The 264,266-nt window shown below is 44.3% G+C and overlaps 1 long non-coding RNA gene across 3 annotated transcripts; it reads right to left on the bottom strand.

Moving 5' to 3' along the window:
- Nucleotides 1-97,284: 97,284 nt before the first annotated feature.
- Nucleotides 97,285-258,444, bottom strand: LOC123378328. Of its 3 annotated transcripts, XR_006582560.1 has the most exons (6): nucleotides 258,082-258,444; nucleotides 232,522-232,699; nucleotides 222,104-222,201; nucleotides 208,816-209,054; nucleotides 111,137-111,325; nucleotides 97,285-97,406 (listed from the first exon to the last, which is right to left on the bottom strand). It is a non-coding gene; the product is annotated as an uncharacterized LOC123378328 (long non-coding RNA). The 3 variants fall into 3 exon arrangements; XR_006582562.1 differs by lacking the exons at nucleotides 97,285-97,406; nucleotides 111,137-111,325 and adding an exon at nucleotides 181,951-182,025; XR_006582561.1 differs by lacking the exons at nucleotides 97,285-97,406; nucleotides 111,137-111,325 and adding an exon at nucleotides 205,621-205,850.
- Between the last annotated feature and the right edge of the window lie 5,822 nt (nucleotides 258,445-264,266).

The following is a 264,266-nucleotide window of genomic DNA, read 5'->3' as shown; positions in this document are numbered from 1 at the left end:
TGGAGTTAAGAATTGTTTTAAACTTACCAAGTTGAGCACAGACATTGACGCTTTATTTAATATAGCAGGCCCCCTCCTGACAGGAGTGGCAGGGATATTAACCTTTTGGTAACCCTGACCTACTTATTTGTCTAGGGCTGAGAAATCAAATCAGCCGGTTGTGTCACATCCTCATTATACCTATACCCATAGTGCTGAATGCTGCCAACCTCAGCCAACTACTGTTTTCCCAGGAAGTGGAGATCCGGGTCCTGTAAACCCCATCACACCCTTTTCACTTGCCTGGCCCTATTAAAGATGCTGAGATTTGTTCCATCAGTGAAGATGACTTGTGTGAATAAGTATCAGAGGGTAGCCGTGTTAGTCTGGATCTGTAAAAAGCAACAAAGAGCCCCATGGCACCTTAAAGACTAACAGATGTATTGGAGCATAAGCTTTCGTGGGTGACGAAGTGGGTAATCACCAAAAGCTTATGCTCCAATACATCTGTTAGTCTTTAAGGTGCCACAGGACTCTTTGTTGCGTTTGTGTGAATAAGGGTTTGTAGGATCAGGCTCTGATCTTGGGCCACAATTCAGAGAGATACTTAACCCTGCACCTAACTTTACATAGCTGAGTAGTGTCCTTGAGATTAGATACTTAAGTATCTTGCTGAGTCAGGGCCTGTCACTGAGTTCAAGAGTTTGGTCTATGCCCAGCCTTTAACCAGTCTCCTGGGAGTGACACCTTTAATATGACATGCCCCAAGGACCCACAATTCCACAAGGACAAGCTCATGGCCTCCAAGACTCTGAGACTGGACCTTTGGCACCGGCAAACCCTGTTTCTCTCCATGGCTCCTTGTTGCAAATCCAGCCAAGTCAGACTCCTGCGGGAGGCTGTTACTGTAGCCTTCAGGTTGCAGTGCTCTCTATACTGGCAGTGACACAGGCAGCCTTTTCCAAACAAGGTAGCCATTTATTAATCACCTGGCAGGCAGAATCGGGAAGTCCTTAGGTCAGCAAAGTGAGGCAGAAGTCAAGCCACCGTCCACCTAAATCCAGGCACCCAAATACCTGTTTGGGCCCCTAATATGGTCTGATGGTCAGAGTTGCTGACTACTCACTGCTCTCATTAACCTCAAACATCTCTTTTCTTTGAAAACCAGGCCACCCCCATAAGGATTTAGGAGCCTACTCTTAGGCCACCCAAGTATGAAAGTGTCAGCTTAATTTGTCACACAACAAAGTCAAGAGGAGAACTCACATTTCCTGACTCCTGGGCTTTAGCCGTGATTGTTCCAATCAGGATATATGCCTCTCTTCATTCAGATCACCCACATAAAATAAAAAATAAACGTAAACCAGGTAAAATGCGAAGTGACAATCCAGCTTTCATCTAAATTCTGGCTGCTATCTGGGGCAGCTGCAGCAGCAGACTATTCCAATCCTGGGACATATTAGCTAAACAATGGGATGTACATTTCTCCCAGGGTTGAGGCCGTACATAATGTGATGCCTATTGCAGTGCACTTCAGCAGGCTGCAGAATCAGACTGTCACACTCAAATAAAGCTGAAGACGTTCTATTCAAAGGACACTTTATCAGTGAAGAGATCCCCACTGCTGGTCTTCTCTATAGCTACGTTATGTAGTGGAGCGCTGAATAGAGCTAGTCAAAACTTGGAGGAAACTTTCTTAAAAAAATAAAAATAAATTCAAAATTGGCAATTTTTGGATTAAATTTTCACAAAATGTTTTCTTTTTCCCAGCCTGCTCGAACACTGGATTTTGGTTTCCTGGCAGAATTTGACTTTGGATAAAAGTGGCTATAAACCCTCTGAATTGTCTAGGGGGCAGGGCGGGGGGCCAGTAGATTTTGTTTACCAATGGCGTACATTGTTTGGACAGCATATTATTCTGCAGTTAGGACCATAACTATCTGTGGCCACATATAGATGCCGTCAGCACAGTCACCAGCAAGCTGCATATCTATAGTATCAGTAAATTGCTTGAAGTGTGAGCAGATGACTCAGGGCGGTTGGAAATGGCTCCCAGAATGCTCAACAGCTTGGTCAGCAGTTCACACCTAGCCTAGACTGAGAGTGACCCAAAGTCACATTTAGGCAGTGGTCTGTGTGAGTTGGTGGTCAAAGTCTAGTTCCTATGGAACTGGTGTCTGCATAACTGCTGGCAATCACAGGCAGCCCTACACTCACAAAGTGGTGAGCACTTCATAACGAAAACAGAATTCAGGTACTGAGGGATTGCATGAATCAAAGTTAAAAGAAAATCACTTTAAAACAACAAGTGAGCAAATCCTGACATCCTCACGCCTATGCAAACCTCCGTTTGACCTCATTGATTAATCAAGCACGAGCGCCGTTCCATTGACTTTGTTCTGTTTGCTTTTGGCAGAAATATTTTCTAATTGTAGGTGAGATTCCTGTTGCCTGAAGGGTGGTAGTTGCATGTTAAACTGGAATCATCTCGGCAGTGCGTGCACGCATGTGTGTGGGCGGACACACGCATTTGTGATTATCTCCAGAGTGTAATGCGGGGGTGGGGGGTATGTGGCGGAGCTAGGTGGGCTGCTTACATACAGTATGTGGTGTTCTCTTTCCATTAAGGCAGGACAAAGGGGTGAATTCTGGCTGCAAATAGCCTTATGGAGGGATACTCCCGAAAAGCATGGAACTGGCTCCCGTGCCAGCCCCCCCAGCATAGGGGAGGGGGAGGGAGTGGTGGTGAGGGCATGTGGCTGTGCTATGCTACACCAATCTTCCACTGGCGTACAGTCCCGTGAGGCCATGCAGAAGCAGCGATCTGTAACTGATCCTTGATGCCCCCATCCCTACCCATACACACGCTGCCTTGTGCTGATGGAAGCTTTGCCACAGAGAGGACTCAAGCCCGATATTACTTACATGTGTTCTATAACAAAGTCTGGAGAGTAGCACCAGGAAGCCAAGCCCAAAGACTGATCTGCTTTCCATGCGTGATTGGTGTTTTGTAAATAACCTTTTTAAATGGAGAAAGAAAAAAAGCGAGCGAGAGAGAGACAGCGTGAGCTAGAGACACTCAAATCAACCACACTTGGAGCTCCTGACTGCTTGGGATCGGAACCAAGCCAGTGCAAGAGCTTTGCTGAAATTATAAATGTTACCACTGTGACAATAGTTCAACTCTCAGCTAATAACGGTCCCTGGTTCATCGTCCCGAAGGACAATCGTTGTTTAGATGGCATGGGAACTGTGCAACCAGGCTATACAAATGACAGCTTAAACAGCCCACGACTTATCCTGGTGTTTAATGCCTCTCACTGAGCGCTAGTTAGTAATAGAGGACACCTAGTGGTATTGAGATGTAGCCGCATATGCAGATTGAAGTTTACATGTGACTGCTAAAGAAATGGGCCAGGATTTGTTGATCATGATGGGATCTCGGCTGATTGTAACATTTACAAGAGCTTTATGACAAGCTGATCAAGGAGGATCCTTTTAAGCAGACCAAGATGGAAAGAAGAAACAACCCATGTGACTGATTTGGCTACTAACAAATTTATGCAATGGTTATAGAGAAGCAGTTAATAAATACCCTTTCGGTCTATATCTCTTCATGCCCTGCAAGGAAAGATGGGCACATCATACTCTCGATAAGTGAGATACTAATAGGAAGCACAGTGCTCTCACTGTAATAGAAAGCAACTTGTAAGGTGGGACTCAAAGGTTAAATCAGAGGATTTCTTTTGGGCATCTTTACTCTGATCCTGATTTAGGCTGATTTGCCCCTCCATTGCCTCTTCCACGTGACACTCTCCATGTGCGTCACAAACAGTAAACTAAGGCTCACACAGCGTTTTTATAAAGTAGCTATTGTAAGCCCCCATTTTACAGATGGGGAAAGTAGGGCACAGAAAGATGATAGGATTTACCATGTCGCATGGATCCAGGAATGGCACCTCATTCCTGACAACCAGTGCTGGCCACTGCACCGTCTTCCATTTCAGTTGAACTGTGGTGGAAATGGGACAAGTTGAATTCTGGGCCAGAACATCAGCTGGTGTAAATTGGCACCCCTATTCACTTCAGGGCCCGGATGTGTCATGTATGAAAAGAAAAACTGTCCATGTTTCCTTTCATGGAATACCCCTTTCTTCTTACTTTACAAGAAGGATAAACAGGATACCTCCCTTTCAAATGTACCTTCTCTATGCTTGCCTGTTATTTTACATACCTCAGTATAGACACCAAGGCCTGAATGAGAAGCATAGCTGCAGACAAGGACTGGAAGGGATTCTGAGGTGTGCAGTGTTCTCTGGGGATGTAGCCACTCCCTTTACCTTGCATTTAGAACTCAGTGGGACTGGGACAGATATTGCAACCCCAGGCATTACGTCTGGGGACCACTGTATTACAGCTATGCATGGTTTATGTATGATTGTGTTCTACTCCAGGGGGGAGGGTTGAGTTATTGGGCCCTCCACTTGGAACCCTGCAATGAAATGTTTACAGACTCAATTCTCAGAGTAGAATCCTACTTGGAAGGCCTGATCCTGGAAACCCTTGTGTGTAGAATTCTTATTGAAATAATGAATTCCGTGCACAGAGGGCTTTCAGGACTCAGCTCTCCCCGTATTCATTCAAACTGCCTGTGTATCTTGGGCTGCTCCAAAGAGTAGGTCTTGGAATATCCTTAACTCCATGGTGGGTTAAAGCACCTCTAAGTGGATGGGAGATGGTGGCCAGTATAAGGTGGTACTGCTTAGCTGTAACCTTGTAAGCTGCTACAGTTGTACGTAACGATCTGAGGCCATTTCTCTGGTGTACTGAGGTATTGTAGGAAGGAGATTGAATCTTGCCTAATTTTCAAAAGCAGAACAGCTCTAGCCTCTTTTCTCATGATGAAACAAAAGCCGGCCAAGTGAATACGGCTATTTAGTGGGCCGAGGCACTAAAGAAAGACACTTCAGATGCATCCAGGTGGTCTTCATGCGAGCAGCAATAAAAGGACACTTGGGTCGTTGAAAGCTTCCAGTGTTAAGCACCAAAGGCACAATGCAGCTCCTTCAGCTCGGCATGTAGCCCGGCGTGTTATGACGACGCGGGTTTTAAGGCAAAAGAGATGAGGAAATCAATGACCCAGAGAGAGAGGGAGATAATGCCAGATGAAGCCTATTGATGACATTTCCAAGCAGTTTGTTCATACTCTGTTCAATGAGCCGCATGTGAAGAGATGGAACAGATTAAAGATGACCTGCATATATTTCACCCAAGAGCGAGATTGTGTGATATATAGTTGTAAAAGGGTCACTGTGGTTGTGCTGCTTCCTTGCTGAAATCGTGATGACTGATTCACTTAACTATTGAGGAATTAGCTCCAGCTGAATTTAACATTTCTGAGCGTAAAAGGCAATTAGCTTTCCTCTTAGGAACTTAGAACAACCACCAGGGACATTGCAATCAGCAAAGTGTTCATTTCACAGATATTCATGGATAAAAACACATGGATTTAAACTTGAAGGGACACTGCTAAGCAGAGTAGGCCCAAAATTTAACTTCTACTAAAATAGGATTTTACATCATCTCAAGAGAAATATTTAAAGTTACTGAAAAGGGTTCCTTAAATGGAAACATTTCCCGGCTGCAAGGGAAACCGACTAGAAACAGGAAGTGAAACTGACTAGCAGGAGCAGTGCCAGCCTCTGCTTAGTGCTAGGGCTGAAGTGGGCTAGACAGAAAATTGGAGGGGGACATGCACCCCCTTCACCACTAGGTACCACCCCCTGGCCAGGTCTGATGCCAGAAGCCAGAGCCGGGCAGTGTGGGGTGCTGGCTACTCGCAGCCGGTAAGAGCTGCCTGTGTGGGGGGACCCGGCTCCAGGGTTGGCAGAGCCCTCGGGGAGCAGGGCCCAAGAGCCTGGGCTGGTGTGGGTCAGTTTGGGTTGCTGTTGGGAGCCCTGGATCCTACACCTGCCTTGGGGCTGCTCTCAGGCCCCTCAGCCCCCAACCCAGGCTTACTTCTCCTCTGTTGTTGGAGCTGGGTGACCAGCCAGCAGCCACCACTTTCTCCGTTCTGCCTTCAGACCTTGGTGGCTGGAGAGCAGCAGCTATTATGGGAGGGAAATGCAAGTTTTGGGGTGGCTATAGCCCCCACATGCCTCCCCCTCAACTGCCGGCCCTGCAAACTAGTCTAGTTACAACATGCTGGGTTCTCACCTGAAACTAGAGTGATACGAATGGGGTCATGGGCTTACTAGGGTTGCCAACTTTCTAATTGCAGAAAACCAAACACCCTTGCCCCGCCCCTTCCCTGGGGGCCCGCCCCTGCTCACTCCATCAGCCCTCCCTTTGTTACTCACTCTCCCCCGCTCTTGCTCATTTTCACTGGGCTGGGGCAGGGGGTTGGGGTGCAGGAGGGGGTGATGGCTCTGGCTGGGGGTATGGGCTCTGGGGTGGGTCGGGGATGAGAGGTTTGGGGTGCAGGAGGGGGCTCCAGGATGGCGGGGTGGAGCCAAGGCGTTTGGAGTATGGGAAGGGGCTCGGGGCTGGGTATGGGGCTGGAGTGTGGGAGGGCTCTGGGGTGGGCCCAGTGATGAGCGGCTTGGGGTACAGGAGGGGGCTCCAGGATGGCGGGGTGGAGCCCAGGGGTTTGGAGCGTGGGAGGGGGCTCTGGGCTGAGGCAGGGGGTTGGGATGTGGGAGGGGATATGGACTCTGGGCTTGGGGTGTGGACTCCAGGGTGGGTCCAGGATGCGGGAGAGCACTCCGAGCTAGGGCAGGGGGTTGGGGTGCGGGAGGGGCTGAGGGGTGCAAGCTCCAGGTGTCGCTTACCTTAGGCAGCTCCTGGGAATTGGCCGGCATGTCCCTCCAATTCCTAGGCGAAGGGGCGTGCACAGGACTCTGTGCACTGCCCCTGGCTGCAGGCGCTGCCCCCGCAGCTCCCATTGGCCACGGTTCCTGGCCAATGGGAGCTGCAGAGCTGGTGCTTGGGGGGCGGGGGGAGGGCAGTGCACGGAGCCCCTGTGGCCATCCCGCCGCCTAGGACCAGGAGGGACATGCCATCCGCTTCCGGGAGCCATGCAGAGCTGGGCAGGGTGCCTGCCAGCCCCGCTGCGCCGCCAACCGGACTTTTAATGGCCTGGTTAGCGGTGCTGACCGGAGCCGCCAGGTCCCCTTTTGACCAGGTGTTCCGGTCGAAAACTGTACACCTGGCAACCCTAATGCTTACATCAGAGAAAGGAGAATTAGGCCCAAGCAGAATGAAATGCAGAAAATAAAACACAGACATGGGAGTTGGTAAATAGTAAATGGGACTTTTATTACAGTCTTAACTATCGAAAGAAATACCTACGGCAGATTTTATATTCTTGAGAGTGTTGCTCTGAAAAGGCCAGATAAAGTAGCCTACTTATAATGCAGTTCCCAGGTACTAGTGGTGGAGCAGTTTATTTTGCATAAAAATTCCCAAAGCAGCGCATTTTAAGGCAGTAACCAAATGTGGAAAATATTATATGGGGGAGAGCTGTAATAACTGCAGTAGAAAGAGGCTTCTACTTCAGGCTAGGTCAACAGTGATCTCTGCTTCTGCCTGGACTGGTGCAGTGGCTCAATGAGTCCCTGACTAGCTCGGTGACAGGGGGAAACCTTGAAGCATCATGGGAGATGCAGTCCGGCCAGGAGTCAGGCACATAGAAGAGAAGAGATATGACAGACCTGGAGCTACAACTCCCATGAGGCACCGTGTGGGCTCAAGCAGACACAGGGAGTAATGTTGGCCTGACCCAGCATGAAACGTTTCATTGTTTTCAAATAACAAATTTTCAGAACTTTTTGTTCCATGTCAGTCTGATAGCCAGCTGGCCTAGTGGTTATGCAGTGACACATTTCTTTCTGGCTTGGTCGTTCTAGAGCAGTGGTTCTTAACCTATTTATGTGGCCCACAACATGTTACCTGGACTGCAGGTGGAGAACCACAGCATATCCCCCACAGATCCCGCCCCCCCACAGGCCCCCTATGCTCAGTGCCTCCCGCCCAGAGGCCTCTCCACACAGTAGGGCCAGGATGGGCCCTGCGTGGGGGCTCAGCAGCAGGGACCCGGACCCTGCTGTGTGCGGCCTAGTGGCAGCCCCGACACTGGACCTGGCCACTTGGGGCTGGGTGGCAGGGCAGCCAGGCAGCATCCTGGACCCCAACCCCGGGGCCGGCTGCCAGCCCTGACACCAACCCCAGACCCTCTGCAGGGCTGGCTGGCCAGCAGCACCCCTGGGCCCTGCCGGACCCCTTCACTCAGGGCTGGCCGGTGACCCTGACCCAGCCGCGCTCTGACCAGCCAGGCAGCCCGGATCCTGCAGCGCTGGGTGATCAGGCAGCCGGTAACCCGGACCTGCGTTGCCTGCAGCCTCTAGCACACAGCTGGGCCATAACTGTGTGCTAACTGGGCTGCAGGAGGCCGGTGGGCTGAGAACCCCTGTTCTACAGGTGCCCCAGACACATTGTATGCGGAGGGCCTCAATCCATCCTGAGTGTCTCTTCCACTCCCCTCATGGGTTTGTCACAGCAGAGGTACCAGGCCCACCCACTCCACTGGGTCCTGACCCTGGGCCTGAGATTATATTGTGCTCCAGGCTGCTTCCTATCAGGCTGTGGCTCCTCTGTTTGGGGCATGGCCAGAAGCTCAGGAATATGTGCTTCGTCTGTCAGGGGACAACATGCCATTCCTCACCGTCTCATATGAGTTATCAGCTCCCAAAGAGGAGGGGGGAAATCTGGACAGTTGCTTCCAGCGCAGCCTTAGGAATGCTGCAGCCACTCCTCTCACAGCTCCAGGCATCAGCCACACTTCCCGGTGCAGCCTGTAGCTCTTGCTTCTGGGGTACCCGGGTCCTTTTATGTTATCCCTCCACCTGGCAAATGCCCTGGGTGTGGGTCGGGGCCTCCCTAGCCCAGTGCTGCTCTATGCCTTGCCCTGGTTTAGTGTGGTATTTTCCACTACGTACATCCGATGAAGTGGGCTGTAGCCCACAAAAGCCTATGCTCTAATACATTTGTTAGTCTCTAAGCTGCCACAAGTACTCGTGTTCTTTTTGCGGATACAGACTAACACAGCTGCTACTCTGAAACCTTTTGTGAGTGTTTGTCTTGTTTTGTCTTCTAGGAAATGGGATCGGACTTTAACAATAACAGCAGCTCCAGCCGTCAACTAGCTTCTTGCCTTCTCCCTGTCTAGATTATACGACAGGACCCAAATCCTTAGACAGACAAAATTCCCTTTGCCGGCATCAGTGTGGTAACATCTGGCCTTGGACTCCCTTCAGCTATGTGTAATCTAGTACCCTGTTCCTCCCATGTCCCCGTTAAGGGAAAGTCCTACAGAAATGAGGGGCAGTGTTGCGATCAGGTTTTTAAATCAACATGCAGTGCAGGGAGATGATTGTCTCAGGTGTATCAAGGGTAGTTTTATGTAGAGAGAACACCGTTCTCTAGGAAATTCTGAAGGTTTCTAGGCTAACTTCTATAGACCCTCATATAATTTCTGTTAAAAACCTATTCATTTTGATGGGACTTTTCCCTAAAAAAATCCTCTTTGGAGTCACAGGGATCCCTCATGCCCCCCTACTCCGTGGGGATTTTATTTGTTTTCCTTTCCAGCCCCTAGTGACTGACAATTCCTCTAGGGGTTTCTAATTCCCATTTCCCTGCACAGAGCCCCAGCAGATGAAAACTTTGCCAGGCAGCATATTTGTGAACCAGACAACATGACCTGAAGTTTTCTGGCTAGTACTTAACAGATCCAGCATCTTGTGATGAAAAGGACATTTTGGATTGGCTACCAATCATAGGTTCAGACAAGTGAGCCTTAGCTCTCAGCTTTCTCCAGAGAGCTAAGGCATATTTAACTCCCAGGACGGGAAGATGGGGAGTTACCTCTCCCTCCTCCCAGCACTCCCAATCCCAGAACTGTGCAGGGGAGAGCATTATGATAGTGCTTTATGTCTGTTAATAAACAAGAGGAGATGGAACAAGCCCCCAGCTGGGGACACCAGGCTATATATAACTATCCCCATCCTCCAGCCACATGAGCTCGGAAAGAAAAAAACCCACTGGGGAGAACCACCCAGAAACTTGGTCAGCAGGAACATTGAGAAGCAGTTGCCACAGGGACCTGCAGACATTCTCAAGAAGAGCTGCAGAAAAACTTTTTTTTATCCTGCATTCCATGAGAATGTTCAACTTTTCGTTTGAAAACTAACATCCTGAGAACCAAAAAGAAAAAATATGGGTTGTGAGTTTTTGGTCTTTTGGTGAAACAAGTCAATGTTTTCCATGGGAAAAAATATTTCCTTTTCTGAGTATCTGTATGCTAGACATTCATTCCCTTTTGCTGATTGAGTGTTTGCTCGAACACCTCCTGCTCTTCCCCCACTTCTTCATAGTCTCTTAACTCAGCCTCCCACTACCTGCTGTCCATGTTCCCTACTTCCCCTCTCTCTGATATTGCCTCTCCCTCCATTTGTCTTTCAGTAGGGCTGTCTGCCCTAGGATTAGGGTTACTGTGAGTAGGGCTCTTCACCTTAGAGTCAAGGTTCCTATGTGTAGCATATTTGGAACAAAGGTTGGGTCCCTAAGGGTAGGATACTTGGAGTTCGGGTACTTATAGGTATGCTACTTGGAGCCTGGGTTAGTGTTCCCATGGGTAGGGCTTCTACACCCTAAGGTTAGGGTTCCTATGGGTAGGGCTCCATGCCCTAGAGTTTGGGTTCCTATGGACAGGATATTTGGATCTAGGGTTAGGTTCCCATGGGTAGGGTTAGGGTGTCCCTGGTTACAGCTCTCCACCCCTGCATTAGGCCTCCTATACATAAGGCACTTGGAGCTAGGTTTAGGGTTTCTATAGGTAAGGCTGCCCAGCCTAGGTTTAGTGTTCCTCTGGGTAGGGCTGCCTGGCCTAGCATTGGGTTCCTGTGGGTAGGGCACTTGGAGCTTGCATTAGGTTTTTAGGGGTACGGAATGGCTGCGAGGGGACACTAGCTGGGGAGGGCTCTGAGTTACCACAGTGAATTCTTCCCCAGGGGTCTGGCTGGTGGGTCTTGCCCCATGCTCAGGGTCTAACTGATCGTCGTATCCGGGGTCAGGAAGGAATTTTCTCCCGGGTTAGATTGGCAGAAATCCTGGGGGGTTTTCTCCTTCCTCTGCAGCCTGGAGTATGGTTCACTTACAGGCTTAAACTAGTGTCAGTGGTGGATGTTCTGTAACTTGAAGTATTTAAATAATGATTTGAGGACGTCAGTAACTCAGCCAGAAGTTAGGGGTGTTTTACAGCAGTTGGTGGGTGAGGTTCTGTAGCCTGCAATGTGCAGGAGGTCAGATGAGATGATCATGACGGTCCCTTCTGACCTTAAAGTCTATGAATCTCTCTGTTTAGCCAACTCCCTGTCAACAAAACCCCCACCCACAAGGTTGAAATAGAAAAAGAACAACTGTCCTCCCCCTAAAAAGGCATTTCATTTGCAGCCCATTGTCCACTCTTCTTGCATGTTACATCCCTTCCCTCCATCCCTTTGTCTGTCATGTCTTCATGGCATGAACTATTCCACACTCCGTGTTTGTATAGTGCTCAGCACAATGGGGCCCGGATCTTGGCTGAGGTCTCTAATTTATTGGTATGACAGTAGTGCCTAAACTGAGTTATCAGTCCTGTCATTTGCTAAATTCAGTAGGGAACAAAAGCTTAAAGCAGAGGCACTGACTCCGTGGGTGTTCTGTGGCTGGAGCACCCCCGGGGAAAAAATGGTGGGTGCTGAGCACCTACCGGCAGCCCCCCTATCAGCTCACCCCCCACCGCCTCCCACCCTCTGGCAGGCCCCATGGATCAGCGCCTCCCTCTCCCTCCCCATGCCTCCCGCTCACGGCGAACAGTTGTTTTGCGGTGTGCAGGAGGCTGGGAGGGAGGGGGGAAGAGCGAGGACATGGCATGCTCGGGGGCAGAACTAGGCGGGAACCAGGTGAGACAGGAGTGGAGCAGGGGCGGGATGGCAGCTAAGCCTGGGACAGTGCCAGGGGTTGAGCACCCCCGGCACTTTGGAAAGTCGGCACCTGTGGTTTAAAGGAAGAGTCACAAAATGAGGCATTTTTATTATTCACTAATCCTTTCTATCCCCATAACACTGTTCTTATTGTGACTCACAGAAGGCATGCCACCGCGCAAGGTAAATAGATATGTGCACTGTTATTATTTGTATCCATTAGTCCCTCTGCTCCCAAACAAGATCCGAGTCCCATTGCATTCAGTTTTAAAACCAGCCAGATTTTGATATCCTAACTCACACTGCATTGGACCTTACTCCATAATTAAATCACTATTGGACTATTGTTGAGCAAGGCACTACTCAACGTGAGTAAGGGTGGCAGAATCTGGCCCGTAGTAAGAGACAGTCCCTACCCTCAAAAGTTTACAGTCTCAATAAACAAAATGTGGGAGAAAAGCAGCATTCTCATCCTCACCCAGGAAGTGAGGGACTGAGAACTGAGGAGTAGGCTCCTACATGGCTGTTTTCAACATCTGACCCTACAATGACTTGCCCATGAGCACAGAGTCTGTGGCAGATCTGGAAACTGAAACCAGGACTCCCAACTCGTCCCTGCAGTGCCTGAACTGCAAGACCCTCCCCTCTCGCTCAACCCACTTTCTTAAGAGGAGTTGTGAGCATCTAACCCAGATAAAACAGCACAGACGCATCTCATTTACCTTACCTCAACCCATCCGAAGGCTAGACCCCTTCCTTCTTTCTCAAATGGCTCAGTTCTTTATTTATTTCCTTTAATTTATAATCAGTGTTATAAAAGGCACCTATCCTAGGTGTTTACTGAAGGAGTCCCATAAGCAGCCCCAAATGCCTACTTTATAATTCTCCTGCACTTAGGGACTGATCCAATGCCCATTGAACCCAATGAGATTCTCACCATCGTCTTCAATGGGCCTTGGATGGGACCCTGAAATAGGCAAATTTCTCCGGAGTATCTGAAAGCATGCTACAAACAGTTAGTGAAACAACCTCCTTGTGACAAAATAACTATTACTACACCGTGTGGATTGATGGAACAGCGAAGACATTGAAGGCATGTCTACACTGCAATAAAAACCTACAGCACCGATGCTCAGAGCCAGGGCCGGCTCCAGGCACCAGTTAAGGAAGCAGGTGCTTGGGGTGGCAAATACCAAGGGGTGGCTTTCTGGCCGCTATCAGGGCAGCACGTCCGGGTCTTCAGCAGCAATTCAGAGGTGGGCCCCTCAGTCCCTCTCGGAGCGAAGGACCAGCTGCCGAATTGCCGCCGAAGAGTGGAGCGGTGTGATCGTGCTGCCTGGGGTAGCAGAAACCCTGGAGCTGGCCCTGCTCAGAGCCTGGGTCAGTTGACTCGGCTTATGCGGATTGAGCTGTGGGGCTAAAAACTGCAGTATAGATGTTTGGGCTTAGGCTGGTGGGTCTCAGATCCCGGGCACCAGCCTGAGCCCTAACATCTACGCTGCAATTTTTAGCCCCTCAGCCCAAGCCCTGCAAGCCAGAGTCAGCTGACCTGAGAGAGCCACAGCCGAGCCACTGGTCTTTTATTGCAGGGTAGACAGATCAGAGAGGTCCAGTGGCTTACCAAAAGGTCCGTGACAGTCGGGAGTAGAAACAAGGAGTCCTGAATATTGATCCCATGCTCTCAAGTCTGGACCACACAGGCTCTCACAGTTCATTGGCACATATAAAGCACCAAGGGGAGGGATAGCTCAGTGGTTTGAGCATTGGCCTGCTAAACTCAGAGTTGTAAGTTCAATCTTTGAGGGAGCCATTTAGGGATCTGGGGCAAAAATCTATGTGGGGATTGGTCCTGCTTTGAACAGGGGGTTGGACTAGATGACCTCCTGATGTCTCTTCCAACCCTGATATTCTATGATCAGCTGGGAAGACATGGTTGGTGTCCAGCACGCAAGAAATAGAATAGCCAGACACACTCAGCTAATAGCTTAAACTATGGGAACCCATCTATATTCATCAGAGAAGGATCATTACATTATCTACTATTGTCATTGAGGGACATTTAATAAAGCAAAGGGAAGATTTAGTAGGGAACAACAGTGATCATCATGCTGCTGCTAAATCACATTTTAATTTTAAAATAAAAACTCAGGGACAGTTAAAATAAAGAGCTAGGGAATAATGTTCTGGCATCAGTAAAGAGGCAATCAGTCCAAAAAGAAAAAAAAAATTACGGGGCTCCGAGAATAGGGCCAGCGTGGCTCACAGAATTAACTATAGGACAGGAACCTTTTCAAGCATGAAGTCACTGATTTAAATCTGGCCCTGGTGGCCTATGTGAAATGAGTTAATTAGAGTGCCAGTAGCTGCAAAGTACAATAGACAGATTCTCATCCGGTGCAAATCAATATAGCTTCACTGAAGTCAGTGGATTAATATCAGTTTAGAATCTGGCCCTTAGAACTTTTCATCCAACAATCTCATAGTGCATGACAAACACTGAGCAATCAAGCCTCACAATCGGTCTTTTGTAAGGATTGCTGTCTCAGATTTACATATGGGGAAACTGAGGCTAGTCTTTTCTGAGAGCACTAAGAAAAAGGAGCTGATTATTGCAGTACATCCCATGCCATCACTTCTCCACTACTACTGTTACCTGTGGTAGTTAGACTAAAGCCAGCATGGCTATGCCTATCCATGCTATAGTCCAGTGGCTCCCAAACTTGTTCCGCCGCTTCTGCAGGGAAAGACCCTGGCGGGCCAGGCCGGTTTGGGTACCTACCTCGTCCACAGGTTCGCCCGATCATGACTCCCAGTGGAGTAGTGAATGCGGCCACTGGGAGCTGCGATCGGCCGAACCTGCAGACGCGGCAGGTGCCCAAACCATCCCGGCCCGCCAGGGGCTTTCCCCGCAGAAGCAGTGGAACAAGTTTGGGAACCACTGCTATAGTCACGCCTCCACTTGAAATGTAGATGTACCCTTGAAACGGTCATAAAGGTGGAGCAACACGCTCACCCTGAAAGTAGTCACTGCAATACAGGGTCAGAGCACAGTGTGGGGATTTTGCACTACTGCTGCTTGGGCTTTAACTGCTCTGCAGATATTTTTGCCCCTCTGCCAAGTTGTAGCAGATGTTGGAGGCTTGTAGATCCGTTTCCCATTGGAGGAGACATCAGTGACACAGGGTCTGGGTATATTCTTAGTGCTACTTGTTTATTTACACTATATGCATCAGTCCATCCATGAACAAAGGTAGCCACAAACATGCAGGCAATCACAACCCAAACACCAGTGCCCAGGTGCCAGGAAGCAACTCTGCCTCAAGAATTGATCCTTGTTAGAGAGATTAAGGCAGAGTGCAAACTTTCTTGCTATTTGCAACAGTTCCCCAGAAAATTCACATCACAAAAGAGAGACTTTCTTCGAAGACACGTGAAGTAAGGGAACATGTCAGACTATGTATAATAGCGGCACCTGGTGACTCCTGCCATAAAACTAAAGGTCTGCGATCTGCAGTGCTGTCAGTCTGGCAGCTTTCAACAGCTTTTAATTCACTAAAGAAACGAAAGTGCCAATAAAAGTGAAACTGGTGTGTCTTTTTTTAAACTAGTCAGAAACCTGCATTTTTCCAGCAATGTCACAAAAAAAGAAAAAAGAAAAAAAATCACATGCTGACTTCCAGTGGTAGCTTGTGACTTTGACAGGTGAGGCACAAATCACAAGATAGTCATTGCCACCTCCATTCAGTGTATAATTTAATAGCTATTTAAAGCTTACCTTATTTATAGTGAAGCAGCAGCAGGAGGACCTGTGAGCTGGAGCTTGCATAAAGGCCAGAGCACAAGGGAGGCCTGGCTCAGCGGTTGCTCCTTGTGAACACACATAGGGCCTGATCCGTGGGGGAGGAGGCCAAGGAGGCACAGGATGCAGCCCCCCCTCCCGCTTCCCTACACGCTGCAAACCCCCTGAAGTCTGGGCTTAAGTGTAACAATCCTACTGTGGCCTCACCAAGCAGTGGTACCACAGCAACACCCATAAAGGTGACTCCTGGGAGTGGCAAATTGCCACGGTAACAAGGCAGCTTCTTGAGGCACTATTAGCTACCCAAGATTTGAGCCTCACGCAGCGCTACATTCTTAGAATTTACCAGCCTTGCATTTTGCTCCTGGAGAGAGCAAGTTGTGACATTTAAATCAAGTCACAATGTGTCCTTACATCCATACAAAGGCATCAATGAAAGAAGAATACGCAAAATGTATTTTGAAGGCTTTGGGGAATTCTTGGTTAGGCTATGCCTCGCTTGCCGGGACTGACAAGCGCCTCCTGCATCTTTCCAACTTTTTGTTGCTTATCGGAAGACTAATGTCTGATTTTCACAGTTCAGGAGAAAACACTGTGTGATGGGCTGGATCACAGAAACCCCCTTTGGGCTGCCAACTGATGTGCCAAGACTACTTCTGCCCCTGCTTTCCCTGCCAGCTTGGGACTCCAGCACCCTGTCTTGTTGAGCCAGACACGCCCGTCTGCTCCAACACAGACCCAGGGTTGGAACCATGTGCCCCAAAGCTGCAGACTTAACTGAAAGCAACTTGAGAAGTGTTCCTGACTAACACTCAGATGCCCAACTCCCAATGGGGTATAAACCCCAAATAAATCTGTTTTACCTTGTATAAAGCTTATACAGGATAAACTCATAAATTGTTTGCCCTCTCTAACGCTGATAAAGAGATATGCACAGCTGTTTGAATTAAGAGTATTAATACATACTCTGGGTTAATTAATAAGTAAAAAGTGATTTTATTAAATAAAGAAAGTAGGATTTAAGTGGTTCCATGTAGTAACAGACAGAACAAAGTGAATTACCAAGTAAAATAAAATAAAACATGCAAGTCTAAGCCTAATACAGTAATAAAACTGAATACAGATAAAAATCTCACCCTCAGAGATGTTTCAATAAGTTTCTTTCACAGACTGGACACCTTCCTAGCCTGGGCACCATCCTTACCCCTGGTACAGCCCATGTTCCAGCTCAGGTGGTAGCTAGAGGATTTCTCATGATGGCCGCCCCTTTTGTTCTGTTCCACCCACTTATATATCTTTTGATTAAGGAGGGAATCCTTTGTCTCTCTCTGGGTTCCCACCCCCTCCTTCTCAATGGAAAAACACCAGGTTAAAGATGGATTCCAATTCAGGTGACAAGACTTCATTGCCCACTTGCCAACACACACGTATACAGGAAGACTTACAAGTAAAACAGAGCCATCTACAGTCAATTGTCCTGGTTGATGGGAGCCATCAAGATTCCAAACCACCATTAATGCCCCAAGGGCAAGGAGGACAAGCTTCTTTTGCTTTTAGATTAAATACTTAAAAACTCCACTTCTGCATGCAGAACTCTGTGGAAGTGCTCACACATGCACAGTGTAAATCCACAGGAGTCATTGCTCAAAGGCTGAAATTGTAAAGGCCTGGGTGACTGCCAGCTCTGGTAGCCTAGAAAAGCATTGTTCTCAAATCTCATTCTCTCTGAGCTTTTGAACTCTGATGGAGAGCTCTGAAAAGTTTCACGTTCAGGAAAGGTTCTTGGAAACCCAGCAGCTGATTGCTGGGAAAATCCTCATTACAGATAAACTAAGTTTCCAAGGGGATTATATTTTTTAGCATCATCTTTGTATTGGGAGTTTCCACAGAGGATTTACAAGTCCAGTTGACACCGTTAAAAAAGGTAAGGGAAATATAACCATATTAAATATGTCAATTTCACTTTTTCTGTGCAGAAAATATGGAATAGCGAGAGTGGATCATGTCATACAGAGTTGAGCAGTTCTACAGGGCAAAATGTTTTAATTTAATAGAAAGTTCTCTTGCATTTACTAATCCGTTTGTGTTTGTCAGGATCAGTTTTGAATGTCTTTTTGTCTGCCAGTCCCTAGCAACATTTCATAGAATTGTCCTCCATTGGGCAACAGAAGATAGTAATCATGACTATGTATCTACGTTAAGAATAAACCAATGAAATAGCTAGTAATGACAGCCCGAAATAGTGATTTTTCATTGGCTTTTGTTGCAGTAACAATAATGGGCCATAGTCCTGAGTTAGGCAAAACTCCCACTGAAGTTAACAAGAGTTTATGTGGAAAAAAATAAGGTATAGGTGGTCACCTAATCACACCTTTGTAAATCCAGAGCAACTCTACTGAAGTCCAGGGAAATGTGGTGTGATCCAAATCCAAATGAACTCACTGGGATTTACATTAGTCACTAGATCAGGGGTCAGCAACCTATGGCGCGCATGCCAAAGACGGCACGCAAGCCGATTTTTAATGGCACGCTGCTGCCTGCTGGGGTCCCGGCAGGCAGCAGCGTGCCATTAAAAATCCTGCCCAGCCCAGCCCGTCCCGTTCCTCTCCGCCCTTCGCCCTCCCCACCCCTTCCCGTGGGGGCCGAAGCTTGGCCCTGACGGCTCCCCTGCCTCTTCCCACAGTGTGCTGGGTTTCTGCCCCTCCTCCTCCTCCTCCTTTCCGTCCCTCCCTCCCTGCTGTCTGATCAGCTGACGGCCCTTGCGAGGGAGGGGGTTGGGGAGGAGTGGAGTCAGCGTGCTCGCTGCTCCCAGTAGAGGCAAAGAAGAAGCGGGGCCGGGGCCTTGGGGAAGGGGGGCGTGGAATCGGGGCATATCCCCTCCAGCCTCCTGCCGTGAACACCCCACGACCCCAGCCCTCTGCCCTGACCCCCCCGACACACCCAGCCCTCTGCCCTGAGCCCTGCAGCCCGCACCCCCCCAGGCCCCTGCCCTGAGTCCTGTACCCCCCTCACACACACCCAGCCCTCTGCTTGACTCCTTCACCTTCCCCCATGACTCAGCCCTGACTCTGGCACCCCCACACATACCCAGCCCCCCCCATGCCCTGACACCTGCACCCCCCCTCACATGCCCCCAGCCCTCTGCCCTGACTCTTCCACACCCCCCATACCCCATGCACCCCCATACCCCATGCACCCCCATACCCCATGCACCCCCCACATCCTGACTCTTGCACCATCCCCACCCCCACCCTGAGCACCAAACGGGAGCTCCTGCACCCCCACACTCCACATTCCCACTTGCACCCCTCACACCAAATGGGAGCTGCCCAGGTAAGCACTCCACACCCAAACCTCCTGCCACAACCCTGAGCCCCCTCCCTCTTTCTAGCTCCCGTCCAGACCCTACACCCCAACCCCCAGCCCACTCCTTCACCCCCAGCCCTGTGCTCAGTGCACTCCCACCCTCAGCTCAGTGCAGAGAGAGAGGAAGAGAATGGGCCAGAACCAGGGAGAAGGTTCTGTATGTGGACAGGGCCGGGACCCCAGACTGGCAGCGGGCTGAGCGGGTCCGGCAGCTGGGATCCCGGCTGGCAGGAGCCGGCGGATGGAACCCCTGAGTGGGCTAAGCCGCTCAGTCCACTGCCGGTTTGGGGTCCCGGCTGCCGGCCCCTTGCCAGCTGGGGTCCCGGCTGTGGGCCCTGCTAAGCCCGCTGCCAGCCTAGGTGAACGGAACCCCAGACCAGCAGCGGGCTGAGTGGGCCGGCGGCGTAAGATCAACATTTTAATTTTATTTTAAATGAAGCTGCTTAAACATTTTGAAAACCTTGTTTATTTTACAATACAACAATAGTTTAGTTATATAATATATAGACTTATAGAGAGAGACCTTCTAAAAAACATTAAATGTATTATTGTCATGTGAAACCTTAAATGAAAGTGAATAAATGAAGACTTGGCACGCCACTTCGGAAAGGTTGCCAACCCCTGCACTAGATTTACATTAATGTAAAGTGAAAACAGAGTTCAGCAGAATTTCAGAGCTCGGCTCATTTACTGCAGATACTTGGCCTCATATTTCAAACCTTGATAAATCTGACAATGGATACATCTCAGAGTCATTAAAAAATCTCTTTGGGCTTGATTCTGGTTGGCCTTTCTGAGAGCACCCAATACAGTGAGGGAATAAAGCACCCTCAAAACCTGCATGGTCTGAGAAAGGGCCAGCTAGAATTGCAGCCTCTGAGAAACAGATTTTCTTTTTGCTCTCCTTACGGCAGCATGGCTTTATTACTGTCCCAAGGGAGGGCTGTGCTGATACAGCGTGATCTAGTCCTTTAAAGCTAAACAAATTTGTTTGCGGCTAAACAATTTAAGCCAAATACTTACTGGCAACTTTTCAACTGTGAAATGGCCTTCAAGGAATTAGTGATTCAAGTCCTGATACTTGTGTCATTTATAACTGGACAGCCAGGTGTTCACATGCAATATTATAGACTATGATTCAAATGCACTGGAAAATATGTTGCATGGAATACAGCTGGTTGAAAATTTTCTGGAAAAAGTCTTTTTTTTTTAAAAATAGAAAATGGCTTTTAAAAACAATTTAAATGTCACTTTCTTCAAAACTAGTTGAGTTTTCATTAAAACCAAACAATCCCCCCACACCTTTTAGTGGTTTTTGGTTACAAAAAATTGAAAACAAAATTGGTTTTGACAACCTCCCCAGAAAACTGGAAGAAATGATTCCATAAATACACAAAATTTTTCATTTTTGTTGATGACCATCATGCGACCAGGTGTAATGGGGAATAACCTACCATGGAAGTGGCAACTGGGCAAGGTAATCAGTCAGTCATTTCCATATCTAGCATCTCCTACTTTCTCCCTAGGGAAGAAGGTGACATGGTACGGGGCCAGCTGTGAAGCAGCTTGCTTTGCTTTCTGTTTCTGTTTAACCTAGACTGTGAGTCGGTACTCCACACTCATGAAAGGGTAAGGAGTCAGTGAGAACCTCCCTTATACCTCAGGTCAATCAGACCTTGGATTCAGGCACACAAGAGTAAGCAGGCACTGCATGCCCTGGAGGTGAGTGCAAAGTGGGTGGAATTGCATTCAGCTTCCCTACATGCTGGCTGATGCGGTGACTGGATCATAAATTGCTACTGGCATAGGTCATCAGTAGCTTATTCCCCTCCCATGCACAGGTAGAGCTAGGAAGAAGCAGGGGATGAATTAAGTACCTACAAGGGGAACAGAAATTGAATGAGAGGGCTCCTCAGTCTAGCAGACAAAGGTCTATCCAGATCCAATGGGTGGAAGCTGAAGCTTGGTAAATTCAAAGTAGAAATAAGGTGTAGATTATTTAGACAGGGAGGGTGATTAAAAAACTGGAACAATTTACCCACAGCAGTGGTGGATTCTCTATCACTGGGCATTTTTAAATCAAGAGTGGATATTTTTCTAACAGACGTTTTGCAGCATGAGCTTTCGTGGGTGAAGTGGGTATTCACCCACGAAAGCTCATGCTGCAAAACGTCTGTTAGTCTATAAGGTGCCACAGGATTCTTTGCTGCTTTTACAGAACCAGACTAACACGGCTACCCCTCTGATACTTTTCTAACAGAGATGCTCTATTCAAATAGGAATTAATTCAGGGAAGTCCTATAGCCTGTGTTATGCAGGAAGTCAGACTAGATGATCACAGTGGTCCCTTCTGGCATTATAATCTATGAATTAATTGTTCCTTACAGGACATCTGTGTCCCAGGGCTACTCCTGGGGTGGTGCAACACAAGCACCACCCTTTGCTTCAGGGCTGGGCTCAAAGTCACAGTCTATCCTTTTTCTTCATTTTTCAAAATACTTTCAGCCCTTCCTATGAGAGGCCCATTTCTCCTTCCTTAGCCTGCATCAACATTTTGTTCCAAAATATTCCTTTTTCAAATTAACTTCACAGAATGAACCTCTCACTTTTTCCCAAGGAGCAAAATTTCTACCCACTGTTTTCTTGATTAAAAAATTATTGCAATCAGCAGTGAAAGAGCAACATTTCATAAGTGCAAAATTATAATGTTCCCTGAAGTGAGTGCATTAGCTGTTACAAATCTTTCCTTGCTGGGCTTTCACAATAATTACACTAACTGGTGCATAATTCCAACTCGCAATTCATTGTATTTCAGATCAAATCCAAAGCAATCACTGTTTATAAATAGCAATATTCCTATAATGCAAAACACCCAAATAGAATTGGTTTTCTTGCTCGGTCTTTTTGGCTAGAGAAGAGTGTGGTGAGACTTTAGAGTTGTATAGTCAGTTTGTACTTCAGCACAAATCCTGCTCTTGGTACCCAGCTTGAGTAACTTGACTTGCTGCTAGGGAGCTCTTCAGGGTAGGAGAGACTCGAATAGCCCACACTGCATAACAAGCCTTGAAGCATAAGAAAACTGCCTTATGGCCACTCCAGCCAACTGAAAGGATTAGTTCTGTGGCTTTTTCACCTTCCTCCACAGCCCTGTCTCTGTCCCCAGCCCAAGGGACTCAGTCTTCATGACTGTACCAGGAACTTCTGCTAAGTACAGCCAGGTAGCCTGCTAGCATCTAACATTAAAAAAAAAGAAAAAAGAAAAAAAAGCCTGTAACAGCTCTCACCACAAGAGCACCTCCTCCTGGCAAGGCATGGCATAGCAGCTTCCAACCCACATGGTGCCCCATGACGATGGTCACTCAGTCGCTGTGGTGGCATCTCTTTCTATAATTCAGTGTGTTCCCTCTTCATGTCTCAGCCCTCTGGTTAGGTCACTACATGGTCCTCCTCCCTTCCAGGGTATTGAAGTCTCACTGAACCAGCTGTCCAGATTGCACCTCTCAACTTCCCAGCCACTGATAGGGGAACCCAGGGCCCTCCCTTCACACTGGATTCCAGACAGGGACACTATAAGCAGCAGCCAAGGTCTACATAATTGCCCTTCTTGGCTGCTATTTCCCTGGGCTTTTTTTCTGCCTTCTCAGGCTCTCTTTCATCACAGCTCATCTGGAGCTCACTCCTCTTACAGGGCTTGGGTTTGGGCCCATTCCCATTCCTACTTCTGCTCCTAGCCAGTGGCTGCAGATTCACCCAGTACAGCTACAACCTTCCTCTCTTTATAGTTCTTACCCAGCTTCTTCCCAGCTGGGCTTCATCAGCCATTTGTATTTGTAAATCCCTAGGATTCCCTTCAGCTGCAACTGTGAAGCTTAAGGGGCCTCTTCTAGGCCACCTTAAGCCCTTCTGGGCTGCTGCGGGGGTGGACACCCCATCACAGTCCCACATCACTATGATTCAGAAGTCTGTAACTTCAGTAAAGTAGACAGAAAACCACTAAGAGCATCTAACAAAGGATCAAGATCAAATTAAGCTGGATTAAAAAGCCTTAAAATGTTATCAAATACCCATGTACAAGATAATGCTCTATTGGACAAAGGGCCTTGATTTCCACAAGGAATAAGCTTGAGAAAAAGGCCTGGAGGGAGATAATCCTCTGATTACACTGTCAAAATTAGTGGGGAATTGTTGGGTGAAAAATCTGACTGGAGTTGTCCATACAAAAAATAATAATAAAAAAAAATAAAAAAAAGCTTTTCATTCCTTGAGCCATTTGAAGAGAGGAAAGTGTTGAGGGCAGGGAAATTTGTACTTAGCTGTTGAGTTCTGTTTTTATTTTTTTATTTATTTTTTATCTTCAGTGTTTGTGAAAATGTTTTAAAAATAAATTAGAAAGATTAAAAAAATTGTATAATGAGGACAGGGGCGGCTCTAGGAATTTGGCCGCCCCAAGCACGCCGGTCCCGTGGCTCCGGGGGTCCTCTTGCAGACGTGCCTGCGGAGGGTCCGCTGGTCCCGCGGCTCCGGTGGAGCATCTGCAGGCACGCCTGTGGGAGGTCCACCAGAGCCACGGGACCAGTGGACCCTCCGCAGTCACGTCTGCGGGAGGTCCACCGGAGCCACGGGACCAGCGGACCTCCCGCAGCAGGCATGACTGCGGAAGGTCCGCCGGAGCCGCCTGCCCCCCTCCCGGCAAAATGCCGCCCCAAGCGTGTGCTTGGCGCGCTGGGGTCTGGAGCCAGCCCTGAATGAGGATGTGGTGTCTGGAACAACAGAAAGGCCACCTAAGAGATGTACCTAAGTGTTTTGCAGAATCAGGGCCTACAGTATACGCTCAATATAGTTGGTCCAGCAAAATTTTGCATTATATCTGATACTTAAAGATATTTATTTAGATGATGAGGCTCATAATTTCTTGTTGTCTAAGGGCTTGATCCAACACCCTCTGAAGTCACTGGGAGTCTTTCCATTGATTTTATTGGGGGCTTTGGATCAGACTCTTATTGTTTGATCTGGCTCTTGTTGAAGCCAAGTTAAGGCGCCCATTGACTTTGGAAGGAGTTGGATTGAGCCTTTAGGCCTCAACTGTGCCATTTACAAAGCATGGGTGGACCAATGTGCCCATGCGAACCCCTACTGACGTCAGTGGCACTCCATGCATGTTCCCGGCGCTGCTGACAGTAAATCACATGATCAGAGTGTACGTTTAAGAAGCTTAAGCTCCTAAAACACTTAGACCCTGTATCCTTAATGGAGAGTTAAACTGATGGAGTGGAAGAATACATGTTTATGTTCCTTAGTGACCAGAACAGAAGTTGAGATTATACATATGGGTGGATATTCAGGCATTGCCTCTAACAAACATAATACACATTTTTTTCAGCTCGTTCAAAAGTGAGCAAATGAGGACACTGAGTGGAGAGTTGTGTAAATAACACCCCAGTGCTTGCCAAGGTATTTCAGTTGCTTCCTGGGATCATAGAGGATAAGGGAGTTTGTCTTTTACCATGAGGGATTGGTATCAAAAGCAAAGAATTGAGTGGTCTCTGGAATAGACCTCACAGAATAAACAACAGTCTAATGGATGGAGTAGGGTCCTGGGAGCCAGGGTCCTGGGGTTGGACACTGGCCCCACCACTGCAAGTCTAGTTGATCTTGGGTAGGTCACTTAACCTTTCTCTACTTTAGTTTTCTTGTAACTAATATATATTAGTTGATAGAAAAATGTTGATATTTTGAAGTTGTTTAAATTTTGCAGACTTTGAAATGAACTCATTATCAATTTAAAAAGTTTTGATGTATTTTTTGCTATTTTTCATTTTCCTTTTGTTTCCCCCTTTGCTTTCTCCACCCCCCTGTTCCTTTCCTTCTTTTCCCCAGGCACTTTAAAAATATTTTTGAAATTAACCAGGGAATTAAAGAAAGGAAAAAAATAGGGGAACTGGAAAAAAAGAAAAAGAAAAATTGAAACAAAAATGATAAAAGACAAATAGCAAAACATGTTTAAAATGAAAAATGGACAATTTTCACTAAATTTTGATTTAGAAAAAAAAGGCCATTGTTGATTAACAATGGATTCAAAAATTACAACCAGCTCTTTCTCCATATTATGTATACAATCACCATGTGGTTCATATGCCTAAAGAGGCTATTTAATTATTATTAGTAGTATTCCAGTAGCACCCAGGAAACATTGACCAGTTGTGCTAGGCATGTACAAACACAGAACAGAAAGACAGTCCCTGTGCTAAAGAAATTATAGTCTAAGTAAGATGTATTATGTATATTATAACCCTTGTCTTTTGTTGGGAGATGTTAGGGTTAAGTAAAAACCTGGGAAGCTGCTTGTACGCTGACATGAATCATAGAATCATAGAATATCAGGGTTGGAAGGGACATCGGGACCAATCCCCAGCTAAATCATCCCAGCCAGGGCTTTGTCAAGCCTGACCTTAAAAACCCTCTTAAAAACATGGCATTAGGGAAGAAAGGCACAGACAAGCAGTATTGCTTCATTTAATAAATAAGTTGCCATTCTTTTCCCTTCCCTGTTGCTTGTTGAAAATTGATAAGCCTTGCAGCTGCACAAGAAATGTAGTTGTCTAAAGTATACCCTTTGTGTGAAAAAAAAAAGTGTTATCTCCCCCTCCCTTCCTTTCCTAGCTACATAAATGAGCCCTGAGTCATGGCTCCTCCCTCCCTCCTCTGAGCACTGCTGATTAGGGAAATTTGTAGCAATAAATTACTGCAAAGAAATGTATTTTCAAGGTAAAAATGTCTGTATAATATGTGTAATGTTGTGAACAATAGAAAGGGGTGGATATACTAATTGCATGGGTGTTTCTATTATTTAATAAGGGTTTTTGGGGTGTTGTACTGGATGTAGACATTTACATACTAACTTAAATAAAAAGAATGTGTTGTAACTAATCCGGTGCTTACTCAACAATTGGGTTGAGGGGAACAAGTTATTGCAATAAAGAAGCTTGTACTCAAGTCTGCCTCTGGGTCAACCTGCTCCTTTTTCTTCTAACATCTTTCTGCACTCCAAACCTGTATCATAGACTCAGAGACTATTAGAGTTGGAAAGGACCTCAGGAGATCATCTAATCCAACCTCCTGCTCAAAGCAGGACCAATCCCCAGACAGATTTTTACCCCAGTTCCCTAAATGGCCCCCTCAAGGATTAAACTCACAGCCTTGGGTTTAGCAGGTGAATGCTCAAACCACTGAGCGATCCCTTCCTTATATTATTGCATCTTAATTTTAAATTATACATTGTTTTGGGCTCAGAGTCTTTGAGTGGTTTCTTTAAGGCATCTAGCACACTTTTGGGTGTGATATTATAATTAATGATAACAACTTTTCTGTGAGGCTTATTATACAGTGGGTAAATGTTCTTTCAGCTCCATGGTTAAAAGATGTGATAAAAGTGAGAACTTGGAAGGCTCCCATTGCATTCAGTGTTAAGGGCCAGATTTCCAAAAACTGAGCATACTGGATGCTGAAAATCTGGCCCTAGTTATAGGTTCCAAGCATTTGAAAAACGGGATCCTGTTCCCTTTTGAAACCCTATCCCTAAGTACACAGCATTTGAATAATCCTTACTGCTATCCAATTTGATAGCCCCTTCCATCAACACAGAAATAAATTAACATTGACATTCTTCCTCTTCACCTCAACAGTTTGCACTGGTTGCTGCCAGCTCCATTGTAAGCCAGCTGAATGACAAGAGCATTCCCTTTGACGGTTGAACATCAGGAGGTTTGATAAGTGTCTTTTCTTCTGCTGTGCTACATCTCCAAGGCTTCAGCTGAGAGGAGGCTCTGTATTTGATCTTTATCCTACCTGTAACACTAAAGCAAAGGCCCTTCCCCTTTTCCCCATGCAAACCAAACCGCCCATGTCCATTATATTGTTTGCAAACTGTACTAACGGCCACTTTAGAACTGGATGGAAAACAAAGTGTTGAGAACTCTCAGGAGTGATCACTGCTGTCCAGAAGGCACATGAGTTTGCAATGAAGCTACTGAAAATAACAGCCTGCCTCTACAGTACCTTAAATAATTTATGTGCTTGCAACCATGGGCTATCTCTAATCTATGTGCCTGCCTGATAATCATTCAGATCTGCCACTGAACTAGTTTGTGAGTGTCACAAAAATGAAATTTACAACGCAAGTTATAGGCCTGGTCTACGCTAAACAGTTAAGTGAACCCAGCTACATTGCTCAGGGGGTGTGAAACATCCACACCACCTGAACGATGTAGTTAAGCTGACCCAACTCCTGGTGTAGACAGCACTAGGTCACTGGAAGAATTCTTCTGTCGACCTAACCTACTGTCATTTGGGGAGGTGGATTACCTATGCTGATGGGAGAAACCCTCCCATCGCTTGAGCAAGCGTCTACTCTGAAGCGCTGCAGCTGTGCCTGTGTAGTATATCAAGGGTAGACAAGCCCATAGCCTATCCATCAATGTGGTATGCCCACCAATGCAATATATACAGGCTGAATTTCACGGAAGAGTTTTGGTATGAGAAAGATATTACCATCCTGCAGGACAGGTGATAGTTGGAGATCCCAGGACTATGTCTGACCCATAGGGAACATCCTGCATGATAATTCTTCTCCCTAAAAGTAATATTCTGATTTTTGCCTGCATGGCCAGATCCAGGCAAGGGTTTATTTAAAAGAACCCTGCTAACTCTTGAGGGCTACCTCAGCTGTCAGGAAGGTACCATGGCACAATCTTTAAGGCACTTGAACCATCTCGAGCACTACAGCATTTGCATAGCAGGAATAAAGCCCACTGGGACCCCGGCTCATGAAACATTAACTCAGCATTAATGTCACCCAGCGTGCACTTTGCGCTCCCAAAATATAAAACATGCAGTGTGTTTCTTCACCGTAAGCTAAAATGTATAGTTTTGTATTTTGCTGGTTAGCCCCTTCTCCCCCCACCAGCCTCTGGCTGAGCTCAGACAAAGAGGCAGAACGTCACGCTCTACCGAACCAAACACATGCATTCGTTAGAAACAAATAATTGTTGAAGGTGACTTGTAGGAGCAATGCCCCTCTGGCACGGTGCACATACATCACAAGAAACAGCACTGGAATGGGTGTGAATAGTTCTTCCTGGACACGTGAACAATGATTGAATTGTGCCCCAGGGATATTAAAATTTCAGCACCATAATGGGCCTGGTCGGAACACAATTGGGAGTGGTCGAGATCAAGCAGGCAGAAGGAGTCCCTCTTGCACCCCTTTGCAAAAGGACTGTTCGATACTACTTGGGTCAACGGTGCTAACCACTGCACGGGGTAGAGGAGCAGGTGCAGAGTGGAGCTGGGTTGGTGTGTTAGAAGTGCCCTTTCAAAGACTGCTGGGGACGGATTTGAAGTTCAGGAGGATGGGTTGGTAGTTAACAGATAGGAGCTTGGGAAACATGGGTTCAATTTGTGGCTCAGCCAAAGTCTTCTAAATCTACTGTATGCCTCAGTTCCCCATCTGTAAAATGGGGATAATTATTATTTGTATTACTATAGATTGTAGGAGCCTTGGTCCCCATATTGCTAGCTGTTGTACAAACACAGAACATAAAGATGGTATCTACCCCAAAGAGATAACACTACTACGTTTGTCTCATCTAGTTACATTAAAAGCTCTTTCTGGGAAAGGACCTTCTCTTACTCCATGACTGTACAGTACCCGGCACAACAGATTCCCTGATCTCGGTTGGGGCTTTTAGCAGCACTGGGATACAAACAGTGACCACAACCCAACAAAAGGTTTGGGTGAAGCCTCTCACAGTTCCAGCCCTCACCATGGAAAGACACGAGAGATGAGTGCAGTGGGCTGATCCGGCTGTAGTGCAGTTACAGTAACTCCTTCAATGGAGTTATACTAGGGATAATTTGGCTGGGGGTGGGGTGGGTGTTGAATCTTAAATTACATTTCCCTTGGTGAACTGAATGAGTGAGTTTTATTGTAACAGTGCTAAGGAATATGCACTTCAGACATCAGCAGAATTCTCTTTCATTCCTGAGCTTCAAAGTGTTTTCCGGGGGCCCCAGTGAGTGATTTTTATTTTGTCCTGGAAGAAAAAAAATGTAGCCCCTCTAACTGCACAAACACAGCTTGCCTGAAGAAAGAGAAGAAGGTAGTACAGTGCTGTTCTCCTTCTCATCAGAACTCCCTGTGATTGTTCATTACTCAACAGCTCGCTTTAAGGCCGACCCCTAGCCATCCGCTGCAGGCTGTCATTCTACACTGAGCCATTTCCAGAACACTTCAGTCAGCATCCATGCTGGATCAGAAACCACCTCCCCTCCAAACACAGCTTTGACCATGTTAAAAACTGAGCTCAAATAGGATCTTCGTTAAGGTTCTTTAATGACAGGTGTATAGGGCTAGACTGAGGCTCTTGGTCATACTAGTGAACAGATACTCAATGGCACTACTCCTGTGGGTAAGCATGCACCAGTGAAAGGGTTGCTAAACATAGCCCACAGATTTTAACAACAGAAAGAGCCATTATGGTCACCTAGCCTGACCTGAATGACATAGTCCATATCATTTCACCCAGTAATTCCTGCATTGGAGTGAATTACTCTTTCCCGCCATGTAAGTAATGTTAAATTAGGATAACCTTTCTTTTCACTATTGATTTCTCCTCAGCTGCTACAAAAACAGAATGGAGAATTATGCAACAACACATGTATGGAAGAACTTTCTTCCAATCCCAAGCAATTAATTTTTGGCTTGCAACACAAGAGCTGTGTGGTGGGGCAGCTGCCCCACTCTCATGTGAGAGGGGGCTAGAGTAGGTCAGAGTGGCTGCACAGGCCAGCAACCAATTAAAAAAGGGCTTACTGGGAGCCAATCAGGGCCGACATTAGAGCCAGCCAATCATGGCTAGGCTAGGCCCTATATAAAGGCTGCCTAGGCGAGGAGTGGGGCAGGTCTGTCTCGTGAGTGAGGAGACCAGCACCTGGGACAGCGCAGTGCTGGGCAGGCTCGGGGGAGTAGAAGGGAACTCCAGACCACTACCTGCCAGGCTGCAGGCCCTGAGGAAAGGGCCTAGCTGGTGCAAAGGGGCCGAAGGGGAAGTGGCCCAGGGACAGTTGGACAAGAGGAGAGGAGGGCAGGGAGGTTGCCACTAAAGGATCCCTGGGTTGGAACCCAGAGTAGTGGGCGGGTTTGGGTCCCCCCCATCCTTCCCCCTTATACTGCACCTGGCCATGCAGTAGGGTGGCTGAAACAAATAGCAACCGGCCCTTGAGACAAGGGGCTAGACTTTGGAGGTTGTGGTTGGCCATGGAGGCCAGTGTAAGGACTGTTGCTAACCTTCCCCTCCCCCCCCCCACCGGAAGGGGATGAGGATGGACTAGAGGGCACTGCCGGAGGGCAGTGGCCTGAAGAGGATGCCGCTGAGCGGGGAGCAGTGTGGGTCCAGACACCAGCGAGGAACAGATGACGGATGGGACACCACTGGCAGAGGGCGCTCCCCATGAACTGAGCTAATTCCTGGAGGTAACCAGCGGGAGGCGCCACGGTGGTGAGTCCCAACTTTGTCACAAGCTGGTATCCCTTATAATAGCTATCTTGGCAAGTCGTATCTTTGCCTGGATAATATCTTCTGGCAATAAGTTCCACAGGTTAATTATATATGTGTGCTTAAAATGTATTCTTATATTATTTCCTGCAGAGCCCAGAAGCAGAAATGGCAGGAAGATCATGAAAAGACTTATTCTCATTAGGTTTCCAGCTCAGCTTTGCAGAGTAAAGAAGTTTCAGGTTCTCATGTAAATAAGTGGATACTTTTCTGAATGAAACATGGATCTAATTTTTTTTATGCTTAGTCATTAAAACTGGCATATGGAATCCAAACAAAGCCAAACTACAGCAAGTGTGGATATTGCAGTGAAAAATACACACAGAACTTTGCATTCTCAGGAATGCATCTCTAGGTGCCTTTTGTATTTTATCCAGGTTCTTTGTCCCATTACCCAGCTAACCATGCACAGTTGAGTTAGGGCATCACTCAGGATTTTCAAATGTAACTGACCAAAACTAGGCATCTAAATTTCATATCAACCTATCCCAATGCTTTTGGGAGTTGGACGTGCTGTTAAAAAAAATCAGGGCATTTATTCCAGTCCCTTAAAGCTCTATTTAGGGGCCAGATTTGCAAAAGTGCTCTGCACCCACAGCTGGAGTTAGATTTTTCCAAAGAGGTCAGCTCCTGTTTACACACCTCAGGTAGTAAAGTGTCCAAATGGCAGAGGCTGGGTGCTGAGCACTGCTGACAATCTCACTCATGGGCCAAGATTTCTAGTAACTTGAGGGGCCCAACTTCAGACACTTTTAAAGGGCCTGATTTTCTGAGCACCCATCCGCTGAAAATCAGCCACCCTTTGAATGTGTCTCAAGGTGAGTACCCCAGAACTGGGGCACTCAGACTCACTGGTCACTTCAGATCAGAACATCTTGGCCCAGATGCCTAATTTCAGGTTCTCAAGTTTGATAATGCTGGCCATAATTTTCAGAAAATAAATAGGCTGGAAGTTTTTTATTCGCATAATGTGTCTAGATTTATTTTACAGTGTGTTAAGCACAGACTGGCAAGCCTCTGAGCGGGCCAAGTGACCTTTAGTGCGGGCTGCAAGAACCCCAGGGATACATTCGTTGCATTAAGATGAGCCGTCAGCACTGCCAAGTAAGGCAAACAGTACAGAGAAGCCAACCTTGGTAATCACTTGGTTTGCATTTATAGGAGTTTAGCACCACCTAACGTGGACATGCCGCAACTTCAAGCACATTCCAGTGGCGGGCAGGATAGAAGCAGTCTGGTTTAAATTAGATGGAATCTGGGTTTTTTTAAAAATAAAATCACCTCTCCCTTCAGGGACTGATCCCTGAGCTCTCCCGGCAAACTTTAGCAGGGGGTTGGCTGGACGGGACTTTTGGGAACGCATCTGAGAGAGCCAGAGGAGAAGATAAAAGAAAAGCTAAGCAATGTATGGTAGCCTAAGAGGGATCGTAGAGGCAAAGCATGCTACAGGCTGGGATGGTATTAATCCTTCAGGGACTAACCTATATGCTAGTTATCCATTTATCCAATATCGACAGTTTCTACGGAACGACATGCACACACATCCTTCTAAGCATTATCAATCTGGATATTGACGGCACTTGCAAGGTGAAAATGACACAAGTCCACTTCTGAGATAATTGGGATATTAGCAGGCAGGGGCCAGGAAAGCCTTCCAAGTGAGCTCACAGTCTGGGATCAAAAGTGAATCCAAAGATTCATGAAACAAAGACAAACCCTGAAACAAAGAGTTGTTGGCAGCACACTGCATTGCGGCCTAAACCGACTAGCAAATCTAAATTACAGCTGTAGGGAACTTCTTCACTTCTTAGTGGAGGGCTCACTATTGTGCAAACACCCTAGTCCCTGGACATATTGATCATGTCTAGGCTACCAGTTGCTGTCTTCCTCTGTACTCCCCGTTCATCTGTTTTATGTGTAGTCCAGCTTAAGCTCCTTCGTGTGATACAGCCGGCTTTTTGCCACTCTTGGGATGATCTTCAGCGGGATGTATATGCATAATTGCACTGACTTCAGTTGACTTGTGCTGATTTACCTGGTCCTTTAGCTGTCTCAGGATGCATCTGTACTGCAGCTTGAAGATGTAATTTCCACCTCGGGGTGGAGCTAGCATGCTAAATATAGAAGTGCAGCCACAACGGCGCGCGGGTCTTCAGAATGCCCTTCTCCTCGCTCACTCACCCATTTGTTTAGTCTCTCCATGCACTGTAATTCCAATCGTCTTTGATGGCCACTTTCAGCTTTTTCCTCCACCTTGGTGTGTACACATGTATCTGGGAGAGAACGGGGCCAGAAATATTCTCTCAAGCCAAGAGAAGTACCCTGTGACAAGGGAACTACTAGCCTGGTTTTGTAGAACAAGCCATAAAATAATCATTTGGATACTGGAATGTTACTATGTTTAGCTGACAACCCTGAGAAAGAAAGGATCTTGGTTCCTAAATCATTAAGGCATTTTTGAAAATGTGGCCCTAAGTCCCATTTTCAAGAGATTTGGCCTCCCGAAGGCCAGAGTTTCAACGGTATTTGCCTTAGACTAGGCGCCTTTGAGAATTGCATTAGGTGTCTAGTTGCATCTTTAGCCTTAAAAATCTACCCGTAGGAGCTTAAATCTCACTGCAAGTCAATGGCTTCTAAGCACCTAAGTCACTTTTGAAAATAACAAGGGACTTAAGCATTTTTGAAAATGTCACCCTTAATTAATAATTAGGCTAGTTGATTAATCCCCACGCCTAGCACTCAGAACATGGAAAGGGGAACTGTTGGGGAGCACACTGAGGAGGGGAATTTGCTATTCTTTTTGTGTACCCATTGCTGCCCTTTCCGACCTGTGCTTGTTGACTTCACAAGGCTCCCCCTGAGCCCTTTCTGGGGCCATGAGCAGCACAGCCAGCACACTCGTTTGCTCTCCCCAGTGCCTGGAGCCAATTTATGGCTTCTTTTTGTGTGTGGGCACTGCAGGAGGGAGAGGGAAAGAAAGGAACCTCACGGCTCAAGTGAGACTTAAATGGGTGCAAAGGCTTTGCAGTTGCCCTCTGCACAGCAGTGAATTTCACCCCAGAGGTCTAGCTTAACCTTAGATGTCTAGTCAAGAGACACTGCTTTCCAAAGACACAAACAAGCTTGTATCTCTGCTCTCTCTTCTCCTTTTGCTGCAATATCCGCTTACACAGGATCCTCCAATCTTGGCACGCAGCAAGGCGATGCTGATCCCCTCAGGAAAAGAGAAGTCGTCAGGAGATTAGAAAGGGACAGAGAGACCAGTGCTGGTCCAGCCTGTGATGTTTATTTTAATAGGATCCACTATTACTATGAATAATCATCAACAATTAATAGCTTCTTACATTTTTATATCACTTTTCATCCCACAATAGATCCCCATTAGTGGATATTTTCAGGTTTTTAATCTTGCAAGTGGTACCATATGTACAAATGTGATGGGGATCATCTGTCCCTTAACATGCTATGTTGGATTGTGCACATTATTAAACCTGCAGAGGATTCTGGCTGTCAGAGCCAAGGAACTGTGTACGGGATATGGCAAAGCTCATCCAGCGCATTGCACTTCTCTTCTCAACTCACTGGGCATCTCTCCATCACTGGCACATTAGGTCACGTTTTCAGCCCAACCAGGACATTCATTAGAGCATCAGTATCCTGCTTCTACCATAATAAACTGCATGATGCGAATGCACAAAAATCTATTGATTCTCAGCAGGGATATGTTAAAACCAGGCTCTAAGAAGGAAGGCATGATAATCTCAATCATAAGAGTCAAGCAATTTGATTGCTTAATGTTCAGGCATTCATTCCCTGTAAATAACAAGTGAAACCCCACCATGCATATGCCTAGATGTTTTCTCATTTTTCCATTCTTATCTCAATGATGAACCTTCCCAGAGTGGTAATTACAGAGGGGAACCTCTCAGCAGTTGATTATACCTGTGTGATCTACTAGAATCACTTTCATACCAGTGAGACAACCTATGTAGATTGCTAGAATACATTTATCCCAATTGAAAAAAACTTGCACAAGAATGTTTTCCCAAACAGTGGGACAGATACAGAAAATTAAACATGCATTATGCTAAATAAATAAACAAATAATAAAAAGTAGTAAGAAAATTAAAAAATTAAAGCACGTTTGTCAAGGCTGATTCCCCACTCTGGCACTTCAAGTGAAGAAGGTGGGGGCCCACAAGGATTCTAAAAATTAATACTTGCCACTCCAGTCTTGTATTAAACTCCCAAGGTTACAGCTTTTCTCTGACCTTGGCTTGGTAAATGCTGCCACACCCAAATGCAAAAACCCCTTGGGACCCAGGAAGGTGCACTTGGGAATTCCTCCCTGTGGGGTACCTTCAAGCCCTTTCAACCCCCCTCCAAGGAAGAGCTGAGAAAGAAAACAAAGGAAATCAGCTGTTGCCACCAGCTAATTAAACAACGTGCACAAACCTCCTAGGACACCAAAAATCCAACCCTGTTCTTAAAAAAGGTAAATTTTATTAAAAACAAAAAGAAAGAAAATACATACGGAACTTAGGCTTTTTGCTACATCTTAAAAGACACAGTTACAAAAATTAAGCATCAAGATAGTTCTCTTGAGGTTCCACTTAAAGGTTACAAGCAAAACAAAAGCATTTGGGGTTTGTACAGAGGAGTTCACAAGCCTTACAGAAAATAAAAGAAATAAACCTCATTGCATCTTTTTAGACATTTCCTAATCTACTTATGTATTTGGGTAGTTCTAGGTATAATCGGATGATTTCCATACCTGGCAAAAAACTTTTTACAGCATAGTCATAGCCCTGACTTTGCTCTGTTCCCTCTCTCTGGAGAACAGCCACAGAACAACAAAGGGAAAGCTCCCCCTGCCTTTTAAAAAGTTCTAGCCTTCCCATTGGCTCTTTTGGTCAGGTGCCCACTCCCTTTCCTTTACCTGGGGGATTTTTTAACCCTTTACAGGTAAAGCAAGCAGAGAACAGCCACCAAGAGGGACTTTATAGCTAACTGGCAGGCTGGGTGGCCATAAAAGGGAGCTACCCGCCCCCCGCCCCTTCATTTAACGATGTGCACAAGTTAGGCATGCAAATTCACACAGTTATCTTGAAAGCATGGTTCAGTCCCTCTCATTGCACAGTGCCATACGATAATACAACGAAGAACCATATACTATGTATATGAAAGAGAGGCATATTAGACATAGGGATGGCAGCGAAGGGAGAGGTACAAATATGTTAGGGCTGGGATGTGGGTGGCCTGGCCCAGGGGTTACCACTGGGCATGGGTGGAGGGTCCAGAGACCAATTACCAGGAATCAGGCCAAGCTGGAATTCCAGGAGATGGGAATCAAGAGACAAACCAGAGGGCAGGGATCAAGAGTCAGGCTGAGTCAGGCTATCAGAAGGTCGGGATCAGAAGGCAGGAACAGGCAGACCAGCAGTCGACAAGAGTATGAAGCCCAGTTCTACAGACAACTTCCTGTTGCCTCCTCTGGGTTAAATAGGGTCTGTGGCCCAAGCAGGAGCCTGGGAGCTCTCAATCAGAGGGTAGGGGGTGGGGCTTATCTCCCAGCTGGGCTTCATGGACTATGGTCTCAGCTGCTGTCTGCAAGGAGCTAGGTGGAGCATTGGAGTGTGAAGATTCCTAGAGTCCCCACAAAGCTGGGCTCGAGACCCACAGGATGTGACACAATTAGGGTGACCAGACAGCAAATGTGAAAAATTGGGACAGGGGGTGGGGAGTAATAGGAGCCTATATAAGAAAAAGACTCAAAAATCGGGACTGTCCCTATAAAATCGGGACATCTGGTCACCCTAGACACACTATTAGATTTGGAGGGAACAGAATAACATAATCAGATCTTTAAATGAATTGGGGGTTTGGTTGTAAATCTCATCCTTAACATTCCACTGAGTGGTTTTTTGGACTGAGTATGTTTCTTCATTGCTCTCTGGTATCTTTGTTGCTGTTATCTTAGTGTTGCAATTTTATCATTTATTAGAACAATGCAGTTTGCAAACGTAGTTCAGGCTGTTCTCTATTTTATGTGCTTTTTCTAATTGAACCAGTTGAAAAGCAGCTCATTTAAAAGGTTTTTATAAATACGTATTCAGTGCTGACTGAGAGTCATGGATGTCTGACAGATGTTACATTGTCTTTAACACCCCTGCAGATGTCATTGTTCCATTGCAAGGGAAAATCTCCCCTCATCGCTTAGGTAGGATTTTATTGTTTAACATAAATTCAGAAGGCAACAAACAAAAAGTAAATTGTGGTAGGAGTTCATGTTGCATAAAATAATTCTACTGAATATAGTTCTAGGCTGGGATTACCAAAGGAGCCTGACACCCAGATGTAATAAATGGGTGTACATAACAAAGAGGGATCTGTGTATAAAAGCATGAACTGCCAGTGAAATTCAGCCATCGACAAATGCCAGCACAAGACCCAGCCACTTAAGCTTTCAAAGTCAGGCTTGACTAGGACTTAAATGATGCATAGACCTCATACTGGCCCCTAGCGCCAAAGATGAATCCCACCCTGAGTGAGACGATCACCATGAAAGAATTACCAGGCTAATCAAATCAGATGTTACTCAGACATGGGTTTCCCCTCTATTCTTTTGCCAGTAGTTGAGGACAGAAGGAACTAACCAGGGCTTCAGCTATCAAAGTCCACTGTATTAACTCATGCCAAAAAAATCTCCACAGTGGGTTATTCCTCTGAGCCTTCCCATCTGCTTTCCAGCCAGCAGAGCCCAGACCCTGTGGAACATCCAGAAGTACTTCTGTGTGTATGGGATGCAGGAAGCAGGGAAGAGGAAACAGGCTGAGGAGCTTCTTTTGCACTTCTGTTGAATTAAGCTTCCCTAGGCTTGTGGAGGATTCAATGTACCCCATTGCAATCATCCCTAGAGGACTCCAGTGGGAATGTGCTATGGTGAAGCAACCATTAGATGAAGTCTTGAGATTCTAACACACACTAGATCTATTCTGGTAAAGAACTACTAGGATTTCAATGGGTGTTAGGCACTGAGGTGCTTTTGAAAATCCCACTAGCTGCCTGTCTGCATCTTTAGGCACTTTAGTACCTTTAAAACCTGGCCCCATCTTGCTCATACAAGGAGGAAGCTCTAGTTACTGAGTTTATACATGTTAAATACTAGCTGGTATCAACACTGCAGAACTGTTTGTCTCCACAGGTGAACCCCGATGTGAATTAAAACCAGCTGTGTGGAGAACTACCTATGTCTTCTGACAGTGGTGTTTGCCAATGAGACGGGAAAGGAAAATGCTACCACATCTTAATGTTATGTACTCATATCAGTTAAGCTTCATGCATCATATTTAGCATTGTTATTTACATTTACGCTCTCAGCTATTTCATCTTGCACCATACAAATTCAATACTCTCCCCTATGACTATGTGGTGTGACTGTTTGTAATGGTCAAAGTAGAGTTTGCAAGGAGCAGATCATCACGATCCTTGTAACTTCCCTATCACTTCACCTACTACCAGGCATTTCCACCTCTCTCTTGGTCTCACAGACAGAGTAGGAACCATCTCTCTCACTGGGGACTCAACACTGAAGTTTGGCTACATGCATGTGCCAGCCACAGGTTTTTAATTGCAGTTTAGAGGTACCCGCTGTCTGCTTCTGTCCTTTCACCTCTCTGCCATTTTTCTCATTTTCCTGCTCTCATAGTACGTTTGTTTCTGTCTACTTTTTCCCTCACGGACCACCTAGTTGTTTCAATTCCTTTTCCTCATTTGTTTCTCCACCTTCTCACCTCTTGGTCCCATGTTTCCCTTCTCTTTGATTCTGTCTCATGCCTTTAAGCCACATTTCCTTTTCACAGCTAAATCCCAGGACATTACAGGCACTTCAAAACTTGCATGCACCAAGCCATGCTTGTCCCTTCTTAGTTACTACAATGAATGAGCCTGATCTCCACTGTCCTGCACCTTGTTCAGTCATTTACACCAGTGCGAGGTGAACATACAACAATGTTAAACCACTTTCTGTTGGGGCAAATGACTTAATAAGATGTAAGGCAATGGAGAAGCAGTCCCCATGCATTTTATTTGCAGTGGGTGAAATCTTGGCCCCACTGAGGTCAATGGGATTTTCTCTACAGTGACTGAGACTAAAAGGAGATTCAGAGAAAGAAGATAGGATGAGATGTTGCCAGGATGATCATTCGTGAGGCCTGATTCCATTATCCAGGTGTAAGTCTAAAAGTCAGTGGAGTTACTCCAGATTTACACTAGTACAAATAAGATCAGAATCTGATCCATGGTGGGCAGACTTTGAAGTAGACTTCATGGGATCATGAAGGCCTATGTGCCTTAAATAAAAACACATGCATGTGCAACATTGCTCAGATAAGTGTCTCTATGTAATATTACAAAATAAGATGCGTGAACTGGAGTATTACACCTTCCTCCGAAGCAACCAGCACTGGATACTCTTGGAGACAGTCTAAAGGATGAGATGGATCATTGGTTTCTTTCAACATTGCTTTTCTTATGCAGAATAAATTGAATCTTGGACCCAAAGTAACTTTGTCTGTATTGATAATGGAGGAAAAAACCAGTAGGGGCTGCTAAGGCTGAAAACCAGCGACATTCATCTCAGATACGCATGTAGTTGCTAGGCTTATGGGTCATAGTTAATGCTGAAAATGGCTACGAAGGCAATAACCAATATTTGTTGTTTGTATACACTAGCCAAGATTAGGAGACTAAAATTAGGTTTCTAAGGGCCAGATTGTCAAGGTATTTAGGCACCTAAAGATGCAGATAGGCACTTGGGATTTACAAGAGTGCTTAAACAGGTTAAATACCTAACTCATATTGCCTTCCCACTAGGCACTTGTAGGTGCCTAAATACCTTTGAAAATATGGCCCTAAATCCCTACTTAGGCACCTAAATAACTGGCCTGATCTTCAAAAGTTCTGAGAACCTACATGCTCCCATTGCCTTATTTAGTTTTTGTTTTTGTTTATAATCATGGTCACTAGGTATTATCAGTTCAACTCTGTAGATGGCAGTCTCCATGACCCACTATTAGTGCTGTTGGGTGACAAATTTTCATCATTCCATCAAGGCGGTAGAAGTAAATAGCTACACATTGTGAAGACTGAGGACTATGCTCCTCAGCAGCCTCTGATCCAGGGTGTTTCAAGAAACTAATGTCACCTTATTACTTGGGGAAGGAAATTGCTTGGAGATAAAATTGGCTATTCAGGTCATGGTTTTCAACCATGACATTTGTGAACCATTATGGAGGACATGACAAAGCTGCTTAGGTAGCAAGTTGTAGCCTCAATGCTGGATGCGCTTCTCTGAACCAGGTCTTGACTCTGACATGCATCCTCTTCAGTAAGTAGGAAGACTTTAAGAGGACCATCCTTGTAGAATTTCATGCACCAGCTGACATATCAATAAATACAATAAATAACTGGCGATATTACAAATTCTTCTGTTTTACTCCCAGACACAAAGAGAAATGAAGGAAATAGAAGATACAGGAGCAAAGACCTTTGTTCAGCTCACAGTCAGTCAATCCAATTGATGACTGGAACTGGACAAATATTGCAGGAAATGCTCTGCAAATATTTGTTTGAGTTTTAAAATAAATTTGCTTCAGATGTGTTAGCATCCCTTGTGTGTTCACTCTCCTTGACTAGTCTAGTCAATGAATTTATTGACAGAATTCTATAGTATCCTGGCTATTAAACTATGCCCATTACCCTGATATCTGAGCAACTTCCAGTAGTGCATATAAAGACCTGTCTAGCATCTGTCTCATGTGGTTTCAAAGCAGCATATTTTAATGAGAAGGTTACAGAATATTTGAGTGAAAGCAAATTTCAACATTTTTATTTGTTCTGGAAACCCGATTCTAAGCATTATGCTCACCCAATCAAGGGAATAAACAAGCCATATGACCTATGTGACCAGTGGGAACAGGTGGAATTTCAAAATTTGAAAATCAAATACTCCCAATGAGCGGCAGAACATATGAATTGCTGTATTTGATCAGAACAGTGGCCCATCCAGTTCATTATTGTGTCCTCTGATGGTGGCCAGACCCAGAGACTTCAGAGAAAGGTGCAAGAAGTGCCATACCGGATAATAAATGAAGTAATCTACCCACAAACTATTGACTATGAATCATTTACTAAAATTATTCAGCAAATAATTTCTTATAAGGAATAAATTCAAGAAAATCACCATCTGTTAAGAGACAATCCTTGAATTGAAAGGACATGGGAAAGTCAAATACACAACGTATGACAAAGTTATTTGCCCAGCCCTAATGGACAAAAAATGATGGCTATTGGGGGCAGTGCTTAATTCTTGTGCAGCAGTTTGGGCTAAAATTATGAGTCACATAGCTAAAGATGGTATGTCGTATTACAGTATCCTGTGCTGAAAGTATGGCGGTAAATAAGTTTGAATGAACCACTAAATGCTAATTATGATGATTAAAGGGGCAAAACAGATTCTAGGAGTGGGCTCGTAATAAGGGAAGTTGGTTCTGAAATTCCACCCTCTTTGGAAGGAGTCCCATCCAGAGGGTAAAAGGCATATAGTGTGGAGAGCAGAACTTAAATTTCAAGCCCAGTCTCTCCTCTGTGCCCTACCTCTTTCTTGCAAGGATCTGCGAAGAAAATTTTCCACTGGGGGTTTCATTTTTCTGGATACTAACAATGTATGGGAGTCAACCCAAAACTGCCATCCATAACTTGACCTATCAGAAGTGTGGCCTGCCTACATGGAAACTGACAATGATACCCAATCTCTGTATCTCATTCAAGGGAGCAGGTAGAAGAATTTAGGAACTGCAGTGTGGTCTCTAGTGGACAGGACAATGGAATGGGTGTCAGGAGACCTGGGCTCTCTTCCAGCTCAGTGTGACCTTGGGCAAATCAAGGATCCTCTTTGTCCTTCTGTTTCCCCTCTCATCACTCATCTGTCTTATCTATTTAGACTGTGAATTGTTTGGGAGCAGGGACTTTCTCTCACTGTGTATATATATGTGCTAGAGCAGATTGGGCATCCTGGCTTGACTATATCTCCCATGATGCACTGTGCTCTCCCCTTTGACAGAGCTACCACAGTGCATCATGGGAGATGGCGTCTGGGCAAGGAGTCTGTCCCATCAGTAAGAATGGGGATGAGAGGCACCTGAACTATAATTCCCACGAGGCACCACAGTAGCTAAGGAGGACACAATTAATGTTGAACTGACCGGAAATGAAACGTTTTGACATTTCCAATTTGTAATTTTTCTGAACTTCTCATCCCAAGAAAAGTTGCAATATTTTCACTTTTTGTCCCAAATTGGGATGAATACAAATGTAGAAATATCAGAATTTCCTGTAGGGCCGAGATCCTGGTTTTCAATCAGCTCTATCCAGTGTCTGGCACCATGGGATCCCAATCTCGGCTGAGACCTCAGGTGCCACTGTAGTACAAATAATAAGACAATGACAAACTAGACCAATGCCCTGATAAACATTTTCAGGAAAAGAGCTGAGTTCCTTATATAATCTACTAAGAAACTGACTTCCTGGGACACCTTTGACCAGCAAGGATTTGTCCTGCCTCTCCTCACCTCACTAATGCTCAATCTATATACTCAGGCAGCACAACAGAGGGATGCTAGTCCACATGGAACCTGTCCTAAATAAAAAAAACGGTGGAGGAACTTGTTCATAGTAACCAACCGCAATCTCTCATGATTGAATTTCAGTATTAAGGGATTCAATTTACAGAAGCAGCAGCAATAGGTTACTAGCTTTCTGTTTATCAATAGCCACTACTTTCAGTGGATAGAGATCCTGACTGTGTCACAAGGCCATATCCTTTTGTAATTGTAATCTATGTGATGGGACTAGGATCAGGGAATAGAGACCACTCTCTGACCAGCACTCATTGTAACATTCCATAGTAAATCAGCACATTGGAAGAGTCAAGGTTTTGTTGTTCCCCATAAAAGAACTGGTTTCATCATGATTTTCCATCCAAGTCATGAGTGACTATCAAGCAAATCATACTGATCTCTATTCAAAGGATTTGTTTCCGCAGTTCCAAGGTCATTTCAGAATTCACCTTGATGACCCTGACTGATCCGCACATAAACAAGGGTGAAGTATTTTCCCAGGTGAGAGAATGTGTATGGAATTTGCAATGGTCTCCCTGTGAAATACCATAGCTCAGTGGCCATTAACACAGTCCCAGGCAGGGCTCTGGATTGTCTACATGCCACAAAATGTCTTATTATGCAGGATGCAGAATCTGAACAGTGGAAAACATTAGCAGGACAGATGCTTTCTGTCACAAAGGACCATGCCCATCCCTGTTGTAACTCCTTTGAGGACCAGACCTGAATGTGTTGCTTGGTTTATCACATGCACCTTTCTTACAGTATACCGTGCATTTCTAATATAGTCAAGAATTAACATATCCAAACATTCAATGGAAAGAAATAGGGTAGGTTCTTTTTTACTGTATTTTTTTAGCATGTATAAGACAGCATCTCTCTTTTACTCCCTTCAGACATTCAGACAAATAAAGAGCAAACACAAGCACCAAGAAACTGAAAAGACAAATGCAAGTACAAATATTATCCTCTAACAAATCCCTGATAGAAAACAAAGATAGGACTTTTTGGTGTTGTTTACAGATGGTTAAGTGTTATTAGGAAAATCCTCTAAAATCACTGCAAAGTGTTTAGACAGAACAACCTTGACCACTGAAGAGTCTGTCACCTCAATCCATTTCAGGTCTCCGAGTTTACCTTCTCTTAAGGAAAAATAAATTCAACCATCATCAGGAGTACAGGTAATCTGAGCTACTAACATCCCTGGAAGCAGTGCAAGTTTCCCCACATTGCCTCCACTGATATGCCTCAATCCCATCATGGAAGGCATATGCCCAGGTCTCCTGGGGGCTCCCTCATCAGTCTCCATGGCTCATTCAGTCCTTGGCCTCTTTGAAGAGACTGATGATGCCAATTGGTGACAAAGGAATCCAAGGGAATTAGATGTCCAGATCCCAGGGCCCCTCACTCCCTTACATTCCTACATAAATCCACACATAGTCTGAGTCACATTCTAGTAGTAATTTTAGGGAAACAGAAGGGATAATTTTATTTATTATTGATCCACCTGCCTGATACAGCACTTTATAAGAGGAACTTCAATGTGTATTTTGAAGCAGAAGCTGTTTCCCTTCCTTCCCCATCGAGGAGGGCTTACAGAAGTTTACAGAGGGAAACAATCAGGTGATAGGAATCATATACCCATCCTGTAGAATTCTGTGGCAGGACTATAGGCTGGATTAAATATACTATAGGAAGGAACAATAGTCTACAGGTTTTTAGAGTAGTCTCTATAGAACCCTATTACTTTCTATCAAGCCCCGTTAGTTTCATCCATATTTGCTTCAATAGAACTTTTCCATAAGGGCTGTCAACAGCATTATTCTTTTACCTTGTTTTTCTCTACAACCCCCAAACCCTACAAAGTTCTACAGTATGTATCCCACGTATGTTAGTAGCAATGTTATAAAGTGCAGGGTTTGGGACCTTTACCGGGAGCAGAAATGTGGGTAAAATAATCATTTTGCAAAATTATGACAGAGTTTCCCAAAGGTAACACACTGTTTGGGGCCATGCTGTGATCCACACCTTCCACATGACTGTCTGTACCCAGTCTTCCACCTAGCAGTGGTTTTCCTAGCGAGTGCACCCACTCTTTGATATGACCTGTTCTGGCCATGTTCTTTTGTACTTAGTACATGGATAACACCTTGGGGGATATAAGCTAAGACACTGCTCCTTTTGCTCTTGGGTCCTTCTGCATTCAGATACACTGGATTTTGTATATTCTTTGTAAATAAACAAAACTGTACAAAAATAACTGAGTATCACCAATATCTACTCTAGGCTGGAACATCCACAGAACCCTGAAATTTGACTAGATGCTCAGGTCAAAAAGGAGCAACCATGTCATCCCTAGGTGAGAGATTCAGCTCCAGTCAAAGATCATCTGACTGAGTTGGTGGGTCTCAGTTTGGCTGCTGGTGGACACATGTCTAAACTGCAAAGACACCACCGCAGCTCAGCCGCCACAGCTGGTAGCCTCAGGAGAGAAGCCAAGGATCACAATAATGGAAAATCCTACTGTCTCCTACAAGTGGGCCCTCCAAGTCAAAGGAAGGATGGGCCAGAGATTAGGATTCTAGCCCAGGACTTGGGAGGTATCAACTCAAGTCCCTGCTCTGCCATAGCTTTCCTGTGTGAAATCACTTAGCCCAGTGGTCCCCAACCTTTTCAGCTGGCGGGCGCCAGCTGAAGGACCACTGTGGCAGTGAAGCACCCACTGAAATGCCGCTGAATTTTGGCGGTGACGCCTCTTGATGACACCGCTTGCCGTCGACAAGCGACATCATCGAGAAGCGTTCCCGCCGAAATTCGGGAGTGACGCCTCTCGATGATGTCACTTGTCGATGGCAAGCAGCGTCATCGAGAGGCGTCGCCGCTGAAATTCGGGAGCAATACCTCTCGATGACGTCACTTGTCGACGGCAAGCATCATCAGCGAGAGGCGTCCCCGCCGAAATGCTGCTGAAATTCTGCGGCATTTTGGCGGGTGCTCTCCCGGGGGCCAGGACGCGGGCGCATTAAGATGCCCCCGCGGGCACCATGGCACCCGCGGGCACCGCGTTGGGGACCACTGACTTAGCTTCTCTGGGCCTCAGTTCCCCTTCTGTACAATGTGGGTAATACCACTTCCCTATCTGTTTGGATGTTGTGAGGATAAATATGTTAAAAGGCCGTGAGGTGCTTAGATACTACAGCAGAGGTAGTCAATAGGTGGACCTTGGGCCAAATCCAGACTCCCAGATGCTTTTGAACAGACCCCAAAATGTTTTTATTTCCTTATTATCATTGTAATCATTTTAAAATTATTTTCTCTGGAGTCTGGACCTTGACTATCACTTGACCAAGAAATTTGGACCTTGACAAATAATAATTGACTCCCCCGTACCATAGTAACGGCACCATGGTAATAAGCACCCCCGATAGCCGGCGAAGGCTGAAGCACATTGGCAGAATGGTATAATGTCTGGGAAACTTGCCCTGGCCATACAATGTGTGTTCTGTAGCACGAGCAGCATTTCATTTTCCAGGGCTGTAATTTCAGCCTCTTTTATCACGAGTTTAAAAAAACGTTTAAAACCCACCCCGGAAATCAGGCCTCCAAAGCAAGTTTTAAATTCAAACTTCTTCCAATGGAAGCTGAGCAGTTGGCATAATGAAAAGAACCCAGGTGAGTGTTCTGAGCTGGAGTTTTCTTTCTGGCCTGCCTCAAAGTGAGTCTGGGACAGACAAGAATCAAAGAGATGCTCCCGGTCTGTGTAGCAGCTGCAGATGCAATTGGAGCTGAAATTACACTGGGAAGAAATTGAGCCGATCTTAGTCTCCGTACAAGAAAATGGGAGGTAAGATGTGGATCACAACTTTTAAGAGCAGCCATAGTGGAGCCAATTCAGCCCGCGTGATTGTTGAAAAAGGAAAGAGTTTTACATTTTTTCTGTGGCAAACTATTGAAAGAAAAAAGAGAAGAGTTTGAAATACCAGAATCCTTTCAGGGAAATGGCAACAATATATTGCAGAGCAGGCTTGCCTTTCATAGCAGCTTACCGAGTGAGTGTGTTGCTGGTGGATGAAGGCTTTGCAGATTGAGATTTTCTCTCTATCCCTATAACAGAGGCAGGGTAATAAATGCTTCCTCCACACTGCACCATGAGGTGGGAAGAGCAGAGTGTGGACTCTTTGGATACATCTACGCTGTGATAACCCACAGCGCCGGGTCTCAGGGCCTAGGTCAGCTGACTCGGACTTGCAGGGCTGGGGCTGCGGCGATCGACATTTGGGCTCAGACTGGAGCCCTGGCTCTGAAACGTACTTACTGACTGACTTGGGCCAGCCACAGCTGTGCTGTGGGTCTTGTGTTGCAGTGTAGATGTAACCTTTGGCCTATTCAGTCATTGCCTTTCCTACAGAGAATGCCAGCAAGGATGTGGAAAGCCATTTAATATAGAGGAGCTAATTCTGCCTTTATTCACACCAACACAATCCCACTGATGTCACTGGGGCTGCAAGGGGTAACTGTGGGAAGATTTGGCTCAGTGTCTTGGTCCATGTAAAACAGACTGAGTTGTGGTGTTTGCGAGGCTGCGACTTGAGGATTCTGTAATGGAACTCACCTGTAATGACACATTTCACTATTAATACCATTCCTGTGCCCAACTTGATGTGAATTCTTCCTCCCTGAACTGGCTAGGAACCTCCCTTAAGCAATCATTAAAATCTGTACGTGTTTTTTAAGCGTATGCAGTTTTTACATAATATATTTTTGCATTGTCATCATCATCATCATCATCCCCACCACTTATTTTTATTAACGTAGCATTAGGAGCCTCGATCGTGGACCAGGGCCCTATGGTGCGAAGTCTAAATCAGTGGTTCTCAAACTAGGGCCTCCGCTTGTTCAGAGAAAGCCCCTGGCGGGCTGGACTGGTTTGTTTACCTGCTGCGTCCGCAGGTTCGGCCAATTGCAGCTCCCACTGGCCGCGGTTCGCCGCTCCAGGCCAATGGGGGTGGCGGGAAGCAAGGATGTGCTGGCTGCCGCTTCCCGCCACCCCCCGTGGCCTGGAGTGGCGAACTGTGGCCAGTGGGAGCTGAGACTGGCCGAACCTGCGGATGCGGCAGGTAAACAAACCAGCCCGGCCCGCCAGGGGCTTTCCTTGAACAAGCGGCGGCCCTACTTTGAGAACCACTGGTTTAAATAACACTATGAAATGTGATGTAGGTAAAATATTGCAGCTGGTTTCTCTGAGCAATAAGGTAGGATGAAAGGAGAGAGTGCAGAGCTCAGAAATCCTGACTCCCCCTCTCCTCTTTTCTGCTGACTGGATCCATTCCTGGTCTTTTCATTTTGCTGACAGATTATTGTAGCTCATGCTCCTTTCTCCCATGAGTGCTACTGTCCACCACTATTGTCACCCTGCTCTTCTTCAGCAGTGCGACCTCTGGTTCATCTCTGAGTGTAAACCAAAGCATCACCCCTTATTGGATATTAGCATATGGCTTTTGACATCTGGGCCTTCAAGAGTGATAAACTGCCAATCAGGAAACATCTTGATTACAAGCTCATTTTTATCATTGCCCTGTGTGTTTATTATCACACATCAGCAGGATTGGGCCCTGCTTGGCAGCTGCAAGCGATGAACACATTGAACCTATTCAAATGCCCTCATCCATATTCATTTCCATTTAAACACATTAAATTCTCATGTAAAATAATCCCCTAACTCTCCAGAAGCTGTTTGTTTTTCTACTTAGGTGGCGGGAGTTCAAAGACACCTTTTAAAATATGCATAGTTTCTTAAGAGCGAAAATTACAGCTTTTAGTAGTGTTTGCTTTTCGTTTCATGAAAATCCCTTTTAACCTCTGCTAGATTTCTTTGGACTCCTGTACATGAAAATTTCCTTTTTAATGACAATCAGGAAGGCTAGAAATGTCATACTTGTTGGTACACAGGTGTTTTGCCATGGCACATGGGTATATCACTGCATGAATTAGAAAGAATTAGAGCTCCCAACACAGCACGTCCAACTCTTTATCATTAACAAAAAGGGGGTGGGGAGATTAGACAATCCATACACCCGAAATCTCTCAACTTTGAATAATCAGAAAAAAAGCAACGGAGCCTTTATAAAATGACCTTCAACAGCCAGCAAATACACATCACAGGAGGCTGCTTTTCAGCAGTTGTCTCTGCGAGGGTGAGAGAAAGAAAGATGAATTTTAAGTAGCGATTAATCTAATGAGACACGATAATAATAATGGGAGGAGGGGGAAATAAACCACCCCTCCACCAAACTAAAACTGAATTATTGCAAGCAATCAAAGGCAGATGAAATTGAGAAGATGAAATAAAAATGAAAGTGAAAAGAAATAAAATGGGTTAAATAAAGTTATAAATTGGCATAGAAATCTAGTCCCTGGCAAAAAAAAAAAGTTGTTGGAACACAAGGACAGCATGTAAAAGCAGCAAAGAGACCTGTGACACCTTATAGACTAACAGACGTATTGGAGCATGAGCTTTCATGGGTGAATACCCACTTCGTCGGATGCATGTAGTGGAAATTTCCAGGGGCACGTATATATATATATGCAAGCAAGAAGCAGGCTAGAGACAGCATGATAGACTCTGTGGAAAAGACAATTAATTTAGGAGGGGAGAGGTGGAAGCCAGCTAATAGAAACAAGTTGGTAAATGAGTAGTTTGTTTTTTGGCATACAGAATAGGCAAACTCATTCAGATGGTACCCAAACCTAGGTGCAAGCCTTTCCAGAGGTTAGAAAAGGTTTGGATGCTAATAAAAATGCAAGAGCTGATCAACCTACACAGATCAGACAATCGGACTCATTTAGCTCCTGTGGCAGATCAATGGTCTCAAGCTGCAGTGGGGGAGGTCTAGGTTGGATATTAGGAAACACTATTTTACTAGGCGGGTGGTGAAGCACTTCCAACCCTAATATTCTATGATTCTATGATCTGCAAGCAGAACATGATTTATTCATTAGTCAAAACTATCCAAATAGAACTGGTAAAAGTTTTTCAATGAAATTTTGAAATTAAAAGAAAGTGGGTGTGGAAGAAATGTTGACAAAATTTCCCTCTCACTTTTTGATCAGGTATAGAGCAAGCAGGTTAAGATATTCTGCATTTTGAAATTAAAAAAATAAAATAAAAGAGGAAGGAAGGAATGTAAAAGAAATTCATGACCTTTCCTCCCTTTTCGGCCCCCACCAGACTTATGCTCAACTAATAATTTTTATAACGTATTTGCAACCCATATTCACAGACTATATGCAGTAAATAGTCACTTGACGATTTCTTGCTGGGAATTTGCTATTCAAGCTTCATTATTGGTTGCTGAAGCCACATGGTAGTGTTTTTGTTCCCCGAATAGACAAATTACTTCTGCCTGAAATGAATTTGTTTTGCTCCCTAAATATCCTTACTCGTATTGAATAGCACGTTGCACTGCAAGAGCCCTGTTGGTTTCAGTGGAAGCTCTTGTTCAGTAAGATACTACTCAGCGTGAGTAAGGGTATCAGAATCTAGCCCTATATGCTTTTTTTTTCTTGATTAAATGAATTTCAGTTCAAGGCCTGAAAATCTCTTTGTGAATATTCATAGGAAGAATATTTTGGCCACACAAATGTTCTTGAACAGCAAATCAGAAAAGGCTACAAACAAGTCCAGTCAAGACCCAGTTTTCATGTTCATGAACAACTCAATGAATTGATTTCATATTATTTGACCACCAGTAATAAATTCATATGCTCATCCATCTCCGTCCACACAGACACACTCACACTTGTGCCTCTATCCATGTACACTGCACTCAGCTCCATTATAGCAAAGAGGGATCACAACCTTGCAGCATCAGTCAGCATTTTCTTGATGTACAATAAAAGTGGTAATGCAATATATATCTAGATTTATTTTAACAGTGGAAGCTGTGTATTTTTCTATGTGCCATTAACAAAAACTTGTGTCTGGAACAGTGGGCCAAATCAGGTGGTATGTAAAAGGGTGTAAGTAAGCCCAATTGTGGGAAGTTGATCTTGACTATAACTCCATGGAGTTATCATGAGGTTGAGAGGAATTTGATCTGGTGAGTTTAAACTGGTGCAACTCACAACTCCATTGGCTCCTAAGCCCGTAAATTACATCAATTTAGGCTCCCTTAGAACCACTTAGGAGCATTCACCTTATATCCCTTTACCTCTGAATTTGGCCCTGTGTGTGTATGTCAAGATAAGAATAAAAAAATTACAGATTTAAGGCTAAGAGCCAGATTATTCTCTGGAAACAAATAATGTGAATTAGAAAATAGCCTTATAAACACATTAAATTGCCATTAAGCAGTTGCTCTCTACAGTTACTAACCCCACCTACTGTCATTACCATTTATGTAGAGTGAAACAGTGCAAGGAGCTTTACAGAACATGTAAGATACAGGATTCCACAGAGTTTGAAATCTTCCATAAATCAAACAAACTCTCAGAATATTACAGTAAGTACCAGTGATTGTCAATGAGCCAGAAAATGGGTAGCTGTTGCTAATGTGACATACTTTAGACAAACGATTGTTCCCCTCCGCACACTCCCAAAGTATCAGCTCTTTGGAACAAAAATAAGGCACCATGGTAGGAATTTCACTGTGTGATCTGGAAAATATAAAGGGGCTTTAATCCCCTTTACTGCAGGTAGGTCTTGTGAATTTTCCACAAGAGTTTTTAATGTGGTAGGAACTAATAAACCCTCACTTCTTCCCAGCCAGGATTAATATTGGATTGAAGTATGTATTTATTAAATATCCATTTTACAGCAGCTGAGTCTTTGATCCAAAGGCCTTTTTTTGTTTCATGATTCTTGGGCAAGGGAAATTCTGTTTGAAAGATGTGCTTGTAGTTCCAAGATGCTTCCACAAGATGGCACAAGGCACAAGTGATTCCATCCCACCCAGGAGGACATGTAATGAACAGAGCAGCAATACATGTGCAAACTCACTTGCTTATTTTTTTTCAAAGTTCATTAGCCTAGGAAGGCAGATCAAGTTAATGAACAAACCAGGACTGGGAAGGAAGTCTGATGCAGAAAGAAATACAATCCCAGAAATTAGAGAAAGAGAGCAGCCCTCTACCAGGGCCCATGCAAGGATGTTTCGCGCCCTAGGCGAAACTTCCACCTTGCGCCCTCCCCCCCCCGCCCCTGCCCTGAGGCGCCCACCCATGGCAGCTCCCCCCCTCCGCCCTGAGGCGCCCCCCTTGCGGCAGCTCCCCACCCCCCACCCCCCACCCTGAGGCACCCCCCCCGCCCAGCTCACCCCTGCCCCGCCTCCTCCCCGAGCACGCCGTCGCTGCTTCACTTCTCCCGCCTCCCAGGGTTGCGGCGCCAATCAGCTTAGGCGCCGCAAGCCTGGGAGGCGGGAGATGTGAAGCAGCCACGGCATGCTCGGGGAGGAGGTGGGGCAGGGGTGAGCTGGGGCAGGGAGTTCCCCTGCGTGCCGCCCCCCGCCCTTACTTGCTGCAGGCGGCCCTCCCCGCACTCCCCTGCCCCAGCTCCCTCTGCCTAAATGCCGGTGGCGACCAGGGCGGCTGAAGATCCGGCTGCCACGGTCGCTGCCAAAGAAAATGGCGCTTCCCAAATCCTAGCGCCCTAGGCAACCGCCTAGGTCGCCTAAATGGTTGCACCGGCCCCGCCCTCTACTATATTAGGGTTGGTCTCAGTTACTTAGTGTAAATCAGCAATGGGATTATTCTGGATTTACATGGCTGTAACTGAGATCAGAATGTGGCCATCTTCTCACTTAGTTAGAATCTTAGAACCCTGACTCCTCCACCCTGGCAGAGTTATTCTCCATGAATGAGCCTTGTTGTGTGATTAGGGTGGAGCAGGTTCGAGTGACAGTCAGCACTCAGACAACCAGTCAGAATCGAATTCTATCACTCTGTTTATAGGCAGACAGACAGGCAAGAAGTGAGTGTGTGGAGGATGCTATGCAAAAATAAACAACAGCGAGTGTTAAGACAGAAAATATGCCTTGTGTTTAAATTATAGGGAAGTTTAGAGCAGGCTGCTAGGCAATTACTGAAATGCTGTGACTTTTAGTCAGGGATGAACCATGAAGTCCACATTAAGTCAAGACTCCAGTTAAGCTTGGACTCAATAAGATCTGATGGCTAGATTCGCAAAGGGATTTAGGTGCTTAGACAATCATTGGGATTCACAGAGCCTGAAGTTAGACACTCAGGCTTGCTATACAATCAATGGAAGGGGAGAGGCACCTAAGAATGGGATTCACAAAAACTGACACAGTAAGTGATGTCCTACCCAAGCTAGCCAGAGGGAGATGCCAAGGAGAGAGACTGTGTCCTAAACCCTGCCTCTCTCAGGGAGTTCACTGCCTCTTTCCACTTGGGATTCTCAGCTGTGAACTCTCCACTGGAGTCAAGTGCCCAAGGTATTTCTTGCAAGTCGCCGCGTCTCTCCTAACTTTTAGCCTGGCGGTCAGGGTACTTACCAGGGATGTGGGAGACCCCTGCTCATAGGTGGTGGGTATCACAGGCTGGGGGAGGCTAAGCCTCCCCGAACAGCCCCTGCCCAGGCTCCACCCCCAGGACCCCTCTGGCTTCCCACTTTTACCCCTGCCTGGGGCTAGGGTGGCCTATGGTTGGGACTTGGCGTGGCTGGGGCTGGTGCTTGCACCGCCCAGTGCTCCAGGGCTGGGGGCGCTGGGGCTGGGTGCACTGGAGTCATGCCGCCTGCCCGACGCTCCGGGGCTGGGGGTCCTGGGATCGGGGGACCTGGGGCTGCCTGTGGCAGGGGAGGCAGCAGCCACGGTTGGGGGGGCTTTGGGCTCTGGCAGGGGAGGGGTGGGGCCTCTGGTAGAAGGGGTGGAGCCGAGGACTAGCCTGCCCCAACAGACAGTTCACATGCCGCCCATGGCCCTGCTTCAAGTCCCCGTCTGCCTGATGCAGAGAAGGGATTTGGACGGGGAGCTATCCCCTCTCAGATGAGTGCCCCAGCCCCCAGGCTATGGGATATTCTGAGGTGAGGCTCCCTCTGTCTCTCCCCTTGAAGCTGCTCCAATTATTTATCCAGAGAGTTTTATATAAGGGTGTGGGGGGGCAGGCATGGGAAGAGAAAACATGTCTGACTCTGTAGCCTGGTGGGTAGCACACTCACCCCAGATAGGGGAAACCCAGGATCCTGCTCCACTGGCTGTGTGTTTATCCATAGTGGAGCAGCTTCAGCAGGAGGGATTAAGGGCCATCAGAAGAGCCCATAGCCCAGTGGTTAGGGCACTTAGCCAAGAGGTGGCAGATCCCTGTTCAAACCCTTCTCCGCATCAGGCAGAGGGGGGACCTGAACTGGGGGTTTCCCACATCTCCGGTGAGTGCCCCAATCCAGGCTGGGCTAAACATTATGAGGGAGGAACTCTTCTTCAAAGCTCAACATTCTCTTCCCACAATTCCCCTTTCCATTTTCAACAGCCCGGAGTCCTGCATGAGCCCTGAAGCTTGCCCTAAAGATCTGAGCTACCTCAGGTGTGCGTGATGTCCTGTCCCTTTAAATGTTTCGGGGGCTCTGTGCTCTCCCCCTCTCCCCGGTGCAAAGCCGCACTTTCATCTCCCTTTCAGTTCTGCAGCCAGAACAGTAGCGTGAGCACCGCAGACAGCGGAGTGTGCATGGGGTCTGTGCGCATCTGTCCGTCTCCCTCTCTGCTGGCTCCAGAGTGCGGAGCCAATTCCAAAGCCACAGGGGCTGTCACATCCATGGGAGGAACCCTCTCTCAGTGTTCAGTACAAAGTCCCACCCTGGATACAATTTATTCACGTACACCAGTGCAATCGTTCCCCCAAGCCCGTGGAGGAAACGCATTCCCATCAAACCCACAGTACACATAAAGGTACATCAGCAATTTTCCATTCCTTTCTCCTGGGGCATCACTTCCAGGGCGCATCCTCTTGAGTTCAGGAGCACGCTGTTCCCAGTTTCTCTTCTTCTTCCAGGCCCCTACTCTCCAAGCTACTTCCCCGAGAGTCTTCTACACACACACGGTCTAAAAACTCAGCCCTTAGCCTCCCAACACTGGCTCTTCAGTTCAGGAAGGTCAGCAAACTAACTCCTCTGCTGGCTCCTGGCTCCCTTGCTCAGGACGGTCAGCAAACTAGCCCCTCTACCAGCCTCCTAGCCAGTTCCTCCCTCTTCCCAGATAGGGCTTGCACAGTTGTCTGCTCTCTGCAGAATCTGTCTCTCCTAGGCAGCTCTCACCTGCCCCTTTCCTCACTCCTCCAATCTGTGCACGCAGGCAGCCCTAACTCACTCTTTAGGGCCCAGGTACCCTCTTTTAAACCTAACTGGGAGGCAGCTGATGAGTGCCAGGAGCACTGGACCATGCTTCTTCTTAAAGGGCTAGTGCAACCTGTGCCAGGCTCCTGCTGAGAAGGCCAGGCCTTGTATAACATATAGACTTGTGGGGCTTCAGCACAAGTGCCTCTGCTCTTCTCAAGCATGGTGTCACGGCCCAGGGAGCAGCAGGCTCTCTGGTAGTGTGGGCCAAAGCCTTTATCTGTTACCTTTCCAATGATGGAAGTGGTGCTAGAGAAATATTGGGGTTTACTGAAGGAAGGTGTAAAACTGCTCTTGATGATGAGAAACGGGGGGGGGGTTTAATATTTTAAAATAAAACCCCAGGCCCATGACGGGGCTGGTCTAATTCTGCTGTGGTGTATGCAGACACAACTCCTGCACGCTCTAGTGGAGCTGAACCTGCTTATACGGGGGTGGGATTGGAGCCATTTAGGCCCCAGGAAGTGTTTCCCTACGGGAACTTTGTGGAAGCATCTCAGAGAGTGAGGGACTTAAGTTTTTATTTGTTTTAGTTATTTTGATTTATGAGATAATTAAAAAGACCCTCCTTCCTCAGACCCTCCCCTCCCCTCTCCTCCCCTTAGCTAGCAGGCCTATTCACAGCCTCTGGCAACTTCAGAGGACTTTCAACTAGGGGCTGGGGGGCATGGGCCTCTTCCCCCACTCTCTGTCTACCCAGCTTTTCCCTCACTTGTCTCCCTCCCCTGGGAATGAGCCAGGTTTTTCTCTCTCTGTCATTGTTTAGGGTACCCATCCCACCGCAGGGCCCTGCTATTAGCAGCCTTCTGCTAGTAGCTATCAGATAATTAGTTATTAGCTGCCTTCTTTCTGCCTGCAGATAACCCTAGTAAAGTCCCCACTCCAACCCAGGAGGCGTGGAGTTTATAAACATAAAGATCCCCCCATAGCCTCTACTTTCTCTTTGCTGCTTTCTCCCTCTCATTTTCCCGGCTGGCTGACCAGAGCAGCAGGACTATCCTGGCCCACCAGAGTTTCTTGGCAACTGTTTTATGCCCATTCTTCAGATGAGGAAACAGAGAGGGTTAGGGATTTATGCAAGGGTCCCACTACACAGCCGAATTGGGCCTGGACACCAGCTCGATTGTCAGAGTGAAATCAACATCTTCAGAAGGACCAGTCTGATGCCTCCCTTCTCATCAGCATGACAAATTTTAAATGAAGCCTTGATTGTTTTAAGCTTCCCTACCAAGTTAGAAGAGTCACTGAAATTTCTGTCGGTTATGTCCTGATCTTGCCTTCCGATGATGCCAAGTATGACTTGCTTTCAAGCACAAATCGCTGAGATAAGGATGCTGATCTCATCTGCCAACTGCTATCACACTGTGCTATCTGAAGCAGTATAGTATTTCCTGGATTTCGGATAGAAAATAACGGTTGTACCTTAGATGCTTTGATTTTGCTGACTTTTTAAAATGATAGTCACTGAATCAAGGTCAAGTGCTTTGATATTAAAGGAAAACTGGGATGGTTTGTGCCAGCTCAGACAATGAACCATTTCTGATGTTCTGAAAAGCTCGGTAAATTCCTCCCCTGCCCCCAAATATTTTAAATTTTTGTGTTGCCCTCAAGCCTACAAATTCCTGCAGGGACTAGAACTGGAATTGCCAAAATGCCATGAGGAAAGTTGTTGTTCTGAGATTTCCTGCCTAATTGAGTAGAGCCAAAAGATTTGGATTAGCTTCAGAGAAAAATCTGAACTCTGGTTGTTTATCTGTGCCAAAACCCATGACCTGATTTCTGCAGCTGACTTTGTGACTGCAGCACAGTCAACTGCTGTTGCTGTTACTGTTAATCTTGAAACCCGAGTGTACCTGGAGTCACTAGTTTGTTCCCACTCTCTCTATGTGAGGAGCTGCGCTGTCGCATAACTCCCTGTTAAATCATAACTGTATTAGCAGCAGCAGCATATATCAGTGCCTGACGTTCAAGCTTCAAGGAGTGGATGGCAGCTCTTCCATTCCTGCACTGGCTCTTCTCCATGGCTAACTGTCGATCAAATTTGGCATGTGCCACTGCTGCTGCAGTATTGTCATACTTCGCCGAAGCACAGAATTGCAAGGTTTACAGGATGCTTTATCACTGCAGACACTATCTTCCTGTAACTACCTCCTGTATCCCTCGCGTTTAGTGGTAAAGAGAGCAGGCACACCCCTTTGCTTCTGCTGGAGACATGATTGATCCTCTCACCTTGCTCTCCTCAAATTCATCAGTGACCTTGATTTTCACACAGAAGAACATTACGGCTCTTAGGTTTCCTAATTCAAGGCTGCATCTGCCAATCTGTGCTGGGAAGTAAAAGCTCTTTCCAGTCCTGTGTTTTCTCTTTACTAAAACCCTAACCTATTTGTAAAAAATAAAAGTCCCTTTAAAGTAAGTGACAAATCTCCATCAAGGAGATTCCAGTTTTCAGCTAGAATTCAAATTTACCTGAATCTGAAAATGAATTAACCAATTACAACGTATTCTTTTCAACCTCTCATCTCATACTCCTAAATTTGCATTATATTAGAAAAAGGGTCTGAACCAAAACCTAGATCCAAAAATCTCTGAAGATCTGGACTTCTTGGCTGGTGCAAGCTCTCTGAAAGGTACAGAACCCAGGAACTTTGGGTCCAGATCCAAACTTTGGGGCCTATCATCATAGCTGGGTAGCACCTTACTCCACAAGAAATCCCACTGAAGTCTATTTGCAGAGTAAAGTACTAAAAGGTGTCAGTAGGCAGAGCCCAGAAGCTGTCACCCTGTGGCTCAGGTCCATCTCTGCATTACAATCAAAATGTTCAAAAATGTCCAAAGTCCTACAGGACTTTCTGTGAGATGTCAGGAATGGGACAAGGACCTAGTCATTCCAGTTTGTCAAAACTGGAACAGTCCAGTTTGAGTCTATGGCTGGGAATTGTTATGCCTCGTTAAGAGAGTAGAAAGTTAAATGCAACCATAACTATGGATCTTCTAGGACATCTCAAGAGAGTGAACATTATAAATTTGATTTCATTTAACTCTCGTGAGTTTTCCAATATTTGGTGTTATTCTTAATGCCCCAGCTCCTGGAGTCAAGTGAATACAGGAGAATCTCAGCGTTCATTAAATGAAAAGTAAGTTTCTAGCCCTTGCGGTTGCACAGAAAAGCTTGAGGCCCAAGTGCACCCTAAAAGGTTCAAAATCCAGAAGACAAATAAAAAGAACCAACAATTTATTAGTTAAAAAAACCCTCCTGATTTTTGAATGCTTGGAGTTGGCAATACTTATTATGGAGTAAGGATTGTTCGGAATTGACCATGCAGTCCTATTAATGCATCATTTAGGAGCTACTGACAGTGTTCGTTTTATCATGCTTTGGAGTCAAAGCTCCCTTCAGGGACAGGTGTTGAAGGAGTGTACCTGCAGGAGCAGCAGTTTAGTTTGGGAGTTATTGAGATGTTTCTGTCTTTTAGAGTTAGGGATCCCTCCCCCAGGCTGTAGAACTGGTTTGGTTCCAGGTGATAGAGAGGGCTGGATTCCAGTGGCCTGTGCAAACTCCAACACATGCAGAGCCCAGCTCCTGCAAGAGTGGGTCATGGTGGGTGGGTTGGGTGACAGTCTGGAGCATCTACTAATGCATGGATCCATTATTTTTACCTCTCCAGTATGGGCATTCCCAAAGGGCACTCAGGGGTAATTCAATACAATTTCTCTGTGTCCTCATGGAGAGAAGGAAGCCTCATACCATTCCTAGTTATATAGGCAGAAGACTTGTTACTAAGAGAATACAGTAATGCTGCATATCTTTGTTGGAATTGTTATTAACAACCTCATTGCTCATGGACTTCAAAGCCAGAAGGGACCATCATGATCATCTACTCTGACCTCCTGTGCATTGCAGGCCACAGAACCCCACCCACTCCTGTAATAGATCCATAACCTCTGGCTGAGTTACTGAAGTCCTCAAAACATGGTTAAGAATCATAGAATATCAGGGTTGGAAGGGACCTCAGGAGATCATCTAGTCCAACCCCCTGCTCAAAGCAGGACCAATCCCCAACTATTGTTTTGCCCCAGATCCCTAAATGGCCCCCTCAAGGATTGAACTCATAACCCTGGGTTTAGCAGGCTAATGCTCAAACCACTGAGCTATCCCTCCCACCAAGAGCAGTTTTTTTTTACCCCAGGTGGGACAGGAACCCACAATCTCTGGCTTAGAAAGCCAATGCCAATCCATCATTTACTCTGCTCTTTGACTATCACTAAAAGAGCATCCCAGATATATTTTCTCCTCCGGACTCATATTTGGGAAGCCAATGTAGCATGTAGGCAATTACAGTCTCTTTAAAAATGGGTGAGAATTGGGGCAGGTTGTGTGAAGGCACCACACGTTCATGGAACTACCAAACAGAGGAGGAAGAGGATGGAAAGGAAGGCGCTTATGTGCTATGGAGCACAGCTATGGGGGAAAACAAGCGGTCGGCCAAGTTCCAGGTGGAAGTGATGGAGAAATGACCCAGCAGGAGCAAAGGGAACTGCCTCTGAGAAGCGAGCACAGGAGGGAAAGAAACGACTGGCGCTTACTTCAGTGGAAAGTCACTCAGTCACGATGGCAGGGGCTTGGTCTATTTGCCATGGAACAAAACACAATCATTCCTTTTAGGCAGAAAGGACACTTATTTTATAGACCAGCACAACATGTGGCCTGAGTTCTACAGACTCACCCAGTGGAGTACAAAGTTCTGAACCCTTCGAATTTAGCAATACGTCATAGACCTTGTTCTGCACTACAGGTCACTTCGGTATAACTTACATCACTCAGGGGTGTGAACAATCCACCAACCTAAGCATCAGCGTAGACAGTGCTATGTCGGTGGCAGAGCTTCTCCTACCAACATAGCTAGCACCTCTTGCTAGCTGATCACTCTCACTGCTATGGGTATTCAACTGCCTCAGGATGCTTTTTTTTTTCTTTAAAACTAGGACTCTCAAACGGTTAAAGGTGAAATCGATGTTCTGGGGCTATTCACTTTCACAAGGTTAATGAGCCAGAGTAAATAAATAAAGGAGACCAGGGAGAGAGAAATCATAAAGATGAAAATGTGTCAAAACAACAGATGTAGAACATACCAGACCTCTTCTTTTTCACTACAGACCAAATGGAAAGGTTTGCAGTTTAATCACTCGTGATACAGCTTCCCGTTCATCCATTGGAGATTTCTAAATCTTACATGCTGGAAACTTGGTGTTCATTAATCTTGAGATTTGCCTTTCAGCCAATGCGCTGTGTATGATATTAATCTTGGAATCTCCTGGCTCCATCTGTGAAACTAGTTACAAGCCTAAGGCCCCATTTCAGCAAAGCACTTAAGCAAGTGCTTGGGACTTAGTGTTGCCAGCCCCAGATGTTAAAAAATCTGGAGTCAGTTCCTGCCAAAAATCATGAGATTAAAAAAAAATGATTCTTTTTATTTGCTTTTAGGGTGCACTCAGGTCACTTCTTAAACTTTTCTCCATAACCACAAGAGACAGAAAATTTCAAGTGAAAGCTTAGATTCTCACTTAATCACATGAATCCAGGAGCTAGGGCTTTAAGAGAAACACCAAATATAGTGAGACTCATGATAAAATTGCAAGAGTCAGTAACAGTGGACTTAACCCCCATGAAGCTTCATGTCCCATGTGCTGGGTGATGACAGGAGGGGACATTTCACTGTTATTAAATTAAAGTGGATCTTTAGTAATGCAGCTATTTACAGAGCTGCTCCAGCTGCCACTTAACTTTCCTACCCATCTGCATCGAGCCTGATTTCCTCGTGTCCTTCCAAAATTTTCCTCCTGAAAACCATCCTCCTCCCTCCAGGTTCCATGCAGGCTGTTCTACATGAGGCTTAAAATAAAGCATATGGTCAAGTGATTTGCTGAATAGGGGCTTATGTTCCTGGGCTATAACTAGCTTTAGATCCATCTTTTGTATGATTGACATTGTATATTTATTGCTCCTCAGCCTGGATATTCCATTGCAATCCCATGTCTAGCTGCAGTGGTTTTCCACTTTGCCAGCATTGCCAGCTCTTGTGATTTTATCACAAGTCTCACAATATTTAATGTTTTACTTAAAACCCCACGTCCTGGAATCAAGCTTTCATTTTAAAACAAGTAAGTTTCTAGCCCTCATGGTTACAGAGAAAAGCCTGAAAATGTGATTTTTAAGACAATCTCATGATTTTTGAGGTCCAGCTCATGATTTTTGAACATTTGTGGTTGGTCATGCTGCTTTCCATACATGTGTTCGATGTCTCCAGGTTGTACAAATGACTCTAAATCCTGCCTGCCTCTTTCCTCATTAAAAGTTTGGTCTCTGCCTTTACTGGGGTGAAGACAGTTTCCTCTCCATAAGTTTAAAAGACAAGGGGGGAAATAGAGACAATCCAGCTCTTCCCATTTCCTTTCTTCTCAATTAAATTCCCCATCTCAATCACGGAGACTCCATGTAAGAAGTGGCAGGAGGGCCATCATTTGAAACATTGGCGTTTAAATAAGCAGATGCAACCGTCATAACACATGGCAATTCAGCCTCTGAGTAGTGAAATCTTATAGCAGGACTGGAAATAACCCCTGGCTACGAGTATACTTTGAGGGTCTTCAAGAGCACATTATGCAGAAATATTTCAGTGCATCAGAGTACGTGATAACCTGCCCTCTCTCCACCCACAACAATGAAAAGTAGCTCAGCAGTTCTTTAGTGACAATGAATATTTCCATGTTGTGTTGAGACTCGGGCCATTGCTGGAAAGGTCAATATAAAATGCTCCTTAGTTACCCTGCAGAAGACTGAGATAAACCACTGAAATAATGAAGTTGTTCTCATTTATGGCTATCTCTCTTAGAAATCCAGGCCAATGTTGCAGATTGCTGTATAACAGAAATATCTCCAATACTTAGCAAAACTGATGAGCTACTTATGTTTTTATACCATAATATCATTTCCTACAGTTGACCTTCAGTCATAGCCACTCACCTTGGTGCAAATTAATATTTCTCCCAGGAGTTTATAATACCGGTTCTTTTAGAAAAAGATTATATATATATATATATATATATATAACATTTTAATAGTAGAGAATCAGCAAGGTCTTAAGGAGGCTGTTTTAAGACAAGAACCAAGTATGCATATTCCATGACTTGGCTATGCTTCACTTTAGTTGCTGTGTGTGCACCTCCATTTTTCAGCCTTCGTCAAGGGAGGTTCTGTATTTATGATGCAGTCAGCATCTATGACCCATTGAACTAATCCAACGCAATAGTCACTGAAGAGAACTCGGGAAATTAACCACATGTGGTAGTTTATAGGTAACTGACTCAATGGCACCAGCCCAGGGAATGCTCAGTGATCGACAACGTTGTTCTCTGCTGTTTTTTTTCTGGGTCTGACCGCTAGCTCATTATATAAGAACAAAAGGATATTAGTTTGTAAAGCATCAGGACTGGGGAAAATCTTTAAGGCTGCCTGACAGAATGCCACTGGTACACTGCAGATGCTTCAGGTTGTGGTTATCAAAGGAAGAATCAAACTAAATGCTAAAGCCCAACACAGAGGGTTTTTTTTTAAATATCAGGGTTGGAAGGGACCTCAGGAGGTCATCTAGTCCAACCCCCTAATAAATTTTTGCCCCAGATCCCTAAATAGCCCCCTCAAGGACTGAACTCACAATCCTGGGTTTAGCAGGCCAATGCTCAAACCACTGAGCTATCCCTTCCTGTTGTTTTCTACCAGAAACTTATTGGGGTGGCTGAAGTTCAGTAACAGAGGATGTGGCTACATGGCACAGCAAAGTGTATCAGAGGGGTGTGATCTGTAAAGTTCACTAATGTGCTGTGCTCTGCCTGCCCCAGGTAGATCCTGCTCAATGTGTTTATTCAATTCCACTTCTGGACAGACAATGGAATGGCAGATATGTTAAAATGAAAACAATAATCCCAAAAGGAGAAGGTGACATTAAAGCAACACTCAGGATGCACTCATCACATTTACAAGTCAGGGTATGTGAAAAATAAGGCTGAACACAAATAGAGCAATTGGAAATTTACCAAAATTTGTTTTTTTCAATTAAATTTTTTCATCAAAATTTTGATGGAAGAAAAGGGATGAAATTTTCAGAAAATCAACCCCCTTCTTCAACCAGCTCTACACACAAGAGTAACTCTGTTGCTTACTTCCTATGCATTAAAATATAGACTAACTATGGGCATTACAGTAGAGTCAATGGCTAACAAACTATTCTGATATAACAGAAAAGCTTATGCTCAAATAAATTTGTTAGTCTCTATGATGCCACAAGTACTCCTGTTGTTTTTGCGGATACAGACTAACACGGCTGCTACTCTGAAGAAGAAGAATGTTCAAGCAATCTTTTCCAGAATCCTTCCTGTCCCATGAGTGAAGGCAGACAGAAAGCAGAAGTTTCTGGAAGTGAATTGCTGGCCAGGTATGTAGTGTAGGATAAAGGATTTTGCTTTTGTGGAACATTGGTCCATCTTCTATGGGGAGCAGGGCCGGCTCCAGGCACCAGCTGAGCAAGCAGGTGCTTGGGGCAGCCAAGGGGAAGGGGTGGCACATCGAGCTTTTCAGTGGCAATTCGGCAGCGGGTCCCTTGGTCCCTCTCGGAGGGAAGGACTTGCTGCCGAAATGTCACCGAAGAAGAAAGTGGCGTGCCGCAGCGTAGCTGCCGCCAATCACGATCGTGGCTTTTTTTGTTTTTTTCCCCCCTGCTGCGTGGGGCGGCAAAAACCCGGGAGCTGGCCCTGATGGGGAGAGAGGGCCTGTATAGTTTGGATGGCCTCCACCTCAGCAGAAGGGGGACCAATCTCCCTGAGGTCAGGCTGGCTTAAATTAATAGCAAAAGGGGAGGGTAAAAAGAGGGAAGATGTGAGCATTCAGCACAGAATCGAGATGCTGAGAACAAAATTAATCAAGGAATCCAAGGACATGGAGAAGAAATTCTTTAATTACTGATGCACCAATGCTAGGAGCCTGGGGAAAAAACAACAGGAACCAGAATTGCTCATTTATGAGCGTAAATTCCATCTAGTTGGTTCTACCGAAACCTGGTGGGATGATTCGCGCTATTGGCATGTTAAAGTCAATGGTTTTAATCTATTTAGGAGGGATCAAGTGGGCAAAAGGGGAAGGGCATTGGTATTCTATGTAAAAAATGTGTAGGAAAAAACCTGCATGATCATGAGGGCCTTCAAGTTGAGTGACATATGCTGGAGGACTCATGCTGCCAGTACTAAAACTTCCTTGGAATTTCTAAACATTATAGATGACAGTTTTGTAACTTAAAGTGTTGCAGCCAACACAGGGGACTTCTGTATTAGAACTTTTCCTAACAGATAAAAAGGAACTGATCACAGAACTAAAAGTTAATGGTAGCTTAGTACAAGTGATCATGACTTGATCACATTTATAATGTGCAAGCAGAGTAAAGTCCAGACCAGTAATATATACCCTTTGTGCTTTAAAGAGGCCAATTTTACAAAGCTGAAAACAATTATGAGCCAGATCATCTGGGAGGAAAAAATTAATCAGAAAAATGTGAATGATAATTGGGAATCATTTAAGAACACCTTACTAGATGCCCCCAAAGCCCCACAATCCCATAATTAAGGAAGATGGAGCCCATTCTTCATGTATAAGATTCTTATTCCCCAAAAGGTTCACCAGTTCCTAATAAATCTAAAACCCTCCTACCAACACCATCGTCTCATCCATTGAGACCCTGCAGTTCTGCCTTTCTAACTGGCCATTTAGGATGGAAGCATTGCAAAGAATGCTACCATGTAGATCCTGAACTTTAATCTCTTTACTAGCAGCCTAAATTTAGCTTCCAGGATCTCTCTCCTACCTTTCCCTATGTCACTGGTATCTACATGTACCATGACCACCAGCTTCTCCCCAGCAATGCACATAAGTCTGTCTAGATGTCTCAAGAATTCTGCAGCCTTTGCACCTGGCAAGCAATTCACAATGCGGTTCTTCTGGTCATCACAAACCCAATCATCTATCAGAGGGGTAGCCGTGTTAGTCTGGTTCTGTAGAAGCAGCAAAGAGTCCTCTGGCACCTTATAGACTAACAGACATTTTACAGCATGAGCTTGCGTGGGTGAATACCCACTTCTTCAGATTCTTCTTGCATCTGAAGAAGTGGGTATTCACCCACGCAAGCTCATGCTGTAAAACGTCTGTTAGTCTATAAGGTGCCACAGGACTCTTTGCTGCTTCCAATCATCTATATTATTCATAATCCAACACTACATTATTATTTCCTGTCTCTTCCTAGTAACTGGGGTTTGCTCCCCTGGAGGGGTATCCTCAATGTGAGGGGATACTATGACATCATCTGGAAGGAGAGTCCTAACTATGGGATCATTTCCTTTCACTCCAGTTTGGTGCTCTCTTCCCTGAGACTTTCATCCCCCCTCAACAGCACAGAGGCTGTCAGGCTGGGGGTGGGACAGCTCTACTTTGTCCTGGAAAGTCTCCTCAATGTATCTCTCTGTCTCCCTCCTCGATGTACCTCTCTGCCTCCTCCAGTTCAGCCACTCTGGTCTCCAGAGCCCATCCTTGGTCTCTGAGGGTCATGAGCTGCTTGCATCAAATACACACATGTGCCACCTGCCCACAAGGCAGGTAATCACACATGCTGCATTCTGTGCAATAAATTGGATAACCCCCACTCTGCTGCTGGACTTCTGCCTGCATTATATTTACCCTTGCGATGTTTTTTTTTGGTTTGTTTTTTGGGAGGGTTGTTGGCCTAAGTGTAGAGTATGTTTGTTAGGTGTATCTGTCTCTCGCACCCCCTCTCCAACTCCCTCACTAGCTCCTCTGGTCACTTAGGAGCTGGCTTTTTAAATCTCTCTTCTCCCTGAGTTAGCCCCTCCCGCTTGCCAAGGGATTTTAAAGGGGTTACAGATCAAAAGATAGCAGGGTAGAGTCTCATTACTAAACCCTCAATCTAGCCTAGCAGGTGCACAACAAACAAACAAACGGACAACAAGCTCACCCCAAGGGTCATGTAGTCGCTCCGCCTTCACCTGGAGAAGTCCCTCACAAAACTCCCTTGTTAGCCGCCCCTGTTCGCTAAAGGAGAGGAAAGGTCACTGATTTAGAGCGACATGGATCGCTCAGTAAACTGGGCACAAGAAAGCAATATGCATTTTAATAAGGCTAAATGTAAATGTATCCGTCTGGGAACAAAGAACGTAAGCCATACTTATAGGATGGGGGATGCTATCCTGCGAAACAATGACTCTGAAAAAGATTTATGGGTCATGGTGCATAATCAGCTGAACGTGAGCTCCCAATGTGACACTGTGACAAAAAGGACTAATGAGTTCCCAGGATGCAGTGAAATCTTGAGTAGGAGTAAAGAGGTTATTTTACCGCTATATTTGGTACAGGTTCAACCTCTGCTGGAATCCTGTCTCCAGTTCTGGTGCACACAGTTTGAGAAAGATGTTGATAAATGGGAGAGGGTTCAGAGAAGAGCTCCAAGAATTAAAGGATTAGAAAACATGCCTTATGGTGATAGACTCAAACAGTGCAATCACACATACAGAACAGCGCAATCTATTTAGCCTAACAAAGAGATTAGGTTAAGGGGTGACTTGATTACAGTCTATAAGTGCCTATGTGTGGAACAAATATTTAATAGAGGGCTCTTCCAGCTAGCAGAGAAAGGTATGACATGATCCAATGGTTGGATGTTGAAACTAAACAAGTTCAGACTGGAAATAAGGTGTAAATTTTTGTCAGTGAGGGTAATTAACCATGGGAACAAATAACAAAGGATAGTGCTGGCAATTTTTAAATCAAGATTGGATGTTCTTCAGAAAGATCTGCTCTAGGAATTGTTTTGGGGAAGGTCTATGGCCAGTGTTATACAGGAGGTCTGACTAGATTATCACAATGGTTCCTTCAGGCCTTGGACTCTACGAATAACGAAGTTGCAAACAAAACTCAAAGTCCTCAAATAATGTTTATGAAGTCCAGGTCAGTTCCCAGCTTTTGGCAGGCCACTCCCAGCCTTATCTGGATGGACTCTTGTTCCCTGGTGCCTCACTCTCGCCTGCAGCCTTCTGGTCTCTACAGCTACCTCTGCCCCAGCTTCCTCTCTGCCCCTTTATAGAGACCAGCTACCCTCTAACAGACTCCATTTAAAACAGTAAATGAGTCACAGGTGGGCTGGATCAGTTTCCTCCTAAAGAGCCCAGTCCACTCTGTGACAGGTACAGATCAATGTTCTTAGAAAACTATGCTGGATCTAATGATTCTCATTAAATGGGTCACCATCAAGGTTTGAACCCAGCACCAAAGCAAAGACCTCTACCTCTTGAGGTAAACTTCACCAGCTGCAAGCAGGTGATTATCCTTGGTAGATCAGCTGTTTGACTGGGGCGATGCACTTTGCAAGTGTATGAAACTAACATGCACCAGTTTCACTCTCAAGCCTGTGTAGCCAATATGAACACAGCACAGCAGACTTAGCCCATGTGTTACACTGCAGAAGTTGCGTAACTCTTTCACTGCTGGATTATACGTGGTACAACAAACACATCTAACTTTTATATTTAAAATTCCTTTGGCAATGAGCAGAATCCTAGGAAGTCAGATGCCGCATCCCATGTGCTTCATGAAGATTGTATGGTCTATGGTGAGAGCAGGAACTGAGATGCAACCAGGAGGACCATGGGTACAAGTACATAAGAACATAAGAACGGCCATGGTCAGACCAAAGGTCCATCTAGCCCAGTGTCCTACCTACCGACAGTGGCCAATGCCAGGTGCCCCAAAACAGGTAATCATCAAGTGATCCATCCCATTGCCCATTCCCAGCTTCTGGCAAACAGAGGCTAGGCACACTATCCCTGCCCATCCTGGCTAATAGCCATTGATGAACCTATCCGCCATGAACTTATCTAGTTCTTTTTTGAGCTGTGTTATAGTCTTGGCCTTCACAACATCCTCTGGCAAGGAGTTCACCAGGTTGATTATGCATTGTGTGAAAAAATACTTCTTTTGTTTGTTTTAAACCTGCTGCCTATTGATTTCATTTGGTGGCCCCTAGTTCTTGTGTTATGAGAAGGACTAAATAACACTTCTTTATTTACTTTCTCTACACCACTCACAATGTTATAGACCTCTATCATATCCCCCCTTAGTCGTCTCTTTTCCAAGCTGAAAAGTCAGTGTCTTATTAATCTCTCCTTCTAGGGCATCCATTCCATACCCCTAATAATTTTTGTTGCCCTTTTCTGAACCTTTCCCAATCAATACATCTTTTTAGAGATGGCGCGACCACATCTGCATGCAATATTCAAGATGTGGGTGTACCATGGATTTACATAGATGCAGTATGATGCATCTTTCCCTTTCTTAATGATTCTCAACATTCTGTTTGCTTTTTTTGACTGCACATTGAGTGGATGTTTTCAGAGAACTATCCACAATGACTCCAAGATCTCTTTCTTGAGTGGTAACAGCTAATTTAGACCCCATCATTTTATATGTATAGTTGGGATCATGTTTTCCAATGTGCATTACTTTGCATTTATCAACACTGAATTTCATCTGCCATTTTGTTGCCCAGTCACCTGGTTTTGAGAGATCTTTTTTGTAGCTCTTCGCAGTCTGCCTGGGACTTAACTATCTTGAGTAGTTTTCTATCATCGCAAATTTTGCCACCTCACTGTTTGCCCCTTTTTCCAGATGATTTATGTGATCCCTTATGTGATTAAGTACTTATGTGAACATTTGCTCAGTCACTGTATGTCCTCTAGGAAGTCCCTTTACCTCGTGCCCCTGCAACTGTAAATGCAAAGTAAGGTAAAACCCTCTTACTTGCACTGAAAACTAGCAGGACTTGGGAACTGGCCAGGCCCCCTTATCCGCTAGGCCTCTTGGCACCAATGACAGCAATTTGACTCCCTTGCAACTTGTGCTCCCGTAATACAAGCAACAGGATTCTGCACCTGAGTTCTCCCCCACATCCCCATGCAGGGTCAACCAGAATTTGCAAAATACAGAGTTGTGGTTTATGTTTCTCCCAGGGGCGGCTCTAGACATTTCGCCGCCCCAAGCACGGCGTCATGCCGCGGGGGGCGCTCTGCCGGTCGCCGGTCCCGCGGCTTTGGTGGACCTCCCGCAGGCGTGCCTGTGGAGGGTCCGCTGGTCCCGCGGCTCCACCGAAGCCGCGGGACCAGCGGTCCCCCGGAGGCACGGCTGCGGGAGGTCCACCGGAGCCGCGGGACCAGCGGACCTCCAGCAGAGCACCCCCCGCGGCATGCCGCCCCAAGCACGCGCTTGGTGTGCTGGGGCCTGGAGCCGCCCCTGGTTTCTCCGTACCATCTGTACCCTTGCGGCAGTAATCATTTTTTTTTTGTAGCTGACTGGTCCACTGAAATGCAAAAGAGATCTAAATAAAAGCAGCTACTCATGTTGTAATTTGGTATATGATCTCTATATTGCTGCATGTCAGACATTTGCTGTAGTAGCATGCGTGCAGCAGTGGACAATTTTGTGACCTGTATTATGGCAAATTAAAGGAACAGATCCCCAGTTGGTGCAAATTGGCATAATGCTGTCGAAGTCAATGGAGCTATGCCAATTTCCACCAGTTGAGGATCCCAACCACTGTGACAAAATAACAACAATGCATTAAAGAACCCTTTAATTATTAAAAAAAGAAGTCGATTTAAAAAAAATCTTAATTCCTTTTAAACTTTTATACTATTTTTTAATACGTATGTTTCACCCAGATTGGACAATGAAAAGAGTCTGGTTAGCTTCTCTTTCAGTGTTTAGTTAGGTTCACTTTCCAGGTTTTTTTTGCATGAACACGGGAATTTTGGGACTGAGTTCACAGCCCTAGAGGGGAATATGTCAAGGCTTCTATAGCCTGTTTCATCTTAGGTTTGTCAGCATCAGGGAATAAATTCACAGTTGGTGTATCTCCATTGAGGCCAGTAAGGGCTTTACACCAGGGCTGAATTTGGACCTATGTGCCTGCTGGTGGTAAAATGACAGTAGGTGCTTCTAAGTGGTGTTACTAATGTTATTGACTCTGCAATTCCTGGAGTTAATGATGCTAATGAGGTTTATTTACTTCAGTGTATACTACACAGTTCCACTGCCTTCTCACGAGGCAGAGTGATGATGTCTAATAGCATTTGTTATGCACAAAGTGATAAAAAAACATTTGAAATGTCGCTCTTAACAGAGGGGGAAAAGAGAAGATGAATGATCTAGTTGTTTTTTTTTTGAAAAAGGAAATAAATGAAAACAAATAACTAGAGCTGAGGAAATGATTCACTATGAATTATTTATTCCATAAATTTTGCCTTTTTCCTGCTTATGGCATAGCCACAAATGGACTGCAATTTCCTCCAATTAGTTTACCATTTTGATTTGACATCTTTTAAAAAAAGTTTACTCTACAGTTGATCAGGGATATTGGAAATTTGAGCTGTGCTGCTCCATTGTGAATGGCTGGATAAGTCACATGGTGTTGTTTCCATTTCCTGACTGGATAAGTGGTTGAATTCTCTGGTGAAAACATGCTCTTTCATAAATCACATTTCTCTGAGGTATAAAGTATGCACCAGACATACTCAGAACCCTTTCATAGTCATCTATGTGACTGTCTTACGTAAAGTCAAAGGTTTTAAAGATATGCTTTGCTTAAATTAAAGAAGATACCTGTATATCTTCAGTTTCCTTGTGGAGCTTGTTTGCAATGTGAAATCTTGCAAAATTCTGCTTCTAGTTTGTCCACTGTGAAGCTGAAGTTTTCTGGAGCATTGAAGAGTGGCATGTTGATGAGATCTGGCAACTTTTGTTGCTGTTTTCCTTCTGTTTCTGTTCTCCTGTGACACTAGTTTATTTTTTACACGGTTTCATGTTCTCTGTACTAGATGTGGACTGACTACAGAGCTTCTTTCTTAGCAAGGTACAGAGAAGATATGTTTATCCTTTAATACTTTAATACTTTCCAGGTATGGCTGAGATTAGCTGAGGATCACATGTATCAGCCACATCTCCAATTATCTTCACGGGCCCCTTAAAGGCATCGTTGCGTCTATCAGTTCCCGCCTAACTCTGAGCCATGAGAACATACATGGGCCACAATCAGTCTAAATAACTAGGAACAGCTGAAAATTTTCCATCAAAACATTATTTGAACAAGAATCAGGTTTCAAATGGAACAAAAGTTTTAGTGGAATGTGCTTGCTTTCCTTGAAAACTTATTATTTTTTGTTGGAAAACCAAAAACTGCTAAGCTGAGCTTGGCCAATTTTTTTTTAAACGTTGGCAGTTTTCAGTCAAAAAATTTTAGTTGCCAAGAATTGAATCATTCTTGCATTTTCTACAAGAAGTTGAAATTTTCTACTGAAATTTCAGCAAAAATGGCTTTCTTTTTTTCAACATAATTTCCATAGGGAGAAAAAATTCCTTTTCTAACTAGTTCTATCAACTACCCAGCAGTCTTCAAAATCTTGAAAGGCTAGGAGTCCAATAGAAGCAAACAGATCCAGAACATCTGATCTTGAATATTTATGGATCAATGTTCTAACAGAAAAAGCACAAGATGGAGTGTTAGTTGGTCTCTGCTACAGACCCAAAACACACTAAGGAACACGATGACTGGCTACTTATGCACTAATGCATAGAGGAAAAAACCTTTGTGATCAGGGGGACTTCAATTTGAGTGACATTTGCTGGAGGTCTCTTATTGCCAGTATTAGGTCATCCTTAGAATTTCTATATGTTGTAGATAATTTCCTAAATCAAAATGTGTTTCATTCAATGTGTTGGAATTCTATATTAGGCCTCATCGTGACAAATAAAAAGGAACTGATCACAGAATTAAAAATTAATGGTTGCATAGGTACAAGTGATCATGTGTGGATCACATTTATAATGTGCAATGAGAATAAAGTCTAGACTAATAATGTACGTACTTGGTGCTTTAAAAGGGCCGCTTTCACAAAGCTTTAAACAATTATGAGCCAAATCAGCTGGGAGGAAAAATTTAATCAGAAAAATGTGAATGATAACCGGAAATGGTTTAAGAACAGTTTACTAGATGGCCGAAAAGCTACAATCCCACAACTGAGGAAGAAGTCTGTATTAGTGAAAAACCTAACCTGGTCTAGAGCAGCAATATAAAATAATAATAAAAATATAAAACAAGTGGAAGAAATGGCAAATTGATTGTAATGAATATAAATCAGAAGCTAGGAATGGTAGAAAATTGATAAGGGAAGCAACAGGACAAAAGAAGCACTCTATGGCCAACAGAGTTAAGAAAAATAAGCAGGAGTTTTATAAGTATGTTAGGAACAAGAAGAATTCTAAACATGATATTGGTCCATTATTAGATGGAAATGGTAGAATAATGCCGAAAAGGCAGAAATGTTCAATAAATATTTCTGTTCTGTATGTGTGAGAAAAAACCAAATGATGTTGTCTTGTCATATGATAATGATAACACTCTTTCCATTACACTGGTATCTTTGCTGTTAAACTGCAGCTACTAAAGTCACAACTTTTAAAATCAGCAAGTCCATATAACTTGCATTCAAGAGTTTTAAAAGAGCTTGCTGAGGAGTTCACTGGAATAATGTTAATGATGATTTTCAATGAGTCCTGGAACACTGGGGAAGTTCCAAAAGAGTGGAAGAAAGATAATGTTGTGCCAATTTTTAAAAAGGGTAAATGGTTTGACTTGGGTAATTATAGGCCTGTCAGTCTGACATCGATCCTGTGCAAGATAATGGAGCAGCTGATATAGTATTTGACTAATAAAGCATTAAAGGATGATAATATAATTAATGTTAATCAACAGGGGTTTATGTGAAATAGATCCTGTGAAACTAACTTGATCTCTTTTTTTATGAGATTACAAGTTTGGCTGATTAAGGCAATTGTGTTGATGTAATATTCTTAGAATTCTATAAGGCATTTGCCTTAGTACTGCTTGACATTTTAATTAAAAAATTATAACAATACAAAATGTACATGGAACACATTAAATGAAGCAAAAGCTGGCTAACAGATAGGTTTCAAAATTTAATTGTAAATGGGGAATCATCATCGAGCAGGTCTGTGGCTAGTGGAATCACACAGGAATTGATCGGGTCTTGGACTTACACTATCTAACATTTTTATCAACAACCTGGAAGAAAACAGAAAATCATCCTTGATAACGTTTGCAGATGACATAAAAATTGAGGGAGTGGTAAATAATGAAGAGGATAGGTTGCTGATACAGAGTGATTTGGATCACTGGGTAAGCGGAGCTCAAGCAAAAAAATATCAGTTTTAATACCGCCACGTGTATCTAGGAACAAAGAATGTAAGCCATTCCATGTGGGACTATCCTGGAGAGCAGTAACTCTGAAAAAGATTTGTGGGTTGTGGTGGATAATCAACTGAACATGAGCTCCCAGTGCGATGCTGTGGCCAAAAGGGGGAGTGTGATCCTTGGATGGATAAAGGGGAATCGTGAATAGGTATCTAGAGGTTATTTTACTTCTGTGTTTGGCACTGGTAGGACTGCTGCTGTAACACTGTGTCCAGTTCTAGCATCAACAATTCAAGAAGAATGTTGATAAATTGGAGAGGGTTCAGAGAAGAGCCATGAGACTGATTAAAAGAGTAGAAAACATGTCTTCTAATGACAGACTTAAAGAGTTCAACTTATTTAGCTTAACAAAGAGAAGATTAAGGGGTGAGTTGATTACAGATACTTCATATGGAACAAATGTTTGATAATAGAGGGCTATTCAGTCTAGCAGACAAAGGTATAACATGAGCCAGTGGCTAGAAGCTGAAGCTAGGCAAATTCAGATTGGAAATAAGGTGTGAGGGTAATTAATCACTGGAACAATTTATTAAGGGTCATGGTGGATTTTCCACCACTGGTAATTTTTAAATCAAGATTGGACATTTTTCTAAGAGAGATCCTCTAGGAATTATTATGGGGAAGTTCTATGGCCAGTGTTATACAGGACATCAGACACTAGATGATCACAATGGTCTCTTCTGGCCTTGGAAGCTATGAACATCTTTCAGTGTAGCAATTACGTCTTTTCAGATTGTACTAGCTGAGGGGGTGGGGAGGCAGGTCATATGTCCCAGTGCTATATGACAGAGGTTTCCATAACAGGAAAAACAGAAATACATGGTCTGGGCTCTACATCCGTGTCTGTGAGCTTAAGTGGTCAGTGGTAGGGGTGAATCTATTGAGAAAGGAATAAAACAAACAAATAGCTTGTTGTATGATTGATATAGACAATAACTAATAGAACTAGTCATCCCAATCCTCAAGTTCTGGTGGAATAAATATATTTTTTTAAAGCACAGGTCTCTCTTCAAACTGAAATCACACTTCCATTTCCCCCACCCATCTTGAGTGTACAGAAATAATTTAAAAGTAGGTAATAGGGATTTCCAACAGCAATTCACATCTCTCAGTCCTCATTCATTCCCTCAGAATCCAGCCTGCAAACATCAGTCACCAAGGAGGGCTGGGGGAGCATAGGATTCAAAGGGATTATATGAAAATCACAAGCCCTGGTGGCTCAGTGTGTGAGAGCTTACTACAATAAATCGGGTTTTCATTGGCTCGGTCTCAAGTGAACCAATTATAATATGGAGATACACTGAGAACAGGAGTGGGAAAAAAACCAAGCTATGATTTTACTCTCTCATTTTAGTCTCGATAGGGGTGAGTTCTTAGTTAATATGGGGAGGTGCTATTAATATTTACACTAGCTGGTATTTCAGATGCTGGTCCAGGCCAGGCTTGTGCCCTCACAGCTGTCTCAACTTTTTAGTTAGATAAAACTGACAATTTTTTTGATTCTGAGGATCTCATGTATATGCCCCATCACTCGCCCTTTAATTTTTTTCCTAAAAGAGATCATTATGTTGAAATTCATTGTGAAACGAGGCAGTAAAAATAGAAGAGGCCTAACTCAGATTGCAAGAAAACAGGCTAGAAGTTTCAATAAACAATCCAAGATATGACTGATTTACCAAAGTCTGTTCATGAACCTCCTTTCATGACTCTCCAATAAGAAAAGTCTGTCATGATTTAGGGGGAAGAGTAATTAGATGGTTCAGGAAATTAATAATGGGATACATATCTAGGTCACAGGTTTGAATTCAGCTCTAGATCCGTAGTGCCTGAGAGTCATTAGTATATGAATGTTGTTTAGAAGGTTTGTGTGGAATGAGTTTTGTGGTCTCAGTTTATCTCCTAGCAGACTGGTGTCCATATCACAACTGCCATTTACCCGCTCTTAGACTATGGGCTGAATTGACTGATCGTGGGTGTGCACTGTCAACCAATGGAGACTGAACCATGGCAGCAATCTGTTTAAAGGACTTTCCTTTGTCCACCCCCCCCCCTCTTGCTTAGGTTCGGCCTCAGCCAGCTGTTCTTCATCCAAGAGCTGATCTCATCCAAGCACTGGGCCACCTTGGTGGCAGTGGTCTGGCTGTATGTGATGAAGGATAGGTAGAGCTATGTATCATGAACATATTGATGGCACTTGAGTTGTCTGACCAGTTCACCTAGAGGTTGTATATAGATGTTGAAAAGGACCAGAGAGAGAAATGATCCTCGTGGAACTCCAGAAATGAGGTGTCTAGCAGCCACTGTGTACAAGTGACTCCACAAGGTGCAGGGCAGTGGTGAATTTGGGCCCTACAGGCCAGATTTTCAAGAGTTCAGCATCCACATTTGGGTTCAAATCTTTGGAAGTGTTCAGCACCAGCAATTCCTTTTGTGACTTTTATGGCCAAATACTTAGAAACACTCTGCACACTGGACTGGATCTAAGACCAGCTATTCTGGTACCTACACTGTAGCTGCGACACTGATTGTGGGTGCTGAGCTCTTGAAAAATCTATCCATAAGTGACTTGCCCAAGGTCATATCAGAAATCTGTCGCAGAGCCAGGAATTGCATCCCAGTCTCAGGAGAGTTCTAAGCCAGAATTTTTACCACAAAACCAGCCCTTCTTCATGTTGTATGTAGTGCTGAGAGCGTTGTGGCACTTAAGAAATCATATCTAATAAAAACAGGAAGTTCAGACTGAGCTTTGAATGTTGCCACTCTGGTCATCTCTAGCAGAAAATTAAATAGGTACCAACATACAAAATTTACAACTTCCTTTTAAGATTTCCACTAATTAAGCAAAAGCATCGTGGGAAAACCTGCCTTAAGCCGCAACGTCTTTTAGGTCTGGGGAAGAAAAAACCCTTCTACTGCTTAATGGGCTCTGAGTTTTCACCCTCTGTAAGCACTAAACCCATCACTTTGCAACAATGAAGATAATTTATAGTTGCCTCAATTGTTTCTTTTATTTATAGGACATTTTTACTATGGAATTTAATCAAAGAGATTAAATGTCATATTACCCATTACCTCTCTGTTAAGATATTAATCCTATGGCAAGATGTATCAGACTTTGAATTAATCAGAAAAGGAAAGAGGCACCATGGCAGAGTTAATGCTTTAGGTATCATCAAATCTTAACACATTTGACATGGGCAGAAGCTGAGATGCTGCTGCATCTTTCAACCTGTTTGTTGATTTTCAGAATTAGAAATGAAGCATGAAAATAAGTGAAATGAGGCCACCATTTAGCAAAGCACTTATGCATATGCTTAACTTTAACGTGCTTTCACTCGGACTTCAATGAGACTAAGGCAAGTAGTCGAATGTTTTGTTATATAGGGAAGGATTTAAGCACATGCTTAATTTTAAGCATATGGCTCAGTGCTTTAATAAACTAAATTATGTGTTTGATCAGTTTGCAGTGATAATAGCTTCAGAACAGACAAGGAGAATACATACTAAGGATATATTTATATCACAGTTTATACGCAAAAGATTCTCAGAGCCCTTTACAAACCACAGGCTGAGTTCTGGCTGGTGCACTCAACTCTTTAACCCAGCAATGGGATTGTGGCTAGTTTTACTACTCTGTTTCCACCTCTGAAGTCTAAGCAGTAGACATGGAAGGACACTTTGTGGTGTAGTGTAGGGATTAGCCAGGCCCTCATAGTAAATGTATTTATGCATGTGCAATACCTCTTGTGGCAGTGGCCTATTTGCATAGCTCCCTGTACCTATAATTTGCCTTCCTAGCAGGATTAATTGAAGGGGAATGGAGGGTGTTGTGTGTATCTCTGCTTAGCCAGAATTCCAATCTCACTGACCCTATTTTTGCAGCAAATAGATGTCCATGATTTGCTGGACCATGAACAGGGATGAGCAGTGTGATATATCAGATAGAACACTAGCTATAAATCAGGTGACCACAGTTTTATTCCTGGCTCTGCCACTGGTTCAATGCATGATTTTGGGTATATCACTTCCCTTGCTTGTGTCTGTTATGGCACCCACTCACCACCACTGTGCCCTCTTACGTGAGGGCAAGATGCTGCAGGACTCTTTGTCTCCAGCACCCCCTGTAGGCCTTATGCCTCTGTGCACAATTCAATCCTGATAAAATATCCTTATTTATAAAATAGGGATAGTGATATGTACCCACTGCAGCAAAGCCTCAGAAAGTGACTGTTGAAAGGTGGCATGATTTTATTATGTAGGCAGGAACTGTGGAACAATAATCTTTGAACAAAATATGCCTTCTGAGACATCTTTTGAAAATACATAATTCGCTGATCATTAATATGCTTGCATAAAATATGTATGTGGCGTGTATTAAGAGTTATGAATATATGGGGAAATTATGAACAAAGTGTATTTAAACCAGGCATGCCAGGGGGAGTTGCTAAACAGTCTAAACAGGGAAATGTAGATTCATCTTAATTTACATATACACAGTAAACAGCACTATTAAGACAGCAGGGGGAGGAGATTGCAGGCAACAGAACAATTTGCATTTTAGCACACACCAGCAGAGGGAAAAGAAAGTATGGAGCTTCCTTCACCACCAGGCTCCATGTCACCTTCCTCCCACTGGAATAGACTTTACTTTGAGGGATAATCTTCAGAGGGATCCACTTCAAAGGTTCACTGGACTATGAAAGAAAGGGGCAGAAAACCCCATGAGATGTCCTTCCCTAAAGAAGACAAAGGAATGAGCCCTTTTGGGGCTTCTGAAGCAGATCCAGACTGAGGGGGGAGAGTCAGGTATCATCTTGCTGGAAGACTGTGGGTGAGAAAAGCCATTTTGAACAAAGCCTGCACCTTGCGAGGTAGTTTTTAGACTTTTAGATGCATGTTTTCACGTTTATTTGCTTGTGACCCTTTCTAACTTCATTTGTTTTACTTGGCATCACTTAAATGGTTTTATTTTTTTACTATAAACCCACTCAGTGCTGTGTTTAAACGGAAGGGTGTATTTACCCCAGTTAAATTAATAAGCGGTGTTGTCCTTTTGTCTTTTTAAAGGAACAAACAAACCCTATTATTTCTCTGAACTGTCCAGGAAAGGGCTGGACATTGCAGAGCACAGAGTTTTGGGAAAATGCGGGGCTGGGAGTGTGTTGGGGTCACCCTACTGGTTGTAACCAAGGCTGGTGGAAGCCAAAGTGGGACAGTGGACAGGCTGCTGAGGTCAGAGTTGCTGAAGCAGGGCTATCTGCATAGCACACAGACACTCAGGGTGTGAGCTGCATGCTTCATGCCAAATGAGCATCCCAGGCTGGGACGTAAGTGGTGGAAGCATGACGAGGTACTCAGGGTTACAGGGGAAGGGTGACAACACCTCACTGGTCTGGATTGCATCCCGAACCCCATAACAGGAACCTTGAAATTGAAGATAAAGGTTTGAACTTCCTATGAAAAGGAGAGTGGAAGTCAGCGGAGGGATTTAAGATTTGGGTGACATGATTAGGAATGAAGGCAATGATTTTAGATATGCCCAAATTAAAGGATCTTATCGAATGAATGGAGGGTACTGAGTCAGCGAGATGGGAAGCAAGGGGGCCAGAGAAGAGGAGGAGTTAAGCTGTGGATGAGAGTTTTGACAATGACAACAGAGAAGAAGGGAGCGGGTTTGGAGAGGCAGTAGGGAAAGCAACAGAGGCACAGGTAACATGAGGAGTCAGACATTGTCTCAAGGATGGGAGTTTGGGTGGCAAGGAGAAAGAAGAAATATCAGCAGAGATGGATGGAAGTGAGCCAGGAGAGGGTTTAGGAGGCAAGATGAGAAGTTCAACATGTGACATGTTCACCTGAAGAAAGCGGGTGGATATTCATGGGGAAGTCGCTGAGAAACAGGCAGTGGTAAGAACCTGGGTCAAAGGAGACAGTTTGGTATTAAGCTACATATTTATTATATTGATGATATTGTAATAAAGGGAGTGGAATGACTTCTAAAATACAGTTTAACTCAGAGTTAGGAAAACTGACCACCTAAACTGAGATGCAACCATGCACGTGCTTCTGTTTTATAACTACAACATTCCTTCATGGGAAAGACCTATTAGGTCATTTAGCCTTTCCCTTTCTCCCCTCCACAATGTGACCAGCCTCACTTTCTGGAGGAGTTTTTGTGATATTTGTACATTTTCTGTTAGTGTTATCTGAATTCTACCCCATGTATTGCCCTAAATAACCCTTTTGTAGGATTGCTCTTCACACCCTTCAATTATTATTTGCAGGCTGTTTGATCTTAATTCCAGGAGGTCTATATTGAGGCAGACTTTCTCTCACAGAGACCACTCACAAAGAGTTTTCATCAGTTCCTTTAGAGATTGGAGGCTCTGCTGGTTTATCTGTCAATCACATTAAATTTCTGAGTGAGACCGACAGATTTGCATATCGTCTCAAGAGTGTGAGAATCTAATACTTATTCTCTCTATTTACATAATGCATCTCTGAAAAATGCTCTTTGCACATGCAGAGGTTATACTAAATAACACATTTTATAAATAAATCTGATATACCATCAGTTCAGAACTCTACCCTTTAGCAAAATCTCAATTTTCTCCTCATCAGAAGCCAAGGTGGACAGATTGGCTTTTTACTGATACTCTAAGGAGTCAATTTCTTTCAAAGAGAACACGGAAAGTGATCATAAGAACGGCCATACTGGGTCAGACCAAAGATCCATCTAGCCCAGTATCCTGTCTTCCGACAGTGGCCAATGCCAGGTGCCCCAGAGGGAATGAACAGAACAGGCAATCATCCATATCCAGTCGCCCATTCCCAGCTTCTGGTAATAATCAATATATTAATTCATGCTCTCTCTCTCTCTCTCTAAAAGAAAGGATCTCGTGACTTCACATTGAACTGTGTTTTAGTTTAATGTTGATAAGAAGTGTTAGGTTGACAGTTCTTGCGCCTAACTTCCCTTATGTACAGAACAGGTCTGGCATGCCCAACAGCAAAGGAAGCAAAAGACCTTGGTGAAATTCTATGGACTGTTTTACACAAGCGGTCAGACTAGGTGGTCAGAAGGGTTCCTTCTGGCCTTAATAGAGTCATGGAGTTTAAGCCAGAAGGGCCACCAAATCATCTAGTCTGGCTTCCTATATATCACAGGCCACCAACCCCACCCAGCACCTGCCCACTAAACTCAACAACCAAAATTAGACCTAAGTATTACAGCCCCCAGGAGACTAAACTATGATGTGCCTCAGGCAGAGAATAAGAGGGAGCGAGGTGCACCAGAGGCTCTTGCAATGGCAGGGAAATGATTAAGTGAGATACACCCGGATAATCCTGGCAAGTGACCCACATCCACATAATGCAGAGGAAGGCAGCCCAGGCCAATCTGACCTGGGGGAAAATGTCTTCTTGACCCAAATAGCCATGAATCTATGGAAAGCCTTCTTAAGGAGACTTTGTGCATGACTCACAGCCAAGGAATTAAGCCTCCAGTGTTCTGCTCAGTGCCTCTGGGCTAGTCACTCAAATACAGGGGAGGGTTTGACTCCCAGGCCTATCCCCAAAAATACCCTGAACTTTCTGGGAGGGTGTGGAGAAGTGGAGAGAGTTTGCTCCTGGCAGCTTTCCTTCCCTCGTGGTTATCTTTATACGTGTGAGACAGCATCGTGCGCAATATCTTTATTAGTGATGCAGCAGAGCTATCGGTGAATCAGGGCCAAAGGGTACATCCATCCTCTCTCCACTCCTCTTGTTCCTCCCTTCCCCTTTAGCTCTCCTATCCCAATCCCAAGGCTGACGCCAGATCCTTTTATGAGGGAAATTGGGATGGAGGTGCATCAGGATCATGAGTGGCCCCTGAAGATGCAGTACCACCCATCACAGACTACCAGACAGCAGTCATCTGAGAATGGCTTTTGGCTACTACTGTCCCTAGCTGGATTTGAACCAGAAATTTATACAGAATGCCTGAGCTACCTATTGTGCAAAATTTCTTTTCTGTAGCTCTGCACAGACTTTGGAGATAAGATTTGTGAGGTCTGTTCTCTAGTCCTAGCCAGTTTTTGCTAAGCCTATGTTTCTTGTGAGATTTCCCTCCTTGCTTTCCAACAGCAGCCTGGGGAGCACTGGGATGTCCTTGCCACATTATCCAAGAAATGCACAAAAAGCCATGACAAAAAAAATGTCATCTGGCAACAATGAAATATTCAAACGTCTATTGGCAGGTGACGGTTTCTATTTCTGGCAAAAAAAGGGAAGATTTTGTTTGTGAGAAGCTATTTGCACAAGCCACCAGTGAATGACTGATGCAAGAGCAATAAAAGATTGATGTGTTAAAATGCAGAGCACATCTGTCCTAATTGAAAAGTGCTGGATTCCCGGTGATTGTGAAAGGGAAAGTAAAAATATACATGTAGAGGATACCATCAGGCTTGACAAAGCCCTGGCTGAGATGATTTAGTTGGGGATCAGTCCTACTTTGAGCAGGGGGTTGGACTAGATGACCCTCTGAGGTCCCTTCCAAACCTGATATTCTATGATTCTATGATTCTATGATCCAATACCTCACCAGGAAAAGCTCATTCCAGCCCAGTTTTGCAGTTTCAAGACAGTTTGGATGCTTATCTGAAGTAGAGCGTCCCAACTTTAAGGTGTGTCATCACTAGCCTATTTAACCACAGGATTTGGAGAATCATGTTGAATCCCTCCCCTTGCATTCCACTCTGATTAACTGCTTTGCCACTAATTTACATGATAGCTACATCAGGCCAAGCCCGTGCCTATAGCTGCTCTATATACCAGGTATGTTCTCACATTCTACTGCAGTGGAACATTTAAAGTTCTCTTGTGCCCACATCAAGTTTAAATGTCTTCTGCTTACACAGCCCCCTTCCAGGATTATCTCTGTTCTAACCTTCAGTGTGTCCTTCCCACTCTCCTAATGATGTCAGTCTCTGTGCCACAGGTGGCTAGGTATATGGGTCCTATCAATAGAGGGAAGCCCCATGGAGCCCACCAACAGCCCGGAGTTACAAGAATTAATTCCTAGCTCTGGTTTGGAGGCATTTTAGGGAGGCTAGATTAGCTGGAAGCTAATTAAGGTCAACTGAGCCTGGTTAAGAGCAAAGTATTATTGTTTTTAAGCTACTGGCACAGAGGTTGGTGTGGAGGACCAGCAGCTAAATGGTTAATGGTGTCAGGACAATGCAGTCACAGGGAACTTCCATACCACGTGCCCCCATCTCACTTTACAAATCCATGGGAAGGTATAAATCTAGCCCTCAGACCTATTTATTTAATCTTTTCATTTGGATTGCTGGCTTGCAGCGCTCCAAGGCGCTCTGCTTCAGGGTGCTGTATAAAGGGACGGTGCCTGAGAGATATTGCTCTGTACCCTGGGATGGCATCAGCGTCTCTATATGGGAAGTGAAAAAAGCCATCACATAGGAACACATCATCACTGCACCTCTTTGTGGGCTGAGCTGAGCTCAGCACAGCTTTGAGCACTCTCAGGACCAACCCCCACAAGCAGCCTGTTACCTTCATACTCTCGTGTTTAGCCAATTAGTGAATTAGTTCATGATTTATTTGCACAAACACTTTTATGCCATTAGTGACTAGCAGGACCTTTGCTATGAATATTACTTTTTATTTGTACAATATAAGTGCCTAGGAGCCCAGGACTCCATTGTGCTAGGCACTGTACAAACACAGAACAAAGAGACAGTCCTTGTCCCAAAGAGCCGGCAATCCAAGTTCCCCATTTTACTTGCTGGTCTAACATTATGATTTTGGAGAAACTGTTTCAGAGGTAAAGAGGTCAGCACAGAAAAGCTCACAGGCACCTCCTTGGGCTTCAAACCCAACTCACAGTATTTTTACCATTTGCAAACTCCTTAAGGCAACCAGCATTTTTTATTTAGTTATACACATGAGTCATGCAGTGAGTCTTTATTGATCCTGCTAGTAAAGACTTGCAAGATTGCAGGTGGTTCTCTTGGACTGGAAAAAAAGATATTGCAGCAAATGGGTTTTGTTCAGGTGCTCTGTGAGTGACTTAGCTGTTGTTTAACTGATTGATCACAATCAGTGGTAATTTGGGGCCTGAGGAATGAGGGACGACAAGGCATTGGACACACACTATGGTGCCATAACACAAGAAGTACAATTCTGAGTCGATGTGCTTGTCCTGGAGAGTTTTATTGCAATGAGAAAATGGATCTGTATTCTTGCTTTAAAGAAAAAAAGAAAACCCCCAGAAGGGCAATAAATATTCTCAGCTGGTGTAATCAGCGTGGGCTCTATTACTTCAATGGCGCTATGAAGATTTACACTAGCTGAGGATGTGGCCTGATGTATTTTTCAAATGATTTTAAAATGTGTATGTCGACAAATTAGCTGTGGGGATATTTGAATTGATTATCTGATTCAGATTAAAAACATGCAGTGGTTCTGTCTTAGAACTCTATTGGATATTGCTTTCATACAGCAACAGAAAGGGAGGATGGCCACCACAGGAACCGTTCCCAGTTTTTAGACCGTGGCGATGCAGTATACTTATTCCAGTAAATCTAAGTGGAGTAGGCTGTAAATTGTATTAAACTAGTGCTCCTACTGACCTGCTAGCCAGTCAAGTTTTCCATTATAAAACTCCTATATTAAGAAGTTTATATCCTGGTCATAAAAGTTTACTCTGAGCTAACAGTTGGCATAAAAGATCTTATCCCTGGAGTGAATCTTTTTAGAAGACTAGATAACGGCTGGCAGTGCATTTATATGGCATTTTTCATCCTAAGAAGCCAAAGTGTTTTGCAAACAATACACAGGGATCACTTCTCCCACCATGGACAAGGAGCCACTAGTGGCTGCCTCTGTTTAATACAGTAGTTACAATATACAACAGCTTCCTGGTCAAAACCAAAGTGTGTTGATTTCAATTTAATCTACAGGGGAAAGGTAGCTTTGGAAGATCCTGCTTTACAGTCCAAAGTGAAATTTGGCCAAGGTATGAGGTACTAGTTCTCTTCTGAAAAATGACAGAGTCTTTGACAACCATTAGTAGACTAGAAATTACATGCTGATGGCAGGATGCTGAAATATACTACCTTACTTGAAGTAAAGATAATGGCACATCTCTTCTCTTTTTTGACAGGGCTTATATCAAAATTACCAAACTTGTCTGGGAAAAAAAATCCAGATCCTTCAGGTGCTGCAAGGAGCATTCATTGTAAACTGAGGCTCTGATTTTAGAAAGACTTAAGCACATGCCTAACTTTAGGCATGAGAGTATTTCCATTTAATTTAATAGGACTATTCCTGTGTCAAGCAAAACGTGTGGTAAGTCTCTGTTGGATTAGGGCTTTAGCTTCTTATTCTGGTTTTCAAATCATTCCTCAAAAGACTTATTAATTTAATTGCTCTTCATAATTTTATTTGAAGACATTTCAAACTATGGGTCATTTTCAAACTTTGAATACAGATGCTCAAACCTAGGGGAATCACTGAATTTAAATAAAAGAAAATCAGTGTTGTCAAAATGTAACACTTCACAAAAAGTTTGTTGGTCCGAAAAGAGTAAAATTTGTGAAGATTTAATTGAAAGTTTCCCTGGCTTTTTTCAAATCTGTAAATTTCAGATCTCTAAATTTGGTCCAAATTTAAACATTCAAAATTTTTGACCTGCTCTAATTTTTGCTTCTGATTAATTATTTGCAGTACTTGATTGGCACTTAGATACCATCTCTTTTTGGATGAATGAAATGTTTTAAATAGTAGACCACTGAATATATATGAATTCCATTATTTGAATGTAAAGAACAGCCACTCCCCAAATGCTCAAACAAAAACCTATTCACATGAATGCTGACAAAAAGACATGTAACAGGGTTGAATCAAACAGTTCTGAATTTGAATGACCGTTCCCAAATGCTGTTTTGCAATACATAACCAGCTCTGTTCATGAACTAGGCTAAATATCAAGTGAATCTGGGCCAATTTATGGGCTGTGCGTCAACATCATGCCAAAATTACAGTTTCAAAGCAACATTGATCAATTTTTATTGCTTCATCTTGAGTTTCTGCTTTCAAGGGACCCCAAAGCTCCTGTGATATAAATCCTTATGGGAGACACGGACAAAAAACCTGTTCCTGTGCAGTGAATCTGCTGAGTTTTGCACAGATCAGTCACCAGGGAACGACTGTTCATGTGTGTGTTTGTCGGATCACTTGGATGTGCATGCAATTCCCATGGCAGTATTGTATTGTGCATGCAACTGACTAGATAATCCACCATGAAAGAATCCTACCTTGACAAATATCCTGCATTCCCAAACCAATGTATTATCTTTTCAGCTGTTTGGACTAACGAGCGAGCCTGGATTGAGATAGAGATCTCAAAGTGATACAATCAATTTGTTACCCATGTTTGTGTAGATGAGATGGACTTAAAAGCTCTCTGAGACCTAATGAGCCACAAGGTAAGCAGAAGGAATGGAGATGTGGAGCAATTAATCTCACACTGTTTAGCATCTCCTCATTCCTTAGTGAAGAAATACCTTTTAGCATCAGAGTTTTATAGATTATGCTGTCATCCAGCACCTCAATGCTTATATCTGGCCACTATAGAGAAATCTAAGGTTTTTTCCTAAGTAAAATACACTTTGAGTCCTGAACGTTTTGTTTTACATCTTGTAGCCAAGGAACGAGAGTCTGACAGAAAATTAGCCTTTATGGGGAATATTTGCAACTTGGCCAACGCCTGGGTTCTGTGCGAGTGGTTGGAGCAGGGATTGGAGTTCTGGGCTGACAGATGCTGCTCTTGGCATGAGGTTGCTTACTAGCCCAGAAAAAAAGCCTCCACTCTGGGATTCCATTCCTGGAGCATTGGCGGCAGGGGGTGGGGAGTTCAGGTTCTTCAAAACTTGTGGTCAAGCTTGAGGATGTAAACTGATTGCTGGAGTGTTTAGGAGGCAGGGCATTGGGGCACGAATTTACCTCTGGAGGCTCCTGATCAGCGGTGCAACCGGGGTGCAGAGGCAGGCTTCCCACCTGTCCTGGCACCACGGACCATGCTGTGCCCCGGAAGAGGACAGCAGCAGGTCTGGCTCCTAGGCTGAGGCGCACAAGGTCCCTCTTACCTGCAGGGACCGTCCCACTCCGCTCCCATTAGCCAGGAACCGGCCAATGGGAATGCGGAGCCGGTGCTTGGGGCGGGGGGCAGCATGCGGATCCCCATGGCCCCCCTGCCTAGGTGTTGGACCTGTGCTGGCTGCTTCTGGGGCACAGCGCAGTGTTGGAACTGGTAGAAACTAGCCTGTCTTAGCCGGGCAGCACCGCGGATTGGACTTTTAACTGCCCATCGGCGGTGCTGACCAGAGCTGCCGCGACCCAGTGCCTTACATTCTGTGACCCAGTTCTGGGCCGCGACTCACGGTTTAAAAACCACTGGAGTATAGTATGGTAATCACAATGCTAGCGTCATTGATGACCTGTAATGCTGGCAAGGGCATCACTGTCTCGGTGATGACAGTGGTAGCCATTCGACTTATGGTAATAAAAGAGGAGGGGATGGGTTCTTCAGTGCCTTTAGAGAATTCGCTTACATTACCCCTTTTTCTATAGCCACCTCCCTTCCTGAGATACAATGATAAATTGAGCAGGATTGTCAGCCAGCTACATCAGCGTTCTGCAGTACAGGCTTTGAAACAAGCAGAGAACAAACTGTCTGCACAGAGTAGAGAATCATTGGCCGTTTGCTTATAAAGTGCCTGTGCAGCAGCTTTGCTCTGCACAAAACATTGGCTTCATACAATGGCACAGTTATGAAAAGGACAGTGGTGGCAGCGGTCAGAGCTATTTTTCCTTCTTAATATGAAAGGACGCATAAGCTGACTCCTCCACTAGTCAGAATGATTGCTGAATGTCACTGTGGATGGGCGAAGGGAACTGGCAATGGCATACACATCCTAAGCCATCTTTTTCAAACTGGACTGAGTAGTGGCCAAATGTGTTCAAGTGGATAAAGCACTGGACTGGGATCCCGGAGACCTGGATCCAGCTCTGCCACTGCCCTCTAATGTGACCTTGGGCAAATCATTGTCTCGCCTACTTCTTGTCTATTTAGACTGTAAATTCTTTAGAGTGTGGACTGACTCTTACTATGTGTTTGTACAGTGCCTGGAACAACCTCAAGGTGCTACTGCAATACAATTAATAAATAATTTGATAACTAATCAATGACTTACATGAGTCAAACCAGGTCCTTCTTGATAGGCGTTCAAAGCACCCACAAAGAGAATTGTAACTAATTAGCAATCTCAGCAGACACCAATGAGCAAATTGAGCAGAGAGAGTAAACTACCTTTTAACCCTGGAGCTAGTCACTCGATGGGTTTGTCCACACTGCAGTCAGAAGTATGAGTGCAGCATGTGTAGACCTAGCTTTGATCTAGCTATTGCGAGTACCAATAGTCGTGGATGTACCATGATCAGTGGAACTGGAGCCAGAGGGCCCATGTTCCCTGGAGGGACCTTCAGTAGCAGGGGGTGGGGAACAACAGGAAAACAGGGCCTGTGGGCATAAGCGCCGACTTCCCTGCTTCCTCCTGGGTGCTCAACTGTTTGGTGGTGGCCGGGAGGAAGCGCTGAGAGGTAGGTGGAGGAGCGGAACGCAGCACGCTCGGAGCGGGGGAGAGGAGGAGGCGGAGGTAGGGCAGGGAGTGAGGGGAGCTTGGCTGCCAGTGGGTGCAGAGCACCCACTAATTTTTCCCCGTGGATGCTCCAGCCCCCGAGCACCCACGGAGTCGGCGCCTATGACTGTGGGGAGCTGGGCTGGAAGCAATGCAGCCACACGGACAGAGCGGTTCACAGGGTTTAATAAAGTTCCACTTGCTCAACTTAACCCGTGCTTCACTCTTTGCTAATGAAACATGGGGGCAGCAACCGAGCTGTGATTTCTCTGCAGTGCAGCAGTTGGCAGCATGAGATACCAAACTTGGTCCGAAGCCCCCCCGGAGCCATGAATTTTGCAAGATGGAAACCTAGCCCAGCGACGGGGCTCGTGGAAGGAGGAATTCCAGCTGAACACACACCTGGACATGCAGGAGGACAGCAAGAGCAGGCAAGTAAAACTCTGATTTTTGGGGAAGAAGGCAGAGGGATCTGCACCACTCTGAAGCTCACCACTGGCTCACAGCAGTCCTAGGAGCCCTGAGGACCTGGTGCTGCCCAAAGCACATTAAAACTGTGGAGCAACACAGGTTTTTCATTAGAAACCACCCCGGAATGGAGGGGATGGACCCCTGCATTACAATGTTATTCCCCTATGCAAAGTGACTGCTACATGCAATTTTGGGCACTTGATAGACTCCCTGATTGGGGGCAGGATAGTTGGTGACACTTGGGATCACCACCTAAGCATCTGTCTAAGGTGCGATCGCCTTCCTGGAGTAGCCGCTCCCACAGGTGACACGACACTCCCAGACATGCATGCAGTGAGACAACAGCAAAGGAGAGCAGGTGGCCAGGGCTACATACCTATAAAGAAATGCATTTACTATGGGAGACAGTGGGTAAAGAGGGACCCCACGTTAGAACAGCATTGCAAAGAATGTGGCCAGTTGAACCATTTTTGCTGGGTGTGCAAGAGCAGAAGCAGCTCTCAGATTATCAGATTTGTACAAGAGGGGGAGGGCACATCAGACAGCAGTGATGACATCGTGACTCCACGGGTGCTGGAACAATTTGTATAGTGAGAGCCATTGAACCAAACTGTAAACCCTGTATATGATGGAAACCACTTCAAGCCAGGGGCTGCGGTAGCACCCCGGCACCCATAGGTCCAGCATGCACTCTGCATGACTCTCGCCTCAAGCCCAAGGGCATATCTGGTTCAGGCTGTTGGGATGGGTTGCAACAAGGGACAATACCAACCTCTGTGCTTGCAACGATGTTACTAGGGAAATGCCCCATGTGATTTCAGCTGGATAGTAGGGCCTCCTGCAATATGATTCCTCAGGGTGAACTGAACTCAAATAGATCCATTACAAAGAGCAGTCACAATCTAATAATGTATCAGCGGAAGCATAATGCAGCCCATAGGAAAATGTGACTGTGACGGGGTCCCTCTCAAACCCACCAACCTGGGCTGTCCCTCACGCTGTGATGCTCATGTCAAGTTGGAAACCTCTGACGGGCACTGCACTTACACAGCCACCCACAGGCAGGGACACACCCAACTGAGTTATGTGAATGATCTCCCAGTTGCTCGTGAACCACCAACAGAGAAGCTCCAGCCAATTCCCCCCAGTTCTGCAGCCTTAAACCCCAGAACTGTACTGTCTTGCACAGATCAGAGGCCTGGCCAGTGTAAGTTCATTACCTAGTTTGCCACTCCATCAAAGGGTAGTGGACATGCCACAGCCCTTGTTAACCTGAGCTGAGATTTCCCCAGCACTTCACCCAAACCCCACTGTTTTAGATAAAATATAAAATAGATCTAGTAACTACAGAAAGATCAATTGTAAGTGATTATAAGCAGTAGGCAGAAAGGTCAGAGATAGTTCCTTAAGAAAATGAAAAGTAAGTGTGCTTTCTAAATCCTACACTTTTAGGCTACGCAGGAGTTGAATTGAACAACGTCTCAGGGTACAAGCAGGTTACAGTTCCTCAATATACAGGCTGGGACTACTTCCCAGCCTGGGACAACCCTTCTCCAGTTCAAAGTCTTTATCTGCTGGCCATTCTTCCAGGTGTTGAGATGGGGGTGTGCGTGGCCAAGTGACGATGTCACTGTCTCTCTTTTTATACCTTCTTCCAGCTTGCTAAAAAAACCCTTGCTGTGACGTGGGTATCAGGCAGCCTCCATTGCCTACATGCTCTCTCTGAGAAGTCTCTGGATGGCTGTTGGGGGAGTGGGTTCCCTTTAATGGGCCATCAGCATATGTCTGGCTGGTCCTTTGTTGCAATTGAAAGGTTGGCTGTGGGTGGCTCCCAACCTATTTCAGTGATGCACAGAACAATGCTTCATAACTTCACATATAACGATAGCACATACAATCCAACAGGATATTAATGATCAACAGATCAAGATGTTTAAAATGATACTTCAACAAGACATACTTTGTACAAAGCACATCATAATTATGCGACAGTGGTGAATATGGGGGTTCCAGGATGCTATGTTGAGGTACAGAGTGCCACAGTGACCTTATAGTAACTAACCTGAAAAATGACAGATGATACTAACTGAAGTTTGTGGTGGTGGATAGTAAACACCAAAGACCCCTGTTGGGGCATACAGGGTGCAGCATCAGAATCTTATCGCTGCAGTGCAAGAAGCAAAAAGAGGAGCCCAGTGGACAATGAAAACAATTTTTAAATCAGATGGGGATGTTTCCAAGGTGATGGGTACCTCGAGGAAAAGCTGCATCTGGAAGAAAACCCCGCTGTAGAGCCTTCCAGTGGAAGGAAAATTCCGGGGGCACTACATAATCCAGCACACAAAGAGGCTGAAAGTCTGCTGTGCAAAGATATCATAGCATCTGTAGAGGCCAATACAGCCTGGGTAAGCAGCATGGTGGCGGTGAAGAAACCATCAGGCAAATTATGCATCTGCATAGACCCAAAACTACTGAACCAGGCATTGGAAAGATGCCACTATCCATTGCCCACAATGACATCTTGCCAGAACTTTCCAAAGCCAGAATCTTTACAGGCTGTGAAGTGGGGAATGACTTTTGGCAAATAAAGAGTCCAGCCCGCTGACAACCTTTGCAACATCACTTGGTCACATTACAGAGAGCTGCACATGTCAACAGGCATAAGTCCAGCACCAGTGGTGTTCCAGAAAAGACTCACCCAAGCCCTGGAAGGACTGCCTGGGGTGAAAATAACTGCAGATGTATCCTCATTGTAGGTGAAGGGAGCAATGATACAGAAGCTGAACAGGATCATAACAGAGCTTTTCTACAGCAATGCAGGGGCAAGAACATAAAACTCAACCTGGAAAAAATGTGACTCAAACAGCATGTGGTGACATACACTGGACATCTGTTCACAGCAGAGGAACTGAAAGCTAATTCTAATAAGATCAAGGCAGTTAGAGACAGGCCAGCTCCCGTGGATGGGAAAGGGGGTTCGGTGCTTCACAGGAACGATAAATTTTCTGTCCAAGTTCTGTCCACACCTGGCTGCAGTAGCAAAACCCACACATCAGCTCACAAGGCAGGATGTTGAGTGAGCCTGGGCAAGATCCCAACTGCAAGCAGTTGACATCAAAACAAATGATAATGGATGGCCCTGTCCTGAAGTACTACCACCCAGAAGAGTCACTAACACTCCAGCCTGATGAATTGGAGAAAGGATCAGGTGTAGCTCTTGTGCAGGAGCAACTGGTCGCTTATGCCAGTAGAACCCGGTCAGAGACTGAACAGTGGTACGTCCAAATAGAAAAAGAGCAAGAGCTTCTGGCTGTGCTATGTAGGGAGGTCATGCAAAAATAAATGCCTCACACCTGGGTGTTGACAGCTGTCTCAGACGGGCTCGAGAGTGTGTTTACTGGTGAGGAATGAATGCACAACTCTGTTCCTCGATAAAATGATGTGACATCTGCTAGTCGTGGGATAGCAGAAAGAGACTCAGTTATGATGTGAGCTGCCCAGCCAACCATAAGGAAAGGTGGGATGAACTTCATTACTTTTACTGAAAAGCAGTACTTGATTACGATGTACCACTGTTAAATCTTTGGGTGGTCGATTCTCTGCCTGATACAAGAATCAAGTCAGTGACTGGCCAACTGAAGGCTCACTTTGCGAGATATGGCATTCTGGACACTGTATTCACCGATGAAGGACATCGATTTTGCCTTGGAAAAATTAAAGGAATTTCTACACAAATGGGAGTTTGACCACCAAACACCCTTCCTAGCATACCCACAGAGTAATGGTAAGGTGGAATCAACTGAAAATAGCTAAGACTGTTTCTAAGGCTGTTTCTTGTGGTTCAGACCCATTGTTAGCATTTTTGGTACACAGGAATACCCCATCACAGAGGTGCCAAAACAGCCTAGCGCAGGCACTAGTGGATGAAAGAACAAAACCCTGCTACCAATGAGAGGAGACCTGTTGCAGCCAGAAAAATTGAGATACCTCCAAGAGAAGATGGCCAATAATCATAGAAAGCAGGCACTAGAATATTACAGGTCAGACAAGGACCTACTGACCTGGAGACAGGCACTTCTGTGAGGATCCAGCCATGGGTCGGCCACCTCTGGCACATGGCTTGCCAAGGTAAGCACTCACTGCCATAGTTCACCACATTACCACTAAGCATGATAAAAAATTTCCATCAGAACTGTTATGATAGGAAGTTGGGATTTCATGAAAGGTCTCTACTTTCCATGGCAAATTTCAATTTTTTTGCTAAACAAATCAACTGCCTGAAAACTGAAAATGTACTTTTGGTAGGACACACCATCTCAAAGCAGCCCCAGACACTGCCATAACATATACAAAATCTGTAGCCATAGCTCCTCCACTATAACGAACAACACTCCCAACAGACATGTTTCACAATCCCTGGGTCCTACACATACCTGTCACTACAAGTGTGTACCTCATCCAGTGCATCAGATGCCCTAGCAACAATGACGTGGGTGAAATTGGACAATCACTACACTCTCGAAAGAACTCACACACCAAAATGATAAAAGACAAGAACACTCTATCAACCAGGGGCTAGCACTTTTCACAAAATGATCACTCCATATCTGATCTCTCAGTCTTTGTCTGCAAAGGAAACTTGAACAATACATTCGACAGAGAAACCCGAGAGATTAAATTCATAACTCTGCTAGACACTAAAGATTATGGACTCAATAGAGATACTGATTTTATGTCTCATTCTCAATCTGTAACCCACTAACCCGCCTTTGTCCTATAACTGCAGAGATGTTAATTGCCCACCTCACTAGAATGGTCTCTTGCAACATGTATTAACTCCTTATGCTTAACAATCTGCTAGCGCTTTGTGTAAGCTTTTGAAAGCTTGTCTCTTTTGCTAGCAAATGTTGGTCCAATAAAAGTATTACCTCACTTACCTGGTCTCTCTCATTTTTTGACAATAGACTAAAAGTATTTGAATTTTGAAATGCCGTGGAGTGCCTCGTGCTTCACCAAGAGGAGACGCCCCTGTAGGAGATGTAGTCCAACCAGGAAGCCTGCCCTGGAGAGGAGAATGGGAGCATAAGGCACCTGAACTACAGTTCCTATGAGACACCATGATGGCACTTCAGAATCAAAGGTTTCTCATAGTACCATAGGGTCCGAAGAGACTGCAAAGGTGATCTAGTTTAACCTCTAATTTTGGCTGAACTATTTTAGATGTTGATTTCCCCCTCCCCCCCCCAAATCAAGGTTTTCTGTTGAAAATTTAGATGAAAATTAATTTATTTTTTGTTCCTGTGAAAATGTTCAGTCGAAACTCCCCTCATTTTCAGACCAGTTCTAGTCAGCACAGTGCATAATGTTGTTATATTATGAACCAGGATTGCTGGCGGTGGAGTGGGGCAGTGCTGCCTTAGGGACAAGTAGTGCCAGTGACCATATGGGACTTTAAATGGATCTGGCAATTTGCAGACTGATGATTCTCCCTCTCATGCAGAGAGAGGGAGCAAATTTCAGCCCAGTCCCCCTCCTCTGCAGCATGGGTCCCTGCAATTCATCCGGCTGGCTGCTGCCTTTGATAAGAGTCCTTCCTATATGAAATAAAGCCATGTCCCCAGAGAGAGATGTGGCTTTGCGGCTGAGAATCGGGAGACTTAAGAAAAGGAAGGAGGGTGATTTTCAGGGTGAACTCAGCATATGCAGTGCAGTTATAGCTGTGTCGGTCCCAGGGTATGAGAGAGACAAGGTGGATGAGGTAATACCTTTTATTGGACTAACCTCTGTTGATGAGAGAGACAAGGCTTTGGAGCTTACACAGAGCAACTAGCCAGCTCAAACGCGCCTCGCTCACCAACAGCAGCTAACCCCCCAACCCCTGGCATTTCCACTTCCCACCCCTATGCCTACTTGAATTCCAGGAGCTTCTCACCACAGCTCCTCACCACTCATGAGCCACACACTTATCCCTTCTCATGCCTGGGGGAGTGCCCCAATATTTCATCGCATGTTGCCAAAGGAGCCACCTAATGTATCACACACAAGCTGGCAGGGAGAGCACGCAATGATCATCCGTCCAGCCAAGGCCCTGAGCTGTGCTTTACAGACTATTCATAATCACCAGGGTCCTAGGAGGCTGGCAAGTGACTTGTCAAAGGTCACACAGTGAGAGTCCACACAGGCTGTGCTTTGGCTGGCGGCAGGGCAGAGTTATTCAAGCTTTCTTGTGCATTATATCCAAACGTCAAAGGCTCTCTTTCCAGCGGTGTGATGGAAGCTGCTAGGACCGGGTGTTTAAGTAATTTGTGCTGTAAAAATGTATTTCCTCGCTGCTCTGGTGACAAAGCTCAGTGTTATCCAGTGTTACTCAGCCACTGTGCACCTGCTCTAACAGCAGTCATTCAGCAGGACGGTGACACTGGGCACTCAACAGGGCACGGGAAAAGGGGGACATTAGGCACTTAGCAAGAGGGGCAGCGGAATAGGAAGGAAGGGCAGGGCAAGTTGAATCACATGGCCCCCAGAACAGCAATAGCGCCATCAAAAGGCGAGTGAGAAGAAAGAAAACGGCCCCCAAGCTGCATGAAATGTATCATTCCAGAGAATTTCTGATTGCATAGTCAATGCAGGGATTGATCCAAATTAGCTTCACCCAATGCTTGCTAAGCACTGTGACTCAGAGCAGAACAGATCTGTGGATTTTCTCCTGGTGTGGATTGCAAAAGCAAACTCAGATCAGCTTGATTCTGCATTAAACACATAACTCCAAGGATGAGAGCTAGGCCCCAGGCAGCATATTACTCTTCAGTTTGCATTCAATGACACTTTCGCTCTTGAGAGACACCACCTTATTGCTGCTGAGTATTCTGGGCCAGATTCTCAGCTGGTGTAAATCAGTCTGACTCCAGGGAGGTCACTGATTTACACCAGATGGGGATCTGTCTCTCTGGGTATTTTGGACAGGACACCTCTGCTTGTTCTGTGCTGGTGAATGGATGCCATGTGCCCTACTATTTAGTTTATTTCAATGAACTCTAAAATGACCCCGTCCTCCATCTTCTGATCTCATTATCCCATCTCACCAGCTTAGTCGACAGAGGCTGGGTGGGTACTTGTATGATGGCAGCCATTTTGGCCATCAGACCGAGACCTCCAGAACTAAAAGCATGACTCTCCACAGCTTGAGCTACAGAGCCAAGCACTGCACGTAGACGCGCTCGCGCCCATGACACATCCACAACATACTCACATCACCCAGCTGGCTCCCCATTGGTGAAAGTGCATCCCAGCCCACTTTAAAAAAAAGTAGATTTCTGGGGCTGCGGCCTCCCTGTATTGCTCCCCTCACTTTAAGCCCCGTGCCTGGTGCTCAGATTTGGGTGGGCCTGGGTGCTAATTGGGTGGGCCCAGGCCAACCCATGGCTATACCCCTGCTGATCCCCCTGCTCTTCAAAAATATTGCTAACAGCTGCCTATGCTCACATCCTCTCTGGCTGAGGCACAACAGGGGGATGCATAACCCCTGGGTTACATCTGGAAGGTAACGTGCTGTTCATAACATGCTACTCATTACGTGCTGCATGACAGATACAGCAATGTCCTGCAATATCTTTGGGAGATCTCATTGTATTAAGTTCATGTATTGCTGTGGGCCAGGGATTGTATGTAATTCCATGAGGAAGGTATCCACAGCCCCTCTAGGAACTAAGCAAATTCACTGAGTACCACCATCTAGAAAGCCTTGCCTATGCTAGTTCAAACTGGACTCCCTAGAGATCAATAGACAAGAAAGGACTTTTGGATAACTAGCCTGAGTTTAAACTGACTCCGGGCCTTCTTTTTGATCCAGCAAACAGAGGAGACCTTCTGTCCAAAGGGAGGGCCCCAATCCTTGAGGCCCTCTCCCATGTACATAGAAACACCATATTTTGGCCATAAAGAAAGTGCACCTTGGATGGACCTTTGGTCTGACCCAGAATGGCCATTCTTATGTTCACCTGGTGCAGAAGGGTTAAACCAGGATCTGAAATACACAGAAATACACCTACATGAATTATTACTAATTAAGTTTTAGTGTATCACAACCAAGTAACCATGATCGGCATTTACATCCTATTCACCCTGGCCAAAAAAAAACCCAAAACAAAACCACCACCAACAAACAAATACATTTGGGAGCAGATCCTCAGTTGTGCAGATCAGCAAAGCTCCATGACAGGCCCTGACCACCTCTCCCTCCATGCTACGCTGCCCCAGTTGTGATCGCCACAGGTGTTCATGCCAGATCCCTTGGGGATATAACAGAGATAGGGCTGCCAGTAGGGTGTTTAACTTATGGCTCCCAGGGCTCTAGAATGCCCTCCCATTGCTGGTCCGACAGGGCCTGCATTTGTCATCTTTTAGGACACATTGCAGGGATTATTTGGTTCACCTAGCCAGTCAGGGGAATATGGGGGAGACTGAAGAACTGATGTTGGGGTGTTGTTATTCCTAGAAAAGGCTGCTAATTGGTAGCAGGGCTGAGCTGAATGACATGTGCTTAAGTACTTGGTGACATCAACTCAAAGCCTGTACCCGGGTACTTTTTACTGTCCCAAATCTAAAGAAATTAATAAATAAATGTGGTGTCTGTGCCCCCTTCCTTACAAGGGCTTGTGAAACCGGCGTTCTGCAAAGATGCTTTAGGGGGTGCTAGAGATTGCTGTTTAGGTTTATCCAGACCTCTCCCTCCCCCCGCTTCTGTATATGTTGGATACTTGTTTACATCTGAAAAGATTTATTTATACTGTAAAGCTATCTGCTGGTGGATAGATGAAAAGAAATATGTGAGGGAACCATAATCATTTAACACTTATTCTGTTTATTTTCTATTCATTTAGCAGTGTTGGCATTCTCATAATAATTAAAGGGAGCTGGGTGGCTTGCTAATACTTTCCCACATGTGTTTCTTCCTTTGCTTTGAAGGTGCCTGGCAGATTTAGGTCATACATTTTCTTCCTATTGCTCTGCAAGGGGAAGAGGAAAAAATGTGAATTCCCAGCACCAATCTTTTCTAATACTTCTACATTAGTTCAACCCAGCAGAGGTTTGCTCTGCCTCAAGCGAAAGAAAATCTATTAGGCTCGTTAAGGAAGAAAGTCAAAAGAGGGTACATCTAGGATAAGGTCGGGCAAAGATGTGCACAGCTGAGAACGATGGTGCTCAATATCATTACTTGGGCTGTCAGGAAAAGTTCACCCCACGGGATGCCAAGCTCAGCTTAAACTCTCTGCCTGTCTTAAGATGCCTCTGTCAGTTAAAGAACAGGGGTTTGTACTTTTTCATGCCCCTTGCCTGGGCTGGGCGGGACGCCCATTCAGAACAAAGCACAAAATGCCCTTCCCCGCCTGTCCCCAAGTCAAAGCAAACTGTGAAATAGCTGGAACGGTGGGGAATGGCACTGGGAATGAGGCTGCATCCTATGTGATTCTATAAACGTATCTGCCATTTTATAGTAGGGTCAGACTTCATAACCAGTCATTATTCGGATTATTGCCTCACAGAGAACAGCTTAAGAACCAGATTCAGCAAAGCACTGAATGTCTTTATAACTTTAAGCAGGCACTTAACGTTAAGTATGTGCTTAAGTGCTTTGATGAATCAGGGCTTAAGTGCCCTGTGGGAGCAAGGCTATTGACACCAGTTCTGATTGGCCATTTGGGTCTTTCTGATGATATCACAGCCCCACACAAACTCCCACTGGTGCATGTTTGGGACATCATCATCCCAAAGAAGAAGAAAATCCCTCTGCCCATTCCACTGAATGGGGAAAACAGAACAAAATAATGGGAGAGGGGGATTTTTATTTTATTGTACCATCTTCCCTCTGCACTCCATGTCCCTCCTATCCCAACATAACAGAAGGGATTGAGGGGTGGCTCCTTTTAAAATATCACAGGCTTTTGGCTACAAAGGTATCCAAAGCCAGAAGTCCTCTCCCCCTAAACTATCTGCCTGGTCCTCTCCTCTGGCAGTCCCTTCTCTCCCAAAATTGTATGATACTGAATGGGGAGTCTTACACCAGCTCCCAAGACAAGGCCTGCATCTAAATTGTAGCTTGGATGCTGCACATCTGCTTCTGAAACACAGCAGCCAGGGTGGGAGGGGAAATGGTGGTTTCCCTTTGAAGTCCTGCCTGCTAGTGCCCTGTACCAGTGCATCTCCTCCCGGTACAGCTGCTGTGCTTCCAAAGTGGCTGGGCAGAGTTTATGGCTGGGAATCTGAATTGGGAGTTGGTTTCACTCTCCCCAATTCAATGATGTAAGATCAGGGGAGAGGAGGCGAACTGGAAGAGGTGGCAGGAAAAAGGATGGGAGTGGGAAGACACTATAGGCTTATGGAGTATCTGATGGTGTCATGGTGTATAAGGAATGGTCGTATTATGAATGGCTAAGTCACTGGAGCTATCCAAATGAGTGCTAACAACACCTGCATGCCGGTCTACAGCTTCATGTAGTCTGTGCATGGCATACTTAGAGAAAGCTCTGGGAAATGGTGTAGAAAATTGAACAAAAGAGACTTTTTCTTGCATCCCTGCAGCTGTAAAATCAGGTGCCTCAGCTCCGGGTCCAATTGTACAGGATTCAGATGGGATGATACATTATAACTAGCGGCCAAGAATTTCAGAAGTCAACGAGTGATATGGGGATGTTGAAACCATTTAAAATGTCTTAAGTTAGGCCCCCCAAAACAGAGGCACCTCAAGTCACTAGGACTGACTTTTTGTCAGCAAAGTAGGCAACTATGGCTCAAAGACATACAGAGAACATTGTGCCTGGGGATTCCATTATCTGCAGTCTGAACAGAACTAAATAACTGCACTAAGGCTCTGTCTACACTTAGTGTACAGACACTGCACGCCCTGCTCTCATGGGTATAAATAGCAATGTAGATGGTGAGGCACTGCTTAGATGAGTAGAATAAAGACTTACCCTAAGGTTCTGGTATGTACCCTACATGGCTCTTTATACACACCCAGGCAGTGCTTCCTCCATCTACACTGCTGTTTTAGCAGTGTAATGTCCCACTGCTGGAGCTAGGGTGACCAGATGTCCCGATTTTTATAGAGACAGTCCTAATTTTTGGGTCTTTTTCTTATACAGGCTCCTATTACCCCCCACCCCATCCCAATTTTTCACATTTGCTGTCTGGTCACCCTAGCTGGAGCCTTTCTGCGCTCCAGTGAAAGGCTCTGGCTTGTGGGAGGCAGTGGGGAAAGGCTCCAGCAGCAGGGGATGCAAGGAAAGACGCCGGCATCAAGTTGCTGTTGGAGGCTTTCCCCACTGCAGTGAAAGACCCCGGCAGCAGGGAAAGGCTCTGGCAGGAGGGAGGTGGTGGGGTGTGCTTTACTAAAACTACAGGTACACTAGCTAGGATCAAATGACAAGAGCTATCAATTCTCATGACACTGGGAACACACTGAACACCATTTTGAGGCAAAATGTTCCTGGTAAAAACCAAAACTAAGCACAACCCCCCTGCTCCTTTACAAATTCTCAGCTCAGGTCTGGCCCATTAGGATTTGCATGGCTTTTGGAGTAAACCAAGTGAAACTGAACCCTGATTATGATATTATGCTGGAAAAAAACCTCACATGAAATGCTTGCTCCACACGTGATTTCTTTGTGAAATTCAGTAGTTTAGAATGAGTGGCTCCCGGATGCAGCGGCATGGCCCATCTCCAGCGCCTATGTGTAGGGGCAGCTGGAGGGCTCTGCTCTGCATGCTGCCCCCACCCCAAGCACTTCCTCTGCAGCTCCCATTGGCCAGGAACCGCAGCGAATGGGAGCTGCACGGGTGGTGCCTGTGGACGGGGCAGCATGCAGAGCCACCTGGCTGGGCCTCTGCATAGGAACCAGAGGGGGGACATGCCGCTGCTTCTGGGAGCCACTTGAGGTAAGTGCTGCCCAGAGCCTCCCCCTGCGCCACAGCCCTGATCCCCCTCCCACCCTCTGAACCCCTTGGTCCCAGCCAGAGCACCCTCCTACACCACAAACTCCTCATCCCCAGCCCCACCCCTGAGCCCGCACCCCCAGCTGGAGCCTTCACCCCCCCACACCCCAGCGCGGAGCTCCCTCCCACACCCTGAACTCCTCATTTCTGGCCACATCCCGGAGCCCGCACCCCCAACCAGAGCCCTCACCGCCTCCTGCATCCCAACCCCAATTTTGTGAGTATTCATGGCCCGCCATACAATTTCTATTCCCAGATGTGGCCCTCAGGCCAAAAAGTTCATCCACCCCTGGTCTAGGGGGATGAACCCCAGGCATATTAAAACAGAAGAAAATGTTCACCCCAACCCAGCAGAGTGAAACTGTCAAGCTTACAACATTTCCTGTGTTCTTACATTGCGCAACTGCTCATGTCAGTAAACATTGCCATTGGTGCGTACCAGCAGCACAGTGTATTCTAATTTCTTTTCCAAGGCCACCTCTCACAGCAATTAATTTCAGTGCTCCTTAATCTAATAAACTGCAGTGAATTCCTACTGCCTTCTGAACACCTCCTAGAGCATTCACCCCTTTTATGGGAGGTGGGATAAACAGCCTTATCTGAGTCTCCAATAGAAATTCTGTTAAGAGAAGCCTCTGCTCTGCTTTGTTAAAGCATTGATGCAATTTGATTTTTATTTGATAAACAGACGAACATGGACGGTAACTGTCTCTGATTTAAAGAGCAGATGCAAAAATGTGTGCTTCCTCATGCAAACCAAGTAGTTAACGTTGTATTTTAAAAAAATCCATTGCAGGCTCTGCACTGCAAAATTCAGCACCTTGTGTCCATTAGAGAAGCGACCTTCTTGGAAATTGGTTTAGGTGGCAATATTATGCATGCTGAAGTTTGTGTGAATATATGGAACCTTATTAATGTTCTAGCGGTTGTAAATTTTTCTTGTGGGGCTTACCCGTGTATACGGTCATATTATATCTCACACAGTCCACAAAGAGACTTTTGCAGAAGGGATCCTGGCTGGTTATCAGACTAGCTATTACTGAAAATGATGGAAGCATGATTAGAATGCTCATCCAACCTCAACGCCCTCCACCCTGGCCCCAGCCTGAGCCGTAGGTTTGCAGTCCAGGGCCAGATCCTGAGCCAGAACAAATTGGTATAACTCCATTGAAGTCAACAGAGCTATGTGGATTACACCAGCTGAGGATCTGGCCCTTAGTGCATGATGAGCTCCAGGTCAAACTCTGCAAACACCAAAGCACCAAAACTCTGCAAACATGAGATCAGGTTGGTCAAACAGCGAACACTGAGCTTCTCTCTCTCCCCCAGACACCCATCCCTCGGCCTTTATTAACCTTGGGACTGAAAGCTCTTCTCCTAACCCATCTTGAGTGCCCACCGTGAGGTGAAGTCTACAGATTGCTTAGGCTTGCAGGGCTGTTTAACTGCAATGTAGCTGTCTGGGCTCAGGCTGGAGCCTGTGAGGTGGAAGGGTCCCAGAGCTCTGGCTGCAGCCTGACACCTCAATTAAACAGCCCCCTTAGCCCGAGCCAGCTGGCATGGGGCAGCCCTGGGCCTCTAACTGCAGCCTACACATATGCTCTGCCTCCGTTTCTGCTGGTGGGCATGTGCAAAGGCGCTTAAGTCTTGGCATTGCTGAGCTGCTTGGAGCCCTCTGTCAAGTCTGAGCCCCCGTGGTGTTCTCAAACTGGGTGTTACTCCCCCCGGCCCAGCTCGCCTGCAGGGTCTGATTGGGTGGGCATTCTCTAAGCTTGCCTACCCCCACAAAAGACAACTGGGCATTTGTGGGGCTGGCTGGCACATACGTCTATCCCAATCTAACTAATAGCCCAGTGGCTAGGGCACACCCATGGGCTGGGGGAAACCCCGGTTTGAATCCCTGCTCTACTTGATTCAGCGCAGTAATTTGAACTTGTCTCTCTCACATTGCAGGAGAGTTCCCTAACCGCTAGAGAGTATTCGGGGACCGGTCTCCTCAATCTCTCCTATGGGAGCTGTTTCACTGTATATAAATAATGAAACACTCATCAGAGCAGGGACTGGAACCTTAGTCTGCCATGTGAACCATTGGGCTATTGGGTATGCTGGGCTGGGAGGGAGGGGTGTCTCTCTCTCCCCTTCCCCCAAGCCCTCACCCACAAGAAAAGGGCTGACCTAATTTATGTGCCTAATACCAGGAGAGGGTTCCTGAATCCGATGAGATTGCAGAGCCATTGGCCATTATCTTTGAAAAATCATGGCGATCGGGGGAAGTCCCGGATGACTGGAAAAAAGCTAATGTAGTGCCCATCTTTAAAAAAGGGAAGAAGGAAGATCCAGGGAACTACAGGCCAGTCAGTCTCACCTCAGTCCCTGGAAAAATCATGGAACAGGTCCTCAAGGAATCAATCCTGAACCACTTAAAGGAGGGGAAAGTGATCAGGAACAGTCAGCATGGATTCACCAAGGGCAAGTCATGCCTGACTAACCTAATTGCCTTCTATGACGAGATAACCGGCTCTGTGGATGAGGGGAAAGCAGTGGATGTACTATTTCTGGATTTTAGCAAAGCTTTTGATACAGTCTCCCACAGTATTCTTGCCAGCAAGTTAAAGAAGTCTGGGCTGGATGAATGGACGGTAAGGTGGATAGAAAACTGGCTAGATGGTCGGGCTCAACGGGTAGTGATCAATGGTTCCATGTCTAGATGGCAGCCGGTATCAAGTGGAGTGCCCCAAGGGTCGGTGCTGGGGCCGGTTTTGTTCAATATCTTCATTAACGATCTGGAGGATGGTGTGGACTGCACCCTTAGCAAGTTTGCAGATGACACTAAACTGGGAGGAGTTGTTGATACACTGGAGGGTAGGGATAGGATACAGAGGGACCTAGACAAATTAGAGGATTGGGCCAAAAGAAATATGATGAGGTTCAACAAGGACAAGTGCAGAGTCCTGCACTTAGGACGGAAGAATCCCATGCACTGCTACAGACTAGGGACCGAATGGCTGGGTAGCAGTTCTGCAGAAAAGGACCTAGGGGTTACGGTGGACGAAAAGCTGAATATGAGTCAACAGTGTGCCCTTGTTGCCAAGAAGGCTAATGGCATTTTGGGTTGTATAAGTAGGGGCATTTCCAGCAGATCAAGGGATGTGATCATCCCCCTCTACTCAGCACTGGTGAGGCCTCATTTGGAGTACTGTGTCCAGTTTTGGGCCCCACACTACAAGAAGGATGTGGATAAATTGGAGAGAGTCCAGCGGAGGGCAACAAAAATGATTAGGGGGCTGGAGCACATGACTTATGAGGAGAGGCTGAGGGAACTGGGATTGTTTAGTCTGCAGAAGAGAAGAATGAGGGGGGATTTGATAGCTGCTTTCAACTACCTGAAAGGGGGTTCCAAAGAGGATGGATCTAGACTGTTCTCAGTGGTAGAAGATGATAGAACGAGGAGTAATGGTCTCAAGTTGCAGAGGGGGAGGTTTAGGTTGGATATTAGGAAAAACTTTTTCACTAGTAGGGTGGTGAAGAACTGGAATGGGTTACCTAGGGAGGTAGTGGAATCTCCTTCCTTAGAGGTTTTTAAGGTCAGGCTTGACAAAGCCCTGGCTGGGATGATTTAGTTGGGTTTGGTCCTGCTTTGAGCAGGGGGTTGGACTAGATGACCTCCTGAGGTCCCTTCCAACCCTGAGATTCTATGATTCTATGATTCTATGAATCCTGAGAGGAGATAGGTGTCTCTCACCAGCCTGTCAGTCAGGTGCCTCACCCCTTCCATCTGCACTTCACTTCACTACTTGCTAGCTTAGGCAGCTCCCTGCTCAGCACGCTGGCTACTGAGAATCCTTTTCCTAGGGGCCTACCTCCTCCCAGCATTGTATAGGGAACCTGGGTGCCTAGCTCAGGGCTGCAAATTTCACCAGCCGGCAGGGTGCTTAGGACTTGCTCAGTGGTGCAGCACCTACGTTTCCCTTGTGAATCTAGCCCTACATTTTTATTTCAGTTGGACTTAAGAACTGATCAAGCTTTTTGAAACGGGATTTCATCGAGGGCTCAATGCCGCAAAGCACTGAGCATCTGCTGGTGTTGCTGCAGCTTTTGAAATCAATGGGCATTGAAGACATACAGCTACTCCAGGAGATGCCCAGCAGCTTGCAGGGTCGAGGCTTTACAGAGAATGAGAATGAGTTTGACGCTGAGGCAGCATGGTCCAGAGGATTGTGCACTGGACTGGAAACCAGAGAATTCTAATCAGAGCTCTGCGGCTCTTGGGAATGTCACATTACTTTTTGGCCTTAGTTCCCCCATTGTGAATTGGGGGGATAATGTACAGCAAAACTCTGATGATGTGAACTGTACTGAAGGGAATCATTGAAACATAGGACTGAAACGGACCTCGAGAGGTCATCTAGTCCAGTCCCCTGCACTCATGGCAGGACTTCTAGACCATCCCTGACAGGTGTTTGTCTAACCTGCTTTTAAAAATCTCCAATGATGGAGATTCCACAACCTCCCTGAGCAATTTATTCTAGTGCTTAACCATCCTGACAGGAAGTTTTTCCTAATGTCCAACCTAAACCACCCTTGCTGCAATTTAAGCTCATTTGCTTCTTGTCCTATCCTCAGAGGTTAAGGAGAATAATTTTTCTTCCTCCTTGTAACAACCTTTTATATACTTAAAAACTATTCCGTCCCCTCTCAGTTTTCTCTTCTCCAGACTAAACAAAGCCAAATTTTTCAATCTTCCCTCATAGGTGAGGTTTTCTAGACCCTTAGGGTCTTCTTTCTCTTGTATAGGGCTGAGCATGCAGTCTTTGCTTAACAAATAATAAGAAAAATACTAATGGATTGCCAGTGTTTCTCCCTCATTATTGACTTCTGATTATTTGCCCGTATCTGACATCACTCATATGGCTCAGATACACATTTCTATATGGAGAATCATTCACACTAGAATCTGCAAAAAGAACAGGAGTACTTGTGGCACCTTAGAGACTAACAAATTTATTTGAGCATAAGCTTTCGTGGGCTACAGCCCACTTCATTGGATGCATAGAATGGAACATATAGTAAGGAGATATATATACACGTACAGAGAACATGAAATGGTGGGAGTTGCCCTACCAACTCTAAGAGGCTAATTAATTAAGAGAAAAAACTTTTGTAGTGATAATCAAGATGGCCCATTTCAGACAGTTTGACAAGAAGGTGTGAGAATACTTAACACGGGGAAATAGATTCAATGTGTGTAATGGCTCAGCCATTCCCAGTCTCTGTTCAAGCCTAAATTGATGGCATCTAGTTTGTATATTAATTCAAGTTCAGCAGTTTCTCATTGGAGTCTGTTTTTGAAGCTTTTCTGTTGTTAAATTGCCACCTTTAAGAGTGACCTGAGAGGTTGAAGTGTTCTCCTACTGGTTTTTGAATGTTATGATTCCTGATGTCAGATTTGTGTCCATTTATTCTTTTGCATAGAGATTGTCCGGTTTGGCCAACATACATGGCAGAGGGGCACTGCTGGCACATGATGGCATATATCACATGCCCCTCTGTCATGTACATTGGCCAAACTGGACAGTCTCATCATCCAATGACTATGAATTGTAATGACTGTTTGTTAACTGGCCCAGTACTAACAAAGAAAACCAACCAACCAACCAACCAACCAAATCCACTATCCACTCTATGGATTGATTTGGCCATTGCCAAGAGATTAAGAGATGTTTACTCAACTGTTAAATATGGTAAATGTTGTAAAAAGAAGGGCTAATCTTTTAGTAGAGAAACTGCCAAATAAATATCAAAATCAGAAACAAAGATAGCTTGGTTCAAGGAAGAACCTGTCAGCTTAACTTGGTTGATTCAGTTACGAGGATAATAATTAATAAACCACCAAAGCATACAGGCTCAGTCACTGAGCCAGAGGCAGATTTCCATTCTCACTTTTGCAACTTGTGCTACTGTCAAACTTTGCCTCAACTAATCAGTTCAGTTCAGCCAGTGTTAGCAATACTCAGGTAAATTGGCCAATGACACTGTGATATCTTAATCTCCTCAAAGCAGGTCTAATAAACTGGGTGCTTAAAATGCAGAAGATAGGTCTATCTTAAAGCTCCTTTGGGACTACCCCCCTTCTCTGTATATGGGGATTCTGAGGAACAAACTTGTTCAGCTGATGGTTTGGATTTATAATTTTACCCCATTAGACCTAATTTATACACTATTATATGGTAGTTCCTATTCTTCATTTTATTATAGCATTGCCTAGAGGCTCTAATCAAGACCAGGGCCTGATTTATAGACTTTAAAACTACAAGGGACAATTATGATCATCTACCCTGCTCCTGCTTAACACAGGCCATCGAATTTCACCTGGTAATTCCTGCATCGAGGCCAATCACCTTTGGCTGAGCAAGTACATATTTTGTGGGAAGACAGACAACCTCACTTTAAAGATTAGAAGACAGAATCCACCACATCCCTTTGTAAACTGTTTAAATAGTTAAACTCATTGTATAACCTCAGATGGCTTGTCTACATGGGAGTTATTCCAGAATAGCTATTCCCCATTAACTATGTGGATGCTCTTGTTATGGTATAAGAACATCCACATGTGGAGTTAATGAGGAATAGTTAATCCACTTAAAATGCACAGCCTAATTTGTTCTGGATTAATTTTCTGGTATAGACAAGTCCATAGTATGAGGTAGCCTCTATAAGGGATATATGGAGCTGATGTGCCTTGAATTAATAACTAATGATTCCTTTTGGGTACAACTTTGACATATTAAGAGAATTTACTTAAAATTGATTGTAGACACAAATAATGAAATACAATTCTTGAAATGAATCAAACTTAAAAGGCCCCTGATTAAAAAAAAAAAAGTACTAAGGACATTTGTTATATACCAAAGCAGCGGAGAAACTAAGGCTGTGTCAACACTACAGCCTATGTTGGCAAAATGTACGTCACTCAGAAATGTGAATATTCCACACTCCTGAGTGATATAAAAGTTACACCAATATAAGCGCTCCTGTGCCCAGCGCTATGTCAGCGGGAGAGTTTCTCCCACTGACAGAGCTCATGCCACTCACTGAGGTGGTTTTTTATGTTGGTGGGAGAGCTTTCCCATCAGCACAGAGCGTCTTCATCTGATGCGCTGCACCTGTATCAGTACTGCTGTGCCACTGCAGCACTTACATATAGACATGGCCTATGAGAGCTGAAATCTGAGGACCCACTTCGAACTACTAGAATCAGAAGATGGCCTCCTCCAACGAGCCCTGAAACTAGAGTATATAAACTGAGGTCACCATCTGCTCAAGAGAGTTGACTGAACCCAACACAAAAAGCTGGAGAATCCTAAGTGCAACTGATGCCCAGACCAGCTGTGTGGAAAGGACTCACCCATATCTCAGGGTTAAGAGGATAAGAAGGGGTGAGATTTCATCTCAAAGATTGTATATCTGCTATTCTTTAATATAAATAACTGTAGGTTATCTTACTGGGTCTACACTCTCTAGTGAGTAACAATATTTTAGATTTTAACTCCTTTATATGTCCAAGCAAATTGGCCTAAGAGAGACAAAAAAGAATTGTTTTAAGCAATTGCTTTTAGTATTCTTAACTTACCCCTTTTGGGCCAATCGAATCAACGAGAAGTAACCACATTCTTTTAAGTGCCTCAAAGAGAAGTGCATCCATGGAAGTGTGATATGTGTGTTAGCTAATAAAGAATTGAGAATTGTTGATCATAAATATATGTAATAAGAAAGCATGATAATTTGCATTGCTCTTTGATATAACTATTGAGCCTCAACTCTAGTCTGTGATACTTGCTTGCACGACTGTATTGTGTGTGTAGTGCACACAATTGGTTCTATCTACATTTGTGTGGTACACTGTTGATTATATATTAATGTGGTTCTGGGTGTATTAATAAATTGCTGGTTGGTTAAGAATAAGCAAGCATCCTGATTTGAGAATACTGTTCAAGTTAAAAGTAGACCTGAAAAGTACTCAGCTTTGAACCAGCAAACTAATGCTCTCTGGACTCGGTAAAAAGGTTTATCCTATTAGAGTCTTATCAGTGTATGTGCAATGGGTCCGCCCATTTTATGGCATCATCAGTCAAGTGGAGAGCCGGTAGCCCACTGTTGAAATCCTCGTCAAGGATATGTGACATAGTCTGAAGTCAACCGCAGCTGCATTGTGGATCATTAGAAAAACCCCATTTAAAAAGATTGGTCGCACAGTTTCCCTGCTTTGTTCAAAACTGGTTCAGAGATGACCACAGATGCTTTGGCTGATAAAAATTAGATCCTAATATCTTGGCAAACTTAGTTCAATTTCAGCTTTAAAATCTGACTGGAATCCAGGATGAAGGTCTCGGCAAAGACTTGGGCTGGATTTTATAGTACCCCAAACCATTGCTCAGTCCCTATTTAGCAGAAGTTGAACTTGTGGCTAAAGCCACAGATTAGAAGTCTGGAGTTTGTCACTGACTCAACACGGTAGAAATTTCCTCAGTCTGGGGCAATCAGCAGGTGTGCTTGCAGGACATGTAAACATACCTGAGCTAGTTTTGATCTAGCTAGCTCGAGTAACAATAGCAGTGAAGCTGCAGCAGCTTGCCCAGCACCCTGGATACATACCCAAGTAGCCACTGCCCATACTGCTTTTGTTACCTGAGCTAGCTTTGATCTGCCTAGTGGTCTATGGGTACATGTACTGCAATCACACCTCCTGATTACAGCCTACACCGGTTTTTTTTACTGGCAGAAGTGTGTGGGTTTGGGGTGTGATTTTTTGATCAAAATAGTTATTCCAGAACAGCTCCCAGTGTGAACACAGTTATATCAATATAGGGATACCTCATATTGGTATTTCTTATTTCTCTTCCCAGACCGGAATAAGCTACACTGGTATAAGCACTTTTATACTTCTGTAACTGTGCTCACCAGGGAGAGTTGAGGGGTGGTGATGTTCTGCTTTCACTATCCTGGTATAGTCAAAACAGCACAACCTGATATGTAGGCAAGATCTAAGGACCTGATCCAAGTAGTCAGGGCCTTGATGAATCGCTGAGTGAAATTCTCTGGCCTGAGTTACGCAGTAGGTCAGACCAGATGATCACAATGGCCCCTTTTGGCCTATGAATATACATTAAATCTATGAAAAAGCTCTTTAAGTCAATGGGAATCTTACCATTCACTTCAATGACTTTGGATCAGGCCCTTAACTGTGTGACCTTGGGCGAGTCACTTAGACTCTTAGTTTCTTACTTTCCTCTCCTGTAAAAAGATGCTGATAATGCTGCTCTCTTTCAGAGCGATGCTGTGCGGCTTATGCATTAAACGTTAATTAACCAAAGCACTTGGAAATCCATGGAGGGGAAGGTGCAAAGTGTTATTTTATGTTTAGCGGTTGGAGGCTCTCCGGGTTTTATTTGCAGATGGGAATGGCAAGGTTTTCATTCCGAAGTTGCCTTTAACAAGCAAATACTTTAAAATGAGAGGACTATTGATTTAAGAGTATTTATAATCCGCCCTCTATCTGGGGAGAGCTATAAGCTTCTCTATGCAAATGATGTGAAGCATAGTATAGAGCCATGGATGAATGTGCGGGATGAGCTATTTAATACAAGCAGCACCAATGAGCTTTTGACACACTTTTTAAAAATGGATTACTTGGTTTTTTATTTTTTTATTTTTAAGTCCTTCCTAGAGATCAGCTGCAGGCACTGATAAATTATCCACAGAGCCAGACAATCTCTGCTAATTCCACATGCCCTTTTCCATTAGAGAGATTGGTTTGAATGGAATGTGTTACTTCCCATTGACGTGATTTTATTGACGATTTCCTTATGGTAATGCACTTGCTTCACTTAGACATTGTGTGTCACCAGGATAGAAAATAATATGCCTTGGCAAGTTACACAGGGGATGTAAGGGAACGTCAAACAAACAAACAAACAAACAAACACACACACACCTCCTCCCCCCATAAACCCACATCACCAAAGCACCCTTTCATCATCCTACATTTGTCGATGAGTTGGTCTACATTAAATGATAATACTAGGACAGATACTGTGGTGATTTCTATCCAATGTCAGTTGTATATCAACGGAGACCTAGCATATAGTATTAGAGGAGTTATCTAACTATCCCAGTTAGTTTGGGTATGATGCAAATGATTTTGACACTCCAATTTAAATTTGGCTCTTCTTTGGCTAAGTATTGCTGTTCTCCATAGTAATGTAAGAATTGCCAGCCTAGATCAGACCCGGGGACCATTTAGTTCAGTATCATGTGTCCAAGAGTGGCTAGTAGTAGCTGCTTCAGAATGGGGTGTAAGAAATAGTAGTTAATCATGGAATAAGCTGCCTATAGAGAGCTCTTAACCTTCTTAACCTCTGCTAGCCTGAGGCATGAGGGCTTATACCCCTTCCCAAATTCTTGGTTTTTTTAAAAATCCTTACTATTGTAACTGGATATTCTTGTTACGCATCTAAATGCCCAATCCTTTTCTGAATCCTGCTAATCTATTGGCTTCACTGGAACCCCTTGGGAATGAGTTCCACAGGATCATTGTGTATTGTGTAAAAAAGTATGACCTTTCAATCAATGCTGAGCAGTTTTTTTCATATACAATGTTATATGTACTGTTCATTAAAGTATTAAATTTTTAGAGCTAACAACGTTGTAACAACATTGTAAGTATTAAATTTTTAGAGCTAACAACGTCTCTTAAAGCTTGAAGAAGCTACAGAAACCATGTAACACAATGGAGAGTGTTGCCTGATGATACAATGCTCCTAACTTGTTTTCCATTGGTCAGTGGTGATGTGTTATCACTTGACGTTGTGCTAAGTTGAAGCATGGAGCTCTGAGGAACCCAAGACTTTCTCTTCCTTTATTGAATTCACTTGAGCTGAAACCATAAAAATGTGTATTTATTGACCTGTGACATAATGTCATGATGTTGTACAATGGAGAAGATAAATCACATTTTAAAAACTTGTGCCAAGATGACTCAGAGTTGGCTGCAGATTCTCTTGAGCCTGCACTGGGCCATTTACATCTCTGTTTAATCAGGAGAGTGGTCACAGTGATACTACAGCAGCATGTCACTTTCCTTTCCATCATAACCCACCATGCAATCTGGATGCCATGGGGCACTGAAGTGAGGTGAAGTGAAGCCACTGCGGGGGAAGGACACTCTCTCAGTCCTCTTGTTTTCAACATTTTGGTGGTGGTGGTGGGGGAAATCAGTACAAAAACGATGTAAAGGGGACAATGGAGAATCCATTGACACATACTGCGGTTTGTCTCTCTGGAGTTATAAGAACATATGACATTTTAGGAACAGGAAAAGGCCATCCAGCCAAAATACATCTGCCCTTTTCGTGTTTATCTCTGTTCTGTCTTCCTCCTCCTTTTCCATACGCACATTTCCCATTCTTCTTCTTTTTTTTTTTAAATGTAGGTGTTTGAAATAGCCAGTGTTTTACAGTAAGTGGAAGTGACATACCCATAGGAAATAGTAATAATTGGAAACACTGCTCTACTATGCTCTGCAAAGCAACAGCAGCACTTTACACCTGGATTTTGTTCCTTTATTCCAGAATCTTTTAACAAATCAAACCCAAGTGGTCTAATTAGTACATCATAACCCCTAGGACTAAGTTCTAACATCATTATTAGGTTAATATTTGTGAAGCATACTGAAAATGTAAAGCACCATATGTGCGCTAATTATTTACCATTAAGTCCAAGATAACTTCCAGGTAATTGACTTCATCACTAATACTTTGGGCCTGACTTTGACACACTCATTCATACTGAGTGGTACCTTAGCCCATGCTCCCACTGGAGTCAGGTAAGGCTGAGTAAGGATATAAGAATCAATCCCTAAGTTCAAGGTACAGCCACCCATTATTCAAGGACAGAGAGTGGCATTTAACCTCTCACTGAACTGGATGCACACTGTATTCCTTGAACTCTTTGGTGCAAGGGAAACTGAGCAAGTTGCACTTTTGGAAAGAAGCAGGCTTCTCTCCCTGGCATATACAGTCCATTCCAGAGGCCAGACCCTTTTGGAGCCGTGTGAGGCTGCAGGGTTGAACTGAAGGAACTGTTCCTGTCCTTCCCTAAGGCTGCCCATTAGAGCTGGTTGGATAATGTTTCCCCCCCCTGTGGTCAGTTTTGACTATTCGGCAAAAAATCAAAAACTGAAATATTCTGTCCAAAAATAAAAGTATTTAGATTTGGATATGCTGCTGCAGAGCTTCAAGGGAGTTGTAGCTCAGGTATCTCATGCCCCTATTCTCCTCTATAGGCCAGGCTCCCTGGTTGTACTACATTTCCCATGATGCACCACGGTCCCCCTCTTAGTGAGGGGAGACAGTGCATCATGGGAGTCCTGTGACTACAGTGCATCATGGGAAAGAGTCCAAGTGGGGAGCCTTGCTCATAAAGAAGGGGGACATGAGGCACTGCACCATATCTAAATATTGTTGTTTTTGGCCCAAAATAAAGAAAAATTCTTTTCCCCAGGTGTCATTTTTTCAATGAAAAATAGAAAACTTACATGGAAAGCAGAAATTTCATGAAACAGTTAGTCAAAATCCCAATTTTCTGTTGACAGTTTAAATGGCAAATTTTCAACTAATCCTATTGCCAGACAATTTGCAAATAGAAAGAACAGGCAAAATTAATCCAATAAATTCATTGCAAGTTGCTTAGGCCCTGTTTCTGCAAAGCATGTAAGCGTGTGTTTGACTTTAATCGCTTATATAAGATATAGCTTATATCACAACTGACTTCCATGTGACATAAGCCCTATTTAAGTCCTCTGCTAAATAGGGATGGACTTAAGCATAAGCTTAAGGCCATTATACCAGCTCAAAAAGCATATGTGAATTTTTAATGAAAAGACTGTGGATATGCCTTAGCTCTCAATCTTAAACTAATTTCCAAAACCAAAATACACCAACTAAAATATAGTGGATTAAGAAAAACGTTACCCTCTTCTATTTGTATTGATCACTGATATCCAGTCAAATGCCCAACTCCCCGAATGAACAAGACACTCCAAAGAGATCAAACTGTATTCAGATCAAAATGCAGGGTCAACATTTTCGTTAAAGCATTCACACATGACCAGCCTCCAACAGAGTTGGAGTGAGTTAAGAGGAAGGGGAAAGAGAAAACTAAGAGATGGATGAATCTTGGGGAGATGAAGAGAAGAGCTCACATGAGGCCACGGTGAATGCAATATGGATGTACAGCACTTAGATATCTTAAAAATACCTATAGCAGACAGACATGGAGACAGGATAGAAGAGGAGCCTGATTTAAACTTATTTACACTGCAGAAACAGCCCCATTATGCAGCTTGCTTGAGCAGACCTCTTTATGAAATGTATGTACATTTGTAACATTTTACATTGGGTTTAATAATTTACCAAGGTTTAATATTTCAAAAGAGTAAAGTAGAAAATCAGATAAAATTTTTATATCTGCTATTAGAAGCTGAATGGAATGTTGAGAGACAATTCAAGCAATCATCTTGGCAAATGTACCTACTGAAACAGCATCAGTCCTGGAGAAAAAAATCCACATTCTTATGTTTTACTTTTGAGCAGGGGCTCATTATAATCTTACCACAGCACAAGGTATTTCCAGGGTTTAATGATGAGCTGGGGTCAATTGACTGCCGCTCAGGCCATCAATTCCTGCCAGATGGGCATTTATCCCCAGGAAATACCTGGAACCCTGCTCATTACTACTTAATCACAGGGTCCGTATTACTGCTGTTGTATAGAGGCTTCTGCAGCAGTTTTTAGAAATCTTGGGACACATCTTCAGTTGGTGTGACTGTGTTGAAACCTATGGGGCTACTAAGTCAATGGAGTTGCACCAATTTATACCAGTTAAGAATCTCTTCCTTTGATCTTTCCTTGGGAGCTGGGGAAAAGAGTTTATGACTCAGTGGCCCAGCACTTCAAATATAAACTATCCCCTCAGATGGATGCCTGGATTCTGGGAGAAAGAAAAACTATTTGCAACGGTAACTCAGAAAGTATAAAAAATATATTTTAAGTATTTCCAGATGCTTTTAGCTTTGGGACATTTATTTGCTCAATTCTAAATAAAAAATGGCATGGCTAAAATAATAGCTGGCATGATATTTTAGAGGAAGCAACAGTGTAGTATAAAGTCCAGTATGTGGACGGGGGCTTGCGTGGATGTTTTTTGAAGAGTGTCCCTCAATTTTTTGATAAAACTAAATTCACTTATTTCTCAACTCATATGTGCACATTGCACTCTGAATGGACGGCAGGGTTGAGAAGAATATACAGGTACAGAAACCTTGACTGGCAAGCCAAACAGAACCTTACAGCAATAAGAGTGAAACAGTTGCTTACAGTAACTTCTGAGTGCTTCTTACCATCTCTGGCCAGGGCTTCCCTTTCCATACAGAACTGATTGCAAACCTTGATTTGCCTTTGAATCTTCTCTGGAGAGGGCTTCTCTGACTGGCCAACAGTTTACCCAGTAAGAAGGAGAAGCCCCCAGTCATATTGAAGGACCTTGTTGTTCCCCACTCACCCTCCCATTCAGCATTGTACTGCGGCAGTAGTGGCAATTCAGAGGGGCTTCCAAGGATGCTCTGGCCTGCGGTGGATCATTTTGGACTTGCTTCTGCTCCAATTTAAGTGAATGGCAAACTTGCATTGACTTCAGTGGGACAAGATCAGGGCCTTTTTGTCCACCCAAAACCAGGGATGGGTATAAATTTGTTCTTCCTTCAAATAAGGGAAGAAGCTGTGCAGATCTGAGCATGTTTAGGTGACATGGTGCTTACTGCTGAGGACAACAGCTCCATTCTGGCTTACATCTAGCCTAGGGGAATGGCGCTGTGAATGTCCTTTGCATTGTTAAGCTGATTGAAGACCCTAGCATATCTTTCTAATCTGGTGTGTAAGCAGACTCAGCAGTGCCCTGATCCAATGCCCACTGAAGTCAATGGAGGACTTTACTGGATCAAGCCTTTTGTACATGCATCTCTGACAACGTCTGTGATTAATACTGTAGAGGTATTAGGGCGTTTAACTCACAGTGGTAATAAAAGGAGATATACCAATCTCCTAGAACTGGAAGGGACCTTGAAAGGTCATTGAGTCCAGCCCCCTGCCTTCACTAGCAGGACCAAGTACTGATTTTGCCCCAGATCCCTAGGTGGCCCCCTCAAGGATTGAACTCACAACCCTGGGTTTAGCAGGCCAATGCTCAAACCACTGAGCTATCCCTCCCCCTCAGTACAGTTGTCTGAGAGCGAGGATCTTGTTTTGTAGGAGTGTGTGGGTGTGCATATAAAATAGAAGGACAGGGGGCATTTTCTGTGAGCTCTGTAATTCAGATAGGGGCAAGCTGAACACTAATTCTCTGCTGTAGTGTCTATTGCAACATGGATGAATGTACTATGGGACAAGTTCTCACTCATTCCTTCCAGAGGCAGCGCTTCTATTCATTTCAGTATCAGTTTGGCCTGAGAAAGGAGTGAGTAAAAACTGGGTAAAGGACATCAGAATATGGTCATATATTCTCTATATAGTGAGATGAAGTCATTTCTGAGGTGTGTTTAGCATCACACCATCACTACTATGGAACATTTTAGAGCAGGAAGGAAAAAAGTTAACCAATTAAACTGGAGGGCCAATTTTAATGAAGGAAAAATATAGTTACCCAAACTGGAATTGGCCCTAGTCTTAAAAAAAAAAAAAAAAGACACAAACAACTGAACTGAGCAAAACACTTAAAAGTCCCGTTCTCCTGGGTGCTAAGGTCCCTTTACCCTGATCTGAACATGTTGAATGATACATTGAACAACACACCAGCGGCCAGCTGGAATCCTGTCTATAGTTAAGAGTCTAAACAATCCTACACTGGCAGCAGGTATGGATAACGTTGTCTAATGGGTCTTTTCCATCTCTAATTTCTATGATTAGATGGAATGGGAGTCAGCAACTCCTGTGCTCTGTTTCCAGCGGTGCCACTGACTTAGTGGGTGACCTTGGGTAAATCACTTCATTTCTCTGTGCCTCTGTTTCCCCTCCCACCTTTCCTAAGTATTGTCTTTTTAAACTGTAAACCCTTTGGGGCAGGGGATCTCCCTCACTAGGTGTTTGTACAGCACCTAGCACAATGTGGACCCGGTTTCAGTTGGAGCCTCAAGAATATTATGATGTGGAAACTTATTTCAATATTTATTAAAAATGGTAAGGGATCTGCTTAACCTGTGGGTAGGCAAATATCCAGCCTATTTACAATTACTGGCCCCCAGGCTCCCTTCCACTGGGAATTATGGAAGGGAGATGAGTAGAAATTCCACAGCAAATGTCCTGAGACAAGCAGAAGCCTGAATTTCTCAAAACGACAGATACATTCAAGGGCTATTCAGTTCCCAATAATAAAAATGAGGGTGGCTGAATTGCTGCCATGTCACTAGCAACTCTTAGTAAACCCTTCCCTGTCCCTAACTTCCATTTGTAATACTAGATCTGTTCAGTAAAGACCTGATATAAAGCCCACTGAAGTAAATATGAATGTGTCCATTGACTTCCGTGGGCGTTGGATCAGGCACTAAAGGTTTTATTTCTGTACTGTGTACATTTAACTGGCCCAACTGCGTTCTTCACAGCCTGCATGGGAGGAAAAACATGCTGCTCCCTCATTAGAACATTTACGAAATTTGATCTCTCATGTTTAATTATTTAGTAAAGTGATGTGTTTTAAAAAACAGATATAATGCTCCATCAAGAATATTTATGCAAAGCACCCAGTTCGGCAAGATTTAAGAAAGCAACCAACTTTTTGGTCTTTCAGAAAACGAAGAGGAATTTATAAGTACACCAGAGAAAGAGCCGTTGATTGAACATTATTGAGATGGTTTAGTCTCTCTTTCTCTCTCTCCCCCACTCATCCTTTTGCTCTGGCGCCGTCCCTAAAATTATTTGAAAAGGTAAAATTAGTTTATTAATTGTTAATGATGACTTTCGTGTTAAAAAAAACCCAGTGATTTGAGCAGACTTTTTATTGAAGCTTGAAAGATATTTTCCAGTCTACTTACTTAAAATATTTATGCTTTACAGACCACTGGAGAGAGAGAGAGAGAAATCCTCATTTTCTCTTAGGATTAAGAGAGGCCTCATAACAGGACCACAGAAAAAGGCTTTTTTTCCTTCCTTAAACTAAGCTAAGAATAATATAAAAATATACCAACAGTAAATCCAAAACCGGTAAAGCAATTTGAGGTTACATCAGTATTGTTAAGAAACAGGATTAGCTCAGTTGTTCCTAGGATGTTGTTTAGTTTGAAAAACAAGGAATTCCAGAGAGACGAGAGGCTGTCTTATTCCTCAGACGGGAAAAAAACCACACATGGAGGCTGACCCAAAGCCCATTGGGAATATTGCGGTTAAATCTGGTGGGCTCAGTCTGAGGCCCATGGGATAGGAAACAATGCATTTCCATTGCCTAGTACTGCAGCAGAGGGGGAAGGGAAGGGTGAGTCAAAAGAAGGGTAAGGTTTTGTCCTCCTTAGAACTGTTGGTCAGCCCCCTAAACAGCTGATGTCCCAAAGTCTGTACACAACAGGACCACTAAACAAATTTGGTGCTTTTGACAGTTTCTTGCCCCCTCCCTCATCCCTGCCTTCTACTGGCATAGACCATGGTGAAAGCCCCAGTGGTGAAAAATCCACACTGGAGCGCCAACAGCAGAAAGTGGCCACAACCTCCTACACTGCTAGGGAGCTCAACTGAGCCACACAGCTCTGAAGCTGGCAGTGATGACAAGGGACGCCATGGCCCAGGCAACCTGGAGATATGAACTCTACATCAGCAGGCCTCCTATGGATCTCAGACCTCAACTGCTCCCACATGGCAATAACTCCAAGGGAGGTCAGACAGTTGCAATACCACTGGTATCCACTTGGGGCACCAAGGCCTAGTGAGGTGTAATTCACGCCGGCTGCAATGTTTCTCCACACACAGAAAACAAAGAGCGACTTTAGGTCAGGAATAAGAAAGAACAAAAGTAAAGTCTGCATGAGAAAGTCCATTCTGTGCTTGTGTGTGTGTCTCATTTGTAGTCTGCTGCATCTGAGCTGAACCCAAAGTAATGCCTGTCTTTCCAGGCAGCAGCCTTCTGAAATTTAAAGGCAAAGTACACAGAAAACAAAGGAAGATAATTACATAGTTAAATATACCACACACACCAGTGCTGGCTTCAAGAATAGTCCCCAGGTTGTTTCATGAGGCACTTTTTAATGTATATCTGTGATGTTTTGAGCTCTCTGACCATTTATTAATTTTCTAGTAAACTGTATATTTTTCTTTTTCAATAAAATACAGATCTTTTTAAAAATGAACATCACTTCCCTGAACCCAGAGGAGAAGCTGCATGATCCTGGAGACATGGCACAGGACAGTCTCTTACTATGTGTTTGCACATTGCCCAGCAAAATGGGTCTCATCTAGGCCCTACTGTAATAAATAGCAATGTTCCAAAGGGACAGTCTGGAATCACCATTATTGGAGATACTCAGGGCTGACCCATGTCCCCAAAACATTTGTGGGATAAATAAATCAGCTTTGTCACAGCGGCCAGGCAAGTGGACAAAAGGAACCACTAGAATCATGGATCATAGTATATTAGGATTGGAAGAGACCTCTGGAGGTCATCTAATCCAACCCCCTCAAAGCAGGACCAATCCCCAACTAAATCATCCCAGCCAGGGCTCTGTCAAGCCGGGCCTTAAAAACCTCTAAGGAAGGAGATTCCACCACCTCCCTAGGTAACACATTCCAGTGCTTCACCACCCTCCTAGTGAAATAGTGTTTCCTAATATCCAACCTAGACTTCCCCCACTGCAGCTTGAGACCATTGCTCCTTGTTCTGTCATCTGCCACCACTGAAAACAGCCTGGATCCATCCTCTTTGGAACCCCCCTTCAGATAGTTGAAGGCTGCTATCAAATCCCCCCTCACTCTTCTCTTCTGCAGACTAAACAAGCCCAGTTCCCTCAGCCTCGCCTCATAAATCATGTATCCCGCCCCCAATCATCTTCGTTGCCCTCCGCTGGACTCTCTCCAATTTGTCCCCATTCCTTCTGTAGTGGGGGGCCCAAAACTGGACGCAATACTCCAGGTGTGCCCTCAACAGTGCTGAATAGAGGGGAATAATCACTTCCCTGAATCTGCTGGCAATGCTCCTACTAATGCAGCCCAATATATCATTGGCCTTCTTGGCAACAAGGGCACACGGCTGATTTATATCCAGCTTCTCGTCCACTGTAATTCCCAGGTCCTTTTCTGCAGAACTGCTGCTTACCCAGTCGGTCCCCAGCCTGTAACGGTGCATGAGATTCTTCCTTCCTAAGTGCAGGACTATGCACTTGTCCTTGTTGAACCTCATTAGATTTATTTTGGCCCAATCCTCCAATTTGTCTAGGTCACTCTGGAACCTATCACTACCCTCCAGGGTATCTACCTCTCCCCCCAGTTTAGTGTAATCTGCGAATTTGCTGAGGGTGCAATTAATCCCATCATCCAGATCATTAATAAAGATGTTGAACAAAACCAGCACCAGTACCGACCCCTGAGGCACCCTGCTTGATACCAGCTGCCAACTAGACATCGAGCTGTTGATCACTACCCGTTTAGCCTTATGATCTGTCCAGCTTTCTATCCATGTTATAGTCCATTCTTCCAATCCATACTTTTTTAACTTGCTGGCAAGAATATTGTGGGAGACCATATCAAAAGCTTTGCTAAAGTCAAGATATATCACATCCACTGCTTTTCCCATATCCACAGTGCCAGAGACACCTTTCAGCACAAGGAAGTCTAGAGTTCACAGCACTGCAGTAGCATCCTCTGAATAGTGGGTAAGTTCAGCTTCTGACACGTGCAGTTGTTTAACATATTTGTAGTTAAAAATTCAGTTTTCTCTTGATAAGACTCCCAAAGCAATTCTCCATTTAGACATTTTGTATAATTAATGTTTCTGCTGCTGGGCTTTTTTTAAAAATGTAATAGCTCTGTAACTGTTGACATAATGGAGCAACGTAGGAATTGTATGGAACAAATTGTCCTAAGACAGAAACATAAGCCCTCCTTTGAAGGAATGACCTTTTGCCAGTAAATAACAATGTTTTCTTGCCGTTGTAATTTATTGTGCATGTAGTGGTAGGCCTCAATGATAAGAAGTCAATGTCTTAACTTTTTAAAGTATTGGCACTGAAATTATGGCAGCTTTGCCCTTTGGCCCGTGCTGTGGGCATATCCGCAGTGGGCACTTGAACTGTACATAACAATCTCATTTAATCATGTTAATTACCAGGATATGGTGGGCCATGATTAATTCAATGTGTGTACATTTTTCAAGATAATAATGAAATAATAGTCACAGGTTTTTAGAAGGCATATTTTTGGCTTATCCCTCTTCTTTTCTTAGCCTTCCTTTCCCCCCTCACTTCCTTTCACTTTCTTGCTAATTAGCCATAACCGTGACCTTAAAGAATTACCGTTTTTAGTGCTGATTCATAGGCAGCTGCTGAACATATTGGGCTTGTTATTTGTCGTTTCTGCCAGACGTGTGTAAATAAGAATAAGGCCCACTGCCGACTGTAGTTTTGGTTGAAACTGGTGTATAATGAGCCAGGAATGATCTAAACTCCACAAAACATTTTCACCTTGAATTATGTCTTTCCTAGTAAGAATATTCTGTAAGAGAAATTTACAACATTTGAGGCTGCTATGCCAGTCAGGGAACACACGCCCCATTTCCCAACCTGGTAGCTTGGTGTAAGCATACCATTTTATCCTTTGCTGTTGGTTCTGGTAGCTCTTTGCATGTTAGTTCAGCCATTGTTGCCAGTGATTCAACCCAACAGGTTTACCATGAAGACCAGCAAGACATTAATGCAAGCTGGATGCCCGTGCTAGAAAACACTCCTAAGGACCAAATTCTCTCCTTGAGCTGTGCACACCGCTCCGACTGAAGAGAACAGGCAGCTGGGTAGCTGCACGTTAATGAGAAAAACTTGGCCCCAAATGTAGACGCAAATGAACAGAAAGGTGAGAATTTTTTTCCAAATAACGAATGAGAAGAACAAAGGAATAATCTGGGCTGACTGGCTCAACCTAGCTCAGAATTGAGCTAATCTTTATGGCTGTCCTCATACACCAGTATGTGATGAACCTGGTAACTTCCCAGGGATACCAGTATCCTCATTTCAAATTGATTAAATCCTGATCTTTCCCATATGATTCCAGCTAACCCCAAATTTACCATGAAAGGAATTAAAAACTCACATAGTGAGCTCAGGAATACCAACATCTCTATCATCCTCCTCCATCAGCTTTTATTGTAGAGATGCGACCTGTTTCTATCTGCCCATGCCTTGCCTTTGTGATATATCAGGTTATTTCTCACACTCTCTCTCACTGGATGGCATTCTTTCAGGCCATTGCTTGGCTCATGCCAATGTGCATCTTATGCATTATGAGACACCAATAACAATCTCATTAACCCATGTCATCACCGTATATAAAGGATACAAAAATCCTAAAGATATACCATCTGGTTAATAACTGGTACAGTGACTCCATTGTGAGCAGATTTAATTGTGAACAATGCTGAGAACACTAAGTGTTAATGCGTATAGCTTTGTGTCAACCTCAAAGAACAAGCTCACTGATAATGGTGTGATCTCACACCCCATATTCTTCATAGAAATATGGTTCTGATATAATATAGCAAAGATATACTTCATGAAAGATGACTCATGTAAGATATCATTGGAAAGGTTATGATTTACTGACTGTGATTATCCAATTTGTATGCATGTATCATTTCTGTATCTAAAGTTAGGGATATTGACTATGTAACAATTACAACTGTGTGTGTACTTGGGGAAATGCCCACTAGACAGTAGGCAATCCTCCTGAATGACCCATTTAAGGAGGGCAATAGAACTCTCATGATACTAATCTCCCACCTTCCTGAAGTGCTTCCTGGGATGCTGCATTGACACTACAAGGTCAGGTGACAATGTCACCTGATGAAAAATACCCCCTTGGACACTACTGGTACTTTTCCACTGTAGGGGGATGGGGCTCAAACAAAGGATTCCCGCTTTAGGTAAATCCTTTTTAAGGGCTGGGGAAGGGGTTGATCTGGACTCTTCTCCATTGTCTACCCAAGAAGCAAGACTGCTGAAAGTACCTGAGGGGAAAGGCAGGGGTGAGTCCAGACTGAGACAGGGGTCCAGTCTGTAAGAAGAGATAACATGAACTCTAAGCTACAGAAACTCGGCATCCTGCCTAATTCAACATTTAGGGTGAGAAATTACATTCTGTAACCTGTTGCTTTAGTGAATCAAGCTTAGTTTGCATGTTTTGTTTTATTTGCTCAGTAATCGGCTTTGTTCTGTTTGCTATCCCTTATGATCAATTAAAATCTGTCTTTTGTAGTTAATAAACTTATTTCTTGTTTATAACATAACCCAGTTTCTGCAATCCACTTTGCGGTCTATGCCACTGCCTTTCACTGCTATTTTTAGCCACACTTGCTAGATACGAGCTAGCATGGATCTGCCTACCTGAGCTGCAATCACACCTCTGACTGCAGTGCAGGCATACCCTAAGCTAGATAGTCATGAAATGCACTGCTCCTCAGAAGGGTCCTGTTTTCTACAGCACCATACAGCACTGGGTGGCTTTTCAGTGGGCATGGCACCACACAATACGCTCAAGAGGAATCGCAAAATTATCCAGGATCACTGTAACAAACATTGTTGTTTGCATGGAATGGGCCACCGAGAAAACCTGCTTCAATACAGAAAAAAAAAAACCTACTGACCGCACACCCCTAGTTGTCTCCTATTACCCCACACTGGAACACATATGGGGTATCATCAAAGAGTTACATCCCATACTTGATGGGGATCACATCCTGAAAGAAATCTTTCCTGCACCCCCTCTTCTGGCCCTCAAACAACTCTGCAACCTCACCAAGCTCATCATCATAAGCAAAGTTCACACAGATCAGGACCCACCGACTCAAAGTGGCATCAGACCCTGCCATAACAACAGATGCAAACCCTGCAGCCATATCTCCACGGATACAATGATCAATATACCCCACAATGCACCTTTCAAGATCCATGGGTCCTATACATGCCTATCTCAACATGTGGTGTGCTCCAAGTTACAATTATGTAGGTGAAGCCAGACAATCACTACGCTCTCAAATGAACTCACACAGAAAATGATAAAAGACAAAAAACACTCTATCACCGGTGGGGGAACACTTTTCACAAAGTGATCACTCCACATCTGACTTCTCAGTCCGCATAACCTGCACAGCACCTGCAAAAGATGAGCCTGGAAGCCTAAATTCATAACTCTGCTAGGTACCAGAAACAATGGACTCAATAGAAACAATGGTATTATGTCTCATTATAACATTCTGCAACCCATGAACTCTCTTTCATCCTTTGACTGCAGCGGTGTTAATTGCCACTTCATTTTGAATGGTTTCTTGCAACACGTGTTAACTCCTTATGCTTAACAATCTGTTCCACCTTGTATTTAGCTGTGAGACCCAGGACCTTTCTCAGACCTGAAGAGGAGCTCTGGGTAAGCGGAAAAGCTTGTCTCTTTCATCAACAGAAGTTAGTCTAATAAAAGATATCTCCTCACCCACCTTGTCGCTCTCTAAATAATGTTTCTCCTGATCCAAAGTGACTGGAGTCAATGGAAAGATTCTCATTTATCTCAATGGGCTCTTTTGACTTTAATGAACCTTGGATCTGGATGTTAGGGCTTTCTGGAACTCTGGCCAGCCTGATATTTCTTAATCAGAGTGTGTTGAACTGAGTTTCTAAAGCTTTTTAGAGACCAGTGGCTTTCAGGCTGGCAGCACTGGACCAGAGGTGCCAGCCCTCTCTTGGGGGTAGGGAAGGGGTCACAAAAGACGGGATTGTGAGGAAAGCATCCCTGGAGAGGTCCCATATGACCCAATAAAGCTGGTAAACCATACTCACCTCCTGCTCCCAATAGGCTGTTGCTGCTAGAGTAAAATGTGGTGCAGCCTGATTTAAAATGCTTTCAAATAAGCCCAGGGCTGCTCAAGAAAGGGCACCCAAGCTTTATGACGCCAAGGACCATGTTGACAAATTGCCAGGAGGCCAAGAGCCACACCTCATTTGCATATAAATTGCAAGTGTTTTATTATCAAATATAAATGCACACAATCATGATCGAGCATTTGCTTATTCTTGCTTCTCCCTTGAGATGAATACAAATCATTTGCCTTTCAGTGCGCAAGCAGTAGCTGATCAGCACTGGCCTCACACTGCAGTTATAGGTGAGTGGGGAGAGGATGGCAGCAGGCCACATGTGGGGACCCTGGCAAACCTGAACTGGCTTAGCAAGGATTTGGTGATTACATACCTGAGATGGATAAGAGTTATGGGTGATCTAGGAGTGGCTAGATCAAAACTGAGAACCTAGCCAGACAAGCTGTGTGCACCCCCAGGCACATTCAAAGCCTGTCTCTGATTATTCCACTAACTTGTTTTAATCTGGTGACAGGTTTCAGAGCAGTAGCCATGTTAGTCTGTATCAGCAAAAAGAACGAGGAGTCCTTGTGGCACCTTTGAGCAAAAAAACCATGTTTGTAGTGATAATCAGGATGGCCCATTTCCAACCGTTGACAAGAAGGTGTGAGTAACAGTAGGGGAAAAATTAGCATGTTAATTCCCCATGCTAATTTTCCCCCCTACTGTTACTCACACCTTCTTGTCAACGGTTGGAAATGGGCCATCCTGATTATCACTAGAAACGTTTTTTCCGCCTCCTGCTAATAGCCCACCTTAATTGATTACTCTCATTATAGTTAGTATGGCCACACCCATTTTTTCTTGTCCTCTGTGTATCTATATCTTCCTACTGTATTTTCCACTGCATGCATCCGATGAAGTGGGTTTTAGCCCACAAAAGCTTATGCTCAAATAAATTTGTTAGTATTTCCTCTGTCTCCTTCAGTTCTGAATCAAAATGTTCCAACTTTTATCTAGAGAAACCTCGGTTAGTCGTGAGACTGGCTCAGTTAAGTCTAGGGTGGCTGTACGGCCCCTGTTCTCTAGAGCTCTTCCCAGCAGCAGCAGCAGCCAAAGAGCAGTGTGTGACTCTGGGATTGACTGCCCCCCACTGGCCCATGCAGGAACTGCCTGGGGACACCAGATTCATCATCCCTGGAGATTTGCACCATTGGGATGAGCCCCAGCTCCCCAGGATTCCTCACAGTAGCACCAGTCCTTGAGCCATCCCACCCACCTGACATCACTGTATCAAACCTGAACGCTGGACAATTTTGCCTTTTGTTGATTAGCTTGTTTGCTCTCTGCTGTGTCTGATGCCAAACTCCCTCAACTTCAGGACACTCGTTTCTATTCCCGCCTCCTCCCTTGTGTTCTCCTTCCATCTTGCTATCCTCCCCCATAAACAAAACACAACAAACAGACTATATGTCGGATCCTTTTCACCAGGAGCCTTCAGTTCGGCACATCCATTTCAACGGCATGCTCTTAGGGTCTTTCACTGTGTTTGTTCAACACTTAGCACGTGTCCCCAGTCCTTGATCTGGAGGCATTGTAATGCAATAATCATGATTTGCAAAGGGGTAAGTGAGAACACGATTTGACCCCATTTCTATCATGCTAATAACAAATATCCCATCTGAAGAAATCAACAATCAGACGCACAAAGGATCTGTTTAGATTAGCGTTTTTCCTCCTGTTTTAACTTGAGTTAAAAGATTGCTAATTAACTCAAGATAGCTAATATACGTGTAAAGGTTAAAGTTGATGCTGCAAACATTTGTTCCAGGACACAAATTACCAACTAACTAAATTGGCTAACTCGAGCGAACTAGCAATGAGTTAAAACAGGGACAAAAAGCTCTAATCTAGACATACCCTAAAGGGGGAACAAAAGCCAATCATCCTGTGACTTTCCTTCTTACCATTCACAACTGTTAATGGATTAAAAAGGAGTCCTAAAGAAAGACTGAAATAATAAGAATGTATTTTGCACTAGTTATTTGATGGGATCAATGGACGAGCCCAGGGTATGTCTGTGATTTGGTGACAAAATGTACCTGCCTTATAATGAAGCAACTGAGGTGTGCCCTAAAGATTCCAAGCACAGTCAGAAAGAATTTTTATTTTGTGCAGACAAGGAAATTGGTTTTTATTATTGGCATTATCATGCCAAAAAAAAATTTAAAAAAAATCACGGAGAATGCTGAAGGGTATTTTCCAGATCACCCCATCTTCCCAAGAAAGAAAAAGACTATTAAGGAATGAGAAATAATAATAATAAAAAAACCATACATAGGGAACCTTAGAAAAATATAATTAAGAAATATCATTTATGGTGGGAATGAAAGTTTGCAGCTGCAGAATTTAAGAGTGCTGTTGTGAAGATTTCAAAGTCAGCTGGAAGGTATTATTTATTGGGTTGTTTAATTTGAATTAAACTCACTTTCAAGTTCCAGAAAGAGTGCTCAGACCTCCATTTTCATGCACTGTATTGCAGTTCTGTGTGACTATTCTCCTTCTCGTCTCCCCTTGCCCCCCACCTTCACAGAGACAAGAGACTAATCCTACATAGAACTGCCATAGATATAATTGAACCTCAGGGTGCCGTAGCAGTACGGCTTTGACACGAATTCTATATCAAAGTGTTTCTGTTAGCCTACATTTGTGCTGTCTGAGGAATTTAGTGGTGGAGCCTCTCTGTAATACAATATTGATTGATTATTATCTATCTTCCTTGCTATTCTACTTTGCATTCCACTTCAGAGAGGCTGAATTCATCTCTGGCAAAAGCTTGTGGCCTTAAAGGTATATCCTGAAACTATATTGTTGTATCAAGGCAATATACCTGCAAAACATGGCTTTTTAATATAGTATTAGGGCAGGGGGAACTCAGCACTCAAATTGCTTATTTGTCATTTGTAAATTTCTTTTAGGTTACAGCCTCATCCTGTAGAATAATTTGCAAAGTGATTAGCTCATGAAACTAGGGTTGGTTTACTGGTGCCACAGCATTTGTTGTAGTATGTACATATGTATGCACACACACACACACACACACACACACAACACGCACACACTAGGGACCTGATCCAGAGCCAACTGAATTGAAAGACTCTCATTGATTTCAGTGGGTTTTGGATCAGACTCTCTACCTGTGTTTAACTGTCTAGACCTTTCCAAAATAAAATAAACTAGTACAAGTTATGGGCTGGTCTAGTTGGCTAATATCAACATGCTACATGGCACAAGACCAGGTCTGATTTCTACTCCTCTTTCCAGAGCTAGCAAGGGCCTGGAAGACCCTGAGGAAGATAATGCTTCAGGTTGCTCAGTAGTGAACCATCTGGCTAATCAAAGAATGGTCCTGTAAGGGGAATCTGTCTCCGGAGAACCTCACCCTACTTCCCCCTGCCTGGAGCCCAGTGAGCACAGTCATTGACATTTATTTTTGAACACAAAGAAATTCCCAGACAAAAACCTTAGTTAAGCTAGAATTAAGCTTGAGAATACATAGCAAAGCATTTATATAACTCTTCATTCTTCTCCCTGCCCTCACCCATCACCGCTCCTGGGTTCCTTTTCCTGTTGTCTGATGCTGGAGAGCTTCTGATTTTGGAAGATTAGAGAGAGAATAGTGATAAACAGATAGGACACTTCCCAGGACAAATGAAACCCCCTTTTCTACCCTGGTCCCTTCCTATCCTCTATGGCTCCACTCCATAAAGATTCATGGTAAAATCATCACTCCATTGAAGTTGATGGAAAAACTTCCATTGATCTCAACAGGGTCACGATTTCACCCCTAAGCTTCTTAAATAGCTCTCATCATCATTCACAGAGCTTGAAGAGCAGCTGGTGCTTGTGAGACTGGGCAATCTGAAGATGCACCTCTGCTGAGAGAGTGGGACCCAAAAATAAAATGAAAGTAAGACAATGGGGAAAAAAACAAAACAAAACAACTTGTGATCGAGAAGCAAATGAACCTCTTTAACCTGGCACTATCCAAACCCTCAGAATTCTTCTCACAGCCTACTTCAAGCATCCCTATGTGCAAACAAATCAGAAACTTCAAACAAGTTAGGTTTGTCTACAAGTTCTGTTAGTGGGCAGCAAGCCAGGGTGCAAATCTACAGTGCTGTAGCCTGCTGTGCACTCATTTGCCACGTGGAAGCTGTTACCATGCACTAAAAGCTCTGTAATGTGCTTTCACCTGCATAGTGAACTGCAAGCTAAATATGAGTCTACAGCGTAACATTGTTGCAAAAAAAGTGAACATCATTCTGGGATGTATTAGCAGGAGCATTGTATGCAAGACATCGTAAGTAATTCTTCCACTCTACTCTGATAAGGCCTCAGCTGGAGTGTTGTGTCCAGTTTTGGGTGCCTCATTTCAGGAAAGATGTGAACAAATTGGAGAAAGTCCAGAGGAGAGCAACAAAAATGATTAAAGATCTAAAAAACATGACCTGTGAGGAATTGGGTTTGTTTAGTCTGGAGAAGAGAAGGCTGAGGGGGGACGTGATAACAATTTTCAAGTACATAAAAGGTTGTTACAAGGAAGAGGGAGAAAAATTGTTCTTGTTAACCTCTGAGGATAGGACAAGAAGCAATGGGCTTAAATTGCAGCAAGGGCAGTTGAGGTTGGACATAAGGAGAAACTTCCTAACAGTCAGGGTGGTTAAGCACTGGAACAAATTGCCTAGGGAGGGTGTGGAATCTCCATCACTGGAGGTTTTTAGAAACAATTTAGACAAACACCTATCAGAAGTGGTATAGCTATTATGTAGTCCTGCCTTGAGTGCAGGGACTGGACTAGATGATCTCTTGAGGTCCCTTCTAGTCTTACACTTCTCTGATTCTAAGTCACTCTATAGGCATAGCCTTAGAATGGACTGGAAAAGGGGGCTTAGAGTGGGAGTCTAGTCTTCATTCTATAGAGGAAAATGTTTCTTTTTCAAAGGCAGCATCTCTGTCCCCTGTCAGTATTAATAATTTATTGGTTGGATCAAAAGCAGACAAATATATTCCATAAAATATATTAATATTAGCCTCAATCATAGTTCAGGAAAAGAATTTCATGGTGAACTTTTTAAAATAAAGGCAAACACACTTCAAGAACATATTTCGCACAAATGAATAGCTGAGGGAAAGTGACGAGTCAAATTACTGTGTGTGCTTCCTGCTACTATGCCAGACAACCAGTTGGATCCATGCCAATCAGCCCTTTTCTAAACCGTCTCCACCAAATTGAAAACCAAACTTCATCTTAATTTTATTTGACTTACAGGATCTGGTATGTATCTCATTTGGCCAGACCTAATTTGCTGGCAAGCAGCTTTTAACTTTTCACAGTAGAATAGAAAGTGATTTACTCTACGGGCTTCGGATGATTGTTCCCCAAAATTTCTGTAGGATGCTGAGCGCAACGACTGCAGAGAGAATGAACTAAGGAGAGAGGAAATGGACAGCGAGGGAGGGAAAAAAAGATGGGAGAGAGAAAGAGGGAGATGCGATGCGATATAACTTATTTCATATACAGTCTCCATATACACGGTCAGCCAGCTGTCCAACCTATCCTCAACTAGTCTAAATTGGGGTATCACCCACTATCCCCAAAACATTTGAAAGAGTTAAAGAAGGTGGAGTGAGATGTTCCAAAGTACCACATAGGAGTGTAAATCATATTGACCTTCAACTGACCTCAATTTGTTGTTGAGACCACCCCACCCACCCTCCTCCCTGTCAGGTAGGACGTCTTTGGCTGGTTCCTCCCTCTTTCTTTCCCTGCATCATGACCAAATCCTGCTGCTTCTTACACCTGTAAAACTCAGGGGCATTCTGAGTGATTGGTTGGTTTATTTGGGCCCATACTAACAATTAGATTTAAATGATTGTGGGTGAGAAGAAAAGACAGTTACGAGGCAACTGACACACTGTTGTCTCCCAAGAGTCATTTTTTCAGCAGCTGCTTTCAAATGCTGAATTACCAACCCCTGAAAATACAAAAGGAAAATACAATGGGGGCGGTGAGGGGGGAGATCAACGATTCTGACGAGCATAACTTGATTACATAAACAATTTAGACTTTTCTGTTCCATTTGATTTTTGCAGGCTTATTTTTGCCTGGGTATTTTATTACAAAAGCTTTTCCTACAGCCTTTTCCATTACTTGTCTATTTGTAAAGCTTAGATTCAATATTTGAAATCGGCAGGCTCTCCTCACAGATAGCATCACTGATGGCACAATATATGTATTTCTTTCAGTGGAAAATGAAATGAGGTAAACTTTGAAGTTAATGAAGAAAACACAAAGGATATTGAACAATAGTTAAATTTCATAAAATTCAAAGGTGGGAGGGAACAGTGTCTGCACAAATTCTGAGCCCATTTCAACATTGATTGCAAAAACCTTTCTTGATGGGTGTATGGGACTTTAAAGCTATCATGCAGCACTTAACAAAAGCAATCTGATGTGTTTTTATGAAGCCAGGCTGCTTAGATTGAGACTGTGGTGTCTCATCACGAGACAAAGTCAGTCTAGTTTTGTGGCAGGTGAATGGCTTCTTTTCTCTTTTTTAAATACATGTGAGCTATAAAACAAACAATCAGGTTACCCCCTCTTGAAGATGCAGAGAGCCATTAGGGTCAAAGAGATCTTTAGAAAATTAGTATGGCAGGGTGATTTCATTATCCCTAAACTATTTCTGCTTGATGGGCATCATTTGGCCATACTGTCACTAGAACTCTCTGAGTTATTGGTGGCATGGGAACACTGCATAGATCTCTAGTTGTTTTTGTCTTGCCTTTTCTCCACACTCTATATTATTTCCATCCTGTTCCATCATCTCAGGTAGGTTTCAGTTTGAGTTCAGTGCTCTTTTATTTCCATGTTTCCATCTCACCTCAGATTGTGCTGCTCACCCTTCCCCATGAGATCTGCCAGAGAGTTCCACAAGACCCAGTCCTATGTCCGTCACATCTATACACAGCTTTTGGAGGACACTATAAGGTGACAGTGGATGAGATGTTGACAACAGTTGGGTCTATGTACGTTCTTCTGCCGGGGCTATTAATGCAGCCTTCCAAGGGTGTAATCATAGCTTTATTGATGACAATGGCAAAACTCTCATGGACTTTAATGGACTGCTGTGCTTGGAGGAAACTGAAATTTGTATGAAGAACAGCTGGCTCAAGGAAAGACTGAAATGATGCTAAGTAGATGAAGGAAATATTTCAGAGACCTGTCAAACTCCATCACCTCCACCCTCTAGTAACAATCTCTACCATCTCTAGTACTTTCCTCCATTGTTCATAGGATCTACTTTTTCTCACAAAGATATGGCCAGAATAATCCATAAGATCTCATCTCCAGGATGGACTTACCCGACTCTTGACAAAAAGAAAGAAGCTACAGCTGGTGCAGCGCACCATGCTCTAGACTAGAGCTGAAGGGCCTAACTTTCATTTACACTAGAGCCATTTTATACTACCCTAGTCTGGTAGTAGAGGCCTTAAAATGGGTGTGAATATCATTGACTCCCACTTTAAAGCACCGTTACACTGCCAGAGAGGTGTCCAGAGGATTTAGTGTAAAGGAGGATCAGACCTGGACAGAAAGTACATAACTTGTTAAGAGCTGATATACGGAGCTACAAAAGAAAGCCATTTACAGTGCACAACAAGTATTATTTGTCCTATAAAACCAGAAACAATGCTACATATTCTTGAGTGCCTTCTCCTGGCCCCATGTCTATTTAACATGTATGCAGACATAGAGCACTCCTGTAATATTACCCAGGTGCTCTGTGACTCCCCCTTCACCATTCAGGATTCTCATTCAGGATGATGGTACTGATTGCCAAGGCCCTCTTTGGGATCAAGCCATGCTGTCTCAATAAATGCCACCTCTTTCAGACACCCACCACGTCGGCCACTATTGTCGAGTATGTAGTGTTGAGAACAGCATCAGTATGGGAGTTGGAGGATGAGCCTTTTTAGTTGCAGGCCCGAGGTTCTGGAACATCCTCCCAAAAGAAATCAGGATGCATTCTATACTAATCCCCTTCAGGGCATGAAGTTGCATGCCTTTGGGCATTACCCAATAGACCAGAGCAGAATAAAACACAGTATTATGTTTCAAAATAGAAGCCAATCACTAAATCAAAGCACAAGATGGCGATCTGGCTCTCCATTTTGGACAGCTCCCCCTTGTTTTATATAGCCTCATACATCCCTAGATTCTATGGTGATAGCCCTTTATTAATGCTGACAGATGCATACTAACCAAGGATGAATGAGCCAGAGGCTAAGAGATTCAGTTCACATATGCGCTCAAGTCTTTCGGCTGCTTCCCTGAACCTTTTTCCAGATGACTCAGGACCTCCCCAGTCTAAAATTAGATTGAAATGCCACAAGAGCAGCCTCTCTTGTGACATTTCCATTACGTCCTGCTTTCGGCCTGGATGGAAAGGCAGCCTTTCTTGAGGCATCTTAACATTTTTGCTTCTGACTGCACCCTGGGAAGTAAATTGCATGGCATTTTAATGAATGCACCTGATCCCAAGAGGTGCCAAGCACCCATAGTTCCCACGGATTTCAGATTCAGACCCAATGTGATCCACTGGTGGGAGGGGAGGAGGGCTGGGTAGAAGAGGGAGTCTGTGGAGGGGACTGTTGGTTGTTTTCATTCCCGGTTCCAGGAAGCACAAATGAACAAGAAGAACATCACTGAAGTTAAAAAGCCTGAAGAGTGTAATGAGCCTAGGGCTTTGTGTTTGCATTTCAACTGACAATAGATGGTACTTTAGTGGAAACTGCAATGGGCTACTGCCCATATATACAGCACAACGGGAGAAATCTTTTAAATCTTAATTTTCTGGGTAAATCAAGGAACTGAGCTTTAAAAGAACCTCATTATTCTTACCTGACATGAAAGACGACGAATGGCCTTCCTAGCAGCCTTTATCTATCCTGCTTTGTTAAGCCAGTCAAAATCTACATGGAAGAGTGTTTCTAAATCAACGGATAGTCTGAAAAATGTATCTCAAGTTTTCATCCTTTTTCATCTTGATGTTTTCTTGTTTTCCCCTTGTGGCTTTGAGCTGTAAAATCAGTCCTGTGATGGGAGGCTTAATTAAGAGTGATAGTGAGATAATGGAGGGGATCATTTGTCATATCTTAGAGTCACATGATTGCTGCATTTCTTCGTGTATATTCCCGGTGCTAAAACAGACCGACTTCCTTTCGTTTTATCTGGCATAAGTCAAAGGCCTGTTTTATATAGTCAACAAATAAAATCACCCCAGGCTGTTACTCAAAGGCATTCCTAATTCTAAATGGTACGTTATATTGCACGGTTGGTGTGTTGAGTTTAGCAGTCAGAAAGAGATTGATGGCATGGCCTATTAAAAGATATGGTGCATTGCTTTGACTCTAGTGATCCAGGGATGTTTCTGTCCCTGACTATACTTTTTTTTTCGTAGCTATATACTGCAGGCTGGAGGTATTAAAGACAGCTGCTGCTTTTTGCCACATCGGATTAAGGAATCTTCATCAGTGGCAAAAATAAATACAGGAAAAGGGAAGTCATGAATAAACTGTGGATCACAGAATCATAGAAGATTAGGGTTGGAAGAGACCTCAGGAGGTCATCTAGTCCAACCCCCTGCTCAAAGCAGGACCAACCCCAACTAAATCATGCCAGCCAGGGCTTTAACAAGCCGGGCTTTAAAAACCTCTGAGGATGGAGATTCCACCACCTTCCTAGGTAACCCATTCCAGTGCTTCACCACCCTCCTAGTGAAATAGTGTTTCCTAATATTCAAACTAAACCTCCCCCACTGCAACTTGAGACCATTGCTCCTTGTTCTGTCATCTGCCACCACTGAGAAAAGCCAAGGTCCATCCTCTTTGGAACCCCCCTTCAGGTAGTTGAAGGTTGCTATCAAATCCCCCCCTCACTCTTCTCTTCTGCAGACTAAACAAGCCCAGTTCCCTCAGCCTCTCTTTGTAAGTCATGTGCCCCGGCCCCCTGATCATTTTTGTTGTCCTCCACTGGACTCTCTCCAATTTGTCCACATCCTTTCTGCAATGTGGGGCCCAAAACTGGACGCAATACTCCAGATGTGGCCTCACCAGTGCCGAATAGAGGGGAATAATCACTTCCCTCAATCTGCTGGTAACACTCCTACTAATGCAGCCCAATATGCTGTTAGGGCACACTGTTGACTCATATCTCTAGGTGTATTCCATATCTCTGCATTATTTGTATCAGGACTGGAAAAAAGAGGGAGATGGGGATTATTGATGGCTCCCATTGACTTCAATGGGCTTTGGATCAGGTCTTAACATGTGTACTGTATTCACTTTGCCTGTCCGGTTTCTCTTTTAAAAGAACAAAGACACATTCCTGCTCTAATTAGCCACTTCTGGAAGAAACAACCAGATCTTACAACTCTCCTCTGCAGTTCCTTCCAGAGTAGATATTTTTTCCTGCTGCTTACAGATTTTTCTGTCCTTCTGGGGCCAAGAAGTATGGATTTCATTTTAAGGTTTTTAATTGGTTAATGGACAGATTAATTTATGAAGTACAATCTTCTAATTAAATATGCCATGGAACAGAGAGACACAAAGCTGTCTGGGTGACCTCTTGTTAAGGATGCATCATACTTGTATGTGGGTATCGTCATCTCCACAGCTCAATGGGGTGCTGTCTGGATGGTTTGGTCTCAGTGTGGCTTAGCTGCAAGCTAAGCACTCTGTTCTCTTGGCTGGAAGGCCTCAGACCAGGATTTGGGCTGCTATTGCAATGGGGTACCAGTGGAAATGGCACTTGTTAGAAATGCTGAACTTTGGACCACAAATTAAACCAAATTCCCTCTCTACATGGAGTGACAATACTAAATAACACCTCTCTCTTACTCTGCCCTTTTCATCAGCGGAGCTCAAAGTGCTTTGACAAATGGGGAAACTGAGACCCAGAGACGTGAAGGGACTTGCCTCAGGCCACTCAACAGGCCAGTGTCAGAGCTGGGAATAAAAGTGAGGTCTTTGGAGTCCTAGTCCAGTACTCTATCCTCTAGGCTACGAGGTCTCCCTTCTGTGGCCACGCTGCCTCCCATAATAAACAACGATAATGTAGAGCTGGACAAATAATTCATTGGAAATCATTTTGTTCCCTAACAACCTCTGGCATATTGGGCTACTCCCAAATGATTCCATGAATATATTTTTCCCACAATTTGAATGGCTGAATAATTTATTTGACAGGTATTTTCCAGCAATATTATTCAGAAATATAAATTTTCATTATTTGAGCAGCTCTACGCCAACGCAAAGAGAGTTTGGCTAGGAAGAGCGCTGAGCCCTGTCTGGGTAATTGGTAAAGTACTTGATGTATGGTATGAAAGAGCTATAGAAAGCCAAATTCCATCCTGTTCTGCATATCCAGTGAAGAAAACACCTAGATCCAAGGTAGGCTTTTGCCTAGCACCACTGTTTAGAGAAGATGGAGTGATTATATAAAAGTGCACAGGACTCATGTCACTTTTATGGTTCAAACTGATGTTCAAGTGGCACCATGGACACGGCCCTGATTCTGTGGCCTTTGAATATACAAGGGATGCCCTAGGTGCAATAAGAATGCTTGTTTCTTTTGGCAGCTGTTCTAAAGAATAAGAGTCCATGCAGAATTAATGCCCTAACATTGCTGCTGTGATGCAAAACCCTCCCAACAGCTATTCTGTAACTGGGGTTCCTTAAGTCATTCCTCAATATTGTGTTGGGACCTACAGCAAAATTCTGCATTCCAAACGCTACTAATATAACCCATGACTGACTCTGTCTGCCTTCTACCTTTGTCTGGCACATGTGGTAGTCATGTACTCATGTGTACTATTGAGTCATGAAAGCAATCACAAACTCCTATAAGTCATGCTGTGGATACTACATAATTATATCAAACTGCCCTTGGGCTTCCAGCCAAGGTTCCCAATATTTATTCAGAAATGAGAAAGAATTCCACTCCTGCTCTTCTGCACTGAGTGCTACAGAGAAGCCCTCCTGCCCCCATCCCTCATGGCTTTGCTGAGCCGCAGTTCCATGGATGCGCACACACACACACACACACACACACACACAAAAGCAATCCAGCCTGGGATTCACTGGCGAGCATCTTCAGTGAAACATGAGAACTAATGAAACCCAATGAGCTTTCGGGAGCATAGAGTACTCCCTAGGCCTATTAATTCATGTACAAGGTCAGCTGTTAGACGGATGGGAAGCGTGAACCATTCAGGTAATTATTAGATATCGTTGCGTTTCTACCCATTTACATTGGCAATACACAGATCACATAAAAGCTAAAAAACTTTTCAGCTGTAATAGTTACAAATAACTTCCCAACTATTCTGCCTCCTATTCTCCTCTTGTGGTACATACATAGTTTATTTTCCTGTGGCCTGCAATATTTTGCTCTAATTTGGGTTGTTTGGTTTAGTGTGCGGATGTTGGTGGTCTGTGATATATAGGAGATCAGACTAGATGATCTACTGATCCCTTTTAGCCTTAAACCCTATGGGTATGTCTACACTGCAAGAAAAGACCGGTGGCATGGCCATGGCTGGTCTGGGTCAGCTGACTCAGGTGCAGGATGTGGGGCTATAAAATTGCAGGGTAGATGTTCAGGCTCGGGCTGGAGATAGGGTCCTGGGATCCTGTGAGGGGACAGAATATCAGACCCTAGACTCCAGCCCAAGCCTTAATGTCTTAACTGCTATTTTTAGTCTGCGGCCAGAGTCCCGTGAGATGAAGTCAGCAGAACTGGGCTCTGAGACTTGGTGCCATGGGTTTTTATTACAGTGTAGATATATCCTATTACTATAATTAAATCTGCGTATAGCCCCCATATAAAGGTTGCTTGTGATTCTGCCTATCTTCCCCCTAAGGCTTTTTTCCCTCCCTCCTTTCTCTCTGCCTCATGTCCTGTGCCTGCAGACTAGAGGCAGGACATGATGGTGAGAGGCTCCCTCAAAGGCCTCTATTTTACCTGTTGAACTGGCCTTGTTTATGCTCTAGAGATGGAACTTAATTGGAACTCCAGATGTGACTGCACCTTCACCCCTGAACAGGGGGAAGTCTGGTGTCAGACCTGGCTCCTCATCCAAAATTCAAGTCTTGGCATGATGCCTATAATAGGCCTCAACTGAAACCCAGATCACTGGGCACGCCAGGATTTGGACCTGAAATGGGCAGGGCAGGTCTCTCTCTAGAAAATAGTCACAGATAAAGCTGGTTAGTTAAACTCGGTCTACAGCTGAGGAATTCAATTTAATATCGCTTGTAGTAAAGAGTAGTTACTGGTTGTAAAGAAGTGAAATATTCTGTAAACTAAACAGAAGAGGTAGCCATGGTCTAGGGCTCTTTATTAAGCAACTGAATTGGAGTGCGTGGGAGCCATTTGGCAGGAGGAGGTGGTGGGAGATTAGAGACGTAGGTTAGCTTAAAGCCTTTTGGAAGGTGACCTGACTCCTATTTCTGGAGATTCACGCTTCACCAACAACATTTAGTTGTTTTTGCCTGGGGATGAGCAAAGTCAGTTTGCCTGATTTCAAACCCACTTGAGCAGCAAAGGTTTGAATGTCCAGTGTGAACTGCAGCATTATCTGAATCAGCACATTCTGCTGAGGGGAGACTGAACTTCCCTTTCACCGCTCCCGCTCAGGGTGAAAGCATGGATGGCAGAGAGCCTGTGTGCATGGAAAACCGGCACTTCCACAGGGCTATACTGTGAGAGGCAGCATGGTCCAGTGCAGCGGTTCTCAAATTTTAGCAACCTGAGGACTCGCATTTTGATTTAAAATTTTTTGCGGACTCTCGAGCCAGCATCTAATTTTCCCCAGGGGTGCTCAACCCCCGGTCAGCCCCAGGTCCTACCCCCACTCCACCCATTCCCCCAAGGCCCCATCCCACCTCTTCCTGCCCCCACTCCACCCCGGCCCCCTCCCCACCTCTCCCTTCCCTTCCAGTGCCTCCTGGATGCCGCTGAACAGCTGTTCTGTGGCTTGCAGGAGGCACTGGGAGGGAGTCGGAGGAATTGATCAGTGGGGCCGGCAGCCCCGGACATGACTCGCGGACCCCCTAGAATACCCTTGGACCCCAGTTTGAGAACTGCTGGTCTAGGGGATAGGACACCTGAGGTCTATTGTTGGCTCTGCTATTGAAACTGTTTTGTGAACTTGGGCAAGTCACTTTCTCTCTCGGTGCCTTAGTTTCCCTTGCCTTGTTTATTTAGATTGTAAGTTCTTTGGGGCAGGGGTTGTGCTGTACTATACATATATACTACATGTGTTACTATATGTTTGTAGTGTACCGTGCAGCCCTTATCTCAGCAGGACATCTAGGGAGCACTAATGCAAAACACATCAATATATTCATAGTAGTAATAATAACGTTCAGTCCATAAACCAGAATGGTGTCAGATCCTAGGGCTGCACACCAGCACCTTCCTCCCATACTACATTCACCTAAAAATAATAAAAGTATTTCCCTTCCCTAGACAGTGGAAAGCATGAATCCTATGGCTGCCAAGGTTACCACATTCATCTTTGGCTTGCAAAGGGGAAAAGTGCCAGTGGCTTTAGGGTTAATGTTTCATAAAATAACTCCTGGCACCTCTATTGACAGAACAAATGAAGAGTAACCTCTTTTTCGGAATCATGATTTTCATTAAATTTATGAGCTTTGGAACCTTTAAATTCTAATTGTTAACATCCCCACATTATTCCAAAACCTCTTAATGGGATCCAGCCCCCCTGGGCGGGTAAGGAAGTGATCACATTAGATAAATTACTAATAGCACAGTCATCTGGAACACAGGAGCCATTGTAGGATTTTTGTCTATTGGATTATCCTCTGGCTGCACAAAAGGGGTCAGTAGCAGGTAAGGTATAGGACAGGCTGCCAACGGAATTAATAAATGCAACTCACAGCTCAGACGCACAGTTGTGAAGTAGCAGCCTGATGTACTCATTAGTCATTCGATTCCTCTCCGAGATAGTAATGGTAAGCAGTGGTGGCATCGTTACAGGGTCAAAAAGAAGGCAGAGGGGTAAAGTGATATATTAGTGTCATTCGTTTCAATATATTTATTTCTGTGATGTTGCAAAGAAAGCCTAACATCATACTAAAAGGGAGGCTGCTCCAGCATTTTATAATGTGTGTGTTATTGCCTGTGGTTGGTCAGGAAGTCCCCAATCCTGCAATAAACTCTGCGCGGGCAGACACCTTGACCCCAGACCGAACTCACCGCAGGACGGGAGCCTGAGAGGGTATGTATGAAATATTTCTAAAACCTCACAACACAGGATGTGCAAATGAATAGAAACAAATGTCATTACTAACCTGGTATAATTAAATCAATCAAATCTATCTTCATAGAATATCAGGGTTGGGAGGGACCTCAGGAGGTCATCTAGTCCAACCCCCTGTTCAAAGCAGGACCAATCCCCAACTAAATCTTATTTCTCTAGTCTGTCTAATTTCAGTTTACTGTGTGAAACACTAACTCTTATGCATTGTTTTCACTCCTACTAAATATACAGGATCTTTTTTAACCTCCTTTTTGTACCCGCTCCCCACATGTGTGCACTTTCAGGCCTTGCTCCTGCTCCCATTGATGTCAATGACAGGCTGGATTTAAAAGGCACGGAGTGACCGCAATAACGTTTTAGCATTTATCCCCTGCTTTTTATGCGCTGTGATTGCATCTCCTTGCCATAGTCCCAGAACAATCAACGTGGGCTGAAATCGGATTCTGATTGCTCCAGCAGCTTCCGCTGACCCCTAAACTAGAGGCCCAAGCAACAAGGAAATGGCACAGATACACACGCCTCCAGGGAGAAAGGAAGCCTGTCCTGGAGAACTCTGAAAAGCACTGAGGCTGAACCAATGCGTCCCAAACTCTCTCAGTGAACCTCAGTTAACACTGGTGAAAATATGCAATCCCCCTCTTCAGTTTGGGGGAGTTACTCTGGCTCCCTCCTCATGTTGCTGCTGTTGCATTTACTACCTTCAAGTGCTACACTGAGTACTCTTTGTTTAACCATTCTCAAGAGAACTTTTCCACTTAGGGCATTGGACCACAGCAAACATAGGTTGTGGAACTAGTTCACGGCTGGTTTCTTCGGAATGATGTGTTGTGTGGGACAGACTGTCATTCTGCTGTTATGACTATCCTATTCACATCACATTGATCATTACAGCTGTGCAAAGACTGGGAACATTTTTTATAAACATATTTTCAAAACCCACACTGTGATTTGCTCCAACAACAGTTTCCTACCCTTTTTGTTGCCTCTTCTGTGAGCCATATTTCTGATTGCAAGAAAGTTTGAGGAAAAGCCAGAATGTCTACTTGCTAATCTTCAACAACACTAACTTCCAGTCCAACTGAACAAGTTTCGCCAGTTGGAGAGAACATGGCTAAATTCAGCAGACCAAAGGCTAAAACAACATCATCATATGGGTCACTGAGAGGAATGGATTAAAAGCAAAAACAAGCCAGACTGTTAGAAATCCCTGCCCTGAACCTTCAGACTAGCTCAGCACAGGGAAATGTGCAAAGCTAAGGCAGGCCCTTAGCAAATACAGAATCAGTGACAATAAATGAGAAATGGAAACTGAGAGATACAAAAGATCAGTGCAAATCCAGAGAGGAATGACTTTGCAACCAAGGTTACACCAGAGAGTTTGAAATGGAGAGACAGAGTCTAAACAACGTCCTTTCAAGAAAAATGTGTTCTCAAACGATCATAAAAGATAAAAAAAGCAGCTAGGAGAAACTGTGTATAATCCTTGGAGGAAGGGAGGAGGAAGCAGAGACAGCATCATACTATGTAGCAACCTGTCACCAGTACGGCATTAACACCAAACACACTGTAAAGTCCTATCTTGGACATACCACTATAATCAAAGTATTGTATGTGTGTCTGTCACGGAGTTCCCGGACGATGCTCTGGAACTGCTCCACACCAAGCCAGTCAGGACTTTGGGGAGCCTCCTCTCCCTCGGAGCAGACTGTCTTCAGGGCAAGAAGCTCACACAGCTTCACCTCCTGGGTCACTCCTTGGAGCATTCAGCATCCTCTGCCCCTCTGTGCACTTCCCCCAGCGAGTCCACCCAGGCAGAGTCCTGGGGAAGCCACAGGGTCCTGCCCCCACTTCGCAGTCAGACGTGACTCTCAGCCAGCCAGTAAAATACAGGTTTATTCGATGACAGGAACATGGTCTAAAACACAGCTTGTAGGTACAGAGAACTGGACCCCTCGGCCGGGTCCATTCTGGGGCCCAGAGAGGTAGACCCCCACATCTGCCCTCACTCCTCCTCCCCAGATAGCTCCAAAACTCAAAACCCCCTCCAGCCCCTCCTTCTCTGCTGAGTTCCTTTCCTGGGCCAGGAGGTCACTTGATCTCTTTGTTCTCCCACACCTTTAGCATCCCCTTGCAGGGAGGAAGGGCCTGGCCATTAGTTGCTAGGCAACAGAGGGTCGGCCAGAAACTGAGGCACCCACACAATATTCAGAGGAAACATTAAGAATAGTCCCACCGCCTCACAGTGTCCCTTTCAAGTTCTGTCTTCAATCAACCCTGATTGGCTGTAGAGCAGTGGTCCCCAACCTTTTCATCTGGCAGGCGCCAGACGAAGGACCACTGCGGTGGTGGAGCACCCGCCGAAATGCCGCCAAATTTTGGAGGCATTTCGGCAGTGACGCCTCTCGATGACACCGCTTGCCGTCGACAAGCGATGTCATCGAGAGGCGTCCATGCCGAAATTCGGGAGCGATGCCTCTCGATGATGTCATTTGTCGACGGCAAGTGTCGTCATCGAGAGGCGTCCCTGCTGAAATTCGGGGGTGACGCCTCTCGATGACGTCACTTGTTGGCGACAAGTGTCGTCATCGAGAGGCGTCCCTGCCGAAATGCTGCTGAAATTCGGCGGCATTTCGGTGGGTGCTCTCCCAGGGGCCAGGATGCGGGCGCATTAAGATGCGCCCGCGGGCACCGCGTTGGGGACCACTGCTGTAGAGGTATACAGGAATCCTCATATTGGCTCAGAGTGGCAGTGAAGCTGGTCCAGTATCCAATCTTCTGCAGCAGCCTGTACTGCCCGCTGCAGCAGAAGGTGCAAGAAACCTTGCAGCAGGCAGTTTTAGGATCAGAGCCAGAGGTTATGTGGTTATTGGTTAGGTGAAAATAATTAAAAAGACGTCATGATTTTCCAGGTAGATACAGGTTTCAGAGTAGCAGCCATGTTAGTCTATATCCGCAAAAAGAACAGGAGTACTTGTGGCACCTTAGAGATTAACAAATTTATTTCTGCCATGTACATTGGCCAAACCGGACAATATCTATGCAAAAGATTAAATGGACACAAATCTGACATCAGGAATCATAACATTCAAAAACCAGTGGGAGAACACTTCAACCTCTCTAACCACTCAGTGACAGACTTGAAGGTGGCAATTTTGCAACAAAAAAACTTCAGAAACAGACTCCAAAGAGAGACTGCTGAACTTGAATTAATATGCAAATTAGATACAATTAGCTAAGGCTTAAACAGAGACTAGGAATGGTTGGGTCATTACACTAATTGAATCTATTTCCCTATGTTAAGTTCTCCTCACACCTTCTATGGGTCATCTTAATTATCACTTCAAAAGGTTTTTTTTTCTCCTGCTGATGATAGCTCATCTCAATTGATTAGACTCTTCCTGTTGGTATGCATACTTCCACCTTTTCATGTTCTCTGTATGTATAAATATCTCCTGTCTGTGTGTTCCATTCTATGCATCCGAAGAAGTGAGCTGCAGCTCACGAAAGCTCATGCTGAAATAAATTTGTTAGTCTCTAAGGTGCCACAAGTACTCCTGTTCTTTTTGCAGGTAGATACAAGAACCTTGACTTAGAGATTGTGAGAAGAGGTAGCAAAAGAGAAACTCACAGGGAGAGAGATGCTATTGGGGGCACTTTAGCAGTGTGAACATTCCCTTTAGCATAGTTATCAGGGCAACAGATGGTAGAGCATCAACAGAACAGAAAGAAATCAAATAACCTTCACAGCTCAATTAAGACTGTGCCTACAATAGTTGGTTTTCACTGGCTAGCGGAAATTAACAATGCCACAGTGTATTGATATATATGTTCCTTCTCCCCCTTCACTGTGTGCCTATGTAAATTATTATTACAGGTAGATTAATTTTATTTAAGTGTATATTGCTAGCTAGAGATAGAGACACTAACATATATTTAAATTACTGGAGGTACCCATCCAAGGAATGGGTATATTCATTGTAGATAAACCAAATGTTACCAATTACTGAGTACTACGAGTGCATTTTACTTATATTGCTCCAATTCTGAAACCCCTGCATTCAATATCAGTAAGGATCGGTGTGGAGACAGTGGTTGGAGGCAGATTTGTATATGGAGCTCTGGATCAATGCAAAACCCAGGGCATGATTCCAGTTCAAGTCTGGACTTGATGGTGACAAAACCTTTTGAGATTCCTGCCATCTAGAAGAGTGGAAACCTTGCCACATCAGAAGTTTGTAAGAGAGTTCTACCCTCCTGGTGCACATTTGAACCAAATTCTGAAAACAGGGCCTTTCCAGTTTTGGATCTGAGTCAGAACCAAGATCAAGCTGATTTGCTGGATTTTCTTAGATAAAATTTGGAGTAATGTTTATCTAGTGATATTAGGAATGCCGAATGTGTTTCTGATTTTCAATCAGCATCAATTATGTTCTTTTTTACTACAGCATTTATTCTGATCTGCATTATGAAGCTATTTTTGCAAAGGACCCTCTATAAAATTCTATTTTTAACCAACCGGCTTTATCCTTTAAAATTAAGAAAATACAGACAAATCTTGTATGACCATTTAACATGTATAGTGACCCATATGTCCTGTGACATTGAGGTCATAGTTCAGATCCAAGATTTTTTTCTAAACACAGGGAGATTTTTAAATAATATCTGGCATGGCCACCAACTCCTAACAGTCTCATCAGAGTTCAAGGCTGGCTGTGCATACAAGGGAGCTTGCACCTGCTAGCTTGTGAGCACCTCCTGAGAAAAACTCAATGCCTGCTTCCATGAATTTCATTGGGGATTAAAGCCTCAGTTCAGGAAAGCACTTAAGCGCCACCTCAACGATTAGCTCCAATGGGACTTAAGCAAGTTTAAGTGCTTCCACAAATAGGGATGTTTTCTTGAACTGGGGTCTCAGAGAGCTCAGAGACTTGTAGAGTCAAGCCAACAGTCAAGAATAGCCAAATTCAATGAGTTTTTTCCGTTGGAAAATAGCATTACTTTTGGCACAAAATGGGATATTTACAGCCCCTGGTACTGCCCATATAAACAACTCCCTGAACACTGTTTGCTATAGGGGAAAAATGATACATCCCTGACCCTTTTCCCACAAAGCTGTTCAGGAATAATCATTTCAGTGTGACAAAAGAGCCCAGAAATCCAGCAATCATCTGTAAACACACAAGCCCTCTGAAGTTTCTCTCTCCATTCAGTACGTTTTTAAATGTGATGCTTATTCTGCTAGTTGAGCTATTTTTCAAGTATTTGGGAAACCTCCGTGCATTAACCCCACCCCAAGAGAAAACATTACTGAAAATGTGCTCATTGGAATAGCTGGGGATTTTACATGTGATTTCTAGCAGAAAGAAGGCTGGGTCTGGGCAGTCAGTCGATTCTATGACTGCGAAGTCCAGGGCAGGACTAGGGAGAGCCTGTATGGTGACATTGGCAGAGAAGAATTACAGTGGATGAGAAGCTGGATATGGGTCAGCAGTGTGCCCTTGTTGCCAAGAAGGCCAATGGCATATTGGGCTGTATTAGTAGGAGCATTGCCAGCAGATCGAGGGAAGTGATTATTCCCCTCTATTCGGCACTGGTGAGGCCTCATCTGGAGTATTGCGTTTAGTTTTGGGCCCCCAACTACAGAAAGGATGTGGACAAATTGGAGACAGTCCAGCAGAGGGCAATGAAAATGATTAGGGGGCTGGGGCACATGACTTAGGAGGAGAGGCTGAGGGAACTGGGCTTCTTCAGTCTTCAGAAGAGAAGAGTGAGGGGGGATTTGATAGCAGCCTTCAACTATCTGAAGGGGGGTTCCAAAGAGGATGGAGCTCAGCTGTTCTCAGTGGTGGCAGATGACAGAACAAGGAGCGATAGTTTCAAGTTGCAGTGGGGGAGGTCTAGGTTGGATATTAGGAAACACTATTTAACTAGGAGGGTGGTGAAGCACTGGAATGGGTTACCTAGGGAGGTGGTGGTGGAATCTCCATCCTTAGAGGTTTTTAAGGCCCATCTTGCCAAACCCTGGCTGGGATGATTTAGTTGGGGACTGGTCCTGCTTTGAGCAGGGGATTGGACTAGATGACCTCCTGAGGTTTCTTCCAACCCTAATATTCTATGATTCTTTCATTAGACAGCCCAAGCTCTGCTAGTCAGTATGAAGCATAGGGTATGTCTGTGACCAGAAGCCTCAATAAAGAATTCCTTATATTCATCACATCCAAGTCCTCTCTCTTCTCTACCATGAGAGTCAGTACATGGATATTTAAGAGATTGGTTTGAAACTCCCCTCCCTAACTTGCTCCCAATCCAAATACTTTCAAACCTTGTAAGACTTAAGATCTGGGACAAGACCTTGTGGCTCTGACAATCTTGAATTTCCAGCATGTTTAAGCCAGCAATATTCAACTACCACATACAAAAATTCAAGGCTTTCATGCAATCCCATTTCTTCTGTACTGACTGCGTTGAACTGCCTCATTTCAACCAGCAAGCCTTCAAATGCACCTACAGCTTGAATCATTTGTTGGAATTATTAAAAGAATCTTCTCAAAATAGAAGACCAAGCAAAGGCGCATCATGTTTCATAGAACTGATTTTTATCTCGAAGATTTTACAATCCAATTTCCTCCATGTATTCTCTGCTCCACTGGGGCCTTTTATGTGAGGCATTCACTAGAATAACACCACATTTCCATTTGTATCTTTTTTGTTGCACATAAAAGCTCAATTAGTATTCCGATTCACTGTCAGCCTGTACCTATTTAATGAACTTTTATCCACTTCCATGTTCCTTAAGTTTAATTAACTAAAACGGAGCTAGTGGCTTAGCATATATGAAATGCTTTTGCAATGAAAATATTCTTTCCTTGAAAGCTTCCATTAAGAGAGAGAAAATGAAAATCTTGAAGTCCAGACTGAGTAGATTTTTACTTAATCATTGCTTAACGATTCAGTGTAGGACTCATGTTCCAATAAAATATGGAACCCTAATTTTTTTAAAATCGAGCTCAAATTGAATTTTAATCCACGTAACACTTTCTCTAATGTTGAATCCCAGTGATGACTCCATTTAATACGTCTAGTCTGTTTAACATGGAAGAAAGAACAGAGTTCTGTTGGAATGCATGAGCTGGATGATTGCAGGGAACATTTTCTCTAGATGCAAATACTAATCCTCATGTCAGTTACCAATTCCTGACCTCAGAAGGCTAAGAGGGTAGGACAAACAATCAGTTGTATGATACTCCAATTATATCCATGAGTCTTCTGCAAATCTGGGCTTGAAAATATTTTGGGAAGCATTTCCTTTAGAGATGGGCTAATTAATAATTGGAGCTATACCCATCTCCTAGAACTGGAAGGGACCTTGAAAAGTCATCAAGTCAAGCCCCCTGCCTTCAGTAGCAGGACCAAGTACTGATTTTTGCCCCAGATCCCTAAGTGGCCCCCTCAAGGGCTGAACTCACAATGCTGGGTTTAGCAGGCCAATGCTCAAACCACTGAGCTATTCCTCTCCTCCCTAAGATGTCCTTCCAGATATGGGTTATACCACTGCAAGATTTGGGGATATGTAAATCAAGGAGTTTTGTTAAAATCCAGTATAAAGATTGGGACCGTTTGCAAAATTCAGATAAGGATCTGGGTTTGCAGCGTGACACTTCTCCCCTGGAAATTGACTCTTCAGGCCTGGTATTTTGATTGACAGTAATCTTAGCTTCTTAGGTGGATAAATTGACTTTCTATTTCTTCAAGTCTTTCAAGAGATATGTTAAAAAGTGATGTGTCTTCTCTGTGTCAACATTAAAGATCCCACACAATTGGTAGCAAAACATCAAATACTATACCACTGGAAATCACTCACAGGATAGGAAGCTGGTAGAGTGGTTTGAGTGACATGGTAAGGGAAGAGTGCCACAAATTTGACAACAATTGTTCATTGTTATTACAGCAGTTAGATTGACAGGTAACTATGAGATAATGATGTATACAGAGAGATTTATTGATGGGTATGGTGAAAGAGCAACGGAGACAGCCGATGCTGTTGTTGTACAATGACAATTTTCTGGCGCCGTGTATTATTTTTTTCTGTTTGACATGCTAAGTTCTTACTATCATCTTTCTCATGTTTCTCTGTTCTCTTTACATTAGCTCTATTTCTCACAACACAAAGCAATGAACAATTCTAAAATATGATTGCAGTATAGGCATATGGCTTTATATTGATTTATCTTTGTAATTTTTATTTCATTTCTCATTGTTACAGTATTTTGTTTCCTGTCGTACCATAAAAAAGAGTTAATAATGAAAAAAAATCCATCCTACTTTTGGGGAGGGTAATGTGAAGGTTTTCTCCTGATTTCCTTGGCCAAAATATGTCTTCCAGCCACACTGTGCGCCAAGCACAGTCTTCCACTCCAGAAGTAGCTGCAGCTCAGTGAGGGAGTGATTCCTCTATGCATATAGGCTGAGATTTTCCAAGCTATGAGAATTAGGTGTCTTACTCCCTTAAGAGTTTTGAAAATCCCATCCATTGTTTCCAATCCCGCAAACACTTACTTATGTAAGTGATTTTTTAAAAAAAGCACATAACACTACACTCATGCGCCCTCACCCACAACTGACAACTTAACTATGATATTACTAGAAACTTTGAGAAAAAGGCAGCAAGATATATTCAGGCCCTGACAAGGGAAAGAGCAGATGTTTTGTTGTGATTTATAGGAAATGAGCAATAATCTCTATTCCTTTTCGCAATAAATGCCTTTGGAGATTGATTAAAAGCCTCGGCTTCAGCTTTTAGTCAATTTCAACAGCTCTTTTTGCTTTACTAGGAAGCACTAGTGATTATGCTTTAAACAAAGCCCACAATATCCATCCATGGGAGCATTTAATATATTCAGTGTTCTGTACTACAAGTGATATCCATGTGAGTGAGTACGTGTGTTCTCGCTGTAATCCCAGCCGTATATTATAGAATCTTTCCCACGATCAATAGAACAACAGAGTCTGGCACAGACACAGTCTCCCTCTCCCCCAACAGTAGCTTTAGCACCACTGATAACATTTGACCTTATTGTCCATTTAAAGTGGCAAAACACTTCTTTTTAAAAACCATAAGGAAAGAAAAATCACTTTCCAATCCCACCCCTATTTCCCTCATCTGGGAGGGCGGCACATAAATATTTTTTAATCCATAATTAGTTGTGCCCTCACCATTAATAACAGAGTGTTTCTTGAAGCAGTTGCTCCCTCGGTGTTGTTTTGGTGCATCTAACTCATGCCTACACCCATAAGGCTCCATTCGGAGCTTTTCTATGTTCTTTGGTGCCTCTCTCTGAGTACACTCATCTGATCATGTCGTTTCCACTGCCTTCCCTATGGTGCCCAATCACAAATCATCTCTTTTGACACATCAACCATGATCCAGTCCCATCTCTTGGTCTCTCTCTGACCTCCTCCTGGATGTCCTGCCATCAGCTTCAGTTTAGCATGGCCCAAACTTAATTCCTTATCAGACTTTGCTCCTTTATTTTCTGTCATGTTGGCTAGCACTGCTGTCCTCCCTGTCACTTAGGCCTGTATCCCGGGAGTCATCTGCAGCCCCTCTTCCCCCCTCGTGTCTCCAATCCAGGTTCCTACCACTTCTTCTTTCATAAGTTCTCCAAAATATGGCCTTTTATGCCCATCTACCCTCATGTCCTCATTCTCTCTCTTCTTGTTGACTGTATTCCCTTCCTTTCTGGCCTCCTTGATGCCGATGTCACCCTCCCTTTGGTCAATTTAATACACAGTCGCTAAGAAGATGTAGTTCCAGCCTGCCTGTAAATATGTTCACATCCTCCTCCCGCAACCTACACATCTTCCTTGCTCATCCTAAGTCACTTCACTGGATACCTGCTTCTCCACTGCATCACACTTAAGCTTCTTGTCCTCACTTTCAAAGCTCTGCCTAACTGGACCCTCCTCCTTAGCTGACTTGGTCTCTTTTTCACCCCTCATGCTGACTGCTCTGCCAAGGATACCCCACTAATCTGCTTTTCCCCCCAAATATCTTCATGCTCTTTTCTCTCTGTCACCCTGGCATAACTGGAAGGTCCTTCCTGAGTTGATACACAGCTCCCATTACATTGAAGTTTCTACTTAAGAGCCACTCTTGCAAGCCACTTCTGTCTTGAGGCCCCCACAAAATTAGCTAATATAGAAAAAGGTGTTTTTTTTCTTTTAATGCTGCAGGTTGAGCCCTAGCAACTGTATGCCACCTCCATCTTCACGTCCCGCCCCACACCGTACTGTTACAGAGTAAAGTAGATGTGATGTAACAAGGAGATAAGCTCCTCAGGTCTGGAATCATGCCTTCTATCTGTCTGGAGTGTTGCCTAGCACAGCTTTAAGTGTTGATAGGAATAAATAAATGGGAAAAAAAATAGAAAAAAACAAAATTAAAGCTTGTAATAGGCCTTTGGATCAAATCTTTGATCCAAACACCCCTGAACTTTGAGGAAATTAGAACATAACAACTGGATGAACCAAAAGTCATGATTTGAATGCCCTTGAATTTTCATGATTTGTTTGGATCTGACTCTCGACTGTGGGGCTCAGGCCTTCTCCAGAGGAGAGAGACAATGACTGAAAACTAGATCTGTTTTTTTTTGTCTTGAGCATTCTCCACTTGGAATTTTGAAGTTAATCCACTAGGATTTGAACCTGTGGTTCTGCTTGTGGGGTACTTCAGGTTAGTGCTTAAAACACTAAGCATCCTCTGTTCGGTAAGTAACTGAGCAGGGGAGAGGTCAAAAAACAACTAACTGACTGAAAATGAGCTAGCTATTGTATACATTGCCAGTCATTGGTCCTCTTCCCGTAACTTCTGTTTGTCTGTCCTTGGAGCAGGCCCTGTCCTTCTTCAATGTTTGAAAGGCACATAGGATGTAGCGGGCACTACGGTAAATAAGTAATAACATTAATAATGAAGGAAGGCCCTAATAGGCGAATATTTCAGGAGTGTGTCTGTAAATGAATGGTAAGTGTTTAGGGCAATAGCCTGTATGCAAAGGGAGCATTATGGCTCTAAATATACTTATGTTGAATGGTATAGGTGTGTGTTTTTTGTGTGATAATGCATCAGAGCCATATACATATGGACACCACGGTTATCCATGGGGATTGAACCAGGGACTTTTAGCTCCTTACCACATCATCTAAAGGACTCGGTTAGCTGTGAGTAAGTAGCTGACTGTCAGTCTCCAGGGCCAGCTGTTCAAGAGAACCATGGTCATGATCACTAAGCCAACACGTTACATAAGGAAGGAAAGATCTCAATGTTTGTACCTAACAATTATCCACATTTTAATTTTTGTTATCCCAACAGGCACTAGGAAGTACTACAATGGGGCTGTGAGGGGGTGCCTGTCCCACACTGGACTCTAAGGGGTTAATAGAGCCCTAGGGAGGCTGGGCAGGAGGCAGCCAATAGAGAAGGACTGAGAGGAGCAGCCAATCAGGGCCTGGCAGGCCCATACAAGAAGATCTGCAGGGCAGGGCAGCTTGAGTAGATGCCTGGAGCTTGAGGCGGTAAAATCAGGCTCCTAGCAGGAGGAAGGAGTCCCAGCACCCTGGACAGCCGTGCTGCCAGCAAGGATCAGGGAAGCTAGAGAGAGCTCCTGGCTAGCTGCAAAGACTGGAAGGCTGAAGCCCTGAAGCAAGGGCATGGGGAAGTGGCCCAGGGAAATGAACTGAGGAGTCAGAAGGGACACAGCAAGTGTTGGCCATTTACAGGGTCCGTGGGCTGATGTCCCCCCCCCACAGCCACCGAGGAAGTGGCCATACAATTGGGTGCAGTTGCCACTGAAGGAAGTGGGTGGATAATGGACTGCGGTTCCCCCAGAAGAGAAAGAGAACAGCCAGAGGGCTGTGTCATGCAGAGGATGCCATGGTCCTGGGAGCGATGTGGGTCTGGAGCAGAAGTGATGGCAGCGAGACACCACCAAAAGAGGGTGCACTGGCTAGTGGAGCTAATCCCTGGGACAGCCAGCAGGAGGTGCCGCCATGGTGAGTGAGCCCTGTCACAGGAGCATTCAAAACAGCTGGTGCACCTGTTCCACTGTTATACTGGCTGACAGTTTGCCATTGTGCATTTCCTAGTAACCTATTTTCTTAGCTGGGCTCATTGGTATGGGTGGGAGTAGACCAGCCTACCAAGGGAGAATTTTCAGATGTTGGGTTCTGTTAAAAAGTAAAAAGCCAGGATAAGAACAACCCTTTCTCCAATGAAACCTCAGACAAAATAAACCAAAAGGTTCCTTGAAAGGAAGTTCCATATGAACTCGAACACCAGATTGGACAGTGTTGTGTATTTGGTTGTCATGGGTTTTGTTACTATGGCAACTGAGTTAGACTATTAAGGGATAGCTCAGCCGGTTTCAACTGGCTGAGTGAGCTCTCTGTGTCTGTAAATAAAATGGAGGTTTTGGTTAGCTGTCTGCTCTCTGGCCTCAAGTGATTGCTTCCTACACCGGCTGCCCCAAGGACATAACACTGGCGACGAGGATGGGATCCTGGTGCTGCTCCAGTAACAGAAAGAAGTAGAAGTCAAGGTAAAGACCAAACAAAGAAAAAAAGCTGCTTGTTTGCACTGACTGTGAAAGTGAAACTAAAAATCATGGCTACTCTGACCAGGCCCCTGGAGCCTTTTGATGAGAATACAGAGCAGTGGCATGTGTATACTGAGCGTTTTGAGCTTTTTGGTATTGCAAATGACATTACAGAAGCGAAGAAGGTGCCAATATTCTTAACTGTTGTAGGGGCTAAAACCTACTCTCTGCTACGCAGCTTACTACATACACCCTGTTAAGCCTGAGACTAAATCTTACAGTGACATTGTGGAAATCCTGGGGTCTCATTTCTCCCCAAAACCACTGGTAATTGCTGAAAGATATAGGTTCCACAAAAGAGACCAAAAGGAAGATGAAACAGTTGTACAATTTGTAGCCATTTTAAAAAAGCTAGCAGAACACTGTGAATTTAAAGAGATGTTAAATGATGCCCTGCGTGACAGGTTAGTGTGTGGCCTCTGCAGTGAAGCTATACGGAAGCGCCTACTGACAGAGGCTCAGCTTACATTACAGAAGGCTGTTGATATTGCTGTCTCCATGGAACTGGCTACAAGGGAGGCGCAATACATCGGTGCACCCCCTAGGGTGCAAAAAGTGTCACAAGAACCGACCCACAAAACTGTGCAGAGTCAAGAATGTTACCGCTGTGGTAAGCCAGGACACCAGGCATCAGAATGCTGGTGTAAGGACCTGGTTTGTCGACACTGTGGCAAAAAGGGACACATTGAGTGTGCCTGTAAACAAAAGAAAAAGAGGCCTGTGGTCTGGCCGACAAAAAGAGGAACCTTGCATACCCTAGAGCAGACCCAGGATGATCAAGGTGACACCGCCTCACAAGAGGAAGTGCCACTGCATGTTTTGTCTTTGGCAGCGGGCTCACATGAATACTGGGTAACCCCCTTATTGGAGGGCAAACCTATACGCATGGAACTAGACACCGGTGCAGCTGTCTCGCTAGTTCCTGAGACTGTGTATAAGGAAAAGCTACAGCATCTTCCGCTTAAGGCAACAAAAACTGTTCTGAAGACGTATACAGGTGAAGCTGTGCCCATGTTGGGCACTATTGATGTTAAGGTGGAGCTCAATGGACGGGCGGCTAAATTGCCACTGTTTGTGGTGAGAGGTAACTACCCAGCCTTAATGGGTAGGTCTTGGCTTGGGAAGATTCAGCTGAACTGGGCAGAAGTGCACCGGATGACTAAAGAAGAAACCAGTCTAACCCCTATACTAAGGAAACATGCTGCTGTTTTTGGAGATGATTTGGGAAGTATGAAGGGAATCACTGTGACATTGAACATTAAACCTGGCAGTCCACCAAAATATCTGAAAGCCCGAACTGTGCCATATGCCATCAGGCCAAAAGTTGAAGCAGACCTGGAGCGCCTGGTCACCAATGGAGTCCTAATACCAGTTACCCATAGCTCATGGGCCACTCCTATCGTTCCAATAGTGAAGAAAGATGGCTCTCTCCGGATTTGCGGTGATTTTAAAGTCACTGTCAACCCAGTGTTGTGTGCAGAGCAATACCCGCTTCCCCGCATCGATGACCTCTTCGCAGGCCTGGCTGGGGGACAAAAGTTCAGTAAGATTGATCTGAGTCAAGCATATTTACAGATGCACGTCGATGAAAAGTCCCAAGAGCTGTTGACTATTGTGACTCATAAGGGGCTTTATCGATACTGTCGCCTACCCTTCGGAATCACATCGGCTCCCGCCCTGTTCCAGAGGGCTATGGACCAGATCTTGTGTGGCTTGTCAGGAGTTCAGTGCTATCTGGATGATATCCTGGTCACTGGAAGAAATGAAGAGGATCACTTAAAGAATTTAGAGGCTACCCTACAAAGACTGGAAGAGTATGGCCTACGAGTTCGCAAAGACAAGTGTGAATTCTTCAAGCCCGCTGTTGAATATTTGGGACACATCATCGATTCTGCAGGTCTTCATAAGGCCCCTGCAAAAGTTAAAGCTATTGTGGAGGCTCCCCCACCTCGAAATGTAAGCCAGCTGCGCTCATTTCTAGGACTACTGAACTATTATGGGAAGTTCATCTCACAGTTAGCCACACTGCTAAAACCACTTCATGAGCTCCTTGGGCAGAACAAGGCCTGGAAGTGGACTGAAGCCTTGGATGCATTGTTAAATTCTGAAGTTCTAACGCACTTTGATCCATCCTTACCCCTGCAATTGGCCTGCGATGCTTCCCCTTATGGAGTGGGAGCGGTCGTGTCACACATTATGCCTTCGGGAGAAGAAAGACCTATTGCTTTTGCTTCACGCACTCTAAGCAAAGCAGAAACTAACTACGCCCAAATCGAACGTGAGGCATTAGGAATTGTTTTTGGAATTAGGAAGTTTCATCAGTACCTGTTTGGGCGAAAGTTTACTCTTCTTACAGACCATCGACCTCTGACATCAATTTTTGGACCCTACACAGGCATTCCCCCATTAGCTGCTAGTCGTATGCAACGTTGGGCATTGATACTTTCTGCACACACATATGAAATCAAATATCGGAAATCCACTCTGCACGGCAATGCAGATGGCCTCTCAAGGTTGCCTTTACCGGTCAAACATCAAGATAGTGCCCAAAAGGAAATCTTCTATTTTGAACAGGTAGAGAATACACCCATCACTGCTACTCAGATAAAGAAGGCAACCCGCGTTGACCCAGTATTATCCCAAGTTATGGACCTGGTGATGCATGGAAAATCTCGACAAACCTCTCCGGTCTCACCTGACCTTGTTCCCTACATGTCCAGGCGGATGGAGTTATTGGTCCAATCTGGTTGTTTGTTGTGGGGGAGGCGTGTCATTATTCCACCACCCCTGAGATCACAGATGTTAGAACAGCTACATTCCGGTCACTGTGGAATAGTGCGCATGAAGGAAATTGCACGAAGCTATTTTTGGTGGCCTAGATTGGACAGTGCTATTGAAGAGAAGGCAAAAGCTTGTATGTCATGTCAGGGTGTAAGAAATGCACCCCAGTTGGCACCCCTACACCCATGGGACTGGCCTGAAAACCCGTGGCAACGTATTCACGTTGACTTTGCTGGCCCCCTTGAAGGAAGCATGTTCTTGGTGGCAGTAGATGCCCATTCTAAATGGCCAGAAGTCTCTATAATGCAGTCCACTACTGCAGAGAGTACTATTCAAAAACTACGAGGACTCTTTAGTCGTTTTGGTCTGCCAGAACAACTTGTGAGCGACAACGGACCGCAGTTCGTCTCTCAGGAGTTTCAAAATTTTATGAAGGCAAATGGGATACACCACATCACGTCAGCACCGTATCATCCGTCCACCAACGGATTAGCTGAAAGATTTGTGCAGACAATGAAAAACGCTTTGAAATCAGCAAAAGGACAACACTCCATTCAAAAGCGTCTGGATACCTTCTTACTTTCCTATAGAAACACACCTCATGCTACGACCCAGGCTTCCCCAGCCTTTCTAATGATGGGACGACAGCTGCGCACTTGCTTTGATCTGCTGAAACCTTCTGAACCCAGACAAACTGTGCAACATCAGCAGCAATATCAAGTCATCAGACGGGCACCCAGAGCAAAAGACCGAACCTTTAGCCCAGGACAGCCAGTTTTGGCTCGGAATTATACTTCCAGAGCTAAATGGGTCCCGGCCACAGTCATCACTCAAACAGGACCTGTTTCCTATACAGTCCGGACTGCAGAGAATCTTACCTGGCGGCGACATGTAGATCAGCTGTTGCCAGGTCATGCCAGTCTTCAGGACGCATCTGCAGTTGAGGGGTCTGACTTCACCCCTCCTGGTGAGACACCGAATCATGAGTCACCTGTTCCTGACTGTTCTCCTCCATTACCGCCGGCAGCTGAGATACCCCTTTGCCCAGCACGAGCTGATACCACCTCCTCACCTATTCGTGCTGCGGACCCTGAGCCCCTAGTACTTTCGGGTGCAACAACACCAGAAGTTCGCCGTAATCCACCTAGAGACAGAAGGCCTCCTCATCGGCTGGATCTTTAGTTAGGGCGAACCCACGGTTATGGGGCAAAATAATCCCCAGGGTTTAGCCGGGAATGGAGGCAGTCTACTCTCCTTCTCTAGTTTAGTGTGTGTTTTATTTTGGGGATGTTCTTATTAGGGGGGGAGGAATATGTTGTGTATTTGGTTGTCATGGGTTTTGTTACTATGGCAACTGAGTTAGACTATTAAGGGATAGCTCAGCCGGTTTCAACCGGCTGAGTGAGCTCTCTGTGTCTGTAAATAAAATGGAGGTTTTGGTTAGCTGTCTGCTCTCTGGCCTCAAGTGATTGCTTCCTACACCGGCTGCCCCAAGGACATAACAGACAGTACCCCATGTGCTGCTGCTCAAACCTGCAAAAGGACATTTGCAATAAATGCCCCCTGCACACAGCTCTGTTTGATTATTATCAACGTGTTAATTTGGTGATCAGAAAAAATAAACACCACATCTCCACCACCTGCCAGTGTGTTTGCATGGTTCAGTCTTGTGCTCTCTAAATGGCTTGGCTGCGAGGCAGGTAGTCTCCAGACTGGCTTTTTGCTCGGCTCCAAAAGCAAGTCAGGGTCGCACAGCTGCAGCAAATTGTGTTGCAGTTGTCCAATAAAGCCCTAGTTAAAGGCCAATCATCCAGAAAGAGGCTGGCAAATTTGAACGAATCTGTAAGCATGGTGGAGGGAAGGAAAGATGTCCAGGCTTTCAAAACAAGACATTAGGGACCAGCTGCTCAGCTGGTTTAAATCAAGCCTTGAGATTTCAGCATGTTAATCTGGTCACTGTACATTTCACTTGCAGTCTCCCTCTGATTAAAAAAAGATAACTGCAAGTTGTTTGATATGCACATAATATGGATCATTTTCCGATGCTCTAAAGCTGGTTCTCTAGCTATTGGGCGTTAGCTAGACAGATGTGCATTGTCCCAGTGAGTGTTCTGCTTGGAGGCGTATACTTGGCTATGTCATTGTATCCAAGTGCACACTTGAAGTAATATACTTCTTCCCTTGATGAATGTGCATAATTAACATTAATTAAATTATACATGTGCATTAAGAGCAGAGTATATCACTCCAGGGATGCTTTATTTTCAGTTAAGTTACATACATATTTAAAGGCTTATCGCTTTAAAAACAACAGTTTTTATAGATGATATCGAACACATGATAAAACAGCAGATAAATAGGGGTGAGATTTTTTTCCTCCAGATGCTGATGCAAAGCAACACTACAATTGTGTACGTAGGCATGGTTTATAAAATGTCATGTATGATAATGACATAAAAATGACATTAAACTAAATGTCTAGTTTGCAAAATCAAGTATACAAAAGTTAGGAAATTCCAGAATTAATGTTACCGCTGCAACCTTAATTTGGCCTCTTTCTGTGTGTGCAGTATGACACAATCTTTAATTACATGATCACACACTATTTTTTCTGCAGGACCCCTGCCGCGCTCAGTGCACAGAATAGATGGTGCTCAGTGAATGTTTAACTATTCAATATTTTTTCCCCTTGTCATGCAGTGTGTGGTCTCATGCATTATTTACTACACACCAGCCAAAGCCTTCAGTGAATACAGAATTATTAATTTCTTTGTGAGCTTTTCTATAGCACCCTCATCATAGTACCTTAGTTCTTTATAAACATTAATGAATCTCTCTTCAGAGCACTTCTGTGAGGTGAGGTGGTATTATTGCCCCCAGGCACATAGATACAAGCCAAAGATGTCACAAGTGTCACACAGCAACTCTGTGGCAGAGGACGAGTAGAATCCAGTTCTCTATGGTGACGTTCAACTGCCTTTATTAAGAGATCACCCTTTCCAATCAATCCCCAGCTGCATTCACTACACACCTTCTAAGGGCGTGTCATGTTGCAACCCCTATTCTGGTGCCTCCAGAACCTCTTGTGGAAGTTCTGGTGGCATTTTTCCCTGCACCTCCTGATGTATGCACACCCAATTTATGGCCCCACAAAGTCGCAGGACTTCCTCATCAACCTCCTCCTACCACTGGCCAAAACAGCCATCCATAGTACCAGGAAGAGGAAGCTGGAAGGAGGTGGTGCTTATTTCTGGACCCTTATCTGACTATGCCTCTGGACTGAGTCTACTGACTCCCTAGATACCTTTGAGCAGTAATGGGCACCATCGGGGGTTCTCTGCTTGGTGTCCCCCTTCTGATTCCTTGATTTTTAACCTTTGACATCACTCCCATTTCTGTTTTCTCCTTTGTCCCCTGTAATTAAATGAAGCCTGGACTTAGTGGTCCCTCCCCCTTAGTTGAGAGAGAGCACCTTTAGTCTGGACATGCCTGGATCTGCTCATGCCAGTACTTCAAACAGCATACACCAACCAGCTTCCGCGACAGATGAAGCAGGGATCTAACAGACAGCAGGCTCCTTCACTACACTTTTGGAAGGTGAATATTCTTACCCCCATTTTACAGATAGGAAATATGTAAGGTCTGAGCCCTTTCTCTGCAGCCATATTAGGAGAGCGGAAGCCATGCGCCAAGAAGCAGAGAGTCACATCCTCACATTCCATCTAAAATACATTTAAACAACGTCCTATCAGTCTGTTAAGAAGGCGATCCTGTCGTAATAGTACCCACCATCACCAGATAAAGAAACAGATATTAGGATGGTTAAAGAAAACTTTCTTTGATAATATTCTATCCAGCAAGAAATCACTTATCACCAGCTGTGATTGTAAAATCTATACTTCTATTGTTTTGCTTTTATGGTCCCTACTTCTCCATTTTTTACATAATTGATTTACACCTAGCAAAATTAGCTAAGGTGGTGGGGTATGATTGGTTAAAGAATTGTTTTACAATATGTTAGGATTGGTTAGAAAATTGTTTAGTAATATTTTAGTTAAGTGATTGGTTAAGGTACAGCTAAGCGGGACTCAAGTTTGCTATATAAACCGAGGTCCAAAAGGAAGTTCTCTGGAACCAATGCCAGGACAGAGCCCCAAGATCAGAGCTGCCAGACCTCAAACACCCTGCCAACCACACCGTGCAGAAGCTGGAGTCCCCCAGAAGACCTGATCCTGACTGGCCATCAAGAAAAGTTCATCTGCCTTATTGGGAGTGGTGAGCGTTGTATGCTTAGCATGTGCAGTCTGTTTTGGTGATTGTTAATAAATAGAGGTTAAGTATGATATTACTGTGTAAGGTTCTTTCACTGGTAAAATACCCTGTAAACTCACAAAAGATTAAGCCCTGAGTCCACAGGGAATGAGTGTTTACCACTCCATGGGCTCTGGGCTCTAATCCTCTGTGGGCTCTGGGTAAAGATGCCTTGATCCACCGGGTTATGCCTTGAGCCCTAAGAACTAGGTAGAGATGGCATGTCCTAGGTAGAGATGAGCGTGTGGGCAACACATTTAGGGTAAAGTTGGGTGCCTTATACCCACAGCCCTAGGAAGTGGGAAAGGGTGGTGGTGCCTAAATTAACAGGGTTACGCCTTGAGCCCATGGAAAGGTAAAGGTGGGTGCCCTAGAGTGTGTGTAACTGAGAATTTTGTGAGGGTAACAAACGGACACCCAGAGAGGTGAAGTGACTTGCCCAAGTTCACTTCAGGAGGCTGGTGGCATTGCTGAGAATAGGAGGCTTCCTGCATCCCAGTCCATTGTCCTAGTAACTGGGCCATGTTGCCTTGCTGAAGAGGTTGCAGGGGCCCCAAAAGGGGCATTTGCTCAGCCAACATGTGAAAAGACATTGTTGGACAGGATGCATCTCAGAACTCAACCTGAGAAGAGAAGTCCACAGTATGGTGACTCTTCAGCTTCGAACATTTCCCAAGAGACCTAATGCTTGCTCTCCACAAGAGAGGCCCACAGAGCAGTGAAACACTGGGCAATATCAGCCATGTGCAGCTTAATTTTCAATGAGCGAGATGGTCACTTAAAGAGAGAATTTATGGAGGACTGGAATGTTATTGCTTTAACATTCCACATATATACATTGCACATATATTTCCTTCTCCACTCAGGAGTTCACAACACTGAGGGATGCGCTAGAGAAAGAGATGGGAGGAAAGGAACAGCAGAACTACACTTTTAACAAGACTCGGCAAAACTCCTCGAAACATCCTGTAGGGAACATACCTGCATTCACAGGAGGGTGCATTAGATTATCCCAATTTTTAATTTCTACGATTCTGTGATGAATCTATGTCCATTGGTCTGTCCAAAAAACATAATATAGCAACATGTAACAAACTACGTTGCTCTAATTCAGAGTTCTTTGCCAGCAGGCATATCCTCCGACTGAAAGAGGTGTCAATGTCTGTGCTCTGAAGCTCTCCTGTGAAAACCATTCAATGCTGGCACTTTTGCCCTGCCAAAATTGCCATGCCAACTCGTGTGCAGGCAGCATGCCACCCCAACAGATGGGCAGGAGCAGAGAACAGACATGCACGTCAAGTTTGTTTTTCTCCACCACAGTGCAACACCAGGGGAACGGCACCCTCAGTAACAAAAACTATCACTGCTGAAGATTTTTCTCTCATAATTTGCAGTGTCAATAAAGTATTCTCGAGTCAAGCAATTTCTAAACACCTTATATTTATGTGGATTATTTAAAACAGTGGTTTGCCACACACTTTATATTCATGGAAACTTCAGAGAGCTCTTTTTAAAGTCTATGGAGTCTGGATTTAATTTGCATTTTAATTAATATTTCAGATTAATTCCCTGGCCTCAATCATTTATTTATTTGAATTGTCAAGGGCAAAAGACCCTATCAACGTCCTGAAATTAGCAGGATTGGGATTTGTTTAAACATAGCCTTCATTTGGCTACACTGTCTACTCTAAAATACCTTTGGCTGGCTTTTAGCTCTCACTTGAATTAACAGCCCTGGTCCTATAGTCAAGTTTGTCATTTGCCTCTTAGCAGAGAAAGGGGACAAATTTGCACAAGGAGAAGAATAGCTGAATCCTGTGATTAGAGCAGTAAAATTCAAACTGGAGATGTAGACTCATTAAACGTTCACAGAAAAACAGAGAAGTCTGCTAAAAATGTAGAGATCACCTGAAGGTTAGATGGCAAAGCACTGCATTCATTCAACAAAGCATTCACTCACATGCTTAATTCTCTGTTCAGCAAAACATTTAAGAAGTGTCTAATGTTAAGTATGTGCTTAAGTCCCTCTGATTAAAATAATGAAACAAAACATAATTTTTTTACTTTCAAATAGTGTCAAAGTTCCCATGAGAGAACTGATATATTTTCAACCAAAAAGTTTCAAATGAAGATTTTTATTTTTTTTATTTGAAATGTCTCCTGGGGGGAAAAAAACCCTCTGGTTTCTGACCTGCTCTGATGATAGAGTACTCTTGGGACCACACATACTGTCTGGGACACCTCATGTGTATTTGTGATGTATAATAACTGTGTCTGTCTGCAGCCTATGAATATGTATTGGAGACGTATTGGAGGTGGGAATATATTGGAGACAATTTTTTATTTCAGAAGGTGGAGAAAGCTACTAGAGGGGAGGCTGTCCTAGATTTGATTTTGACAAATAGGGAAGAACTGGTTGAGAATTTGAAAGTGGAAGGCAACTTGGGTGAAAGTGATCATAAAATGGTAGAGTTCATGATTCTAAGGAATGGTAGGAGGGAGAACAGCACAATAAAGACAATGGCTTTGTGGTTGTGAAGGCTAGGACTATAACAGCTGTGACAAAGTTCCTCCTCTACCTTGGTGGGTCCTGCGCTTATTGGCAGATTTGCTCACCTCAGTGATCTTCCCCACAGTCTGGGTCAACTCCTCCTGTGTCTGATCAGGAGTTGGGAGGTTTGGGGGGAACCCGGGCCCGCCCTCTACTCCAGGTTCCAGCCCAGGGCCCTGTGGATTGCAGCTGTCTATAGTGCCTCTTGTAACAGCTGCGCGACAGCTACAACTCCCTGGGCTACTTCCCCATGGCCTCCTCCAAACACCTTCTTTATCCTCACCACAAGACCTTCCTCCTGGTGTCTGATAACACTTGTACTCCTTAGTCCTCCAGCAGCTACACACTCCCACTCTCAGCTCCTTGCGCCTCTTGCTCCCAGCTCCTCACACGCACTTCCTCTCCTCTGGCTCACCCACCACCTGACTGGAGTGAGCTCCTTTTTAAACCCAGGTGCCCTGATTAGCCTGCCTTGATTGGCTGCAGGTGTTCTAATCAGCCTGTCTGCCTTAATTGGTTCTAGCAGGTTCCTGATTACTCTAGTGCAGCCCCTGCTCTGGTCACTCAGGGAACAGAAAACTACTCACCCAGTGACCAGTATATTTGTCCTCTACCAGACTCCTGTACCCCACTGGTCTGGGTCTGTCGCACAGCGTTTAAAAGAGAACTGGATAAATTCATGGAGGTTAAGTCCATTAATGGCTATTAGTGAGGAGGGGTAAGGAATGATGTCCCTAGACTCTGTTTGTCAGAGGGTGGAGATGGATGGCAGGAGAGAGATCATTTGATCATTACCTGTTAGGTTCACTCCCTCTGGGGCACCTTGCATTGGCCACTGTCAGAAGACAGGATCCTGGGCTAGATGGACCTTTGGTCTGATCCAGTACGGCCGTTCTTATGTTCTTATGGCTTTCAAGAAGGCAGACTTTAGCAAACTCAGGGAGTTGGTAGGTAAAATCCCATGGTAAGCAAGTCTAAGGGGAAAAACAATTGAAGACAGCTGACAGTTTTTCAAAGACCGTGCGTCCAGTTTTGGGCATCGCACAACAGAAAGGATGTAGACAATTTTGAGAGAGTCCAGAGGAGGACAACAAAAATGATTAGGAGGCTGGGGCACATGACTTATGAGGACATGCTGAGGGCACCACATTTCAGGAAAGATGTGGACAAATTGGAGAAAGTCTAGAAAAGAGCAATAAAAATGATTAAAGTCTAGAAAACATGACCTATGGGGAAGATTAAAAAAATGGGTTTGTTTAGTCTGGAGAAGAGAAGACTGAGGGGGGACATGATAACAGTTTTCAAGTACATAAAAGCTTTTTACAAGGAGGAGGGAGAAAAATTGTTATTCTTAACCTCTGAGGATAGAACAAGAAGCAATGGGCTTAAATTGAAGCAAGGGCGGTTTAGCTTGGACATTAGGAAAAACTTCCTAATTGTCAGAGCGGTTAAGCATTGGAATAAATTGCCTAGGGAGGTTGTGGACTCTCCATCATTGGTGATTTTTAAGAATAGGTTAGACAAACACCTGTCAAGGATGGTCTAGATAATACTTAGTCCTGCCTTGAGTGCAGGGGTCTGAACTAGATGACCTCTTGAGGTCCCTTCCAGTTCTATGATTCTATGTTACAGCTTGTGGGCCAGGGTATGGAAATTTGCAGTGTCCCCTACCTGCACTGTACTTATTCTGCAGATAAATAATAATAATACTTAGCTATTATAATGCTTTACCACCATAGAGCTCAGAGGTGGTAAGCATCATTATCCTCATTTTACAGATGGGGGCATATGGACTTGACCCAGGTCACCCAGAAATCCAGTGGCAGAGCTAAGAATAGAACCCATACCACCCAAATACAAGTTCAGTGGTGTATTCAGTAGGTCATGAGGTCTCTCTAGAGAAAGTCAGTCTCCTGGACTACCAATTTAGCACCTTTCCTGACTGGTAAGTTCACTGAAAAAAGCACAGGGAAAAAGAGTCAGCAAAAGGCAGAAATTGGATGGCAAGAGTTAGATTCTACCTTAGGTAGTGCCATTAAATATGTGCTGAAGCCTCATTGATGACAGCCTGCACCCTGTGTGTTCTGAGACAGGTACTTTGCTCACAAAGGAGCATTAGGCCAGCAGTCCCTGCTCCCCCATCCCTCCCTGCATGGCTGGAGTTGCAGTCTAAGGGTATACCCTCGCAGCAATCAGGAGGTGTGGCTGCAGCAGCTGTAGACATACTCGAGCTAGCTTTGACCTTTAGCTTTAACAATACCAGCAAAACTGCAGTGCACGGGTAGTTGCATAGGGTAGCCCTGCCCTCCTACCCAGGACCTGGCTACATACTCTGCCTCAGTTCACTCCTGTTGTTACTCAAGATAGCTTTGTTCTAGTTACAGCAAAGCTAAATCATAGAATCCTAGACGATTAGGGTTGGAAGAAACCTCAGGAGATCATCTAGTCCAATCCCCTGCTCAAAGCAGGACCAGTCCCCAACTAAATCATCCCAGCCAGGGTTTGGCAAGATGGGCCTTAAAAACCTCTAAGGAAGGAGATCACACCACCTCCCTAGGTAACCCATTCCAGTGTTTCACTGCCCTCCTAGTGAAATAGTGTTTCCTAATGTCCAACCTAGACCTCCCCCACTGCAACTTGAGACCATTGCTCGTTGTTCTGTCATCTGCCACCACTGATAACGGCCAAGCTCCATCCTCTTTGGAACCCCCCATTCAGGTAGTTGAAGGCTGCTATCAAATCTCCCCCTCACTCTTCTCTTCTGAAGACTGAAGAAGCCCGGTTCCCTCAGCCTCTCTTCATAAGTCATCTGCCCCAGCCTCCTAATCATTTTCATTGCCCTCCGCTGGACTATTTCCAATTTGTCCACATCCTTTTGGGGAGCGGGGGAAACTGGATGCAATACTCCAGATGTGGAGTCTCACCAGTGCCGAATAGAGGGGAATAATCACTTCCCTTGATCTGCTGGCAATGCTCCTACTAATGCATTCCAATATGTCATTAACCTTCTTGGCAACAAGGCACGCTGCTGACTCATATCCAGCTTCTCATCCACTGTAATCCCCAGGTCCTTTTTTTGCAGAACTGCTGCTTAGCCAGTCGGTCTCCAGCCCTTAGCAGTGCATGGGATTCTTCCTTCCTAAGTGCAGGACCCTGCACTTGTCCTTGTTGAACCTCATCAGATTTCTTTTGGCCCAATCCTCCAATTTGTCTAGGTCACTCTGGACCTTATCCCTACCCTCCAGTGTATCTACCTCTGCCCCCAGCTTAGTGTCTGACTGGGGGAGAGGTAGATACTAACTGGGTATGTCTACATGTGCTGCAATCACATCTCCGACTGCAGTGTAGACATATCCTTTAGCAGTGTAGCTCTTGGACCTGATCCAAAGCCTGCTCAAACCAATGGAAAGCTTTCCGTTGACTTCAAAGGGCTTTGGATCAGCGCCTTTAACCAATTATATTTTATGCAATTTATGTATTTTGCAGTTCTGAGCTTTCTGAAAAAATGTATTTATTTAGGAAACACTGTATTTAAAAGTTGCACTGACTTTACTAAGTCATTTGGAATTCTTTGTGGCAGAAGCAATCGTAATTAACATGTACAATGTTTCTGAAAGTGCCTCGTTACAATGCCACATTAGTTAATATAATTCACCGTAAATTAAGGCAGAGAAAGTGCATGCATCACTGTTTACCTTTTGGCTAATAAGGTAAAAACTTCACATCAGACGGTTAAACCTTTTCCTGATAAAAACTTGGGGAGTGAGGGGAGGGAATAGATCAGCCATTTTATTCAGTCTTCAGACATCTTTACAAAAGTGCTGAGAATTTTTTTCTAGAGTTACCAACTCAAATGAGCAAGCCTAAGGAATAAGCTTTAAGAGTGTGAATTTGGTTATTAGGCTGCTGAATGGGACTAGTGGACATTCAACAATCAGAGCCATCAACCAAGCAAAAAAAAAATCAGACTTTTGTAATTGTCAGAGGCACTGAATTGTGAGGTAACTCAGTATGAGATGATGGCATTAGGAGATCTCCCGAAAACTCAGTTCTATTCTGCTGTAAATTTACATGGTTTCTATAGTTTTTTATTCAGAACTGTAATTAATACCAAGCAGAGCCTGGGGAAATCCACCTTGACAAAAGAAGTGATATCAGGAGGGATGAAATAAAACAACTCAGTAATGGCTAAATGGTTCATTGCAGCTACAAACAGCAAACTACAGTATGTGCTGAACATGGAGCTGGGTAAAGCTAATACTGGAGTTCAGAAGCATCTCCTTCATAAAAGTCATTTCCTTCAAACCCAACCTGGATGATGGCTGAGACATTTATAAGGCAGTAGACTGGTATTTAGGAGATCTGGATTAAGATCTTGGTTCTGGTCATAGACCTCCTGGGTGATCTTAGGCAAATCACTTAGGCCCAGATTCTCAAGGGTATTTAGCTGCTTAATACACTTGAGGATCAGGATCCTACTCCCTATGTGCTTCAGTTCCACGTCTGTAAAATGGAGATAACAAAGCAACCCGTCTCTGGCTCTTTGTCTGTCTTGGCTATTCTGATTGTAAGCTCTTCAGGACATCTCTCATGCATAAGTCCCATCATAATTGAGACCCCATCCCAGTTGGACGTCCAGGCACTGCTGTGATACAAATCAAATAAACTCCCCAAACAGAAAAAAATGTTGGGTCCCAGTTGTGTTCCCCTACTCCCCAACTCCACTTTTTAAAAGAGGCGGGAAATAGGACATAAAGAGAAATATATTAGCTATTTTGTTGGCATGCTAAGCTGAACTTTTACTTGGGGACCCTGACCCACGTTTATCCAGCTGAGATGGGCTTACTTTCAGGTGAAACTCATATACAGAATCATAGAAACCTAGGGCTAAGAAACGCAGAGATCTCGCCAGGTCATCTACCCCATCCCCCCACACTGAGGCAGGACTAACTATGCCTAGATTATCCCTGATGGTTGACTGACTTTGTAAATAACTTTGCAATTAAGAAATTGCATTAAGAAACGTATTATGGGCCTGATGTGCCATTGAAGTCAGCCTGTGCTGTCTTTCCATTGACTTTAATAGCAGGGTTGGGCTTTAGATGAATATGATTATGTTGTTTCTGGGTCTTATTTTCAGAGTTGTTGAGCATCTGTTCTTTGTGTGAGCCTAGAGAGACAGACCCAAGATAATCACCCCTTATTAGAAAGTTATTTATTGGAACAGCACCCACAGCTCCTATTGACTTTCAGGGGAGTTTTGCATGTCCAGTGCCTCCACAAATTATTATTTATATTCCAGTAGTACCTTTAGGTGCTAACCGAGCTCAAGACACCATTGTGCTAAGACACATAATAGGAGAGAGTCCCTGATGCAAAGAATTTACCATCTACATCAAAAAAACAGACAAAGGATGGGATAGTGGAACAAAAGCACTGAACTGAACAAGGAGAACTGAAGAGAGACTTGCACAGCAGGTCAGTGGCAGAACTGGGAGTAAGACTAGAACCCAGGTCTCCTGACCTACCCATTAGAGAACGCTGCCTCTCAAATGACACCCTGTAGCATATTGTAAGAGCAACAAACACTTTCAAAAACAAACAACTAGAAAGTGAAAAATGTTTTTATTGTTTGGAAAAACGGGTCGAATAAAAGAGCCGATTCTTCAATCTTATCTGTGTGCTGTCAACGTCCCAAATTATTATTTTACGTTGAAGTGTCCCTGCTAGTTTCCTGGCACTCTGTGAGGCGCTTCCATTGTCCCTGTTTTTATTTTTTCAATGCATTTATCCAGTGACAGGTGTGTCATTTTTCATCATGTATTTATTTTCCATGCTTAGATGCAAATAACTGAATGCACCATAAATTAATTCCATGTGTTGTTAATTCTGCTGGTAAAATACAGATGAATGAATATGTCACCTTCCTACATCTCATTAAAGATTGAACAAATTATTTTTGAAACCCACGATGCTTATCAAATGCTGCCCCCCCATTTGTTTTCTGCAGGGATGAAAGCAGCAGCAGGGTAAAGCCCTGATCCTGAAAACGGTCCTTGCTCATTCAAGTAGCTCCAGTGAGAGTTCAGTGGGACTACTTACACTAATTTAGGTTTGGCAGTTGGTCCTGAGGATTGCAGTACATCAAAGACTAGGCAAAGAAAGCACAAGTTAAGGGCTCCTATACAGTAATGTTTTTTTCAGCCTTCCATGTCTGTGGCCCACAAAATGGCTCCCCAAAATTGTCCCTCAAGCCACCGCACTCTATAAAGGATTGTAGAAGTTTGTGTCACACAACACAATAATGGGAGGGTTTCAGGTATCATGAGGATGGTGAAAGATCTGGCTGGAAGGCTTTTGGGGCCTGAGCCAACCAGGATGGGCACACAACCTACTTCTGATTCATGTACAATGGGTTGAAAAATGCTGGCCTGAAGGGAGATATGGGGTAATGATTGCTGATCTGCTGGTGACAATGGGCAAAAATCACCTTACCTCTCTGTCTCTGTTTCCCCTCCCACTCTTTGTCTGTTTTGTCTATTTCGATTTTAAGTTGTTTGGAGCAAGAACCATTGGCTGGCCAACATACTGTTCCAATTGGCACCTCTTTATGGCCAATTTCCAGATACTTTTTATGAGTTGAGGTCAAAAGCACATTGGAGACCCAGCAAACTTGTGTATTTGGGAAAACTATTATTACTGTCTCACAGTAGCATCTAGGGGTATCTACTGATACCAGGGCTCCATTATGCTGGGTATATAGTATTAGAACTCAGGCAATCTGGATTTAGTTCCAACTGTGCCACAGACTTCCTGGATCATCTTGGCCAAATCCTGATGTATCAGTATCACCCCAAGTGTAAAATGAGGTAATAATGCATCCTTTCTCCCACCCCTTCTCAGTTTTATCTGTTTGGATTGTAGTCTCTTACTATGTGTATGTACAGTGTCTAACACAACAGGGCCCGATATGGTCTGCAACTGCTGTGTGCTACTATCTCCATTGATTTCTAGTGGAGATACTCTGGATTTGCATCAGGTGATCAGAGATTAGAACTGAGCCCCTGTAAAACAGCACAACTGTAAAACTTAGAGGGTGTAATTAAATATGTAGGAGTGATCACAGAGAAGCAGAAACAATTTCCTTCACATTAAAGATAATCATAATCAACGCAGTGACAGAGAAGCAACATTATGGTCCTGAAAGAACAAAATGAATAAATTGTTTTGAACTAGCACAGGCTAGAAATGACAAGAGGAATAAGACTATAAAGGAAATAGAACCCATGTATTCACTTAGGTTTTTTTCCTCCTCAATGAAGGATGTTCATTGGCACAAATATGAAGAGACACCTTGAGTGAAGCTGCTGCATTTGGAATCATTATAGAAAACCAAATGATAAATAACTCATTAATATAAATCACAAATTGCTTAAACAAATGTCTCTATGCAAATCAGCCATCTTCTCAGCAGGCCAAAAGCATAACCAGGTTAAAAAAAAGAATTAGATAAATTCACGGAAGATCGCTCCATCCATGGACCAGCTTCTGGCACTGGCCACTGTCAGAAGACAGGATACTGGGCTAGATGGACCATTGGTTTGATTCAGTATGGCCATTCCTAAGTGGCTTCTGCCAATGCAAATGTTCCTTCCACTCCTTCACCAATTAAGGCTCACCTCTAATGGGTCCCTTTGGGTATATTGTGTTTTGTCTGACTAGTATGGAAGGATTTGTATGGTCTCCATTTTTGAGCAGTGCAAGTTTCCAAGGAATGCCATGCTGGCTGCATTTCCTTTGTAAATACTCGCCCACACCAAATTTGAATCTCCGTATAACTTGGCTGATATATGCTAATGTTGGCCTATTTTTTAAATGTGAGCAAGTCTGACTTCCAATGCAGCAGATTCTAAATCTATTCAAAATAAAACTAAATGAAATTCCCAGCAGGCCCCATTAACAATTTTGACCCTGTGCACTGAAATGCTAGTTGAATGGTGTAGGTTTAAAAAATATTTACAGGTTTTTCTACCCATGCCAACTTGAGCATCATCGGTGGCAGTTGCCAATCAGCGAACCAAGCTGGATGTCCCCAAAGCAGTGTAGAGAAATCAGGATGCAATAATACAGCTGTGACTGATATTTACTCCACCAACCACTGGTTTCTCTTCCATTTTTAATCTGCTGCATGGGCTTGGAAGTTATCCAAACTATATACAGAACAAGAACAGCATGTCATTGATGCAGCATACTATGGAATTTCTTAGCTGTGACTGGCATGCAAATGGGAACTGTGACACTGCACTCTATAATGCGTTTTAGAAATGTCTTAAGAGTGTAAATATGACATAACTGGAATATGTTTTATGCTAGATATGCCACGTAACATCTCTCTGCAAAGGTTATGATCTACTGAATATATTCATCCTATTTGTATGCATATATCTTTTATAGTTAAAGTTATGATTATTGCCTATGTACTTGTATCTCAATGTGTTTGATTCTAAGTAGCACCAGTGAAGCATTTGGCCAGCTTATTGTGGAGGGACTCTTCAGATTAAGTGCTTAATCAAGAAATACTTAACTGACACTGACCCTTGGGAGACTCCAATCCACATATGAGGAACCTTCCTGGGAATGTTCAAGGTAGCATGTGAGCAATGGCTGCTCTAGCTGTAAAAAGCGGAATCATTCATGGACATGTGACTTGTCTAGGTGGCTAAAAACTCCATCTTGTTGCTGTGATTTTGCACAGAAGAACAAAGGGGTTTCTGCCCACAAGAGAGAGAATATAAAAGGCCCTGTAAGCCTCTCCATTTTATCTTCATCTGGCTCTAGAGATGGCCCCTCCACCCCAAAGAGATGCCTGAAAGAAACTGGAACAAAGAACTGTAAGTACGGGTGGGGTGAGTAATTGCTGGACCCAGGCAATACACTACAATGTTAGTCTGAAAAGGATTGGGCCCAGACTAGGAAGGAGTCTAGTCTGTGGAAGAAGCTTATTGGAACATCTGAGGGTGAGATTTAACTATGTTCATTTTCTTAAATGTATTAGGCTTAGACTTGCGTGTTTTGCTTTATTTTACTTGGTGACTTACTTTGTTCTGTCTGTTATTACTTGGAACCACTTAAATCCTACTTTTTATACTTAATAAAATCACTTTTGTTTATTAATTAATGCAAAGTAATTAATATCTGGGGGAGCAAACAGCTGTGCATCTCTCTCTATCAGTGTTATAGAGGGCGGACAATTTATGAGTTTACCCTGCATAAGCTTTACACAGAGTAAAATGGATGTATTTGGGATTTAGGCTCCCAGAAAGACTGAATACTGGGTGCTAGGAAAGTTAACTGAGAAGCCCCAGGGCTAAGTGGAGGGGGGCATGGCCCAACCTCTTGGTCTGTGCTGGAGCAGACTGGTATGTCTAGTTCAGCCAGACAGGAGTGGAGGGAAGCCATTTCTGGCAGGGGGGTTTGTTTTCAGTGGTATCCCAGCACATCTAGTGACAGTCCTGAGGGAGTTTCTGTGACCCAACCCATTACAGGAACCATCCTAGGTTTATTTTTAAAACGCAATGGAGGAACAGTGACATTGCCAGATAAACTGGCCTGGCCATTTAAAGCTTAATTCCTTTCATTTAACTGGCTCTGTCTATCAAATGCATAGACAAGATGAGCCATTGCCAAGTAATCCTTCCATTCGAGAGACTGCAAATCTAAGATTTCCTCCCAGCCATTTTTTGTTTTCATGCCATAAGAAATAAATGCACGTTCCATCAGAAAAATATGGGTTTACGCTACTCTAAGTAATATTCCATGGGGAGAGGGGGAAATCACATTTCAGGAAAGTTCTCAAAACATCAGTAACTTTGGTAAAATACAGCTAGATTCCACTCGTTTATGCAGAATCAAATTCACTGATGGACTTCAGAGTTACACTGGGGTAAGTGACGGCCAAATCCATCTAGGGTACTTACACACCCTCATTACCATAGCATCTGAGCACCACAGATTCTCCATTTAGCCTCACAACATCCCAGTGATGTAGGGAAGTACCTGCTATCTCCATTTTACAGACAGGGAACTGAGCCAGAGAGATTGAGTGATTTATTAAAGGTCACCCAGAAAGTCTACCGTGGAACAGGGACTTGAATGTAGGTCTCCCAAGTACTAGACTAGAACCCTAATCACTGTACCAGCTTACCACTCCACTCAGTCCTTACAGAGGCTGAGCTATAGTTTTCAATGTTATGCCTGCTCTCACTTTAAGTTCTCCCATCAACATTCTCAATTATAAATCATAAGTCAGCTTCTGCCCTCTTACACCTGTGCAACTCAATGCACTTTAATAGGATTGCTCATGTGTAACGTGTCAGAATTAGGCCCTATCTCCAATATGTAACTTTCATTAATGTTTTACATTTATATTGCCCCTCCCCCCCCGATGACCTGGGTAATCAGCCTGACATTGATCCCGCGCAAAATAATGGTGCCTCTGATACAAGACTTGATTAAGAACTAAAGGAGGGATTTGCACTAAATACATTACGACTTGGGTTTATGGAAAATGGATCCTATCCATCAAGCTGTCCAGCAGTGGCTCAAGAGCGGGGGTACCAGACTTAGTTAAGATTGTTAGGAAAAGGCACAAATCCCATATTGGCTGTAAGTTCTATACTTAGATTTCACCAACCAATTATCATATGTAACCTCCTCAGACACTATAATAGTCTTAACATGGAGTCAAAGAGAGTATATCAATCTGTCTTGCCACCCAGGTAAGTTTACCTTTGTGATATAAGGCCCCTTACATCAAATATCAGAGCAATGACCAGGTTACTCCCAGTCCCAAAAGACCAGTTACTTACCCCGGTCAGTTGCACCTTACACCAAAGACAAATCTGAAGAATTGTCACAGACTGAGGTGTCACTACAGCAGGTTTTGGAATTAATTGATAAACTTAACAGTAACAAGTCACTGGGACCAGATGGCATTCACCCAAGGGTTCGGAAAGAACTCAAATGTGAAATTGCGGAACTACTAATTATGGTTTGTAACCTGTCCTTTAAATCGGTTTCTGTACCCAATGACTGGAAGATAGCTAATGTAACGCCATATTTAAAAAGGGCTCTAGAGGTGATCCCGGCAATTACAGACCAGTAAGTCTAACGTCAGTACCAGGCAAATTAGTTGAAACAATCGTAAAGAATAATATTGTCAGAAACATAGAAGAACATAAATTGTTGGGCAAAAGTCAACATGGTTTCTGTAAAAGGAAATCATGTCTTACTAATCTATTAGAATTCTTTGAAGGGGTCAACAAACATGTGGACAAGGGGGATCCAGTGGTAATATATAGAGTTATACCTATCTCATAGAACTGGAAGGGACCCTGAAAGGTCATTGAGTCCAGCCCCCTGCCTTCACTAGCAGGACCAAGTACTGATTTTGTCCCAGATCCCTAGTGTACTTAGATTTCCAGAAAGCCTTTGACAAGGTGTCTCAAATGTTCTTGCATAAATTAAGTTGTCACAGGGTAAGAGGGAAGATCCTTTCATGGATTGAGAACTGGTTAAAAGACAGGGAACAAAGGGTAGGAATAAATGGTAAATTTTCAGAATGGAGAGGAGTAACTAGTGGTGTTCTCCTAGGGTCAGTCCTCTGACCAATCCTATTCAACTTATTCATAAATGATCTGGAGAAAGGGATAAAAAGTGAAGTGGCAAAGTTTGCAGACGATACTAAACTGCTCAAGATAGTTAAGACCAAAGCAGACTGTGAAGAACTTCAAAAAGAAATCACAAAACTAAGTGATTGGGCAGCAAAATGGCAAATTACATTTATCCACATTAAATTTCAAGTAATGCACATTGGGACAAATAACCCCAACTATACATACAATATAATGGGGGCTAATTTAGCTACAACTAATCAGGAAAAAGATCTTCGAGTCATTGTGGATAGTTTTCTGAAGACGTCCACGCAGTGTGCAGCGGCAGTCAAAAAAGCAAACAGGATGTTAGGAATCATTAAAAAGGGTATAGAGAATAAGACGGAGAATATCTTATTGCCCTTATATAAATCCATGGTACACCCACATCTTGAATACTGCGTACAGATGTGGTCTCACCATCTCAAAAAAGATATACTGGCATTAGAAAAGGTTCAGAGAAGGGCAACTAAAATGATTAGGGGTTTGGAACGGGTCTCATATGAGGAGAGATTAAAGAAGCTAGGACTCTTCATCTTGAAAAACAGGAGACTAAGGGGGGATATGATAGAGATATATAAAATCACAAGTGATGTGGAGAAAGTGAATAAGGAAAAGTTATTTACTTGTTCCCATAATATAAGAACTAGGGGTCACGAAATGAAATGAATGGGCAGCAGGTTTAAAACAAATAAAAGGAAGTTCTTCTTCACACAGCGCACAGTCAACTTGCAGAACCCCTTGCCTGAGGAGGTTGTGAAGGCTAGGACTATAACAGGGTTTAAAAGAAAACTAGATAAATTCATGGAGGCTAAACCCATTAATGGCTATTAGCCAGGATGGGTAAGGAGTGGTGTTTCTAGCCTCTGTTTTTCAGAGGGTGATGATGGATGGCAGGAGAGAGATCACTTGATCATTACCTGTTAGGTTCACTCCCTCTGGGGCACCTGGCATTGGTCACTGTCAGTAGACAGGATACTGGGCTGGATGGACCTTTGGTCTGATCCAGTACGGCCGTTCTTATGTTCTGACTTGTACCTAATCTTATAATAAACCACCTAGAGATTTAGTATCTAGGAAAGGAAACAGGAGTTATTTATAAGGTGAAAGCAGGTAAACGTATATTCACACAAATGATTTCCAATCTTAAGTTTCAAAAAGTAATAGAAGCTTCTGCAATAAGCAAGATCTAGATGTCTTTTAGGGCTAACCCAGGCCAAGCACTGGGGATCTTTTGCTGATGCTTAGTAATCCTTGTCCCTCAGAGTCCAAGCATCATAAAAATACAGTTCTTCCTTGTTAGGGGGTTTCAATCACTTCCTCCCTTCTGCTTCGAGTTACAAACTCAGCAGATGGGAGGAATTCACTTGCATGTCTCCTCTCCATGGGAGGAGGGGGAGAGCAATCCAAGTCTTTTGTCCTCTTTGATGTTCCACAATAGTTCATCTGGTGTCTATGGGCCTTTCTGGTGGGGCAGGACGTAACACCTGCTATAGGAGGCCAGCATTTTACACTAATGTCACTCTCCTGTCTAGTGATTTACACAGTTACAGAGGCTTACAATGCAAATGCTCAAATATTACCTTACAAATATGGGATACAGATGTTATAAGTGAGATTAATGTCTGCAGCCTCTTGCAAGTATACAATAAAGTCTAAACACAAAAACCATTTTATAACTCTAATGGCTATTTTAACAATACTAACACACAGGTGAACCAGACTGATTCCAGCTATGTGTTTGTTAGCATTCAAGCAAAGCACAGGGACCTTGTTATAAGCTGGCACCTGGTTTGCCAACACCACACGGTCAAACTAACTAGATTTTTTATGAGATTAAAGTTTGGTTGATAAAGGTTATAGTGTTGTCATAATATATTTATTCTTCTGTAAGGTGTTTGACTTGGTACCACATGATATTTTGATTAAAAAACTACAACAATATAAAATTAATATGGCACACATTAAATAGATTAAAAACTGGCTAACTGATAGGGCTCAAAATGGAACTGTAAATGGGGAATTGTCATCGAGCAGGTCTGTTTTTGTGGAGGTCCTGAAGGGATCAGTTCCTGGTCCTATGCTATTTAACATTTTTATCAGTGACGTGGAGGAAAAAACAAAGTCAGCACCGATAAAGTTTGCAGATGACACAAAAATCGGGGGAGTGATATATAATGAAGAGGACAGGTCACTGATTCAGAGTGATTTAGATGGTTTGATAAACTGTGGGAAAGCAAACAATATGCATTTTAATATGGCTAAATGTAAATGTGTATATCTGTGCACAAAGAATGTAGGCCATACCTACAGGATGAGGAACTCCAGTCTGGGAAACAGTGACTTTGAAAAAGTTTTGGGGGTCATAGTGGATGTTCAGTTGACTATGAGCTCCCATGCAAAGCTGGAGCCAAAAGGCCAATGCAATCCTTGGATGCTTTAAACAGGGGACCCTCGAGTAGGACGAGTCAGGTTATTTTAATGCCTGTGAGACCACTGCTGGAATACTGCGTCTAGTTCTGATACCCACAATTAAAAGGATGTTGATAAATTGGAAAGGGTTCAGCCAATTAAAATCTTCATGCAAGTATTGTTTCATTTCCATACACAGCATAAAACATCTGGGATTTGGACCTGAGAATCACTGCAAAACTGAAGGATTCAGGAACTGTAGGACTTTCCAGTTACATGGACCAGTAATTTGAGGAACTGGAGAACTGAAAGATTTTAGACAAAGACAGTCTGTCAAAGGAACTGAAGAAACTCTTCAGAAGTCGAGAACTGGGGAAAAACTGGGGAGAACTGATGTGGCTTCAAGTTATTCAAAGTCCTGGAACATGAGCAGGCAAGATGGTTGCCTGAGTACAAATCCACCCACCTGCCCAGGTAAATATTGAGGTGACTGGCTCAAGCCACGGCCCATGTTACCTACAGGTTCACTGATATTTTGAGTGCACTAGCCTGAGCAGAGCGAGCACGTTTCTGTCTGCCTTAGCAAGGAAGCACAGTCTCAACTGCAATGTAGCCGTACCCTTATAGCAGGGGTTCTCAACCTTCATTGCACTGCGACCACCAACAAAAATTATTACACGACCCCAGGAGGGGGGACCGAAGCCTGAACCCAGCTGCCCTAGATGGCTGGGCCAAAGCCCGAGTTCCACCGTCCTTCAGCCCCAGGAAGGGGGCCTGTAACCTGAGTCACGCCACCCAGGGCTGAAGCCCTTGGGCTTTGGCTTTAGCCCTGGGCTGTGGGGCTCGGGCTTCAGCTTTGGTCCCGGGTGGTGGGGATCAAGGGTCAGCTTTGACCCTGGGCCCTGGCAAGTCTGAGCAAGCCCTGGCGACCCCACTTTGAGGTCCTGACCCACAATTTGAGAACTGCTGCCTTATAGGCTGGAATTGTTGGTACTGTATGAACCTTAACCAGGAATGAATGCAACATGTGCACAAGACCTGGCCTATTTCAGGGCAAAATACATTGATCTGGGACTTTCACTGATGAGTGATACTTTCAGTTTAAGTTTAAGATGCAGAATCCCTTGACATTTGATTTCCAACAAAGACGCACTACCAGAAAGTCCTAAACCAAGGAGAAATACAGCAGGATACATTGCCATTGTCTTTGGTGGACTCATGCCAGGCTCTTGAAATATTGTCTTCATGCCACTGAGCTAGACTATTATCATACAGTTCCATTAAGGAAATAACCCTAATAGATGTGCCAGAGGGCAGGGGACACTTTCATAATCCTGGCTGGGCCGGCAACCTGAATTCTTGGCAGGTTTGTGGGCTTTCTGCACTCATTACATTCACAGATACGTTCTCCCTGGTAGCCTTTAAAGATCTCTTTGCCCACAGGCCTTGGCTGGTTTTCAGTTTTATTTCCTATTTCTTCTCCTCTCCAGGTATTGCATTAATCTATAAGTAGGTGAGATACCCAAACTGGAAAAGCGGTTCTCTTTCTGGCTCTTATGCACAGTAAAATTACTGTTTATTACAGCTGGAACATTTAAAGCAGGCCAGTTAGCATCTTAGCTCTCCCTATTAGCCATTTACAAGCTTGGTGGTATCTTACCGTCTGGAGCAGAGAGAAAATGACGATGAATCTGGCAACTAGAAGGGGATTCTTCAATATTGTAATGATCTGGTTAGTATGCATGTGTCATCGCTGTCCCCTACTGGGTGGAATCAGGACTGCTCAATTGTAAATCAGATTATAGGCTTCCAAAAAACTAATGGAGATTCTCCCTCTACATCAAGTGCCACGGGCCTATGCTTTTTGGGAGTTGGAGGATCTGAGACTCGTCCTTAATGCTATAGCAAGTTTCGTGTAGTCATGGTATGCAGCACAGTAACAGCGGCCATGAAGTCTTAGGTGACCACAGATTTATTACAATATTATGGTTTTAGAACTGGTTAGGACAGCTTGAGTCACTCAGGATACCTTATGTTGGAAGAGGCAGAGTATCCCATGAAAACTAGTCTTGTAGGGCAACCTCACTCACAAGAGAATTACAAGCCCCCATGGGCAGTGGCTTGCTGCAGTTTGCTTGCTGAACAGGTTTTGCAATGTGTGGGTTGGGAGCTGCATGGAGACCGGTGGAACACATGTTCTGAATTTGTAGATGATTTACACTTGAGGGAATCACCATCAAAACTGGGCCCAGGGGACAAATGATGAATGCTATAGTCAGCCACTTTTGAATTACAGCACAGCAGAACAATGCCTCCTAGCTTTATCCTTGTGTCCATTTTGCATCCAAGTTAACATTGGTATGTTGGAGTGTTCCTCTTCCATTATTTGTTCAGCCTGTACAACATGAAATGGGGGATACATGTCCTGGCCTCAACAACGTAAAGACCCAGTTCTGCAGATTACAATGCACCAGTGGCACAAAGTTCCGTGCAGGCATGGCATCCACACACATGCACCAAATTACAGGACGGGGCCTAAATCAGACAGAAAATGAGCAAGCAAGTGCCTCCAGCTCTTACTGTAACACAACAAAATAAAGATGCCACCGTGTTCAGAGGAAAGCCCTGCTTTTGCGGCATATAATATCCACAAGCAGAAATGGCCCAAGAAAGCCTCTTGGTGCAGATCTATAAACTCACACAGTCTTACAGTTCGCACGCAGAAAACTGGCACCATCAGGCGCCTTTAACTTGGAAAAGATCCTCCCTCACTTTGTTTAAGCATTTCACTTTGTGCTGTGAAATTGCATTTGTGAGTGAGGCATAAACTCTGGAGCCTTTCAGGGGCAATGGATTTCACATAGTGGATGCCTGTAGGCAATTTCTTTTCTTAATGGTGGAGCTGAATGCAGCTTTAATTTTTCACATTCCATAAAGGTTTTTACTTGAAATTACTTTTTATATGGTTTCTTTGCTAATGTGCCCTTCACACTGAAACAGGAGGTAGAGAAAAACCTTTAAAAAAGGAAACAAATAGAAAGTTTACAGGGAAGAAAAATCACATCATAAATTGGAGCTATAAATAATTACAATTCACAAACCGGTCTCCCATATTTTTCTTTCATATTTACCAGGGATTGATCAGAACCAAACCCCCAAATACTACCGCATTTTGATTTAAAGAAGTTAAGATGTTGAGTTAAACATTTGTCTCTGGAATGCATATTCTGTTGGATAGGTAGGTGGTAGTTTGAATTGTTTGATCCAGACTAACACGACTACCCCTCTGATGTTTGATCACAGTATCCATCCCTTCCCAGTATCAGTGATAGCTTGGAAATTGTATACCTTGCACATCCACATATGAATACTGACATTAGCTCAACGGGAAAAATACATAGACAGACATGATTCTTTCCCTTGGAGAAGAGAAAAAGTGGCCAAATCAGTCTTCTAGAAAGCTTTAAGGTCACACTCTACCAGCAAAGTAATTATGGAGGACAGCAAAGGCAGAGCTAACTAATTTTTGTTTTCTAAAGGGTTGTGCAAAACAGTTGAACTCAAGATAAACGGCTGTAAAGGCCACTAGTTATTATTGGAGTCATTTAATCTCTTTTATTTTTGCTATTGGCATTTTGCACCAGTGGTGTCATTTGATCTTAAAGGCTTGTTTCTTTTACTAATGTATCTGAGAGCTGATTTTACAAACAAGAAAATAGATGGCTCTGCTATAATAATGAGTGACCTTTCTGACATGCAGAATATGAGAAAGGTACATTTTCTTCTTTTCAGAGCCCAATCTTTCCTTAAGAATTTGTGTAGACAAGAGTCCCATTATTGATCTGGAAACTGAAAGAGTTAGTTCCTAGTCACTGTAATTGACAAAGGCTTTTACAGCTCATTAACCGTGAGATTATGTGGCACAATTCATTAAAATTCTGTTTCACTGAATGCATTTGTAAACACCTTCTGAGAAGTTTATCACTCTTTGCATAGTGCTGAGCTTTCTTTCAGTGGGTACATTTCTCTTCTGCTCTTTACTGATATAAGAATCCTGAGACAAGTTATGGAAAAAAGAGTGTTATCTTTTCACTGCAAAGGGAAAAATGTATTGACTGTGAAGCATAACAGATATTAAATGTTGCTATCCTGTTTCCTTTAGACCAATGTATTTATTAAATCTCTTATTGCAGTAATTTGGTGGGATTAGTGCACCTCTTAGCAGGCAACGTTTGTATTTAACTAGAAGTGCAACAAACAAAGTTTACAGAACAGTCCTTAGTCCTCCATTGGCTACGTGTCTAGAGTAAAGGAAGACGACATTGCATCCCAGGTGGGAGAACCTCAAGTGATACTCCTTCTCCTCTTCTTTCCAGCTAGGTTTCAATTGTCTCATATCCAGAAGCATTTACCAAGGAAAACCTTTACATTACCAATGCTCCCACTCCCTTCATTCTCACATAGCTTTTACAGTAGGATAGGATTTTACCTCTCTGACCAAAGTCTGATTCTCTACTGTGCTACTCCAATTTTAAAGCAGTGCAACTCTACAGAAATGATCAGCATAAAACCTGACTAAGCCATCGGGAACCAGGCCCCATGAGGTGGAGCGAAGATAAGAGCCTGGCTCCACTGAAGCTCAATTACTGAAGTGACTATCGCTTGGTACCAAAACACAGGGCCAAATCTAGCTGACCTTATTCACTCCCTACTCTAGCAACACTCCCATTGACTGAGGCTACATCTTTCCTGCAAAAAAGAGGTGTGTTTTTGAAGGGCCAAAATCCATGTGCTGTTTATGTTACAACTTGATCTAGATTAGGTCAGCTCTTTTTATAGGCCCAAAGTCCAGAGTCTGGTCAAGAAGCCAGAGGCCTAGTAAACAGTGAACAATATTAGCTAAGAGAAGCAGAGCAAACAAAAGACAACTTTGCTTTTTGCTAAGATAAGCTTGGTCAGCAAAAAGCCAGTTGAGGAGCCATAATTGGTGTCTCTATCTGAAGTTGCAAGCAGGCCAAAGGAATGAAAGGGGCCTATTATGCCTGTGTCCGTTCTTTCTGTAGAAAGAGATGTTCTTCCCACACATCAACCTTGAGTTTATGGAAAGGGTTCAAGTATGTCAGTATGAGATATGACCTCCTCCCTCCTGCTTCCCAGAGATACCAGTGCCTGCCTTCGAAACACAAATGAGCAACTGAAAAACATTCTTTATTGCCATGTGCTTTTCATTTGTCTTTTTGTTTTAACCCCTACGTACGTACCTGTTGGACAATCAGAAGGGCTACTTCATTCCTATGGACCCCAAATCAGAATTCAACATTTATATATTTTATACATTGTTTGAAGTACTAATTGTATGTTACTTGTTAACCTGAAACCATGGGCGGAGACATTATGTAATCTTTGACTATTGGCTACTGTGCTGATCTTGTCTTGCTGCTAGACCTAATCCAGGGGTTTGGGACTACCTACCCCATCACATTCCTCCGCCCATGGAAAATCCATATAATCTACTGTAATTGATTGATTGGCAGTGTCTCTGAGCCTAATAAGCAAGGTGACACTCCGCCAGTGCTGTGCATAATAAACCCACCTGCTTGATTCTACATGGTATCCGTTTTGTGTTCCTTCAGTTTTTACACTAAGATAGCCGTCTTGTTGTACAATCCTAGTGGGGATAAGGCACAGATTGATTTTACCTCAGAGTAGCTAATTGACGTCAACACTATACCCCTTCTCTGCTTCTGGGGGTGCCTCAGGGAGGAAGGCAGGGCTTGGCTTTACTGTTATGCTGTACCCCTAGCTTGGTAAACAACTGAACACTTTTTGGAGCACAGAATCTTAGAAGTGACGTTAACATCCATTGTGTCCCCATTTTCCCCTTCATATCTTCCCATTCTCCAGGGTCTAACACTTGTTCCTTTTCTGGATAAAAAACAACAACAACAGACTTACAGGCCTAGGGCCTTTACAGAATTCTTGTGACTGCAAATTCAGAGTCTTTGTTTAAGTGAACCTGAAATAATATACTTGAACTAATAATCCTGTATTTTTTTTTTAAAAGACTAACGGGTGTTTATAATCACCTGTCTTGGTTACTGAAGGAAAAAAAAAATTCACAGAGCCTGAGGAGATAACAGGGATCTCCCAGCCTGAAAGGGATGAAGAATGAAGGCATGTGCGTGACAAACCAAAGGCAAATTCATCTGCTGGGCCCTGCTTTCCATCTTGGTGGTGTGTTCCTTTGGGTCATGTTTGTTTGCCTTCTTCCCAAAGTGGATTGCTGCAACTGGTTTGCCTGAACAGGTTAATTACGAGTACCGCATATACTCATTCATAAGCCGAATATTTTTGGTAAAAAGGTGAAGCATCAAAGAGCGGGGGTCGGCTTATAAATGGGTCTACACCACAATTTGATGATTTAAAACTCCATAATTATTGAGCTGAATATCTAAGATATTGTTGCTTTGTTTACCTGGAGCGTCTGCAGGCAGGGAGCCCCTCAGATCCCTGTGGCTGTGGTTTGCCGTTCCCAGCCAAGGGGAGCTGCGGGAAGTGGCGCCACTTCCCGCAGCTCCTCTTGGCTGGGAACAGCAAACCATGGCCACAGGGAGCTGAGGGGCTCCGTGCCCAGATGCTCCAGGTAAACAAAATGTCCCAACACGCCAGTGGCTTACCCTAATGGGCCAGGAGCCAATTTTTGCCAAACCCTGAAATATAGGGTTGGCTTATGAAAGGGTCATACAGCTTATAAACGAATGGGCTAATTGATGAGTATATACGGAATATTTAAATGCTACTTCCTCAATCTCCCCTTCCCTACAGAAAGGGCTGAGGACTCAGGAAACTAAGGGCATGTCTACACTGCCCACAGTTTGGGCTAAAGGGGAGTACATCAAAGTCCTGTGCTGCCATATCCCCATATGGACACTGTGGATGTGAACTTAGAAGTCCCAAGTTTGCTCAGCACTTGCACTCCCAGATGCCCTGCAGACATACCCTCAGAGTGCTACCTGGGTAACCTGTGGTCCGGGTACATAGAATCAAGCAAGTAGAATCGCCTACTTGCTCCCCGGAGTGGGTGACGTGGGAGGAGTGAAGAAAGGGCAGAGCCATGGCTCCACCCTCACCCCCCCCAGTGGGTGGGAACAACTAGGCTAGCATGGAGGGGAAGGGATGTAGGGAGTTGCTGCTAGTGCAGACCATCACTAAGTAACTGCCTGCTGAAGGCAAAGACGAAGCAAGGAAGAAATTCAACGAGTCACCATGACACACGTGGAGGTGAAGCTTATGTGCCACCCATTTCCCAGGGCTGGTCTAAAGGGAGGTTCTAGCCCTGCCTGAACCACAGTCTTCAGCAAATATCTCCACCCCCATGACAAATACACTCCTGGCCAGCAACATGCTCAGCACACACAAAGCCAGAGGTCTCACAGTAAGCAAGCCAGAGATTAACAAAGCCTAAACAAGCACTGGAACCTAAGGTCCAACTCTGCCATGAGGTGCACAGAGGAGCCCGGGCTATACAGCAGAATGGGAGCATGAGGCCTCTGAGCTGCTACTCCTAAGAGGTCCCACAGAGGCATTTTGGAATAAAAATATTTAGGTTTCGGCTGAAATATTTTGGGGTTTGCATTTTTTTTGTTGAAGAGTCAAAATTGTCAGCAGAACATTTCAATGAAAACGAAATTACTAATTTTTGCAGAACTTCCACAGGAAAATGTTGACAGGCAGCAACGCACCACAGGTTAGGAGATTGGCTAGGGAATCTGGCCCACAGAGAAATATTAGATGCCCCCAACTACAACTCCCATGAAGCACTGCAGTGGTATTTCCTGCAGTGGAGGAGTTGCATTGTATGTAAGAGAGTGGTATGATTGCTCAGAGCTCCAGTATGAAACTGGAGAAAAGCCTGTCGAGAGTCTTTGGGTTAAGTTTAGAGGCGAGAGCAACAAGGGTGATGTCATGGTGGGCGTGTGCAATAGGCCACTGGATCAGAAGGATGAGGTAGATGAGTCTTTGGCAACTAACTGAAGTTTCCAGATCACAGGCCCTGGTTCTAATAGGGGCCTTCAATCACCCTGACATCTGCTGGGAGAGCAATACAGCAGTGCACAGACAATCCAGGAAGTTTTTGGAGAGTGTTGGGGACAACTTCCTGGTAACAAGTGCTGGAGGAACCAACTGGGGGGGCGTGCTCCTCTTGACCTGATGCTCACAAGCAGGGAAGAATTGGTAGGGGAAGTAGAAGTGGGTGGCAACCTGGGCAGCAGTGACCATGAGATAGTTGAGTTCAGGATCCTGATAAAAGAGAGAAAGGAGAGTAGCAAAATACGGACCATGGACTTTGGAAAAGCAGATTTAGACTCCCTCAGGGAACTGGTGGGCAGGATCCCCGGGAGGCTAATATGAGGGGGAAAGGAGTCCAGGAAAGCTGGCTGTATTTTAAAGAATCCTTATTGAGGGTGCAGAAACAAACCATCCCGATGTGCAGAAAGAATAGCAAATATGGCAGGTGACCAGCTTGGCTTAACAGTGAAATTTTCGGCTAGCTTAAACTCAGAAAGGAAGCTTACATGAAGTGGAAACTTGGACAGACAACTAGGGAGGAGTTTAAAAATATTGCTAGAGCATGCAGGGGTGTAATCAGGAAGTCCAAGGCACAATTGGAGTTGCAGGTAGCAAGGGATGTGAAGAGTAACAAGAAGGGTTTCTACAGGTATGTTAGCAACAAGAAAAAGGTCAGGGAAAGCATGGGACCCTTACTGAATGCGGGAGGCAACACAGTGACAGATGATGTGGAAAAAGCTGAAGGACTCCAAGCTTTTTTTGCTTCGGTCTTCACAGACAAGGTCAGCTCCCAGACTGCTGCACTTGGCAACACAATATGGGGAGGAGGTGAGCAGCCCTCAGTGGTGAAAGAACAGGTTAAGGACTATTTAGAAGAGCTGGACATGCAGATCTAATGCGTCCAAGGGTGCTGAGGGAGTTGGCTGATGTGATTGCAGAGTCATTGGCCATTATCTTTGAAAATTCATGGCGATCAGGGGAGGTCCTGGATGATTGGAAAAAGACAAATCTAGTGCCCATATTTAAAAAAGGGAAGAAAGAGAACCCGGGGAACTACATCCTCACCTCAGTCCCTGGCAAAATCATGGAGCAGGTCCTCAAGGAATCCATTTTGAAGCATTTGGAGGAGAGGAAGGTGAACAGGAACAGTTAACACAGATTCACCAAGGGCAAGTCATGCCTGACCAACCTGAGTGCCTTCTATGATGAGATAACTGGCTCTGTGGATATGGGGAAAGTGGTGGATGTGATATATCTGGACTTTAGCAAAAGTTTTGATATAGACTCCCACAGTATTCTTTCCAGCAAGTTAAAGAAGTATGGATTGGATGAATGGACTATTAGGTGGATAGAAAGCTGGCTAGATTGTCAGGCTCAATGGGTAGTGATCAACGGCTCAATATCTAGTTGGCAGCCGGTATCAAGCAGAGTGCCCCAGGAGTTATTAATGATCTGGATGATGGGATGAATTGCACCCTCAGCAAGTTCACAGATTTGATAGCTGCCTTCAACTACCTGACGGGGGTTCCAAAGAGGATGGAGCTAGGCTGTTCTCAGTGGTGGCTGATGACAGAACAAGGAGCAATGGTCTCAAGTTGCAGTACGGGAGGTCTAGGTTGGAGATTAGGAAACACTTTCATTAAGAGGGTGGAGAAGCACTGGAATGGGTTACCTAGGGAGGTGGTGGAATCTCCTTCCTTAGAGGTTTTTAAGGCCCAGCTTGACAAAGCCCTGGCTGGGATGATTTAGTTGGGGATTGGTCCTGCTTTGAGCAGGCGGTTGGACTAGATGACCTCCTGAGGTCTCTTCCAACCCTAATATTCTATTATTCTATGATTCCAAACCAAAGGTTTGGCTGTAGGGCTGGCTTGCAGGCCCAAGTTAAGTCAAGACATGCCTGAACAAGAAACTGTTGACCAAGCCCAAACAAGTAATTACTTAAACAACAAACTATTGAGAATATTTGTAGTAAATAAGGGAGGCAGAAACTAACTAAGCTTACTATTGTGGGGTATTTTCACTGTAAACAAACTTAGGAGAAGCACCCTGAATTGATAAGCTTGCCTTATGCAATCTGCAAAGTGATTGGTCCATACACCCTCTGCGAAGTGATTGCTCTTTAATGCAAGTATAGATGTTAGTAGCTAGGAGAGATGTATAACGTAAATTGGAGCCGTGGTATCACCCTGTACCTAACCCCCGCCTGCATCTGGGCCTGGCCAGCATAGGCAAAGAGCTGTTACATGCTTAACAAAGTAACCTGAGTGAGGAGCTGGGGCTGAACTGAGTTTTTTGGATTCCAGAGAACTGGATGACGTGTTCCCCCAGAACTGGACACGGTGTTCTGGATCAGCGGAGTGGAAAAGGTCTCAAAATTGGTTCAGTCAAATAGTTTCAGCTTTTCCGTGCAGTCAAAATTTCCCATACAGGGGAAAAAAATTTCAACCAGCTTGCATATACAACACTGCTTGTCCTTTTCCCCACCCCAATTTAAACACAGGTATGACTGAGAAAGCTAAGAACTATAGCTATGGCAATAAAGATGCTGCTTGTGGAATATTTATCTGTTCAGGTTCCTTGTTTACTGGGAGCTGAAGAGAAGCTTTATAAAGTTTATTTAAATCCAGCCAGCTGGTCATTTGAGGTTTCAGGGCTTCTGCTTATGTTCCACGTCAATGCTTGGCTGTTCCTTAAAGATTCATGCTTTTCAAACACAGCTCAGAAACAGGAGCCTTGACGCTTGAGACTTTCAGCTTGATGGAGTAAGTATGTTTTGGAAAATTTTTATCAGTGCAGCAAATGTTCACTCCTGAGTGTGTGTATAAAATCAATAGCCAGTTGTTGTAGAGATAGATTTGATATTAAATTAACATTTTGATTTTTTTACGCAGCGCTTGTTTTTCAATGCTGCTCTCTGAACAAATCTTTTTGTTTGCTTCCAGAATCTGAGGGCATGATTCTCTTCTCGCACAGCGCTGGTTTGACACCAATGTGACTCCATTGTCTTCTGTGGAGTTACTCCAGTGTAAAGGAAGAGCAGAATCAGACCCCAGACTTTCCCCACTGTTAAGTGTTTGTTTAAACCATTCCCTCAATTTCTTTGATTGCATTTCCTTGCATTCAAGAGCAGGCTTTACTTTTGCATTTTTCACTTGTATTCATTTAATATTAAGCAGGCAGGGAAAATGTTAAGTTTGATTACAGGTCCTTGGTTAAGTTATGAGGAACATGAGTTCTAGCTGGATAAAATGGCCCTGTGCTCTGCGGAGGTCTCTGGGACTTGTTGATTTTTAAAGAGGCCAAGCCACAGAAAAACCAACCCAAACCTGGCATTCGATCTGGTACAACACTCCCAATTTTTCCAACTGCAGTTCTTGCCGACCGTCACTAAATCTATTCTCAGGCAGTACTATGGCCTCCTTTAGCAGAATATCTGAGCATGTCACAATCTTTAATGTTCTTATCCTGCCACCCTGCTGTGAGGTAGGAAAGTGCTGTTAATTTATCCCCATCTTAAAGATGTGAAAGCAGAGGCACAGAGAGACTAAGGGTACCGCTACATGACAAGTGGAAACCCACCACAGCGACTCTCAGAACCCAGATCTACTGACTCGGCTAGCCCTCCTTGGGCCTCAGAGCCTGAGCATCTACACAGCTATTTTTATCATCGGAGAGTGAGTCCAAGTCTATAGCCCCGGACTCCAAGAATCACTGCTGCAAGTTTCTCCTTGCCTTGTAGATGGACCCAAAGTGACTCGCCCAAGGCCACATGAGAAATCTGTGGCAGAGGCAGGAACTTAAACAAGTTCTCACAAGTCCCACTCTAATGCTCTAACCACTGTGCCATCCTCCCTCTGTACCCATCCATCCTGCAAGTGACTCTACACAAGTAGACCCTTATGTCACCATGGATGCCCACTGGCTCCTCTGAATCTCTATCCCTTGCAGGAGGGAGAACCTGGTGGAGTTTTCGGAGCCTCTGCTTGAGGATTTTTCCTTGGAGGGGCTGATCTGGCCCAGAATTTTGCTTAGAGTGGATAGTTACCCAGGTTGCAAAATCAGGTGCAGAACAGAGCATGCTAGGGGAAGAGGGAAGAGTGTTCTCTTATCACAGTGACTGCACACTGATTTATTTACAGTGCAGCACAGCAAGCACAGGGCACTGCCTTTATTTAATTTAGCTGTGCAGCCAAGATAGTTTATAAATCAAAGGGTTTTTACAGCACCGATGACATTATCCTGAGAGAGAACTGATTGTATCGGTTAGCTTAAGCTTCTTGCTTCAAAGTCAACTGTGCTTTTAACACGTATCAACAAAGTTAATTACCAGATAATGATGGCCTCACAGAGGACCCTTGCTACCATGACGCACGTTTCAGAGGAGAATCCCCAGAAAGAGATCCCGAATGCTGTATTAATTAGAATAGGACCGTGTTTGGGGGACCGTGTGCTGACCGTGTGTGCTGAGCCTAGCAGCCTGCTAGGCAAGGCTGAGAGCTTCTTAACGAGGCTGTGATCCCTAAGCCTTTTAGCACCTATCGACCCTTAACCAAGGGGCGGGGTTACTCAGGGAGACCAGGGCTTTAAAAAGCCTGCTCCTAAGTGACCAGAGGAGCTAGTCAACAGGAGCGGCTAACAGGGGAATCATTAAAAAGGGGATAGAGAATAAGACTGAGAATATATTATTGCCCTTATATAAATCCATGGTACGCCCACATCTCGAATACTGTGTACAGATGTGGTCTCCTCACCTCAAAAAAGATATTCTAGCACTAGAAAAGGTTCAGAAAAGGGCAACTAAAATGATTAGGGGTTTAGAGAGGGTCCCATACGAGGAAAGATTAAGGAGGCTAGGACTCTTCAGCTTGGAAAAGAGAAGACTAAGGGGGGACATGATAGAGGTATATAAAATCATGAGTGATGTTGAGAAAGTGGATAAGGAAAAGTTATTTACTTATTCCCCTAATACAAGAACTAGGGGTCACCAAATGAAATTAATAGGCAGCAGGTTTAAAACAAATAAAAGGAAGTTCTTCTTCACGCAGTGCACAGTCAACTTGTGGAACTCCTTACCTGAGGAGGTTGTGAAGGCTAGGACTATAACAATGTTTAAAAGGGGACTGGATAAATTCATGGTGGCTAAGTCCATAAATGGCTATTAGCTAGGATGGGTAAGAATGGTGTCCCTAGCCTCTGTTCGTCAGAGGATGGAGATGGATGGCAGGAGAGAGATCACTTGATCATTGCCTGTTAGATTCACTCCCTCTGGGGCACCTGGCATTGGCCACTGTCGGTAGACAGATACTGGGCTAGATGGACCTTTGGTCTGACCCGGTACGGCCTTTCTTATGTTCTTATTTGTGAGGGAGTCTAAAGGGGGAGTGGAAGCAGGGGCTAGAACTAAACATTCTTTAAACTTAAAAGCCCAAAACACCCCCTTGATATAAACAAAAAGAACAACAAAGGAACCAGCTGCAGGAGTAAAAAGATAATGCAGGCAGAAGTCCAGCAACAGAGTGGGGGCTACCCAGTTTATTGCACCCAATGCAGCATGTATGATTACCTGCCCTGTGGGCAGGTGGTGTATGTGTGCATTTGGTGCAAGGAGCTCCTGGCCCTCAGAGACCACATACGGGCTTTGGAGACCAGAGTCACTGAATTGGAGGAGCTGAGGGAGACAGAGGTACACAGATGAGACTTTCCGGGACACAGTAGAACAGTCCTACCCCTGGTCTGATAGCCTCTGTGCAGTTAAGGAGGATGAAAGTCCCAGGGAAGGAGAGCATCTAACTGGATCAGAGGGAAACAATCCCATAGCTGGGACCCTCCTTCCAGATGATGTTGTGGTATCCTCTCGGACTGAAGATACCTCTCCTGGGGAGGGAACTCCAGTTATTAGAAAGAGACAGGTATTTGTAATGGGTGATTCGATCATTAGAAACATAGACAGCTGGGTTTGTGATGACCGGGAGAACTGCATGGTGACTACATTTAGATAAATTTATGCGTAGTGCTGGGGAGGAGCCGGTGGTCGTAGTACACGTAGGTACCAATGACATAGGGAAGGATAGGAGAGAGGTCCTGGAGGCCAAATTTAGGCTGTTAGTTAATAGAATAGGTCGTGCTGATGGGAGAGTGGCACTATATTTGAAAGAAAGCGTAGAATCAAATGAAATAAAAAATCGTAAATGAATCAAACTGTATCATAGAATCTCCATGGATAGAAATTCCATACTCTAATAATAATAATATAGTGTAAGGCTATATTACAGACCATCTGACCAGGACGGTGATAGTGACTGTGAAGTGCTCAGGGAGATTAGAGAGTTTCTTAAAATAAAAATCTCAATAATAATAATGGGGGATTTCAATTATCCCCATATTGACTGGGTACATGTCACTTCAGGACAGGATGCAGAGATAAAGTTTCTTGACAATTCCTGATTTAGTCCTAAGTGGAGCACAGGATCTGGTCCAAGAGGTGAATATAGCTGGACTGCTTGGTCATAGTGACCATAATTTAACTAAATTTAATATCCCCGTGGCAGGAAAACACCACAGTGGCTCAACATTGTAGAATTTAATTTCAGAAAGGGGAACTACATAAAAATGAGGAGGTTAGTTAAACAGAAATTAAAGGGTACAGTACCAAAAGTGAAATCTCTGCAAGCCACATGGAAACTTTTTAAAGACACCATAATAGAGGCTCAACTTAAATGTACATCCCAAATTAATAAAAATAGTAAGAGAACCAAAAAAGAGCCACCATGGCTAAACAACAAAGTAAAAGAAGCAGGGAGAGGCAAAAGGGCATCCTTTAAAAAGTGGAAGTTAAATCCTAGTGAGGAAAATAGAAAGGAGCATAAACACTGGCAAATGAAGTGTAAAAATACAATTTTAGGAAGGCCAAAAAAGAATTTGAGGAACAGTAAGCCAAAGACAAAAAAAAATTGCTATTACTTTTTGTAAGTACATCAGAAGTAGAAAGCCCGCTAAACAACCAGTGGGGCCACTGGATGATTGAGGTGCTAAAGGAGCACTCAAGGATGATAAGGCCATTATGGAGAAACTAAATAAATTCTTTGCACCGGTTGTCATAGCTGAGGATGTGAGGGAAATTCCCTAACCTGAGCCATTCTTTTTAGGTGACAAATCTGAGCAACTGTCCCAGACTGAGGTGTCATTAGAGGAGGTTTTGGAACAAATTGATAAATTGAACAGCAATAAGTCACCAGGACCAGATGGTATTCATCCAAGAGTTCTGAAGGAACTCAAATGTGAAACTGAAGAACTACTAACTGTAGTATGTAACCTATCATTTAAATCAGCTTCTGTGCCAGATGACTGGAGGATAGCTAATGTGACGCCAATTTTTAAAAAGGGCTCCAGAGGTGATCCCAGCAATTACAGGCCTGTAAGCCTGACTTCAGTACCGGGAAAACTGGTTGAAACTATAATAAAGAACAATATTGTAAGACATATAGATGAACATAATTTTTCGAGGAAGAGTCAACATGGTTTTAGTAAAGGGAAATCATGCCTCACCAATCTACTAGAATTCTTTGAGGGGGTCAACAAATATGTGGACCAAGGGGATCCAGTGGATATGCATTCTTAGAGTTTCAGAAAGCCAAGGTCCCTCACCAAAGGTTCTTATGCAAAGTCAGCTGTCATGGGATAAGAGGGAAGTTTCTCTCATGGATTGGTAACTGGTTAAAAGATAGGAAACAAAGGGTAGGTATAAATGATCAGTTTTCCGAATGGAGAGGGGTAAATAGTGGTACTCCCCAGGGGTCTGTTCTGGGACCAGTCCTATTCAACATATTCATAAATGATCTGGAAAAGGGGTAAACAGTGAGGTGTTAAAATTTGCAGATGATACAAAATTAATAAAGATAATTAAGACCCAGGCAGATAGCGAAGAGCTACAAAAGGATCTCTCAAAACTGGGTGACCGGGCAACAAAATGGCAGATGAAATTCAATGTTGATAAATGCAAAGTAATGCACATTGGAAAACATAATCCCAACTATACATATAAAATGATGGGGTCTAAATTAGCTGTTACCACTCAAGAAAGAGATCTTGGAGTCATTGTGAGTAGTTCTCTGAAAACATCCACTCAATGTGCAGCATGAGTGAAAAAAAGCAAACAGAATGCTGGGAATATTTAAAAAAGGGAGAGATAATAGGACAGAAAATATCATGTTGCCTCTATATAAATCCATGGTATACCCACATCTTGAATACTGTGTACAGATGTGGTCACCGCATCTCAAAATTGGAATTGGAAAAGGTTCAGAGAAGGGCAACAAAAATGATTAGGGGTATGGAACAGCTTCTGTATGAAGAGAGATTAATAAAACTGGGACTTTTCAGCTTGGAAAAGAGATGGCTAAGGGGAGATATGATTGAGGTCTATAAAATAATGACTGGTGTAGAGAAAGTAGATAAGGAAGTGTTTACTACTTCTCATAACACAAGAACTAGGGGTCACCAAATGAAATTAATAGGTTTAAAACAAATAAAAGGAAGTATTTCTTCACACAGTGCACAGTCAACCTGTGAACTCCTTGCCAGAGGATGTTGTGAATTCCAAGACCATAACAGGGTTCAAAAAAGAACTAGATACATTAATGGAGGATAGGTCCATCAATGGCTATTAGCCAGGATGGGCAGGCATGGTGTCCCTAGTCTCTGTTTCCTAGAGAGCGACAGGGGGTGGATCACTTGATGATAACCTGTTCTGTTCATTCCCTCTAGCCACTGTTGGAAGACAGGATACTGGGCTAGATGGACCTTTGGTCTGACTCAGTAGGGCCATTCTTATGTAGGACTAAGGTCTCAAAGCCTAACAACTGAAACAGGTTAACGTTAATTTTGTAGATTTCTGATGACTACCACCATACAGACCAGGTTGGCTGGCTGAGGTGGTATCACTGTAAAACTTCTGGTCTGATCTTGCGTAAGATATGCACAGCCTCTTAGGGAAGGCAAGCAGGCTTGCCCTCTGGCTAAATTTGGGAGGGGAAGGGTTAATGATTGATGGAGTTTCACCAAAAACCCTCAGCTCAAGCTTTCTTGAGCTGATTGGAGCGGGGAGATGTGTCTTCTGTTCTTTACATAACACACACAGTATGAAGGAACCAGCCAAGCACAGCAAGGGCCAAATGATTGGGTTTACTGAATATACACAATATGCAAGTCCCAGCTACACAAACACACTGCTGTTCTGGTTCCAGTCCATACCCGGATCTGCTGCTTCCTATTGCAAGTGTGTCAAGCAATCTTTATAGGCAAAATTATGTAGTGTGTACGGACCCTTTCAAATGCTATAAGCTCGGTTTCATCAAAAGCCTTGAGACAACGTATTCCTGGCATTCAGGGCAACACCTGATCCATGGCTCACTGCCAGACAGAACGTGACAGGAACCTCATCAAGGTATATAGCGGAGTTGCGAGTGACTTCAGTGGCCAAGAGAAAGTAAAGCTAAAATGGAAACTGCTCATTTAAGGAAGAAAATAGACTTGTTCAATAGCTCAGTAGAGGGCTAGCCCAACTATATCAAGAAAAAGGTGATAGTTTTCCTGAAGGGGCTAGAACGTATAACATGCTGTGTAGCCTACCAGGTGAGCTTGTAAAACTAAGATCTCTAGCCCCAAATCTCTGAAATTTGTATGGGGGTCCCATCCTCCATTCCCTGCCCCTGCTGCATTAGGGGCCTTCTTTGGCTGTTCCCATAGCTGTTAGAGTGCCATCAGAAGGGCAGGCCATTCCTAGCTTTTATAAGCCTATATCAGGTCACATCAGTCCCAGTCACTTGTGATAGTGGCATTAAGTGGCAGAACTTCTCCTGCCCGCTTAGTGGTCCTGCCCCATAGCATAAGAAGCTCCTACCAAGCCTGAGAGGCAGGTTGCCAGCAGTTCAGAATGGCAGTTCCAGTCATTGGGGCTGGGTAAGGGAGAAGAAGGAGATGGAACCAGGCAGGTTTGCCATGGACACCTGTGCCTAGGTTTTTAGATCCCAGCCAAAACAAACCCTGTTAAGAACCCCTCACAAAAATCAACCCCTCCAGCCCCTTCTCATTGCTCTTCCTTGAGCACCCACAATTTGTCACTATCTTTCTGGTAATGAGGGAGCCAGATCTGAAGGCAGTGTTCCAAGTCTGATGGCACCCCAGTTCTAGAGAGGTGGAGCATCCTTTTGCCCTTAAAAGGCTTTGAAAATTCTAAACGGCAGAGTTTTTAATATATTTTACAATCTCCATTTAAAGTAGGGCTCACCCGATAACTAACTGCAGAAATGGCATCATATTTCTGAACAAATTGGATCTGGATTCCCCACTCCATTGCACTGATTTTATATAGATGTAGCTGCAGGAGATCTCCCCCCCTCCACACCCCAGTATGTATTCAGAGTCACACCAGCGGACTTTGGTGACAAGAACAAGTTATTTCTACTCGGTTCACTCCTGGTAACCCAGCAGAACCAACACACCCATAAGCGTACACCTAGTGCATCATGGGCATTGACAGAGAGAGTTATTGAAATTCAAGGAATTCCACCTTCACGATGCCTCTGAAGGCAGCAAGGTGGTCCCTGTGAGGCCATTCACAGCCCGCAGAATCTCTATGACCTGTGATGATGTTACAAGGAAAGAAGACAGCTTGACTCTCAGATCCCAGATTAAGTTTGTAGGGCTGACAGTTAGAAAACATTGATTTATTTGCACGTTGGGTCTGGGATGACCAATAGACAAGCAACTCACTCAATACCATTTCAGATGTATCCCTTCTGGATCCAAATCCAGCAAGCTCCCAGGGAAAAAAAGAGACAATGCAGTAAAACACTATCAGTTTTCTATAGTATCCTTGCCTATTTGAAGCCTGCATTAAGGAAATCTGAGGGAAGAAACATAAAGCTCCCCCCCCCACTTAAGTCCTGCTATAAATTAGGGGTGTCCTCATCCTTTAGCAAACTGCCTTTGAAACATATGATAAACACACAATGGAAATGAAATGGACAGTAGCCAGCAAAGTATAAAAGCAGTCTGTCACTGTAAACTGCCTCTGAACAATCCCCAAATGTTACACACAAAAGGTGTACTATCAGGCAAAGGCAGAGAAGCTTGCAAGTAAAGCGGTCCTAAGCCTCTTTGTACTCCAGGTCTCTAATTAGACATAACAAAGTGAATACGAATTGGAAGGAGAAGAATTGGCAGGAGGCTGCTGCTGTCTGCACTCATCATGATGAGCATCGGTGTCTTGGTTCTATAGCACAGATAAAGGAGCATGTGCGTCCTTTGTTTCTATAATAGGATGCAACATGTGTCACACAGGGAAGGAATTACAATAGCAAGGACTTATGAGCCTCAAGATTTCCAGAGTGCAGAGTATAATAAAGGGTTTCATTAAAAAATAACAAAAACAAAAAAAACGTGGGATGAATGTCAGATGAGACTGGCTTGTTTTAAAAGTGAGAAAAAAAGATGTTTAAAATATACAGTAGCCTGTACCAAAAATATAGTATTTCAAGTGCCAGAGGCATGAAAGGATTGTCAGTTTAGGTCTCATGTTATGCTCAGATTTTCCCATGTGTTCTTCACACTCCACCCCCGCAAAGTCAGGACTGACCCCAAGGACTACACAAGCTTTGTCTATACTGAAGAAATGAATGGTGTGTTTTTAAAAATGTAAACTAACACAGTTAAATGCGACTTAGCATCTAGTGCAGATGGAGTATGGTCAAGGATTACCATGACCAGCAAACATGTTTTTAAACACTGTCTTTGTCTAAGTGCTAAGTGATATTCAACAACGTTAGCCAGCGTTTTAAAGACACCACTTATTTTCTGACTGCGGTCAACATCTTTCAAAGGTTTCAAGAGACGTATTTCAAATGTACCATGTCTTCAGCCAATGCAGAGGTTTTGTGCATTCTGGTCAATATTTTAAATGACTGTTCCATTAAGGAGAATTGTTCTCTTAGGAAATCTGGGTTCTTTTCCTGGGCTTCTGAGTCTTTTTCTGACTCCGCTACTGGTTTCCTACATATTTACCATGACTTCCCCAAGGTTGCATGAGGATGACAGGTCACTTCTTCAGAATGATCTGGATCACGTAGTAAATCAGGCTCATTTGAACAGTATTTCATTTTAAAAATTGTGGGAAAAAACACACACTTATTTTCATAAGAACATAAGAAAGGCCGTACCGGGTCAGACCAAAGGTCCATCTAGCCCAGTATCTGTCTACCGACAGTGGCCAATGCCAGGTGCCCCAGAAGGAGTGAACCTAACAGGCAATGATCAAGTGATCTCTCTCCTGCCATCCATCTCCATCCTCTGACGAACAGAGGCTAGGGACACCATTCTTACCCATCCTGGCTAATAGCCATTTATGTCTTAGCCACCATGAATTTATCCAGTCCCCTTTTAAACATTGTTATAGTCCTAGCCTTCACAACCTCCTCAGGTAAGGAGTTCCACAAGTTGACTGTGCGCTGCGTGAAGAAGAACTTCCTTTTATTTGTTTTAAACCTGCTGCCTATTAATTTCATTTGGTGACCTCTAGTTCTTGTATTATGGGAATAAGTAAATAACTTTTCCTTATCCACTTTCTCAACATCACTCATGATTTTATATACCTCTATCATGTCCCCCCTTAGTCTTCTCTTTTCCAAGCTGAAGAGTCCTAGCCTCCTTAATCTTTCCTCGTATGGGACTCTCTCTAAACCCCTAATCATATTAGTTGCCCTTTTCTGAACCTTTTCTAGTGCTAGAATATCTTTTTTGAGGTGAGGAGACCACATCTGTACACCGTATTCCCCACCTTTTTCCAATGAATAAAAAGGGAAGCAAGATTAAAATATGAAAAAGGGGGATTTTCCCCCCACTAAAGTGAAAGGAAAAATTCTGCCTTTTTTCTCCTAAGCTAAGAGAGACTGAAGACAGCTACGCAACCGTATAGAGCTCCAATACCACAACTTCAGACTGGCTGAACCTCTGACAACAGTCAGAGGCTTGAGAGAGGGAATGAGAACTATGGAGAGTCCCTTGATAATGCATCTCTGGAGGGCAAGAGCCTATTTTTTTCTAGTCATTTTCCCCCCACACTCACCCAAGATAGGCAGAAGAAAACCCTTCAGGGGAGCGCGAGGTGGGGGGCTGGCTTTATAAAAGATTATTTTGTTACTCTGCCAGAGTTGAAAATACCAACTCTAGAGCTTTGGAAAAGTCTGGATATGGAACTCTATCTTTGCCTTGCCTGTTTTACTACTTCTTCACTGACACTGCTGTCAGCAGCTGCAAGAAAGCGACAGGGCTGTCACTTTAAAGGAGTGCCATCTTGGCTTCTCCTATCTGGCCTTGTGCTTGAGGAACCTCAGGACCCTCACACATAGCACATTCTCACTGCTAACAGTGGCTCCTCCCCTGAGTTAAAAAGCTGCACTAAAAATAGTGTTGGCAGGAAATAATTTGTCATGACAAAAATGGAGAGAAAAATTTCCTCAGAAAACAACTTTTTTCACCAAAACGCCTTTTTTTTAAGTGAAGTATTTCTGTAATTATTATTTTATTAGTAAAAAGGCCACTTTTCATTAAGATAAAGAAGTTTCGATGGAACATTTTCATACCATTGTAGTTGAAAAGTTAGTTTGTAAAAAGAGGCCCATTTAAATAAAAGGCCATAATCTCAATGGGAAGAGACACCGCTGGCATCTCCTAAGTAGCTCCTGCTGAGGAGAGATAGGCCCAAGTCATGCAGATCAGATCTAGAATCTGATCTGAATCCAGACTTCTGCAGGCATCCCCAAAGCCCTTTTCTAGGATCGGTTCTCCTAGGATTGCAGCACAACTACCTCTGACGAGAAACAGTTATGAACAGTTCATGGCAGCGGTGCACAGTGCAGTTATGGTTAAAGATGCCAGTGGCTTGCACAATCAGGGGCCATTGATATACAAGCACCCAGGATGAAGCTCTCATAGAAAGACCTACTGATGCCATGAAATAGTGGCTCCCTCAGAGAGGTGTGTTGCAGAGCAGATGCACAAAAAGAGGGTAAGCAGCCAAGCCATCTTTTCCAGACCTCTGGAGTCTGAGGGGAGGCTTGGGAGAGGGATTTACGAGGTATAAAATGCAGGGCTGAGGGAAGAAGAGGGGCACAGAGTAAGTTTAAGCACTTCAGTTTGTTTGAACTTGGTGTGAGTTCTGGAGAGACAGAGAATTCCAAAGCAGCTGCTTCTTGGGACAGAGCAGTGAGGCCTTAATTTTTGGCAAGAGACTGTTCCCTCAGTGCAGTTATACCTCTGTTTGAGGAAACAGAACAGACATTTCATCAGTAAACAAACTACACTAATACCCAGACTGTGTCTCTCCATTTCTGCTGCTGCAGGCTTACACGGCCCAGAATTCTGTTTCCATCTAGCAAAGGGGCAAGAAGGGAATGAATATCTAATCCAAAGAACTACGGCTACACTGTTATTTAGCTTGTTTGCATTAGCTGTAAGGTATACAAACAAGTCTTAGTATTTTGTTATTCTTCCCGACCTAATTAATGTGATTTATCTAGAATGAAAAAGCAGGAAGCAGCAATACTTTGCATGTCTGTGTCACTCTTCATTGGAGGTATTTGAAAATTAATTCATCAATATTTGTTAAACACTTTTGTGAGGCACAGTGTTATTATACCCAGCGTCCCTGTGCTGGCAGCAAGGGGGATTAGATGATCTAATATTACAGATCTTTTCCATCAATCATTTGTATAACTCTGTTCTTCATTTTACAGATGGATAAGAAAATTCAGAGAGGTTTAAATCCCTTGCCAAAGGTAGTCTGTGTCAGAGCTTGGAATAGAATTCAGGAATCCCGTCCCCGTCTCTGAATACAAAAGGAAAATTAGAAGAAAAAAAAAGTCAAACTATATATTGCACTTTTTCCAAGCACAGGAAGTAAATATATATATATATTTTAAAGTAGATGCTTCTAAATCAGTGCAATGCTTTATAATATGGGAACACTTTCTAAGGTTTCCAGCTTGCACTAGGTTCTATATTACAAAAAGAATAGGCCTACACCGGAAAACTGCAAGATTTGGTGTAGCAAATTTATGGCATAAACTGTTAATTTAGCCTCATGCATTATTGGTGCTGCTCACATATGTTTGTAATTGCAGTGTCAGAAAGAATACGGAGTGACATTTGATTGAAGAGAAAAAACCACCCAAAACAATACTTTCTGTTCATCCTCCAGCCAAGCTACAAACACAGAAAAGCACATAAAATCCCTCATTCCTCTGGCCTTAACTAATGATAAAATAACCAAAACAATCCACAGACATGTGACAGTTAAAGAACTTTGTATTGATTAAAAATAATAACTTCAAAAACCTACTGTAAATATTCCATTAATTAACTGAATAGGCTAAGAGTTCTTATATAACTACAAAGCTCTGGAGATTAGTGTAATTTCATGCTAGCTCTGCTTGTACTGCTTATTGCTTTAAAGTAACTGTATCACTAAGTATTTAAAAGAGGAAGTGCTCTTGGGGAATATAAAAATCCTTAGATGTTTGCATCTAAATAAGCTAGCAAGCCCTATTAAAAGAAAGGTAAAGGCACATTATTAAACAGATTGTAATTACAATATTGATTCTTTCTGCACGAAAGAAGGCAAAGTAATATTCATTAGTGATTCATATAATCTGAGATTAGGCTGAGCAGATATTAAACCTAGGTGCCCAATTTAATGCTGTGCAGTATATATAGCTTGCCAATTACTGCAGAAGAATTGCAGGGAGATGAGTTAATGCTTCTGCACCGCTGAAATCTTCTAGTTTCTTATCTTTTTAAAGGAAAGAGATTTCTACACTTTAATATTCTTCCTTATTTAAAATAAGTGAGATTTATAGCTTGTCTATAGGAAGCAACAGCTCAGACTCTGGGGGTGTGATTTGTAGAGCACTCTAAAGTGTTGTACTCTAACTGCCCCATGTAGCAATAGGTGAACCTCCAAAGGTCTCCTCGGGTTGAGTGTTCCCAGTTCTTTGGTATGGAAATCACACAAACAAAGATTTTCCTATGAGGTTTTTCAGCACTTTCTTCATCCAAGCAAGAAACACCAAATGAGCATCTTTACTGGAGGCTTTTGTTATTCCTCCTTTTGGCCTTGGTCAAAGCCAGATAGCACTGAGGAGCATGAAAACAAAAAGAAAACACAGGGCCAGAGATCCTCAGCTGGTGTACATTGGTGCTGTAGCGCCGCTGAAGTCAGTTTGGGTTTAAGGGTCAAATCCCACCGACTTCAGAAGGAGTTAGAGGGATATATTAGGAACTGAACCCTGACTTAGAGCCAATTTCATCCACTCTTGCTCCTTTATCTCTAACACTATTGGAACAACCCCTTCCACAGCTCATCTGTGGGGACTGAACCTAGGACCTCTATAAACCTCTACTGCTTGAGGGAAAGGACAAAGGCCATTTTCTTTAAGGCAGTAGCAGTCACAAACATCACTACAGCCAACAGAGGGAGACAAAGAGCCACACTGTCTGCATAGGTCACCTGACATCGATGACCTCAAAACAACATACACAACGCAATTCATTAATAACGTGGCTTGGTCTTTTTCCAAAGAGGATTTCATCCCACAAAAAGGATAATTTCTCTTACCAGCCATCTTTCTTCCCCTTCCTGTCAGGTCTCCCCATTCCATTCTGGGGAAAGCAACAACTTCCAAAAGCATGGAGATAAATGGGGCTAAAGAACAACGGTTCATTTTCGAGCCTGTAGTTTAACATACAATAGAGGCAGCCCACAGACATACATTTGGTTGTTGTCTTGCTTGTGGCTGGACTGTTCTGGGGAGCAATGTTGCTGGAAATAGTCACTATATGCCCATTTTTGCAGATTTAAAAAAAAATAAATCAGCAGAAGTGGCAAAAATTAATGAACACCAAATATTTCCAGTTCTACTGTATAATATAACATGAAGCCACACGTAAGAAACAACTGACTATACTGCCCATACCACCATCCTGCAGTCTTAGAGGGAGTGTTCACAATGGTTTTGTAGCCATAGCTAGAATGGTTGAAATTAGAGTGGTGGACACTATAAGGCAGCATCTACATTTCAGCTGGGAGATGTGACTCACAGCTTGCATAGATGTACCCATATCTGTGCTAGCTCTGCTGAAGCTAGCATGCTAAAAAAAAAAAAAGCAGCGTGGCCTGGGGTTTCAGGGGTGGCGGCTCAGACTAGCTGTCTGAGTACTCATCTGCAGGTCCAAGTGGGTAGGTACTGGAGTGGCTAGCCCGACCAACTGCCTGTGCTAACTTGGCCACACGGCTATTTTTAGACACTCGAGCCGAGCTAGTGTAGGTACATCTAAGCAAACTGGGAATCAAGTCTCCGAGCTCAAATATGTTTGTCCATTTTAATTACATACATTTAAATAAAGAATTGTCTCTAGCTTCAGTAGTGTGTTGTAGTAGTATTTGTTTATTACGCCACAAAGATAATCAGCATCAGGTTCTTCACTAGTTGCTTTTGAAAATCTGGGCCTAAGTATTTTGGGGGCCTGATTTTCATAGGATGGATGCTCATTACTTTCTGAAAACCAGGCTGCATTAAAAGACCCCTTAGGATGCTGAGGAGCCCAAATTCATCATATTGGAAAACATAGGCACTTCTGGGGGCAGGGACTGTCATCTGTTACTTTTCTATACAGTGTCTAGCACAATGGGGCTCTGAGCCTCGATTAGGAACATGGGAATTGCCATGGTGGATCAGACCTGAGGCCCATCCAGTCCAATATCCGACACTGGTCCGCACCAAGTGATTCAGATTCAGAGTGATTCAACAGACCTCTTAAATTCTTAAATCCTAGATTCTTTCACTTTTCCTGGGCAAATATCACCTCCATTTTACAGATGAGGGAAAAGACCAAAAGGCAATGGGATATGTCCAAGGCCATAGGTGGCAGAGGCAGGATTAGAACTCAGGACTAGCTGACTCAACTCACAATTTGCCAAGTAACTGAGCTGACAGTTTTCATTGTGTTCTGTTTAAGGAAAAATCCTAACCTTGGCCATTAGGATCTCTCTGCCCTGGTTCCTCCCCCCCCGGCAATGTTAGAAGAACTCAAGAGGATTTTTTTAAAAGTTAGGTTTATTGAAACTAGAGATAGGCATAAACCATAATTTGGGATCAATCTTTGGAAAAACTTATACCCAGAGCTGAAATCGACATCTCCGGGCTATTTCTAAATGATACGCACATGTTATATCTATAACCAAGTCAACATGTTCGTCTCATGTAGTATAATTCAAACACACAGGGCCAGATTCTCAGTGGGTGTAAAGTTGCAAAATTGCACTGATTTCTGTGGAGTATTGCTGATTTACACCAGCTGAGACCCTGGCTCAGGAGACTTGATTAGGCAGCAAAAACCCAGGATCTTGAGAGCTATGCAGAGCCACCATGCTCCAGGAGGAGTTTCAGGTGCAATTTTGCCACAGGTCTCCTTCTGAAGCATATTGGTGCACAGGATGAAGCATGCATGACAGCTGCCATCTTTGCTGACCCTGTGGATTGAACTGGGGACCTCCAAAATTAAAAGCATAAGTCTCCATAGCTTGAGCTAATCAAAGACTCTCCTTAACACAGGGGTTCTCAAACTGGGGGTCAGGACCCCTAAGGGGGTCACGAGGTTATTACATGGGGGGGGTCGTGAGCTGTCAGCCTCCACCTCAAACCCTGCTTTGCCGCCAGCATTTATCATGGTGTTAAATATATTAAAACGTATTTTTAATTTATTGCAGGGGGTCGCACTCAGAGGCTTGCTATGTGAAAGGGGTCACCAGAACAAACGTTTGAGAACCACTGCCGTAACACATTAACATCCTCTGTGGATTGGGCACAGAGCAGGTGGATAACATACCCTGACCAGTGAGTTATGTGCACTCTCACTTCTATAACTCCCCCTGTTGGTCAGTGTGGAGCTGGGGGAAACAGAAGCCTTAGGAGAGTCTTGTGCTGGAAGGGAATTCCTACATTCCAGGGAGTGCAAGGACTTCAGCTGTGCTGACTTGCAGAGATGTAACAGTTTTATAATCCATCCCTTCACCACAATCCTCCCCCAATAGCAAAAATGGACAAAACTGCTCCTTAGCTAGCATTATAGAAGATACACTTGTCATTGGGAGCTTCTGTGGAATAGAACAGATACTGGATCAGCCTAGATGGGTTACTGCACTACAAATACTTAACCTATGACTTTTGATACTGTGAGCATAAAAGGAACTCCAAGATTCTGTTCTTGTCTAATAACAGCCCACTATAATGTTCTTAGCTCTCATGCTGCTTCCTTTACAAGCAGAGAGACTGTAAATAAGTTTAGCAATAAATAATGTATAGCTGTAACAGTGACAAATATTCCAGGCAAGTAACTGGCAAATTTATTCCAGGAACTTGAATTACAAATAGCAGACATTTTAGCAAGTAAAGCATCAGAGTGCTGTATTTAAAACAGTGAAACCCTGGTCCCATTGTCTTCAACTTGGGGCCGGGATTTCAGTCAGCACACACTAATTTAACAACTGACAACCCATCTTCATTCACCACGTTGGAAAAAACAAAAAACAAACAAAAACCATAGTGGAGGGCCATTTTTCCATCTCACATTCCTCTACAGCACTGTGATAGTCCAGTAAAAGTGATGTTATTTACATCTCCCAGCCCGTATACATCATTCTGGAAGTGCATAAAGGACATTGAGGTGCCAGGGGAGAATTCCCCCAGTGCTGGTACAGCACAGGGCTCTCAAGTGGCCCTTTGTAGCTCCATCAAAGATGCTAGTGTAGTAGGGATAGTCTGTACCACAGAGCACTGCAGAGCAGCCTGGAATCTACACTGGCTTTGGGAAGATGAAGCTACACCCTTCAAAGGCTTGCAGAGCAGTTGCTCTGGTGCATGCTACTTCAGAACCCCAGGAGGAATACCTGATTTGTCACCTGGCTCAGCAGACTCTCTCCTGGGAATTACAGTACTGCCAGGGCCACCCACAACATGGGCCATGGCTTGAAGTCACAAATATGGTTTAAAACTCTGCTCATCTTATGGGTTGGACAATCGAGGATTAGTAATCCTCTGTCTGATTTCCCCATACTCTGACTCAAGAGGCAGATGCTCCAGAATCTCTGGCAATGATCCCCTCAAACTGTTATATTTATTCTGTGAAACTTCCCCAAGTGCCACCCTGACATCTTAAATGATGGGGTAGCGTACCGCCATCTTGAATTTCTTCTATAGCGATAAGAAGGTGTTACAGTAGATAATGTGGCTACTGATTTAAACTATTTATAACATCAGGGATAGTTTTCAGAGGGAGCATGTACCCAAAGTATGCACTTGTGTCTGGACTAGAAAAATAGTTTGTGGCCAACATGCTGGCCAAAACATTTTAACTAACAGGTCTTTGCTTCCTGTCTAGCATAGACAAGACAAATTATGTTTAAGAATATATTAGCTGGTCATGGGCATCCTGCCTTTAAACATAGCTTGCTAAGGCTTCCCTGACCACATTAGTCAAAATGCCTTAACTAACAGGTGTCTTGAAATCCTGTTTTCCTAATTTAGATATGGCAACTGGACTTCTGGACTCTCAACACGCCTGAAGATCAAGCCCATCTGTAATATTTCTCTTTATAAGTTGTGTAGCAGTGACAATGCATCCAACGCATAACTCACTAGGGAATCCAGGGGTTGGGACAAAAAAAGGTCTTTTTCACTATTAGAAAAGAGAAACCACAACTCATTTCTTTATGGCCATCCTTGCAGAAGTGGAGTTTGGGGAGGCAACTGATTGAAGAAAGAGTTTCACCTATTGTATTGCACTAACCTTTTTATTTCAGTTTTACTTGTTCCCTGGGCATCTTTGTCCCATGGTCTTAGTGTTACCATAAGGCTGCACCGTACTAACAACAGAGGGAAGAAAAACCTTAGCCTGGGTCTGGATCTCAGAAATCAGGGACTGAAATTCTGACTCCTGTCCACCCCTGTTGTTCATAGCCTGAGACAGCTCTTGCCTTGTACAGTTAAATAGGATGTAGCGTAATGCATCCAAAATCATCCCTTCAACCCCAGCTCTATGTGGGTACCCAGCAGCTGACCTATCACTGTTAGAGTGGGTGAAAACAATGCCAATGCATGACAGTATTTATGAACTGGCTATCTAGACAGTTGATTTAATGAGCCTACCTCAGCACACTGTATAAACACAATCGTGGAACTGTGACTATACTGGCACAGATATTCCTCCTGTTAAAAGAATGGCTGAACTCCTGACGAGGGACAAATCATGATCATGTTTCTTAAGTGTTGGTTTGTAGTCCAGTTCCACAATCATTTCCTCAGCCAGCAGGTCCTTGAAAAAGTCAATAGTGAAATATTGCAAGAACTGCCACTGCAGGCTCCTTTCACAGTCTGCTGTATGCAAATGGAACATTTTAATAATTGCATGAAATAAAAAATGAGCAGCGCATAAGCACTCCGCTTTGCCGCAAGAAATCAGGTGCAGTGGCTCAACATGCAGAAGCATTTGGATCCCCACCACAAAAATATGCAGTGCTTAAATTTAGCAGGGGGATGGTGAACCAGATGCATCATGGATTGGTAATAAGAGAGGCCTCAAGAGGCCTAGTGTGAAGGAACAAATGGCATCTGGTACCACCTAAGAGCTGTTGGTGGGCCTGTATGAAGTTTATTTGGAACCAGATCCTGATCTCTTTAATCATTAATCACTTATTCCATTAATAGTCCCATTGGACCAGATTCCACCATCCTTATTCAGACCAAACAGCCCCATTGAACACCACTGGAACTATTCAAGTAGCAAGGGGTTACTCGCATGATTAAGGGTGGCAAAACATTGCCCTTATTCTCTACCGGTGAGGGGAAGAGGATCTATTCAAGCCTGTAAGGCCCAAAGAAAGAGACCGACCATCAAGTCAAGTCCAAACAATATGCCATCCTCACACAGATACCAGTTCAACGTATCCCTTTGCTTCCCCAAAGCCTGGGTAACAAGACGGTCCGGGCAGCACGCCCTGAAGGACAGGAAATTCAGGCAGGTTACAACTTCATGGTGGGGTAGTAGGTGCTAAGGTTGAAGGCCCATCCCTGAAAATGCCCTTCAGCTGCCACCTTTTCTTTAAGCTGCAGGGACTCCAGCTCAAACACCTTTGTGGCAGGAGAAAGAGGTGGCATCTCAGTTAAGCAGGTCCCAGGCCAGTTAGGGCTTTATAGGTCAAAATCAATGCCTTAAACTGTACTGGTAAACCAGGAGAATTGGAACATAGTAATTTAAACACCAATATATCATCTACAGGGGCCACAGCCTGGCACATATATCCTTTTTATTTCCTTTGGAAACATTTATTAGGATAAATGAACGAAGTGTATCTGGGACAATCTCCCATTGGGGAAATTTAACAGCATTAACAATGAATTTCCTGGATCCAGTCTTACCTGCAAGTACTGGGACCAGCCTCCAAGAGGCTGAAAATCTGGGCAGCAGCCAATTTATTCCTTACATCATTAAATGCAAGTATTAGGCAAAACTTGATTGCCTTATTTAAGTCTCATCGGCCAAGGCACACAGACACAGCTCTCCCTCTGTGCTGTTTCTCTACCACCATCATGATATCCTCCCAAATCTATAGTCACAGCAATTATTCCTAACAGCAAAACTTTTAGTCTCTCAGTACAACTGGGATTTTTTCATGGCTCATGCATTGCCAGACCATGATATCCAACCTGAGTTTGTATCCCCCAGAAAGCCTGTCTGCCCTACTCCATAAATACAGCGTGGCAGTATTTTATCATCTTCAGGTGCTAGTAGCACTAGAACTGGGAGGTTTCTCCTGCAATTCCCAATTAGATCAGTTTCAGATCACAACATGCTCTGATGGTGCTTCTTGGTTTATAAGTTTATATTGTAAACATTTTGCACCTTTCTTGGGCATAGCTTATCTCCATGATCAATGTCTGTGAGTGTGCATGTGAACCTTAACTGTTTAGGTACTTCCACGGATAGTACTTTAGCTGATGAACCTGTTTCCAATTTAAACTTACCTTGGCACTATTTCTCACCAATGAAAAATGCTTGGAACACCTGGGAAGCTGCATCTGAGGCTGTTGCTGCTTCTGCCCATCCCTGGGTGATGGCTTCGCCAGCACCAGCACCTGTGCATCATTGTAGCTGCTCATCCAAACCATAGATTCTTTAGTATTTGCACATTTCTTTTACTTTACGTGTGTGATGTCACTGTCCTTTTGCTGGACATCCTCTCACACTTCCTCCAGGCTCCCTGTTTGTTCCCAGGTTTGCATCCTGCCTGCTTTCTGTGCTTGCTTTGGCTGCATGACAGCACATAAGAAGGCTTTGCTGCTCTATACCCAGCTGTACAAGCTTGGCTCTAGGTGCAGCATGAAGCTCAGGAAATATGCCATAAAGGAAAATTATAACAGTCTACAATTCCAGCCCCTTTTTGTGACCCTGTGCCTTTAAGATTCCAGACTCAAGTTACAAAGCTGTTTAGGGAAACAGATTCATGCTTCCCTCAGCTGTTGGTCACTGGGAAAAGTCTATTGGGACATGCCTGGCAGGGGCCTTTCAGTCCTTGTAAGCCAACAGAAACATGCAGTCCTATCTTCTGGCCACGTACAGTCCTCATGCAGAGATTAAACTGACATCTCCTCCAGCTCTCCTGGCTAATCAGCAGGACAGGCTCCTGGCTCAGTCTGGGCTGGTGGAAAGGGAAAGAGTCCTTCTTCCTGAGATGCTCCAAGCCCCAGCTTTGCTAAACCCAGTTGAAACACATTCACTCCATCTGGTGCAAATTAGGTTCCCTGGAGCAGGACCAGCTCATTGCTTGATCTCCCTTGCAGTACTTCACCTGCTCTGCATGGGGCATGCACACCTCATCAGACCTGCCTTCTCCATATATGTTGGGCTTGTGCCACTACATATCTCCTGACCATGTCTGCTGCTATATTTATAGAGCATGCTCCGCTCCTGGTTTGTCACCTTTTCAAAAGGCTTTTAGTGAGTTTGTTCTTAAAATGTATCTTGCCCCAACCAGATTATTGCATCAGAAAGTGACCAGTCCTTACCTAGGAATTTTAATTCTGCTGAGCCACTTTATGGATTCACATGGGCTTTGCACCACTTCAGAGTGCAAATCCTGGGTAAGCTTTGGGGGATTTATACCATGCAAACATTGGGTTAGCTCTTGGGGTGACACATTCATGAAGCCTATTGTAACATGCCCATAGCATTTTTTTTTCTTGAACTGACTTATCTATACAAGCATAATAGATGTATTTACCTTATCTCCAGCTCAGATTAACACAAAACAGCAATTTTCCTCACTGCCTGTCAGCTTCAGGGAACCTTTGAAAATGAGCTCAGTATTCTGCTTGAATGTCTTCCTCTTCCCAAGAAGATTTCTGATTTTGGAGCAGTTGGGCTCCAGCAAACCTTATGGCTGGGTGTTTCTTAGGCTGGATCTGCACTGACTGGACCTTTGGCATCGTGTGATGTATTATTTGTAGGCAGCAGGTACACCTAATGAATGAGCGAGAACAAGGCACAACAGCTCTACTGGTGATATGCTCAACGGAAAAGAACTGCATCACAGCAGACAATAAGCATTTCTCAAAGATATAACTACTATATTTCCAATAGAACCTATTTATTTTTAAATGCACCTCTGATGAATCCCAATATTTCTATAGCACACTGGCCAAGTGCATCTTTGTCCCCCTGTAGTGGCTGCACTGTGCAAGAAGTTTGAGTCAGTTATTACCTTCAAGCCAATTGACCTAGTCCATTATGTAAATAGTCTGTGGCCCATTAGCCTGAAGACACAGCCAGCTCAAACCTTCTACCTGGTGCATCCACTAGAGAGTGACAAAGACACTTGGCCGGTGTGTGACATTTCCACAGTGGTTATATTATTCAGTGTGGTTTGCCCAATCTTTGGAGTGTGAGCTAGACAAATATCAATTCCAGAATATATAGGTGATATTAGAAAAGTGCCCCACTTTTATATCATTCTGTCTGCAGCCTCCAACAGGCTCGCTGGGTGAGGCCTATCATAAACTCAGCCAGGCCTTTCCTACCCCTCCCAGTTTTGATGTACTGTTCTATTTAAATCTGATGCATGCTGGGGTTATTTGGCTAGAGACATCTCATGCTTCCCAGGGAGACCTCTGGTCTGGAAAGTCCCAGAACATGTAGGATTTGAAAAGGTCAGTCCAAAGGGTCTGGCAGACCAGACCCTGTGATGTTATCATGGAGGAGAAGGGGCACATGGGTCTAAGAAAAGGGAATTTGAAGCTAGAGAACAGGACTGCAAAACTGTGCTTGTAAATAAAGCACAGAAGCGGGAAACAGGAAATCTGGAATCTATTCCCAGTTCAAAAACATACGTGCCATGTGCCCTTGAACAAGTTAATTAACCTCTCTGTGCCTCAGTTTCCCCATTAGTAAAACAGGGACCACAATACTTACTGTACCTAGTTCAAAAGGATGTTGCATGGGGTGGTTCACTAATGTCTGTAAAGGGTGCTAAGAGCGCAGGATGAAGGATACTCTAGAAGGGCTAAGTATATGGATAAGAAAGCTGATTCAAGGATGAGGAATGGAAGAATCCAGTTGGAGATGAGAACATGACCTATGAAGGAAGGCTGAAAGAATTGGGTTTGTTTAGTTTGGAAAAGAGAAGACTGAGAGGGGACATGATAGCAGTTTTCAGGTATCTAAAAGGGTGTCATCAGCAGGAGGGAGAAAACTTGTTCACCTTAGCCTCTAAGGGTGGAACAAGAAGCAATGGGCTTAAACTGCAGCAAGGGAGGTTTAGGTTGGACCTTAGGAAAAACTTCCTAACTGTCAGGGACAGGGTGGTTAAACACTGGAATAAATTGCTTAGGGAGGTTGTGAAATCTCCATCTCTGGAGATATTTAAGAGTAGCTTAGATAAATGTCTATCAGGGATGGTCTAGACAGTATTTGGTCCTGCCATGAGGGCAGGGGACTGGACTCGAAGACCTCTTGAGGTCCCTTCCAGTCCTAGAATCTAAGAATCTATGAATCTATGAAGGGAGCAAGAGAGTTTGAACAAGTCAATGTGTTAGGCAGAAGAGTTTGCCAGGGTTCACCACATTGCAGGATCAGGGGTCCAAGTTGGCGGGGCAGGAGTTACGAATGAGCAGCCAAGCTTTCCGAGTTCTCCAAACCAAAGTGAAGTTTACCAAAGTTCCTTTAAATAACTTTAAATTAGTCTTCACTTACTCATTTTGGCTGCATAGTTCTGGGAATTTGGCAACTGCACCCAGACTGCATCAAATATTAATTGCATATTTAAGGAATGAAATGTGTTTCTGGTTTACAAATGATTCTCCACTTTGAGACACAGCCAAATATTAGTAAAATTTAGAGCTCCCAGGACTGAATGAAAATGATCAAGACTTAATAAAATTAATGTGCAGCTTGCTATTGCAGCTATATATCAAAAGAAATATATATTGATTAATTTTCCCTAGAATAGCATCTATAATTTACTGTGTTTGAAAAAAAGCTGGTTGCTCAAAAGGTTATGGACAATGTAATTTTTATACCTTTGGACTGTGAATTTGTAGCTTTTTTTGGGGGTGGGGAGGAGAACAAAAAGTCATAGATTTATAAAATGTTAAAGTCAGAAGAGACCGTTATAATGATTTATTCTGACTTCCTGTATAACACAGTCCAAAGAACCGTACCCTGAGATGGTTGCACCAAAGCCTATAACTTCTGATTCAGCCACAGTGTATGTTTTACAAAGACATCCATTCATGAAAATCCACCCATCCCTCAGTGAGTGGTCCCAATGGCTAACAGTTATGAGGTGATCATTTTGAGAAGAGGAAATCTTGGGACTTTTTTTAAAAAAAATACTTTCAAAAGTCAAAGGGAATTGATTTGTGTCTAAAATAACCTCAAATGTTCTGCGTTTAGAGGAATTATAAAAAAGAAGGGGCTTCTCAGAACATGCACCAAGAACAATTCTGAATAAAGACATTTCAGAAGAGAATTACCATATCATGCCACCGGGACTGCCGGCAGTCAGGTTTAAGGATAGGCAGAATGCAGTTCCTGAGGTGGAATTTGGTTAAAGCAGTTGGGATAAAAATACTCCCAACTCTTATATAGACTCTCATGGAGTTTTCATAACCACAAATACTCAGGAACTTGTTTTACATTTCAGGAAAAAGCTAAAACCTTCACAATCCAGAACCCACTGAAGGCAGGGATAGATTTGTGGGCAGCTTCACCTGGCAGTGAATCAGACCCCTGTGAATACAGAGTACAAGGGAAAATGCCACATACTGAAGTCACCAACACCATTTCCAATAGGACATGAGATTTCATTTGAGGTCTCACAGCCACATCTTTAACCAGCCTAGCTTAAGATCTGACAAGCTCATTGCCCAATGTTGCCTAGCTGCCTGCATACTGCTTAGCTGGCAAAACATCAGAGTCATTTTAAGAAAAGAGAAAAGCTTTTATTGGCTACATGCACATTTACAGGAAAAAACAATCTTTTTATCGCTGCATATTACATTTCAGTTTCTACCCTGGCTGAAGTTTTAAATTGGGTACTCATGACAGCACACTATTTCCAATCGTTATAGTTTCATTCTATATTTTTTGAGGGAAACTTTTATGAGAGCGTCAGTCTTATCACGTTTGTTTGTCGTAACGGAGGCTAAAATACAAATTGTGATGATGCCATTTGCAAATTCTAATCTATGCTGTATAGATTTATATCGCGTTCATCGCCATCATATAATGAATGACTGGCTACAGTCAATCCTGCCTTCAGACTCCAGGCTAGAGTATTATAATTTGCAACTCAATCCTTAAGCACCACTCCAATGACACATAGGAGCTGGAACCATGCCACAAGAGGCTGGGGAAAAATTCCCCTTGGGCAGGCACAGGATAAGGTTGCTTTTAGCAGTCATATGTTCCCCCTTCTTGAACCCCAATGCAGTAGGAGGAATCTCAATAGCACACATTGCTATGAAGATTCTGCACTGTAGAGCGGAGGCTTAAGAGGCTACTATAAAAGAGAGCAGCCTCAGGGCTACTCTAATTTATGCCACTAGAGTAGCCCAGAATCCTGAGTGTGCAAAGATAGTGTATCAGATTAGCTTCCCATCCCGTGAAATTACCCACAATCAGTAGCATCCAAGCAGCACTGCTGTCTCCTAAAGAAGCCATATCGTCAATCCGGTAATAAAGAAGCAGACTTAAAGAACAAAAGCGAATGTCAAAGAAACGTGAAACTGAATGAATATGACCTGCACCCTGAGGCTGACTAGACTTCCACTCTGGTGGCCCAAGAACTAGAGCAAATGCCTGATGCAAGCATGCTCAGCTGAGAAAGCTGAGAAAGCTGAGAAAGCCATGCTATTGCTTCTGGAGAGTCTCCCAGGTGGTCTTAATTGCCAATGGTAAGTCAAACACAGTCTTCTCCCCGCTGCCACTGAATCAGCCCAACAGTTTGATTCTGAATCAGATCTGGAAAGAGGTCTATTTTTTTATCTGGTTTAGATCCGTACTCCTAGATTTTAGGCCAGAAGGGACCACTGTGATTATCTAGTCTGACCTCCTGCATAACACAGGCCACAGATCAGAGAGGTAGCCGTGTTGGTCTGGTTCTGTAAAAGCAGCAAAGAATCCTGTGGCACCTTATAGATTAACAGACGTTTTGCAGCATGAGCTTTCGTGGGTGAATGCCCACTTCGTCGGATGCAAGAGTGGAAATTTCCAGGGGCAGGTAAATATAAGCAAGCAAGAAGCAAGCTAGAGATAACGAGGTTAGATCAATCAGGGAGGATGAGGCCCTGTTCTAGCAGTTGAGGTGTGAAAACCAAGGGAGGAGAAACTGGTTCTGTAGTTGGCAAGCCATTCACAGTCTTTGTTTAATCCTAAACTGATGGTGTCAAATTTGCAAATGAACTGAAGCTCAGCAGTTTCTCTTAGAAGTCTGGTCCTAAAGTTTTTTTGCTGGAGGATGGCCACCATAAGATCTACTATTGTGTGGCCAGGGAGGTTGAAGTGTTCTCCTACAGGTTTTTGTATATTGCCATTCCTAATATCTGATTTGTGTCCATTTATCCTTTTCCTTAGAGACTGTACAGTTTGGCCGATGTACATAGCAGAAGGGCATTGCTGGCATATGATGGCATATATTACATTGGTGGACGTGCAGGTGAATGAACCGGCGATGGTGTGGCTGATCTGGTTAGGTCCTGTGATGGTGTCGCTGGTGTAGATATGTGGGCAGAGTTGGCATCGAGGTTTGTTGCATGGATTGGTTCCTGAGCTAGAGTTACTATGGTGCGGTGTGCAGTTACTGGTGAGAATATGCTTCAGGTTGGCAGGTGGTCTGTGGGCGAGGACTGGCCTGCCACCCAAGGCCTGTGAAAGTGTGGGATCATTGTCCAGGATGGGTTGTAGATCCTTTTACAGGCCACAGACTTTCTCTCAGGCATTATTTTATGAGGTCATTACTTCTGGTTGGGCTAGAGCCTCGCTTTCAGGCATCCAGTTCAAGACTTCCAATCTTGTGGTCTCAGATAGGAGGACTGTGGCAAAAGTAGATTCTCTTTTAACTTTTCTACTCTTTGGTACCGATGTCTCATTTATGAAGAGCTCATGAGAGTTTGGTTCCATTAAACCCCAATCCTGCTTATGGTTTAGCCACAGAACTAGGCCAAAGCTAATCCAGATGTAGATTCAAACACTCTCAATTTACTCCTTCTCTAAATATACTTTTATAGTACGTAAGCATATTTTGTTCACAAGGGTCACAATACCCTGTAGAATGGAGGCACCAATTTGTAGTGTAGAGATATCTATAAGAGCCTAGTTTTTATGAGACCAGAACACTTTGAACAGTCCTAAAATTTTTACTTTTTAAATGATAGCAGGAGCTCAAAGCTTTTTGCAAACGTTCATTTTCCCAATGGCCCTGCACAATACCCATTTTACAGATGGCTAAACTGAGGCACAGAGAGCTAGAAGATTCCCTTCCAGACAGAAAAAACAGCCTTTTTAAGAAAAACCATCAGCCCATCCAATCAGCAGCGTTCTGGTACCTGGAGACTTAGGTCTATTAGAGTTTGGTTTTGGTTATTGATTAATGAAACATCAGATAACTTGGCTCAGTCATATTTATTAATCAGAGATGAATCAGCACAGAGAGGTTCATAGGTACCAATCCCTGGAAGACAGTCCTGCAGCAGCTAATCTATCCCAAAGTATGAACTTGATTTGATTTATATTTATACTGTACAGGTTTATGACACATAGAAGAATAACACGTTACTCCCCTTTCCTTATCTATTTTCATATATATATTTAAAAATATACGGACATCTATACCAACCATACACAATAACCTTTCAGATGTTAATAAACTATAGAGTGCAAATAGCATCAGACCATAGTGACATGAACTGTATTGTCCTAGTGGTACCTAACCACAATTAATTTAGAACATACATCTGGTTTCTGACAGGTTCCGCCATACAAAGAATGGGGGTTATTGAGAGTTTACCTGTTAGTAAACAGCTTAGTATAAACACAGAACATCCTAGGAGTATGATTCATACCCATTGATTATATACATATATATGTTTAGAAGATTTTGTAACAGGTTCCAGGCCTACAAACGCATACACATACTTAACTTTACACACACAAGTAGTCCCACCGATGTTGCTTTATACAACTAGAACTTGCTCTCACGGTTCTTTAGGAAGGGAACATGCAGGGCTAGGATTTGGCCCTGACCCCCACCTCCATTTTGGAATTGGCTTTTTACAGAAAGGCATAGAAGCTGGAGAAGACCTATTAAAATCACCCTGTCCAATGTCCTTCCTGGGCTGGATAGTGTCTCATATATAGCACATACGTTAAAAAAATAATCCTCCACAAACTATACATACCACACCAGTATAACTTCAGTGGAGTCACTCCTAGCTTGAGAGGAGTATCAGGTCCATATGCTCTATCCACGCCACACCTGGAAAGCTACCAAGCTACATGCACTACATTAAGCCTCCCCTTCTAAGCACATGACAGGAGCATAGGGTAGCAGGTTGGGCTTTCAAAAGCTCCTCAGTGATTTAGGAACACAAGCCTAATTGAAAATCAGTGGGATCTGTGTCCCTGAATCACGTAGACATTTCTACAAATCCCACCCAGATTCCTCTTTTCGGTGTGACTGACTTTCCTTTTGAAAATGCAGAAGTGAATAGTGTTCCAAAACAATCAGCATCTACTGTGCAAGGTAAGCATTCACCCCATCCTAGGGATCAGCTTTACAACCACACAAAACAAAGAAACCCAGCACACTTTAATCTCCTCTCCCCAGAGGGCCACTCCAACCGCACTGATATAGTGGCTGATCACCAGGGGTTGGCAGGAATCAATTAATATCTCCCTGCAAGGTTGATGTCAACAAGTTTGGACAGCAGCAGACCCCATTATCCTGTGCACAGGATGCACCAGCCAGGAGAGCTGAGAGTTCTCCTACTATTCCAGCTAGAGACATTTCATTGTGAGTACATGAAATCACCCAGACACACTGAAATGCTGAGTATCGTGGAAAGGCACCTGCAAAGGAAGTTTGACCTGAGGAATGATGATGTGAATCTAATGCGTCTAGAAGCACTTGCTGCCCTTGTTGATGACTCTCTGATGCCAGTTAGAGGACAGGAGAAATGATATGAATTTGTTAAACTATTTCCCCATTCCCAACTGCTTTCTCTCTTCTGAGTCGTTCACTTGTGACAGTCAGACAATCTAAGCACATGGCAAAAACCGCAGAAAGCCCGGGTCTGCAGACCGGAGATTACATAAGCAGTCATCAGATGCCAGAAGGTGAAATGAGACCATCACTGGACTCTTGCTCACCAAACAAGATTTTAATTTGCAGTTACATTTTTCATAAACCCAGCTGCCAAAAGTGCATTTGTTCCTTCTTTTTATATTTTTTTCCCTTCCTCTTCCGATAATGTTTCATGTACTTTGTGCTGTTGAAAGATGCCAGCCTGGCAGTCCCGGAGACTGAAATCCTTCTGGTTATCCACTGAACAGGTGCAGCACAGATGGTAGCAGGGCAAGCTTTCCTCCAACACCACCTTGCTAATGGGTTTATCCTTGCCCTGAATGGACCACTCTTTGAGGATACATTAGCCTTCATCCACCTTGCGGCAAATGCCAACCAAAGGACCAATGAGATGCATTTGTAGTAGTGGCTTTCTTATGATGATGATGGTTTGTATTATATCACCTAGAAAGCCCAACTGAGACTGGGGGTCCTATTGTGCTTGGTTCTGAATAAACACATAGGAAGCGGGAGTCCCTGCCCTGAAGAACTCACAGTCTAAATAGACAAGACAGGCAGAGGTTGGAGGAAAGCATTATTATACCCCCATTTTACAGATGGGAAACTAAGGCACAGATTAAGACCAGAGTTTTCAAAAATGTTCGGGACCAGCAACAGGAGACGAATTTTCAGAGGAGCTCAATTCCCATCTAGACAGCAGGGCCGGCTCCAGGCACCAGCTTATCAAGCAGGTGCTTGGGGCGGCAACTCCGGAGGAGTCAATGTAAGCAGCAAGGCTTTCAAAAGCATATTTAAAAAAAAAATAAGGCTGCTGCAGTGGATGTTGAATATCTGGTTCTGACCTCGCTGGAAAACGTAGCCCCTTGTGGCTTCTCCACAGGGAACCTGCAATGGAGCCAGGAACTAGATTCAGAATTCCTGAGTCTCAGACCAATGTCTTAACCACAGGCCTTTCTGCAGAAACTCAGTTACTAGGAACTAGATTGAAGCCACAGAGAAGTGTGTGTTTGCTTTATCTTTGTGGTAAATAAGTAAAAAAAAAAAAGGATTCTGCCCATTCCAAAGAAACTATTTCTATTTCCATTTCTTCTTCCCCAAAGGCCCTACCTCCTTCTTCTCAGCCAAAGCTCAGGGAAAAAAATACAGCAAATTCTCCTACAGCTCCAAATCAGTTCACTGGAGCTTCTCTAGTAGTGTTGCTCTTAAAACTATTTTATCTGTTACTTTTAGGCACCAGTTGCCTCTAAAGTGGCCAGTGATGACATTTCTGGGACATTCATTTAAACTGATTGGCCAGGTGTCAGAACATCGTAATGAAGGCCAGCTAAATATGGAGTCAATTTTGGGAGAATGACTTGAATTCTAAAGCTGAATAATAAGGACATGAGGAGTAAATTTCTGAGTGATGGATGGCATGGCTTCTCCAGCTAGATAAGTCAGGCCTACAGAAGATAAGAGCTAATTAACTGCAGCTTAAAAAAAAAGGGAAGAAGAAAAGAACTAGCCCTCCAAAAACCCAGCAGCAGATTGCTATTGTGAACGTTAATATTTAATGTCTGAACTGAGAATGCTGATGGGCACCTATTTTTGGTGTCAGTGGTGGCTTCTTGTCTTTTTTTTTTAAATCTCAGTTAATGATTCTGCAAGCTGTTGAATAGCATTTGCGCCCCTTCTGTTTCAAACAGAAGGATTGGTGCCTTCTACCCTTTAGAACAACCAGCTGCACCGTACAGCGGAAACAACCACCACAACCAGGGAGTAATTGTTGTATACACTTGGATGAAAAAGCTAAAAAAAGATCAAGCAAAGCTCTGCCCTGTCAGGCCTTATCAATAATAACAGGACCTGACAGCACTTGGCTTAAGCTTGTCTACTTCAGGCAGTGATGGTCTGTTGTTTCAACAGTTCTGAAAGGGAGAAAATGGCATGCACTAATCTCAGCCGGCTACACTGCAGCATTTGGGCCTGTCATACATCGACATACATTAGATCTCCTTCTCTATTAGGAAGCTGCTGTCAGTCTGATCACTCAGCATACTGATGTTTACAAAATTAGTCATGCTTTTTGGGGGCCTGGAGTGCTGAGGAGAGAGCTGGTAGAGCCTTGAAAATGAGGTTTTTCCCCCTTCCCAACACCATTCAGTTATAGCTTAGAGGAGTGAGTTCACCTTCAGCCATGCTGTCACCTCTGAAATAGAATATTGTGCAAGGGTGACATTGTAAGGGGAAATTATAGCGCAGGTGAAAGCCCGTGATCATCATTTCAGCATTTGCTTTCCCAGCAGCTCTTAGTTTGAATGGCAACCTCAACGTGCATGCACATGCAATACCCATTGCAGGGGTGACCTTCTCAGCTGGAAAATGTTCTTCCCTCTCTCGGGTACATTAACCTGGAACACAGGAAGGCACGATACCCAACCGCTTTTGAAGGCTTCTATCCCTTTTGGGTAACGAAGGCTTGTTTTTTAGCTAGACTTTTAGAAACTCCCAGAGTACAATATGATGACTATTATCCTTTTCTTCTCCCTCCACCAAATGAGCCAGAGAGACAACCAGATTCTCAGTTACTGTATTGTTGTTATTTAGCATTTGTGTTGCAGAAATCCTTAGAGGTTGTAAGCAGGTTGGGGTTCTTAGAATCATAGAATATCCGGGCTGGAAGGGACCTCAGGAGGTCATCTAGTCCAGTGCTTCTCAAAGTCAGGCCACCGCTTGTTCAGGGAAAGCCCCTGGCGGTCTGGGCCAGTTTGTTTACCGGCCACATCTGCAGGTTCGATCGAATGCGACTCCCACTGGCCGCGGTTTGCCACTCCAGGCCAATGGGGGCTGCGGGAAGGGTGCCCAGCACATCCCTCAGCCCACGCTGCTTCCGAAACCCCCATTGGCCTGGAGCGGTGAACCGCGGCCAGTGGGAGACGCAATTGGCTGAAAATGCGGATGTGGCAGGTAAAAAAACCGGCGGACCGGCTTTGAGAAGCACTGATCTAGTCCAACCCCCTGCTCAAAGCAGGACTAATCCTCAACTAAATCATTCCAGCCAGGGATGACCTTAAAAGCCTGACCTTAAAAACCTCTAAGGAAGAAGATTCCACCACCGCTCTAGGTAACCCATTCCAGTGCTTCACCACCCTCATAGTTAAATTTTTTTTCCTAATATCCAACCTAAACCTCCCCCACTGCAACTTGAGACCATTACTCCTTGTTCTGTCATCTGCTACCACTGAGAACAGTCTAGATCCATCCTCTTTGGAACCCCCCTTCAGGTAGTTGAAAGCAGGTATCAAAAGCCCCCTCTTTCTTCTCTTCTGCAGACTAAACAATCCCAGTTCCCTCAGCCTCTCCTCATGTCATGTGCTCCAGCCCTCTAATAATTTTTGTTGCCCTCTGCTGGACTCTTTCCAATTTTTCCACATCCTTCTTGTAGTGTGGGGCTCAAAACTGGACACAGTACTCCAGATGAGGCCTCACCAATGTCGAATAGAGGGGAATGATCACATCCCTCGATCTGCTGGCAACGCCCCTACTTATACAGCCCAAAATGCCGTTAGCCTTCTTGGCAACAAGGGCACACTGTGGACTCATATCCAGCTTCTCGTCCACTGTAACCCCTAGGTCCTTTTCTGCAGAACTGCTTCCTAGCCATTCGGTCCCTAGTCTGTAGCAGTGCATGGGATTCTTCCATCCTAAGTGCAGGACTCTGCACTTGTTCTTGTTGAACCTCATCAGATTTCTTTTGGTCCAATCCTCTAATTTGTCTAGGTCCCTCTGTATCCTATTCCTACCCTCCAGCATATCTACCACTCCTCCCAGTTCCCTGGTGCTAGGTTCTGTACAAATGTGTACACCAAGGCAGTGATGTCAGCTGCCTCTAGTTTTTGGGTGCTGTGATGGGGTGTTCACTCCACATTATCCTGAAGAGGTTAACATCGGCCAGATGGTCTAATTAGCCTGCAAACCAGGAGACATTTAGGCGAAGAGGAAAGCCCTAATTAAGGGAAGCTCACTTGTGCAGGGACATGAGGGGCTTCTATAAAGCCCGGAAGCTAGTAGCAGTAGAGGGGTTGTGGTCACTCTCTCTGGGACAAGGGAGAGAAAGGGATTTGGGCCGAAGAGGAAGGGTTTGTCTAGCTGACCTGGGGGATAGGAGTTTACCTAAAGGGTGGAGAAGGTGAGCCTGGGACAGGCAAGATAGGAAGTAGTCTGGGGGAATGGCAGGAAGGTTTGTGGCAGTACAAATCTTAGCTGCTGGAGATAGAGGGCCCCTGGACTGGAATCCAGTGTAAGGGCTGGACCTGGGTTCCCCGACCAGCCACTGAATGTGTGGCACAATTTGGGCAGCGAACTTGAAACATGTCTGAGACTGTTTTGTTTTAGACACTTAGGGAGAGGCAGTGGATGTACGGGCTGCCTGGGATAGTGTGAACGACTTTGACAGTACCCCAGAAGGGAAGGGTTGTTGTGACTTGGCCAGAGGGCTAAGCTATGAAGATGAGAGCAAGAGAGTGAGATGATGGGCTGATGAACTGTGAGGAGAGGGCATCAGACTGGCAGATCTAATCCCCAGACTCAGCCAGAAGGATGCTCTCCAGAGGTCCCCGTGACAGGTGCCCGATAAGAAACAACTTAACAAGGCCTGATTTTCAGGAAGTCCCTTGTCACTTTTGACAATCTTGATCACAATAAATGAGTCCCTGCCCCAGAGGGCCTGAAAGATGAGGTACAACAGCTTGATGAAACATACAAGGAGTGGAAAGGGAGATGGGGTGTCAAAACAGCAGGATGTTTCAGCATAGATAAGTAGCAGTTTCTCACCGACTAAATGGAGAAGAAGAGAAAATATGAATAGGTGACACAGCCAAGGTTGATAAAGGAGAGCTCTTTGCCTGCACCCGTGAAAGGTGGAAAGTTTGCCAGTTATGATTGCATCATACTGCATGCATAAGATTTGAAAAATAAAATAATAAAGAACACAAATTATCTAGCTTTTTGTGTTCAAGGCACCCTACAAACACTACTGAATGAGGTCTTGCAAAGGCTGGGTGAGATAGAAAGGGACAGGGGAAACTAAGGCACAGATGTTAGAGGGGAGATTTTCAAAAGCACAGATGGGAGTTGAGTGATTTTTTTTCAATGAGAATGGGGCACCTAACGCCCAAATAATAAAATCAGGGCATTGAAAGCCTCTCTGGAGAGGAGAGGCTCAGAAAAGCTGAGGACTGTCCTGGGTGGACATGGAGACAGATCTCATTACAGATGTCACATCAACTGGATCACACGTAGTGGGAGCAGAGAGCACAGAATAATTTCAAGTCAACATATGCTTTCTGCATATTTGGAGTAGACCAATCAGGAGCCTAGCAATCTAACTAGGTGGAGTATACTTGCTGCATGTAATTCAGGATTGGAGGATGAGCTGCATCAAGAGTACTGAACTTGAGTCTCTCAACTACCCTGTCCTTCCCATATTTCTACATGGAACTGGAATCCTGGCTAGGAGAAAGCTTGTGGGGGCTAGCGATGAGGTGGTTCCTGGTATGGAAGATAAGGTTCTGCTATGGAAAAAGTTGAAAATTACAATCATTGGTTCTTTCAATTCCCCAAATTCTTCTTTCAGTTGCTATTTTCAAGGCAGTGGGGTTGCATGGCTGTAACTGCAGGGTGACCACTCCTCTAGAAGCCCTTTGGAGTCAATGGTGCTGTGCTGACTTACACCAGTGAAGCATCTGGTCCTCGTGTTTGTCGGGGAAAGTTACCTATGGAATTGTGCCTCGAACTTCACTTTCAAGGTTTCCAGGTGGAAGCTTTTCTCTGGAAGGACAGGAAAAATATAGTTGGTCCTATTGAGTTTCATTCCTCATGCCCTTGCTGTCTGTCTCTCAGTAAAGTCAGCGTACACATGCAATGCATGGGACTCTGATCCAAAGCACTCATTCGGCATGCAAAATGCATTGACATTTAGCACGTCTTTCCACTACCACTAAATAATCATCGTTCCATGCAGGTAACTTACATTCAGACAATATTAAGGTAATGAATTGTTGGGAGAAGGGGGGCGGGGCAAATGGTAGCATGTCCTCTCATTTCCTCCCTCTAAAGAAATGGCTTTTTCAAACTTCCTCTCCCTTTTCAGCCACCAGGAGTTAGAACTGGGGCAGGGTAAAACTGTCATCTATACCCCTGTACTCCCAAACTCAACCATTACAGGCAGAGGTCAAGAGACCATTCTGCTTTGTACTAAGCAAATATATTCCTGTCCTTGGCTGTCTGTGTATTTCTTCCAAGTCTTTGGCTTCTGCGGATGGGAATATATGTCAAAGCAGCATGCCAGTGGTCAATGTAACCTGGAAAGCACAATCCATTTGTGCTTGCTGCTTCCAACTCCACAAGGTAGAGTGTCTGTTAGGGAGAAAGGTTTTACTAGACTTGGCAGGAGTCAAGCTGCTTGTTAAAGTATTTGGATCAGCTGGACTGCCATTGCATCGAGGGAGGGAGAAAGTGCAGCTGGGTTGTGGCTAAACTAAATTATCTGCACACAATGGATGAAGGAGCCCAAACCAGAATGCCTTGCTTAGGCAAAACTCCTACTGAAATCAATCAGGGCAATAAGCAAACCGGGACGCCATGAGGTGTGTAAGAAGCCAAGGGTTGGAGGAGATCTACAGATGCTCTGTAGTGTCAGGGCCAACATCAGATTTGGGGACTAGACACAGCAGTGAGAACTGTGTTCATCCGCCTTCAGATAATGGATTGGAGTCTTCTCTCGTTTATGCTGGTGTCAATTAGGAGTAACAGCAATTAAATCAATGAGGCTTAAACTGCGTAGGGCAAATCGGACCCAATTATTTTACAAAGGTAAAAGCAAAACCAGCAATGGAAGAACTAAGAACCTCAGACAATTCTGTTATTCTAGAGATTTAAAAAGACTCTCTCTCCTTCAGATTTTCCTCTGACCTGTCTGCACCTCCCCTCCTGCCCCTTTCCAAGTTCTCCTTGCTAGAAGCACTGGCACATCAGCTCCAGACCACATGCTGTAGCACACCCTGTCTGAACTATAACATTCACCACAGCCCTTCACACTGGAGCAGGCTATTTTCAGGTTTGTTATGGGAAAAGCAGTGTCTGAAAGTGACAGCCGCATGCCACCAGAAGTGAAGGTCATGAAGTAGCACCAAGGAACAGGAAGGTTTGGGTTTTTTTTTCCCCTTCAGCTTCACTGGCAAACTTACACAGATTTTTCACAGAAAATCAGCTCAAACAGGAGGAGGAACCTTGAAGCAAGAAGTAAATCTGATTTATGTTTAAAACAGCAGAAAACATGCAATTTATAGGGAGTACAACTTCTTTCACTGCAGCAAGTCTTCTGTGTGTCTCATTTGGACCTAACACACATGGACAGGTCACTTCAAAACTGTTTGGAGGTTCAGTTTGTTGCTTAGCCGTGAACTGTCTAAACCACTTGGGTTTGCAAAATGGCACAGTAATACCACAATGGCAGAGATGTATAGTCTCTATCTAGCAATATGGCCCTTGCCACAATAGCATCTGAATGCTGCACATTCACTATTGTGTTTTATCCTCACAGGATCCTTTGGGGTGTAAAGGTATTATACCCATTTTACCAATGGAACTGTGGTCATGTTATTTACCCTGTGTTTGCCCAAGGTTGCCCAGGAAGTCTAGCTGAGCTGAGAGTTGAATCTAGATCTCCCAGTCTAGTACCTTATCCACTAAAGCTTCCTTTTAACCAGCAGGTTTGTGGCTGGAAATGCAGAGGCATGTGGAAACGTAAGATTATTAAAATAAGATGTTATTCAGACATTTTCAAACGTGAGGAAAAACTTGGTTGTTAGGAGTACTTACATAACCCTTATCTTCTAGAGCAGTGTGCTCTTGCCACAAAGTTCAAATATGGATTTGTATCCAAACTATCCCAAAGTTCAGGGTTATAGGCCCATCTCTAACCTTAAATAGCTTTGGTACAGTATAGGTTTACTCTTTGCTTGACATCCACTTGGATCCACATTTCAAATCTTGTATGATTTACACACACTGTAGAAGTCTAAAGGTTAACTGAGAATGTAAGACACAATACAGTCAATGGTGTCAACCACTGATCTGTGGGCATGTTTGATTTGTTACAAAGATTATGAGTTTACTCAGGTGAGCAATTTGGAGAAGGACTTTGAAAGGTCGACTTTCAGTGCAAAGATAATAAATGTGAAGAAAGTATGAATACTGAGGAGCACAGCAAACCAATTGAGAAGGATTTGGATAATTCATTAGACTAGACCTGTGGATGAGAAATGTGTGTCAATGGAGTCAAGTATAGTGGGGTCTAAAAAAACTTGTGAGGTGATTTAAGAGACGTGGCAGAAATTATGGGCAAAATTCTCTCTCTGTCTTCATTGAACATCTCTGTTGCATTTTGTATTCCTTCCAAGAATCAAATTAGTAGGATGTGACATTTACAGAGCTCCTTTCATCCCATCTTCATACACAAGAACCTGAATTTTCAGAAATCTTCAGCACCCACAATCGGGGCCGGATTTTCAAAAGAGCTCTTCTTCCATTTAGATGTGTAAATAGGAGACTAGGTTTTTCAGCACGCAGCTGCTCCCACTGAGGGTAATCAGCAGATCTATTCACATGCTGAAAGTTGAGACATGTGCCCCTCCAGAAAAACACAGAGGAAAGGACCAGAGTGGGAGAAAATGACATAGGGAAGTAAATGAAGAATTGTGCTGGTTTTTGTTCTGGGAATGTCACCTCAACTCACAAAAATCTGTGTCTCACCAGAATCAGAATGTGGACATATTAGTGCGTAGTTTCTACTTGGAGGCAATATTCTGATCTTCTTTAAACTAGCTTCAATGCTATTTATTGATGCCCAGCATTCTGCCTCTCGTTAATCCCCCGCTTCCATTATGCAGATGATCATTGAATAGGAAACTAGGATTGGAGTGCCTGTAAATGACCAGATAGAGTGGATCCGAGAACTAAGTCACTGTTCTGAAGCAGCTGGCACATGTCACTCCTTGAACCAAAGCTTTATTTGTGAGCAAAATGCCACTGTCACATCTCTACCCCACCTACTTCAAATAAAGAACTGGCTTTGAGTGGCTTGTTTGTTTTTACAGCTTTAGCTACTGGCTCTTCAAGATCCATGTTAGCCCTTCTAATATTATTTGACTGCTGTAAAGATTAAATCCCCTGGCTTCAGCAAAGCTATGCCTGATTTATACCTGTACACGTGTGATTAGAATCTAATCTCTGGTTAGGCGCAGAAGTGACACGGACAGTAAGCACTGAACTTGTGAGAAAGGGGTCTGTGCCCTGAGCAGCTGAATCCAGACTGCTTCCAAAAAGTCCATTGCACTGCAGCTCTGCTAGTTATCTTGCCAGGCACCAGCCTTGTGTGTGATCAAATCTAAGCAGGGGGAAAAAAAAAGCCACATGGCACAATAAACCCTTCAATATGTATTTCTTCCTCAAGATCATTCCCATTTAAAATTTGCAACTTAATGCATCTCGTTCATGCTAGAGAGCTTTAATTGCCCACATGACATTTTTCTATTTTTTGGATGGGTGTTCTTATTAAATTGTTGTAATGAAACAAATGAACAATCTTTTTTTTTTTAAATTTCTAAATGGACTATATGCCGAGCCTGAAAAATTGTACAGATTCTCCGGATGGCTGCAGCTGTATCTCAGAAGCAGCACTGCTGAATTTTTTTCAGCTTTCCAGTGATTCATAGTAGAGTGCTGCAAGGAGGCTGAGCCAACCAAGCAGTGGCATCTTACACTTAGATAGCACTGGAAACAGGCATTCTCTATCGGTGGAATGATGAATGAATGAAGCAGGTTGCTTTCAGAAAATGTAAATGGGAGACAAATGTCTGCTGTGTGTCTTCTGCCATTCTTCAAAAAACCAGCTTGAGGGATCTGTTTTTTGCCTTGTGAATGCCAGTGCTTGGGGTGTATGTTGGATTATTGGTTTTGTTTTGGATTTGTCAACATGTGAAAGCAACAGCATGCGTGGAGGGATGTGATGAGATCCCAGGCCCAGCTCTGACCTATGCAACCCTATTGCCTCAATTCACTGACAGCTGGCCTGAATTTCCGCTTGTCTTTATGTAAGTGGTTAGACGACCTGTGCGGGGGGGAAGCACATGTGATCACCGAGGACTTATGGACAAGGGGGCCAAATTGGGGTTGCACGGGCAAGCTCAATGCTAGAGCTTCCTAACTTTTGAGTGCTCAACTTTTGCAACCTTAATGTCATTTTAACATGGATTTTGGTGCATAATTTGCTACGTTTTTTTTTAATAAAAACCTGAGAAAAACAAAAACAATCCATCATGTGGCATCATGTTGACACCCACAAGTTTCATCATAGCATTGGAGAGTTTAGCTCCACTGCACACACCTGCTGCTTGAGCTAACGAAGTAACTGACAACAGCAGTGCATTGTACTGTCCGTGGACCAGCACTACAAGGGGATGGGACACTTTGCCAGGGCTTACATGGATTTTTGCTAACAGCAGAGAAGTGGCAACACTCATGTTGTTTGAATTCCATTTCAGGCTCTGGTGAGCAGTGTTCTCTAGTTGGAAAAAAATGACCAGTGCTAGCCGTGGTACAACGTAAGGAGAAAGGCAATTTCTGAGATAACTAAGATGCAACCCATTAAGACAGGCTTTCTGGGCTACAAACTCTTTAAAGTATATCTAGTCAGTGCATTGCAAACCTGTGCAGAGCACACTACAGAGGTGTGAATTGCTTCTGGCAAGAAACACAGCTGGTAGGAAGCTGCACACCATACATGCAGAATTTTCTAGATGGTTGTAAGGTGAAGTCCTCTAGAGTGGATTACAGGAAGCCACCTTTAGCATAACAAAAGCATGGATGATTCTGGCAAGGTCCTACATTTGAAAAAGGAGGCTGCAACCTTCTGTCTAAGCACAAATGAGAATAGAATACTGTTGTTAACACACCCCTGGGATTTACCATAATTAAGCCCTAGACCACTGAAAGTATCACCCCCCCATTAAGTTTCAGCTCAGTGATCAAGTTATGTTTAAGTATCTGAACAGGTCTGACATTTTGACTATTATGTATTTATATGATAATAAGAGTGCTTAGGAACCCTGGCCAAGGACTCACTGTGCTAGACACTGTACAAGCACAGAACAAAAATAAGAACCAGACTGACCCACTCAATAGCATCACAATCCGGGCTTCTCAGTCACGCTGAGCTTAGCTCTCTTTAAGTCCATTTAATCATTCATTGCTGCCTGAGCTGAGCAAACTTGAGGTAATGATTATTTGCTTTAGTTTCCCCATAATATTCTTCAAAGGTTATTTATTTTACTGACCCCGTTATCGCTCCTCATACTTATGAGCAATCACTTGGTCCACATAACACAAACATCAGATAAAGGATCATTGCACTCACCTAGCAGACAAGGAGATTCCTCAAAGGTAAAGAATTCAGAAAGTTCCCGATATATATATAGATATAAAAATATAGTGTGTGTGTACAGATATCTGAATGGGGAGTAGATTGATGAAGGAGAATCATTTTTTGTTGATGGGCTGCTTAGCAGGAGACTGAACAAATGGCATATCCTTTACCAGCCGCTTGGGAGATGACAGAATACTACACAAGATGGGAGCGGGGGGCGCTGGTAACCCATATTCTCAGCATTCTAACATCTCAGATGAAGATGGGGCTCATAATGGAGGATTCAAGAGGATTTTGGGAAACATCATTGGCTCCACTTGACCTTTATGCCTTTGGAGTCCAGAGCAGTCATGAGATTAAAGAGAGGACCAGAGTCTCTCTTCGGCAGGCACGCTGACAGCAATTCCGGGCCTCAGGGCAGAACAGTCAATGGGCCCCCTCGCACGCACAAGCCATGCCCACGCCGACACGGTCCGCCTGACATTTGGGAGGTGCTGAGCCTGAACTGGCTAGTGCCCAGCAAGCTGCCCGCTGCGCTGCTGCGTGTGCTCTTCCTGCATGGACAAGGTTTCTATATGTCCGCCCGGTAGGGTTGCCAACTGTCTAATTGCTCAAACCCAAAGACCCTTGCCCTGATCCTTCCTGGAGACCACGCCCCTGTCCCGACCCTTCTCTGAGGCCCTGCCCCTGCTCACTCCATCCTCCCTCCCACCATTGCTCACTCTCCCCCGCCCACTCACTTTCAGCAGGCTGGGGTAGGGGGTTGGGGCGTGAGAAGGGGTGCAGACTTTGGGAGGGATTTGGAGTGTAGGCTCTGGGCTGGGGCAGGGGTGCAGGAGGGAGTGAAGGGTCGGGCTCAGGGAGGGAGTTTGGGTGTGGGACGGGCTGCGGGTCCTGGGCTGGGGCAGCAATTTGGGGTGCAGGAGGGGGTGCGGGCTCTGGGAGGGAGTTTGAGTGCGGGAGGGGGTGTGGGGATGAGGCCTCTGGGAGGGAGTTTGGGTGCAGGAGGAGGTGCGGGCTCTGGGACGGAGTTTGGGTGCGGGCTCTGGGCTGGGGCAGGGGGTTGGGTGTGGGAGGGGGCAAAGGGTCAGGCTCTGGGAGGGAGTTTGGGTGCAGGAGGAGGTGCGGGCTCTGGGATGGAGTTTGGGTGCAGGCTCTAGCCTTGGGCAGGGGATCGGGGTGCAGGGGGGCTCCCGAAAGCAACTGGCACACCCTTCTGGCAGCGACTCCTAGGCAGTGGGTCCCGGGGGTCTCCGTGCACCGCTGCCCACAGGCACCGCCCCCACAGCTCCCATTGGCTGCAGTTTCAACCTATTTGCCTGGTAATGAAGGTAGGCTTACTGGCTGGAACTGCCAGGCTCACCTCTGGAGCCTTTTAAAAAAAATCTCAGCATTACCCTAGCTAGCCTCCAGTTTTCTGGCACAGAGGCTGATTTAAGCAATAGGTTACAGACCACAGGTGGTAGTTCTTCAAGTTCATATTTGAGCGCCTTCAGAACTCTTGGGTGATTACCAAGCCTCCTCATTTTTGTGTAGTTCCCCTTTTGGCAGTTAAATGCTACTGTGGTGGGTTTCTTTGGTATTTTGCCCCCATAAGGATGTTACATTTAAATTACATTACAGTTGCTATTACCGAAAGGTACAGCTTTATTTGCCTCTTGGACCACAGCTTATGCTCCACTTAGGACTAAATCAAAAATTCCAGGATTAGCTGCTCCATGAAGCAGTCGTTAATGGGATCTCAAAATTTTATTTCTACATCCCATCCCGAGGTGACATGTACACAGTCAACATGGGGATAGTCACAATCCCCCATTATTATTGGGTTTTCTGTTTTTGTAGCTTCCTTCATCTCCCTGAACATTTCGCAGTCACTCTCACCATCTTGGTCTGGTGGCTGGTAGTATATTCAAACTGCTACACTTCTATTGTTCAAGCACGGAATGTCTATCCATAGAGATTCTATGGGTACAGTTTGATTAAATTAAGATTCTGTTTATACTTGACCATTTTCTTTCTCACATAGTGCCACTCCACCATCAGCATGACCTACTCTGTCATTCCGATATATTTTGTACTCTGGTATTACAATGTCCCATAATTTCACCAAGTTTCCCACCCTTTCTGCAGCCATTTTCCTCCTCCTTTCACTAAGGCTACTGACCCTTCTTCTTTTTGTATCAAGACTTCTGATCCTCTCTCTCCACAGAGACCTGGGATAGGTCCAACCAGCTGCCATTTCTAAAGGTCAGAAGGCACTGTGATAATCTAGTCTGACTTCCTGTACAAACACAGGCTATATGACTTCCCTGAAATAGTTCCTGTTTGAACTAGTATGTTTCTTTTACAGAAACATCCCATTTTGATTTTAAAATTTCCAGCGATAGAGAATCCATCACAACCCTTGGTAAGTCGTTCCAGTGATTAATCATGCTCACTGTTAAAAATGTACACCTTATTTCCAGTCTGGATTTGTGTAACTCCAATTTCCAGACACTGGATCATTTTAACTTTCATCTGCTGGACTGAAGAGCCCACAATTAAATATTTGTTCCTCCTGTAGATACTTGTGCACTGTGACCAAGTCAGCCCTTCACATTTTGTAATGCTAAATAGATTGAGCTCCTCAAGTCTCTTACTATAAAGTCCTCTTTTCCCAATCCTTTAATTATTCTCAGGGCTATTTTCTGAACCCTCTCCAATTTATCAACATCCTTTTTGAACTATGGCCAGCAGAACTGGACACAATATTCCAGCAGCAGTTGCACCAGTGCCAAATACACAGGTAAAATAACCTCTTGCCTCCTAATCAAGATTTTTCCCAATGGTCTCATTAACCTTTTTGGCCACAGCCTCGCAGTGAGGAGCTAATGTTGAGCTGATTATACACCATGATCACCAAGTTCCATGCCCTCTTTTTCCACATGCGGAGGCCACACATCATGAATCCATGACTGTTTAGTGATCGTTTTTGAGACTTAGCCAAATCCCATCAAGACCTCCAGCTGCCATTTAAAGTCTTTTCCTTGCTGGTGTTTGAGTGACCAAAACCCAGCAGGTTATGTAAACAAAAAGAAACTTGTTTTCCAGTGCAATCAACAGATTGTGTGTTGGCTATTATTCCCTTTCTTCAGTCTGCCATGTTCTAGACTGTTCTACAAAGAATGCAATGACCGTTAAAACCAAGAGACCAGTTAAATGATTCAGCTTTCCAGAGCATATAGTGTGTGTTTTTTTATTTCTGCAATCCTGGGCCATTCTTACTAAGGACTAGTCTACTCTGGCAACATTAAAGCGCTGCCGCGGCTTGTGTAGTCGCAACAGAGCCCTGGGAGAGAGCTCTTCCAGCACTCTAAAAAACCCGCTTCCACGAGGGGCGCGGTTCCCAGTGCTGGTGCACTGTCTACACTGGTGCTTTAAAGCACTGAAACTTGCTGCGCTCAGGGGGGTGTTTTTTCACTCCCCTGAGTGAGAAAGTTGCAGCGCTGTAAAGTGCCAGTGTAGACAAGACTGTCTGTGATTCAGTGAAGTTACACAACCCTCCCCACATATTTTCAGGGTGCTACAATGACACTCAAACAGGGGCGGCTCCAGACCCCAGCATGCCAAGCGCGTGCTTGGGGCGGCATGCCACGGGGGGCGCTCTGCTGGTCTCCGGGAGGGCGGCAAGCGGCTCTGGTGGACCTCCCGCAGGCGTGCCTGCGGAGAGTTCGCTGGTCCCGCGGCTCCAGTGGACCTCCCGCAGGCGTGCTTGCGGAGGGTTCGGTGGCCGCACGGGACCAGTGCACCCTCCGCAGGCACGCCTGCGGGAGGTCCACTGGAGCCGCGGGACCAGCGACCGGCAGAGTGCCTCCCACGGCATGCCGCCCTGCTTGGGGTGGTGAAATGTCTAGAGCCGCCCCTGCACTCAAAACATGGCTGATTAAAAAGGAGGAAGCTCTACTTCCAACAACACGTGGATCAACTTCTGCTAGTTGTTGTACAGAGCTGGCTCCACCACCGCCTACCACAGAAACCAAATGCCAGTTGCCTGCTACGATTAGCATTTTTTGAGACGCCTCAGCCATGATGCAATACCTTTCCCACTGTGTAACTTTGGAAAATAAAGGCTGTTCTTTCTGCTCACCCTGCTTTGACAACTTGCAATACAGTAGTTCCATTATTTTGACGCTGGTGACAGCTTATTTTGTTTCTGCAGTTGTACAGCTTTTAGGCACCAACTACTTTTGACAAAGTACACAGATAAAGCTTTCACACAATCTGGATTCTCTATTTGGAAAAAGGCTCAGGACAAATTCCCAGAGATTCACAATTTAAAGCCAGAAGGGACCATTAGATCATCTAGTCTGTCTGCCAATGTATCACAGGCCCTTAAATTTCACACAATTGTCCCTGCATTTGCGTGTGGCTCAAGTACGTCTTCCAGAAAGCTAGCCAGTGTTGATTTGAAGACATCAAGAGATGGAGAATCTTCAAGATGATGGGTTTTTTTCAATGGTTAATCACTCCCACTGTTAAAAATGTGGGCTTTATTTCAAGTTTAAATTGGTCTGGCTTCAGCTTTCAGCCAATGTTTTTACTTATACCTTTGTCTGCTAGGTTAAAGAGTACTTTAGTACCAGTCTTTTCTCCCCATGAACGTACTCAGACACTGAACAAATTACCTCACAATCTTCTTTTTTGATAATCTAAACAAATTTAGATTTTTCAAGGCTCTTCCCAGAAGACATTTTCTCTAGTCCTTGAATCATTTTTGTGGCTTTTCTTGAGAGGCACCAAGTTCCTCTGTGTCACCAAGCAGTTGATAGTTTTCAAAAGATTGCTAAGAACGTTGGTGACCTGCTAAGAGAAAAGAAGAAAACAAAAGGATCCTCATGAAAATTCAAAGCACTACGCACTACATTATTTTGCCAGACAAAGACTTGCACTGTGAGGTCATTATACTGAACAACCTAAAAATACACCCTTAAGTGGAGAGATTGACTGCAACTTTATTCATCTGCTTTGTTTGCAGGCAGAACATGATCCTGGTATTTCAAAGTGGCTGAAAAACAAATTGACAAATCCAGTCATTCCAAAATGAGATAATGCAAAGCCTGGCCCTTAATCAGAAGAAATATTTCTGAGAACTTCTGGAAAGTGGCCTACAGTCATGTTAGAGGAGACAGACTTATGCAACAAAGAACAAGTGCTTTCAGGCCTGTGATATGTGGATGATGACATAAATGCTAATGGAGTGTTCATTGGGTTGTACAATGTAGCCTGTTCATTGGCAAGGGTAATCTTATCCATAATTAAAGATGTATAACAGCATCTAAATCTGAAGATCAACAACTGTTGACAACAATGCTGCTAACATGGCAGGCTTAGTATCAGGTGTAGCAACTTGATTGCAACAGCAGAAACCACAAGCTACATATACTCATTGCTATGGGCATGCTTTGAGTATGGGATGTCAGGATGCTGTTACCCCAATCCTAAAACCTTTGAAACTGTTTACACAAATCACAAAATTAAAAAAAAAATAAATCACCCAAACTAGACTCTGTAGTTCAGGATAAAGTATGACCTGTTAAATGCATCACCCAACCTTGGTGTCCTTTGTTCAAGCAGACAGACTCTCCATGCAAAGTACTGGCTTCAATTTCTGAGAGCTACGTTTGCTGCACTGTGCACTCAGCTTGAGAGGTTGTGAAGGCTGCCAAGAAAGATCCTGAAATGAGCTCAAATGGGAACGTTGAACTTCCTGTTTGGTATTGAACTAGGTTGAAAAAATCCTAAACGCTATGGATGATCTGTCCAAGAATGCAAGAGTTGGACATTTCAGCAACAGAAGGCCAATCTCTTGTGAAAATGACACTTAATTCACTTCTGTCCATCTGATGAGATGAAAGCTACAACTTACTCGGGGAGCAACTCCCCCAGTAAAGTTTAAAGTTGGTTAGTCAATGCGTGAGCTTCCAAGAAAGAAAGTTATAAAATTCCTTTGCTGAATCTGGGTAAGTATAGTAGATGCCACGTAATAACAACCCAGATAACAAAAACACTCAGTTAATGGAAATGTTTTGCCTGGAGCGGATACCATCCAATTGACTATATTGTAAGTTTGTCTAGATGTTGGCAACAGGCATGCTGGCTGTTAACCTTTTTTGGCTGCAGCCCCATGGGCACCCAGTGCTTCTATTTCACATGGAAAACCCTAGCCACAGGCAGGTTTCTGTGGCTTCAGCCAGGGATGGGATTGCTGGAATGTGTGAAGGCCAAGCCCCAGGGTAGGCTGCAGGCAGGGCAGCAGCAGGGATGGAGGCTGCATTTGGATGCCAGAGTTCTCCATAGGGAGCGGGGGCACTGGTGGGCCTGAAGCCTGCATAATACCTCTTCCCATACGCTGCAGCCTGCATCGGGTCTGGGCGTGGCACATCCCAGTGTCCCTGCTATCCCTGGCACAGGCAAGTTTACAGGGCTACAGTCAGGGACGGAAGGGCTGGGATGTGCCGAGCCTGGACTCCCAAGGCCAGGGCAGGATTTCGCCCAGAGAGTGTAGAAAGAGGTACCCTGCAGCCCCAGAGTTTTCCTTCCTGGCTGCAGCCCAGGAGGAAGCACTAGGATGAGCTGAGCACAGGTAGGTTTGCAGTGCGGCAACCAGGAAAGGAACATCCAGGTAAGTTCTTCTCTGGTAGTCGTCCCATAATCCCGCCTTTCGTTTTTAGCAAATTTGGATAATGGCAACTTTTAGCCATCAGCCAAAGGGGTGCTAATAAATGGAATCTACTGTACATTGACTTTAAAGGAATTGAGTTTACAATGTCCACTATTCAATCAAGATTTGAACAGAATTATTCAAAATCTTGAAACTCTCAACTCCAAACATAACAGAAGCACAAGTTCAAGCTGTGGTTTAGGTCTGTGGTTCCGATTTCAACCATGATCAATTGATTATTCCACTCTATCTGTTGCAAGCCAGCTGTCAGCTTACAGAGAGATCATTGGTGCCAGATCAGAAATACATCAGTTCGCTCACCCAAACTGAACATCAGAAGTTTTTGAAGTGGTGAAGGTGATAAAAATGATTGTGGGGGTACCAGCAACCATTGCTGTAAGTGAGTGTGGTTTCAGTGTTCTATGGCATAGAATATGAGGGTTGGAAGAGACCTCAAGAGGTCATCTAGTCCAACCCCCTCCTTAAAACAGGACCAATCCCCAGAGAGATTTTTGCCCCAGATCCCTTAATACCTCCTCAAGTGCTTGAACTTATAACCCTTGGGTCAGCAGGCCAATACTCAAACCACTAAGCTATCCCTCTCCATACATTTGATCTACAATGGAACAATCACAGCTCCAATGTTGTATGACTTTACCTGTAGACAAGGGCAAAGCTGATAACTTACAGCATACAGATGTTGCAGAAGAATTCATTTCATGAAACCCAGGGTGATGGTCACTGTTTGGAACTCTCAGATTTGTAAGTCATTCTTTTTCCTTGTGTTTTTTTTTAAAAAGTGATTCCTTAATGAGCAGTTTTGTACCATGACTAAATTTTATCCACTTTTAATGAAGTGAGAGAAGGCTTCCGTTCCAAACTCAGTGTTTCCTTTATTTGTTAATACAATCTCTAATTTTTTGAGCGGCTAAAGACCATCCCCAGGCTCCCAGTTGCCTATGCCCATGGAGTAGCCATTGCATTCAGTCCCAGGTAGAAAATTTACAATTACAGCCAGGTGTGATTTTTTTTTTTAGCAAATAGTAAATTTCCCAAAAGGTGCCTGGAAACTATTTGTGAATTTGAGTAGAACTCAGTGAATAGCTTTTTGGCTGAAAACCCGCTCCAAAACCTGAATGGTTGTTCGGAAATGTTGAAACATGTCATTTTGATTTCTCCAAATGTTTTGTTTTTGGAAATTTCAAATTGAAACATCATTTCATTTTGAGATTATCTGAATTAAAATAAGGGTGAAAACATACAAAGATGACCTGAATCGAAATGAAACCAAAACCCCAGACCCCTTCTTTCCCCCAAATCGGGTTGAATGAAACACTTTGTTCAACCCAAAACACTTTTTCCATTTTTTTTTTAATGAAAAACCCAAAGGATTCAATATAGGTTCAAACCAATTCTCTCCCCCCACCCCTCCCATTTTCAGTTTTGAACTGAAAAATCCCATTGTTTTGTTCGACTCTAACAACAAGAATCCAGCCTAAAGATTGCAAAAGTCTGGATCAGATTGGTTAAGAGAACAGAGCCCTCCTGGCCAACTGAAGGTGAAAGGAAGTATTTCTTGCCACTACACATCCAGGAGCAGTGAGGTGTGTTGCAAATAAATTCTTGTGCCTTCACCGGACAGTCTGATGCCACTAATTTTGGTCACATTAGCCTATTGGCCAGTTCCATGCTGCCTGCACTATTTCTGTCTTTGCAGGGTAAAGCTGGGAAAGATTTGAAAAGGAGCTGTGAAATTAAATCACAGCCACAAACCCACTCGCTCCTGTTCTTTTCACAAACACCTTAAGTGAGTGCCACTGGTTCATAAAATTGAATGTGCCTATAGTTTCACATCCAGCATCCTTGCACCGTGTAGGATCATTCTCCTGAATTTCAATCTTTGCAGTTGTGTATGTCACTTAGATTGTTACCTTAGATGTTAAAAAGGCAGAAAGGATACCGCACAGTATTACATAAGGGTCTCTGTTTTCCCCCAGTACAATGATGTGTTTTTGAAAAAAACTGTACCCCCCCTCAGTCTTCTGTTCCACACTCTGGCATTGTGTGAAGAATGCCAGAAAAGTAACACATGCTTCACTGTCAGAAATAGTCACAAAAAGGGTGAACCTTTTTTTGTATTGCAGAGGGAAAGGGGATCTTGCATTTTTTGCTCCTGTTCAATAGTACCGATCCAAGCGACAGAGCCCCTCTGCACTGAAGAAGGGAAGGTTGTAATACTATCTCGGAGAACCAGGTGGGATGCATTAGAAAGATATTTATGATTCATATACTTATCAGGATCTTTCATTACAGCTCTTGGCTCGTCTTTTTTCTTTTGCCTCCTTTAACCTGCACAACAGTACACTGAAAGGGTAAAGCAATAGCACATATTCTTTTCAGTCCCCCGACGTGGATGTTTGCACCATAGATCAGCTCTTTGGAGGAGAATAAAGAAAGAAACAGCAGCCCCTCACTTGCTCCTGCAGTAGGATACAACATGCCATTTTTCTACTGCACAATAAAAAAAGACAATTTCAGTCCCTCTTGGGGAAGGAAAGCACACTATGATGCATTGGCTTTTGGCAAAAGAAAAACATGAGAACTTAACTACTTCACTGACCGTTTTCCTCCAGAATTGCAGGGTGCAGAAATAAACTGGGAGAGATTAAGCTCCACCAATACTCCTAGCTACCAGTGCTTAGGAAACATTGTTGGCTCACGCTCACTCGGACTCCTGAAGGAGCAGTTATGAAAGGGACCGGTGTCTAGTAATTATAGTAGAGACTCCTAGGGCCAGATCCTCAGTTGGTGTAAATTGGCATAGCTCCAGTCATTACACCAGATGAGGATCTGCATGCTGGCTTCTATTCCCAGCTCTGCTACTGATTCATTTCTTTTGACCAAGTCAGTGATTGATTCCTTTGGGCAAGTCAAGTAATCGGTCTGGGTCTCAGTTTCTCTGGTTGTAAGATCTCACCTTACCTACATCTCAGGGGCAGACAGACAGAATCAGTCTGCTAATTAAAGAGTGTTATAATGCTCAGGGCCGGCTTTATGACACATGGGGCCCGATTGGAATACTCGGCGGTGGTCCAGGGGCTTCGGTGGCACTTCGGCAGTGGGGGGTCCGCTCCGGGTCTTCCGCAGCACTGAAGGACCCCCCGCCACCGAAATGCGGCCGAAGACCCCTGGAGCAGACCCCCCACTGCCGAAATGCTGCCGAAGACTCCTGGAGCAGACTCTCCACTGCCAAAATGCTGCCGAAGACCCCTGGAGCAGACCCCCCGCCACTGAAGACCCCCGGAGCAGGGCCCCCTTAGGCGTGGGCACAGGGCCCTCTTTGGCGTGGGGCCCAATTCTGGGGAATCGGCGTAAAGCCGGCCCTGGTAATGGTCCCTCGCAATCCAGTGGGGAGGGAGGCTACTCTGCCTCATTGTCAGGGGCAGCAGTCTTCGGGCTTGGGCTTCACCGGCGGGTCAAGTCCTACGCAGTCTGTGGTTTTGGGCCCGTCTAACAGAGGCAAGCACACCACAATATTGTGGGGCTCCTGTCCCCACCCATGGGTGGGACAGTGCCTGACATAGTCTCTAGCCCACACCCTGTCAGGTGGAGCTGATACCAATTAACGGTCTGGGCCCTGGCCCTCAGAGCAGGGCTGGGCTGATAGTAGGCTGTAGCCTAGGCCTCTGGGCCTACAGCAGCCAGCAAACACACAATCAATAGCTCTAGCCCTTTGGGGCAGGGCAGAGCAGGGCACAGGCTTCAGCCTTAGCTTGTGGGCAAAGGCAGCCAGCAGACACCCAGTCGATTTAGCCCTATCTCTTTGGGTGGGGCTGAGCAGGGGGCAGGCTTTGGCCTGGGCTTGTGGGCTCAGGCGGTCAGCAAATGCACACCGTCTCGGGGTTCAGGTAAGGGTGAGCGCCCACACAGTCCAGGGGGCTCCAACAAAGGTGGAGCACCCAGCAGGCAGTCTGGGGTGCTGGCAGGGGTGTTAACAGAGCACAGGCCTCCTGGACTAAGGTGGGGAGTCAGCCACCCCGGGGTTGGGGTGGCAGGGGGACACGGGCCCACCCTACTCCACTGTGTCCCAGCCCAGGGCCCTAACAGTGGAACAGGGGTCTGCCACTGGGTTGGCATGGATCTAGCTGCAACATGCCAACCCAGACGCAGTCAGCCCTGTAGCCGGCCAGTCATTGGCTTCCCCTGGGCTACTTCCTACCTCCCTGGGGTTTGGCACCTCTGGCTTCCACAGGTCCTCGGGCTGCACAGCCGATGGTAGTCCTGGCGATTCCTCATCTGGGTCCGTCTCCTCTGGGGGCAGGGTGCAGCAAAGCACAGGTTCTGCTCCCAGGTACCTCAGCAAGGCAGAGGCATCTGTCCTCCCTGCTGGCTCCAGCCCAACTGAGCTGCAGAGCTCTCCCTTTATACTTCCTGCCCCGCCCTGGTACTTCCGGTGCAGGGGGTGAGGTGGGTTTGACTCTGCCCACCACGGGGAGTGTAGAGCTCTCTCACTGTCCAGTCCATTGGGAGCCTCCTCACCTCACTCCAGTGCCTGGCAAGTCTGCTCTGGCTGCCCTGCCAGCTGGAGCTCTCTTCCTGGCTGTTGCTGCTGTGTGGGGGGCCCTGCCTTACTGGAATCCCAGGAGCTGGGCGGGCGTCTGAACCAACTAGTCCTGTCCATGCTCTGGCACCGGCTCAACACCCTGAGCCCAGCCCCGGGGACTCTGGCCCGGCTTCAGAGGGTAGCTCTAGAGTTCTTCTGGCCAGGACGGCACTGGGTCTCTGCAGGGGTCCTGAGTCTTCCCCTGGAGGAGGAAGGACAGGGCCTGGTCTGCCTCTGCAGCCAGGTCCATGTCTTCCGCTTCCAGGCCCTGCAGAGACTCCTTTATGGTGCAGGTAGTCAGGCATGGAGCATGTTGCTGCACACCTTCCTCCGCCACCTCCGAGGGCTCCGCTATAACCAGCAGCTCCTTTATCTCCATCTGAGGGGTCTTCCGCGAGACTGCTCCAAGCTGCTGGTCTTCTACCAGTCCTTCCTCCAGACCTGGAAGCTGTTCTCAGCGACCAGGTCCGTTGTGGCCACCAAGGGGGCAGATCTCCTCATGGAGCCCCTACTACGCAACCCTCATCTTCATGTGCAGGTGGCAGATTCCACCTTGGTGCCCCAGAGGCTGGTCCTGGCAGAAACCACCAGAATTGGAGACTTCCTGGACTATGACAGGGGGACTGGGTGGATCCCCGAGTGCTCAGTCCGCACATGGGGCTCTCCACTCTCCTGACCCCCCTGTGTGTGCTCCAGGAGGTGGGGGCAGCCTTGTCGCCCACCTCTCGGGTTTTCCTTGAGAGGGTGCTCCCCACCCACCTCTCACCCCAGGCCCTCTGGACCTTTTCATTGGGCCTCTGTCCCGTGAGCCCTCCCGGCCCCCTCTCTTCCACAATCCAAGCCGGCTATGTGCCCTGCAGCCGGTTCACTTCTGAACTGTGCCAAGGAAACAACTATACATGCTCGTGCTCCACACGTTTCACTTCCTCTCCCTCGTGTCCTGCCCTCATACCAAATGGCAGGACTATCTACCACCTGTGGAGGGTGAGGAACCCTGGTGGGCCAGCCTCTATTCCACCTGGGTCCCACGGCCCTCTGGGGATATCAACTGGCTGCTCCTTCATGGAGCTGTGAGCATGGGCGTGGACCTGGTATGGTTCACCCCCCTCCCCAACACCTGCCATTTTGTGGCATGAGGGAGAACCTGGCGCACACTTATCTTGAATGTGCCAGGTTACAGCCCCTATTCCAGCTCCATGATGGCAGCCATCACTTCTCAAATAAATAATAGAAAGCTGCTGGATATATTAGGCGATGATTTATAGTAACTTGCTTTAGCTTTGTTCTTGTTTCATAGTCTTGTTGTAATTATATTATAGTTAATATGACATGGTGTCTCACTTCTCTCTCTTTACAACCCCCTCCTGTATGAGGGATGGATAGCTGCTGGTACAATTTAGTACCAAAGCCTCCTCCATGCCCTTTCTCTTGCTTTTCTGCTCCAGAATAAGCTATACCATTGTGGCTTCGGAGAACCTAATTTTAACGTGAGAGTATGTAGGGCCAGATCCTCAGTTGGTGTAAACTGACATGATTTCCATGGAACTTTGATGATTTACACCAGATTGGGATCTGACCAGCTTTGTGCTTGCCAAACCAAAATGGCTTTTAAACATCATAATGAGTTTACAGCTCAGGAAATAATGGATCTAACAGACTAAGGCAGACACAGTGTCCACAGCCGTGTGGCAGAGCAGTGACTTTCACAACCTTTCTTGGCTATTCCCATTGCTGGGCCTCTGCTTAGCAGATAGGAGCAGTCATTGTGTGGGTGGGCGGTGTGAGAGACTGGACCAGGGGATTGGTAGAAATGAGGCTTTTAAAACTAGCAAACTCATCTGCTGTCAACCTTCCACAGGGGAACCCCAGTACATTAACCCATTGTGCCACCTCTGTTAGTTTAACAAACAGACAAGATCAAGTTAAACCACAACAATAAGCTAAGAGTCTTTTTGATGTATGTAGTGTTAGGGGGAAAAATGTCTTTGAAAAGCAAGGAACAGGATCAGAGGGTTCAGTTTATTAGCCTGAAGTTTGTTATGCTGTGGAGTTGCCTTTGTAGTTATTTTGCCGTGAATTCCCTAAGCGTTTAGAACAGTTCAGCATCACTGTATTTCAAAACAAGGTGAAGAGCTGATAAATACTGTATAAATAATGGGATTGGCTTCAAAAGATAAATAGGCAGTTAGTTTTTCAGTGCTGAAGCAAAAGCACATTTTAGCAGCATACAAAGACTGTGATATAAGCTTGGGATTTGTTTGCAGTTGTAGCTATTTATCTTTCTGGCATAAGGCAATTTGTAATGGAAACGGAAGAAAAGGTCATGGAATTTGGCATGGGACTGTAGCTACCAAATGGTCACACATTTCCAAAAATCAAACATATCACACTTCCGTGCACTCGAGCTGTTCTGAACAAGGGCAGCTCAGAAATCACTTTGGAATCTCATTCAGCTTTTAAAACAGTCTCAGATTTCTTGTTTTACCAATTAAACACTAATGCTACTGTGTCCAAAGAGACAATGCTAAAAATGCAACTAGTTCCTGAACTCAGACCTCATTGCTCAATAGACCATTGTAATGAAGGGACAGAGACCATAATAAGGGAAATATAGGGTATGAAATATATACATTAAAGAATTTTGTTTAAAAGAGTCTTTTCACGTGAAAAAATATATATCCTTTGTATCCCCATCTTAGATGCTGACTGTCCTGGGAGAAATTGGCCATGGTTTTGCACTAGACAGTAGGAATAAATTTCTTAGCAGGAAAAGGAATTGGGTAGTCAGACAGACTCTCCAGGGAAGGGGTCGAGGCATCATCACAGCAGACACTCAAGAACCAGTCAGATAAGACATTAGTAGGAATGATAGATTGAGTTGTCTTCCAAGAGCTGCAGGGTCACACTGAGTGATGCAAGTGGATTTCCTTGACTCTAATGATTGTGACTTTAGGACTTCGTTGACTTCAGAAAAAAGTGCTCTTTGGCGAGAGGAAAGAGACTGGTAAAAGAGGATGGAAATGTGCTGTCTCTTGGGGTGCCATATGTTTTAACGTTAGCCAATTTTAAATAACTGCATTGAGGGCACATTTACACTTCATTCAAGTAGGTGGGATATCCTGGTACGGATGACAAAGGCTAGGTGAGAACAAATCAGAATCTACTTAACAGTCTTCTTTCAACACACAGAAATACTTATGTTCTATATAACTGAAAGCAGCATAAATCAGTCTGGGGAGACTGGCCACTATGGACAGCAGGAAGAATTAGGAAGCACCAAAGTGTAGTTTTTCCACCGCACTGGAGGGTTTTGTGCATGAAGACAAATATGTGCCTTGATATTAATCTGGTCTGTTTGCCATCTATTTGAATACAGAAATAATTATACAAATCTACAGCCAGGCATCTATATGTTTTAGGTATATATAAAGGGAAGCTCATTTTCTAGCCATTGAGGTAATATACTAGTGTATTATCATTACCATTGTTGAGTCTGAACTTTCTATGAACTGAAACTTAACTCAGACTTCATGTCTCTGTCTGAAACTTTTAATCAAAAAACTCTGACCTGCGAACTACTCATGACCCCTCCCCTCCCAATAAGTAGCCATAAGTAGCCATCCCCTCTTTTGTCCTCTCCAATTTACATTTTAACCTGTTTTGTCCTGTAGAATCTTGATTGATTATGCATGACCATTATGATCTGTTAATCACTTTGTTTACTTCTGTGTATAAACATTGATGCTTACCCCTAATAAACTTGCCACACTTACTCCAAAGCTTGGCTCTTAAGCTAAGGATGGTGTGAGCCCGTTGATCAACGAATTGTTGTCTGGTCTCTGACAGATCTCTGAGCCTTATACCAACTCCGCACTAACTCGGGTGCTGGAGAGGTGAGTAGGACTTGCTTTTTACCTAACAATTTGGGGGCTCGTCCGGGATTCCTTCTGGTGCGGTGCCTCTGTCCAGTGGTCAGACCACTCATATACGAATTGGCAGGCGCCACGGGAGATTTCTCCCAGCCAATTCAATATTGAGGGGTTGTGTACTGGACAGCAGGATAAACGCCAGTTGGAGGGCTCCTGTCAGACACCATGGGTCAAGGGACTAGCGTGCCTCTTGAGAGTCCGCTGGGGATTGTAAATAAGTTATGGAATGAAGGGAAACTCCCAGTACAGACAGGAATGTCTAGGAGGAAGTTGTACACACTGTGTGTAAGGAATTGGACTGGGTATACCGCGGTATTGGCCGACCCGAGGATGAGGTGGCCTTCGTATGGCTCTTTCGAACAGGCTGCCTTAAGAGGAGTAAGGAGCCAGATCGAAAAAGACCATCCGGGACAGTTATGTTACTGGTTTTGTTGGGACACAGCAGCAGAGCTGTGGAAATCTTTAAAGATTATGGCAGTCAGGTATTCTTCCGAGAGTGAACCCCCTCCATGTTATTTCGATGAAGGGTGTAAACCACGGCGTGTTTTAACTCGTCAGTTGGTCCCCACTGCACCTGCCCCTATTCCTCAGCAAGGGGACTCTCTCCAGGGCGCAGAGGGGAATCTGCAGGACTCCAAATTGGAATCTCTGCAGGGTGATAAGGAGGAAATGGAGGAGCACACCCCGGGAGGAGTAGTTACTAGGCAAAAGATCAAGCAGATGCAACAGGGTGCACACCCCTCTCCTGAGGATAGTCAAGAGGCTGCCCCTGCCAAAACTTTTGTGAGTAGAGAAATGCCTTTACAGGTGCACGACCAACCTTTTGTGAACAATAATGGTGAGATACGACATACCAATATTGTGGAATATAAAGGATGGCTAGAATGGGACTTGAAAGAATGGGGACGGTTGTCAGGGTCCTTTGGGGAAAATCCCCGAAAGATCATTGAACTTTTAGAAAGATTGTTTTTAAGTCATAATCCTACTTATACGGATGTAGATCAGTTGTTAAGCAGAGTTTTGACCGGAGAGGAACGTAGTAGATTGTGGATGGCAGAAAGGACATGGGGGGATAGCAATGTGGTTAATACCACTTGGATGGATAGGCGGGATCAAGCCGCTGGCTGGAATCCCCTAGACTGGAATCAGCCAAGGCTGAATCAGCTGCGGATAGATCGAGAGCGATTGTTAGAGAGACTCAAAGAAATGGCTCGCCGCTCGCCTAATCAGGCTAAGTTCATGCAGATTCGGCAGGAATCTGATGAGCCACCCAGAAAGTTCTGGTCGAGGCTATTGGAGGGGGCCCGAATGTTCACTCAGATGGATCCTGAGAGAGAAGCAGACCACCCTACTCTTATTTCGTTTTTTGTGAATCAGTCAGTAACCCCTGTAAGGGATTATTTCTTACAGTTTCGCCCTGGTTGGGGAGGTGAGTCAGTCACTTCAGTGTTGGATGTAGCTGATTTTGCATGGGGAAAAGGAAGGGAAAGCAGCAGAAAGAAAGAGAAAAAGGAAGAATATAAGTTGATGGCTTTAGCTTTTCGCGGTGGTATTCGAGGCAGAAGCCGTGGCCGTGGCAGGGGATCTCAGGGTGCTCGGGGGAGAGGGTCCTGGCAACCCCAGCCACCAGGAAATTGTTTTCAGTGCGGACAACCCGGTCACTTTAAACGTGAATGCCCCTGGGGACGCCCAGAGGGTCCGGTCGCATCCGCAGATACTTACACCAGGGACGAATACACTCCTGCACCACCAGCCCAGCCCGTTCCTCAGGCCTGGATCAACTACGGGCAACAGCAACAGCTGCAGCGAACTCAGCCTTCTCAATGACGGTACCCCGGGGGCGAAGGCAAACAATGTGATGGTCTTATTTCCTTAATGTCTTTAGCCGGCTCTTTCCTCACTTTCTCCCCTCCCAGCAAAGAGCCTCATCTAACCCTTTCAGTCCAGGGACTGCCTGTCTGTTTCCTCATTGATACTGGAGCTACTTTCTCTCTTTTAAATCATGCCCCCTCTCCCTGGCTATCCTCTGAGGTTAAAACTGCAACTGGGGTGGAAGGCAATCCACAGTCTCTGGGACTCACTTTGCCTCTAAATGTTATTTATGCTGATAAATGTTTTTCTCACCGTTTTCTTTTTTCCCCAGCTTGTCCGATCCCTTTGATGGGCCGGGATTTACTCTGTAAGCTTGAGGCTACTTTAACCTGCACTCCTGAAGGGGTAGGATTATTGATGACAGTGTTAGGAGATTCGGCCCCAGCTCAGGGTAATTGGGAAACCCCCCCCTCTCTCTCCCCTGACCTCACTGACTTGCCTTCAACCCTCTGGGGAATTTCTGACACTGACGTTGGCCTGCTCCTTTCAGCAGAGCCAGTAAGGATTCAAGTGAAGCCCTCCTTAGCCCCCCCGTCAGTCCCCCAATACCCCCTGTCGCTGGAAGCCCGGGAAGGCATCCGCCCCATTGTCGAGGGATTCATTGCACAAAAGCTAGTCCGCCCTCAGCGCACTCCCTGTAATACCCCTATACTGCCTGTCAAAAAGCCTCCTAAAAAGGACGGAGACCCTATTCGTTGGCGCTTTGTACAGGATCTACGGGTTATTAATAACTATGTGGTCCCTCTTCATGCAGTAGTTCCTGATCCAGCTACTATCATCAGCCAAATCCCCTGGGATGCTGAGTGGTTCACTGTTATTGACTTAAAATCAGCCTTTTTCAGCATTCCTGTGCACCCAGACTCTCAATATCTCTTTGGTTTCACCTGGGAGGGACAAAGTTATGTCTGGCAACGACTTCCTCAAGGCTACAGAGACAGCCCCACGATTTTCAGCCAATGCCTACGCCACGACTTGGAAGGCTTCACCAGTCCGCAGGGATCCACGTTAGTCCTATACGTAGATGACATCCTACTAGGTAACCGCAAAGAAGCCGCCCTCCGCATCGATGGTAAGGCACTTTTATTATACCTACACACCAGAGGCCACAAGGTAGACCCTAACAAGATTCAGTGGGTCTCACAGAAGGTCCGATATCTGGGCTTCCTGTTAACCCCAGAGGGGAGACAAATGGACCCAGCCCGCATAAAGACTATCCAAAACTGCCCTCTGCCAAACACCAAGAAACAACTTCGAGGTTTCTTAGGATTAATTGGCTTCTGTCGACCTTGGTTGCCGTCCTGCGGGGAGTTGAGCAAACCACTCCACCGACTCACTGCTAACCTTGCTCCTGACCCTTTGCAGTGGTCCCCAGACACGATCCAAGCCTTTCAGTTACTCAAGGACAGTGTGGCCTCCTCCATGTCTCTCCGCCCCCCCAATTACAGCAAACCCTTTCACCTTTTTGTCCACGAGAAGGGCGGAATTGCTAGTGGCGTCCTTACCCAGCTGAGCGGGCCCCACCATTTCCCGCTTGCTTTTTACTCCCAGCAGATCGACCCTGTCGCTCAGGGAACCCCATCCTGCACCCGGACTCTGGCAGCAGCTGCCCTGCTGATCACAAAGGCAAAGAGCCTGACCCTGGGTCATTTTACCACGGTCTGGACCTCTCATGCCTTGTCAGCCCTTCTGCGTAAGGGCACGACCCAAGTCTTTTCGGCCCATCGTCAGCAGCAGCTAGAGGCCGAACTCCTAGAAGACACTAACCTAATTTTTGAACGGTGTGGGCCCCTTAATCCAGCTACCTTGCTTCCTGACCTGCCAGTCCTCCAGGATCAGCATGACTGTGTGGAAGTAGTTCATAGCATCTTACAGATAAGGAACAACCTGTTTGACGTGCCACTGGACAACCCTGATTGCATCCTCTTCTCGGACGGAAGCTCCTTCTATGTTGATGGCAAGCGTTTCACCGGTTATGCAGTCACCTCTGAATGGGACATTCAAGAGGCCGCCTCACTGCCAGGCAACTGGGGAGCCCAAGCCGCCGAACTCTATGCCCTGGCCCGAGCTTGCCAGTTGGCCGCTGGTAAGACCGTTACCATTTTTACTGATAGCAAGTATGCTTTTGGAGTTGTGCATTGTCACATCCACCTCTGGAAGTTTCGAGGTTTCCAGACAGCTGCCGGTAAACCCATTCAGCACCTCCCCCTCATCCACAAGCTTTTGGATGCCCTCCAAGAACCCTCGGTCCTGGCTGTAGTTCATTGCCGGGCCCATACTAAAGATGATAGCCCCGTCACCCGTGGGAATGCCCTGGCTGACGCCTCCGCCAAGGCGGCTGCCGTCTTACCCTTAGCCATGCCCACGTTGGCTATTGTGACCTCCTCCTTTACTCCACCGCACCCCGTACCGGTACCCGCTGCTGAACTACAGTCGTGGGAGAGCCTCGGAGCCACTCTGGTCAAAGGGACCTGGCTTATGCCGGATGGCCGAGCCTGCCTCCCTCGCTCCACATACCCCGTGGCAGTTCGCTGGCACCATGATAAGGGGGGTCACTACGGCACGCACGCCCTTGTGGACACCATCGCTCGCTTTTGGTATGCTCCAGGCATTCAACCCTACTGCCTGTCAATAGTGAAAGCATGCAGCACATGTCAGCGAAATGGACCTGCTCCGCCTCTTAACAAAATTAAGGGTGGAAGACCGCCACCTGCTGTTCCATTTCAACATCTTCAAATTGACTTTGCAGATATGCCAAAGGCTTTTGGGAAAAAGCACCTCCTTGTTTTGGTTTGCCCTCTGACTTCATGGGTCGAAGCTTTTCCTACAGCTAATTGTACTGCTGCCACAGTGGCGAAGATCCTCCTTAGAGACATTGTACCCCGTTTTGGCATCCCTCTCATACTTGATTCAGATCGCGGACCCCACTTTACTGGTAATGTCCTTGGCCATTTAGAACAAGGACTGGGCATTTCACACTCCTTTCATACACCCTACCACCCCCAGTCTAGCGGGAAAGTTGAGCGTATGAATAGGGAGCTTAAGCTTACATTGGCTAAATACTGTCAGGAAACAGGGTTAAAGTGGCCTCAGGTACTTCCCTTGGTCCTGTTTCACCTTCGCACTCGCCCAACCCGTGTATTGGGATTATCCCCCTTTGAACTGCTCTATGGACACCCCCCTTTCAAAGGCGGGGCGCTACCACGTGCTGATGTTTCACTATTGGGAGGGGATCATATGACCGCGTGCCAGTTTCTCTCCCTACAGGCTCGCCTCCGTACCCTTTGGAAAGCCTCACAGTTTTCCCAGACCGTGCCGCTGGAAGAACAGATCCACCCGTTCCAACCAGGGGACTTCGTCTGGGCCAAAAAGTTCGTTCGTGGCGACGCCCTCCAGCCGAGGTTTACTGGACCCCACCAGGTTCTTTTAACAACCCAGACTGCAGTATTCCTGGAAGGACGCAAATCCTGGATCCACCACTCCCACGTCAAGCCAACCGTAGTGGACCACAGTGACGGACCAGCAGCTCTTGCCACCACTGAGGACACTGCCTCTGACCAGTGGATCAGCTTACCTCTTTCAGACATCAGACTTAAATTGACTCGGAAAAAATGAGAGGACCTTTTATTCTGACAACTTTATGTTTTTTATTATGCCTTTTTAGTTTATTTTCTGCTTATGAAGATAATGCTTTTATTAGATATTCCCACGAGGTTAAAACTCGTATTTTAGGAAATAGAAGTAATTGCTGGGTATGTACTCAATTTCCAGTAAATGCAGAACAGGGACTCCCCTTCACACCCATTCCCCTGACCACTGCTAATATGACTTGGATGCCACCGGCTAGAATAAAAGATCCAGTCCAACACAATCTTACATGGGACAAAACAGGAGTGCCAATTAACAGATATCTCAGGGTAACAAATCAGACAGGATCACTGTGTTTTGTTAAAGAAAAAGGGTCAACTTTTGTGGGAACCAGTAAATGCAACATGTATTTTAATGGCACCGCCTTTAGTAAAAACCTTGGCTTCAAGCCTTGCGCATCCCACTTATCCCATATGTGGATCCCTCACAAGCCTTCAGAGTCAGCTTTTAAGAAACCCTGCTCAGATCACGAGGGTGTCCAACTAATTGCTAAGGGATATACGATTGCCTTCTACAACTGCTCAAGCAGTACTACACTGCACTTTGAAAACACCACTACCAAATTGTGCCTCTGCGGTTCGCACAACGACCCCTCTGCATTACCAGGGGAACAGTGGTCCAACGGGTGGTGGGTTACCTCCTACTTTGAGAAATGGAATACCCGAAACGCAATGTATGGAACATACTGGGTGTGCGGGCCCAAAGCTTATTACTTTCTCTCCCCTGATTGGGCAGGGTCATGTTATTTAGCGTGGCTCACACCACCTTCTCGCATCTCCCTCACCCCCCCCCATTTTCCCCACGTTCGTAACATCCGTGAAACCTTCAGAGATATTAATATCCGTGATGGTTTGTCGTGGCAGCGGTGGGCTGGTCTTATTAGCTTGAGGGGTGGTGTCATCCGTCTACAGGGACTACTAGAATCTTTAACCAATGAGACTGCGACCCTATTTGAGAATCAGGCCGGGGAAATGTCCCAGCTGCGCCAGTTAGCTTTGCAAAACCGAATGGCTTTAGACATAATGTTAGCAGCCCAAGGAGGGACTTGCGCCCTCATAAATGAAGAATGCTGTGTTTTTGTAAACGACACCTACCCTGACACTTTTCAACGTACCAAACATCTAAGGGAAATGGCTAAGAACTACTCCTCTGGCCAGCCACCTTATGATTGGTGGGGAGCCTTATGGAATTGGTTGCCTGGATTTGGGTGGGTTAAAAAACTCTTGGTGGGTGTTGTTGGGGCCATAGTAATCCTTATAATACTGTGTTGCTGTATTCACTGTGTTCCCTCCCTCATAAACTCATGTGGGTCAGTTTATTCTTTTTCTACTTCAGCCAAAGGCCTTACTCTCTTCGAGTTGGCCCAGGCTGAAATTGCCAAGCGGCCCTTGGCTCCTTAAAATAGGGTGTAGCATTTGGTAAATAGTTATCCCAAAGCTACAAATGGAGGAATGTTGAGTCTGAACTTTCTATGAACTGAAACTTAACTCAGACTTCATGTCTCTGTCTGAAACTTTTAATCAAAAAACTCTGACCTGCGAACTACTCATGACCCCTCCCCTCCCAATAAGTAGCCATAAGTAGCCATCCCCTCTTTTGTCCTCTCCAATTTACATTTTAACCTGTTTTGTCCTGTAGAATCTTGATTGATTATGCATGACCATTATGATCTGTTAATCACTTTGTTTACTTCTGTGTATAAACATTGATGCTTACCCCTAATAAACTTGCCACACTTACTCCAAAGCTTGGCTCTTAAGCTAAGGATGGTGTGAGCCCGTTGATCAACGAATTGTTGTCTGGTCTCTGACAGATCTCTGAGCCTTATACCAACTCCGCACTAACTCGGGTGCTGGAGAGGTGAGTAGGACTTGCTTTTTACCTAACACCATCTGCAGCTGAAGGAAAGTGTGGTAGAACACAGGAGAAAAGTAGAAGCAATAAGAAACAGAGGTAGATCTGAGTATTGACCTAGAAAATCTCCCATTCAAAACAATGAAATCACTTCACCCACTGAGTTAATGTAGCAGCTCTGATAAATTCACAAGGAAGTGATAGAGATTTGTCCTGTCTCACCTCACACTTTAGCATTGATTTAACTAGAGTATATAGAAGAATGCTGTATCTGGCCAAGATATACATTTGATGTAGAATCACTATATAGAGAATAACTAGGGACTCAACAATACATTTGGAACTTTTATCTTACATATTGATTTACTCAGGGAGCAAACCAGTTGGATTTTAACAGGGATAACATTTTTGCTGTTTGTTATCTCCTTAGAAAAATGTATTCTTAAAAAAACCTGAACAAACCATTGTCAGGATGAAGTCTTAACTAGATAAATGTGCTAGCCATAGGGAGGAACTTTTCCAAATGAAACATTATGGTGGACCTGATCCAAATCCCACTAGCATCAGCATGGATTTTCCCATTGATTTCTGTGGGCTGTGGTCCAGGTTATATTCAAGAGAGTATGGACAATTGGAAGAGCTTCAAATAATGGATCATGTGTCTGCAGCTATTGCTGCTGAGATACGTTAGTGACACCACAGTTTGATACTTCTGATGACACTCATCCTAAGATGTGCAAGACTTTTTTGAGGAAACAGGAAACCAGACAAAAGACAGCTGGTTTTGTGGTAAGCCCAGAACTTGGACCAGGTTTGCCTGGTATAGACTAGAATTGGGTTAAGAATCAAGTGAGCCTTGGCAAAGTCATGACTTGGGATGGAATCCAAGTGACACTAAATGGTTTTGCTTGTTCTTGAAAATATCCAAACCCTGATGGTTTTGACTCCGTTATTTGGACTGTTTAGTTCCTTTTGACTTCAGCACACACAAAGCAGAACTTGAGGTGTCATTCCACATGAGCTGACATTTTTAAAAGGTGAAAGACTGAACTGACACCAAGTTGCTCTAGAACAGACCTCTTAGGTCATCTGCTGCAGAGCATCCGTTATCAGTTCAGGATCATTCACTCTAAGGCAGACACGCACTTATTCTTGCTTGGTGAAATGATTCTTGAGCTTCTGACTTCTAATAGCACCTTCTATCTGAGAACTCAGTTCACTTCACAGGCACTCAATTTAGTATCCCACCACTCCTAAGAGTCCTGGAAGGATTGTTGCCCCCAATTTACGGAAAGGAAACCTGAGGCACAGAGAATTTAAGTCACTTGCCCAAAGTCTCTCAGAAAGTGGGAGGGATAGCTCAGTGGTTTGAGCATTGATCTGCTAAACCCAGGGTTGTGAGTTTAATCCTTGAAGGGGCTATTTAGGGAACTGGGGTAAAAACCTGTCTGGGGATTGGTTGTGCTTTGAGCAAGGGGTTGAACTAGATGATCTCTGAGGTCTCTTCCAACCCTGATATTCTATGAAATACTATCTATGAAAAGTCTGTGGCAGAGTCAAGAATAGAACACAGAGCTGCCAATTCATCATCCCTTAGCATTGCTAAGTGCATAGGAACTGTGTATACCACAGAGAGAGTGATATTAAACAGCAATATTCCAGAAGAGTTATCAGTTAATAAAAATGGTTCTAGCAATGCACAGACAAATTAGAAACATTTCCATTAATCCAAATTCTTAGTAGCTGAGCCACTGAAGACTAGCACTAACATTTATCAATAATACCTGCAACAATAATAATTAATAATCAAAGGAATTCTGATTAATCATATGCTCTAGCTGCCTTTGAAATACTTTCCTCATTTTTCTCATTAATTTGATAAATGTCATTTCATTAGCACAGGTGAGAGAGAGAGAGAGAAAATCTGAAAGGGGGTGTTTCCCTTAAGATCAAAATAAGTGTAATTTTCTTTAAACATGCTACACGTAGAATTGCTTTACCACGACTCTCAATTAACATACACTTTCATACTTGGTTTTTAAATGGCCTGTACTTTATTCCCTGTACATACTCACTCCCTGCCAAAGTTGTCATTTTGCATTTCAATCCAAACAGCCTCAAGCTGGCTGGGTTTAGTTTCCCCTTTCTGGAGAACAGCAGCAGGGAAAGCTGCTTTCCTTTTAATGGAGAGGGAATAACTACAGTGCTTGCAGCGTAAAGTGAACTAAGTGGGCAAAGTCGTCATTATCACACCGAGTCCCAATTCTAACATCTCTTGATTTGACTGAAACTCGAGCCACGTGGCAATCAACCTTCTGTAGTTAAACGACCTCAGCAAGCTTATTGTAGGGTAAAATGCAAAAGAATTGTGACTCCCAGGTTGAGCATTTTCCCAAATGGTTCTTTGAGGTTTTGTCTGATTCCTCAGGAAGCTAAAATGCCAAGTAGCACAGTCTGTGCTAAAAGCTCCACAATCCTTTCAAATGTTTACATTTAAACAACAAAGCCTGAGGTCCTTGCACAGTGCTGGGGCAACTGCATCTATGTCCCCTTCATGTCCTCCTGGAGGGCACCCCCTACCTTAGCTTTGGGGCCTTTAATAGTCACCATTCCCAGGGCTGAAATTTGTATCCCTCTTCATCCAGACTGGGGACTTGCAGTCTTGTTATCTCCCAGGGACAAGAACAGGGCTTACCAGCAGGCAGCCAGCCTTTACAAAGCACAGTATATTTATTCAGGACAAGAATATTACAGACACAACATATAATAAAACAAACAGTCTGAACACATGCTAAGCTTACCAGATACTACGCATCACTAGCATGGGATCCCGGTAGGTTTGTACGCAAGTGCGTCAGTTCTTTGTTTTAGAGTGACTCTGCCTCTGGGGCGTCTACACAATGAGTGGCAGCAAGCTTCAAAGCCCAGGTTGACAGACTCAAGCTTGCGCTACTGCTCTACAAATAGCTGTGTAGAGGTTCGGGGCTCAAGCTCTGAAGCCCACTCCCCTCCCTAGGCTTCAGAGCCTGAGCCACAACATTTACACAGCTATTTTCAGTGCAGTGGCATGAGCCCTGCAAGCCAGAGTCTGTCAAACCGGGCTCTGAGACTCACTGCTGTGGGCTGCTACTCACTGTGTCGGTGGACCATTAGTCACTCCTAGCTCACATTTTATTCGGTTTGGGGCCTTTGATCCCTGGCCTCCTGAAACAGGTAAAGCCAGCCATTTCCCTGAGGGGCAAATGCTTCCAAGAGCCAGAGATCTGCATAACCTGCACTGAGACTTTATCGCATTAATTACCCACCCCTCAGAATCTGATTCCACAGGAAACCCACGGAATGGGCCAGGAACACAAAGCCACACACGGCGCTTGTTGATACAATAGCTGATGAATACTCCATGTGCCCAAAGCGACGCTTGGAAGGATTCGATTTTGACCCATAACTCTTGGTAAATGTCATTTTCAGATGATACGCTGAAAGAAATAAATCAGTAACAGTCGGCTTGCCCTCAGGGATCAGGAGTCATCCTTGTTGTCCCTGTTCGTGAAGGAGGCCGTGGGCAGGAGCCATTCAGCAGTGGGATGATCTCTCCTGCAGCCGGGGTCTTGTCCTTCTCCTCCCGGCCCTAGTCTCGATCTCTGGTCAGCCATGCCAGGATCCCAGCCTTCCTCTCGCCTTGTGACTGCAGGGATCCCCTATCACCAATCCCATGGCTGCACAGGGACCCCTCTGCAGCTTTGTGTTCACGGCCCTACTTGCTCACTTGCCAGCCAGGAACATGGGAGCTGCCCCCACCCTCCTCCTTATAGTCCTGGCCAGGGGTCCCTGCTCTGCTGTGCCAGGACAACTGCCGCCTCCCCCACACCTTGTGCACTGGTGTCTTGGGCCCCTCGGCCACATAAGGAGCCCTTGCATGCCTGCTGTCAGCAGTGCCCTAACCCTATCCCCCAGAACTATAATAATAAAAACAAATCTATAGAAATAATCAAAAATTAGGGGAAAAAATGATACTAGAGGAGGCTTGGCAGAATTCTAACACGTCTAGTGCAACAGTCTTCGACATCTGCACACTTCCAAGGGCTCAGATTTGTCACAGTTCTTAACTCAGGGTATGTCGACTATGCACTTGGGAAGTGTGATTACAGTACGTGTACACAGCCTTGAGCTAGCTTTGATCTAGCTAGCTCACGAGAGGTAGCAGTGTAGCCATGGCAGCAGCACAGGTTAGACATTCAAGTACATAACCCTGGTCTATGATATAGCTCTGGCTTCACTGTAACTTTCCGGGAACTGGCTAGATCCAAGCCTGTGCAATCACACCTCCTGACGGCTGTTTGGACGTACTGAGTTAAGGACGGTGACAGATGTGAGACCCTGAAAGCGTGGAAACGTCAAAGACTATTGTATTAAGATGTGCCAGATACTGGGGGCACATGGAATAGTCATAGGCTCTTGTATCAACAAGGGTCATTTGCATCTTTGTGTTCCTGGCTCATCCAGTGCGTTTCCCGTGGAATCTGGAATCTTGTGGCGTACAGGCAAGTCATTGCCCAGACACGCTGTCCTACTGACTTCAGTGGGAGAGTTTACTTGTGTAAGGACTGAATACAAATTGAGCAAGGTCTTCAGTAGAAGGCCCAACTGGAATGTTGCCTAAGCGGAAAGTGAGTAAAGATTTCAGGCTTTGGCTCAATGAAGATAACTGCATAACACTCCCCATTAGGAGCTGGGACTCTTAGTCAGCTTTGGAAATCTCAAAATCTGCCTAAATACATCCACATTCTTACTGATTCAAGGTCCTGTCTCCTCTATGACCATAACTGAGAGCTTGTAGGTCTTATTGGTTATGTGCAAGTGTAACATTCTGCTTTGCAGGCCTGGAACTGTAAGTCACTGTGTTATCCCTCTGCCTCAGCAAGTGAGAGCTTTGCGGCTGCAAAGGTGTGTCCCAGCCCCCTGACTCTCCAGTCCCAGCCAACTCTGAGACTGCCAATCTAAACCTTGCCTTGCAGGTAACAAGCAGTGAACCCCAGTTCCCGAGGTCCCCCTGAGACGTCTCCCTGCAGTGTCCAATCCCTCTCACTGACACTTACAGAAGTTATTACATTCGCTGCCTCCGAAGAAACAGAGCACACACCAGTCTGTTAAGTTAGCTGAAGACTTCCACTTCTCACTATAGTACACAGCACTGAGGTGGTTTTGTAATAACAAGAGTTTATTAAAGAACAGTGATTTAAGTGATCCTAAGCAAAAGAAAAAGACAGCTGAGTTACAAACCAAACCACGCTTTCTAGTGAGTGAAAATTAATTTTAGCAAGTTATAATCTTTGCCTAAGCGGTTTTCTTCCTTGCATCATGTTAGCAGCATCTCTAGCCTGCAGGCTAGGGGATCCAGCTTTCACAGGCTCAGAGGGTGCTGTACCATATGTCCCGCAAAGTGATGGGTAACTAAAATGGTTTTTTGATCCCCTTATATTACCCAAAGTCCATTGTCTCTGCCTCAGGAGCCTGGAAGGCTTCCTGGGGTGCAGACTCTGACCTCCGTTGAGCTCACTAAGCTCCTTCCTCCATTGCTTGTGAGCTGTATGGCTTTGTTTACCTTATATGTAAATGTACTTCCATTGTTCTCTGCCTGTAATTAAGGCAATCAATCACAACAGGGGACTCCACATTCCTTTGTCTAGGGCAGGCTGAGTTTATGCACTGCCTCCCAAACACATTTTAAGAATATATTTCCAGCCACACATCTATAACTTTGCACACAACCTATACATACATTAAACTGTTATTTTAGGGACCAGTCTGTCACCAGTTTACACAGGACAACTTACATGACACATTTTAAATATGTATGACAACAGTGTGTTGGGTGAAGTGAGTGTGTCAGGCCTGATGTGAGCGATGGTATAGCGAGCCACCTGACAGTGGGCATTGAGGGGCTAGCAGGGTCACACCTCCATTAAACAAGGTGGCGTATGCTCTGTCTCTTTGGAGGCAGCAATTTCTGTGAATGTTACAGTGGGAGGGACTGCACAATGCAGGGAGATGTCTTGGGAGAACTTGGGTTCCCTGTTTGTTACCTGCAAGGCAAGATTGAGACCGGCAGAGTCTTGGAGTTTGCTGGTGAGACAGACAGGCTGGAGTGTCTGGGAGCTGAAACATAGCTTAGCAGCAGCAGCAAAATTCTCCCTGGTTAAGGCAGAGGAGTAACATGGGTGTCCTGGCTATGACCCATGGCTCCTGTGTTCTTTCTATTTCTGGTGCTGCCACTTACTCCAGCTGGCTATGTCCACATTAGGCTTTTTTCCCCTAGAGTAAAGAAGTTTGAACCCCTGTTTTTCCTTTTGCTACATTTATTCCTCCAAGCCCTTGTCTTCACTAGGGGGGAAAAGGTGTGTTTTTAAACCCATGTTAACTAACACGAGGTGAACATCCTAGTGAAGACAAAGCAGTCAGCTGTCACATGAGTTAGGGCAAGATAAATCCTTGGCTGGTTGACCCGCTAAACTGTAAAAACATGCAATGTGTGAAAAATAGAGTGTCTTGTCTTCACTAAGATTTTACTTCATGTTAGTTAACTTGACTTAATTTTTTTTTCTAGTGAAGACCACGTTCCTTTCAACGGGTAGCTATAAAACAGTTGAGCCTCTGTTTAGATTTACATCTTCGACCTTCAAGGGTGATTGCCAGTTGTTCAAAAGGAGTCCTTTGCGGATTACAATGAACCTTATTTCATGTGGGGGCTCTCTGGAATGGAAGGTGTTAACTTGAACAGCAGCTCACTGTCTGCCTCTAGAGAGACAGGGTTTATATTTTTCCAAACATTTTCCTTTACCCAATACCCTGACTCTATATCAGACATGAATTATTGGCAGATTGAAGTCAATCTTTTATAAGCTCCCCTCCCTTGTACACCCCAAATCAATGATTTGCACATTAGAAGCAAGGGCCAGATACTGTGCTGACTTACTCCCATAGGTTCTCAGCTGGTGTAAATCAGCACAGGCCAATGAAATCAATGGGGCTAAGGTCCATTGCCTTTAGTCAGCTTGCCCTGTGTACAAAACAGTGCGGCATTTGGCCGTAAGTAAACACATGCAAGTGCGAGTACTTTTTCTATATTGCTGGCATGTTTATATGTGTAGTAAAAATGGATTAAGGAAATGCACACTCCTGGCAGCCTACAACAATGGAAAAGGTTTATATTCCATTAAAAGGGATTTTTAGGTTTTGTTTTGCCTTTAGGGAAAAAAGAGAGAGAGGAAAATATGTAAGTTAGAGGTTCTTTTAAAGCCTAGAAAAAGGACACATGACCCTTAAGAAAACGATTTACACAAGACTCATTAGTCCAGACCAGTTCCTGGGATTCTGCCTCCGGCTCTCTAATGATCCATGAAACTTCAATTCAATAAAAAATGATTTCACCATAGGGTAGTTGAACTGAGCAGACTTTTGCTTACTTTTTAAAAGGGGCTTTTATGTGTAAATAATATTTGTTTCTCTAAAAGTTAAAGGATTTCCATGGAAATGTTGTTCAGGTAGTTTGCAACCTATTGACCTTTGTTCTTTCCCCCCTGGCGGTATTACATACACCCAAAACCTGATAGCAGTAACTTACTGGATATGCACAATCAGTCTGCTTGTCTAGGGAGAGTTTTGAAAGCTCATACAGTAGACTCTCGCTTTCCAATCCATTAATTCTGTTGTTCTTTGCCTGTTGGGAGCTTTGTTGTCTCTTGTAAGAATAACAGATCACTGGTGAAGCTTTTAGGGTCTGTTACTGGAGCAGCAGCGATGCAGACAGTGTGTCTCTGCTCAATCTGTGCTTGTTGCCAAACTTTTTAAATCAAGTTAATTACAGTGTATTATTTTCAGGAATGATCAGAGCAGATTCTCTCTTGCTCCCTACATAACTGGAGCCCATTACGTGATATTGTACATACAGTATTGAAAGGTCAGGTAGTTGCTTATTGGATCAAAAGGTAGGATGTCTGCCATTGGAAAAGGTCAGCCCAGTAAAACTCAGATGTCACCAATGCCAGTCATTGTGACTTACGTATTGTACTTCTCCAAATTTGCATACCTTGTATATTTCACCATAGAAACATATGAGACTCCTAGAGACAGTGCAGTGCTGTGATGGGGGTATAATAGCTAATGAGTCAAATTTTCTGCTGATGTAAATAGCTGAAGCTGCTCCCATTTATGCCAGAAGAGAATTTGACCCCATATTTTCCTAATTTGCCAGTACTGACAACTCGACTGCACAATCAGTTATTGTAAGATGACTAAAATGTAACCTGCCCAAACACAGTTATAGTCTGGGGTCATATCATGTCATTGATATTAAAGCATAATTCCCCATTGACATAAAAAAAAATCAATGACACGATTGTCTCCTTGTGGGGACTGTACGCCAGGTCTGAATATATATCTGTGATTATTATTACTTATGCTTTAACTTAGTACAATATAAACTACCATTCAACCAGGGATCTCTGAGCACTCTATAATTTTCAGTTTATAAAGTCTGAAAACATATGTAAATTGTCACGTGTAAGAAAAAAAGCTGGGGTATGTGATTGTCTTAAAATAGATTTGTGATGAGCCAATATGTTTCCAACATTCACTTTGTCAGTAGAACACTGAAGTCTGAAGAAATGTTGAACATTCCAATCAAATACTCAGACATCCTCTTTTTTGGAACTTAGTTCAGTGAAAACTCTTATTCACTTCTGATGAGGAACTGAGACAGCATAATCATCACATCAGAGGTGAATAATATTTTATTTCTGGATCTCTAACATCATCACCCCTTTACAACATTAGTTCAAAAAGAAAAACTGTTACCAGTGAAATGCATCATGACCAGAATAAAGAGAACACCAGACTTTCTGATTAAAACATACATATATTGACTACACAGGTCGATTAATGCTGAGATCTTTAGCTGGTGCACAGCAAAGTAACTACATTTATACCAGCTGAAGATCTGGATCCTATTGTCCTTTGAGGTAAATATTGATTTTGACTTTCTTTCCTCCTGTCCTAGGGGAAGCAGCCCTTCTGCACAGCTCCCACCCCCGCCTCCTTTGTGGCTGGTGTGAGCTCTTTTTCCTACATCAACCCACTTTAAACCCAGGCTAATTAGGCCTACTTCAATATCTGTCTGTCACTTAGCAGATACATGTGTCTACTAAGAAACTGAGCCCACTGACTCAGTTCACATAAGCCACTGCACAGCTTTTAGTGGGTAATGACTTTCACTCATTACTTACCTAGCTCATTGCTGAGCAAGTGACCTCGGGATTAAAGACTCAATATTCAATTACCAAGTGCAAGACAAGTACGACACTGTGCGGCCTCCCTCCCCCCCTTCCATTGTTTTAGCTGAAATGTGACCAGGATCTATGTTCACTGTGGTGTTTTTATTCGCTTACCTTCTTCCCAGCACCTGGCGCTTTTACCTGCCTTCTATTATCTCTGCTCACTCCCTGTGTAAGTCCTGATTGTTTTTTTTCTGTTCTCTAGTCTATGACCTTCCTAATTTTTGTCCTTCTCATTCTCTTCCCACATTTTCCAGTCATTGTGGCTCCTTTGGGTCTGACTGATGGTATCCGGCTGTATTTCTTTAAATGGCTCTGCCATGAACTGTGAGAAAGGGAGATCAGCCCAAGGAATTGTTTCTGCAGCAACTACACTTGAGCTTGGGTTCCCTGAAGTGTGACTGCAGCAGCTTGTATAGCATGTGCTGCTGTGGCTTTACCAGTATGGTCAGTTGAGCTAGCTAGACAAAAGCTAGCTTGGGTCTGTCTACACATGCTTCAAGCACACCTCTGTAGTGTAGACATACCCTGAGATAGCCTGGAGCTACTACAGTGGTCACATCCTTTGAAGTTCTCCTGAGAATTCATTTGAAGGATGTGACTTCCCTGCAGGAGAATTATAAAACTAGATGAGAAAGACTCTTAGCATTTGTCTTCACTGCAGAGTTAACCTTATTCTTACTCGGGTGTTGTATTAAACTCCCCTGTCAGCCACACACAAAATCTTCTCACATGAGTTTGGTGGTGCTTTCAGCCCAGGCTAGCAGGCTTAGCTACGGCGGCTGTAGGTTAGAGCTCAGATGTTGCTTTTATTGCTGGTAACTCACCCACTTTCCAGCGTGGGTGCAGGATAAACCACTGGAGGACTGATAGTCCTCCAATGCCTCCCCACAATGCACTCAGAAGGCCAGACAAATTCTCCCACAATTCACTGGGAAAGAATCATAGAGCAGCTCAGCATACTGCAGCAAAAAGAACTGTGATGGGCTGATACAGCCTGAGCTGCCTCATATCACCACTATGCCAGGTGTTGCAGAAGCCTGGCCTCGTGAGAGTCATGAAGTGCACTGCTGAATCCACTCCTGGGTAGTACCTGGAAACACATGCAGGACTAAATAATCTACTGACCTCTCACTGACTTGACAGTCAAATGCTGATCTCTGATACTAGCTCAGGACTCCCATTGCAGCTAATAGGAATTCTGTGCAAGTTTGATGGTAGAATTTAATTTTGATGTTTTAGAGGCTGAGCAGTCTTGAACTAATTGCTGCAGTGTGGTAATGGGATGAGTTTTTATGATGGAATCCCATCCAAGAAGAAACCAAGTGACTATCCATCAGCTTTTTGGACTGTAATTAAGCATAAATCCTGGGGCACTTTGCCACTAATGCATTTTCTATTATACATCTGACTTTCTGCATTAAACAAAGTAAAATCCCAATCACAAGGAGCACTCTGTGTGTCTGGATACAAACACCTTCTTTCCTCAGGACTCTCTGTAATGTCTCTTTAAATGCTATCATTTGTTTTAATTTTTTTTTAAATCATGATTCTTTCCTTCAAAGGTTTTTTAAAAAGCCATTCTTCACCTTTAGGTTGCTCCATCTCTAAAGCAGTATTAGGGTTTCTTGCAGTTTCAATTAGAAACTAGGGCTGTCAAGTGATTAAAAAAATTAATTGTGATTAATCGCGTGATTAAAGCAATAATAGTGATTAATCTCACGATTAATTGTGCTGTTAAACAATAACAGAATACCATTTATTTAAATATTTTTGAATGTTTTCTACATTTTCAAATATATTGATTTCAGTTACAACACAGAATACAAAGGATGCTTGTATTTTATGTAAATACCTTGCAATGGCGGCTACAAAAGTGCGATGCGAACACCTGTTCTCACTTTCAGGTGACATTGTAAACAAGAAGCGGGCAGCATTATCTCCTATAAATGTAAACAAACTTGCTTGTCTGTGCAATTTGCTGAACAAGAAGTAGGACTGAGTGGACTTGTAGGCTCTAAAGTTTTGCATTGTTTTGTTATTGAGTGCAGTTATTTAAAAAAAAAAATTTGTAAATTGCACTTTCAGGATAGAGATACAGTACTTGTATGAGGTGAATTGAAAAATACTATTTCTTATTTTTACAGTGCAAATATTTGCAATAAAAATAATATAAAGTGAGCACTGTATACTTTGTATTCAGTGTTAAAAATCAATATATTTGAAAATGTAGAAAACAAATTTTTTAAACAAATTTCAATTGGTATTCTATTGTTTAACAGTGCAATTTAAACTGCGATTAATTATGATTAATTTTTAAAATAATTTTTGGAGTTAATTGCACTGCGATTAATCGACAGCCCTATAAGAAACCCAATTTTTTCCACATTGGGCTGAAACTAGGATAATGAGTATGAGCCCTGGTGCTATTTTCATTGTTAGTTGCAAGTCCTTTTTATTTAGGTATTTAGTTTATTCCTGAAACATGAAAATCTCTTTAAAAATGAATTGTAACTTCGCAAATTATTGGTTTGCAATACACACTAATGTAAAGTGCTTTTTATTAGGTAACTTTCAGAATTTCAGGGCCTTTTCTTGTTTTGGCCAGTATCCTGCTATCTGGAGCCCAAGTGAGGCCAAGATGTCTGCATGCTGTCTCCAACCTATCAGAATACCCCCACGGTTCCTCTCCTGCAAACCTCTACTTGTGTCTAGAGATGGGTGGGAAACAGTTTTCTCACCTTGAGAATATTTTGGAGAGTTTGACATTTTTTCCAGTCTTAAACTGGTACAAATAGTCAATCTTGAAAATATTTGTGAGCTGAAAAAATCGTCATCGTTTCAGGTGAATTAAATCATTTTGATAATTTGAAGAACATAAAAACAACCAATTGACTATCTAGCCTAGTAGCCGGTCTTCAGACAGTGGCCAGTGCCAGTTACTTCAGAAGAATGAGCAGAATAGGGCAATTATTAAGTGATCCAGCCCCTGTCATCCAGTGACAGCTTCTGGCAGATGGAGGTTTAAGGACACCTGGACCATGGGGTTGGGTCCTTGACCATGTTGGCCAATAACTTCATGGAAGATAGCCATTGATTGACCTATCTAATTCTTTTTTGAACTCAGTTATACTTTTGGCCTTCACAACATCCCATGGCAGTGAGTTCCACCAGTTAACTGCATTATGTGAAGACATACTTCCTTTTGTTTATTTTAAACCTGCTGCCTACTAGTTTCATGGAGTGAGCCCTAGTTCTTATGTTATGAAAAGGGGTAAATAACACTTCCTTATTTACTTTTTCCACACCATTCATGATTTTATAGACCTCTATCATATCCTCCCTTAGTTGTCTCTTTTCTAAGCTGAAAAGTCCCAGTCTTTTTAATCTCTCCTCATTGAATCTGTTCAATACCCCTAACCATTTTTGTTGCCCTCTGTACTTTTTCCAAGTTGTGTGTCTTTTTTGAAATGGTGCAACAAGAACTGCACGCAATATTCAAGGGGCAGGCACACCATGTATTTATATAGTGGTTTTATATGGTCTGTCTTATTTATCCCTTTCCTAATGGTTCCTAACATTGTTCGCTTTTTTGACTGCTGCTGCACACTGAGCAGATGTTTGGAGAGATCTGGCCACGACTCCAAAATCTCAGCTAATTTAGACCCTGTCATTTTGTAGGTATAGGTGGATTTTTTCCCCCCAATGCGCATTACTCTGCACTTATCAACATTGAATTTCATCTGCCCTGTGAGATCCCTTGGCAACTCTTTGCAGTTAACTTTGGTCTTAACTATCTCAAGTAATTGTACATAGTCTGCATTTTTTTGGCACCTCACTGTTTTATCCTTGTTTCCATATCATTTATGAAAACTTCCTAACTGTCAGGTGGTTAAGCACTGGAATAAATTGCCTAGGGAGGTCGTGGAATCTCTGGAGATTTTTAAGAGCCGTGTTTACACTAGCACAGAGTGAGTAATGCAACTGAAACACACTGGTGGGAAGTTGCTTTTACATCCACTTTGCCCTGATGCAAATGACTGCCGAGTGCACAGAGGTTGAAATCAGGCCCAATGACATTTACCTTGTGTGCTCACAAGAGCAGATTGAAACCTCTTTAGCAGCCCTACATGACTATTCCCTGCTGCTTAGTTTATTACTTCACTTACCTGGCGGTTATTTGGTTTTGGCTCAGTTTATATACATGAGCCCAGGGTAAGCAATGTGGGCACTGAGACTCTCCAAAGAGCACTGCCCATCAGCATGCACCACCAGTCAAAGCAGCTATCAAAAGCAAGTCCTGCTAACACTTTCTCAGTCTGTTACCTGGGCTGGTTGATAAGAGCAGGGAGTGCATGCCTCCCTTTGCTGTCAGTAGAGCTAAAGACTTTCACTTATGACACCCCTCTGCTTAGCATCACTAAGGAATGGGTCTGGGAGAAGACTTCGCCTTTCTCAACACTGGTGGGGCTCGTGG

The sequence above is a fragment of the Mauremys mutica genome, chromosome 10 (genome assembly GCF_020497125.1).
Source record: "Mauremys mutica isolate MM-2020 ecotype Southern chromosome 10, ASM2049712v1, whole genome shotgun sequence".
NCBI lineage: Eukaryota > Metazoa > Chordata > Testudines > Geoemydidae > Mauremys > Mauremys mutica.
This window is presented reverse-complemented; position numbering and strand designations above follow the sequence as displayed.